General features: G+C 32.5%; 4 protein-coding genes across 4 annotated transcripts; 2 read left to right on the forward strand and 2 right to left on the reverse strand.

Moving 5' to 3' along the window:
• Positions 1-19,713: 19,713 nt before the first annotated feature.
• LOC143196378 (cell adhesion molecule DSCAML1) lies at positions 19,714-155,856 on the reverse strand. Its single transcript, XM_076404041.1, has 7 exons — positions 155,826-155,856; positions 155,501-155,679; positions 130,916-131,017; positions 100,170-100,278; positions 81,932-82,043; positions 81,698-81,876; positions 19,714-19,973 (listed from the first exon to the last, which is right to left on the reverse strand). Exons 1-7 carry the CDS (start codon positions 155,854-155,856, stop codon positions 19,864-19,866), a joined length of 822 nt encoding a protein of 273 aa, XP_076260156.1. The 3' UTR covers positions 19,714-19,863.
• On the forward strand, positions 57,724-66,654 carry LOC143195738 (uncharacterized). The gene is made up of 5 exons (XM_076403170.1): positions 57,724-58,327; positions 58,612-59,107; positions 65,021-65,075; positions 65,451-65,544; positions 66,583-66,654. The coding sequence occupies exons 1-5, from the start codon at positions 57,827-57,829 to the stop codon at positions 66,652-66,654; spliced, it is 1,218 nt and encodes a 405-aa protein (XP_076259285.1). The 5' UTR covers positions 57,724-57,826.
• Positions 118,693-120,187, reverse strand: LOC143196093 (uncharacterized). The gene is made up of 2 exons (XM_076403680.1): positions 119,691-120,187; positions 118,693-119,588 (listed from the first exon to the last, which is right to left on the reverse strand). The coding sequence occupies exons 1-2, from the start codon at positions 120,103-120,105 to the stop codon at positions 118,723-118,725; spliced, it is 1,281 nt and encodes a 426-aa protein (XP_076259795.1). The 5' UTR covers positions 120,106-120,187; the 3' UTR covers positions 118,693-118,722.
• LOC143195739 (uncharacterized) lies at positions 149,111-150,151 on the forward strand. Its single transcript, XM_076403171.1, has 4 exons — positions 149,111-149,137; positions 149,597-149,797; positions 149,859-150,008; positions 150,064-150,151. Exons 1-4 carry the CDS (start codon positions 149,111-149,113, stop codon positions 150,085-150,087), a joined length of 402 nt encoding a protein of 133 aa, XP_076259286.1. The 3' UTR covers positions 150,088-150,151.
• Positions 155,857-288,358: the final 132,502 nt, after the last annotated feature.

The raw sequence follows: 288,358 nt of genomic DNA on the forward strand, positions 1-288,358 counted from the left end.
TATATGAGTGACTGTTGCTTTATTTTAATATTATTTCGTAATTTATTTCGCATTACTGCAAATCCTCTCCAGTCAGCTAACGTTCTTTTTGATTCAGTATATCAGGTGTATGCCTGTATTTTGATAACTGATGTCTTTAGGTGAAAATTCAAAGTATTTAAAAAACTGTTCAATTTTGTTTTACATTTAGTATTATTGAGGTAGTCAGTATATACAGACGATAAGAGTATGTTTAAAACTGCATTTCCGGCATTCATTACTTCTATTGTTTGATGTGAAGAATCATTAAATACTTTTAGAAATGATGGTGATGGTGCTCTATCTTATTCCAATTTTAACGGTATAAAAGTGACAATTTTGATGTTAATAACAAAGAAGGATCAAAGAAGATATTATTATAATATTACTAAGGATTGGTATGCTAAGTTTAGACGTGGTGAAATGAGCACCGAAGACGGTGAACGCAGTGGACGCCCAAAGGAGTTTGTTACCGACGAAAACATTTAGAAAATCCACAAAATGATTTCGAAAGACCGCAAATTTAAATTGAATGAATAGCAGACACTCTAAAGATATTGACTGAACGTGTACATCATATCATTCACGAGTATTTGGGTAAGAGAAAGTTCTATGTATGGTGGATGCCGCGCGAGCTCACTTTTGACCAAAAACAATGACGAGTTGATGATTCGGAGTAGTGTTTGAAGATGATCAAGCGTAATGAACTCGAGCTTTTCCGCTGATATGTGACAATGGATGAAACATGGATCCATCATTTTATTCCGAAGTCCAATCGACAGTCATCCGAGTGGACTGCACACGATGAACCCACTCCAAAGCGTGGGAAAACGCAACAGTCGGCTGGCAAGGTTATGGCGTCTGTATTTTGGTGTGGCCATGGAATAATTTTCATAGGCTACCATGAATAAGGAAAGACTATCAACAGCGACAATTACATAGACTTATTCGATCGTTTGAAGGACGAAATCGCCGAGAAACGGCCACATTGGAAGAAAAAGGAAGTGCTGCTTCACCAAGACAATGAAAAATCCATGAATTGGGCTTTGAATTGCTTCCTCATGCAGGTGATCGCCGAAACTGAGGCTTATTTTGGTAGTAAGGACAAGTAAAGGACAAATCGTTCTATAAAAATTGTATCGAAAAGTTGGAGGGTCGCTATAATAGTATCACTTTTGAAGGGAATGATGTTGAATAAAAAAACTAATTTTGCCAAAAAAATGTGTTTTACTATCGTAGGTCGGGGACTTCTCAATTGACCTGTTATATAGACGCTAATCTTGATATGATAAATTAAATTTACATTTCCCGCATTTATCTGTGTAGAAATTAGTTTAGGCATCTAATGTGTTGGTGTCAGGTGTTTGTTTGTGTGATGTTGATTTATGTCAGAATTAATAAGCACAACAAAAAATATTAATATAAGATATCGATCCTTTAAAAGTGTAAAAAAATTAGGTGGGAAATTAGGCATATTTGTAACCGCAAAACACTTGAGATAAGGAGAAAGATATCCGATGATGTAAATAACTCACATTGGTTATACCAATATATTCGGAGAAATGTATTTACCTGTGAAACCCGCGAGAAAAATGAATCTCTTTTTTAGGAATTTTTAGTTGTGTACTTTCTACCAATACAAGAAAATCTTAATCGGATAAGTCTCCCCCTCCGTAGAAATCACCACTAATCTAATGATATATCGGAGGAAAAAAAATCGTTATTTTTTGCAATATATATTAATATTTTTATTAAACCCTTATAATTAAGTATTAGAACCTTAAATACCAATTTAAAAGAAACGTAGGCCCCAATTTTCTTTAAAAATATATTATTGTTATCTCCAAAAACCTCAATTAACTATAATAAAAATATTCTTGTCCTCAGCTTAATATAAATATTGTGTCTTTATTGCTGTAGAATAGATAACCAGCAAAACATTAAGTTAACATCATTATTTTGGTGTACATTGGTTAAACCTAGATTTTTTTCATATATAAAGTACTCTCTGTAGATAGGTATATAGATATTGTATAAAATTGGTTCTCTGGTTCGGTATCTGATTATTCGTGAAGATTTCGCGACAAGTAGGAGATATAGATAGATACAAAAATGATAAAGTATGTATAAAAATACGAGCATTTCAACATATTTTAAGATAAACGGAGTCCAATAATTCAGTTATTGCCGATCCATGGTGTTTTCTTCTCAGGCGTTCATCCATTTTAGATATTTGATGCTAATTATGGTGGTGACAATTATGATGTTACTAATTAAGAAAAAAACTATAGTTACATCTTAACAAAATTCTATTAGCGTAAACTTTAGAGGAAAATTCTATCAGAAATAAAAAAATGTACCCATTACAGATAAAAATATTATAAATAATCAGTTCTTCTGTTATATTTTTGGTGTATACTGACTCTCTTTCAGAGTACTATACAGTGGCATCTTCTCTCCAGGAGAAGTTATTGTATAGCTCAACTAATACGTCACTGAACTAAAAATCGAGAAATACTAAATCAAGCGCCTATTGTGAAACTTAATAAATCTCCATTTTTCTCCATCTGTACAAGTCGAAGGGATCTTAATAAATTGTAGTTGCGAGCTTACAGATAATAATATAGGCCTTAGAGCGTTATGACATAATAAATGAACTACGATATTATCATATCTATTGTCTGAGGACTACCTCTGATTGTTGATATCCTTATCGCCGTTATATCGTCTCCGACTTAATAGAGAGCTATAAATTTATTTCTCCTTAATTAAAATAGCAGATATTTCGGTTCATTCCTGGAAGGAGTTCAATATAATAACAGGGAAAGTTGGAATTAATACGAGAATTTGTTAAACTCCACTGAAATTGCGGTGGCAAAAGGGTGGCGAGCGGGTTAGAGGGGGGAGAAGGAACAGAAATATTTCTGGAAATGATTAAGTCGAAACTACAAGTTCGAATCGAAGCAGTAACTGTTTGAAGCGGGATAAATATATATATATATATATATATATATATATATATATATATATATATATATATATATATATATAGTGTCTTTAACGAGTTTGGGTATAAATTTAAAGTTTTCTTAAGATCATTAAAGAACAAATTTAATAATATTAGCCACCGAGTAAATACTTTTTGGTATCGTAAATACAGGGCGTTTGCAAGATCTTCATTCAAAATTTCTATTTTGTGAAAATCAGTTAGGGTAAGCTTCGAGGAGAATTATTAAGTTTTAAGGAAAATTTAGTTAGAAGATTATTAGACGTTTTAATTACATCTAACTTACTTCCTTTGAAATAGAGAAGGAGAGATAAATTTATAAAAAAAATTAGCAAACAAAATTATGGACATTTTGATAAATAAATACACTTCAAAAATTATTTATGTTTTATTTATAAATCTTGGATTTCCATCTTGGGCTCTTATTGTATATACTGTGCAATAAAAGTTTCATTTCACCGAAAAAATTGTTAATTCAAATAATTATTTTGCTATCTTATTCCTCTTAATTATTTATCTCTCTCTGTCTGTCCGATAACTGGACTGGATGGAACGGCAGAATTGGTTTTACTTTTATATAATTGATTGGCCAGTGCACTGGGAATAAATCCAATAGAAATAGTTAATAAAAGTTAATATTTACTGATAATCATGTTTCTCTAGAGAAACTGGTTGTTCTTAAAAAAGGCAATTAATTGAAAAAACTTGTATATCACTTGCAAAACAGTTATATAGAATGATAATTCTCATTTTTACCAATAGATATCGCTAGTTTATTGTTTTGATTTTGATTAGTGATTTTTATCATTATTATTTATGCAGAAGATGTAACACTGAACACAAAATACTGCCTTATTAAGCTCCCGTTTTAGATTATTTACAATCAGCCACAATACAGTTCACTGTTAGTTTCGAAACATGACACTTGAACGTTAAGAGAGTTTGAGTTAAAAACTCAGAAAACTACAATCAAAATAAGTCAATTAAGTGGTTTCAACAGGATGGAAATGTTAATATCAAAACCAAATGAGAGTCAGCAGCTGTCTTTTTCCTTCCCTTTTATGGAGATATCTCAAAAAGTGACTTTTGAGTGGTAATCCATAGGCCCCGGTCAAATTAAGACAAAATATTCCTTAGTTATTGGCAGACTAGAAGAGTATATCTGAATGATATAATTTTCAATAAATTATAAATCTTCATTTTCATTTTATAAACTTGAGACCATATGAATCAGGTTATAAATAAGTTTTGTTTTTAATTTTTAAAAGTGAATATTACATTAGCTTCGTCTACTAATTAACTTGTAAAGTAATAAAATTATCACAACTTGTCTTTTTATACGATATTTAAAGTAACTTCTTTAGTTTAAAGTGCAGACCAGTGATATTTTTGGTCTTTATTTTTTATATTTTGACGTATATAAGTATATGTTTTATAGTTCGGTGTCCACTTGCCCAAAATTAATGGAGGAATAGGGCTCAATAATTTTGTTATCTTCTATGAAAATTAAGTAGCTTCAGACGAAGTAAATCTAATGAAACAGTTTTAAGGAAATAACCGCTTTAAAAGTTGAATGCAACGTCTAACCCCTGAAATTTTGAAGCGTTATATAATTATAATAATTAATTTCGGAAATTTTCCCTAGGGGTCGTGGAGAGATACCTTCTGACCTCTGGTGTTGTTCGGAGTTTCGAAGGTAAGGGGTAAGGGTTTCTTCTTCCCCTTTTCGCAAAAGTTTCCGTATTTCTAATCAATAAAGTTTCTTTTACAATTCAGCTTTAGATATATAATATTTAAGATATTTTACCTGATATTTATATAGCTATAAGTATTTTGAACTAATTTTCTTGTAAATTCTTTACATGTTTATAGTGGAAAATGAAATACATTATTGTCCATAACTACTAATCTTAGAAATTTTAATACAAATTTTGTTTTAAAATGTTTTAAATGAAGGTTTTTTATACTTTAGAGTATCACTTTTCTCAGTCAGTGTTTATCTGAACCAGACATACCGCTTAACGTAGGCTCCGAACCACGGTCCTCGGTATTAAGCCTACCGATTGGCAAGTGACCAACTTAGAGATTATCCCAGAAGATATCCAGCCAGATTATTAGCGTAATTTTGCTTGATAGATTTTACACTCTTGTTTTATGGATAATCACTTCTGTAAACAATCACAAACATAAATTTACAACCATGCCCCAGCAGGATTCGAACCCATGACTACCACAATTACATAAAAATTGTCTGCCACGGAAAATAAATATGGATTATTTTAAACAATAAATAGAATAAATTTTGTAGTGTCATCAAACAGGGCAGACAAAATCGATTTATATATAGAACAAAACGAATTTGAAATAAATCATGAAATATTATTGTATAATCATAGCACAATTGATTCCCATTGTCCCCATTTACCTTCCTAAGCACCATTTGATTTATAATCCCAAGTATTATTCCAGCAATACGTTCATTAATAAAGATTTATGCTGCGCTGAAGGATGTGTCATCCTTTTTTTTTGTTTAAATATAAAACAGAACATTAATTAACATTAAAACCTAATCTGCAAAACATAAAGAGGAATTGTGGACTATAAATTAATTGTCCACAACTACTAATTTTAGAAATTTTAATACAATTTTTGTTTTAAAATGATTTAAATTAAGGTTTTTTATACTTTAGAGTATCACTTTTCTCAGTCAGAGTTTATCTGAACCGGACAAACCGCTTAACGTAGGCTCCGAACCACTGTCCTCGGTATTAAGCCTACCGATTGGCAAGTGACCAACTTAGAGATTACCCCAGAAGATATCCAGCCAGATTACTAGCGTAATTTTGCTTGATAGATTTTACACTCTTGTTTTATGGGTAATCACTTCTGTAAACAATCACAAACATAAATTTACAACCATGCCTCAGCAGGATTCGAACCCATGACTACCACAATTACATAAAAATTGTCTGTCACGGAACATAAATATAGATTATTTTAAACAATAAATAGAATACAATTTGTAGTGTCATCAAACCGGGCAGACAAAATCGATTTACATACAGAACAAAACGAATTTGAAATAAATCATGAAATATTATTGTATAATCATAGCACAATTGATTCCCATTGTCTCCATTTACCTTCCTAAATACCATTTGATTTATAATCCCAAGTATTATTCCAGCAATACGTTCATTAATAAAGATTTATGTTGCGCTGAAGGATGTGTCATCCTTTTTTTTTGTTTAAATATAAAACAGAACATTAATTAACATTAAAACCTAATCTGCAAAACATAAAGGGGAATTGTGGACTATAAATTAATTGTCCACAACTACTAATTTTAGAAATTTTAATACAATTTTAGTTTTAAAATGATTTAAATTAAGGTTTTTTATACTTTAGAGTATCACTTTTCTCAGTTAGAGTTTATCTGAACCGGACATATCGCTTAACGTAGGCTACGAACCACGGTCCTCGGTATTAAGCCTACCGATTGGCAAGTGACCAGCTTAGAGATTATCCCAGAAGATATCCAGCCAGATTATTAGCGTAATTTTACTTGATAGATTTTACACTCTTGTTTTATGGATAATCACTTCTGTAAACAATCACAAACATAAATTTACAACCATGCCCCAGCAGGATTCGAACCCATGACTAGCTATGAGCATAATTACATAAAAATTGTCTGCCACGGAAAATAAATATGGATTATTTTAAACAATAAATAGAATAAATTTTATAGTGTCATCAAACAGGGCAGACAAAATCGATTTACATACAGAACAAAACGAATTTGAAATAAATCATGAAATATTATTGTGTAATCATAGCACAATTGATTCCCATTGTCTCCATTTACCTTCCTAAATACCATTTGATTTATAATCCCAAGTATTATTCCAGCAATACGTTCATTAATGAAGATTTATGCTGCGCTAAAGGATGTGTCGTCCTTTTTTTTGTTTAAATATAAAACAGAACATTAATTAACATTATAACCTAATCTGCAAAACATAAAGAGGAATTGTGGACTATAAATTATTTGTCCACAACTACTAATTTTAGAAATTTTAATACAATTTTAGTTTTAAAATGATTTAAATTAAGGTTTTTTATACTTTAGAGTATCACTTTTCTCAGTCAGAGTTTATCTGAACCGGACATACCGCTTAACGTAGGCTCCGAATCACGGTCCTCGGTATTAAGCCTACCGATTGGCAAGTGACCAACTTAGAGATTATCCCAGAAGATATCCAGCCAGATTATTAGCGTAATTTTGCTTGATAGATTTTACACTCTTCTTTTATGGATAATCACTTCTGTAAACAATCACAAACATAAATTTACAACCATGCCCCAGCAGGATTCGAACCCATGACTAGCTATGAGCATAATTACATAAAAATTGTCTGCCACGGAAAATAAATATGGATTATTTTAAACAATAAATAGAATAAATTTTATAGTGTCATCAAACAGGGCAGACAAAATCGATTTACATACAGAACAAAACGAATTTGAAATAAATCATGAAATATTATTGTATAATCATAGCACAATTGATTCCCATTGTCTCCATTTACCTTCCTAAATACCATTTGATTTATAATCCCAAGTATTATTCCAGCAATACGTTCATTAATAAAGATTTATGCTGCGCTGAAGGATGTGTCATCCTTTTTTTTTTGTTTAAATATAAAACAGAACATTAATTAACATTAAAACCTAATCTGCAAAACATAAAGGGGAATTGTGGACTATAAATTAATTTCATATTTAATTAAAACAGCAGATGTTTTAGTTCATTTCTGAAACAGGTCCAATATAACGGCAGGCAAAGTTGGAATTATGGCGAGAATTTGTTAAGCTCCGAAATTGCGGCGGGGTTCGCTAGGGTAGAAAATGTTTAAGGAAATTACTAGGAATAACTAGGTGGAAATTATGAGGACGATTCTTTGTATCAATGAATATACGGTCGTGTTTTGAAAGCAGAAAACCATTTGGTATTAGTATTTTTTAATAATACATGAACAAAAATGTATTATATTTGCTGTTTTTAACGGGAATAATTTTGTTTATGGCCCTAACGTAACTTTTTTAATTATTCTTTTTGAAATATATACCACACAACGATGTTACTTTTTTGTTTTTGTTTTTTTGCATAGAATTTTACCAGAGTCCCGCTCCATTTTGATTGCCTATAACTTTGTCCAAAGAAAAGATAAGTAACTTTGGTTTTCATAAAAAGTTTATTTGGTCTAAATGGTAACTGCGATTCGTTATGCAATTTTCGGTTGTTTTTAAGTCATATTTCATGACATTCTGTAAAATCTGAGGCTGAATTTCATCGATTTCGTGACGAATATTGTCTTTAAGATGTTGAACTGTTTCTAAATCTCCACTTCGCAAAATTAGTTTTCTCAATAATCGAATTATTGAAAGAGCTGTGTGTGCTCTGGTCTCATCTTGCTGAAACCACATGCGCTCTAGTCCTAATATATACCACACAACGATGTAACTTTTTTGTTTTTGTTTTTTGCATGAAATTTTGTCAAAGTCTAATTTTCGAGAATCATAGCATGCGCACAAGAATTTGCTATGAATCTCCTGTAATATAGAGAATGCAATATGAAAACTCTTTTATAAACATATTTCCTTCTAAAATAATTTCGAAATAAAAAAGGGAAAATGAAATAAAATGTAATTGTTTATTAATATAGAAATATTACAATAAGAAACCAAAGTTATAGTCACAGAATATATAGAGTTATAACATAATTTCTCTTTTTTGTGGTTATACAACATGGGGAAAATGTCCCGCTACCATTTTGATTGCCTACAACTTTGCCCAAAGAAAAGATAAGTAAGTTTGGTATTTATAAAAAGTGTATTTGGTCTAAATGGTGACCACGATTCGCTATGTAACTTTCGGCTCTTCTTAAGGCATTTTTCATGACATTCTGTAACATCTGAGGCTGAATTTCTTCAATTTCGTGACGAATATTGTCTTTACGATGTTGAACCGTTTCTAAATCTCCACTTCGCGAAATTAGTTTTCTTGGAAAATGTCATTCAAAAATTGAATTGTTGAACGAGCTGTGTGTGCTCTGGTCCCATCTTGCTGAAACCACATGCGCTCTAGTCCTAATATATACCACACAACGATGTAACTTTTTTGTTTTTGTTTTTTGCATGGAATTTTGTCAAAGTCTAATTTTCGAGAATCATAGCATGCGCACAAGAATTTGCTATGAATCTCCTGTAATATAGAGAATGCAATATGAAAACTCTTTTATAAACATATTTCCTTCTAAAATAATTTCGAAATAAAAAAAGGGAAAATGAAATAATATGTAATTGTTTATTAATATAGAAATATTACAATAAGGAACCAAAGTTATAGTCACAGAATATATAGGCTTATAACATAATTTCTCTCTTTTGTGGTTATACAACATGGGGAAAAAGTCCCGCTACCATTTTGATTGCCTATAACTTTGCCCAATGAAAAGATAAGTAAGTTTGGTGTTTATAAAAAGTGTATTTGGTCTAAATAGTGACCGCGATTCGCTATGTAACTTTCGGCTCTTTTTAAGGCATTTTTCATGACATTCTGTAATATCTGAGGCTGAATTTCTTCAATTTCGTGACGAATATTGTCTTTACGATGTTGAACCGTTTATAAATCTCCACTTCGCAAAATTAGTTTTCTTGGAAAAAGTCATTCAATAATTGAATTGTTGAACGAGCTGTGTGTGCTCTGGTCCCATCTTGCTGAAACCACATGCGCTCTAGTCCTAATATGTACCACACAACGATGTAACTTTTTTGTTTTTGTTTTTTGCATGGAATTTTACCAAAGTCTAATTTTCGAGAATCATAGCATGCGCACAAGAATTTGCTATGAATCTCCTGTAATATAGAGAATGCAATATGAAAACTCTTTTATAAACATATTTCCTTCTAAAATAATTTCGAAATAAAAAAAGGGAAAATGAAATAAAATGTAATTGTTTATTAATATAGAAATATTACAATAAGAAACCAAAGTTATAGTCACAGAATATATAGGCTAATAACATAAATTCTCTCTTTTGTGGTTATACAACATGGGGAAAAAGTCCCGCTACCATTTTGATTGCCTATAACTCTGCTCAAAGAAAAGCTAAGTAAGTGTGGTGTTTATAAATAGTTTATTTGGTCTAAATGGTGACCGCGATTCGCTATGCAACTTTCTGGTTTTTTAAGGCATTTTTCATGACATTCTGTAACATCTGAGGCTGAATTTCTTCGATTTCGTGACGAATATTGTCTTTAAGATGTTAAACTGTTTCTAAATCTCCACTTCGCGAAATTAGTTTTCTTGGAAAACGTCATTCAATAATTGAATTGTTGAACGAGCTGTGTGTGCTCTGGTCCCATCTTGCTGAAACCACATGCGCTCTAGTCCTAATATATACCACACAACGATGTAACTTTTTTGTTTTTGTTTTTTGCATGAAATTTTACCAGAGTCTAATTTTCGAGAATCATAGCATGCGCACAAGAATTTGCTATGAATCTCCTGTAATATAGAGAATGCAATATGAAAACTCTTTTATAAACATATTTCCTTCTAAAATAATTTCGAAATAAATAAAGGGAAAATGAAATAATATGTAATTATTTATTAATATAGAAAAATTACAATAAGAAACCAAAGTTATAGTCACAGAATATATAGGCTTATAACATAATTTCTCTCTTTTGTGGTTATACAACATGGGGAAAAAGTCCCTTTACCATTTGGATTGCCTATAACTTTGCCCAAAGAAAAGATAACTAAGTTTAGTGTTTATAAAAAGTTTATTTGGTCTAAATGGTGACAGCGATTTGCTATGCAACTCTCGGCTTTTTTTAATGCATTTTTCATGACATCCTGCAACATCTGTCGCTGAATTTCTTCAATTTCGTGACGAATATGGTCTTTAAGATGTTGAACCGTTTCTAAATCTCCACTTCGCGAAATTAGTTTTCTTGGAAAACGTCATTCAATAATTGAATTGTTGAACGAGCTGTGTGTGCTCTGGTCCCATCATGTTGAAACCACATGCCCTCTAGTTCTTGCTCTCGAATCATGTCTTGGTACCGTTCAGCAGTAACAATAACAGCAACACCTTGGTTATTTTCAAAAAAATAGAGACCAATGATGTTTTCAGCATGAATACAATACCATAGAGTTATTTTTAGTGGATGCAATGATGTTTCATGAATTAATTGAGGATTCTATATTCCCCAACACCGACTGTTCTGTTTATTGACGTGACCACTGAGAAGAAAATGGGCTTCATCGCTCATTATTAATTTAGATAAATATCTTCAATTTCACCAGACAGTCTTAGGATTGTATTACGGTATTCAACTCGTTGATCAGGATCTCTCGGTAGCTATTATTGGGCTAATAGAATTTTGTAAGTCTCCGAATATATGTTTCTGGAAACTCTGTAACACTATCTCGCACTAGAGCCACATTTTCAGCGTGACGAGATATCCGTGGTCTTCCAGACGAGGTTTGTCTGTTGTCGTACCGTACTATCGAAAATTTGCATGTAAGTGATAAATTGTGGTTTTGTGATGCACTGGACGATTAGGATATTTTTGACGCAATTTCCGCTGAGTGGCAATAATGGCAATAATAACGATTAATTTCAATAAATATTGTCACTATTTCTGCTCGCTCTTCTCAATATTCTTGAATACAATCAATATGTATTCCTCGATAAGTTAAACAATATGGAATAAATAAATCACAGGGTTATCTATGCCTAAAATATAGTGAATTTGATATAGAACTGAATCCAATTTCTAAAATTAAAGTACTCAGTTATCTAAAATGTTCTCATATGTCTGTTCAGATTGAAAATGTTATAAAAGCTTTTTGACAATATTCGCATATATTCGCAAATCGATGGTTTATACATTATTGCCTACTTTTTATAATCAAAATATGAACAGTACAAGAACAAATAAACTATAAACCGGAAGAAATATCGAAATTTTACTAAAAATATCCGCATTCTCCAAAAACTTTTAAAGTAAGTAAACCTTTAAAATTAAGTATTAAAATGCACTGAACCCTTAAACTAAAGTACCAATTTTAAAATATTGAAAAATATAAATAAAATAAAATAAAATATTAAAAATATCAGTCAAAAACATGGATATTTTTTTCTAATCAACATTTTTATATATTTTTGATTATTGAATATATTTTTTCGGTATCTCTAGGTTGGACTATCAGTTGTTATCAATACATCATCAGCAAACGCTCCTGTAAATATATTTATATATTTATATTTTATTAAATGTACAGTGTTGTATCCTTGATCTGACATTTGTTTATTCAAGTTTTATCTTAGTGCTTGGTGGAGGTCTGAAAATGTCTGATTTCTTATTTTTTGAAATAATATGATTTACATTTATCCCATATATTTCTGAACTACTCTTATTATATTAGCACTTACTCATGTCTGTTCCAATATAACCCAAACTATTTCCTTTTTTATATTTTAAAGTCTCCTTTTACAATTTAACGTGGGCCATTAGCCCTATTGACTGGCGAGTGACCAGTTGAGAAATCATCCGAGAAGACATCCTGTCTTACCCAGCCTGATTACTAGAGTGACTGGCATCATTTTCCTTGTCGGATTTTGCACTCTTACCTAGGACAATTACAGATATTAAAAAATCATAAACATAAATTTAGGACCCTGCCCCAACAGGATTCGAACCCGTGACTATTGCAACGGTAGGTGGACTGTCCTGTCGCCTTATCTCCTTTTTCTTCTGTCAAATTTCTGTTACAAGTCTATGAATATATTTGTTTTTGTACGTTTGTACTTTTTTGATTCTTTCGTTTAGATAGATAAGATATAGATTTATTGTATTAATAGAGATATTATTTAAAATATAGAAAACTATACTTTTGAGAAATTCGTTCTTTTTAAATGGTTTTCTATTATTTATTTATATATTTAAATAGCCGTGGAACAATGAGTGCCATTTTCCAATCCTGCGGGACTGCAGTACAATAATTCATTCAACATTTTGCTTTAAAAATAAAACACGGATATATTATTTTAATTTGATTTCAGGAAGTAGATGGAGGGACAATCAAATTAAAATCACAAATTGAGGAGTTATTATGTACATTTAAGTTTATTCAATTTTTACACGAATATAATGACTTTTATTAAAATAACAGTTTTTGTAACACTTATAAAATTAGAAAGTCGAATTCGGTTCTTCTTCCGGCCTCCGGTTAGTCTAAAACTAACATCATCAGTTAAAAGAAGAATAACCGAATACAGTAAAGAAACCTTATAAAGTATCTATGTGTCGGTGATTTTATGTAAGAATGAAATGTAGTGACATGTATACATGAATACTATTTATTATAGAACAGGTAGTTTTCATTTAATAATGTAAATTTTAACTAATATTATGGTTACTCTAAATTTTTGCCTTGGTTTTGATAAACTACACGTATTTATAGTTTATTTTTATATATATATATCTAAGAAGGACAGCAAAAATTACGAGTATATGAATTAACTTTAAATTTTATACATTGTCATATAAAAGTTTAATATAATTTTGTAAACATTACCATTTACAACTTACGATATATAATGCCTAAATATGGTCAATTTAAATCTAAACTTAGTATATTGCCTTAATTAAAAAGAAATTTAAATGTCATCATGTCTACTGGACAAGAACTTCTACAGATGTCACAAATAGTAAATATAATAAATTGATCCAAAAAGTTACACACGCGGACCGAAATCTCTCAAATAACCTGTTTTCTGATAACTGAGTATACCGAGTGTGCTGCCAAATTTTATATATTATGTCAATTAAATATACATTATTTTAGTTACTTCAAAACATTAATAAATTGACATTTTAACTCTTTTATGATGCCTTATGGGAATTTGTAATGTTGTGACAACTTTTTGGCACAATCTCATCCATTAATTTCAGGTCCTGTTCTTTTGAATAATACGAGATAGGATGATATAGAGAAAAACAAAATAAAAAGTTTCAGTTCAGAAAAAGTAAAGTTTTGAAGCCCTAGTGTATAACATTACTATAAAAAAATTGAAAAGTGTGAAAAGTTAACCCAGAAAACAATTGCTATCATTTTTCAAGTTATTGGCACGAATAAGGTTAGTGCATATATGAACTGAACTTGAAAAATCAATCAGTGGAAGTGGGTAGATATATAATTGGATTACACTCAGATTAATGATTGGTGATTATAATAGTAACAATGATTTTTGGTAATATTAATTTCAATCTTTCCTAAAAAATAGTTGGAGATCATCATAGAAAAAGGCTGCATATTAACTAACAACTAATAAATTGAAATTTTAACGGTTTTATGATGCCTTATTGGAATTTGTAATGTTAATTTCAGGTCCTGTTCTTTTGAATAATACGAGATAGGATGATATAAAGAAAAACAAAAGAAAAAGTTTCAGTTCAGAAAAAGTAAAGTTTTGAAGCCCTAGTGTATAACGTTACTATAAAAAAATTGAAAAGTGTGAAAAGTTAACCCAGAAAACAATTGCTATCATTTTTCAAGTTATTGGCACGAATAAGGTTAGTGCATAAATGAACTGAACTTGAAAAATTAATCAGTGGAAGTGGGTAGATATATAATTAGATTAAACTCAGATTAATGATTGGTGATTATAATAGTAACAATGATTTTTGGTAATATTAATTTCAATCTTTCATAAAAAATAGTTGGAGATCATCATAGAAAAAGGCTGCATATTAACTAACAACTAATAAATTGAAATTTTAACGGTTTTATGATGCCTTATTGGAATTTGTAATGTTAATTTCAGGTCCTGTTCTTTTGAATAATACGAGATAGGATGATATAAAGAAAAACAAAAGAAAAAGTTTCAGTTCAGAAAAAGTAAAGTTTTGAAGCCCTAGTGTATAATATTACTATAAAAAAATTGGAAAGTGTGAAAAGTTAACCCAGAAAACAATTGCTATCATTTTTCAAGTTATTGGCACGAATAAGGTTAGTGCATACATGAACTGAAATTGAAAAATCAATCAGTGGAAGTGGGTTGATATATAATTGGATTAAACTCAGATTAATGATTGGTGATTATAAAAGTAACAATGATTTTGATAATATTAATTTCAATCTTTCCTAAAAAATAGTTGGAGATCATCATAGAAAAAGGCTTCATATTAACTACCAACTAATAAATTGAAATTTTAACGGTTTTATGATGACCTATTTGATGATTCAGGCATTATTTATTTTACAATAGTATAATATTAACTATAAGTTGTGGATAGTTTAATATGTACAAGAGAAGAGCTGGCGTAACAACCAAAAAGTATTCATACAAAATATATAATTTTATTGGTAAATGTTACGCACCTCTTGCTATATCTTCACTAGACTTACCTTTATCGTTATTTATTTATATATTTTGATTTATCTTGAATGACATAGACCAATATGTGTGTATTACATTTAATGTCTTTGAATCTCTCCAAATCTAAGACAGTAATAAATAAAGAAACGGTACAATTATTAGTAGTTAAGCGTAAATTATTAGTGCCTTCAGTAGCGTTACATTCAAGTTGTTGGTGATGGTATTGAGGTTTGCTGCAACGTAAATGGTAATGATGATTGTTGATTGTACAGAATGTTACAACAGAACTTTCTCTTCTTTAACAAGCTTACTTATTGGCCTGTTGGAAATTTGTTTTTTTACTACAAATCTTACAAATCCACTGATAATAAAGTTAAAAATATGACACCAAGAAGGTATCGTCATCGTCAACATCAAATCAGTTAATAGTTGTTGTAAGACAATTTGACTTGGTAGACTGATCAGCTTTCAGTGACCTCTATGAAGATGAAAGAAGATAGAAAGAAACACTAAGATGCAAATAAACTGCAACTAATTTATAATAATCGATCGTTGATTTTGCATCTTTTGTTCTCTATAAATTGTTTAATAAGTGGTTTATGAAACGAAAGGTCTGTTGGGCGATGCTGTATAAGGAAAAAAACAAGCTAGTATTAACAATGACTGTCATCTTTGATAAGATGTTATGTTCAACATTTTTTTTGCAGTAATATAAACGTAAAAACAATCTATGTGTGTATGACGGCGAGATATATAAGCGAAATGCTACTATAATAGTGTTGTACATTGGCAGTACTGATTCATTTTTATGTCGAATCATATTCATATATATTATAACTGATGTTAGTACTACTATTGGCGAAGTTGAAGGTTACTGGCCAGAGGTTAATGTGGTGAAATGGAACTCGCAAATTTTTGATAACATGAAACCGCAATATTTGTGTAGTGACAACACAAAATACATTTATTTTTAAATGTGATACATTTATTTTTTAAGATGATCGCCTTTTTTCTCTGAAATATCTGGTGAATATCTAATATGGTTATATTTCAAACGGTTTAAGCAAAAGTATGGGTATATTTAGAATGGAATACATTTTTTAGGATTAGGAAATTCATCCGTTTCAACCAGCTTTTGGTTGTCTCTGAATATTATAATTTATTAAAAAAAAATCATATTTTATATCAGTAATATACTTCTACCATTCTCATAGTCTGACAAGGATTAACATAGGCGAAGTTAAATAGTATGTTAATTCATCTCTGCAAATGTGCTTGGCGTGGAGAGCGTGCATTTGAGAAATAAGAACTATCAAGGAAGGAAAAGCACCAGGCTACGATCTTATCGACAAAACTCTCTTGAAACATCTACCACACAAAGAAATCGTGAGCCTAGTCAAAATATTCAATATCTGTATCATTTTTCAGGACAATGGAAAACTGCCCAAGTCGTAATGATGATGAAATGGTGCCCAAACCCAAATGACCCCAGGATAGGACCTCCTACATATCTACAAACATACCACCAGCAATTATTAAACTAATGGAAACGAAAATTCTAAACAGAATGAAGGAGTATCTAAACAACACAATTCCCAGTCTCCGACTTATATTCCGATAAAATGATGGAACAATTGAACGAAAATAATTAAAAATAAAATTACTAATTATTTATAAGATCTAGTTCTTGATGATGGTGACTTCTTGGTTGGTGTAATGAGAGATCAGTTAATTATTATAAACTATTTTTACATAATTTCTTCTATTTAAACTAAATATCTCTCACATTTTTACATAATTTCTTCTATTTAAACTAAATATCTCTTAATATTTTTTAAAAAATAATATTTATTATCATATACAATCCTAACTATAAACAATATTTACCAAACGGGAGTTAAACATACTTCAAATAAAAATTAAATGTATGTAAAGTAATGATTTAATTGTTATCTGTGCTAGAAAAAAACCCTGCTAAATATTCAACTTAATACCGAACCCTTTTTGCATATTTAATGGCGTTTTAACGACCCCAACAACAGTATTTGCTGGATATTCGACCGATTTCCATCCCCAATTAAATCCATAATAATCCATATCAATATATTCATCATTCGCATTTAAAATGGCCCTTTGTTCGCGGTAATGGAAAATAATGGATGGGAAAAGTAAAATCAACTCAAATTGTTGACATATCCGAATATTTACCTTTCGGATTGATGAATGTATATGGATGTTTCACTAAAATTACGAAGCAAATAATGCAGGCTTTATATGGGTATTGGGGACACATTTTTATCCAGGGGATTAGTAATTATAAAAGCTTGGATTAAATGAACATATTGGATCCATAGGTATATATATATATATATATATATATATATATATATATATATATATATATATACATATGTTATTATATTAACAGTTATGTTAACATTATATTAAGATTATTATAAAAAATTGAAAAAGTATGGAAAGTTTACCACGAAGAACAATTGCTATCATTTTTCAAGTTATTGACATGAATAAGGTTAGTTTTAGAAGGAATGTGGGTTCTTCAATAAAATCTTCTAGAAAAAAATCTAATTATAATATTAACAAATGATATTGTCAAATTAATCTAGCTCACAGTAGAAGAGGTATCTCCAAAGAAAGCATAAACTGGATAAATCGATCAGTGGAACTGGGTACATATATAATTGGATGAAAATCAGATTAATGATTAGTAATTATAAAAGTAATAATGCTTTTGACACTAATAACTTCAATCTTTCCTAATAAATATCTAGAGATCACTGTAGAAAATGGCTGCAACTAAATATAATGAATATAAAGTTATATTTGGACAAAATACTATATGTTATACTCTGGACGCTGCTGTCTAGCTTTTTATATTCCAAAACGATTTGGAGATACTCTATACAGAGTGCTATATCATATATCAATGTTACATTTCTTGGTATAATGATGCGGAGAAAGTATGAAAGAAGAAAGAAAAAAATAAGCTAAATTGATGACAAGTGAGGTCGTACTTAATTAATTCGCTTGTTGAAATCCTTGAGGTGGCCTTGGTTCTCTTATGAAAGTTTTATGTGTGTATTCACTTTCGATTGTTTCTTTCAAATAATAAGTAATGTGCCTATGAATAGTTATTTTATATCATTTCATTGTGGTTTAAATTCTAACTTCAATTTGCAATTTCAGATGTATAGAGAGATTAAAAGACCAGTACATGGTGGTTGTTATTGCATTAGAAAAATTGTTAAATGACAACCAAAATCTTGAAAGCTTCAGTTTGATCTTAGATCATTAACAAAAACTATTTTCACAGTGAAGGTTAACAATAATATTCAGAAGGCTTAGATTGTAAAGGTTCATTTTTAGAACAACGGAATTTCACAAACACGAAAGTTATGAAACAATTAAAAAATAAAATTTAATAGAGTTAGAAGACGTAACATTGCGGGATGGGTACATTGGATGCGAATAGAAATATGTATATATTACCATCAGTTAGAAGGTGAAGATAACTGAGAGAAATAATAGGGATACATCAAGAATGCACATTTTATAGCATTAGAAATTGCGACGATGAAATAGCAGATCGACTGTAAATAATCACGAATGGAAGTTGTGACCCAGTAAAGGTTTGAATGAAATTAACTATAGCAGTCGTATCATGAGTAAATAATAAGTTGAAGAATAAAAAATTATAAAAAATAGATACTTGGACTTTAAACTAGATGCCAAAAATCGTAATTAAAATTCAGAGAAATGCAATCCTTAAAAATTGACAAATTAACTTCTTGACAACTACAATATCAATAAAGGGCCTTAAACTACAACCTAATCCATTCAAAATTATTGTTTTATAATATATCTTAGATCAGAGCTATATAACTTATTTATAGATTTTGGCAAAAAAGTTCAGTTATATCTCAATATATCCATACTTTTGCAACAAAATCTATTTTAGTCAACCATTAATAGATATTCCCATTGTGACTTCAAACTGGTAGCTTGTACTTCTTTGATGAATGCCAATTTAGCTGTACTAATTTATGATACATTTTCACATGGTATTTTGTTATTTTTAAACACTATGTTATACCTAGATACTGGATTAATAAGGGGTTAATAATAATTGAATAGCTTGGAAAAGAAAAAAATAAAAAAAAACAACCGTAATTACAATTATAAGAACATGATGGTACTTTATCTATTTTGTACAAGTTCGTCAACGTTTTCAAACAGTTCGTCCTTATGAATCGGTAACTACTATACTTGGATTTTTCGTCACGCTATTCACCGTGCTGACCAAGCGCAAATAGGCGACATTATCTAAAACAGTTCTAAATTGTCTATGCGATTATACTAGCACAGCATTACGGTCAGGGAGAATGCAATAAGCAACCAGGACGACGGGCTACACTGTAGCCAAGATAATCCTCGGCCGCCGTGTTGCATGGCGGCTGGATTTTCACCTGAAACAAAAGAAAACATTGATAAAATTAGATTTCGTGTTTGTGGTTTCGAGAAAAAGGAAAATAAATAAATTTTGTGTTGTGTGTTTCTATTACGCTGTCTCATGTCCAAATACTCTTTATATTGTCCAGAAAGATAAGGCATATATGATTTTTTTTTAGTTGAGATATGTTAAAAATTTTTCAATGTCTATTTTGCAAAATTTCTCCAACAATAACAGTATGCGATAGTCGCGGGTTCGAATCCTGCTGGGGCATGGTCGTAAATTTGTTTGTGATTGTTTAATATTTGTGATTATCCCAGGCAAGGGTGTAAAATCCGACAAGGAAAATGATCCCAGTCACGCTAGTTACCAGGCTGGGTGAGACCGGATGTCTGCTGATGTGATTTCTCAGTTGGTCCCTCGCTAGCCGGTAGCCTTAATTCCGAGGACCGTGGTTTGGAGCCCACGTTAAACATTAGGCCCAGTCCAAATAAATCCTCGTTGGTTAAAAGGAGACATTATATATATATATATATATATATATATATATATATATATATATATATCACTTGATGTACAACCACCAGGTGCTTTGTTAGGTCTGATGACGATATTAAGCTGTTGGATGGCATGTAAACCAATGTTATTTCAATAATGTTGACTAAATCGTTGTTCTGATGAAAAAACGTTTGTAGTTCTTGGGCATTAGTACCCGTCACTGTTAGATTGTAAGCACAACGCCTATCAATTTTCTCATCCGGTAATAGCGTTTCAACTAAGTAATAAATTTGTCCCTGTGTCAGCAATTGTTTGATAATGTTGTTGACTTAGTTCTGATGAAGTTTCGCAAAGTTTCAAGACACAAATTTGAATGGTAAAAATATTTTTAACCAAAAAAATTGAACCGACTTCAAAAAATAAATAAGGAACTCACTAAAAAGTAAAAAATAATCAAATTTAGATTTCTAACACGTTTAACACGCAAAAAAGCGTTTTAAAATAAAATATGTACATAACAATCGTTGTAATAACTAAATAAAAATAAAAAAACTTATTTAAGCTATCTACTACACGTATTTTATATTCTACTATATACACACAATTTAGCTTAATACCTACTTAGGCCTATTTATCTATTTATAATATTATTTTAACTACTACCAGCTGACCACTTTGAAGTTGGTGGCGTGGAACAAATTAGATTTGTTTTGTTCGTAATTTAATTTTGTGTATATGTCACAAAATTATATTAATATTTCTGTATTGTTTAGGCTCGGATCCAACATCAATTATTAAGCTGGGGTTTAAGCTAAATTGCGAGTATATAGTAGAATATAAAATATCGTTGCCGACTGACCTACAATTTGTCTTTACAATAAGTTAAATCTAGGTATATCTCTAGGAGATCATTATATTAACAAAAAGGCCGTCATGCCGAACGAAGGCTTGCGCTTCATCTAAGAATATAGCTGAAGATATTTTTTATCTTCTAAGCTATTTCAATTGTATCTCTTATTTATTCAATGCACCTTGTCAATTTTTTAATGTTTGTTAATAAACCGACGAAACAAAATCAAAATCGAATAAAATCAAAGAAACGTACCCTAAATTTGTGACTAAGATTAAAAAATTTGAAATGTATTTACGAAGTACGGTTTATCATAAATAATCACTAACACATCCCAACTCTATTCTTGCTAAATGTTTAACATACATATCATTATTTTTTACTTGATGTTCATGTTATCGAATCGATGTACCTATTTAAAAATACTTACATTTGTATGAAATATAAATCCTGGTAAAGTGTTAAATAGTCAGGGCCGAGACATTATATTCAATAGCTGATACATTATATATTTTAATCGTAGATTGTAGGGGTATTTAAATTTTTGGTCACAAAATAAAATTCAGAATTTACATATAAATTTGTTAATAAGTAAATTCTTTATGATGGTAAAACTTTTGATGACAGTGGCAATGGTACTTTGTATGGGAAAACAAGGTAATTGCTGTTTCTTCTATTTTTCTCTCAATTATTCCATATTTTCTTACAGTATAAACTTTCCGTGGACTTTTACAAACATTTCAAAATCAAAATCAGCTAGATCAGTCGAGCCCTTTCCGAGTTTTAGACTTGGCGAGACCAACGAATAGAAATTCATGTATGTAATTCAAACAAGCAATCCATGCAACTAATAAAAGTTTTTCTGAACGATACTTCATGAATACAAAAAAAAACTGAAAATCTCTCTGAATATAAATTCTCTTATGTCTGCTATAAATGCATTTTAGCATATAATAGCATTAAATTGCGCGCAAGATGTTAACGCCCTTTATGATAACAAAAAAATCCACTAAAAGGAAAGCGTAATGGGTTTTTTCAATTATCAGTTATAAAAAATGCGCTCCTATTAAATTGTCAACGTACATTTTTACGCTAGGTTTAATCATTATGCAATTCCCCATCTCCACGCCTATTCCTCATTTATCTCTTTCATCTACTCCATCTCCTCGTCGCGAGCTGTGCCAGGCTCCATTTTAAAAATGTTTAAATTACATTTGGACCTTTAATGGAAACAAAATGGGAAGTGCATTCCTCTTATTGCGGGCGGTATTTTATTTAAGTCGTTTGATAAATTTTGATCGTGTTGATTCTTACGAATTCTTTTTAAATTCTTAAATTGAATCATTGGTATAAGCATAGTGATACACATTTTTTTTTAAATTTGACAATTTATTGTAAATAATCGTACAACGTACTTTATTCCAGTTATTTTCCATCGAGAGCTGCTACTGTTTTCCATCTTTCAGGTAATTTATGGATTCCATCTCGAGAGAACGACGTATCATTTGAGGGTGTCTACAAATCGAGTCAATTTCAGATAGGTCAGGATTCATATATCGGAACAAGTAGAAATCAGATAGACTAGGAAAATACGGGGTCGTTTAGCACTTCCCAGAGTATTGTTATGCTGAAGAATAACATTGTTATCTCATTGTCAGAGCCTGAGTCAAACGCATCAATTATAGCCTATAACAAACCCAAGCAAAGAGAGAGCATTAGCTTGGACCCATGGATCTTTTTAGACCATAAAATACAGCGGTGGTCTACAGGTCATTGCTGCAAAAACTACCAAGAAAAGGAAGTGTAAAACTCTCTTTTCAAATACATAATATTTAATGAAGACGAAATTAATTTTTTTACACACCTTGTAGATATAATTATATTCTCTATTTGTATAAAAACGTAACACATTATATAAATCCATTAAGAACAGTATCAATCAATATATAAAAATACCCAATTAACTAATTGCATATGTAACAAGTTGATCGAACCTAATCAATAAGCAAACACTCCAAAAAAATGCCAACATTAATTTAGTAAGTTGTAAATATGACGAAACATAATCTAAAAAGCGAAGTTAACGAAAAAATACACGAAGTTTTTTTTATAATTAAAATCAATCAATTTATTTCGCTTTTCGGGGCTTGCTAGCAGTGGCAAAAACATATCGGGCCAACGTTTCCGAAAATAAAAGGCCGTTTGAGCCGTTAAATTCCAATCAGCACCTTGTCAATAACGATAACGTAGCGAATTCATCACCGGATCCGACAAAAAAGACTTTTTCAAAAGAAATTTTTTATATTTTTTATAACATATATATATACATATATATATATATATATATATATATATATATATATATATATATATATATATATATATATATAAATACGGCCAACATCTATAAGCGCTACGTTCATTAGCGTGTTTGCATTCCAGCTTCAGAAATTTGGGTCGAACAATGAGGCTGATGTTATTTTCTGGATTTACAAATAAAGTTTGCTGAAGTAGAATTGAATTGAATTAAAATAAAATATCGACTTCAAAAAATAAATAAGGAACTCACTAAAAATTAAAAAATAATGAAACTTTATATTCTACTATATATTTACTACTATATATTCTACTATAATTTTATATTCTACTATATACACAATTTAGCTTAATACCTTTTTTTTTACAACTACTACCAACTGATTACTTTGAAGTCGGTGCCGAATCCAAACAGTTATAGTAGTTTAGATTTTTTTGGTTGGTAATTTAATTTCTTGTATATGTCACAAAATTATATTAATATTTTGTATTGTTCCAGCATTAATAGTCTTTGCTGGTTTATATATTATATCCAAAGTAGCAGTGAACTCACGTCATCAATATATATAATGTTTTGCCTATTGCAGTTTGTAAATTCGTTTTAATATTAGACAATATTTTCCTTCTCATTTTATTACAGTTAAAAAGAGATATAACGCTATCTGATACGTTTGAACATGCAGCCGAATCAGCCTGCAAAAGTCGTGCGTTTATTAAATTTATGCAAGTCAATTTCAATTCAAGTCAAATTCTTCAAAGCAGATAGACATTGGTATTTTCAAGATAACGTAGTGAATTTATCATCGGATCCGACAAAAAGAAAGTTTTTATAACATATATATAAATACAGTCAAGCGCAATGATAATTAGCGTGTTTGTATTCCAGTTCCAGAAATTTGTGTCAAACAATGAGGCCGCTGAAGTTTAATGAAAGCTGCTGAATGAAGTTTGCTGAAGTAGAATGGAATTTAATTAAAATAAAATATTTTTAACAAAAAAATTGAATCGACTTCAAAAAATAAATAAGGAACTCACTAAAAATTTAAAAATAATCAAACTTAGATTTTGAACACAAAAAGAAACATTTTAAAATATAATATGTACATAATAGTCGTTATAATAAAAATAAACAAAAACCTAATTTAAGCTATCTACTACACGTATTTTATATTCTATTATATGCACCCAATTTAGCTTAATACCTATTTTTTACAACTACTATCGATCAGTTGGTTGGATCAACTACTTTGAAGTCGGTGCCGAATCCAAACAGTTATATTAGTTTAGATTTTTTTGGTTGGTAATTTCATTTCCTCTATATGTCACAAAATTATATTATTACTTTTTATTGTTCCAGCATTAGTATTCTTTGCTGGTTTATATATGCAAGACATATAGTATATCCAAAGAAGCAGTGAACACACGTCATCAATATGAATATGAACATGGAGCCGAATCAGACTGCAAAAGGAGCATTAGGTCACTCTTGGCAAGACGCTAATAAAAATAGTGTTAAGACAACAAAAATTGATGGAAAACGTAAAAGTGGTCGGCAAAGGCTGTAATGAAGGTTTCGCTAGGAAAACCTAAGTTAAGTTATGAAGATTATGTTAAAGAGTGAAGTTATTCAAATTACCACTTGGTAAATATAAATAAAATGTATAATTGTGTTTTACGTAATTTACTTTTTTAGAAATCGGTCTGAAGACAGAGTGTAACGTCTTCCTCTCTATCACTGTATGTTCAAACAAATCGAATTTTTATGAGATGTGACAAATAATTACTAGAGTAGTCTGCTATGTCGATGCTGGTCGAGAAAGAAATATAGACAAGAACTAGATATGAAGAATGGATTGTCGACAATAATAAGCTTCGGTTTGGATGGACTACATCAGACATACAGAAGAAGTAATTGACAACAAATTGAATTGTGAACTAGTGTTATATTGGAAATTAACAGCTCAGCTATTAACGTTAATACTGGCTCAGAATATGACAGTGAGTGAATGAAACTTTCTGGTCGTAGATTATAATTCAATGTTGATAATACCAAGAAGGGTGGTAAGAGTGGAAACAATTAAAGGCGAGTATATAATTAATATAGGATAACTGTAAATCGTATTGTAAAGTGTAAAAGATTTACCTGAATAGATATATATGTGATTGTTCAAGATATATATGAGCATTTGGTTAAAATGTACGAGTAGAGCATGACTACTAACTCTATTGCAGATATCGCAAATTCATTAAGGGAATGGAGTGATTAAATCTAATTTTACCAAGAAAACTGTACACAGGTAGTAACACAAGATACTAATGAGAGATACAGTGATATCAGAATGTATTGATAAGAAGATACAGCAACGAAGGAAACAAGAAATACACATAAGAAGGTAAATATGTTCTCTAATGAAAATAAAATACATTACTAGGATGTGCAATTAGTAATTAGGTGGATTAAGTTGCCAGAAGATACCATAACTGCTTTACGAAAGATTTCATTGTAAATAAAATAAGTCCTTCGATAAATATGCATTAGATGTTCTATAATATCAAAATAAGTTATATTTTATAACATTTCTGTTTCATTATTTTATTATGAATGTTTTTATATATCGAAACTAAAGTAAACTAATATTTTATTTACTGCTACTTTGCATAGACCATAGTGAGAATTATGACCATTAACGAAATTTATTAAAACCCTATCCTCAAAACACGTGAGGCTACATACGTCAGAAAGCTACAGCCCCATCCCCCTCGTGTTTCTAATTTGATTTATCCCCTCAATAACCGATCGACTAATCCTTATCCTCGGGGAAATAAATTTCCCACGCCCCCGGATATCGGCGAAGATTTATTCTCATCAAACAACAAGTGGAAAAGTGACAATTTCGCGACCGTTTATCATTGTCGTTCGTCCCCCGTAAGCCGTTTTGTCTATCTTTCGCGTCCCATACAGTACCAATTTCTCAACGGGGTAGTGGATGCAGGAGACTACGTCTCATGGCATCGGCGGACGCGACGAGGCATCACCAAGCGTGAAATTAGACGCGATACACCTCGCGTCACAGACAACATCAAATTGTGAGGTTATTTCCTCCCGGCTCGTGGAAGATTAATCGACTCGGTGTTAAATATGGTATATGGATTTAAAGGCGGCATATACCATTCTTCTAAACGCGTGGAAAGTAATCCGCGTTTTCAAATAATATTGTGTTGCAGTCAATTTCTACGAAGGCAGTTTGAAAATTGCACGGCTCAACACAAAATTAGACTTTGACTTTAAAGCAGTAAATTCCAATTATTTAGGCCGTAATTGGACGAAAAAAAATATATGACACGAAAAAGAAAGCTTAGTCATATAAAGAGTTTCGAAATCAGATTTAATTTATTATCTAGTGAAAAGAGAACAAATTGTTCTTGCTTAAAAAGTGACAGAAATTAATATGGTTCTGGAAACACAGTATAACATTTTACTAGATGTAATTCTAAAGGTTATTAAGATTTTTCTGTAAACTTTAAAAGTTAGGTAATTAAATTAATCTTTTAATCGCCCAGGTATAATTATTGTTTTTGCAATATTTATATTAGATCAAAAATATGTAAAAATATATTGTTTTATAAGAATACATAAATTAAATTGCAAATAAGTAGGAGATAAAATGTAAATGACAATATAATTTTCATAGATGGACCATATATGACTAATAAAAGAAATTATGAATTATGAGAAGTAAATTTATAAACATTTTAAAGCACTGATATATATACATGTTTAAAACAATTAATGCTATAAAATATGTGACTATATGGTATTTTATTATTTGAACTCTGTACCAATTGTTTTGATTATTTACTTTATAGACCTAAGTTTTGAAATATCGATAGTTAATTTATTGATCGTAAATATTGTGGTTCTAAATTGTAAAAAATTTGTTGTAAATTGCCTATTTGTTTTCCTTGTGTTGGTAATATACTTGCTAAATGCCAATATCAATGTTACTATATTTTTATTTATATATTCTCTGTTATAATATTGAAATATGTATTATTTTATTTATTATTCCATATGTATGTTTATAACATAAAAGTAAAGAATGATCAAGTACATTTTTGATGCATTATTATTGATACAACATTACTTTTGATACATTATTATAATTTAGTGGTGTAGAAATGTAAACTTATAAATGTGTCTTTATCAATTAAATCCATATGGTTTTAGTTAGCACTAACCATCAAAAGATGCGTGTATAAATTTGACAGCTGTCGGATCATTAGTTTGTGAATTATAACATTTTAAGTGAAGCAACTTTTATAATTGTGAAAAAAATTAACAAAAAGGAATTTATTGATGCCGAGTTTGCCAGATAATGCCCCAGGAAAACCAACCATCAAGGATAAATATAATAAGCTTAGACGTGGTGAAATGAGCACCAAAGACGGTGAACGTAGTGGACGCCCAAAAGGGTTTGTTATCGACGAAAACATTAAAAAAATCCACAAAATGATTTTAAGTGACCCTAAATTGAAATAGAATGAAATAGCAGACACTCTAAAGATATTAACTGAACGTGCACATCATACCATTCACGAATATTTGGGTATGAGAAAGCTTTGTGCAAAGTAGGTGCCACGCGAGCTCACTTTTAACCAAAAACAACGACAAGTTGATGATTTGGAGCGGTGTTTGAAGATGATAAAGCGTAATAAACCCGAGTGTTTGCATCGATATGTGACAATGGATGCAACATGGCTCCACCATTATGTTCCGAAGTCCAATCGACAGTTATCCGGGTGGACTGCACACGATGAACCGCTCCAAAGCGTGGGAAAAGGCAACAGTCGGCTGCCAAGGTTATGGAGTCTGTATTTTGGAATGAGTATGGAATAATTTTCATTGACTACCCTGAAAAAGGAAGGACCATCAACAGCGACAATTACATAACGTTATTGGGCCGTTTGAAGGACGAAACCGCTGAAAAAGGGCCGCATTTAAAGAAGAAGGAATTGATGCTTTACCAAGACAATATACCGTGTCACAAGTCAGTAAAAACGATGGCAAAAATCCATGAATTGGGCTTCGAATTGCTTCCTCATGCACCGTATTCTCCAGCGATCTGGCCCCCAGCGACTATTTCCTGTTCTCAAATCTCAAAAGAATGCTCGCTGTTTTAAATTGTTGCTATTTTAAAGCCCAACAGGACAAAGTTTAAAGGACAAATCCTACTACAAGAATGGTACCAAAAATGGTATACAAGAATGGTATGGTTGAAGGGTCGTTATAATCAATGTATTACCCTTGAAGGGAATTATGTTGAATAAAAAAACTAATTTTGCCAAAAAAATTTGTTTTACTCTGGTAGGCCGGGGACTTTTCAGTTGAATTGTTAAAGTTAAGCTTGTTTGTTCTGTACGTAGGAGGTACCAAGTTTAAAATCGTCTCGAGTGACACTCTTGACATTTAATTTTAAAATTAATTTGAAATAATCACACTTGTGTCCATGTAATTTACATATTGTAGATATTCATTACTTTATGTAGTTTATGTAGTTTAATTTCAAGAAATCTCCTACCAAGGCCCATCAAACACTTTTAAAAACGTATGGTGATGGTGCTCCGTATAGCCCAATTGTCGGTTGTGACTGACAATAATATAAAAGTCGCGATTTTGATACCAATGATGAAGAACGACCTAAAGAGCTAAAATGTTCAGGGAGATTTTATAATATATAAGATTATTGGATGAAAACCCAGCACAAAACTTAATAGAAGGTCCAGACAGCTTATGCGAATTGGCTAAACATTGTATTTCTGAACCTGATAATATCTGTTAAGTCCATTGAGGAAATACTTAATATTTGGACATTTTTATAATATGATATTTTCTGTAGCATTTTAAAGAGTTTTGAAGGTTTAGGTTTATATAGATTTAGATTGTACACCTATGTGGTATTCCAGAATGTAGTATATGTCTTGGTTGTGAATGTGCCGTTGTTCAAAGTATTGAGATGACAGCCACAAGACCAAAACTAAAGTCTGTTTTCTCACTTTTTTAATACCACGTGAATACTTTTTGAACGTTGGTGGTAAAATGGTATTTTCGATGCTGATGACTTTGTCGAATACAGTTGTGTATAATTTTAAATATTAAAAACGCGCTTTACTTTTTTATATACTTGTTATATACAACAATTCTTAGAATGTAATTACAAACACATTTTGTACATGACATATTAATTGATCTAGAAAAAAATTCTTGTTTGTTGGCAACATTGATCTTCTCTTTCTCTCCTTCTCCACATCCCAGACGCCTACATACAATTAAATTAAAGGAAAACAAATAAGAGGAAAAGCATTTTGAAGGTAATCCCCTGAACTCCTACCTGAAGAAAATGTTCAGTATATTTTACATTATCGAATAATGTAGTTAAGAGCAATTGAGTTTAAAACGGATAAAGTGACATTTTATGTGGGTGGAATAAATTAATTTCAAATAACCTTTTAAGTGTCGAGTGTTCAGTATGGAATTAAAATATTTGAATCATATTGCTTCGATAAGACAGAATTGCCACTCTTGAAAGCATTATTGTTCTCTTGTCATGTTTTGTACTGTTACTTTAAGCAATAAAGAAAAACTGTTGCATCACATATATTGAAACTGGTAAATGTGATTGCTAAAAAATCGGCTATGGATCTCTCGAAACATAATTTTGAAAATTTGGTGTTTTTCTTTAATGGCCGAGGAATGATAATGACCAAGAAATGTATGAAATAAAGAAGCAATACGGTCTGTTCAAGAATGGAAGACCTGGGTTACTAAGATCAGCATATTGACTGACATGCTTTAAAATAAAACAAAATATTACAAAAAAATGTATACGAGGAGAAATATATCCAGCTTTATTTTTAAATGTAACCCAAGTCTTCAACAAGATTTGGCATGAGACATGTGAATCGTTCTACTTGACTTTACACACATTGGGATTGTCAAAATATATTTTCTTTTTATCGCTAGTTACAATTCGCTATAGATAACTTTTCTTTTCTGCTTGGTAAACAATGAAACCGCAATGTTGAAATACTCCATAATGATATTTTCAGTAAACTGATGTGGTTGCTATTTTCCCTTCCCTTAGACCTTTCCCGTTCTTTAAGCATATGGAAATAGTTGATTCAACAACTGCTAAGTTATTTGAAATTTGTCTCAGATTTTGACGTAGGTTTCCGTTCAATAAGTCTTGAAATTTATGATTTTCGCACTTATTTGTTTCTGCAGGCCATCATTTATTATTAGCATCGGAACCGCCTTTTATAAATCATTAAAACCAAAAGCAATAATTAGGATATGACGAGACATCATCACCATAAATTTATAAAAGTGTTTGATGGGCCTCTGCAGCAGATTTTTTTCAAATTCTCAAGCAAAAAACTAATGCATGAATAGATGAATGATTCTAAATAGAAAACTATTGTTTCATTTGACCAACAGATATCGCTAACCCAATCCATACAAGTACTGAGCAAAATTCAGAACATTCTTTGAAAGAGAAGAAATTGAATTAAAATAAAAAATGAACTGGAAAACTGGAGGAAAATTCGCCAAAAAGTAAAAAATAATCAAATATAGTTTTTTAACACAAAAAAAAGTTTTAAAATAAAACATGTACATAATAGTCGTTGTAATAACTAAATAAAAATAAGCGAAATCCTTATTGAACCTATCTACTACACGTATTTTATATTCTACTATTTACAGTCAATTTAGCTTAATACCTATCTAAACCTATTTATCTATTTAGAATATTATTTTAACTACTACTAAATAATCAGTTTGAAGTCGGTGCGAGCAGCAAATTAGATTTGTTTTTTTCGTAATTTACTTTTGTGTATATGACATAATGTATATGACTTGGTTCCATTGGGACCACATCGGAAGGAGTGCCCAAATAATTTTTCCAATTTCCAATGTAAAAAAATTAAAAATCGGTTCGCTACTGACGGAGAAATCGGTGAACATGCATAAAAAATATACTAAAATATATTAAAATAGTTTCTGCCTCTAAATGCAACCAAAAATGTATAACTGATTATAAAAATGTTCATTGAAACTGTCATTGACATATTAACTGAACATTATTTACTCAAATGTCCATTATATTTGCAGGAAAACGAAAATATATCGCCCATCAATCGGATATTTATTCACGAAACGTTCGTACAACAAGTTAGTTTCGATAAATATTTTATGGCGATCGATATAACCTTTTTTTTTGGCAAATGTATCGAAAATTTTATTTTATGGCCTGTAGAAAAGGGACATGATTGAACGTAAATAAAATAACAGTCAATACAATGTGACCCCCGATTATAAATATCAGTTTGGTTATGTAGATTTTACTAATGGGGTTTTCGGTTGTTATGTTGTCAGTGTTAATATGTGTGGACTAGTATGGATGAGGCAGTTTCTGTTTGCATGTAAAGCAGAGAAATATAGTTGTATTCAATTTTACATTTAAATTTTTTCTATATTTGTTTATACTGAGATAAAAGTTGAGCCATGTCCTGGTTCAGTTTTGATATATGACATATTTCGACATATTTTCCAACGCTGTTACTTAATATAAAAAAATAATATATGGATAATGTTTAGATTGTATAAATAACTTGCCTAAATATTGAATAATTGCTTTTCGGTTGAAATTGACTTTCATACTGAGACTTACGTAAAAGCAGATACATGTAATAGTTTTTATTTGTGCAAAATCAGTTGCAGTTTTATAGGAGCCAATATAATCTGAGGTGATGACATGGCAGTCTTAACCTCTCCCGAAGATCCAGCCATAGTATCAGTTAACCAAAAAACACCTAAATCAAATGCAAATGTGGCTGAAAAGATGTCGTATAAAAGCCAATTGTCAACTACCGCAAGCGGAGGTTGCTAAATATCTTGGTATGCACCTAGGTCGTTTTGTTCTGAAAAATGTGTATTTTATTAATGTTACTCTTTGCAGAACATCCCCATAATTGAACTCCGTATGTCCATATAGGTTTCAATATTTGCTTATATAATAGCAATTTATTGTGTACTGATAATTGTGATTTTCTTCCAATTAGCCAGTACATTTTCCTATATTTCAATTACAGTTCTTTTCTTTTCTTCTTTATATGTTCGTTCCAGCGAAGTTGTCATTGTCACTTGCCTGTGCAATGAATTGTCACTTGCCTGTTGTAATTTTCGCGAGGATTCTTCACTATTGTCTCCGACAGCTATCATCGCAGTATCATTAGCAAATGCAGCCATCGTGATATTTTCCATGTGAGGTGTATCACAAGCGTAAAGTAGATAAAGCATTGGTCCCAGTGCACTTCCTTGTGGTACACCTGCTTTAGCTTCTTTTATTTTAGAGTAAGCTTCTTCTTGCTTGACTCTAAACATTCTCGTTGTATGATTTTAATTGTTCGGTGTGTTGTTTTGGTAGCATTTTCTGTAGTTTATGAACAAGGCCTTCATGCCAAACCTTATTTAAGAATACATTTACTACATTTAAGAATATAACTGTGCATACTTTTTGACTTTCGTGGGCTTTTTCAATAACATCTGTTATTCTGTGGACCTGGACAATTGTTGAGTGCTTGTTAATAAACCCAAACTGGTGATTAGGTTTTTTCTCTCTATGATCGGTTTTATTCTTTTCAACAGGAGTTTTTCAAAAACCTTAGATATTACTGGCAGCAGTGATATAGGTCTATAGGCTTTTATAAGTTGGTGAGTTTTATAATTCCCTTTCTTGGTAGTTTTTGCAGTAATGATCCTGTTATTAAATCGTAGCCCAGTGATTTTCTGGGGTTAATGTCAGTTTTAATAACGTTGGTTAACTCTTACGGCGTGACTAATTCAATCATTGAATTTTCAGCTTCCATGACCGGAAAATTATGTTCAATATTAGTTTCGTTTGGTTTGAAAGTTTTTTCTAGATATTCAGCAAATTCTTCTGCTATTTGGTGATTGTCACGTGCCCGAACCCTCATAGGTCTCTTATAGGTGGACTGTGTAGATATAAGCGTTTTAGATATTTTGTGGCTTTCCAGAGTGAGTAATCAGTTTCTTTATCATCTGTTAAGTTTGTGAGATAGTCATTTATGGATTTGTTTTTTATTTCCAGTATTTCTCTTTTCAGTCTTTCGGTTATATTGTTTAAACTATTTTTATTTTCAGATACAACGTCATATTCCTCTCGAACCAATAACGAGTGTAATTCAATGTGTTTGTGTGAAGTACTTCGAAAGAGTGTCCGTGCATCCCAATGTACTCGCTAATCAGCAAAATATTCGAAGTAACAGTGAAGTGCTTAGACTAAAACGTCTAACAACATCCGAACTGATTGTTGGACGTATATAGACTTTAGAAAAAGCGTTAGAATAAGACTAATTAATTAAAATAGTATTGTATACAGGAGATCACTGAATGAAGTGATTTTCTACATGCTATGTATATATAATATAAACATAACAAGTACTTATCGTCCTCTGGGCAGATTGTGGAACTAATAAGAGTAATAAAAAATATATATTTTGAGGTGGTGATATTTTGAGGTAATGTTTTAACACAGGTTTAACAGTTTTGCAACTTGTGATTTTAATATAATATTCATATAACATCATATTTAATTGAGTTAACTGAAAAACAAGGAATTGAAGTGATATTGAAGAACTAGTGATCAATCAAATAATGATATTTTAAACAAAAAAAAATTGAATACGGCAGTGAAAATATCATAACAAATAGCTACCGATTACAGTTTATATGTTTAAAATATTGTGGCTTATCTTAATTTATTATATTAGTTATTAAAATACTATATCTTAGTTAAGACCATACTATACCTTTATTTAATATAGTATACCAAAACCAATCTTACACTAAGTTTATTAATAAACCTTTAAAAAATAATCGCGCAAGCTCCCATCGTATATTTCGCATAAAAAGACATCCACTTTATATTCAAGGAGATAATTGAGCAATCTGTTCAGATTTAAGGAATATTATGTAGATAAAGATATATATTTTCGGATATAACTTAGTTGCAACAAAAAAAGTAAAAAAGTACGTGGAAAGGATTGTTTACAATAAAGCCCGAAATTAGACTCGAAATTAGCAGCTTAGTTATTGACTTGAATACTGCCTCAGAATGAAATGAAATGTATGAAGCTTCCTGGATGTGGGATTATGATTCAATGCTGACAATAGCAATAAAGATTGATGATAGTAGATAATCGTATTGTAGAGTGTGAAAGATTCAGGTGAATAAATATGTGTGTAATTGTTCAGAATATATTTGAGTACTTGGTTAAACCTAAACAAAAACTAGGCGGTGGAATGCATGAAGCCTACCTGGTCGCGGAGACTTGCCTTGAAGTGACAAGTTGGACGAGGTTATGTGGGACTGCCTCTAGGCTTACCAATACTTTAAACCAAAACCGCATCACAGTTTACCCCTGTCGATAGCTATTGCTACTGCATTAAATTTGGGGATATGGCACCCGCTGATCGGGTAGCCGTTATTAGGCAGGAGGACCCGGTGATTCTATTGATTCGCGAACTTGAGTTAACACACGACTGGATACTGTCGTAAGGGGCAAAAGTTATGACTGCAGCGACGGATGAGGTCGTTTCAGCCTGGAAAAGGGGGAGTCGTTAGAGGTGACGCGGTGCTAAACTCTCAACATATCGACCAAAATAATTCATTTTTAAAGGCATAAAATAAGATCAAGGAAGATAAACTATTTGGATTTGTGTATCTTGATGAAACTTGATTATCTCAAAATGGTTCATTGTTGCACTCTTGGCAAGACTGTAAAAAAAAATGTAAACACAAAAAAATTGATGGGAAAAGGTAAAATTTACAATAGCATTCGATTAGGTTTTGTTGGTCATTATAATTATTAATAACTAATTGCAGATATATTGCTGGTCGAGAGGGATATTCCATCAAAAACTGTTTGGATATGTGGAAGCAACCATAACACCTTTGGTTTGGATGAACTCGATAAGACATACAGAGGAAGTAATTGATAAATGGTGGAATCGTGAACATGTTTTAGACAAATTAGACATTAACAGCTTAGTGATTGAATTGGACAGTGAGTCGGAAAGTGAAAGTAACTGAAGGAATCTTTCAGGATATGTGATAATGCTGTGCAATGCTGGAAATTTCTGAGATAGAGTGTTGAGAGTGGAAACAACTAAAGGTATGCACATAATTAATTGAATATAACTATAGAAAATGATATTGTAGGGTGTCAAAGATTTGTCTGCACAGATATGATTGTAATTATTCAAAATTAAACATGAGCATTAGGGTAGAATGTATAAGGAGAGAATATATATTAACTGTTTTGTAGATGTGGTAAATGTATTAGACAGAATTCAGTGATTAATTTTATGAAAAATGGTGTACACAGATAGTAGCAGAAGAATTAAAGTATACAGTGATACCAAGATGACTTGACGCACTGAAGTAAGCACACCAGCGAAGGAAACATGAACTAAACGTAAAAAGGTAAATATGCTCTCGAATGAAAGTAAAATACGTTTCTCAAATGTAAAATTGTTAATTAGGTGGATTAGGTCTTCAGGGGGTTTACCAACATAAAAAAACGACCCCAGAAACTCTACCTCGTGGATGGTGTGGAAAAGAATTAAATGTAAACAAAACAAATCTAAACTACAAACTATTATACCTGTGTTCTTAATTGTAGTTGTAAGTCCTTCGATAATATATGTATTAAATGTACTATAGTGTTAAAATAAATTATATTTGATAACATTTTTATTGAATTTTCTTGTATGTCAAAGCCAAACTGAACTAAAAGTCAGAGTTGGTGTGACAACATTGCAATATATCGACGTCACAAATATATATGACGCATTACTAAAAAAACTTTGAATAGACTATATGTATTCCGCAATTTAATATCCATAGTAGACAACCAGAAATACACATTTTCGAAATTAATATTCCGAACGCGGAAGTTGTCGACCGGAAGTTTTTGTTCTTTTACGTTGAAAATCGCGACGTCTCCCGCTACTTACTCGGTAAAATGTAAACGCCTGAAAAACACGAAATATTCCCCGGAGTATAAATATGCCACTGCGGCTGGCGGATTGCAACTCCAAGATAGGGAAGCTAGAGAAATGCGGCCTGATGCATGTTAAGCAGGCGGCAGTGCGTTCGCATGCCTCTACCGAACTCGGAAATAGTTTTCGCTGAATAACAAATGTAACCTATTATAAAGCAGGAACGCCGTTCCTGAGCTCCGGGTGCAGGCGCTTGTTTCTGTTGAACTAATGCGAGATAATCGTAAATTAGGCGGGACATAATTAAGTTAATCATTTGAGCGTGATTGCTTTAGATCTGGCAAAAGCGTTTTCTTTTGAAGTGTGTTCAGTATATAGTTAATGTCTCAAATAAAATATTTTTTACTGCAGCTGTATTTTACATTTATAACCACGGTTCTTGGTATTGAGCCTATTGACTGGCCAGTGACCAACTTAGAGACCATACTAGAAGACATCCGGTCTTACCCAGCCTGGTTACTGGAACAACTGAGATGGTTATTCCTTGTCGGATTGTCCAATGTTCCCTATAAATATATTTACAATTACAATCACAAACATAAGGTACATCCATGGCCCAGTAGGATTCGAACCCTCGACTATCGCAACAATAGGAGAGGCGTCCTGCCACCTTAGTCACTGCACGACCAGGCCGGTGAATTTGTAAAAATTGTAAGTTGTTAAAGGAGGAAAGGAAGCAAGATATAAAATATCCGAGAAGAGTTGGGGCTATAAAATAGAAAGGAAATCAGTTGGCGTCCTTCAAGCACTGTCCACGGTCGTGGGAAGAAAAAACAGAAAGGAGAAAGAACAGAAGGCGACCTAGAAGAACCTGGGACAGATGCATAAGTCATATACTGCAGAAGAACAGAAAAAGTGAGCAGAGAGAGAAAAATATGTAAAAAATATAATGGCGGGCTACTATGTTGAATACCAATGGAGCCTGTTATATAATGTTAAAGCTTTAAGTTATAAGCTCATCGCTAAATTACTGGTACTTAATTCCAACACTGACAACTGATAATCTTGAACTATTTATGGATTATTGGGTTCTAGTTCAGAACTACCCTAACGTCATCAATATAAGTACGAGCTTCAGGAATATCTGCTTCATCAATCTACCCCATCAAACAAATTAAATTGATACATTTATTTTGTTTTATGCTTACGAACTAGCGATCTAATTTAATACAGCTTTTCAACCTGTAATTCGCAACGATTCGTCGGACTAAAATATTTTCCCGTATTTCGTTGTTTTCAGTTGCCGATCTGCATAATCGACTTTTACATATAACTTTTCATTTGCGAGAAATATTGCATTACGATTTGCTCAATATTGCCCAGGAATCGCCGGTTTAGCGTGGATCGCTCGGTAATACAATTAAAAATAAATAAAATATCTGTCGTGGAAATTTACGGGAAATATATTACGTTCTGGTTCGCTGCTTTAACGTTTTCGGATCCCGTCGAGGGGATTTTATTCTTTTCCGTTATTATATATTATCGGCAATTTGTTATTTTACATGTTTTGTGTTTTCCATTTGTTCTAATATATTGTGAAATATTTAAAACGTGATAATATTGAATTTTACGAAAATATATTATTAATACAAAATAGCATATCCATAAAAGTTAAATAATAAATGAAAGGTTAAAAATATATATATATATATTTTTGTTACCAACGAGGTATCGACCGGTATCCTACCTAGCCTGGTTACTGGCGTGACAGGAATCATACCTAGTTTCATATTTATTGCACTCTCGCCTAGGACAATCACAAATTCGATCAGTCGCGAGATTTGAACCCGCGACTATCGCAACACTAGGTGGACCGTCCTGTCGCTTTTACCACTGCGTGACAAAGCCGGCTAATCGATAGAATTTATTGGAGATCATAACAATAATATATTAGAATTCGCATGAAATCTTTACTGATCAAATAGATTCCTCTAGAAAACGTTTATGTTCGTCTTTATTCCGTTTCTTCCAGTTTAAGTTAATTGAGCCTCGTCGCCATTAATCCCGACCGAGCGTTATCTCGAAATTTCAGTAAGATAATTCGAAAAGGGACGCAATTTGAATCTTCCAAGTTAAATTGGCCCATCCGTTTATCGAGTGAAAATAAAAACAATCCGTTTCGGGAGCTTTAACGGACTATTAGTGCACTATGGAGACGGTTTAACGACCGACAAGGAAATGCAGTGCCGCCTGGTCCCCGTGGAGGCGAATAAATCTACTTTGCCGGAATAGAATTTCGTCAAACAGATAGTTTCTGAAACAAGATGGATCTCGAAAATTTCGCGGGAATACCAAAGGGAACCGGATAAGGACATTATTAATTTTATGCCTGAAGGGCCCCCCGTCGGTATAACTCGGCGGTTCTAAGAAAATGTGTTCCAAATATCTAGTTGACGATATACTAGGTGTAGTTATAAAATAATTAGAACTCTAATTCTATACTAAGATGATCAGTTCATAGAAATGTTACGGAACAGTCCAGAAAAGAAAATACCAATATATTGCTATTATGATATTTTTAATGACCTTCCAATTTATTTGTCCTATTACTGCAGTGACTTTTTGCAAAATTTATAGCAGTTATTAACTTCTCAGTCTCTTCTTTAATGAAATGTGAGTTTATTGAGAGCATTCTTAAGACAACATTTGCTTAAATTCGTTGATGTTAACAAGGGTTTTCTGATGGAAACTGGTGACATGTCAAGACATTTTGCATTGAATTTCCGGTTTGGTTGGTGCAGTGGTAAAGGGGACAGGACCGTCCACCTACTGTTGGAATGTGAAGTGAGGAACAGGTCAATCGAAAAGTCCCCAGCCTGATATATAGATGGCGCTACTAGAATTAAAGCCATATGTTTCTAGCTAGCCCTAACCATCGAAAGATGCGTGTATAAATTTGACAACTGTCGGATCATTAGTTTGTGAATTATAGCATTTTGAGTGAAGCAACTTTTGTTATTGTGTAAAAAATGGATAAAAAGCAATTTCGCGTGTTGATAAAATATTGCTTTTTGAGTGAAAAAAATACAGTTGGAACAAAAACTTGGCTTGATGCCGAGTTTCCGGAGACTGCCCCAAGACAATCAGCCATCAAGGATTGGTATGCTAAGTTTATATGTGGTGAAATGAGCACTGAAGACGGCGAACGCTGTGGGCGGTGAAAAGAGGTTGTTACCGACGAAAAAAATTTAAAAATCCACAAAATGATTTTGAATGAATGACCGTAAATTGAAATTGAATGAAACAGCAGACACTCTAAAGATATCAGCTGAATGTGTACATTGTATCATTCATAAATATTTGGGTATGAGAAAGCTCTGTGCATAGTAGGTGCCGCACAATCTCACTTTTGACCAAAAACAACGACGAGTTGAAGATTCGGGTCCATCACTTCAATCCGAAGTTTAATCGACAGTCAAGTCAAGTCAAGTCTTCACCAAGACAATGCACCGTGCTACAAATCAGTGGCGAAAATCCATGAATTGGGCTTCGAATTGCTTCCTCATCCACCGTATTCTCCTGAGGGGCCACCCAGCGACTATTTCCTGATCTCAGAACTCAAAAGAAGCTCGCTGGGAAGAAATTTTCGTCGAATGAAGAGGTTATCGCCGAAACTGAGGCATATTTTGAAGCAAAGTGCAAATCGTACTACAAATATGGTATCGACAAGTCGGAGGGTCGCTATAATCGGTGTATCACCCTTGAAAGGAATTATGTTGAATAAAAAAAACTAATTTTGTATAATATATATACATATATCTATATATATATCTATATATATATTGGATTCTAGAATGTATATTAAAAACCAAATCTGTACATTTATCTCTTGTTTTTGAAGTTATCATAAATAAAATTTCTGGACATAAAAAAGAGAAAATCAGAGACATACAGGAGAATAAACACAAGAAAAATAAACGAAAGTGTGAGAAGAATAAGACAAGGACTATATAAAATTATGTCACGTCTATGTCTATAGATCTAAATGGCATATATCAGCTCTATTAATGGTTTTTACGGGCGTTTATATAGTTTTTCGTTATTTTCTAAATATTACCTATCGACTTCTTGAAGGAACGAATAGAATGGAACCAGGTTTCACCAAGGCAAATAGCCCCAATTCGTCCAAAGTTGATTTTTTTATGTACGGTGGGTTACGATTAGATATCAAACAATTATTAAATAGTTGATTAAAATTAGGAACATCACAAGTTCTGTAGAGGTACGTTATTATCTTATTAGCAGTATTTTGATCCGCTATTTGTAATGGTAGAAATACGAAGGATTAGTGAAGTAACTGTTAAACAGCTTAACATAACTGCTACATTCGATGATTTTAACACTTCTCTACATGACATTTCTGTGGCGTTCATAAAATGATGGTCCACTTCAGTTTAGTATTATTAAGTTATTCAGTTCAGACAGTTCAGTTCGTAATTTTTATTGTTTTATTTGTAGAAATTAAATAAAATTAAGAAATAACTAATTAAACATTGTAGTAATATATATATATATATATATATATATATATATATATATATATATATATATATACTGCTTGCATATTGATTTCTTTGTTTCAGTTCTCCCATGTTATGGGGATCACTCAATAAGCTGCATTCAGCTGAAACCCAATGGAAATCTAGGTATAACTAAAGCTAAGATATGCCTGGAACATTAATCTCATGCACTCTATGACGTTACTTCGACGTATTAGTCGTTCAGAGACTAATAATTGTTATAGCGGATGAAGCAGTTAAATCAATACAATGACTGAATGGCTTCTATGAAATTTCGATTAAGCCACTTAATATGCATTGTCTTATGTGGAACGTACACAAATAATTTCCCAAGTTCTTTATTTTATTATCACATGGCATCATACAATATAAATATAAATAGACTAATTCTCAAAGTAAATTATGTTCACGCTTTAGCTCCTAATAAATGATTTGACATGATTAATTAATTCCTATCATCATACATCATCATATCCTCATATTCGTCACCTATCATATCATCATATTCGTCATCATACCAAAAATATCTATGAAAAACAATTAAAGGGCTTAGAATTATTAAAACAATATCCAAGAGAAGGTAAGTAACTAGCAATAATAGTAAGATAAAAAATTTATCATAAATGAAAGGAAAATAAAATGAGAACTGGAAAAGATAGAAGTAAGGAAAAAAAATAAGAAGACAAAAAAGCACAGGGAAAAGTATAGAGAAAAAGGTATAATCCATCCGCCTCTAGGACTTTCTAGAGTAACGAAAGCATATTCAAAACAAACAGGCCTCCTTCTATAGGTAAAGCAACATACATGTAGTTATTATTAGAGTAAAGTTTATCAGCCATAAATAAACATATAAATAATACTATACTACACCTAAATAAAATACCTTTAGCAAACATTCACATACACCAAACATGAATAGGGCTCATGCATATAAACAGTTAAAATAATAAATACTAGTGACCATCCTGTGTTCAAAATTCTACCAACATTTATTAAATATATAAATCATGTTTGTCTTATAACAGACTAAAGCGAATAACTTAAAAATAATGTGTTAATATTACTAAATATTACTACTACTAGACCAGAAATATATTTGCTATATAATACAACGAGGGGCAAAAGTCCCGCTACCATTTTGATAGCCTATAACTTTGCTCAAAGAAAAGATAAGTAAGTTTGGTTTTCGAAAAAATTTATATGCTCTTTACATTTTTTGTTATGATTGAAAAATTGTTTACCAAACCAAATTGGCCAAATGGTGACCGCGATTCGCTATGAAACTTTCGGCTCTTTTTAAGGTATTTTTCATGACATCCTGCAACATCTGAGATAATGAATCTCATCTTAAGATATTGAATCGCTTGGGGCTTATTTACATAAACTTTTGATTTTAAAAACCCCCATAACAACAAGTCTGAACAAGAGCTGTGTGTGGTGTGGCTCCATCTTGCTGAAAGTACACGTCCTCTAGTGCTTGCTCTTCCATTTCAGACATAAGATAATTTCCAATCATGTCTTGGTACCGTTCAGCATTAACGATAACTGCAACATCTTGGTTATTTTCGAAAAAATAATTAATTAATTGAGGATTATGTGTTCCCCAAAACAGATCGTTCTCTTTATTGACATTGCCACTGAAGAAAATGGACTTCATCGCTCATTATCAATTTAGAAGAAAAATTTTCAATTTTACCACGCAGCTTTAGGATTGCATTACTGTACTCAACTCTTGATCAGAATCTCTCGCTAGCATTTTTTGGAGTAATTGAATTTTGTAATTGAATTTTAAATTACGTGCAGGAATGTGTAATTGGGACTTACATCTCTTAATTGATGTTTCTGGAGACTCTGAAACACTATCGCGCACCAGAGCTACATTTTTAGAACGATTCCAGTCTACTGTCGTACCTTGCTGTTAAAAATTCGCATATAAACGATAAATTGTGGCTTTGTGAGGAACTGGACAATTAGGATATTTTTGACGCAATTTTCGCTGAGTGGCAATAATGGATCGATTATTTTCAATAAATATTGTCACTATTTCGTCTACACAATAAAATGTTTAAAGCGAAACTTAGCTAAACGTCACATGATGAGGTCCAAATCATCAGCTGTAAGATACTAGAAATGAAATGGAAACTGAAACAATACTCAGACTCTGGACACATATAAGCGACATTGGTATAGTCAGTAGATATAAAAATGTAGTTGAATACATTTGGATGTAGTTGAAAAAATAGTGAACAAGAGCAGTAAAAGACAGGCAAATCGCTCAAATTTATATGCTTATAGATATACAGACGGAAGAATAAGTAAGGAGTATATCCAAGATCATATTTTTATCCAAATATGGACTTTTGGATTTTGAGGAAAAATTATACTCATCAGTACCGTATTAATATAAATAAATATTTGATTAAACCAATCTGGTTTGTTTAATCGAATATAACAAATGGGTAAATACAAATAAATCATTGAAATATTATCCGATATAAACCACATTTACCAACATGTGAGCGTACACGAATTGAAAAGGTATGCGAGATATAAAATTGTACAAAAAACCTTCGATATTATCAAATTATGGATCGTGTTTACAGTCACCCAATATGTTGGTTCATTAACAAAATAATGGCGGTTTTAATAAAACCATTATCGATCAAATATTGTTACAAATACATTCAAAAATGAAAATCGCTCATTGTAAGCAGAAAAGTTATTGTTTTGATATCATTCCCCATCGAATGTACTAATATTATTTGAATGCATACGTGTTTTAATTTCTCTTCTGTGATGTTTAGCAATACATAATAATGCGCATTATAGATGATTAAGCTGCTTCGACAATTGTCCGTATTTATTTGTTCTCTGTGGGATTACAATTAAATTGGAAAATTTAATAACAAATTTGCTCAGAAAGTTTAATTAATATTTATCAATGCATTAACTGTTGTTTTGTTACTAAACTAGTTTTCATCGCTTACTGTTTATTTAACGTTTATGTAATTTAACAGGTGAAACTGCTCGATGTCAGTAATAAAGAATCACAAAAATATTGGCTTATAATAATAATGTATCATTGTGTGTGTGTTAATGAAAGCAGAAAGAAATTTAGTTTATAAAATGTGCCTTAATTACGATAGCAGTTTGATAGGTTAGTGGATTTTTAAATGAGAGGTATATTTTTTGCCATAAACGTTTTTTATTTCTCAACATAATCTTTTTTATGCCTTCCAAATAACAGGTTTTCTCAAAACGTACAAATTAGGCGATTGTTTGAATAATAACCCCTTAATACGGCTCAAATCTCTCACTACCGAGGTATTTCTTCAGATCTAGAGAAAGGATGTAGCGACATTGAGCTATGTCCAATTTTACATCGTGGATCAACGGTCTACAGAATACCCAGAAATATAATCCCAGATGTTGATGACCAACAACCCCGAGACGTTTATCCGGGATATAATTGAAGGGTACTTTACATCACTCAGTCACTGACCACCGTTCAGTTCAGACGTAACACCGCTACCATTCGTTTTATCTATTATTATTTCTATATTTTTATATCGTCAATAAATAACGGTCACACCATGTAAACAATCACTGTTTAAAAGGATATAGTCGCAGGGAGCTAAATATGGAAGATATACTGAACGAGGAAGCTGTTCGTAACCAAATATATGAATTTTTGTCTTGGTGACTATACCATGTGCATTATCCTGATGAAATCACAACTTGTTCTTCTCCAAAGACGGTCGATTTTTCTTTGCATCAATATTAAATCTGCGTAAAAACTCTGAATAATGCTTTGTTTTACAGATAACAGATATGAATTAGATCCTGTGCATCACAAGAAACTGTGACCCTTTGTTCGTTATTAGTGGGAGTCAAGTACAAATTAAATGACACAGTTTTCGCAAAATATCACTGTAGATCTTTAAAAGATGCCACTTGAAGGTAGCTGTGATGCATTGAGTAACTAAAGTTACAGCGGGAGAAATTCAAAAAGGCACTATTTTAAAAGGCTGCCCACGTATTATTCTTCACACTAAAAAGTAAATTTTTCTCTACTGAATACGGAAATATTAAAATTTAAAAGTTGTACAAACAGTATATCAAATGCCTTACCAGTATTATTGACAAAAATGAATTACCTATATCGAAGCTACATTTACTGGGTCTTGTCAAGATCTCTGCTTTTGGATCCTTGCTCTTCTGAAACGCCAAAAATTACGTTTCATGGGAAACGATTTTCATTAAACGAAACGGTATTAGTTGCTGTAAAGAGGTTTTTTGTCTGTTTTCTGAAAAAACACCAACCCAAACCACTGAACGAAAATTATACTAATCAATAAAATTATGTTTACAACTATGCCTGATCTACATGTGAGTGTGTTACAAGTGAGTGTTTAACAAATATAGTATGAAGAATTTTTTATGTTTATTTTTTAATATACATACGTATATATCGTTTTTATTTTTCCAGCTTAATGACTGCTGAATATAAATCCGTACTATTAAAATGTTGAAAGAATTATATATAGAAAGAAAAGCAATATAATTTAGATATATTATTCTTTCAACTTTATACCATTTATTCTTTTTACAACCTCCATCCTAAATATAAAATTAAAATATATTTATATGACATATACTGTGATTGAATATTAATCAATGTGATAAATTATTAGCATCAGAAACTATGAAACTTGCAATATCTGGTGAATATGAAGCTGTGGTAGGATCCCTTTTAACAGTTCACATGTGGATTAACAAATATTCTGTAAAATATTGTTATTATATTGTACTTTATTTTTTAAATATTTGCCGATCTGTACTTTAAATTAATTTTGTTGGAATTCATTTATTGAAATTAAACATCTGAAGTAAACCATTGTTTTTATACAGATAATTGGACATTAGTGCTATTAATAATATGAATTAAAATCAATAATACAAACTATGTATAATTCTATAAAGTAATTTCATTTTATAGTCCACTTTTACAATCTGTTTAAACCAGAATCAAACGTATATCCCAAGATGCTCCAAGAGCTAAAAAAACTATATTCTCATAGCTTCCTATATTTTGTATCTTGACCTCTAACATTTGCAAGTGATGCTGCCATTCTTACTGTAAGTAAAAAATCATGACAGAACTGCACTTGATTGACTAACATATTAATGAATAAGTATTACCTTAACAATTCCTATCAGACCAAACACTAGACTTCTTGGCAGATGCGGGATAACCCCAAAAATAGACAAAAATTACCAATAATAATGTGCCTAACTAGTGAAATTTGACCAAAAAGTCACAAAGACAATTTAAAAATATATATTTAATTCTAATATAAACATTTTATTTTAGTTGCTTCAAAACTTATAAGTAATAGTAGTTAATTTTTTACGAGAGTCCTTTTAGTGCTTTATTTTTCATTAGTTACGTTGAATGACCTAGAGTTTCCATATATTTATTTATTTTTATTTTGGCTGACTTAACATTTATATTCTATCGCTAGAACATTTTAAGAAAAACATATATTATTCGAATTACAGGATAATTCTTACTTAAACTGAGGAATGATATACATTCAATGATAATGATACTATGAATGATACAACTCTTAATGAAAATATATTTCCAGCTTTTAGATTATACGGTTCTTGTAAACATCATAAAGAGACGTCTATTGTTTATTTATAGATTATTTAGGCGGAACGTTAAGAAAAATTTAAAAAAATTTTGCCCAAATGACCCGACAAAACTATAGCACAATTAAGAAAAAATAATTGATAAATATATTTAACACACATGACATATCCTCCACCCAAGTGTCTTATGTAATATTTAAAAATTACTTACTATGAATAATCAGTCAGAATGAAATTAAATAATGTTTTTTTTATTTAATTACTACATTGTTAGTAGTCGTTTTCGTCTAACTTACAATTTGTCTTTATGATAACTTAAATCTAGGTATATAAATAGGAGGACCCATCGGCTCTATCTCAATCTCTGGTGAAATAATGTTTATACATGTCACTGCTGAATTTTTTAATATATGCACCTCACTACACTACACTACACAAGATCAGAAGGTTTGATTCTTTTGAGTATGTGTTCTGTTCTGGTGGTATCCAAAAGTTGCAATATTTCAATGTTCGTATGAGAATGCAGTCTTTCCTCATGCCCCCTTGCAATTTTCTTAGTTTCTTGACTGACTGTGGGTATCTGAAGGTCTCGATGTAGGTAATCAGTCCTATAGTATTTGGGTGCACTCACAATACCTCACAGGACTTTGTTCTGAAAAATTTGTATTTTATTAATGTTACTCTTTGCAGAACATCCCCATAATTGAACTCTGTATGTCTATATAGATTTCAATATTTGCTTATATAATAGCAATTTATTATTTACTGATAATTGTGATTTTCTTTCACTTAGCCAATACATTTTCCTATATTTCAATTCCACTTCTTTTCTTTTCTTCTTTATATGTTCCTTCGAGCAAAACTCCGCTGAACCATCGAGATTCATTCCGAGATATTTAGCGTTGTTGCTATATGGAATGATAGTATTACTTAATGTTATTGCTGCTTGTTTGCTCTGTTTATAGGTAAACTGCACATGTACATATTTACTTTCACTAATTTTTATTTTCCAAGCTTGTGTCCAATTATTTATATTGTCACTTGCCTGTTGTAATTTTCGTGAGGCTTCTTCACTATTGTCTGCGACAACTATAATCGCAGTATCATCAGCAAATGTAGCCATTGTAATATTTTCCATTTGTGGTATATCACAAGTGTAGTGTAGATAAAGCATTGGTCCCAGTACACTTCCTTGTGGTACACCTGCTTCTTTTATTATAGAGTAAGCTTCTTCTCGTTTGGCTCTAAACATTATGGTTGCAATGTATGATTTTAATAGTTGTTTTGGTAGTATTTTCTGTACTTTATGAACAAGGCCTTCATGCCAAACCTTACCGAAGGCTTGTGCTACATCTAAGAATATAACTGAGCATACTTTTTTACTTTCGTAGGCCTTTTCAATAACATCTGTTATTTCGTGGACAAGAATGTTATGATAACATAAATTCATTGATGATGGAATACTAAAACTAATACACTTTTTCATTTAAAATATGTTTATCTAGAAATAACATATGTTGATAAAAAATTAATTTTTCCAATAGTAATTTCTCTCCCGAAAAGAAAAGCGGAATAAAAATCCGTTTTCTAATAGATAGTTTCCTTAGATTAGATTCTCTAATACCTTCAGTGTCATTTTATATTGCTGTTCAAAAAGTAGTCCCTTCTTTCTTTGAATACAGCAATTTTCAAACATCAAAGAGTTTTCTGTATGCTTAAAACCGTTTCCCATTTTATTACTTAGACATTTGCTAAAACAGTCTGGTGTGGCTCAACATGTATTCATGAGACTAATGTGAAATTCATTTTTATCAAAATTAGTGTTCATTTATTCGTAACGATTCAAACTTCCATCATTATTCACATCAAAATAACAAGTTAGTCCTCGAATTCAAAGTTGAAAACTTACGGTCTCGTCAGCCTGTCCCATTATTTCGATGTTATTGCCATTAAACATTTTCTTTTCAAATGGTAATAACCCAATAACAATGATAAGTTCGAAACAGATGCAATTTACGTTTACAAAGTTGGAATCGGTCCACCCTGGTTCCCGAGCCGCAGCGAAAACATTCCAAAAGTCGAAGCTTAAAAGGACCATTAGCGTGGAAAGTTTAAAGGTCCTAGACGTTTCCTTCGGATAATCTCAAGTTGGGAGAGAATAAATTCTCTTTGTCGTTGCTCGTTCCTTTTTTCGGCGGGCAGTTCGTAACGCGGAAGATGGAAAGCCAGATTTACTCGCCCGAAATCAGGTATATATTACGCTAAAGTTGCCCTAAAACTTTCCATATACCATATACTCCACTAAGTAGGTAGTTTATTACGATAATCACTCTTTAATTCCGAAAAAGCAGCAATAGAGAAGGCCACAACAAATATAACTCAAGAAGAGACTTATAACTAACTAGCGACCCGCCCCGACTTCGCACGGGTGCAATGCTGATACTAAATTAAATACACTACAGAAATAATATGAACGTTGTATATAAAAACATAGCGGCCCGCTCCGACTTTGCACGGGCATAAAATATATATGCCTATGTCACTCAATGAAAACATGATTAAAATCGATCCAGTATTATTGGTTCATTCATTACTGCCCTTGGCCTGCACGCATTAAATTTGGAGTAAAACAATTTCTCTTCCTCTATACTTACTATGAAGATTTCCTGCTATCTTTGGAATATCTAAATTCATACAATTTTTATTACATTACATATTTTTAAACGCAAATTTTAAATTTGTAATATCTCCGAAAATATTTGTTTAATTTACATGCTGTAAGGAACCATATTGATCTATATTAATTGCACACTGTATTTAAGGTACTTAATTCGATAAGGATTAATGCCGTATTGCTTAAAATAGCTTCGTAAATAAGCCTTTTTCTCACGTAAAAAGTAAACAATAAAAATGGTTAATGTGGGTTATCCCTAAAAGATAAACATATACCATCGCGGACTTTTTTGTAGACCTTTTTATGGTGTACAATACTGTAGTACATTAATTTGATCTAACTCGTAGGGTTAGGCAGCGTTTTTGCTAATTGCTAAATAAGCCTAAAAAAATAGGTTAATTTACGACATCACGTTAGAAACCTCTAAAATTAGCAATGTTGCCTTAGTATATTATGCATGTATTATACATATAAACCTTCCTCTTGAATCACTCTGTCTATTGAAAAAAACCGCATCAAAATCCGTTGCGTAGTTTTAAAGATTTAAGCGCACATAGGGATATAGGGACAGAAAAGGCGACTTTGTTTTATACTATGTAGTGATGTATTATAATATATACTTAGTATGATGCGGGAATAATAAGCATTATTTTGGGTAGCTTATCTGTGTGTTAAACGGGTTAAAATAAGCGTGGGGCGCCAAATGAATCAAATTTTTGTTACAACATTAACATCAATACTTTGAGATAGAATGTGTCTAGTTCTCACCCAATACGTTTTTGTCGGTACCCGAAGATCTCGAATATTATTCCCCATCACCTCGCTGAAGCAGCATCGGACAATATCAGTCTCCCATTTTTCAGACCGTTTTCCATGATCATAGAGTATTATATGGAGGATTAACTTAAACAAAGTATGATCAGAATTTCTAGTAGTTTTTCATTCTATTATAATTACTATTATATGATTATAATGTATCATCGCTCTCAAAATTTTGTGTATATAGTCCACGTGCGAAAATAAAAGACAAGACGTCCTTTTTCTTCGTATAGAATTTTTTGATATAAAGCACTTGCAATCATATATATATATATATATATATATATATATATATATATATATATATACGTAGATTGTCTTTCACGGCAGCACTAAACGAAATAACAAAAGAAATCGTAAAAATAGTAACACCCAGAGTCCAAACCCAAAATGTGTCCAAATGTGAGCGATAGTAAAATTGCATTGAAGGTAAATGTCACTATAAAATGAAATGTAATGTATGAAATGTATATAAAGTACCATGAATTAAAAACTTAATTATTTTAAGGGGTTCATTTACTTAAAGTAATGTATTTTGGTTAAGAAACTGAATCAATGCTTTGGCGTAAGGCTACCACCTAGATAGGTGGGCTTTTTTGGATCTAATGCATGTAGTCAGAAATATTCATTCTTCAACAAGTATGTTTAAAACTAAAGAAGCTTAATGCTCTTTTTGTTTGTATTCGATTATCCATTAATACAAAATAAAATAATACAATTCATAGACCAACAAGGTGACACTGGATTTATAGACAATATTCTATTAATAGATCTTTAAGTTATCTCTTTGAATTAACTTCTCGATTTTATTTTACCATATTAAGAGCACAGCAGTAATTTAGATTATATTTTAAACATTTTTAATTGCTGTTCTTTAAAATAACATTTTTTTGGTATGTTTCCTCCATTTAGACATGTATCGTACAATGTAACAGTATTTTTGCATTGAACAAGTAAATAAAATATTAACACACACAGACTTAGAAAAACGACAGAAGCTTTAATACATCTTATTTAAATTGATAGCACTAAAGAATTATGAAAAAGCGAAAAGGCGCTTTAGACAATTTTGATTATATTTATCAGGAGAGATATGTTGTGTTTTCAATTAAGTGTAGCTTTTTTATATTTGTATTTTATTTATAAGATGTTTTTGCTTTGGTTTGAAAATCAGTTGGTGGAAAATGTCCCAACAAGTGCAACGACAATGGCTTGCGATATCTAAATTGAGTGAACTATTTCAAATTATTACTTAGTGAAAATATATCAAATATTTGGATTTTAGGTAATTGATTTGGTGTTTCATTATTTTATTTAGACTAGAATTTTGTTATATGCCAAAGACAAAACAAACTAAAACTCGGATGTTGATGTGGCAACATTTTTTATGACGACGTTTAAACATTTGATGTCGTAAATTGAGATAACCTATTTTCATAACTTCTTCTGATAGAGTATAAATTCCTCCGCATAAAAAATATAGACAATGATATCAGGGAATAAGGTTTAAATTGTTGGGAACTATCGACTGAAAACAGTCGAAACAGTTGTAGCGACTAAAAACTAGCGACTGAAAATTATAATTACGATTTTCAATCAAATGCATGGTTCGACTATTTTGTTTCATTCGTGATGTCAGACGAAGATGTACGAACCCTTTCCTGTATAAACTGTGAGAGAGGAAAGGACGGAGATAATTGCTTGGAGCAGTTAAGTTTATATGTGCTTATATTTTCCAACGTAAAGCAGTATAAGCCAGACGAAGATGTACATATTCCTTCAAGTATTAACTTTAAAAAAGAGAAGAAAAAAGGAATTACTGAATACTATTAACATGCAATTAATAAATTCATTTTAAACAAAGTAGAATTACTTTTATATTTGAATGTTCTGTGGATCTGTAAAAAGGAATGTAATTTTTCTGTGGAATGGAATAATACCTCACAAATGATTTACCCTATTTTAATATATTAATTGTTATTTTCAAATAATATACTGTAATATATATATATATATATATAGACAATACAATAGAACTTAAACAAAAGCTAAAAACTAAAGATGCACAATAACCATAAATACTAAGTAAGAATTAAACATACACCTAATCATAGAAAAAAAACTAATTCATGATAAAATTGAAAACGATCGCACAATAACTACTAGAGCTTTTTTATATAAAGTAAATGCTTTATTTATTATTTAACGGAAATATTCTTTAACAAGAATCGAGAGAATAATCGAAATATTTATTTATCATTCACAAATTTTATCTTTTTACACTATTATATTAACGATCTTGAAATATATCGTTCCAAAATGCTGCTTTATTAATATAACATATATTGTTATTTACTAGCAAACTACCAAAAACATCATAAAACTATACATATTACATATAAATCTATGTAAGCACAAATTGGGTACATTTATGTTAAGGTCGCGGCCAGGACGACAGAACCAGAACGTTAAAAATCAGTCGAATGAAACTAGTAGAACCAAAAATAATAACTAAAAGTACACGACTGATACAGTCGATAGTAAATAGTAACAAAATAAGTCGGACTGAAAATAGCGAGTCGATAGTAAAAAGTAGTCAATTACTAAACAGTCGATAGTCGATTTCAGTCCATAGTTCGCAACACTAGTTTAAATATAAAAACAACGAATAGATGGCGCGTAACAGAAAGCTTATCGAGAAGACGTGATTAAGAAATAAATTAAGATTATGGAGATGACTGAGCATATAACATTTATAATTAAACAATCGCGAAATTATTTGCGATACATTACCCCGCTGGTTCGAACACCGCCAAGATGACGCAATAAAAATCTTTATTAGCCGCTCTTGCGTCCTAAATAACAAAATCCCTTCTTAAACAGTACAGTTGCCTCGATAAGTGTCTGCTTTCAAGTCTAATTAGCTCCAATATACTATCGCTAATTAAACAAGCTCTTCACTCCGAGTTAATTAGTTGTCTACGGAGCGGGAGGGATCAGTATCAATTTCTTTCGATCCGCGGCAAAATTGGAACGTTTATGTTTGAATAATTTCATAATTGAAAGCGTTTTAAAATTAATTTCGAATTTCTTTATGCCGAACCGGACCGGTCTCGTTATCGACGATGTTACGGAATAGTTAATTTGCTCTCAATTTGCCGCCTAATACGATGTTATTCCAACGAAATTAGCGAGGAGAATAATGTTGTAAATTACTAAGTTTTCAAGAATCAATAAATTTTCATATAAAAACGAAATAAGGCGATTTTATATTTTTTCCTTGATAATGTTGAAGAATAATATAGAAGCGGCACCTATAAATGTAAACTTTAACAATTTATACACAATATTACTATATGAGTCATGGACCGAACGATATTCGACCGAACGAAAAAGAAAAATCGATACATCGATTTGGATATTTTTAATTATTTTTAAATATATATATCGCCGAACACAAAATGTTGATACCAAGCCACGCGACAAGGATCCACTTGATGTTAGGGGGGGGAGGGCGGTTGATATCAAAACAAAAGTTAAATAAAATACTCTTCTTCGAAAATCTTAAGTTTTTAATATCTATATGTTACTTTGCAACTAAATGTTCGATGCTCTCGTTTACAACTATCGATATTTTTTGTCGGAGTAATAAAAAAAAACAATTATATTAAAATATGAGGTTATGGCGCCTATTGGACACTATACTCCGGCGAATGCGCTCGAGGTGGAACAGCTATAATTATGAAACAAAACATACAGCATTCACAAAAAAACGAGACAAAAAAAGAAATACAAGTTACGATAGTTAGTATTAAAAATAATGGCGCTGAAATTAACATAGAGGCTATATACTGTCTACCAAGATACAAACGACAAATAACACAACAAATATACGGAGATATATTTTCAAAATTAGGCCCAAGTTGTATTATTGGAGGAGACTTTAATGTTAAACATACAGCTGAGAAAAAAAACAAAGAAGCCTAATTTTACTAACGAATTTACTAACTGGGATAGGCTTAGACTTATAATAATGTTTAAACGTAAGACTCAAATGTATAAACGATCTTGAGCAGCAAACCCGAAATATAATTGAACAAATTTTGTCTGCTGCAAAAGAAACTATCCCAACATCAAGAGAGAAATCAGAATATGAGGTATAGTACCAGCTTGAAATTAGTAATCAGACACATCAAAAGATTAAAGAATATAAACAGAGAAACCCGGAATCAAACGAAGATTACTCGCTGTGGATAGCAACTCGGAGATTTAAAACAACAAATATTAGAATAGATTCTATTAAAATGATCGAAATGAATAGGTTCGATATAACGATGAAAAAGCTGAATTGCTCCCAGAATATTTAGCTAACATGTTCCAACCGAATGATATAGAATCTACAATAGACACAACCCGATGTAGCTGTAAATCGGACTCCTCCAATGGAAGTTACCACAGAAACAGTTTCAGTCCCAAAAAGGCTCATTGAATTAATATTTCACCATTGAAATATCTGCCACGAAAAGCAATCATCATGTTGACATACTTATTCAATGCCTGTTTGGGACTCCGAAATGTCTTAAAGTTGTTCAAATAATTATGTTATGATGATAAAAGATATGTGTGTGTCTAAGGCTGTAGAAAAAGTAAAAGTAACAGGCAACAAGATCTACAAATGGACAATAGAGTGAAAAATACAGCCTTAGAGCTTCAAAATCTGCCTATGTCCATTTGCGTTGCGGCGAAATGACAAAAAGCTAATTGTATCACTAAGCAGAAACAGTTAAATATCTGCTTATATGGTATAGATATTGATTGTAGGCAAATTGGAAACATTATTATAAACAAAAGGCAGAGCAGATAAGTCAAGCAACTGTACTTGTTAGTCGGAAGATTCACTCATACTCTTATCAGCCAACCATAAAGTCAATTTGGACCTACAGCGTGAGAAAAAGTTGCTAAACCATAACGACGTAGAAGCAATAGAGCTACTGGGCAACACCCAGGAAATCAGAATATTGAAGCGCATCAAACCACACGAATTTGTTTAGTGTATGAGTGTATTCTTTACTTTAGCTTAAGTAGATTTGTTTTATTTTAATTAAGGAAATACATACTGATGTATTAATCCCGTAGTCGCCTTGCTTGTGCATTAATGAAAGTACAACAGAACAGTAGTAATAAATTATAATTTGTAAATTAAAATTGTACTAAGCATATCTAATGTAAGATGTACTAATTAAAAAAATATATTGGCACAAAAAATATCGCCAAGGCCTGCACAAATATTCTAAGAGCTGCTTATGTTTTGTGACGTAATATTTATGTTGTTGGGTATGTGCATATATTTTTCCTTTTTTTGGTTAAACCATGATGTTATTTGTAGAATTGCCTTGCCTGTACTTGTTTTTGTACAAGTTTCCGTGGCATAGACTACTGGGAAATGTTTCCCAAAATTTCAGTAGTTTATCAGATCTTATCAAACCTCAATCAGCCTTTGGTAGTTTCACGCCCTGTAGTGCGATGTTTTCCCCTGAACTCCACTTAATTATGTGAAGAAATGCTTTAAATAATTATGGAATGATTATCAATCCAAGACCAACCTGTTTTCGTTTTACCATATTATAAGTTAATTTCGATTAACCATGAAATATGTTAATACTAAGTCTAGTAATGTTACCAATCGAATTAGAAGTAAGCCGGCTTGGTTGGCGCAGTGATAAAGGCGACAGGACTGTCCACCTACTGTTCCGATAGTCGCGAGTTCGAATCCTGCTGGAGCATGGTAGTAAATTTATGTTTGTAATTGTTCTTGAACAAGAGTTCAAAATCCGACAAAGAAAATGATGCCAGTCACGCCAGTAACCAGGCTAAGTTGATCACTCGCTAGTTGGTAGGTTTAATGCCGAGGACCATGGCTCGTAGCCGACGTTAAAGAGTAGGTAGCACTCTTGATAAACCTTCGTTGGTAAAAGTAGACTTATATATATATATATATATATATATATATATATATATATATATATATATATATATATAAGAGAAGTAACACGTAATACACATATAATAACGCATAATATTAGAAATAACAGGAATTTTATAATGAATTAGTAGATGACCCACCCTATATTATTTTTAAAATTTAAAAAAACTGTATAACTGTTACTTGCTGGAAACACTTGGAAATTACTAACGATTGCTACCTAAAAGAAACAATGCAAAATAAGCGGGAGAAAAGTCCTAATTAGAAGCAGGGAAAATAAAGCGTCAAAAAATTGACTTGGGTGAAAAACTGCAATGCTCTCGCGTCAACGGCGTAGCTGCAAAACTATCTGTTCGCATTTGCCGCGCCGAAAAATCAAAGTAACCCGAAGCTAGACAAACAAAGCAATTAATTTTGTATGTACAAGCCGGCTACTAATTAAAAATACTTACGTGCTTTCCTTTTTCAATTAAAAACTTCAAAGGATAATTGCGAGAGAGCTCCGGGGTTTTCCGAAAGGGATTCGAGCAGAATGCAAATTTAAAAACAGCCTCTTTCTTGCATCGCAAAGTGGTTTTTACGGTCTTGGTCCTTTTTATTTCGTTGTTCTATTAACGGAGAGTGCGGCCGCTGTAGTTGCGCTTAAACTTTAGCTCTCGCGAAAAACAAATTCCATCAAATTGATAATTAATCAAATTGAAAGGCGATCGTTGATTATTCCGCTCGGCCGAGTGATAATCGTAAAAGTTTAAGTGCTTGCATCTAAGGATTGTATGTTTTGTTTTTTATTTAACGCCAGGTATATCGCAAAGTCATTAGAGGTTTAAAAGAACGTCATAATCTTATATATAAAAATGAATCGCAAAATATGTTCCTAAGCGCATAACTCAACAACGCCTGGACCAATTTGGCCAAATCTTTTTTTAAAATGTTCGTTGAAGTTCAGGGATGGTTTTTACGGCGAGAAAAATTAGAATTATTGCTGGAAAAACCCTAAAAATAGCCCTTTTTGTTTGAATTTGTTTCGTGTATCAGTTGACAATTCATCTGTCATCTGTCAAAAGTCATCTGTAACAGACAACTTTTTTTTTTTAAATTTGATATGACTTGAACTCAAATCGTTTTAATCCGTACGAATTGTTTTATTTATTTAAAATTTTTTATTTGTTTAAAATTTAATTCAAATTTTAAATAAATAAAACAATTCGTACGGCTTAAAAGGATTTGAGTTCAAGTCATATCAAATTTAAAAAAAAAAGTTGTCTGTTACAGATGACTTTTGACAGATGACAGATGAATTGTCAAATGATACACGAAACAAATTCGTATATCGTGTTTTGTGCAGAGTGTTTAGTTAGTTAGTGTTTGTTTAGTTCGTGATTAGTGAAAAAATAATTTATATTTGATATGCCTCCTATAAGACGAAGCAATTTAGGTAGAAGAACCAGAAATGCTATAAACCAAGCTAATTACCGATCTAATCGTACTGCACAAGAACGTGACGACGGAAATGAACGTGAAAGAATTCGGATATCACAAACGCGTGAAGCGCGAGCGCGACATTCAACTAATAATCGCGCAAGTTTGAATCCAGCTGCTTTCAGTTACGATGTGTCAATTGACTACAGTAACTACCAATGTGTTGTTATTGGTTCTATGAACTTGGTTTGCTCACACTGTAAGGCATTAAAATACAAAAACGAAGCCAATGGATTGTGTTGCGCAAATGGTAAAGTGAAATTGATACAATTGGATCCACCACCAGAACCATTGTACTCATTGGTTTCAGGAATAGGAACAGATTCTATACACTTTTTGACACATATTCAACAATATAACAATTGCTTTCAAATGACTTCATTTGGGGCAACAAATGCAGTTCGGGAAAATTTTATGCCAACTTTCAAGGTATGTATTATAGCAGTTACTCATAATTATTTTAGCGAACAAAATTTTCTGTCACCAAAGTTAAGATGTGTTACTAATCTTCAATTTCTTAATCATTACGAAATATATCACTTAGTCATCATATTATATGGTGATTCAGTTTCAGTGACACTTTTATTATATTTTATATTTGATAGATATTAGTTAAAACTAAATATATACTTTTTAAGATCAAATATTATTTAAGTTTGATCATTGACAATCCATTAATTTATACCACACCATAATATTTTTTTTATTTACAGATACAAGGGCAAATATATCACAGAGCAGGTTCACTGTTACCAGTGTCAGATAGCGACAACAAATTCCTGCAAATTTATTTTATGGGCAATTCACCACAAGAAATTGATCTGCGTTGTGCACATAACAATTTAGTAAAAAGGTCTATTGTAGAACAATTACAAACTTTATTTCATCAACACAATCAATTGATTATATTGTTTAAAACTGCCCTGGATCTGATGCCATCCGATAATCACAAAATTGTAATCAGAGCTGATAAAACACCTGCAGGTCAACATACAAGACGTTTTAATGCACCAACTATTGATGAAGTTGCTGTCGTTGTAGTTGGAGAAAACTTGGAATCCCGTGATATTGTTTTACATCGTCGGAATGATCAATTACAACGTATAAAGGAAACACACCGCTCATATGATGCACTGCAATATCCCATTATATTTTGGCAAGGTGAAGATGGCTACGATTTATCAATAAAAATGATAAATCCCATTACAGGTAACTAAAATATTAGTTTAGCTATGGCGATAATATCTCAGTCACTATATTACGTATTTTAATTTTATATTTGAATGTTATTAAAACAAAATCTATTTACAGGTTCTGAAACCAACAAAAAAGTCAGTTCAATGAACTATTCATACCGCCTAATGATTCGGGAAAATGAAGATAATCACATATTGAAATGTCGGCGATTATATCACAAATATGTTGTTGACATTTATGTTAAAATTGAAACGGAGAGATTAACATTCATCAGGTTGAATCAAACCAAACTCCGATCTGAAGAGTATATTCACCTTCGAGATGCGATTAATACTGATGGAAATGCACAGAATGTCGGTCGGATGACTATTCTTCCAGCAACATACATCGGAAGCCCTCGGCATATGCACGAATATGCTCAAGATGCCATGTCGTATGTTCGTCATTATGGTACAGCAGATTTGTTCATCACATTTACATGCAATCCGCAATGGATAGAAATTAAGCAGGAGTTATTCCCTGGGCAATCACCCATTGATCGTCATGATATTACAGCCAGAGTCTTTAGACAAAAGTTGAAATCTTTAATGAATTTCATCGTAAAACATAATGTGTTTGGTGAGACACGCTGCTGGATGTATTCTGTGGAGTGGCAGAAACGAGGATTGCCACATGCACACATTTTGATTTGGTTGGTTGAAAAGATAAGGCCAAATGAAGTTGATGCAGTGATATCAGCTGAAATCCCTAATGTACAAGTAGATCCTGGATTGCATGAGGTAGTTATCAAAAACATGATACATGGTCCCTGTGGAACTCTTAATCAAAATTCACCGTGTATGATGGATGGTAAATGTTCAAAACGATATCCACGGACATTAATATCGGAAACAATTACTGGTAATGACGGTTATCCATTGTATCGTCGCAGATCGACAGCAGACAATGGAAAATCAACAATTGTCAAATTAAATTAACAAGATATTGAAATAGATAATCGTTGGATTGTTCCATATTCACCCATTTTATCAAAGACATTCAAAGCACACATCAACGTTGAATCTTGCCATTCAGTGAAATCGATTAAATACATTTGCAAATATGTAACCAAAGGGAGTGATATGGCTGTGATTGGAATTGGTGCAGGGAATTCTAATGATGAAGTTACCCAATACCAAATGGGCCGCTATGTCAGTAGTAATGAAGCAGTTTGGCGAATATTTTCTTTTCCTATTCATGAGAGACACCCTTCTGTTGTTCACTTAGCTGTGCATTTAGAAAATGGACAAAGAGTGTATTTTACAGCACAGAACGCAGTACAAAGAGCTGCTCAGCCACCATCTACTACATTAACCAGTTTTTTTGAGACATGCCAAAACGATGATTTCGCACAAACATTGCTATATTCTGAAATGCCAAAATATTATACCTGGAATCAATCCTCAAGGAGATTTATACGACGGAAACAAGGAAAACCAGTTCCAGGATATACAGATGTATATTCCACCGATGCGATTGGCCGGATTTATTCAGTACATCCAAGCAATGATGAATGTTTTTATTTACGACTGCTATTAGTCAATGTACGTGGCCCAACATCATTCCAACAGTTACGAACTGTTGATGGTGAATTGTGTGGATCCTACAGAGAAGCCTGTCAACGTTTGCAATTGCTTGAAAATGACGCTCATTGGGATCAAACTCTCAATGATGCTGTAATATCATCACACACTCATCAAATACGAACATTGTTTTCTATAATCATATCTACATGCTTCCCATCAAACCCAATTGATTTGTGGATGAAGTACAAAGATTATATGTGTGATGATATTTTGTATCAAATACGGAATAGAATGGGAAATCCAAATATACAAATCAGTGAAGAAATTTACAATGAAGCATTGATTTCAATTGAGGACATGTGCTTGATAATGTCAAACAAACTATTAATTCAATTAGGCCTGACCGCGCCCAATCGTCCAATGCATGACGCTTTTAACCAAGAGTTGCATCGAGAAAGACTGTATGATCTCAACGCTTTGAAAGAATAAATTCAAACAAATCTTCCACTGTTAAATGAACAACAGAAGTATGTATTTGAAACTCTTATGAAAGTAACAAATGATGAAACTGGAGGGATTTATTTCTTAGATGCACCTGGTGGTACAGGAAAAACATTTTTTATTTCATTAATATTAGCAACAATTCGCTCACAAAATAAAATTGCACTTGCACTCGCTTCGTCGGGAATCGCAGCAACTTTGCTTGAAGGTGGTCGAACAGCCCATTCAGCACTAAAATTGCCATTAAATATGCAAAGCAATGAAACTCCAACCTGCAACGTTTCGAAGAACTCTGCAATGGCAAAGGTTTTGCAGCAATGTAAATTGATTGTTTGGGATGAATGCACGATGGCACATAAAAAATCTTTGGAGGCTTTAGACAGAACCTTAAAAGATCTACGTAGCAATAATAACCGATTTGGTGGTGCAATGATTTTATTAGCAGGAGATTTTCGTCAAACATTGCCAGTGATTCCACGATCAACGCCAGCTGATGAACTCAATGCATGTCTAAAGTCCTCCAATTTGTGGAAACATGTTAAAGTACTTCATTTAAGCAAGAATATGCGTGTCGAGTTGCAAAATGACCAATCTGGAAACATATTCTCTAAACAACTCATTGACATTGGTAATGGCAAATTTCCTATAGACATGTTGACGGCTTGCTTTTGCTATGACTATAAACAAGTCCCAGGGGCAATCATTAAGTGTTTGTGGTATTAATCTAGAAAACCCATGTTTCTCACATGGTCAATTGTATGTTGCCTGTTCCCGTGTTGGAAAACCATCAGATTTGTTTATCTATGCGCCAGGTAATCAAACAAAAAACATCGTATACCACAAAGCAATATAATGATAATAATAATAATAATTATGATTCACATGATTAACAATAAAGCGATTACTTACTTTTCAATCCTTATATATGTTTTATTTAATTATTTTTTATTCACAACGCCCTATCACCAGGGTGATGGTTCTGTTCAGGAGAATTTTTTAAAATACGTAGGCACAAAAACTGCCACATTACAAATCTTTTTGACAGGACGAAGTCTGTCGGGTCAGCTAGTTTTTAATAAACTTCTAAGTATTGATGCCATGGCAAACAAAATATTTATACTTTGAGCAAAACCATCGAGCCATTTTCTAACTTGCTCGAAATTGGCGAAGGGCTGCTCTGCAAGCGCGTGTTCCATTGATGCGAAAAGTTGATAGACGGACGACGCAAGGCCTGGAGAATACGGCGGGTGCGATAATATGTCCCATTCAGGCGCTTTCAATGCTTGCTTTGCCACTTTTGATTCATCAGATGGCGCGTTATCGTGCTTTAATATCACTCTACCGTTTTTTCGATCAATGGATGGTTCAAATTGATCATTTTGTTATTAACAGGTCAATTGAAAAGTTCTCAGCCTACCATAGTAAAACACATTTTTTTGGCAAAATTAGGTTTTTTTTATTCAACATAATTCCCTTCAAAGGCGATACATTGATTATAGCGACACTCGTCGATCGTTTTCGATACCATTTTTAGAGTACCATTTGTCCTTTGCGGCGAAATAGGCCTCAGTTTCGTCGATCATCTCTTCATTCGACGAAAATTTCTTCTTCCCAGCGAGCATTCTTTTGAGATGTGAGAACACGAAATAATGGTTGGGCGCCAGATCTGGAGAATACGGTGGATGAGGAAGCAATTCGAAGCCCAATTCATGGATTTTTAACAAAGTTTTCACTGACTTGTGACACGGTGCATTGTCTTCGTGAAGCAGAACTTTCTTTTTCTTCAAATGCGGCCGTCTTTCGGCGATTTCGCCATTCAAACGGTCTAATAACGCTATGCAATAGTCGCTGTTGATGGTCCTTCCTTTTTCAAGGTAGTCAATGAAATTATTCCTTTCGCATCCCAAAATACAGACACCATAACCTTGCCAGCCGACTGTTGCTTTTTCCCATGCTTTGGAGCAGATTCATCATGTGCAGTCCACTCGGATGACTATCGATTGGACTTCGATCAACTCGTTGTTTTTGGTCAAAAGTGAGCTCGCGCGGCACCCATTTTGCACAGAGCTTTCTCATACCCAAATATTCGTGAATGATATGATGTACACGTTCAGTTGATATCTTTAGAGTGTTTGCTATTTCATTAAATTTCAATTTACGGTCATTTTGTTCATTTTTTAAATGTTTTCTTCGTATTCATCATCTTCGGTGCTTATTTCGCCACGTCTAAACTTAGCATATCAATCCTCTTTAATCTTATAAAGAGATCTTATAAAGGATGTGTTTATAAAGAGGGTAGTGTTTAGAGGGGGATGATGAGAGTTTCGGGTGGAGTAGTTAGGGATAAGTTGACCCAGGCCAGGTGGATGAAGTGGAGGTCATATTTAAGGAAGATAGCAGAGCAAGCGATCTCACAGCGAACTTCGATGAAAGAATGTCCCCATGATAAGAAATAATTGTGATAGATGAGTAGGAATGTTCGTCTCGTCGGTCGGAATGTGTGGCTGTCGATGCTAAAGGCTAAAGGGTTGTAGCGGTCGCTATAGGTGTAAGACTGCACAAGCTAATTAGAGGTGAGGATATGAAGGCATCCCATTTTAAACTATAAAAGCACCAATAACAATAAAGCTGTTTATCCGGATACAATAATTACCGCCCTAAAAATTAGTAATTTAATTTAGGAAAATCCTCAGCGTATGTCGATAATTAATTTCCAACGCCTTCCCAGATAATTCACATAATCTTAATGACCGCCTCTAACAGGCGAGCTCGAGCGTCCCGGATCTTGATTAAACTTTTACGACTGCCGATGATAACCTTATTTTTATTAACTTTTCGGTTCAGTCTGAGAGCTTTCACCATAAAATATTATTACCCTCAGTTCCGCGGCGGCCTCCGCCACCGCCTCCGTCCCCCTAACTCCCCTCCACGTCCCGGATCGTTCCCTAATAACTATTATGCCTCGAGGTTGTTCTAAGTAGGGGGTGGATTTATCGGTAAAATTGTAAATGCAAGAGTGGCCTTTTAATATCGGCTTTAGTAGCTACTTTACTGGGTGGAAGGACAAGATATAGGGGTGAATGTAAATATATAATATCGGGGAGGGTTATTAGTTGAACGGAAGTTGTACTACATCGAGTTAGGTGTCATTAAATTTGGGTATAATTATGGAACGTATTATACGGCACTTAATCGTAAAAGATTTTGAATATAATTGCGATATTTGACGCGATATTAAAGTACCTATAAAATTGTAATGAATACAAACAAGAAAATATGTTATTTAGGTAGGAATTATTATGAAGGAAACAAAAGTGTATAATCTTATATATAAAATTCTCATATTACAATGTTCGTTCCCATACTCCTCCGAAACGGCTTGACAGATTATTGTGATTTTTTTGTATATTCAATAGGTCTGAGAATCGGCTACTATCAATTTTTTAAACCTCTAAGTGACAAGGTATGTCCACGTTATCGTTTTTTATCCTGCTAAATAACATCAATTATGATCACTTGGTAAGTTATCCCCATGTGTCTACCGGTGTCACTTCTCACCCAGTAAACAGCATAGAGTAGAGGTGACAACGAAGATGGTCTCCTATTTCTCTCAAACAATAAGCCTTCTCTCACTCTCCCTGTACAGTTTTCGGCTATTATTAGTGTTTATGCGTCAAGCGTAGTAGTTAAACATTTTTGTTATCTCAATGTAACTCTCATATCAAATATATTCTGAAGTAACTTTATTATTTATTTATTTATAACTAATATTATTGATTATAATTTATTACTGATAACTAATAAAATTATTAAATTTGAGTATAATACGCAGGATCAGTTAATTAAGTGATTTATACAGCCTCTAAAATACTCAACAAGTGTCACGGGTTCTCGCAAACAACGGCTATTGACTTGTAAGTATAAATTATTTTTATACGATTATTATAAAATCAAAAATTATTCTTTCTTATTTATAACGACGATTTATAAGTATTGTTGGGAATGGTGAAAAACGAATTCGGTGAAAGTTAGATTTTCTTTTGTTAGATTGGGATTTTTTTTGTGTTTACTTATAATAGCTCTAACTTCTACAGAATTTGTTTTCATTATTTCTAGCAATATGTATTTTCGATATAATTAAGAAAAATAAAATTTTTCGCTTTCGTGGAACTATCTAATATTTATATATATATTTAATGTAATCAAAGATAAAATAAATTATGAATATAATAACTATTATCATTAAATAATTCAATCAGTTCTATTTATGTGTGTTTTGTATTGTACAGTGAACAATGCCGTGATACAAATAAATTTAGAATTCGAAATAGTAAAGCCCAAAGAATCGAAGAACAAGTTCAGGAAGAAAATACTGGAGCGCGGGTGAGAATGGCGCAATTGCGTCAAGAACAAAACAACGACGGGCTAACAAAAAATATTATTTACGCTGTAGCATTAAGAGATAAATATTATGTAAGGAATTAATGATATAAATAATTATTACTTAAAATAAATTATAATAAATTATAAAAATTAATGTTTGGTGTAGTGTTTGTATATTCCCTCATCGTTCACAGCGCTCCATATCTTTTTCACTCATATACCACATCCTTACGCCCTTCCAATAAGGTAGTTAGTTTTTTTACACTATAAATTCTCTAGAAATTATTTACATGGCAAGACAACGTTTGTCGGGTCAGCTAGTTAACTTTAAATTCGATGGTTCTAACATGTCTCTTCAGAAAATAACAGTTTTCCATTTGGTATTATCCAGTTATTCAGTATATACAGACACTAAAAATAGAACATTCAAAACGATATTCTCATCATTCATTATGCATCACAAATCTGCTGATGATGCCCATCAAATGCTTTTAGAAACTCATGGTTTTGCTGCTTCTCTTATATCACAATTGTCGGTTTTAATTTTGATAATTTAAAATTTATTACATAAGTATCAATGGCAAAGAAAGACTCACAGAAATAATTAAAAAATAAAGAATACCAAGACTTATTTGTCAAAATGATTTTAAATTACCGTTTATTCGATTGAGGAACTACTGTAGTTTTGGAAAATTTTGGTAATTGGATATAGTCTGTGGTATTTCCTGGAATGTTTAAATATTTTACGTAGCAGTAGTTCCTTAGAATACAAGATATTTTGCTCCATGTTCAATTTAGAAAGTAAATCCTTCATTATGGCAGATGATGTAATTTGTTTTTTTTGTGTGTGTGTTTGTTTTTGAAAACGTAACATGTATTTAGCTGAAGATCTTTTGAATTATCAATCAAAAATTAAAATATGGATATAAGTTTGGCATCAGCAGAAGTCAATCTGTCTAAGTTGAAAAGTGAGTATAAACAAAATTTTTAAGGATTTCCAAATTGAACTGAAGTATCATAACATGTTTTTAATTGCAGGTTGTTTTTGAGGAACACAGTTGTCATTTCAGTAGCAGTGATGAATTCACCAGTGTGGTAGATGTAACCTAACAGAACGTGGGAGATATTTTAATCTATAAGTGTAAAAACCTTAATATTTTTTAATACAATAAATTGTGTAGACTATCCTCAACAAATCATTGTATTGAGGAATAATTAAGTGTTGTTTGTTTTATTGCATGTCAATATAAACACAAAGGGTAAAGATTCTATAGCTATATCTAAATATAATTAAAAACAATTATATACTTATAATACATATTTATCAAAGGAAATATTAAAAAATACATGGGTTCAAAAGTGGACTGGGATGGTTATTCCTTGTTGGATTCCACTATTGCCTAAAGACATTTCCAATTACAATAATAAACATAAAGTACATCCATACCCCAGCGGGATTCGAACCCGCGATCATCACAACAGTTGGAAGGCCATCCGTCCTGTCGCCTTGACTACTGCGCTAACGAATCCGACTGTATTGTATTTAAATCACAATGTAACAATGAGAAATCAGTTATCACTAAAATTGTTACAATTATTTTTTATGTGAAATGCTTTTTATTGTATATTTTTTTAATGTATGTTCGTCGATTTCTCCGTCAGTTATGGACCGATTTTCAATTTTTTTATACGAAAGAGTGCATCTCCGAGGTGATCCTATCGATCAGATACATCATCAGATAATTGTGTATAATGTTATAGCTGAACTGATGTCATAAAAATCGGAAGTAGTTCAGTGTATGTATAAGCCATTCAGTTTTTTTTTTGAGCAATAGCTGTATCATATGAGAAGCCGTAGAACCATTGTAGGCAACCGCTTTTATGGTGTAATGGTTAGAATGTTAAGCTCACACGCTGAGGTCGTCGGTTTCCACCGACTTCAGCGTGATCAGTTAGTAGTAGTTAAAATAATACTGTAAACAGATAAATAGATTTAGGTAGGTATTAAGCTAAATTGCATGTATATAGTAGAATATGAAATACGGGCAGTAGTTAGATAAAATAAGTTTTACAACGATTATTATGTACATAGTTTATTTAAAAATGTTTTTTCTGTTAAAAAGGTAAGTTTGATAATTTTGTTAATTTTTAGCGAGTTCCTTTATTTATTTTTTGAAGTCGGTTCAATTTTTTTGGTAAACATATTTTTTGTCTTTTTGTTTTAATTATTTAATGGCTGTGATGCCCTTCGGTGGCAAAACAAATGTAAACTTTTTCACTGTTAATGTATGGTAGATTCTTTTCTGTATAATTTAGGTTTCGTGACGGTACATTCACCAATATAGCGCTACTTAATTATTACCTGTTCATATCAATACAATAAGATTATTGGCTAAATATAAAACATAATTTTTGAATAAATACCAAACCAACATATTCCTTCCTGCACGGCATCGCCATGTTGCTAGAAAGATGGGAAAAATATTAGAAAAAAATGTAAGTATAATATATACTTGTACACAAGCATCTAATATTAAAAATTAATTTTATAGTGTCTTTAAAAAAATTTCGATTAAATGAAAACCTGGCGGTCGCCAATTTCGCGTTGAATTTTTAATAAACTCTAATCCTATTTAAATCGGTCCGCAAAATTTCCGGTTAACAGCCGATTCGATCATGTTCATTTCCATTTTCGATAATATTACGCTACCCCACAAAGTAAAATCGCTTTTAAAGACGTTGTTAAGAGGCCACTCATTGCATTTACCATTTTATCGATAAATCAACTCGCAGTGTAGTCCCGAAGCGTAACCAGATTATTTTCCGAAGATGAATTTTCTTTTTAGTGAAACACAATTTATCCAATTAATCAATTAGTCAGTTATTACAGAAAGTGTTGATTTTTTAAAAGACTTTATTAATTTTACTATCAGTGACATAAAGAAAAAATCAGCGCGATCTGAGAAACGAATTCGGAAACACGAATTGAAATTATTCGGAAATGTCTATCCAGTGAAAGATGAATCAATTCCTTAAAGACTTGATGGTGAAAGTGGCTTTTTAAATTAAGGACACAATGGGCAGTCCTAGAAAAGACAGGAATCAAGATTATAGAAAGCAATCTGAGAAATAGGATACTAGTACTATCCAAAACAATTACGTTAGTTAGAATTGGTGATGACGATGATGATTTTTCTTTTAATTTAAACAAATATGGTCTATTCATTTTAATTTCTAACATATATAAAAATAAATAGCCTTGATTAGTCATTAAGAAACTAGAGTACAGAAACAAACAAACTTACTTGTCATTTTAAGGGCAGTTAATGTAGATAAAAATTAACTTCATTTTAGAAGTAAGATTTCGCTTCCTCTGTTTTTTGTTTCTACAAAATTTAGAGCCTCATTGCAAAAACTGTTGCTATAGCATCAACGTCATATTAATTCACAGAATGACTCATTCTCATAGTAAATTTCATGATGATTTTACAATATCACTTTGCGCGCGACATCAATGTTCACGGAGTCAATAGTTTGTAGTCACTGTAAACAATAGCATATAGATTAAAATATGTCCCAGACATTTGGAAGATAGCGGAAATTATAATGATCCCCAAACCTGAGAAGTGACCAGACGAAATAAAATCCTATAGACTTATATCACTGCTGCAAGTGATATCTAAAGTTTTTGAAAAACTGCTATTGTTAAGAGTAAAACCGATCATAGAGAGAGAAAACCTAATACCAAAGCAGTTTGTGTTTTTTGACAAGCACTCAACAATTGACCAGGTCAATATATAACAGATGTCACTGAAAAAGCCTACGAAAGTCAAAAAGAGCCTTCGATAAGGTTTGGCATGAAAGGCTTGTTCATAAACTACAGAAAATGCTAATAAAACAATACACCGAATTATTAAAATCATACATTACACCCAGAATATTTAGAGAGTCAAACAAGAAGAAGCTTACTCTACAATAAAAGAAGCTAAAGCAGGTGTACCACAAGCAAGTGCACTGGGACCAATACTTTATCTACTTTACACTTGTGATATACCACAAATGGAAAATATCACGATGGCTACATTTGCTGATGATAGTGTGATTATAGCTGTCGGAGACAATAGTGAAGAAGCCTCATGAAAATTACAACAGGCAAGTAACAATATAAATAATTGGACACAAGCTTGGAAAATAAGTTCACCTATAAACAGACCATACAAGCACCAATAACATTAAATAAATCACATTCCATATAGCAACAACGCTAAATATCTCGGAATGAATCTCGATGCAAAACTTCGCTGGAAGGAACATATAAAGAAGAAAAGAAAAGGACTGGAATTGAAATATAGGAAAATGTACTGGCTAATTGGAAGAAATTCATAATTATCAGTACATAATAAATTGCTATTATATAAGCAAATATTGAAACCTATATGGACATACGGAGTTCAATTATGGGGATGTTCTGCAAAGAGTAACATAAATAAAATACAAATTTTTCAGAACAAAGTCCTGAGAGGTATTGTGGGTGCACCCAAATACTATAGGACTGATTACCTACAACGAGACCTTCAGATACCCACAGTCAGTCAAGAAAACAAGAGAATTGAAAGGGAGTATGAGGAAAGACTCCATTCTCATACGAATATTGAAATATTGCAACTTTTGGATACCACCCGAACAGGACACAGACTCAAAAGTATCAAACCATCTGATCTTGTGTAGTGTTGTGTAGTGAGTTGTATGTATTAAAAAATTCAGCAGTGAAATGTATAAATATTATTTCACCAGAGACTGAGTTAGGAGGACCCAAGTTATATACCTAGATTTAAGTTAGCATAAAGACAAATTGTAGGTTAGACGGAAATGATTAGCAACAATGTACTAATTAAATAATTTAAAAAAACTGTAAACATTACAAGTTGTGTTCAAATAAAAAAACGTTCCGAAGAAAGTTATGGTTTTGAAGATTAAACCTCCAACAAGATTTGGAATCGTCAGATGGAGCCTAACTATAGTTACAGCTACAGTCTTACAAAAGTCTTGTCTACCGGCAGTTGAGAACATTTTCAATCAAACCAAAACCCATATGTATTAAAACAAAATTCACTCGTACTAATATAAAGTGAAATTTGAATCAGGTCGAAAGAGGATATAAATTTTAAGGCACACCTAGCCGTTGATATTTTAACACATTCGAAAACATAGCATGAGAATGTTCATAAGTTAGTTCAATTTTTTCACTGACACAAATTGTAAACAACACAAGTTACGCTCAAATGAAAACGTTTTGTAAAAAATTATTGCTATGAAGGTCAAACTTCAGATTGTTAACTTGAGGTAAAGCCTGCCAACATTTAGTGTTGGTACGGTTCAACCTAAAAATATCAAAGGAGTATATTAGATAATGTCCATCAATACAGGTAGTTTAAAGAAAATCAAAACCCATATATATTAAAACAAAATTTACTCATTTAAATACATCATTATCAATATGTTATCAGAGCAAAGAACACGTCTTAAAACAATAATATCATTTAAGCCTAACCAACCAATATAAAGTGAAATTCTAATGAAGTCGACACAGTATATAAATTATAAAGCACACTGTGCCGTTGGTATTTTAACGCGCTTAATAATGGAGAACTCGATATAACTTTACCGAAGACAATAGTTTCCATAGAACGGTGGAAGCATGATTAATGTTTCGCTACCGATGTTCTAAGTGCACAATGTTTTGTATCGGCGCCTGTAAAGGTTGTTCGTTTGGTAATTTTATTTCGAAACCCGGCGAAGTAGAGAGGTTCTGACATATAACCGAGCGGGAATTTCGAATGAAAAACACGTCCTGCCTTCGCCGTCAGGAAAATGAAAATCGATCTGCCCAAGATGTCTGTTGAACGGGCGAAGGTCATAATTCTAAATTTAGATTGCCAGACCTGAATAGGTTATAAATATTACATTTTGCTTAAATTAAAATTAATCTATAATACGAGCTTCTTGCTTTTTTTCCCCTCCGCCGTAGAATATTCGCCGAATTCCTGGAATATTTTACGATAAATATTAAAACATCTTTTTTAGGTTTGTTAAGATGCGTGGAATTACTGTTTCCTTGAAAACAATAGGTTTACGGAAAATAATTTTGTTCTTCTAATATTAATTCTTCAACGAGTAACGAGTAAAATTGAAATTTAAAGCATACTATAAAAAACTGATGCTATTTTTATGATCTATTGTATGGTTATCATATATATTTCCTTCTAGATGAAAACAACATCTAGATGATGTAATTGGATGGCTGGAGTTTCTTGTTTAAGCCTCTTTGAGTTGATTTTAATGAATTTTGTAGTACGCAATTTCAAAATTGCAAAAACAATGGGTTTAAAAAAATAATTGTGTTCTGCTTCAGATGTTGATTCATGGATTGAGAAGATTTGGTTCAAGTGCCATTGAATAAGTAAAATTGAAATTTAAAGCATACTGTAAAAAACTGATGATATTTTTATGATCTAATGTATGGTGATCATCCAATGTTTCCTTCCATTTTTTGGACAACGAATGAATCAAAAGGAACAACATCTAGGTGATGCAGTTGGATGGCTGAGGATACTTGTTTAAGAATTTTCGAGTTGATTTTAATGAATTTTGTAGTACGTCATTTTGAAAATGCAAAATACAACGACTTTAAAAGAAAATAATTGTGTTTTTCATCAGATGTTAATCAATTGATTGCGAAAGATTGGTTCAAGTATTATTGAATTAAATTCTTTACAGTAACTCTTTAGCTCTGTTTCTCATATATCGACACTCCAACGACACTGATGTGACAGTGAATATGAATCGGCTATAACAAATTATAAATGGAATATGGGATTCGTTAGAGGTTATTTAATAAAATAGATAGGTTACGGACAAAATAAGATGAACATCTGATATATACACAATGTTTATCTATTAAGATGTTGAGCCATAATTTGATTTTCTGCTAAAATTCTTCAGGAAATAGATTCGTACAATGTCTGAATCCAACGGACTGTTATCTCATTCTGTTCAATGATGTTGGAGTTGGAAACCTACTTCTTACTTTCACCACACTAAATTCTACATAACGGCTCAATTATATTGAGGTTTGGCTATCGTACCGGCCAGGGAAGATGTTTGGTGATATTCTGATGTTCCCTAAACCAAAACTGATCTTATTGACTATGGATATGGATGCATTATTATCTTGAAATATGCCAGTATATGGCAGCAATATGCTAGATATAGTAAGATTTTCATCACTGAACATATCGAGACCTTCGTTCGAAATAATCCAGCCAGTGATGTGAATGAGAGGAAAAACTGAATATCAACATAATGCTGCCGCTCAAATCATAACGGAACCTACCCTATGCTATGACTATAGGAAGTAGACAGTTAGGATCAAAGGTTGCTTTTAGAGTTGTCCATACATAAATCCGATCGACGAAAACAACGATTTTTAGTCAGACCATACGGCATTCTTTCAATCATAAAGTGTCTAGGTTTTGTGATGATTGTATTTTCTTTGGAACTTAGCCGCGGCTTCCGTTATAAAGGGTTTGGCAGACAATATTAACCAAGTGAGTGTTGAGTTCTGCTGTTACTTTTGCGCAGTCTTATCCCAATGGTTAACGTTTGTCAGTCTCTATCAGTTAACCTCGAATTTAACCCGCCCTTAGAGATTAGAGAAGAATTGAAAAATTGATTTTGAGTTTACCATCACTCGACTTCTATAACACTGTAGAAGCGTGTATTAGTCAACATAAAATATTCGTATAATTGTCTGCAAAGAAGACTATACCGAAAACAATATAGATGTGCTTCGTCATTTTTTTTTCATTCCTTTAATATTAAAATTATTTTCTTAAACGATATTTTCTTCTGTACTTGGTTCATAGAATTCTGAAATTCAAAAGGTTTACTTCATGAGGCTTTACATGACCATTTTCCATTACCAGTGTTGATTCTTTATATAGTAATTTAATACAATGCTACCAACTGACAAAACCAAAGCCAATTGAACTAATAATCACCATAGTGGAATCAAATATGTCATATCTATTTTCAAAAATATGAAGTACATGCATATATATTATTAGCGATATTTATTAGTAAAATGCATAGCAATAGAAACTAGAAACAACCTTACCTAACTATCAAATCCTATTATTTGGATATTCTTTATAATTATTATTTTATAGAATCTAGAGGTCAGATACTATCTGCAGTTAATGTTACTCTACAATTTATGTTAACTCCAGAAGCCCCGCATTTATACGAAGAAGTAGTTTCTATTTCTAAAGAAGTTAATGGAATATATAGACAAAAAACAGAGCTGAGGAAGTACGCTCGCTAGTATGACATATGTTGTCTCACGGTACCAGGAATTTTTTTTAATTTATATGTTTTTGAAACCATTTCTAGACTTTTTTACGTTTTGTTAAAAGTATATCTCAAAGCAAATTTAAAGAAAACTTTGGATAATATGTTATGCCAGCAAATGTTACTATTTTTCAAAACTAATACTTGTGTTCAACATCTGGATAAGGAAAATATAATAAGAAAAATAATAATTAGGCGTTGCTTGTTCTGCTGGATGAAAAAAGTAAATAGGATTGTAAAGGTAAAAAATGAAAAATTTTCTATGGCTACATATCATATGGATAAGGTCCAATTAAGTATCTTTAGAAATACATAAAAAAGAAAAGGAAGTTTCGTAATCAAAATTGCTACACGTAATTACTATCACGTAAATACATTTAAATATTCTATTTTCAAATATATTTTGGAAAAATATTTTTTTTAGTTTATAGTTTTATATTTTATAATATTGAAGGCAATAATAATATACTATTAGAAAATAAGTTAAGTTTTAATTTTTTTTTCATCTATTTAGAAAATATTTTAAACATATAGAAACTGTTTTTTAAATAAAATATATAATACTATTTTTTAATTTACCCCTGTAATATTAAGAACTAAATAAACACGCTTTGCGCGACCTCTGGCGACGTGACAGAGCATGGTATGGTTACAATTTTATACAGGGGAGATTGCATTCTGAACATGGTCGTAAAGTATTGCTCTGAATAAGCTGAGACCAGCCTGCAATTTGGTATTACGAGCTGTTAAAACCAAATGAAACTATTACTGCAGATGACTACTGACATCAGGTGAACAATTAATTTCACGAATTGTCGGTAAAAAGACCAGCAATAGAGATCAACGGGCGCAAAGTCATCCTGTTGTATGACAATGATTTGCAAGACTTGTGGCGGCTTAGACAACCAGCCATACTGCACAACGCGAAGAGCCCAAAAATAAAACCGGCAACAGCGAAGGGTATTTCTTCTTCTTATACTTTACACTGGCCGATTGCCAACTGGTGCACCATCGCATTCGACCAGGTATAAATCCAAATTGCAGCCCTCGAAAAACTCTCTTTCTCATTTTTCCGCTGTCAGAAGAAGTACCCTTTGTGTCGTGCCGGACCATTGTCTGTAAACAAAGAATTCCACGTCGTCCTTGTTTTTACTGAGTTATCGTGTGGGTTGCATCGCATAGAACCCACAGGCTTGAGAATAATAGCGCCCTCTGACTGGCGCTTGTTAAGATCGATGCAGTATGGCCTGACTGACATACAGTCTCGAAATGTCAAAGAATTATAAAACTGGATCGATCATTCATTATTTTAGAAAACTATTTTGATTAATATATTTTTCCCAATGAATATTGATGTGTGATCAGTAATGAAAATCGGGTGTTACCACAAGAATAATTATTTTTTAACAAATTTAATTCTACGCCTTATATATATTCTAAATTTACAATACCAAACGAGCAATAATCTTTAATCATTGGTAAAAAGGAAATAAATTAACAGAAAACCAGTCGTTAGAGTAGATTTTTCCATGGTGTTGCCGATTGAAATACGGAAGAACATTTACGTCAGAAAAGATTAATAGTCGTGGGCTTTATCGTTCGTAACACATAGAGTAACGCGATTAGGTTGAGGCAAGTGCCTGATTCCATATTGATTTCGGTTGATCTAATTGCTGGGCGAACGGTTTCTTTTTGCAGATTACGTGCGCTCCGCTTGCCGCCGGATTTTTACACCGGATGATTTATTTGAAAATAATATGGAGTCGTGAGGTTTTATCTTTTTAAGGAGGTTGATGTTAGGAAGGCGACGGCGCAAAAAGCGAGATTCGGTTGAACAAGTTGTCAAGGATCGAATTAGCCCGTGTAATCTTTAATATATAGGGTGGGACAAACGTCCCGCTACCATTTTGATTGCGCGCCATCTTGGTTAAGTGACGTTTAGCTCAGTTTCGCTTGAACCACAAGAACCAGCATAAATAATTATAATAAATAGTAGCGAGATTTTTGACTCGAGGCGTTTTTAAATCATTAGTTATTGAATATTTTTTCAGGTTTGCATCGGTGTTAGGTTTTCGGAAGAATCTTTAATGTTTTTAGCAGAATCTCATATGGTATTACAAATGTAACAACATGTATCGCCGGTTTCTAAGATGCTGGTAGAGTTTGTCTTTCGTCTATTATGTTGGGTTTCTCGGGATATTTTTCGACGTTCATTGCTTCAAATGTAATTACTTTTGATTATTGCATTTTGTTTTCACAGTCGTGGTAGTCTAAATTCTCTACGCCCCTTGGATCTCCAGTTCGACCTTGGTTTTTGGAATTCCAAGAATTGTTCGAATCTCTTTATCTGTGTTGAATATTCCCTCAATTCGGTGGCTTATAAGGATTTCACTGATGATGCGTTTTATAACCATTCTAAAATTGTATTTTCTCGACTATTTACTTTTTCTTCACTTTTGTGTATCCCATAGACCTTCTGGTCTACTGGGCATTTAAGTAACCGATGTATGCGTTGTTTTTCAGTACACTCAAAATCCAAACATTGAGTGTTGGTTATGTTCTTTAAGTACCAATATATTGAATAGAAGAATATAATAAAAGTTTATCTTTGGATGAAGTGCATCGGTACTGCAGAATTATCGCCCACATATCTAAGTCATGGGAAAGTTTTATGGCTTTTTGTGCTTACTACCTTCATCTCTAGAACTCCTATAATAGGGGATATCAGTGAAACCATCGGTTTGTTTGTAGCGCTTATCTTTAAGAATTAAATAGCTATTTTAAACTTTCTTCTGATATAAAATAATTCTTTTCTTTGCTGTTTATCGCCTCTTTTGTGGATGTTCTGGTGAAGATATGATGTGAGACTATGTTAAAAGTTACTAGTCAGATGTTCTGGTCCAACGGTGATATTCGTTATTCATTCTCCATGAATTTGTAGGAAAATAACTCCTCTTTTTTGGCACTGGGTTGTACCTGTTTAACTATGAATTTGGCTGCATGTTGTAATAGTCATCCAATGCAATTTACAAAAATACTATTTGATATAATATAACATCATATAGAGCTACAAGATTCTACATTTTATGTAATGACAAGAAATTGATATACCTACTTTATCGAAAGGTTCATATGTAAAAATTTCACTATAGTTTTAACACAAATTCGAATATAAGAAGAATAATCCGTTCTGTATTTCCGCAATAGAAGAACTTTCTAATATATTTGGTTTTTCCAAAAGATCTTCTTTCAGATTTATAATATTAATGTTAAAAAATCTAACTTGAGTTTTAAGAAATTTGACGAATTTGACGGTTGGAGAATATAGGAGAACAAAGTATTCTTTAAGTAAACAGTATTGCATTATATTAGAGGTAGTCTTAGTCACTGTTTAGGATTATTTGTTGCAAATATTAACGATTTCAGTGTAATTCAGGTTCACGGGAATATATCCAACCTTTATTGATCGAACAATAATGTTAATAAATAAAACTGCCAAAGAATTATGCCAGAGATTGCATATAATAGCTCTTAATTTTACTTTTTCATTTATTGCTTTACATTTTTAATTTGATAGGTATTACAGGAATTATGGGCAAATAATACAAGCTAATGATACATGCTCATAGATAATGTCATATAGTATATATGGCAGGAAATCAAATTTTAAAAAATGGCACTACCTGCTGTCTGATCTACTTCTTCGTGTAATTGTTATTCTTAAAGTATTGAAATTACCGAAGACAATTCTTTTATAATTCAATATTATTCGAGACTATTCAATGAGAATTTTTAGCTGAGACTTTTTATCTATTATACCACAAAATAGCTGAAAACGACCACAAATGATGACAATTTGGCCCATTTGACAGACATTTTCTATAGAGATTTATTGAAAGTATTATTGCATATGCTATGTTTGATGTGATTCTGCCTGTTACTGTCTGAACGTATTTTAGGAACGAATTTACTTAATCGAAACCAGAGCTACAGATAGTAGGTAGAAGAAACTCAAAAAATAGATATTGCAGTGATGAAGGATGTATTTCGCTTGTGGCGAAGAATGAGAATGTCGGTACAGTTGCGATCATTTATCAGCAATTGCAAAATTTCGTACAAATTTCCTGTGGTACCAACAACAAAAAAGTAATATTTTATTGTATCTACAGTAATACCTCAATAATATTTTTATTGTACCTACATTCAGTAATATGTTAACACATTGTCTTTTTATAGCTACATCTAACACTCCTAGTTTACCACAATTGATAAATGATTGCCCCCCTTTCTGATTAAATGACAGTTTCGTAATTGGTAATTATCGTCATTTATTTATGTTTAATTTATTATCACTACTAAAATTTTTTTTGTCAAAAAAATTACGACAAAACATACCTAATTAACGTGATTAGAGGCCACGGGGTACTTCAAAGCGTTCGTATTGATATAAGTTACACCCAAAACGTGGCGAAAACAATATAAGGGCCACATTAATTATATTTTAATTACGTCTTCCATTATATTTTACAATTTAATGAAAACCGGGCGAAAATATCACGTAAATATTAATAATATAGATTTAAAAAAGGGTCGGATTATATTAAATAAATTCATTAATGAGGAAGACTCTGCTGGGTGGATCATTATATCTCAGCCAGCGATTTTCAATGGGACGTCTGGTATAATTAGGGAAATTGGAAGAAGAGGTTTATGTAGTGTAAGGAGATTTGTGAGATTTTATCATCTGAAGAAAAATTCTGAATAAATATTATGCAAATTCTTAAAAAGAACTTTTTTTATATATCTAATTTGTGCACCTACAAAAGGTTTTAAGCCAATGTTTCAAGTGTAGATTTAAATTTGCATTCTTCTATTTTATCTCGTATTATCAAGATTAAAACTTTAATTATGTATTAAGTTGACAGTTATTTCGAAATAATATTTTATGAGATTCATTGTTACTGTTTTTTCTTAATATGTTGTTCTTTTCCACAATATTCTACTGTACATAGTTAGTACATAGAAAGAATAGGAATAATAGTTATTGTGATATAGTATATATAATACTATGATTAGGTATATGTTTAATTTTTATTTAGTATTTGATTTTATTGTACATTTTTAGTTTTTAGGTTTTGTTTAAGTTCTATTGTTGTATTAATTTTGTCTATATTTATTATAGTATATTAATTAAAAATAGTAATTAACATATTAAAATACGATAAAACTTTTGTGGGCTTATTGTTCTATTCCTTTTTACAGATCCACAGGACATTCAAATATAAAGGTCATTCTACTTCCTTTGAAATATAAATTATTCATTGCATGTTAATAGTAATTAGTAATTATTTTTTTCTATTTCTTTTTTAACATTATTACGTAAAGTAATATATATATATATATATATATATATATATATATATATATATATATATATATATATATATATATATATATATGTATATACATCTCCATCTCGTTTATACTACCGTTGGAGATTATAAACACATTTAAAATTAACTGCTCCAAGAAATTATAGCCGCCCTTTCCTCTCTCACAATGTATACAAGACCATAAAAAACAGTCGAACGCTGCATAGTAATTACTATTTTCAGTCGCTAGTTTTTTGGCTTTCGATTATATATAGATTTGAGAATCTGGCTCATTTGGATAGGTAGTTTGTTTAGTACACAATTTAAAAATGTATGACACAAATATGTATTAAAACCAGACTTTACAATCTACATTAATAAGTTGGTTGAAAGGAAAATGTTAAGAATCACCAAAAATAATGGAGGACAAATAAACATAAAACACTGGGGGATAAAGTGGCTGGGGTATATTTTGGGAACTGCTTAGAAAAAGATTGTTGGATGAAGTAAAATACAGTTTCCTTGGAGACAAGGATAGTGTAGTAAAAGTAAAATAAAAATTGAACAGATACTTCTCCATCCTATAATGTAAAAGGAATTTTTAGAAGTATTTTTCTTTTATTCATTCATTGCTATTTAATGAAACATTTATTAACTCAGACATAGCTATTATGTTCAATAATATTAACTAATAATAACCTCAAATATAAAATACCAAACTATTAAAGTTATCTCTGGTAAACTATGTTATTTATTGAATCCGCATTCATAATTATATTAATAATTAATAGCGAAGTTTTGCTCAAATTAGCGCGAAACTTCTACTACCTGAACTTTGATCTAACAGCGCCGACGTTGGCTCTCCAATAAACTTCGCCAAAGTGCATTAGGGGTAGTTCGAGATCTCCATCAACAGTTTTCGGTCATACTTCGAAATCATCAGCCGGTAATGACAGATTCTCCTTTACCGGTCACCCATTCTAATTATCTAATGGTTTCTGGGTCAACTTGTCAATAAAGTCCCTCCAATTTATCATTGATATTTCGAAACTCGATCTTCTTATTATATAATGGGCAAATGATGTTTCGGCTGAAAGCTTTCATAAAATAGTTGAGGAAATTTTACGAGAGAGGCTTGATAACGAACTTTTTGAATGAAATATATTTTTCCATCACATAATCTTGGTATTTTACAACGTTTTTCTATTTTTTAAATATATTCCCAATAATAGGTTCTTCGAGAACCTCATGTTAGTTATTTGTTTCAATGATAACCGCTTCAGTCGATCCAAATCGCTGAACACCCAACCATTTAATTTTCTAGGTTTGGAAACAGGAAATAGTCACAGGAGGCTAAATCTGGAGAATATGCTGGACGGGCAGTTGGAAAACCAAAAGTTTTAACTACTGCCAATTTTTAAGACAGGGTGATGAGAGTGGAAACATCTAAAGTTGAGTATATAATGAATATATGATAACTATAGGAAATGTTATGGTAGAGTCTAAGAGATTTATGTGCACAGATATATGTGTAATTATTCAGAATATACATGATCATTTGGTTAAGATGTATCAGGAGAGAAATAATTGTAACTGTTGGAGAAACTCAAGGAGAATGCTAATTACATCTAGTTTTATCTATACAAGAAAGATGTATACATGTATTACTAGAACAAACTAAAGAGAAATACAGTAATATCAAACTGTCCTTTCAAGGAAACACATGGCAAATGAACTAAGTATAAGAGGTAAATATGCTCTCTAATGGAAGTAAAATATATTACTTGGATATACAAGTGGGTTAGGGGATACAAGTACAAATATGCCTAGAACTCTAACTCATAGGTGGTAAAGAGAAGAGTTCAATGTAAATATAATCAAACATAACCCTAACCTACAAACTATTATAACTATGTACTTAATTGTAGTTTTAAGTCCCTCGATAATATATACATTAGATTTACTATAATGTTAAAATATATTATATTTGATAACAGTATTTTTGTTTAATTATTTTATTTATATTAGAATTTCGTTGTATGTCAATGGCAAACTGAACTAAAATTCAGAATTGATACGTCAACATTGTGACGTTTTGACGTCAGAAATTTATATGACGTATATACAAAACTTCTTTGGATATAATATATATGATTTATTACACAGTTATCTATAATCAGTATTCTATAATCGTTTGTTTTAACTAGTCGTCCTAAGTTTTTATTTGCATAACAAAACCAAAAGTATAACAATTTCTTTGTAAGTTAAAACATTATAATTGTTGTTGTAATAAATAATAAATAAATATGATTTAAAACGTTAAACAATGAATTTGTGATTGCACAAAATAATGTTTATTGAAAATAGCTCACCATTTAAGATGTGAACGTAGGTACTTGCTGGTTGTGCATTGCTTGGTACACAGGAATAGTTTCCAGAATGTCTGGTGGCTGCGTTCGTGATGGTTAAAGTACTACTCTTTTCGCTCAGTTCCGTCGTTACGTTGATTCCTCGATCGACATCGTAATTTATCATTCGGTTATTGTGGTACCTGAGTAAAATCATCGAAACTTTTATTCATTACCATTACTAACAATAAGACATACCAGAAAACGTATGCTGGAGGTTCTGTACTTTGTAAAACTGTACATTGCAATCGAAGCCCACTACCTGGCTTCAGATATTTTTCTGATGGTCCTTGGATATCAGCTCTTGCCTCTGTAAAAAAGAAATTAATGCATTAGTGCCAACTCAGTTGTGTTTATTAAAGGTATTTTTTATTTGATACGTCATTCTTTCTATTGCACTTCTGGAACTGTGTACTTGTACGGTAATTAAAAAAATCTAATGTTACATTCCAGACTTTGGATGTCAGTTCTGGTCCATTGTGTAGTACTAAACGAATAGCACAGATCATAGAAAGATTAGAATTTTTAATGTCATTTAATGTGGCAGGTTCCCTGCGAGCTGCAAAGAGGTATCTTTCACAACTCCCACGTTGTCATGCAAGAGGATGACTATTACTGGCGGCTATTTGGCAAGTTTGTATGATGTTATATTAGAAGCTATTCAACTGTAAATTAATTATGATAAGAAATAAGATCCAGTGAAGATTAAATGAAAATGAACTGCAAATGTCTTGGATTAGAATATGCTGTTTTATTAGATTAAAGTTCTTTTTTGTTATTTAAACTGAATATGAACATTATAGATGTTGTTATAGCATATATAACCGTATATGATTGTTTATAAATAAGACACAGAGTGACCTAAGACGTCGCAAGCAATAATGAGAATATTTAAATATTCCTAACGCTCGGCACGTGCGCGCCAGCGCAGTATATTCAATCTACCGGGCAATGATGATTTTTCAAGTATCCTCTCATGTGCTCACAAGTTTCCTTCGAAACTTTATGTTATACCGCATTACTTCCTGCCTTACTGTTCACACAAAGATCCAGGTGCATATGCCTTTTACTCATACTTTGAGAACTATTGAGCATGCTCCTTGAAGTCTGGTCTCGAACCTTTTCAGTATTTCAATATTGCTGTTTTTTGATGTGCTCCCTAGTTCAATGGCATATGTCCAGATTGGCTTGATCTTAAATTTGTATATATATAAAATTTTTAATTGTATTCGATTATATTAATTGTAATTTGTAGTGTTGTAATATAAGTAATGTATTGTATAGTAATAATTTTATATTCCGACCGCCCTTGTTAATCTACTAGTTTTTTATTATATTCTTAATCATATAATTACAAAACTATTTAATAACTCTATATCAGCGTAATTGCTAGTCTTTTCTACAACAACATTATTCAATTTGTTCAACTGGCTCAATAGATAACAGATCAATTGAAGAGTCCCCGGCCTACCATAGTAAAACAATTTTTCTGGAAAATTTTTTTTTTATTCAACATAATTTCCTTCAAGGGAGAGACAGTGATTATAGCGACCCTCCAACTTTTCGATTCCACTTTTGTAATACGATTGGTCCTTTGCTTCAAAATAGGCCTCAGTTTCGGCGATCAATATTCGAGGAAAATTTCTTCCCAGCGAGCATTCTTTTGAGATGTGTGAACAGGAAATAGTCGCTGGGGGCCAGATCTGGAGAATATGGTGCATGAGGAAGCAATTCGAAGCGCAATTCATGGCCATCGTTTTCACAGACTTGTGACACGGTGCATTGCCTTGGTGAAGCAGCACTTTCTTTTTGTTCAAATGCCGCCGTTTTTTCCAATAATACTATGTAATAGTCGCTGTTGATGGTCCTTCCTTTTTCAAGGTGTCAATGAAAATTATTCCATGCGCATCCCAAAATACAGACGCCAAAACCTTGCCAGACGACTGTTGCGTTTTCCCACGCTTTGGAGCAGGTTCATGGTGTGCAGTCTACTCGGATGACTATCAGTTGGACTTCGGAGTGAAATGATGGAGCCATGTTTCATCATCTTCAAACCCTGCTCCAAATCATCAACTCGTCGTTGTTTTTGGACAAAAGTGAGCTCGAGCGGCACCCACTTTGCACAGAGCTTTCTCATACCCAAATATTGATGAATGATATGATGTACACGTTCAGTTGATATCTTTAGAGTGTCTGTTATTTCATTCAATTTTAATTAATTATTAAATTTATTTTTTAATTTTTAATTTATTTTTAAAAATTTTCGTCGGTAATAACTTCTTTTGGGCGTCCAGTGCGTTCACCGTCTTCTCATGCTCATTTCACCAGCTCTCGTGCACTAACCCATGACGTCTTAACCTTGGAATTGTTGTAATAGATCCATCATTCATCGTCGGTCACAATAAGCCCCATAAGTCTCCTTTGTTTGCTCGTGAAACCACGAAATTGCGATGTCTGAAAGATTTTCGAGAGTTTGAGCTGGGTTTTGATCTAAAAAATTATTATTAAATTCATTCTTTATGAACTGTTTTGATCCTCCTGGTCGTTCTTCATTTTTGTCTCCAAACCACTACTTTTAAATCGTTGAAATCAAAACCGTCAATTGAGATATGACGAAATAGCATCACCACAAGTCTCCAACCAACCGAACCCAAATACTACCTACAAAATTGTTACTTAATGTAACGATATGTCAAAGCCATCAAATTTAATTGCGTTATCGACAATATATACCAAAATGCATACAAGCTCCTAATATTTAGGCTAAACTAGGGGTTTATCTTAAAACATTCCGGGATTTATTTTCGGAATAAACCATTTTTTGCCTTGTTTTTTTTTATCAAGGTCAAACGCTTCACCGTTGACACGACACCCCGAATATATCACACTCGAATAAGAAACGACATCATCTCCGCCCGGCATCGACGTATCGTATTCGTATTTCGGGCATTCCGTTCATAGTCCTCCCGCGGGAGTAAACCGATGCGTACCCTTCAAAATCCCGTTTGGCCTCCTCTCCTTATTTTTGTTTTCCTCGACTTTAGTTAGGAGGACCCATCCGAAGATACGAACTACAAAAATAAAAAAACAAGAGAGACCGCATCGGAGCGGAAGACGGCGAGAGAGATGGAGAAAAATGAAATTATCAAATTGCAACCGTTGTTAAAATTAAGCGAAGTGGAGTCGATGGAACGAGGCTAGTTTTTATCAGATCCTGAACGGGATGGAAATTGGAAAATACAATTCCGGAATGTCTGGAATGTCTTCGAGATGGTGAAGTTTTAATTTGTAAAAAGGGTATGCGTGCCGAGTTCGTCGTTTTATGTGAAATAGTTAAGAACAATCAAAGAAAAAAACTCTCAGTACGACTAATGCCGAAAGAACTAGACTAATTTTATTTAGACCTTCTGTTTTGCTGTAGAGCCAATCCCTTTATTGTGCTGATTATATTATTTCTATTCATGATGAACAATTTTACTTATAGCTAATTTTACTGGATATAAAAATATTGAGAAAGAAAACAAGCTTGTATTGTTAGCACTGAATAATGTTTTTCCAAATGTAACAAAGTTATATAACCGATAAAGTTAGTTCTAATTGCTGTTTTCTGTTCTAATTTCGTTAAAATAGAGGGCTTATCTTAAACTACAAATGTCCATTTCAATAAATTCATGTGGGTTATTGCGTGGTGTAAACCTTTCCAAGATTATTGAAAATAAGTCTAAGACTATACATGACCTTGAGACATAAAATTTTTTAATTTATATTTCTACTACATCTTACAATAGATATTCTTAGTACAATATTAATTTACACACCAATTTATTACTATTGTTCTGTAATTATATTAATATACAAGCTAGATAAGTGCGGGATAACTTCATCAATATATTTCTCCCATATTAAAATTAAATTGCTGTCTAGACTGCTAAATCTAGAGCTAAGAGTAACACTTAGATGGTATACAAGTTCGTGTAGTTTGGTGATATACTGTCATTAAATATAACACCTACAATACTGATACCCGTTTAAAAGGTCAATTGAAAAGTTCTCAGCCTGATACATAGATGGATGAAGCTACTAGTAGCTACTACTATTAATTTACAGCTGTCGGATAATTAGTTTGTGAATTATAGCATTTTGAGCGAAGCAACTTTAGTTACTGTGAAAAACATGGATAAAAAGGAACTTCGCGGGTTGGTAAAATATTGTTTTTTAAGGGAAAAATAGAGTTAAAGTAAAAACTTATCTTGACGCCGAGTTTCCTGATATTGCCCCAGGAAAATTCCCCACTAAAAATCCATCAAGGATTGGTATGCTAAGACGTGGTGAAATGAGCACTGAAGACGGTGAACGCAGTAGACGGCCAAAAGAGGCTGTTATAGAAGAAAACATTTAAAAATCCACAAAATGATTTTGAATGACCGAAATTGAAACTGAATGAAATAGCAGACACTCTAAAGATATCAATTGAACGTGTACATCATATCATTCACGAATATTTGGGTATGAGAAAGCTCTGTGCAATGAAAGACCATGAACAGCGACTAATACATAGCGTTATTGGACCGTTTGAAGGACGAAATCGCGGAAAGACGGCCGCATTTGAAGAAAAAGAACGTGCTGCTTCACCAAGATAATGCACCGTATCACAAGTCAGTGAAAACGATGGCAAAAATCCATGAATTGAGCTTTGAATTGCTTCCTTATGCATCGTATTCTCCAGATCTGGCCCCCAGCGACTATTTGCCGTTCTCAGATCTCAAAAGAATACTCGCTGGGAAGAAATTAGTAGTAGTACGCCGGGGACTGTTCAATTGACCTGTTACAGTGGTAATGATATGAGCTTTTTAAAAAACCTTTGTCATGTTGTTAAAATGACTAAGTTATACATAAGTTAAATATTATACTATTATAATTATATCTTTACTTCATTCGTTTTTAATAAAATGTTGACGTTTCATCTACCGCACACCTAATATCATAATAAATATGTAAATATTTAGTATGCCTACCAGGGGTACAAAATCGTACATTTTCCTAACATAGCCAGATGTCACAGTCGGCGAGAACGACGTGCCCGCACGTTGAACGAGCACGTGGAGGTCGGGGCGGCTGGAGGTGTATTACCGGCTCGTTTAATTTTAATATTTCTCCAGATATTTCAGCGTCCCCAGTTCCGAAAATGAAAAAGCGTCGAGACCTAGCAGGACGAGTTTGAAAATCGTCCTGAAAAACCCGACCCGTGTTTATTAAGGTTCGTTGGGAAGCTCACGCGGATTGTCCGAACGGTCAGATCCGGTTTAATTTAATAGAAAATGGACGCGGAGGGCGGACATTATTATATATATTATGTCTGCGCCGCTTTCCATGATAAAATGATGTTGAACGCAAAGCCTGCGGACCATAGTTGGGGTGTATTTTAGGCCGCTAGTTGTCGGGTCGTAAAAAGTTTACGACGTACAAGGCCAGAACGATATGTTTATCTTTGGACCGTCGTTAACTAATCTAGATTTTCCGTTTTTGTATAGTTTATGTTGTGGACGGGGCTTCTATCTGGTTTTACAGCGACATAATACGCAGTATTTCGGTGGATTAACCGATTTTACAGGGACATGGACGTAATGTAGTCATAAGTCGAAGTTTTACTAGTTGCAGTTAAATTTACAAGATGTGTGCCGAAATTATCTCTCGGTAACGTTAAAATATTACGCGGAGACATTTAATAAACAATGAACTTAAGCTCTAAAACAGCTGTTATATTACTTAGACAGTAGAATAATTCTCCCTTTCTCTTGTTTATTTACGATTATGTAATAATAAGACAACATGACCTAAGTATATATATATATATATATATATATATATATATATATATATATATATATATATATATATAAACAATGTTCACATGTCAACAATTTGTAGGAGACTGTTTGCTCGATAGATTTTCCATTTTTTTGAAATCATTATCGATTCCTATTTCTTCTCGGAAACGATGAGACGTGATATCCATTACTATATACCTAAATCAAAAGAAAATCAGTGTCAGTGACAAAAAATCATTAGGAATAAGCTGTTACTCTTGAAGGCGAATATCAAAAAAAAATTATTTATACCTCAAAAAAAAAACAGGTAGGTCCAGAATAATGACTTGGTCAACCAGATCAGGTTAAAGATAAACTATAAGTATCGTCAAGTTAATGAACTGTCGTATACTTTTTCGCATTTAGGTTGTTTGCAGTAAAATTGGAAAACTTTTATGGGGAGTTATGTACTCAATTTAAATGTTTCGACAGCTATGCTATTTTCTTTCTCGGGAATTTTACCATTCTTTATTGACTTTGCATCACCGGTTATTCTTGAACCGATTTTGAATCGTTTCAGATAATAGCAAATTTTAGACTTTTATGTGCATTTTTTACATATTTTCAACTTCATATTCATTTTAATGTCTATATTTAGCAAACATTATTTAAATAATAATTTTTGTCTTGATTTGTTTTTATGTATTAATGCGTTATACGTTTTTTTTTACTAGTAGTTACCGACTAACTTAAAGTTATCTCTGCAGTGACACACACACTTTTTAGCATTTTTACCATTTCACATTACTTCACTACACTGTACAACTAAACAATATGAGACGGTTTGGTTCCCTTAAGTCTGCGTCCTTCGATGTTAACATGGGAGTGGAGTCTTTTGTCATATCTTGTTGCGAATCTGTTAATTTCTTCTATGACAGTTGGAATACAAAGGTCTCGGTGTAAGTAATTGTTCCTATATTAAATAGATTCATCTACAGACCTCTCAATACTTTATACTCACATTTCTGTAAAAGAAATACTTTTATTGTGCTGATATTTATTTTCGCAAAACATCCCAATAACTGAACTTCATAGGTTGTATGAAGATTAATAACATCTATATAATATATATATATATATATATATATATATATATATATATATATATATATATATATATATATTATATATATATTATATATATATATATATATATATATATATATTATATATATATTATATATATATATATATATATATATATATATATATATATATATATATATATATTATATAGATGTTATTAATCTTCAAACATTATAAACAATGTTCACATGTCAACAATTTGTAGGAGACTGTTTGCTTGATAGATTTTCCATTTTTTTGAAATCATTATCGGTTCCTATTTCTTCTTTTACGTTACTTGAGGCAATTGAAGCCACATGTCAAGAACTTTTTATGTTTATATATATTATATATATATATATATATATATATATATATATATATATTATATATATATTATATATATATATATATATATATATATATATATATATATATATATATATATTATATATATATATATATATATATATATATATTATATATATATTATATATATATATATATATATATATATTATATATATATTATATATATATATATTATATATATATATATATATATTATATTATATATATATATATATTATATATATATATTATATATATATATATATATATATATATATATATATATATATTATATTATATATATATATATATTATATATATATATTATATATATATATATATATATATATATATATTATATATATATTATATATGTTATTAATCTTCAAACATTGTTCACATGTCAACAATTTGTAGGAGACTGTTTGCTTGATAGATTTTCCATTTTTTTGAAATCATTATCGGTTCCTATTTCTTCTTTTACGTTATTTGAGGCTATTGAAGCCGCATGACAAGAACTTTTTATATTCATATATCAGAAGCGATGAGACGTGATATCTATTACTATATAGCTAAATCAAAAAAAAAAACAGTGTCAGCGAAAAAAAATCATTAGGAATAAGCTGTCACTCTTGAAGGAGAATATCAAAAAAACATTATTTATACCTCAAAAAAAAACAGGTAGGTTCAGAATAATGACTTGGTCAACCAGATCAGGTTAAAGATAAACTATAAGTACCATCAAGTTCATGAACTTCTAATGTTATTTACCTTGACCTCTACATCAGCACTATTTCTTAACATTATTGTATTTCATTAAATATTTGCCACTGCTTCTATTTCAAACAAACCAATAGAAACCAAAAACAAAAATAGGTTTTGTAAAAACTTCACTTGAAATGACACAGCACAATCCGTTGTGTGTACTAGACTTTCTTCCAGATTTTCGAATTTTCTAGTTGTTTTCTTCGGATTATCGTCTACATATTAATGAAAAACTAACAAAGCTTCTCAAATTTCATTGTTAAATTTCTCAGTCTTATAGAATTGGTGCTACCTTAGCAGAGTTCGTGTTTGTGTTCATTTGTAAACTAGTTGTGTTGGTACCCTCATGATGATATAACAAATAGTACAGATAGCATATATAGAACAAATAGTACAGAAGAATTATCATATTCTTTCTTTATTTTATCAACTTTATATAAAAATACTCAATTGTTAAAACATATTTGAAAATTGTTCAAGTGCTTTTAACCAACTGCTTACGATATGTTACTCTAGAAAAAGTATATCTCGTTTGTCTCCAATATTAAGAACTTAAGGCATTTGTTAACTTAAGAAGTTAGTAGTGGTAAGCTTAAGCTAGGAATTAGATCGTTGGTCCTTCGAACTAAGTTATAAAAGGAGGTAAAAGGTTAAAACAACATGTTTAATGTAAATTAATAAACAAAGAGCCAGCTTGGTGGCGCAGTGCTAGAGGCGACAGGAAGGTCCTCTTACTGTCACGATAGTCGCGGGTCGACTATCGTGATTCGTATATTTATCCTTCTGGGGAATGGTCGCAAATTTATGTTTGTGTTTGCTTAATATTTGTGATTGGCAAGAGTTAAAAGTCCGACAAGGAAAATGATTCCAGTCATGCCGGCAACCAGGCTGGGAAAGACCGGATATCTTCTGGGATTATTTCTAAGTTCGCTCGGAAGTCGGTAGGCCTAGTACCGAGTACCGTGGTTGGGAGCTCACGTTAAACTGTAGGTCCAGTCTAGATAAACCCTCGTCGGTAAACGGAGATTAGGAGATTTTAAAATATTTTTAAAAAGGATACAAATGAATTTATTGGTTATTTTTAAGAAAATCTAAATTATTCGTACATAATAATTTGCTGGTGTATAAGCAGATACTAAAATCTATACGGACCTAAGAGTTCAGTTATTGCGATGTTTTGCGAAAATTAATATCAGCACAATAAAAGTATTTCTTTTACAGAAATTTGAGTATAAAGTATTGAGAGGTAGATGTAGATAAATCTATTTAATATAGGAACAATTACTTACTCCGAGACCTTTGTATTCCAACTGTCATAGAAGAAATTAACAGATTCGCAACAAGATATGACAAAAGACTCCACTCCCATGTTAACATGGAAGGACGCAGACCTAAGGGAGCCAAACTGTCTCCTACTGTGTAGTTGTACAGTAAAGTGAAGTAATGCGAAATGGTAAAAATGCTGAAAAATGTGTGTTTCACTGCAGAGATAATTTTAAGTTAGTCGGTAACTACTAGTAAAAAAGCGTATAACGTATTAATACATAAAGACAAATTAAGACAAAAATTATTATTTAAACAATATCTGTTAATTATAGACATTAAAATGACTATGAAGTTGAAAATGTTTAAAAAATGCACATAAAAGTCTAAAATTTTCTATTATCTGAAACGATTCAAAATCACCGGTGATGCAAAGTCAATAAAGAATGGTAAAATTCCCGAGAAAGAAAATAGCATAGCTGTCGAAACATTTAAATTGAGTACATAACTCCCCATAAAAGTTTTCCAATTTTACTGCAAACAACCTAAATGCGAAAAAGTATACGACGTGAAAGGAAATATTGCAGCTAGTTTTCTGAGTAGGCGAATAATAACTTAATAAATTACGAGTTACTAACCAACTTGGCTTATTTTTAAAGTAGTTTTAACACATATAAAGGATCAAAATAACATATAATTCGAATTGGAATTTTGACTAATTTTGTAGTATTTTTGGTCATATATTATCTTTCAAAATTGTATATGTATTTTAGATCAAGTTTAAAGTATCTTTCTACTAACCCGTACAGTTGCTTGACTTTGCTGCATTTTCTAGTCTCTAGTCCATTTGTAGATCTTGTTGACCGCTACTAGTACTTCTTCTATAGCCTTAGACAGAGATTCGCCTTTTTCAATTATTACTGTGTCGTCAGCAAGTGTTCAAGTACTATTTCCTTTGTTATTGGGATATCAGCAGTATAGAGTAGATAAAGAAGTGGTTCCAAAACTCTACTCTGTGGAACTCCAGCCGAAATAGTTTTAAGTGTTTAGAATGCCCCTTCATGCGACTATAAATTTTCTTTATGGTAGCAAATTTTCCTGTGGTAGCATCTTTTTGTATGATGCTCATTCTGTAAATTAATGCCAAATGTCATACCCGGTCAAAAACTTGTGAGACATCCAAGGATATTCCATGGCAGTATTACTTTTCTTCGAATGTCTTTTCAACAACCATTCGAAAATCCAAACTGGAAATCTGGTATTTCTATGAATGGTTTAATGCGTTTTAGCAGCAGTTTCTCAAATAATTTTGATATCGCAGGTAGCAGTGAAATAAAATTGTAAGATCCAACTTGTTCTGTCGGTTTGTCAGATTTTTTAAGCATAATTATTCGAACAACCTTAAGATATTCCGTAACATGGTTCAGTCCCAAGCAGGCTTTGAATATGTATGTCAATATGATTATAGCTTTTCGTGAAAGGTCTTTTATTAACCCAGGTGAAGTCAATTTCTGTGGTATTTTCCATAGCAGAATTACAACTACACTGGGCTGATAAACAAGATTTATATCTCTAGTAGATTCTATATCATTCGGTGGAAATACGTTAGCTAAATGGTCTGCGAATAATTCAGCTTTTTCATCGTTGCGTCGAACCCATTCATATGTTTTAATAGGCGGTACTCTAATAATCGGTCTTTCAAATGTCTGAGTTGGTTTCCATAGCGAGTAATCTTTGTTTGCTTCCAGGCTTCATTCTTATTATATTATATTCTTATTATATTCTTATCTTATTATATTCATTCTTATTCTTAATCTTATTATATTCTTCATTCACTTACATGTTTCTCAAAGCAACTTTGTTTATAATTTTGAAAAGTAATAGCGCATAAAGTACAGCGTGTAATAGAAGACAAATGTGTTCCGAGCGGTATACTTAGCTCTTGTTTGTACAGGAGCTTGCAGAGTACCAAAAAATCGGGTGATATTCAGATATAAATTATCAAAGCCGCTATTAGTATTAATTTAAACTTTTCAATTAACATTTTATCAGTTATGAACGACGAATAACGAACAAAACATTGCTAGAGAGCGACCTTATAGGGTAAATGATTTTCGTTAAAAGTGAGAAAAGTTGGAACTTTAACGAGATAATTGCCTATGCCTAGGAAACTTTTGTGAATACTTCTTTTCAGTTTCCGCTTCACGAAACGGTTCTGCGTTTAATTAAAAAACATCCTTGTTATTGGTATAGGTATAATTATTGTGGGTTATTCTTCTGTGAAATTATTCAATTAGAAAACGTTAATTGGAGGGTGAGAAAAAATCTTATAATTATTTAAAAAGTTTTGTTTTTTTGTTTTATTGTTGAAGCAAATTAATATCAAATCTGCGTTACAAGTGTTGGTCAAAAATTGTGTTAAATAAGGTTTAAACGACTGTCTGAATAGCCAACCGTTCCTTGTTCAATTGACTGTGTTTCCTCAAGGCTCATAACAGGAGTACAACTAAACAAATGAATCTTATATCCAAATTCTCCTGTCAAATATTAATTTTCTTTTATGAATTGACATTTTCTGTCAATATTTTACTAAAGGAAGTTATAATAATTTATGAGATATGTGCTGGCTGTAAATGTATTGCTGATGTGACGAAAAATCGGAAGAAGTTCATTTTAAAAGCCATGCAGTTTGCTTTTCAAACACAAACTATATCATATGACAAGTCATAGAAACGTTCGGGGCAACTGTTTATATAGTGTAATAGTTAAAAAGTTAAAATCACACGCAAATGTCGCGGGTTCGATTCCCAACGGGGCAGCGACTTTTTTGTTCTAGTTTGTTTGGAACCTTTGTCAAATCACCTAGACTAGGTAGCGGCCCCCATGGCCTGAAACATTCTTTATCTTCAATCACTGTTTCTTTGTTCCTATTTTTCCTCATACTGGCTGTACGTTTGATTGGGCTATCCACTGTAATACTCGGTAGAGAATATTATTCACAGGCTTTGGATAGATTTAGAATTGATTTGAAGTTACAAAGACCACACTGGGCGAAGAAAAAATGTTCTATCAAGACAATGCACGGATACAGACGTGTGTAATCACAATAATCTATAAATTGGGTTAGGAAGTATCTGTCCAATACATTCTTTAAATTTAACCTGATGCTCCTATTTCCTCTTTCCAACCCTGAAGAGTTGGCTGGGTGGTATGAAATTTGGGTAAAATGAAGAGTTCATCAGTGAAATGTAGTGTTCATCAGTGTTTGTATAGGGCCTTGAGAAAACCATTATTCGAGTAATATATTTCCTTCGCTAACAAGCTGCCCACGATTTGGAAGACACCTTTAGCTTTACCTTTTTTTACAATCATAGGTACATAACAAACCGAAAGGATTCTTAGTTCACCCGAATTCTCAACATCCAAATATTTTTAGAGCTTTTACTAGGTACTTTCAAGATCTCTGGTCATTTTTACATTTTAAAAAGGCCCTTGTTGAGAAAAATATACGCTACATCTAGTAATTTTTTATTATTTTCTATAAATTTTTCCATCTCTCTAATGACTATGTCGGTAGTAGTTAAAATGATATTGTAAATAGATAAATAGGTATAGGTATTTATTCAGCTAAATTGTGTGTATATAGTAGAATATAAAATACGTGTAGTGCATAGGTTAAATAAGTGTTGTGTTTATTTTAATTTAGTTATTACAACGATTTTTATTCACATATTTTATATTAGAACGGTTTTTTTTGTGTGTTGAAAATACAATTTTGGCCATTTTTTACTTTCTAGTGAGTTCTTTATTTATTTTTTGCGAAGTTGGTTCAATTTTTTTATTAAAAATATTTTCAGTCTACTAGAGCTGTACGTGATTAACATACAATTCTAGGAGCTGTTTAGGTTTTGTTTAGTTTCCTGACAAATTTCCTGACTATTTGGGTAACTATGCTATCAGTTAATACCTTAAAATAAAAGAGAATAAACTTATAAATAACATATATTTAGATCCCTCAAAATACACAATCAACATACTAAAACAACTTTTTTGTTGCATAACTGTTGTATTATATAAAACTTTAATTACTTCTTTAGAAAACAAGATACACTGGAAGAAATAATTTTAGAAACATTTTTTTAATAGTGGCTGAAAGAAATAAGGCAAATTATTAACACATAGCATATAAAAATAATTTTAAACTGAAATATATATTAATTTATTGCAATTTCTGTAGACCTTAAACTGTTTTCTGTTCTTCTTGTTAACATCTTCTGAAAATATACGGGCAATGAGACCTAAAAAAAGGCTTTAATAAAGTCTGCTATTTTTTTATATGAAGAAGTTAACCTTTAGAAAAAGTTTTGGCGCCATATACAATAAAAAATTATCCAAAAATCTGGAAAAGACAGGTTCTTTTTCGGTACGAATTGAGATGGAAGAAAGGAAAAAATCTGTTGTATTGTTGAGGTTTACTGGTCGAACAGTTTTATCAATTTAAAGCAAATAAACGCCCTGGCGAGATTTTACGACTTAATGTCGGGACCGAAATCGTAAACGCAGCCAGAATATGGGAGACAGTATTAGGCAGCTTTAATTCGCCAAGATTATACGAGGGTTATTCGGGACGTGAAGTTGATAAATAATACAAAGCCACGAAACATTTATACTAGACATTGTTATGTCGTTCAATAAGTTCTCGAAGCGCCAAAATGGGTTGATGATTGGATTCTGCCAAAATCAAAACTGCTCTTTCGACATAGTCATTAGAGAGATGGGAAAAACTTATAGAAAATGAATGAAAATTTCTAGATGTAGCGTATATTTTTCCCAACAAAGGTCTTTTTAAAATGTAAAAATTACCAGAGATCTTGAAAGTACCTAGTAAAAGCTTTAAAAATGTTTGGATATTGAGAATTCGGGTGAATTAAGAATCCTTTGGGTTTGTTATGTACCTATGATTCTAAAAAAAGGTAAAGCTAAAGGTGTCTTCCAAATCGTGGACAGCTTGTTAGTGGAGGAAAGATATTACTCGAATAATGGTTTTCTCAAGGTCCTATTCAAATAGGCGCGTGTTTCACTGATGAACTCTTCATTTTACCCAAATTTCATACCACCCAGCCATCTCTTCAGGGTTGGAAACAGGAAATAGTAGCATCAGGTTAAATTTAAAGAATATGTTGGACAGATACTTCTTAATCCAATTTATGGATTATTGTGACTACACACGTCTGTATCCGTGCATTGTCTTGATAGAACAAAATTTTTTCTTCGCCCAGTGTGGTCTTTGTAAATCAATTCTAAATCTATCCAAAGCCTGTGAATAATATTCTCCGGTGACCGTTTTACCCTTCTCAAGATAAATCTCGATAAATGACTTTAATAATGCTTCTTTTTCATATTTTCTTTATCATCAGTCAGTTTCTTTTCTTCTACAGCTTCTTTATATCTTCTGTATCTTATATTTTATCTTTTTAGAAATTTTTCTACTTACATTTTATTAAGGTTAATCTTACTTTGTGATAAAAATTAGTTTTATTTTTAAATTTTTTTTATTGGCGATGCTTTCAAAGGTGATGGAAGCATTTCTTTAATAATTCCATTAGTTCTAGGTAATTGGATTGTACCAGATTGTTCTGAATTAGTGAATGAGAACGGCACTATGATTTTAACATTTCAGGCTGTACTGTCTGGTATTGTGTTAGCACATACTATGTAATCGTGGATATCACTTTGGACTTCACAATGTTTAACACTTGATGACCGATGAATTTGTGACCGAGAATCATATTGGCATTTAATGGAAATACTACGATAATATTAAAGCCTTTTACAACATTTCCAATAATTATTGCCAAACCAGTTTGGTGTTTAATATGTAACAACGCAAATGAACAAAAGTGTCCAATTAAGGCGTTGTTGAAGAAAGTATCATACATAGAAAAATGTTACACGCCAACTGAGACCGATTGAAATGTGAAATTATTTTTATTCTGACTATTCTATTATCGATTGTTTCAATATATTGTTCATATTTGCTTTATTGTAATTATTTAAAAAAAAGTTTAAGTCAGGTGTTTTAAAATATGTGTTAAATCCGGTTAAAGTCAGTACAGTGTATTTTATTCAAAATACTGTTCATATATAGCCTCTGTTTTTTCACAACTTTCGGACAATTTACGTATTCCATCTCGAGATAATGATGTGTATTTTGAAGATATCCATGAATTAACCTATTTTTGCATCTTCACATGAAATAAGGCGCTGCTCAACAGGCTCACGATTGAACCGGAACAACTTATAATCAGAAGGAGCAAGGTCAGGGGGTAGCACCTCCCATTTTAACGTTTTCAAGTATGTTTTCGTCGGCTTTGCACCATGTGATCGAACGTTGTCATCCTGAAGAATGACATAGTTGTGTCTTTGTTAGTATTTCGGCAGTTAGTTTTCCGCTCAGTCCTCGGTTTAAACGCCACAATTTTAGTTGACAGCTATCCCCATTGATAGAATCATTAGGCTCTAGTAGCTCTTAGTTACCACACGAAGCTGATCCTACTAAATACAGAGTATTAGTTTGGAACCACAGACAGAATCATATTCTGGCTGAAAAAATAGTTTTGTCAAATTTTGAAGTTGTTTTCTGTCAATGGCTATCAGGCACAGACTCAATGACATAGCTTACAAAAAAACTATCAATAGATGGCGGTTGCTGGCGGCAGTGTTGGAGTTAAAGTTACTGCGCGGAATATTCAACCATGTACACATTCTTCAGGACCTTTTTTTTCATTTAATTAATTTTTTATTAATCTTCTGCATTTGTTCTTTGTTAGTTTAATACCTATCTGAGGGCGACCATAATTTTTTCGAAGTTACACATAAACCAAATAATACCGTTTTTTTTTCTCTGCTGACTTAGACCCCTTAAGGGTACGCAATATCGGTGCCATAACATATCGGTGCGTTTACGGTCGAGTCCTCGACTCGTAAAATCTCAGTCGCGTGTTTATGCCCGTTAAATTGATAAAACTGCCCGGCCAGTAAACAGTTTTCTCCTGCTCACTCCCATCCACCCTCTCTCTCCTGCGCGTCTCGGTCACAGCCCACAAAAAAGTATCGTTCTTCGTAAAAATAAATGAAGATCTAGGCGGGAATGGCTTGTGCATTTTACGTCTTGTTTGTTGGCGAGATCTAATTAAACCGGCTAGATGATATTCGGGCGATTTATATTGAAACTTTTTTTCATGGAAGTGGAAAAGTGCGGAGCGCCCGTAACGGAAACAATTTTTAATTAAAAGTACGGAACGTCTCGTTTCTTTATTAGAGATTAAAATCGAATTAGAGTTGGATTTAATGCAGTTATGGAGAGGATTCAAGTTTTCAATTAGTTCGTTGTTAAAAGATCGTATAATAGTAAAAGTTTATTTAAATATTTGATTCAATTAGTTTTTAGCTTAGCTATTAGCCAGTCTGTTATACCATATATATAACAGCTGGGGTTACCATTTTGATTGCGTGTCATCTTGGTTATTTGAAGTTGAGCTAAGTTTTGTTTCAACCATTGTATTGTGTAGACGTCCAAATTTTATTATAGATAAATATACACCACAAAAAACGAGCAGAAATAGTGACAATATTTATTGAAAATAATCGTACCATTATTGCCACTCAGCGAAAATTGCGTCAAAAATATTATAATCGCCCAGTGACGTCTCGTAACGTTGAAAATGTGGCTCTGGTGCGTGATAGTGAGTCTCCAAAAACATGAATCCGGAGACGTGGTTCCCTATTACACATTGCTGCATGCAGTTTAAGGCGAATTTTGAAAACTGATTTGAAAATCTTTCTTTACAAAATTTAATTAGTCCAAAAATTGCTACCGAGAGGTCCTGATCAACGAGTTGAGTACTGTAATGCAATCCTAAGGCTGTCTGGTGAAACTGAAGATTTTTCGTCTAAATTGATAATGAGCGATGAAGCCCATTTTCTTCTCAGTGACAACGTTGATAAACAGAACAGTCGTTTCTAGAGAACACAGAATACTCAATTAATTCATGAAACATCATTGCATCCACCAAAAACAATTCTATGATGTGATGGTCCTGCTGGAAACATCATTGGTCCCTATTTTTTGAAAATAACCAAGGTGTTACAGTTGTGGCGACCGCCACGACCCTTACCAATACACCATCAACAACTACAAAAGTTGGCAACGCCGGTGGATTGGTACCATGCAGTTCTGGAGTATAAAAGGCCATCACGACGACGTCTCGCTCTCTTTTCTTATCACCGTCCCCCTGTAACAGTACCACTTCCACAGCGCTACCGTACTTCCTTCACCTTAACCTAATATCCTGTCAATCCTCCCATCGACCACATGTATCAATCGCAAGTTAAAATAAACAACTTTGATTCAACCAGTGTTTTTAGTTCCCGTGCAAATTCCTTCCAAATATAGTAGTGAGTGTTCTGATAGATAACCGCAGCGGCAGCCACACGTTTCGACCGACCGACCGACCCGACGAACATCCCTACACAGTTACTGTTACTGCTGAAGTGTATCAAGACATGATTCGAAATTTTCTTGTGGCTAAAATGGAACAGCAAGGACTGGAGGACATGGGGTTTCAGCAAGATGTGGCCACAATGATATTTTTCAGCGAAGATTAATTTCGCAAAGTGGAGATTTAGCATAGCCAGCCAGATCTCTGGATTTAATAGCACCAGACTTTTTCTTATGGGGTTTTCTAAAATCAAAAGTTTATGTGAATAAGCTCCAAACGATTCAGCATCTTAAAGACAATAATGGTTATGAAATTGCGGAAATTCGGCCTCAGACATTGCAGGATGTCATGAAAAATCCCTTAAAAAGCGCCGAAAGTTGCATAGTGAATCGCGGTCACCATTTAGCCGATGTAGTATTGATTCAAAATATCTTTGTATTCGTTCAACCCAATATTCTTCTAATCTTTATTCTTATTTCCAACCGAAGAAAGCAAATCCTTTTGTTAAAAGAATTACTTGACCAGACGGATTTAAATTCGGCGACGTAAACCTACTCGAATAGAACACGTCTGGTTTTTCCAATTTTCTATTATAGATCGTGACTTTCTCAAACCATAAACTTACCGACAACATTCAGCTGAATAAAGATGCTCGTGGGTGGATGGGACGACACTTGACATTCGTATAAGCCTGCGTCTCGTTGCTGCACGAACTTTATTTGTAGTGTCCAGTCCTGCAAATGAAATTAAAAAAAATATATAAAATAATCCTGGGAAAATCTCTATTTTAGTTCAGATTGGCGATAAAATTTTACAATTAGACTATATATTATCGAAGAGGTTTCAAATTTACAATAAACAACAACAAGAACATTTAAAATAATTGCATTTTTTACTGAATCGTAAATAATAGAGCGTATAATTTAGTAGGTAAAATAGTCAGGAAAGGCTTGATACTAATATACGCACTCATTTTTTCCATGGGGTAGCTGAACATTTAAACTAAAAAGTTGTGTGTGCCAAATTGATTGATCACCCCTTCATTCGACGAAAATGTCTTCCCAGCGGGCATTTTCTTGAGATCTGAGAAAAGGAAAGAGTCGCTGGGGGCCAGATCTGGTGAATACGGTAGATGGATTCTTGCCATGGTTTTCACTGACTTGTGACACTGTGTATTGTCATGACGAAGCAGCACATTTTTTTCTTCATATGCGGCCGTTTTTCGGCGATTTCATCCTTCAAACTGTCCAATAACGCTATGTAAAAGTCGCTGTTGATGGTTCTTCCTTCTCAAGGCAGTCAATAAAAATTATTCGATGCGAATCCCAAAATACAGACGTTATAACCTTGCCAGTCGACTGTTGCGTTTTCCCATGCTTTGGAGCGGATTGATCGAGTGCAGTCCACTCGGGTAATTGTCGCCATATTTCATCCATTGTCACATATTGACGCAAAAACTCGGGTTTATTACGCTTGATCATCTTCAAACACTGCTCCAAATCATCAACTCGTCGTTGCTTTTGGTCAAAAGTGAGCTCGCGCGGCACTCACTTTGCACAGATCTCTCTCATCCTCAAATATTCCTGTATGATATGATGTACACATTCAATTGATATCTTTAGAGGGTCTTCAGTGTTCAGTCATAATTTCACCACGTCTAATCTTAGCATACCAGTCCTTGATGGTTGATTTCCTGGGGCAGTGTCAAGTTTTTGCTTCAACCGTATTTTTTCCCTTCAAAATGCAATATTTTAATCAATTCTTTTTATATTAACAAAAGTTGCTTCACTCAAAATGTTATAATTCACAAACTAATGATCCGACCGCTGTCAAATTTATACACACATCTTTTGAGAGTTAGTACTAACTAAAAATGATATGGATTTAATTCTTGTAGCGCCATCTATGTGTCAGGCCGGGGACTGTTCAATTGACCTGTTACAATAGTCATTTAATTGGATTAGACCTCCGAGGTATACGACTAAATAAAGGAAAGAGCGCCTAGCACCTCATGGGCGGTACGGAAAAGAGTTTAATGTAATTATAAGGAAGCTAATTTAACCTACAATCTATTGTGGCTGTATAATTAACTGTAGTTTAAACATTTGGATAATATATGCATTTTACATACCAGATGCCTTAAATTTTGATGACATGAGTTCACTATTTTAATGAATAGTCTATAGTTATATAGAATTTATAATTAAGAATTTACCTACAAGCTGTAATAAAAAAATAATTGTAATAATATTATTTATGTATTGTTATAAGGTTATCATATGCATTTGAGGTTTTTGTTCTTTTTGTACAGCTTTTAACTTCGTTTTGTAAACTTTCTAACTTCCTTTTATTTAAAAAAAGCTGTTAACTAATTTGAACAATTAACAACTATCAAGTAATTGACTATCAAAAAGGATGAACATCAGACAGCTTTAAATTAACCGTCCCTCCAGAGTCCCACCACATATCCGGGAAAGAAACGACACCATCTTGTGTCCAAGATCCCTTCATTATTAGTCATCACTTAAATCGGTTCCTGTCGAAGGATTAGCGCCAGACACAAACCAAATATAATGACAAAAAGACCGCGCAAACCACCAACTAAGATCGGTCATGAATTATGCAGGTCCCGGTGTCGTTCCCGATCGTCTTCTTATTAATGACCGTCGCGGTCATTAATTAGAGACCGCCGACCATTTTCCCGAACCGTCATAAGTCAGGTCTGATCCGCCTTTACGTTCTACGTCGTCGGCTGAACGTGCTCGAATCGGCCGACCAAAAGGAGAGATAAGAGCGGCACAAGAGCCGTAGGAGCCGGTCGGAAGGAACAATGGCGACCGTCCGGGTGTGATTTATCTTTTTTCGGGCGGCTTTATGCATATTAAGGGGTTCGAGCCTAACCGGGCGATTATGGAAATCGGAGATAATGCTCTGGAATCAAGGTCAGGACGTCACCGAGTGGACGACGTTTTATTGCCCGTCCCTGCATTGAGACGGATTTTCATTTTATTATTTGGTCGGGAGATGACGGTGAATCGGATGTATGTTAGAAGGGGACACATCAGCTGACATTTAGTTAAGACCAGTTAGGACTAGATAAGGAAGTCCTACGAGACGATTGGTTCCCCATATTAAGAAAACGTTATGCGAGTTTTATTTGTGTATATATTCTCGATATACTCTTTTATAAAACACAGGCAAATACATGTACCATTTGAGGAAATTATAGATAGATTCCATCTGGTTCTCTTAGATCTGGTAGGATACGATCGAAAGTCCTTTCTGCTGGCTCTTGGTGGTAGAGTATCTGGCGTGTGGCCTTTGGCTTTTTCCCTTGTACGCATTGCACGTTCATCATAGCTGAAGCTGGAGATGTGAGGGCACAATACCTACAGGGTATTGCTTATTTATTTATTTGAAGTTTTAGCTTTACCCTAGCGAGTATTACTCTAATGGCAAGATATCGTGTGTCTGCTACCGTTGATGTCATTGCACGTCCATTATTAGTATTACTTTTTATCCATTATTAGTTACTTTTAGGACATAAGCTAGTACGTTGTGCGTGACTTTCCCTTCGTACCGTGTGCATATGTCATACTTCATCGTAACATAGATTTGTTGTCTGTTTTATGATGACTGTCCGTCAATATTTGTTGTTAACCTTCCTGGTTACTATCATAGAGTGTTAACTTAATACAAATAATTTCAGAACTGTATTGCGTGGTCTCAGCAGGAAGGCGCTGCGAACGTCATTTCGCTCTATTTCATTGGTTAGTTTAAATTACAATTACAGGCACCTGTAATGAAAATATTTTATTAGGAGAGTATTTCATTGGTCGACGATTTTATACGCACCACGTGACTAACCTTTGACGTCTCATACCACTGAGCAATTCAATTTGACATAAAAAAAAATTCAAAACCGTTTAATAATATAAACTTCTGATAATAATGTTTAATAATATAGATACAAATATATACAAGTATATAAATAAAAATTAAATATAAACACATAAATAAAAAATAATTAAATATGGATATATACATGGCTGTAATTTAATTGAAAACATAACATATCTCGTGGCAAATATAATCTAAATGGTCTACAGTTCTGTTTCCCTTTATCGTATTTCTTTACTGCTATGAATTCAAAAAAGATGTATTAAAGTTTCTACCTTTTTGTTCCTTCGTGTCTGTTAATATGTTACTTACTTGTTCAACACAAAAATATATTGAGACAAGATATAATTATTTTTACAATGTTAGTGTGAAAATTATGGAACGGATAATTAAATATAGATATAAACTGCTTTCGATATAAATATAATTTAAAATTATTTCAGAAGACAGTGTTAATCTGGGAAATATTCACAGAAAATTCAGTATTATGCAGCTCGTTGATGGAGAACTATGTAAAATTATCATTCGGTAAACATAAATTAAGTGTTTGAGTTTTTTTATAATTTAGTTTCTTTTAGAAACAAGCTTGAAAAAGATATACTGTAAATCAGATAACCGAAGAATATCGCTGTATTCACTATTATTGAATGTTCTATATTATAGAATTGAAAAGGGTGGTGCAGGAACTATTATATCGGACGTGCTGGTCAAGAAGGATATACAATGAAGAACTGTATTAAAGTAGTAACGAACATTTGGATGGATAATTTCCTCAAGAGTATCCATTTATTGTGAAATGCATTACCCGTAGGAAGATAACTAAACGCCACGAACTTTGTTAAAAATTCGGATGTCATATCAATTCAACAGGTGTAAAAAAACAATTGAACAAGAAATCTGAAATTGACCCATTTATTTGAGTGTATATGTAGCCTCGTATTGTTAAATATGGCGAAATTAATAATGCTAACGTTTGATTACTAAAGTGTGGAAAGCAGGAAAGCTATAGCAACTTTTAAAGACCGATAAATAAAAATTGAAAACATGAATATCTATCTCTATTTGGATCTTTCTGATCCATCTAATATCCACGTTACTTACCGCAAATTAAACCACCCTAAAACCGGATCAGTTGTTCAATCCCTTTAATTATAGGTTGATTAACTCAAGATCACTACCGAAGATTGCCCGCTTTATTAATAATCTCCAACGGTATTATGGCTTTATCTTAGCAGGGCTGGATACAGTAAATAAGAAACACACCCAAAAAAACTGAATTTGGTTATTAAAAAATTATATGTGGAATCTAAGTCAGTTAATTAAATGTGTGGATATATATTTCACAACCCTTATTAAAACACCCATTCATTATTTTATTGTTAGAAATATTAGATAAAACCATGCAATAGCTTCTTCGATTTTTCGGGAAACTTTTTACAAATTACGAACTAAAATAGATTATTCTGGTTTATGTATCGATTAAAACACAATTAAGGAAAACAATTTGAAGAATAAGAAATGGTTACGTTATACAAATTTTTACGTTTAATTATTACGAATAAGAAATGGTTATAATGAATAAGAAATGGTTATAATAAGAGTGGCTTACAAAATAAACCTTTTGTTATAATTTAAAAACAAATACTTGAAAGGGAACATCGTTCCAAAGATATGATAGAACATCCAACGTCATATATAATCTTCAAGAAAATCTTTAAGAATGTTAAAATTTCAATAGTATAACTTCTATCACCATAAATTCAAGCTCCGAGAAAATATAAATTTATGGTGACATACTAGAGACCAGATATAATCCAAAATTTTTTTCTCTGTCATAATATTAAAAATGCATTTAAGTACTTAGTACTGATAATTAAATTGTTGTGTTATTCCTGGCGGTTTAACATAAAAATTATGGAAGAACAAGGGTAAGTGCAGAATGTAAAGGTAAATTTTTAAAAGTTATAAAATCCAAACAGCATCAATTTTACTTATAATGGGAATGTTATCTGCCTTTATAACCCATCATTTTCAACCACATCGAATTGTATGTATATATATATATATATATATATATATATATATATATATACAATTCGATGTGGTTAAGTTATTTCTGTTGCGTAGTAGTAGTTGCGTGGAAGTAGTCAAGTTATTAATGAGGTTTGTCCATCAAGAATAGTACCAAAAATTGTAGTAAGTGGTAATAGTTAGAAATTTATTTATAACATAATATATTTTAGTAATGTTTTAGATTTTATTTTATAGGTAAGATGTAGCTAGAATTTCTTAAGAGTGAAAGTCGAAGAATGTGGAATTCAGAGAATCAGAGAAGATGAAATTACACAGCATTTTGCTAAGATGTAAGCAGTGCACAGTGATACTATGAAATAATTAAATTTGCTAACTAAAGTAGACTTGGACCAAATAAACAAAATATAAAATTATCAACGACACCCTAATGATCTAATGACAAGGAAAGTATAGTGCATTATTATATAAGAGTATAGATAAAATTATTGTTTTATAAAAATAATGATGTATTGACTGAAATTTCTTTCAGCTTACAAGTACGATCATCTATTCGTTTTAGGCCAGTAAATGTACAATATATTAATCGAAAGCTCGAGGTAGTTAATTCATTAATGGGATTCGTGGATCAAGAATAGTAACAAAAATTGCAGTAGCGATCATAGTTGATCATACTTGAAGATTTTTAGGAGAATTTAACTACTTTCACATATAACGGTGGCTTTTTTCGTTTGATTTTTACTATATTGGCTGGGTTTCAAATAAACGATTTTGGTCTTTTTTATACCAAAATCAAATTGTTCAAATATGTAAATTAATTTAAATATGACGTTTTTATAAAAAATAGAAAGTTATATAGAAATTATTTTTATTATTTCGTTTTACTCAATACTTTTTTAAATAAAATGTGTTATTTCCAAAAAGTTTTCCATTCTTATTTACCTCCTGAACCTATTTACTTGCTTATATATCTATATTTTCGACATTAAATCTAATAATCACGATAAAAAAATGTAAATAAATGGAGCTGTATGTACGCATGCGCCACACTCGGATTATTCTCTGTTTAAAAATTAAATGAAGCTCAATATGCGCATGCGCCAAATCCGGAGATAGTTGCGAAGTAACGCATCCTCTTCATCTGAGTCACGATATAATTAAAATTTTTAAAATGACTGACATCGGATGCCATCTGACAGCCATATTATCGCCTTGAGACCAGATAAAAGACTTGATAGCTACGTAACAAGTGCCTATTGTTATTGCCGGACAAAATTTACAAATAGATGTAGATGGTATGAAGTTCACCGGGTCATCTACTCGCATAATAAAGATTAGCGAACATCGTATTGATCAGAATACTGAAATACTTTAAATTCATCCAACAAATCTCCAAATACGGCGTGATATTAAACCAGTCCGGGCACGTAATAATCGCCGATAATTTGAATGGAGCGGCCTCCCCCACCACCGCATAAATCACGCTATATCTCGTCGATATTTTAAAATTTAAGAAATAGGAGTTTTAGAAGTAGTTGGCGAGAATGGCGGCCAGATTAGGGCCTTATCGGGACTTCGGCTCCACATTTTACGGATTAAAATTATGTCGGTTTTTGAGCTTCTTTCGGGGAAGTCGCCCCTAAGCCGCGTTCGAATTGAGACCTTGTGTCGATTAGCTTAAATTATGTGCCGTTAAAACTTTATTATCCCCGAAAAAATTCAGATTTTTCTTGTCAGCAGAGGAACTTTTACTAAACCACGAGCCATATGTTGTTTCATTCATAATACTATTATTTACGTTAGCATTGTGGCGACCGCCACGACCCTTTAGGCCACCACCAATTCATCATCAACAACTACAAAGGTTGGCAACGCCTTTGGATAGGTACCATGCAGTTCTGGAGTATAAAAGGCCATCACGACGACGTCTCGCTCTCTTTTCTTATCATCGTCCCCTTGTAACAGTACCACTTCCACAGCGCTACCGTACTTCCTTCACCTTAACCTAATATCCTGTCAATTCTCCCACCGACCACATGTATCAATCGCAAGTTAAAATAAACAACTTTGATTCAACCAGTGTTTTTAGTTCCCGTGCAAATTCCTTCCAAAAATAGTAGTGAGTGTTCTGACAAATAATCGTAGCGGCAGCCACACATTTCGACCGACCGACCGACCGACCGACCGACCGACCCGACGAACATTCCTACAATTGGTGACCCCGACGTGATCAAAGTGCCTAACAGGTAAATCAACTCAACATAAGCCACTGGACAGGTGCTTGACACGTGCATGGAAGGATAGCACGAGGAACGGAACTCATCAACATCACGTGGTCGACGACATCCCACGAGACTAGCCTGATGGACGAAAACCACAGAAGCCTATTATGTATACCAGCAACACATGAGCACCCTCGTATCACGAAACGGGACACGTAACACATTTATAGGTACCCTCAAACAAAGCTAAACGCCTCAAGACGAACGACGTCCTGCTACAGCTCCGATGGCAGCTGATCCCGTAAAACTCCTCGCTCAGGTTGGGATCCCCATCTCATCAGCAGTCCCCGGGCGTTTGTTTGCGTGATTGCGGGTGCATTCCGGAACTTGCACCACATATAGGTACGTTCCACGGCTGTTCCACTAGGAGGGGAGTTATGTGGTGACCGCCACGACCCTTTAGGCCACCACCAATTCACCATCAACAACTACAAAGGTTGGCAACGCCGGTGGATTGGTACCATGCAGTTCTGGAGTATAAAAGGCCATCACGACGACGTCTCGCTCTCTTTTCTTATCATCGTCCCCTTGTAACAGTACCACTTCCACAGCGCTACCGTACTTCCTTCACCTTAACCTAATATCCTGTCAATTCTCCCACCGACCACATGTATCAATCGCAAGTTAAAATAAACAACTTTGATTCAACCAGTGTTTTTAGTTCCCGTGCAAATTCCTTCCAAAAATAGTAGTGAGTGTTCTGACAAATAATCGTAGCGGCAGCCACACATTTCGACCGACCGACCGACCGACCGACCCGACGAACATTCCTACAGCATTATATTACGCTATTATTATAAAGTCTTACTAATTGGGATTGACAACCAATAAACAAACAACCTGAATTGGCGGATTTGCCAGAGGTTGAAGTATATTCGTGTCCATATAATGATTATGAAGCAAAAATTATTCTTTTTCGGTGTTTTACAACGCCTGGTTACGTAACCAAACGTAACAAGGTATAACTAACATTAACAAAGGTACTGTAACATTGCTTTCAATGTGTGAAGTTCTTAACATAAACTATAACTCTTTTAGATAAACTTAAAAACGTTTCATGATGATGACTCAAAAGTTATGAGTGCTGGATTGGTGGCGCAGTGGTAAAGGGGATGGGACGGTCCTCCTACTCCTGCGATAGCCACGGGTTTAAATCCTGCTGGAGCGTGGTCGTAAATTTATGTTGCGATTGTTTAAAATTTGTGAATGTTCTAAGCAAGTGTGTAAAACCTGATAAGGAATACGAACACAGTCACTCCAGTAACCAGGCTGGGTAAGCCCGGATGTCTTCTGGGAGGATTTATAAAGTTTGGTTACTCGCCAGTCAGTAAGCTTAATGTTGAGGACCGTGGTTCTGAGTACACGTTAAACTTTAGGCCCAGTCCATATAAACCCATAGTTGGTAAAAGGAGACCTTAAAATATATTTTGGAAAAAGTTATGAATTATAGGTTATGTTATAGGTCGTTGTAAGAAGAAGTAAGGGTAACTGAATGTTCAGATTATTTATACAAATATATAATTTTGAGATGGTAAAATAAAGGGATTGTTGACAAAAAAATTGCCATTGAGTCATAATATATTGCTAGTGGATGGCCAGCAACATGTCACCTTATACCATATCTCTATACCAAAAATTCATAATATTCGGAATAAATTCACTTTTACCTCAACCAAATAATTTATTTTTTTGTTAATTAATTTTGTTTATACAAAACGCAAATAATGTATCCACAAAAGAATCGGAATAATTTTTTGTTGCCGGATATTTCCAGTAAATTAAGCTATACGCCCGTACTGTTCTCTCATAATTCATAAGACCCATCGCCCCCTATGCGTGATTTAACCCCATCGATATATCGTATCAATTCGCCGAATTCGAAACATCACTAATAAATTGTGATTAGGCAACCGTACCGAATTTCCCAGCTGGGTTAGAGGAAATATTGATTTTTGTATTTATAACGGTAACGCCATTGGAAAAAATTCCACCAGCGAAAGACCATAAATTGGTTAGGTCCCCATTAGTTTTTCTTGTTATTCGTGTTATTAATGGTCATTGTCTAGTGAGATAACTCCAGTAATATGAGGATTCCTTCGAGGACTAACAGTATATTTTTTCAAATTAATTACAACTGACATTAGATGTGCTTAGTGCAATCTTAATTTATAAATTAATGTATTGTTACTGTTCTGTTATATTTGCATTAATATACAAGTAAGGCGATTATGAGATCCTGATTTAGTATGTATTTCGCAAACTAAAATAAAACTAAACTATTTAAACTAAAGTTTATACTACACTTAACACAAAACAAATTCGTGTGGTTTGGTTCGTTTCAATCTTCTGATTCCCTGCGTGTTGTCCAGTAGCTGTATAGTTTCCACATTGCTATGATTTAGCAATCGCATTTCATGTTTTAAGGCGAAATCTTAGATCACTTCGTATATAATTTGATTTCGAGGTCATCGTGGAGCTCTTCGTTGGTTACGTTGCGATAATTATTGGTAATTAATCGTAGAACTTTGTTTTGGGTGCGTTCGATTACTAGTTTGCTTGATAGTTTAGTACTGTGTTATTATGATTGACGGATAAACCAATCTTTTTGATTTTAGAACAAATTGAGAATATCTGTATCATAACTCTTCTCTCAAAGGGACTTTGAGTCTAATCAGCTCTGCTCTCTTAGACAAACTTTATCATATGATAAAGATGACTCAAAGATTTGAATTCCTGGACAAAAAGTTACGGGTTATGGGTGATGTTATAAGATGCTGTAAGAAGCAGTTGGGGCAGCTGAGTCTTCCGATTATTTATACAAATATGTAATTTTATAATTACAATAACTATTAATACAGAAACTGCAATTGAAACATAATATATTGCTGGTTGATCTTGTTAGATCTGTAGATCTTGTTTACCGCTACTTGTACTTTTTCTACAGATAATATTTTTCCGTGATAACTGTGTGGTCAGCAAATGTTCCAACTTTTTGAACAACAGTATAGAGCAGATACAGGAGTGGCTCCAGCTGAAATAGGTTTAAGTGTTGAGAATATCCTTTCATGCAAGACTTTATCGAAAACATGTGATTCCAGCAGTCGACAGTAATTCCGTGGTAGGAATTTGTCTGTGTGACGTCCAGGAATATTGCTGGGCAGTTTTTATTTTCTTCGAATACCTTTTTACCGCTGTTACTCCACGCACCTGATCTATTTTGGAGTGGTGATACTTGGATAAATGGAAATATTTTATAAAATCTTGTAAATGCTTTGCAATTACAACACTAAGTCTTACAAGAGGGACTTTAAATCTTTGAGGACGTAACTCTTTGTAAATCTGCAGCTCTCATAGTTGATTATTGTTACTGTAAATACTATTAAACAAATCAATATACAAAATTACAATGTTGTTTAATGAGAGTCCATGTAATTTATTTTGATATTCTTTATTAAAATTATGTTTTGGAGACTATTATGTTTTGACTATTGATTGAAGAGTCATAGCAGAAAACAAAACTGTAATATCATTTGTTTTGGTAACAAATTAACATTACAATTTCTTAATAAATGTTGTACTATTCCAAAGTTAAATTATTGTGAGTTTTGCCATATTCTATATTCTACCATAGCCTATATTGTAGTGGACGTCAGTTTTAGAGCTGCTTTGCTCATTCTCGTTTCCATTTTTTAAGTAATTTATTTATTGAAATTAGTGTACAATTAACTAACGATTAATTTTTCTTTGTCTTCACATACTAGTTATACTCACTACAAATAACTACAACTGAAATATTTTCCATTAAGTCACTTAATAGCTCTCCAAACAATAAGCCACTATATTTTCTAACTTCTAAAATCCTATACTGTTATAGTTTTTATGAGAGGGCTTCCATCTGTGAGCGCGGATCCCATACCACTACGTGAATCTGTTACTGTACCTGGGGATATCACATCTGTTCAGCGTCATTCAGTGCCAATACCAGTTCCTTGGTAAATAGAACAAATTTTCTCCGATATTTTATTATATGCTGACTTATCTCGTGCTTCATTGCTCCCATATCGGGACAGGTACATATGCCTGTTGCTCATAGTTTAGGAACTATGGAGCATGTTCTTTTATGGTTTGCCCTGGAAAATTAAGCTTAGTACACTGAGTTTCCCCTTACAAACAGGTATAGATATGAGCTTGTAAATTTTGATTACCCAACCATTAAAGTGATATGAATAAATTAGTATCAAAATAAATACAATCAAATTAAAAAAATAACTTCGTTCATTCTCCAATTAACTGTATATTTCTTTATAATTTAATGTAAAATATCAATTAATATATTGCTGTTTTCAATTATTTTTAGCTGATATCCTATATCTCTATGATAAGGCGATGTATATTACGGTCATGGTTTTAATAGGCTTTGGAAAGACTCCACCCAAGTTCAACTACCTCCTCATCACTTGAGCATTCCACACCAGCTTGCATAAACAGAAAGAGTCTCCAATGTCTATTACATTTCTCTCCTTAATGTCTACATAACCTTTTTCATAACTAGCTGGAGCTTTAACTATGACCTACTATCAAACATCAATATATGTTTGTAAAACGTATTTGAAATACTATTCTTGGCCTACACTACAAGTTCTTCGCCGCATTGTTAACATCCCAGGATAGATTATAAATGATTATAAAGAGAAGAGTACCAACGAACAGCGAAGAAACTAAACGGTTTGCGAAAAAATACCAAGGAAGATTGCATGAACAAAAAAAACGTCGAAATACTATGGCGGCTCAACAAGAAACAAGCTCAAGAGTGGGCTTAATCAAAACTTGAAGAAACTAGAACCCTTTAAAATGATACCAAACAAAAAACAAGAACAATATGAAGGAAATAGAACTAGACAGCTGTAGTTATTAACTAGTTGTAATATGTCTGCCTTGTGCTTTTTAAGTAAACAAAAAAGAGATACTGTGTGAGAAGGAGCTATTATTGTGATGAAACAAAAAAAAACTCAATATCTTTTAAGACTAATCACTTCACTAAATCGATGTATAACATTCATATTAATAATTTTAAAGATAGTAGATTCTTTATGTAATAATGTGTTAGAAGTGTGTGTTTAAAATAGTTGTATTAACGATGCAGTATAAAAACTATAAAGTTTGATATACGAAAATCCTTTTATAAATGACGAGCTTGACCCATGATAAAATAGTCCAAGGCCGCAATATATATCCACCAACCGATAACAAACAACACCATGTCAGGGTAATGGAAACTCGATTAATAACCGCAGTACTCTACAATAAGCGACATCTGGTATCGAGCGCTTGAAAGAAACATCATCCTTTTCCAAACAACGGAATTAAATCAATTTTTCCGATCGGAAGTGGTCGCTCTGCGATCTGGTGCCTTTCTCGAGCCGGTCTCCGATGACCTCGAAAACCACAATTGGAAATTCCGGATTGCAATTGAAACTTTTACCAGTTCCCAATCAAACTTGTGTTATTTAATTATTAAAACGCCGCGTCTGGTTCGGTTTTGTGTTTTATGTTAATGGAAAACTAATAACTTGTCCTGGTTTCCTTAATCAAATCAATCGATGGATGTAATTGGAATAGTTTGGACGCAGATTTAGAAAAATTACGACTGCTACTAAATAGTTCAGTTAAAATTAGTGAGTTACTCAAAGCTAATCATGAATAACATTGTCAGACTTTGTTATAAGTGTTATAGTGTTATAGGGCATTTAGAGTGCCTTCGTATTTTTGTGGACTATCATTACTTTTGTTGTTTGATTTAAATGATATTAAAAACTTTTAGAAACGTATGGTGATTCTGTTTCATCATATCCGAATTGTCGGTTTTGGTTTAAATGATTCGAATGTTGTGATTTTGACAACAATGACAAAAAACGACCAATAAAATTTAATTATAATGCCTCGTTTGTTTTGATTCATTTTTGTTGAAAAATAACAATTTCCCGTGGCCTATTCGTGCTGGCAATGAAAAATGGATTTACGAAGCCAATCCCAAACATAAAAAGTCACTGGACATTTCAGGAAAGTAATTAATATCGATACGGAAGAAGATTATTAACAAAAGCTAGTAACTAACGCAAAGTCATCTTTTGCATGATAAGGATTGTTCAAAGGAATGGTGAATGATATTCTACTGCAGCTAGAATAGAAAATCCTACCACACATCGAGCAAATTCACCAGACATAGCACTTTCTAACCACTTAGTCAGATCGATGAAGCATAATTTGTAAGGCACACGGGTTTGAAATGCTGAAGAAGTGTCAAACCACCATCGGCATGGTATTACCATATTTCCCATAAAATGGAAAAGAATTGTGGAAAATGATAGAAAATATTCTTCTTAAGATATATTGTATCAAGTTCTGTCAATTTGTGCTTTTTCCGATGTAATGCTCTTGAGTACAATAATCGCAAAACAAAAAGTAAGTAGATGAACCGAAAATCTTTTTCTCCACATTTTATCCCAATAAAATAATCTAGATTAATATGTATGATGATAATTAAATTTCTTAAGATTAACACAGTAAATATAACTTAAAAGTGAATAAAGCACTTTAAGGCGGTTTGGTTGTTAAATCTGCTTGTTAGAATCATAAAAGAAAACTTCTCTCTTAGAAATTTTAGTTAATTTTTTTAACTACTGGTGAAACATCATTATATACAGAAGATGTCTGTAACCAAATATTAACACAATAATAATATTCATTCAAAATATTAATACTTTCTGAATGCTGGTTTGTTTCACAAAATTAGAAACTTTCTGATACATATAAATGATTTTAACAATATTCCATGTAAGCCCATTAAAAAAGAATTTGATATTTAATGACGTTTTCAGAAACACTGTTAAGATTAGAGCTATAGAGCAAAGGCTTTATTTAGCCGATAGGTTTAAGTCATATATGTAAGGTTGGGAACAAAAGTAATAACGGTTTTTCTTAATAGATGGCTTTAAAATTACACAGCTCTAGTAATACCTTGAAAGGTAAGACAACAAATATATAAAATATGTAAAAGTAGCGTCATTCGTTTATTCTGTCAGAATTTAATGGGTTTTAGAGATGGTATATCCGGAATATTTTATTCTAGTCATTTTTGTCATATATTTTTATTTACGAAAAGCAACAAATTCAGAAGTTCAGTTCGGTTTATCAGACGTCAGTTTCTTCGCCTGTGTTATCGTGCAAACAATATTTATTGAATAATTGAGATGATGATAGGTTGTATTTACTGTCGAGATAATCGTACATTAGAGTACCTCTTATAGATAAGAGTGTCAAATCTGACAAAGAACAATAATCCAACGTATAATAGTCAAACACCAGTAATCAAACTGAGCACAATTAGATATTTTATGATTTATTCTCTAACTAGGATTAACAGTTGTTGCAGTTCAGATAAATTCTACTGGCTTAAAAAATATCCTAAATATAACTAAACCAAATCTAATGAAAGAAAAATCAAATCCATAATAGTGTGTTGACTTTTATTGCCGAACTTCGCTGATTGTAGTTGTTATGTGATCTGAGTCCATTCCACATATATTTTATGTTATCCCTTGTAATCCATATAGATATAAAACGAGATTGAGCTTGATGCCGCTCAATTTTTCCCAAAGCCGAAATTCTTTTTTATTGTTCGCGTTTTTTGTTTGTTTATGAAATCAAAAAGTAATGGCGGTTTAATGGAGTCCCGATACTGCCGAAATGTATTTATGAGACTCGGGGGAAATTATACCGAAAAATAAACAATGTCTGAAAATTGGTCCCTCAACAAAATATTATTGACCTACCTATATCGGATCGATCGACTAGAAATTACGAAATATTTTCGGGAGGCGATTTATATTGTGAATTGCGAAGCCGATGTTTTATAAGACCGATTGGAAGCTTAGTCATTTTATTATTCATTATTTGATCGAAATACAAATATTTTTGCTTAATATTTAACAAAGATTGCTTAATATTTATCACGTTGAGCAAAAAGCTAAGATATCTATGTTAGAGGTGGCATCTGGTGGAATATATATGATATATCAATAGCTACTTCAGTTTTTACTATAGCCTGATAAAAGAGTATTGACACACTGACGTCATTTATGCGTAGTCATATAATATGTATCTAACTTTCATGTCAATCGAATTATTGATTGAAAATTATCCACAGAATAAACAGACTTAGAATGCGATCTCAGTTCTGTATAGTTTTAGTTAAGTTTTGTTAGTCTAATTCTGTTCAAATATTTTAAATTATAGAGATAAATTAAAAAATGGAATATTAATAAAATACTTTGTGTAAATACTCGTTAACATTTGTATAAAATATTTTGAAAATTGATCAAAAAACATTATATGATCTGGAAATTAATAGCTTAAATTCTAACTGCAGACGAATTGCTATAGACTTAAACGTTATAAAAGAAAAAGGTATAAATTAAAAAATAATCTGTCGAAAATATTGTTAAAGTTACAATAGTTGAATTCACTGAATATAGTATTTGTTATAGTTTTGATTACGAAATTTCCTATTCTTTTTTATATATGTTTTAGAGGTACTTAATTAGACACCATCCATAGTATATATAGTTATGCATTTTTTTTATTTTTGCCCTTTGCAATGCCTAAGCAGCATCTAGTCATCCTTTTTCTGATTACATTGCCTTTGCTCACGATATTGTACACAATTAATTGTTTCAAAAAATAGTCATCATTTCGTGACCTATTATCTGGATGAGGATGATTATAATCATAAAAATATATATACAATACTAGCTGACCCGACAGACTTCGTCCTGTCAAAAAGATTTGTAATGTGGCAATTTTTGTGCCTACGTATTTTAAAAAATTCTCCTGAACAGAACCATCACCCTGGTGATAGGGCATTGTGAATAAAAAATAATTAAATAAAACATATATAAGGATTGAAAAGTAAGTAATCGCTTTATTGTTAATCATGTGAATCATAATTATTATTATTATTATCATTATATTGCTTTGTGGTATACGATGTTTTTTGTTTGATTACCTGGCGCATAGATAAACAAATCTGATGGTTTTCCAACACGGGAACAGGCAACATACAATTGACCATGTGAGAAACATGGGTTTTCTAGATTAATACCACAAACACTTAATGATTGCCCCTGGGACTTGTTTATAGTCATAGCAAAAGCAAGCCGTCAACATGTCTATAGGAAATTTGCCATTACCAATGTCAATGAGTTGTTTAGAGAATATGTTTCCAGATTGGTCATTTTGCAACTCGACACGCATATTCTTGCTTAAATGAAGTACTTTAACATGTTTCCACAAATTGGAGGACTTTAGACATGCATTGAGTTCATCAGCTGGCGTTGATCGTGGAATCACTGGCAATGTTTGACGAAAATCTCCTGCTAATAAAATCATTGCACCACCAAATCGGTTATTATTGCTACGTAGATCTTTTAAGGTTCTGTCTAAAGCCTCAAAAGATTTTTTATGTGCCATCGTGCATTCATCCCAAACAATCAATTTACATTGCTGCAAAACCTTTGCCATTGCAGAGTTCTTCGAAACGTTGCAGGTTGGAGTTTCATTGCTTTGCATATTTAATGGCAATTTTAGTGCTGAATGGGCTGTTCGACCACCTTCAAGCAAAGTTGCTGCGATTCCCGACGAAGCGAGTGCAAGTGCAATTTTATTTTGTGAGCGAATTGTTGCTAATATTAATGAAACCAAAAAAGTTTTTCCTGTACCACCAGGTGCATCTAAGAAATAAATCCCTCCAGTTTCATCATTTGTTACTTTCATAAGAGTTTCAAATACATACTTCTGTTGTTCATTTAACAGTGGAAGATTTGTTTGAATTTATTCTTTCAAAGCGTTGAGATCATACAGTCTTTCTCGATGCAACTCTTGGTTAAAAGCGTCATGCATTGGACGATTGGGCGCGGTCAGGCCTAATTGAATTAATAGTTTGTTTGACATTATCAAGCACATGTCCTCAATTGAAATCAATGCTTCATTGTAAATTTCTTCACTGATTTGTATATTTGGATTTCCCATTCTATTCCGTATTTGATACAAAATATCATCACACATATAATCTTTGTACTTCATCCACAAATCAATTGGGTTTGATGGGAAGCATGTAGATATGATTATAGAAAACAATGTTCGTATTTGATGAGCGTGTGATGATATTACAGCATCATTGAGAGTTTGATCCCAATGAGCGTCATTTTCAAGCAATTGCAAACGTTGACAGGCTTCTCTGTAGGATCCACACAATTCACCATCAACAGTTCGTAACTGTTGGAATGATGTTGGGCCACGTACATTGACTAATAGCAGTCGTAAATAAAAACATTCATCATTGCTTGGATGTACTGAATAAATCCGGCCAATCGCATCGGTGGAATATACATCTGTATATCCTGGAACTGGTTTTCCTTGTTTCCGTCGTATAAATCTCCTTGAGGATTGATTCCAGGTATAATATTTTGGCATTTCAGAATATAGCAATGTTTGTGCGAAATCATCGTTTTGGCATGTCTCAAAAAAACTGGTTAATGTAGTAGATGGTGGCTGAGCAGCTCTTTGTACTGCGTTCTGTGCTGTAAAATACACTCTTTGTCCATTTTCTAAATGCACAGCTAAGTGAACAACAGAAGGGTGTCTCTCATGAATAGGAAAAGAAAATATTCGCCAAACTGCTTCATTACTACTGACATAGCGGCCCATTTGGTATTGGGTAACTTCATCATTAGAATTCTCTGCACCAATTCCAATCACAGCCATATCACTCCCTTTGGTTACATATTTGCAAATGTATTTAATCGATTTCACTGAATGGCAAGATTCAACGTTGATGTGTGCTTTGAATGTCTTTGATAAAATGGGTGAATATGGAAAAATCCAACGATTATCTATTTCAATATCTTGTTAATTTAATTTGACAATTGTTGATTTTCCATTGTCTGCTGTCGATCTGCGACGATACAATGGATAACCGTCATTACCAGTAATTGTTTCCAATATTAATGTCCGTGGATATCGTTTTGAACATTTACCATCCATCATACACGGTGAATTTTGATTAAGAGTTCCACAGTGACCATGTATCATGTTTTTGATAACTACCTCATGCAATCCAGGATCTACTTGTACATTAGGGATTTCAGCTGATATCACTGCATCAACTTCATTTGGCCTTATCTTTTCAACCAACCAAATCAAAATGTGTGCATGTGGCAATCCTCGTTTCTGCCACTCCACAGAATACATCCAGCAGCGTGTCTCACCAAACACATTATGTTTTACGATGAAATTCATTAAAGATTTCAACTTTTGTCTAAAGACTCTGGCTGTAATATCATGACGATCAATGGATGATTTCCCAGGTAATAACTCCTGCTTAATTTCTATCCATTGCGGATTGCATGTAAATGTGATGAACAAATCTGCTGTACCATAATGACGAACATACGACATGGCATCTTGAGCATATTCGTGCATATGCCGAGGGCTTCCGATGTATGTTGCTGGAAGAATAGTCATCCGACCGACATTCTGTGCATTTCCATCAGTATTAATCGCATCTCGAAGGTGAATATACTCTTCAGATCGGAGTTTGGTTTGATTCAACCTGATGAATGTTAATCTCTCCGTTTCAATTTTAACATACATGTCATCAACATATTTGTGATATAATCGCCGACATTTCAATATGTGATTATCTGCATTTTCCCGAATCATTAGGCGGTATGAATAATAGTTCATTGAACTGACTTTTTTGTTGGTTTCAGAACCTGTAAACAGATTTTGTTTTAATAACATTCAAATATAAAATTAAAATACATAATATAGTGACTGAAATATTATCGCCATAGCTAAACTAATATTTTAGTTACCTGTAATGGGATTTATCATTTTTATTGATAAATCGTAGCCATCTTCACCTTGCCAAAATATAATGGGATATTGCAGTGCATCATATGAGCGGTGTGTTTCCTTTATAGGTTGTAATTGAAAATTCCGACGATGTAAAACAATATCACGGGATTCCAAGTTTTCTCCAACTACAACGATAGCAACTTCATCAATAGTTGGTGCATTAAAACGTCTTGTATGTTGACCTGCAGGTGTTTTATCAGCTCTGATTACAATTTTGTGATTATCGGATGGCATCAGATCCAGGGCAGTTTTAAACAATATAATCAATTGATTGTGTTGATGAAATAAAGTTTGTAATTGTTCTACAATAGACCTTTTTACTAAATTGTTATGTGCACAACGCAGATCAATTTCTTGTGGTGAATTGCCCATAAAATAAATTTGCAGGAATTTGTTGTCGCTATCTGACACTGGTAACAGTGAATCTGCTCTGTGATATATTTGCCCTTGTATCTGTAAATAAAAAAAATATTATGGTGTGGTATAAATTAATGGATTGTCAATGATCAAACTTAAATAATATTTGATCTTAAAAAGTATATATTTAGTTTTAACTAATATCTATCAAATATAAAATATAATAAAAGTGTCACTGAAACTGAATCACCATATAATATGATGACTAAGTGATATATTTCGTAATGATTAAGAAATTGAAGATTAGTAACACATCTTAACTTTGGTGACAGAAAATTTTGTTCGCTAAAATAATTATGAGTAACTGCTATAATACATACCTTGAAAGTTGGCATAAAATTTTCCCGAACTGCATTTGTTGCCCCAAATGAAGTCATTTGAAAGCAATTGTTATATTGTTGAATATGTGTCAAAAAGTGTATAGAATCTGTTCCTATTCCTGAAACCAATGAGTACAATGGTTCTGGTGGTGGATCCAATTGTATCAATTTCACTTTACCATTTGCGCAACACAATCCATTGGCTTCGTTTTTGTATTTTAATGCCTTACAGTGTGAGCAAACCAAGTTCATAGAACCAATAACAACACATTGGTAGTTACTGTAGTCAATTGACACATCGTAACTGAAAGCAGCTGGATTCAAACTTGCGCGATTATTAGTTGAATGTCGCGCTCGCGCTTCACGCGTTTGTGATATCCGAATTCTTTCACGTTCATTTCCGTCGTCACGTTCTTGTGCAGTACGATTAGATCGGTAATTAGCTTGGTTTATAGCATTTCTGGTTCTTCTACCTAAATTGCTTCGTCTTATAGGAGGCATATCAAATATAAATTATTTTTTCACTAATCACGAACTAAACAAACACTAACTAACTAAACACTCTGCACAAAACACGATATACGAATTTGTTTCGTGTATCACTTGACAATTCATCTGTCATCTGTCAAAAGTCATCTGTAACAGACAACTTTTTTTTTTAAATTTGATATGACTTGAACTCAAATCCTTTTAAGCCGTACGAATTGTTTTATTTATTTAAAATTTGAATTAAATTTTAAACAAATAAAAAATTTTAAATAAATAAAACAATTCGTACGGATTAAAAGGATTTGAGTTCAAGTCATATCAAATTTAAAAAAAAAAAGTTGTCTGTTACAGATGACTTTTGACAGATGACAGATGAATTGTCAACTGATACACGAAACAAATTCAAACAAAAAGGGCTATTTTTAGGGTTTTTCCAGCAATAATTCTAATTTTTCTCGCCGTAAAAACCATCCCTGAACTTCAACGAACATTTTAAAAAAAGATTTGGCCAAATTGGTCCAGGCGTTGTTGAGTTATGCGCTTAGGAACATATTTTGCGATTCATTTTTATATATAAGATTATCAAATATACACATAGTTCTAAATCTTTTTGGTGTTATAGTGCTTGGTTCTTACTAACAAGTTGAAGGCACAGATTGATATGTGTCAAATGCATATACTTCAAGTGTTTCAATTTACTTCATTCATCTAACATCTTGGTTAAGAAATGATCTTTCATATCTTAAGGAATAATCTAAATTTCCTTACAATGATACACAAAATTTACTCAGAAAACATGGTTATGGGTGTGCCCTTTAAATTCCGACTCTATCCTACTATGTTCTATGAAATTGATGAAATAAAAATAATAGTAATATATACAAAGAAACTGAGATATTTAACACTGTATATTAAAGTTTCTTGAGGTAGCTGATGTCTTAAGTACATCAGAAAAGAGATATTCGGAGTGTTAAAAGTTGAGTGTAAAAGTGTTTATTTAAAGCTTCAAAGAATATGAACTATGTAGAGTAAGAGATATTTTTTATGTCATAATGCAAGAAGCTAAGTTGGATCCTTTCTACGTACCATTTCACTGGTTTTATATCGAGGTCTTTTGTTATTTATTTATTTCTCATCCTGTCCATTTTTGTTACATACTTGAGACTTCTGAAGTATTTCATTTCTGGTGCTTGTAAATTGCTTTGTACACTTCTATACTAGTCTTGTTTGATATTTCGATTTTGTTAATCATCTAATGGTTCAACATAGCTTTCTTATTCGGCAACGTATATACTTATTGTTAAATGTCGATTTGCTAATAATTGTCGGTATAAATAGATTGACGTGAAAATTTTAAGGAAGAAGTTATGCACACAACTTTGTATGTGACTCAAAAATTAATTTGGTGGTTGTTTGGGCAAAAATCTGAATTATTGACAAAATTTTCAATACGAATCTGAATGTTGAAGCCGGTATAAACCTACAGCATATGGAGAATCGATATGGCCCAAACATATTAAAATAAAGATATTCGAGGCAATGTTTAATAATCCATGTTATATAATGGGAAGAAACCCCAGTACTGTAATATGCATGAAAAAATGTTCTGTTAAAAACTTATGTAAAGTGACAGTATATCCATCAAACCCAAAAAAATTAAGTTTAAATATGAAGGCTTAATTCCGAACTTGAAGAACAATGTATAGGAAAATTTCTAAATAGTGAGTAATTAGTTGTGATATACGTGTCATATGGATTTTAAATAAAAAAAGGCAATATTCATCAAACATCGGTCCTTCGAATCATCACGTCTTGCGACAAACACCAATTCGTTGTTGAATATATATGCTGTCACAAATATAGAAAGAGGCTGGCAATAGATAATAGTTATATTAAATGAACAAACTAGAAAAATGATAATGTACATAGTTCTTCAAGTAAATCCTTGATTTTCCGAAAACAGAATCAACAAAATTAATGATTATTACGCTCATATGACACATCATGTATTTAACTAATATAATACTATAAACCTTTATAATCGGTAACCTATATGTATACGAAAAAAAGCATATTTCGATCATTTCAAAAAATATATCTCATTCAATAGGTCAGCATCTTTTTTCAGTCGATAAATATTTTCGTCCCCTCCAGCCAGGTTCGGACGGAGGACCACCAACAAATTCGAATCTTTTTTGTCGGATAACATACTTTTCAATAAAAACCCCATAATCATTTATCTAACAGTTTCTTTCGTATGGACGGTCCTATAACTCAATCCTTAGTGTTCCCTCTACCATTTTCTTTGTCGAAGTTTATCAGTCAATTTACCCGCATTGTGTCCGAAATTATATCGTTAAAAACAGTTAATGGAGCTGTTAGAAATATTATTCACAGTCAGTAGTTTACAAACTCATGTTTGTATAAAAAAGTCTGCCTCAAAAATGTGCCTCCATGTATCATATGTAAGCGCGTCACCTCAAAATGGACAGCGATATGAACAAGATGTACTATATAATTGATTAATTATGCTTGTATTGATTTAGATAATCTGCATGTGGTTATTTTCACTAATTATATGGTTATATATATAAACACATAATTGTTTCTAAAAGAATACAAATTTGACATGTATATAATAAAATTACCAACATTTATTATTTTAATTAACGTATCTAGACCACACAGGGATATTTAAAAAAGAAACATTGTGCCGATCTTGTCAAAAAGGTAATAGAGACAGTAAAGACAACAAAAAGTTGACCGAAAAAGGTATAGAATAACATAAGTGTTGTCATCGTCATAATGCTTTTTAACAATTAATTGCAGATATATTATTTATCTTGGTTTTCTTACTTTTTAAACCTAATTTAAATGCATGTGTTTTATGTAATTCACAATTTTTTAGAAACAAGCTTGAAAAAATATTCACTGTAGAAAGAAGAAGTGGATAAATTCCATGAGACAGAGAGAAAAAAATTGACAGATCAAATCGTTAATAAGTGTGATAGATTAGAAATTAACAATTTGCTGATAATTACCAACACACAGCGATAATAATAGAAACAACTAAAGATAACTATATAACTGATACAGGATAACTGTAAAAAATCATATTGTATAGTGTGAAATATTTATGTGTTTAAATATTTGTGTATATACATGAACATTAGGTAAGAATGTATGAGGACAGAGTTAGTGTTAACTGTTTTACGAATAAAAGACTTAGAATAAAACTAATCAATTTAAGCTAAAGTTAAAAATATACTTATACATTAAACTAGTTTGTGCGGTTTGTTTGCTTCAATTTTCTGATTTCCTGCGTGTTGTCCAGTGGCTGTATTGCTTCCACGTTGCTATGATTTAACAATCTTGTTTCATGTTTTAGGGCGAAATCTTGGATCACTTCTTATATCCATTTGATTCCGAGAAGAGGGTGCAGCTCTTCGTTGGTTACATAGCGATAAGCATTGGAAATTAATCGTAGAATTCTGTTTTGGATGCGTTGGATTACTAGTTGGTTTGATGTTTTAGTGCAACCCCATATCTGCACCCCATAGGTCAAATAGGCTTTATAATTGACTGATCTCTCTGAGTTTAGATCATCAATTCGTCCCTTCGAGATATATGCCGGTATATATATATATATATATATATATATATATATATATATTTATATATTGAGGTATTTATAATCCACCGAGTGATATTTTTTTCGTCAACAATCTTCCCTTGAGCAATAAATATTTTTATATGACTTCCGTTATATAATATAAGCATCCTGACGTGTAGAAGATCACTTCGGTAAGTGATCTGCTGTACAACTTATATTCAAAATCTTATTCTAGATACTATTCTAACTTATTTTAAAGACTATTCTAACTTACTCTAGAGATTATTAAATGTCACTCTATGCACTAGTAGTCTTTCAGAGTACTTCGCCATGAATCAGTTTGTTGAACACGTAATATGGGGCATCGACGATGACTCGCAGCACTTTATTCTGGAACCTCTGGAGGATATCTATGTTAGATTTGCTAGTAGTACTCCATAGTTCAATACCATAGGTCCAAATGGGCCTAAGTATTGACTTATAAAGCAAAACCTTTTTATCTAATAATAATTTAGATTTACGTCCTATCAGCCAATACATTTGGTTTAGTTTAAGCCCAAGCTATTTGCGTTATTTTTTTCCATGTCAAACGTCGATCAAAATGCATTCCCAGATATTTAAAGTTGTCTGCTTGCGAAAGTTCATGAATGTCATGGTTTGATATGCCCCGTTTTCAACCAAAATTCGACTTTGTTAAGATGAAGTTGGAGGTTTCTTGTTTATCGTCAGCATATGTTGCAACAGTAGTGTTTTTCTTGAGGTCGGTAGGTCAGCTGCATACAACAGATATAATAATGTGCCAAGAACACTGCCCTGTGTATAAGAATACCCGAATATACAGGGTGTAGGTTAGTATATTCGTCACCCTGTTTGACATTAAAATGTCTCTCTGTGGGGTATGATTTCAGCAGTTGAAAGTGCGTATGGGGCAAAAGATTTTCAATTTCACATGCAGTCCAGTGTGCCACACCTTATTCGAAGACCTGAGAAATATCGAGAAATGCAACGGAGCAATATTTTTTATCGTTTAACTTGTCGTTAATTTGGTTTACTAATCTATGCATTTGTTCTGTTGTATCGTGTTTATTACGGAGGCCAAGTCAAGTGATATAATTAAGTTTTTGTCATTTCGCTGCAACGCAAAATTAACATGGATAGATTTGGAGCTATTAAGCTGTATTTTTCAGACTCAGATGCATTTGCACATCTTGTTGACCACTACTTATACTTGTTCTATAGCCTTATCAGTAGATGTTCCAAGTATTGTTTCTTTTTTTTGGGATATCAGCAGTATAGAGCAGATATAGAAATGATTTCAAGACATTACCTTGTCGAATTCCAACCGAAATAGGTTTAAGTATTGAGAATGCCTCTTTATAAGAGATTCTAAATAATGTTTCGAAATGATATGATTCCATCAGTCGACAGTAATTCCGCGGTAGCATATTTCCTACTTTGTAGATTAATCCCAAATGCGATACCCGGTCGAAAACTTGTGGGACATCCAGGAATATTGCAGGGCAGTATATCTATTCCTCGAATGCCTTTTTAACTTTCACTTGAAAGTCCATCAAGTAGCTATTTTGATTGAAAAAATCCTTTAAAATAAATACCACATCGATAAAGAAACTAATTACCTATCCTTTCCGATATTTATTGTTAGTCTACCAACATCATTTACATACAATAATATAGATAATAAAACATCCAAACAGTTTGATAATACAAATGCAAATCTCGATTAAGTCCATAAACTGATCAGGATAAACGGAACGATAGAGTTGAATAAAATCCCATCTCCTATCGGAATGAAAGCCATTGTAGGTTGGCACGTGCATTTATTTTATACGACGTATTGTGGCAGTCGTCTGTAACCGTTTGCTTAATAGAATTTCGACGAATGCGAGGCTGCATCATAGAAAATTAACACAAAAAAGCGAGAGAACGATTGTATTTTTAGTTGTTTAATAGCTGACGCGTTGACTTTTAAAAGGGGCTCATTTAGAGCGGTTATTCATTAAAAAGTTTGCTTTATTATTACCGGCGGTTGTTTGAAGTTTTCATTTCGTCGGGCAGGGCCCGCAGTTTGTATTTATGAATGCAGAATAACGATACATAGTTGAAGAGTTAGGTGAGGAAGTTTGTTTGGAATTATTTTTGTTAAAACGGGTTGGTCGACAATATACAAATAACCTCAACGTTTTTCAGTTTGTGTCGTGCTGTTCATTACAAAATATTCATAATTTTGTGACACTATTATTAATGTTATGAATTAAGTATGACGGATTTAAACAATATAACATATAAATGAAGATTAATTAATATTACGTACAATATTTCATATTCAACTATTGCTATGCTTCATTCAACTACATTGTTGAAACACTAAACAACACATTTCTTCTGGTTCATTTAATCATATTATATATAAATAACACACACACATATATACTGTTGAAACTATGCGGTAAACATCCTTTGTCAACACAACACATTGAGAACCTCCTCTAGTTGTAGGTTATAGCTTTGCGGCGTGAAACTCAATATAAGTGGCAATCTAGAATGTTTCTTATAATTCTTAGTCGTTCGACCTACCTCTAGTGCATAATATTTTATTAAAAATCTTGCTCTTAAGCCTATATCTACAATATATTATTGTATACATAGTACGTTATTGTATCACAGTTCAATTGAAAAGTCTTCGGTAGATGGCCCTACTAGAATTAAATACATATATTTTTTAGTAAGCCCAAACCCTCGAAAGATGCGTGTATAAATTTGACAGCGGTCGTCTAATGATCCGAATTATGAATTATAGCATTTTGAGTGAAGCAACTTATGCTATTATGAAAAAAATGGATAAAAAGGAAATTCGTGTGTTGGTAAAATATTTATTTTTGAAGAGAAAAAATACAATTGAAGCCAAAACTTGGCTTGATGACGAGTTTCGGGACACTGCCCCAGGAAAATCAACCATTAAGTATTGGTATGCTAAGTTTAGATGTGGTGACATGAGCACCGAAGACGGTGAACGCAGTGGATGCTAAAAGAGATTGTTACCGACAAAAAAAATTTTAAAAATCCACCAAATGATTTTGAATGACCGTAAATTGAAATTGAATGAAATAGCAGACATTCTCAAGATATACATGTGCACACCATATCATTCACGAATATTTGGGTATGAGAGAGCACTATGCAAAGAGCGAGCCCACTTTAGATCAAAAATAATGACGAGTTGATGATTCGGAGCAGTGTTGAAGATTATCAATCGTAATAAACCCGAGTTTTTGCGTCGATATGTGACAATAGATGAAACATGGCTCTATAATTTCACTCCGAAGTCCAATCGACAGTCATCCGAGTGGACTGCACTCCATGAACTTGCTTCAAAGCATGGAAAATCGCAACAGTCGGCTGGCAGTGTTATGGCGTCTTTGGGATGCCCATGGAATATTGACTACCTTGAGAAAGGAAAAACCATCAACAGCGATTATTACATAGCGTTATTGGACCGTTTGAAGGACGAAATCGCCGAAAAACGACCGCATTTGAAGAAAAAGAAAGTGCTGCTTCACCAAGACAATGCACCGTGTCACGAGCACGGGCCTCTTTACATATAAAATTTTAATTAAAATGCTTAACATATTTCATCTTAATATGGATTAGCAAAATACCAGAATAACAAGAGTTTTTCTGCACTGTTTAAAAAGCATTTATATATTCGCAAGCGACATTTTCAAATTCAGAATATAAAATAAAAATAAACGTAAATAATATAAAAACTAAGAAACTTAATTAACTTGTTATCTGGAGAACTCAGAACTGCTAAGAAAAATTGTTCTAATTTAAGGACCGATAGTAATTGATAAGGGTATGGAAACATAACATATCATTGTATTAGAGATAATAGTAAATTTCATTAATTGTAAAGATTAGCGTTGGGCTGCTGCTATTTTCAGTTGATAGTCGCAAAACAGTCGAAACAGTCGATAGTCAAAAACCAGCGACTGAAAATAGTAATTACTATTTTCAGTCAAATGCACGGTTCGACTGTGTTGTTTATTTCGCGACGTCGGAAGATGATGTACGAACGCTTTCCTGTATAAATTGTGAGAGAGAAAAGGACGAAGATAATTGGTTGGAGCAGTTAATTTCCGGGGCGATACCTTCACATACTTACTTTAACAAATGAAGTTTATAAAGAGAAGTAAAATTAACTTTTAAAAATAGATGACTTGAAGAAATGACTTTAAAAAAGAGAAGGAAAAAATAGTTACTGAATACTATTAACATGCAATTAATAAATTCATTTTAAACGAAGTAGAATTATTTTTATATTTGAATGTTATGTGGATCTGTAAAAAGGAATAGAATATTTCTATGAAATGGAATAATACCCCACAAACTTTGTATCGTTTTTTGTTATGTTAATTGCTATTTTCAACTAATATACTATAATAAATATAGACAATACAATAGAACTTCAACATATACCTAATAATAAAATATTATAGGTTTAGTAATATTAACACATTATTTTTAATTTATTATCTTTGGTCTATTGTGAGAGAAACATAATTAACCTTCTAATAAATTGTGGTGCATTTTCTAATTTAATTTTTCAGACAAAATAATCATTAATTTTGAAAAATATTGCTCTACAAGGAAATCTACGTAAAACTGACGAAACCGCAAATACTAATTTATATTATTTTAAAGTTTCTCTGTTTATGACCAGTGCCCTATATATATATTATAATATAAATTATAATATAAAGAGGAGTCGATAGTAAAAAGTAGTCAATTACTAAACAGTCGATAGTCGATAGTTCCCATGCTTAAATATATTTAAACTGATATACATATATACTCATATACATAAATTTGGTGCTCTGAGGTTGTTGGAGTTCTGAAAATAATTTAGTCATGATACTTTTGTTATAATATTTAGTGATGTAGTAATATAAACTTATTAATACTTTGTAGGTTAATAAAGCTTAATGGAAATTAGAAATGCTTTGCATGTATTGTAATATTCAAACATTTGTTACTGTAATGAATCTTATATATTAACTATATCTCTGATTTTATATTGAAAATATTATAGCTTTAGTAATATTAATATATTACTTTTAATTTATTCTGTTTGGTCTATTGTGAGAGAAACATAATTAACCTTTTGATAAATAGTGGTTGAATTTCGACCACAGGGAAAATATAAGTATATTGAATTACTTTTCAAATTTAATTTTTTAGCCAAAATAACTATTAATTTTGTAAAATATTGTTCTACAAGGAAATCTATGTAAAACTGACGAAACCGCAAATACTAATTTATATTATTTTAAAGTTTCTCCGTTTATGACCAGTGCCCTATATATATATTATAATATAAATTATAATATAAAGAGGAGTCGATAGTAAAAAGTAGTCAATTACTAAACTGTCGATAGTCGATAGTTCCCATGCATAAATATACTTAAACTGATATACATATATACTCATATACATAAATTTGGTGCTCTGAGGTTGTTGGAGTTCTGAAAATAATTTAGTCATGATATTTTTGTTATAATATTCAGTGATGTAGTAATATAAACTTATTAATACTTTGTAGGTTAATAAAGCTTAATGGAAATTAGAAATGCTTTGCATGTATTGTTATATTCAAACATTTGTTACTGTAATTAATCTTATTTATTAACTATGTCTCTGATTTTATATTGAAAATATTATAGTTTTAGTAATATTAACATATCATTTTTAATTTATTCTCTTTGGTCTATTGTGAGATAAACATAATTAACCTTTTGATAAATTGTGGTTGAATTTCGACCACAGGGAAAATATAAGTATATTGAATTACTTTTCAAATTTAATTTTTTAGCCAAAATAACTATTAATTTTGAAAAATATTGTTCTACAAGGAAATCTACGTAAAACTGACGAAACCACAAATACTAATTTATATTATTTTAAAGTTTCTCCGTTTATGACCAGTGCCCTATATATATATATTATAATATAAATTATAATATAAAGAGGAGTCAAAGTCATAACTCCTCCGGGTACACTTTCATGGTAATTCCGGCATCAGGAAGTTAGGGTACGCGTACTAAAAACAGTGCAAACTCCTTTCAGTATTAATAAGCGCCCTCCCGGCCCGGCATTGTGGCCCCGGGGCCTCCCCGAGAGAGTCACCGTCACCGAGAATGTGGCGAAACTTATTTTTTTTTTGAAACAATACTCCGCGGTCTGAATATTTAAATTGGACGGGAGAATGATAGGCGAGCGGTCGGTCTTGGGACGGAGCGTCCTGAAATATTCACTAAGCGCTTACCTCCGAGTGCTGCAGGTGGATTGCCTGGAATCTGTCGTCGCTGCTGTACGTCAACACGCCGACCGTCAGCAGGTGATAATCCTTCCTCCTAATCCAGGATACCTGGAAATAAGACTGACTTAAAAATAGAATATTCGTCTTCTGGCCGGAAATGTAAGAAACAAAATATGTCAAGTGTATCCCGCGCATTTTGTTAATTTGTATGTCCGGTTTTGTTCTTAATTTTATAAATAAATGAATGTATTATAATATAAGGTGGGACGAATGTCCCTTTACCATTTTCATTGCGCATCATCTTGGTTATGTGACGTTTAGTTCAGTTTTGGTTTAACCATTGTGTTGTGTAGACATCCATATTGTATTATAGTGACAGTATTTATATTAAATAATCGTTCCATTATTGCCACTCAGCGGAAATTGCGTTAAAAATATACTAATCGTCCATTGCCTCATAAAACCACAATTTATCGTTTACATGCGAATTTTCAACAGTACCGTACGACAACAGACAGGCCCCGTTCTGGCAGACAACGCATATCTCATAACACTGAAAATGTGACTGTGGTGCCGGATAGTGTTGCAGAGTCTCCAGAAACATCAATTTGGAGACGTGGTTCCCAGCTACACATTTCTGCACGTAGTTTTAGGCGAATTTTGAAAACTGATTTGAAAATAAAATAAATGTCTACCGAGAGATCCTGATCAACGAGTTGAGTATAGAATGTAATCCTAAGGCGGTCTATTGAAATTGGTTTAAATTCGTAATGAGCGATGAAGCCCATTTTCTTCTCAGGAATCACGCCAATAAACAATATATTCGGTTTTGAGATGCAAGGAATCCTCAATTAATTCATGAAACATCATTGCAAACATCATTGGTCCATATATTTTTCAAATGACCAAGGTGTTGCAGTTACTGTTACTGCTGAACGGTACCATGATATTATTCGAAATATTCTTGTGCGTGAAATGGAAGAGCAAGGACTAGAAGACATGTGGTTTCAGCAAGATAGGGCCACAACCCACAACACAACACAACCACAACACAAGGAGACTAAATTCGCGAAATGACAATTTAGCATGGCCAGCCAGATATCCGGATTCAACAGCACCAAACTTTTCTTATGGGTTTTTTAAAATCAAAAGTTGATGTGAATAAGCCCCAAATGATTTAACATCTTAAAGCCTATGTTTGCCACGAAATGGAGAAAATTCAGCCACAGATGTTGCCGGATGTCATGAAAAATGCCTTAAAACGAGCCGAAAGATGTATAGCGAATCGCGGTCACCATTTAACCGATATAATTCTTCAATCATAACGAAAAAAAACATAACCAAATAAACTTTTTATGAAAACTAAACTTACTAATCTTTTCTTTGGGCAAAGTTATAGGAAATCAAAATGGTAGCGGGACTTTTGCCCCATGTAGTATATAGATGATATGATAAATGATCTATAGATGATGATAAACTAAAAAGAAATCTTAAAATCAATATAGAAATCACCATTGTTAATGGGTATAAAATTATTCAAAACATTTATGATAATAACACTGTGTGACACAATATATTTAACATAAATAAGATTAGATTGTTTTGAATTAATTATTCTATAGTTAAAAACACTGTCTATTAATATTTTTATCTAGCACGTTCCTGAGTAATAGTGAGAATACTATTTACGCTTACAAGCTGTATTACTCCACAAGAACAGCCGATATCATTCACTACCCATTGTATATTCAGCGATTTTAAGAGAAACGTATAAAAACATAAAGTTAATTTTCAGAAAGATAATAATCAGAAATAAAATGAAAACATAAAGTTAATTTTCAGAAATATAATCCCAGATGTTGAACACGGGCGGGGAGCTAGCAGCGTCAAGTACGAAATGATAACGATTATCTTGCATCCCAGAGACCAGCGCTCAGTTAAGATGTGCCACCATCGACTGCCCAAGCATCGTCAACAGGTAAACCTAGCGCCGATACCTTTCATTTATTTGTATTTCCTCAATAATTTATATCGTCAATAAATAACGGTCACATCATGTAAACACCACTGTTTCATTTCGTTTTACATCCATTCACCGAGCCATATAACTTACCCTAAAAAGTTACAGATTGGCTACAAAGAACTGACTTTGTTTGTGGTAAATCAAACGTTCAATATGAACCTCTTATTCTACAGGAAAATGTGATTCTTCCACCCCCACATATAAAACATGGTTTAATCAGGGTATAAAACATATAGTAGGACATTATCAAGGAATAGTTTGTAATGAAATATACTTTTACCGTTCACAAGAGGAAAAGTTTATATTTCGTAATTTTCTTCAGGATTTACGACTCATTTTATCTATTGGCCACATATATCTGAGTTATTTTGATTCATTGTGTATTTGAAAATATTTATTACTATTTTTATAAAATTAGTGCCATAAATATAATTATTATTTGACCCATTTATAAAGGAAAATATTATAAAAATAATATACAATATAATAAAAATATTTATAAAAAGGAAAATAAACTAAAACGTGATAACTTATTATTAACTAACGCCCATATGCTTTTACAGAAAATATATTTGGGGATTATTAATCGGGTTTTGGGTGTGGTAATCAACAAAGCGTTACAGCTGAATGCCTATGCATATAGCATAAACAATATGAACCGAAGAGCAGAAATGACAAGCCAATCATATTCAGAGTAAGAATTGCATGCCAACAATATTGGCTTCAGATAATATATAACAAACTTTAATACAGAAAAAAGGTAATGAAGGAACTCGAATCATAGCGGAAGACAATCATACTGGTGAGTGGAATTGAACGCAGTAAGGGGAATACGAAGCAATTCGCAGAATAATAAACATAGCCAATAAAAATAAAGCCTATTTCACAGTGTCCAATGTACTAAAGTATAAAAGTCCACACGAAAATAAGCGGAGAGTTTACAAAACAATAAGACCCATCGCAGGCTATTAAGCATACCTATTAAGAACAATAATGTCTGGAGAACCAGATATAGTCAAGAATTACATAACCTGTTTAAAGAAAATCGCTCTTAGAGTTCATCAGACTGCAACGGTTAGGTGTGGCATGTGGGTAGGGCATGTGATAAGAATGGAAGATAAGATATTACCAAAAAGAATATTAGATAGTCGAATGCACGGAAAAGGCCAGTGCGAGGACCTCGGAAACGTTGGGAAAATGAAACTATAGAAGATGCAAGCGAGCTTCTGGCCATCCTAGTGGCAAGGAGAACAGCAGGAGCTGGACAGCTTTGGAATACTACAACTATTTCTTCCAATTTTTTGTAGTAGTCTTTCTTTTTATAATTTTTTTTGTTTTACATATACTCTTAGGTTTTCTTTGTATAAGTTGCCTATCATAAAAAAGCACAACCAAAATAATCACTTATTGAAAATAAGTTTTATCATTTCTTAAAGGACGACATATTTTTTCCGTTCATATTAGACCGACTAACTAGACGCTATTGTGGTTTAAACTGATTTTACCCGATTCCATTTATAACAAACTTTTCATATCGCCGATAAAATAAGCCGGAACATAAAAAAAACCATCGTAAAAAAAGTTTTACTGATTGGGTTCTGATCAAACAAAATCCGAACGCGCCATATTTCCATGGCCGTTTATACCGATGTTATGACGATACTAAATAACCTATAAATCCCCATAAACGATAAGGAATAAATCCTATTAAATTTCAATAACCAAAAAAAATAACAAAGAGATAGAGAAGGAGATATCGCGGTATCACAAAACCGCATGATTATTCAACAATAAATTTTATTACTCCCTGTTCGATATTATGTTAATGTTATTTATACCCGATGTCGAGGGTTGTAATAAATCGGATGTCATTTGCGGAAAATATTTTTCCTATTTCATTTTATGGATAATGACGTACGTTCTTTCGAATTGATTGATGGACGAACGGAAATGGAGAGTGAGAAGTGAGCGGGTTCTCTGCAACGTGAAGCCCATCGGACGGGAACGCTATATTTTTTCGTCGATTCTCGTATAGTGGCGGGAAATGGATATCTAAATCATTGTTTCAGGTTTTTCCAAGGATCTATCCGGAAAAGGAAATTCCGGTCAGGTTGTCGGGGGTTTCTTTTTTTTATTGGGTTGTTCTGCAAATAATTAGGCTTCTAATATGCTGGATCAGAACGAATATGATTCTCCCCAATTATTGTTGAGTAACCTAAACCAATATCGTTGCAGATATTTGATGTTTAATACCAATATTTATTATCTGCTTGTACATATTTTCATTAGAGATATATCTTATACATACGTAAGAAAATAGCTGAAAAATCCCGGATGTAACGAAGACAACTCTTAGGCCTCCCAGAAGACCTAACCGCTCTCATCAAGTCCTATCTCTCGAACAGATCTTTCCAGGTCAAGATCAGGCAATCACTTTCCAGTCGTAAACAAATCGATGCTGGCGTACCTCAAGGTTCCCCGCTGGCCCCAGCCTTATTTAACCTCTTTATTTCAGATCTGCCGAGAAAAGAGCACATTGACGTCGCGTTTTACGCTAACGACACTGCTTTCTTCACGGCCGCTAGGTTCGAAGTTACAATTCATGAACGTTTACAGAAGCAGCTCGATCATGCGGTCAAGTGGTTCAAATTCTGGAGGTTGCAAAGCAACCCCCTGAAAACCCAGGCCATCATTTTCCATAAGAAGTGTTACGCACTGCGCGTCTCGCAACTTAAGATCGACGCCGCAATAATTCCATGGCTGGATAACGTCACGTACCTAGGTCTTCACTGCGACCGGCGGTTCGGTTGGCATTCCCAAATCCAGAAAGTAATCCAAAAAGGTTCGGGGATAGCAAACCTGCTATCTTCTCTGATCTGCCCTTCTAACAGACTTCCCATCTCCATCAAATGCTTATTTTACAAGATGTTAATTCGGTCCGTACTCCTCTACGGATCTAATGTCTACTTCAAGTTTGTTACATCCAACCAGGTCAAACGGCTTCAAGTTTTCCAAAATAAGCTCCTCAGGAGAATATTAAACGCTCCATGGTTTGTCAGAAATAATCAAATTCATAGGGAAATTGACACTCCAGAAATCAAGCACTTCATATCTCAATCATTCCACAAACAACAACTCAGCTCAAGTTCTTCTGAAAATGCGCTTGTTCGCGAGCTGGTCGACATGCTGGGAGCTTAGCACCGCGTCACCGCCAAGCTCCCCCCTTTTCCAGGCTGAAACGACCTCATCCGTCGCTACAGTCATAACTTTTGCCCCCACACAACAGTACCCAGTTGTGTGTTAACTCAGGTTTGCGAATCAATAGAATCGCCGGGCCCTCGTGCCCAATAACGGCTGCCCGATCAGCTGGTGCCATATCCCCAAATTTAATGCAGTAGCAGTAGTGATCCACAGGGGTCAACTGTGAGGCGGTTTCGGTTTAGTGTATTGGTAAGCCCAGAGGCAGTCCCACATAACCCGGTCCAACTTGTCACTCCAGGGCAAGTCTCCGCGACCAGGTATGCGTCATGCATTCCACCGCCTGGTTTTTAGGCCAGAACAAAAAAAAAACAAGAAAACTCGTTTTTTTTTCAACATTGGCTTTATTCATCAACGTAATCTCCATCAAGGGTCACACAATCAAGGCATCCACTTTGAACAGAGCCCTATCATAGTCAAATGCTCATGCAATATAAAACCAACATGGTCTTTTAATACCTTTACAATATTAGCTAACTCATGCAACTTCCCTTTTCGATCATTCAAAACGATTTGGTGCATTTTTTTGATTTTTGTTGAGTCAGCAGACCAACGATTTATTGTTGTTTCTGATGGAGCGGAGTTCTTATAACTTTTTTTGACCCATTGCTTCGCTTGAACGGTATTTCTATCATCAAGAAGCAGTGTAAAATTAAAACACTAAATTGTTTGTTCACATTTGGCACAATAATCCACGAATTTGTGAGTAGAATATCATTAAATTTTAACAGTTTTCTTTTGAAGGTTATTACTGACTAAAAAATCGACGAAGGTAATAAAACTAGCGCCATCTATGTGTTAGGGTCTGGATTTTACAGCGCATGTGTTAATTCTTCTATCGGTATGTAATTGAATTCCATCTTTGCGCGGTTTGACTGATTTTGGTGAAATTTTGTGTGTAAACTTTAGTTGATTCAATAATGGTTTAGATTCAACTAGTTTTAAAAAAGTTAACTATTAACTTGATAACTTGATAACTGTACCTAATTATTTAATTGAACGATTTTGACATTTTAAATTTACGAATATGCCTCTCGGTCATATCCCAGTTGTTGGCTTCAGTCTCAACAATTTGAAAGTGATAGTTCGAGCCGGCTTCGTGGCGCAGTGGTAAAGGCGATGGGATGGTCCTCCTACTGTTGCGATAGCCGCGGGTACGAATCCTGCTGGGACATGGTCGTAAATTTAGGTTTGTGATTGTTTAAAATTTGTGAATGTTCTAGGCAAGAGTGTAAAATCTGACAAGGAAAATGATCCCAGTCACGCCAGTAACCAGGCTGAGTAAGACCGGATGTCTTCTGGGATGATTTCTAAAGTTGGTCACTCGCCAGTCGGTAATTAAGCCTACCGAGGTTCGGTTGAGGACCGTGGTTCGGGGACCACGTTAAACTTTAGGCCCAGTCCAGATAAACCCATAGTTGGTAAAAGGAGACTTTAAAATATTTTTAAAAAATAACAATAAAAACAACGACCTGGAGACCCCTAAATAATTTAAAACAATAACTTTCAAGATTTATCCAAAATTTTAATTTTTAGTGAGTTCTTTTTTCATGTCTTGAAGTCGGTTCAACAACAATCTTGGACAACTTATGTTTGTAACTTTAGTAGTGGTTTTTAGTTATTACAAAAACCTCCTCCAAGAATATAATTTAAATCCGCCACAAGTCAATAACAATTGAAAATATCTTTAATTCCATCCCGACACAGAAAAAGAAACAAATTTGTGCTACATGTCAGATTTTTTCTCTGCAGAAAAATTCTAATTTCGACGAGACTAGACCGAGAACAAAAAAAGGGATTGCCAACAATTTAAATCAAACCCCACTAACTCTTCTCACGTATGTCTCATCGACTAAAATACCACTGAGAAAAAACCGAATGAGGATAATTAAAAAAATCTAATTAATATTAACCGGCTAATGGCGGACGTTCGAAATGTCGACGGTCTTTGAAGGGGCCTAGTGAACGGAATAACGTTTTTCAATTAAAAATTAATTTCCTTTTTCGGGTGCATACAGCCGGATTTTGTTGTGCTGGCATTTTTCCAGGAGGCTTTGTGCGGAACGAGCTTTTCGGGGATAATTTATTTCCCTTGTCAAAATTCCTTATTTGATATGCAGCTGGTCAGAAAATGGAATATTCTCAATTATATTCAGTTCGTGGATTTCGCTCGAAATCTAAGTGCTGTAAAGGAAGAAAAAATATATGTCTAATATATTAAGTGTGATTCAATGTAAATGGTGCCTTGTCCAATTGTTTTAGTCTAGTTTTGCTTCACACTGATGGAGTGTGGTTAACTTACGTCTTATTTTGCATTATGTTAGATTAAACTAGGTTATCCAGCCTTTATGTTGGACTCCCAAACTTAAGTGAGGGAGTACGTTATCACTCAACAATAACCTATTAATATATAAACAAACTCTGAAGCCAAGTTAGATTTATAGTGTACAATTTATTTATAGTGCACAAAGAGTTATAATATTAACATGAAACAAACTTACCAAAAGAAAGGTCTACCCAGCATTGTTATCACCTCATGGTAAAAGTAGCAACAGGTACCAGCGTAATTAAAATTTTCGAAAATAACGAAGAACGAAAATAATTGAAGAAAGTTTTCGTGATCACAAAAGCGTCGGAGATTGAAGAGGCAAAAAGTCTTTGAAATAATAACAGGTCAATTGAAAAGCCCCGGGCTGACACATAGATGGCGCTACTAGAATTAAATCCATACGTTTTTTAGTTAGCTCTACCCCACAAAAAATGCGTGTATAAATTTTCGACAGCTGTCAAATCATTACTTTGGGAATTACGGCATTTTGAGTGAAGCAACTTCTATTATTGTGAAGAAAATTGATAAAAATGAATTTCGTTTTTGTTTTTGAAGGGCAAACATACAGTTGAAGCAAAAACTTGCCTTGATGACGAATTTCCGGACGCTGCTTCAGGAAAATCAACCCTCAAGGATTGGCATGCTAAGTTTAGACGTCGTGAAATGAGCACCGAAGACAGTCAACCCAAAAGAGATTGTTACCGACGAAAACATGTAAAATCCACGAAATGATTTGTATGATCGTAAATTGAAATTGAATAAAATAGCAGACCCTCTGAAGATATCAACTGAACGTGTACATTACATCATTCATAAATATTTGGGTATGAGAAAGCTCTGTGCAAAGTGGGTGCTCACTTTTGACCAAAAACAACGACGAGTTGATGATTCGGAGCAGTGTTTGAAGATGATCAAACGTAATAAAGCCGAGTTTTTGCGCCGATATTTGACAATGGATGAAATATGGCTCCATAATTTCACTCCGAAGTTCAATCGATAGCCATCTGAGAGAACTACACATTATGAACCCACCCCAAAGCGTTGGAAAACGCAAGAGTTGGCTGGCAAGATTATGGCGTCTATATGTCGGGATGCGCATGGATTAATTTTCATTGACAACCTTGAAAAAGGAAGGACCACCAAAAGCGATTATTACATAGCGTTATTGGACCGTTTGAAGTACGAAATCGCCGAAAAACGGCCGCATTTGAAGAAAAAGGAAGTGCTGCTTCACTAAGATAATGCACCTTGTCACCAGTCTATGAAAACGATGGCCAAAATCCATGAATTGGGCATCAAATTGCTTCCTCATCCACCGTATTCTCCGGAACTGGCCCCCAGCGACTATTTCCTGTTTTCAGATGTTAAAAGAATCCTCGCTGGGAAGAAATTTTCTTCGAATGAAGCAAAGGAGAAATCGTACTACAAAAATGGTATCGAAAAATTGGAGATTCGCTATAATTAGTGTATCACCCTTGAAGGAAATTATGTTGATTAAAAAAACTAATTTTGCCAAAAAAAAATTGATCTACTATTGATCTGTTATATTATGAAAGAAAAATTATTAGATAGTTGAGCTAATAACTAGTTGTAATATGTGTGCCACGTGCTTTTAAATAAAAATAAAAATATATGAAGTAGCCATAAATTATTTGAAGTTTTATTTGAATTTTAAGAACATTCCTAAAACACGTATTATTTGACAAGATCACTACGTACAGGAGTGGCCTTTCGTACATCCACTCAGTAAATTCATTTAATTATCGCTTTCCTTTTATTTGCTTAACGCAAAAAAGAAAAAAAACCGCCATCATGACATAAACCCATGTTAATATTCATGAAGTGCGCCGCGCGTTATTTTTCTCCTTTCATTCCCGAGCTGGACGGAGGTAATTTAGCATTTTATAATTAAAACTTGCCATTTTAAGTTCGTAGTCGGGCTGCACCGTCTAAACTTTAACACCGGCTGCAGATACTCTCTCGAGCACGTCTCTACCACGTGATAATTACGTGTTTACCGGTACTCCCTCCCCCCTAAGATGGCAATTAAGTCGGTAATCATGGTCTGGAATATGCGCCACATTTCCCTGACTAATTCCAATTGATTTCTCTTCAATCGTCTGTGTTAAATAGAGTAGTATAAGAGGTCACGACCTACCACAATTAAACACATTTTTTTTGGCAAAATTAGTCTTTTTTTATTCAACATAATTCCCTTCAAGAGTGATACACTGATTATAGTGATCCTCCGACTTTTTGCTCCAACCTTTTTTGTAGTACGATTTGTCCATTGCTTCAAAATAGGTGTCAGTTTCGGCGATTACCTCTGCATTCCGCGAAAAAATTTTCCCAGCAAGCATTCTTTTGATGAGGTCGATGAGGAAGCAATTCGAAGCCGAGTTCATAGATTTTTGTCATCGTTTTCACTGATTTCTGACACGGTGCATTGTCTTGATGTAGCAGTACTTTTTTTTCTTCAAATGCGGCCGTTTTTCGGCGATTTCGTCCTTCAAACGGTCTAATAATGCTATGTAAGAGTCGCTGTTGATGGTCCTTCTTTTTTCAAGATAGTCAATGAAAATTATTCCATGCGCATCCCAAAATACAGACGTCATAAACTTGCCAGCCGACTGTTGCGTTTTCCCACGCTTTTGAGCGGGTTCATCGTGTACAGTCCACTCGGATGACTGATTGGACTTCGGAGTAAAATGATGGAGCCATGTTTCATCGATTGTCCCATATAGACGAAAAAACTTTGGTTTATTACGCTTGAACATCTTCAAACACTGCTCCGAATCATCAACTCGTCGTTGTTTTTGGTCCAAAGTGAGTTCGCTCGGCACCCACTTTGCACGGAGCTCTTTCATTGAATTTCAATTTACGGTTATTCAAAATCATTATGCGGATTTTTTAGAAGTGGGCGTCCACTGCGTTCACCGTCATCGGTACACCGTCTAAACTTAGCATAGCAACCCTTGATGGTTGATTTTCCTGGGGCAGTGTCCGGAAACTCGGCATCAAGCCAAGATTTCGCTTCAACCGTATTTTTGGACTATTTATTGTTCTATTTATTATTTATCATATCTGTTCTGTTTCTTTTATCATTAAATAATATAAATTTCAACCCATTAGATAATAAAAATATCGATGAATAGTATCTATCATAGACAAGAATAACTGAGTCAGCAAATCGCCGAAAAAGTAATAAAAGAAACTGTTCTAAATGTTCGCAAATTAATTCTTAACAATGTCGTTAAACTCTTTAGTTCTGAGCAATAAAAGTGTTCCACGTCCAACTTCTTTATAGTACAAGGTTAACCGAACTTTCCATGTCAGCAAGTGTACATTGTAACGCGGAGAGGTCTTCCTTTTTACGGCCGTTTGCGGATGTAACGATCCAAAAGGCAACGCAAACAAAGTAACCGGTCGAGATAAAACAAAATATGCAGACTTAAAAGGAGTAGTTTCTCTAAAGGAGCTAGTTCTGGAGATTCGACGTTGCCATTTAGAAGCATTCGAGGGGTTGAATCCAACGTACTACTGTAGCTATTTAGGATTTGACCATGGCGTTGGTAGGAGCTCTGTTTATTGAACTGTAAAGAGTTATTTATAGTTTATTTGTTTTTGTACTGTTCATATTTTGATTGCAAGTAACAGCCAGTGATGAATAAATCGTCGATTTGTGAAGATTGTAAAAAAAACGATTATAACATTTCTCATTTTATTAATCTAAACAGACATATGTGGACATTCTATCCAGCAGCGTATTCCTTCAAATTTAAATTTAAATTTTACAAATTGGATTTAATTGCACACCGAATTCTTTATATATTAGGCATAGTTGACCCTGTGGAACTAAAAGTACAGATAAATATAACTCGATATCCTTTATATGAGTATATCTTATCAATAACAGGTGGTTGATCATATAGTCAATTCACAGCATTTTTTCAGCACACAAGCTAGACTTGCTTGAATATTTTTCAGGTTGGGTTTCCCATTTTGGTAAAAATACTACTACTTCTAAATTTGAGCGTAAATGATCAGAAATTCATAAGAGTGCATCAAAGAGTATGAATTATTAAAATCAGGTTAAAATATGATTGAAGCTCAACTAGTTGCTAAAATTCAAATGGATTCTATATCGGACGAAACTTGAGCTAATTTACGTAGTGACAGTTTGAAAAGGCTATTGACTCATGAAGATTAATATAATATTCAGCAAGCAAACTAATTATATTCCATAGATACAAAAAATGACTGTATAAATGTGTAAAATTATAGATAAAATGTATATAAAAAAGATAAAAACAATTAAGTATAAATTAAAATGTTGCTGTTAGTACGGACAGGAATGAAGTGCTGGGTATGAAGATCAACCATTGTTTGTGTTTCTGAGAGGAGATTTGGTTTGTCATTGTAGCGTTTATGTATTGAAAAATTATTACGAATCGTTTTATTTTGACTTCTTCCTTTTCAATTTTTTTTTTAATGAAAGATGTTTCTAAAGCGTTCTCCATGTTACAGGGGACAAAAAATATATAAAAACATTTTAACTTGAGTCTCAACAGAAATACTAGGCTCTATGATATTAGGATGACTTGTGAATTCAAGATAATTTATTCTATTTATACTATATTCTTCAAATATACGTATAATGTTGAACAATCGGCAACGCTACGAACTCAAACCCTTGTGCGCATGCGGAGATTATCCAGTAATATACTCTTCCAAGTCTTAAAAGGTGATCGAGTTTAAAGCACACCACTGGCAACAACAAAAAAACGAAGAAACCAAGCTTGTTAACGATAAATTTATCACGACCATCTTACGAGAACTTCGCCCGAAAATTATTTACCGAAAATACCGGCCCGTAATATAAATATAACATTAAATCCCGCCATATATTTCTCCGGGTAGGATAAAATACCACCGGTTATATATCCGGCTGTCTCGTTCTATTTTAACTCGATATACGTAGAGTTTCCATTTAAATTAATATGGTAATGCGTACGAAGCTAAGCCGCTAAAATAGAGAAATTGTTTATAATAAAGATTTAAAATGATATACGGCCGTCCATTAGTTATTGTCGTTGTTTCGTAGCGACGCTAAATGGAACTTTATTGTTTGTTGAGTTTATGACGTCGGCTTTACAGTTGCTCATATATATTTCGTCTATTAGTTGGTCAAATAGATTTTACAGTTTCGATATAAAATGGTGAAAGCTTCACTTTTATGATGAAAAACGGGCGAAACCTCTTCATTACTAGAATTATATTGTTATTGGCCTGAAAATTAGTTCATTGTTACAGGGATTATATTATTTCTGGTCTATAAATTAATTTTAAAGAATTTACTACTAATGGTGTTAAGGTGCATTAATTCGCATCAGGTACATTTATAATCAACTTCATGTTGAAGCTTTACTTTTCATTAGTTGCCATTTCGTTGCGTGAAGCTTATGACAACCACAAGCCATCGATTTCAACAGGTAATTACTGGTTTAGACGTTTCAAAAGTGGCCATTTTGACACTGAAGACAAAGAGCATTCTGACAAGCAAAAAAAATTGAAGACAAGAATTTGAAGTCATTACTAGATGAAACCATGAAGAAATAGGGATTTAACTTCATAGGAGATTTTGGCGAAATATTTCGCGACGTCCAATATGTAGATGGCGCTACCTTTAACACATTACTTGTTTTATTCCCTATGCTAAGAGCCGCGACTGAATCTGATTGGTTCATTTCCTTCTATGGTTTGTTTATTTTGCACGCCATTTTCAATGTGTCCTATATAGAGAACAGTGTGGTTAGCTTTTTATAACATTCATATTTTAAATAATTATTTTATTTTATTATTATATACAAGTCGGTAGTTGAAATGCATTCCCGTTATAGGAAGTTTTGTGTGCCCGGATGCACAGATAGTGAGGAAATGCATCATCGTTTTCTATTAAAAAATGGATTTTTAAGAAATGAGTAGAAAACATTAAAAATCCTAAACTGGTTGGGTTAAACATGAAACAGATTTATTATCACTACCATTACTTATGTATATACTTATATATTATACTTATATTATATATACTTATACCATTATCATTTTTGTGATACATTTAAACTTTCCTTTAAGTATTTATGAACAATTTAGTGATGGTGAAAATAATACCAAGAGCCCAGAATATGTACAAATGGAAGTGGATCAAAATCAAAATTACATAGAAGGTAAATTGAAGGAGTCATATTTCTGTTCATAATTGTTATCATTAATTTCTAAACTGTCTTACTATATCCGTAGTGCCTATTGTAATCCGTAGTACTAACAAAATTGTTTTAATATACTGTCAGTAGGTCTTTGAGCTATGTCTTATTTTATTCAAGTCAATAATATAACAAAATTTTTGTCAAATGTTTAAAACCCCTCAATTGTACATTCCATAATGATCTTTCGGATAAAATATTAAAAGTACTGACCGAGAGATGGAAGAGATAATTTTGATTTGCAATGCACCAACGTTTTTTGCTTATGGTTTTATATATATATATATATATATATATATATATATATATATATATATGTATTTATTGTTATAGATTATATTTATATTTATTAATTTTTAAATATTACATTTATATGTATATTTAATAGAATTTAATTTAATAAATTTATTTCAGAAATAAAATGTTTTTTATTTAAATTTGATTGGTCAATTAAACATGACGTCAAGGCTGTCACGTGCCAAACATTACTAATGAGCTAATCAAATGTCTTCACAGTAAAATATTTTTCTTACAGGTGCCTATAATGGAGATTTAAATTGACCAATCAAATTATATGAATGGCCCATTGTGGCTCCCTCTGGATGTTGGGCAAAGCAAAACTTTGCGCCAGAGTCCCCTATTGAGTTGCATTTCTATTACTCTATGGATGAAACCATCAATAGGGATCGCTGTCAACTACAAAGCAAAGACACAACGATATCATTCTTTAGCGTAACAATGCTCGACCACGTACTGCAAAACGGGTAAAAAATACTTGGAAACATTAAAATGGGAAGTGCTACCCCAACTGCCGTATTCTCCAGACCTTGCTCCGTTTGATTACTACTTATGCCAAGATATGGATACTTCTTAAGAAGATAACAAAAATCGATCGATGGGTCGATTCTTGTATAGTCTGAAAGATGGGAAAAAGTAGCTATCGGCTATCGATGGATAATACTTTGGGTATAATACATTGTACCCATATTTCGCAATAAAGCTTTAAATTAAATAAAATCGTTTAAAAACCTAATATACCAGGTGAACCGGAAAGTCATTACCGGTTTTACTAATAGATATCGCTAAGTTTAAAGTATGTGTAGGTATGTTCGTCTGTTCAGTCGGAATGTGTGGTTGTCGATGCGATTGTTTATCCGAACAATCACTACTATTTTGTGGAAGGAACTCACACGAGAACTGAAAACACTGGTTGAATAAATACTTGTTTATTTCGATTTTTAATTGATACATGTGGTCCACGGGAGAATGGACAGGATATTAGGTTAGGTAAAGGAAGTACGGTAGCGCTGTGAAAGTAGTACTGTTACAAGGGGCTATAGAAGAGAAAAGAAAGAGAGACGTAGTCATAGTGGTTTTTTATAGTGGCAAGCGTTGCCAACCTTTGAGATTGATGTAAGTGAATGCGTGGTGGCCTAAAGGGTTGTGGCGGTCGCTACATATGCAATATTATGATTTGACACATATGTCATTTTAATCTGGTCACACCAAGTTTCAAAACTATACATGTAATATTTTAAGTAATTAAGTAACAGCGTCATAGATTTGTATCTCTTTTAAAATGTCAAGTTTCGTGTATGAAAAGGTACATTTGCGGCACGCATTACTTTTCTTATATAATCAAAGGAAAAAGGAAACACAAAGGTTAAAGCTAAACTGAGCTAAACGTCACATAAGCAAGATGGCACGCAATCAAAATGGTAGCGGGACTTTTGCTCCCACCTTAGTGTCAAATCACTTTTACCCCACCTAATGTATATTATTAATACACATTATGTCAGTGGCGTGGCGAAAGTATCAGCAATCGGGGGCGAATTTTTTACAAGATAATAGTTATATTTAGTACAAAAATTATTACACATATGTTACTTACATTCATATAACAGTTACAGAAGTTATTAAGTAAGCGAATTAAATGGAATACGCAAATCGACTTTAAATTATAACTAGAACAATACTGTTAATATTTATATATTTATTGAAAAATAATATACTTGTTATAATTAAAAGAACGCTTCTGTTTTTAACTAAAACTTTTTGGTCAAGTTTTTTAATATCTGTAGCATCACATATCTTTTTTTAACTCATTTCTTACCACCGTATTATATATTTTCATAATATATAGATATATATTATCAAAATTTATACGCACATAAGCATATTTCCAGTTAATTCCCTTAGTTTAATGGGAGTTTCTCGCAACAGATCCATCTCCAACATTAATCTGAGGTATAAATAATTGCTAAATCGAGCAGGAAAGCAATTGACATAGTTCCAGTTTGATATATAATATAATCGAACAAGTTTCTAATAACGGTTATAGGGCCAATATTTGTTGGGCTACACGAGATTATTATTTACCGTAGGGAAGGTCTGTCTATCTTACCAGGTCATTAATATATGTTAGCGAAGAGACAGAGAGCATCGTTATTCTACTAGAATCTCAGGTCTGCCTCTATTTTACATTGTGTCATTTTGTTTCCTGTTTTGAATATATATATTTTTTTTAAGAAAAATTCTGTTGACGAGTAAATACTGTGCAAACGTTTTCTTAATTATCTAAACGAAAAGGTTATGTTCATTTGTGAATTCCATAAATTGTGTTTAATATATTATATTCTTGGCATTGGCTATTAATGTGACAAAATCAAATTCTAGTGCGCATGATATACGTCCCTATGGATAGACTAGTATATATAGTCTATTCAAAGTTTTTTAGTAATGCGTCGTGGATATTTGTGACGTAGAAACATTACAATGTTGTCGCATCAATTCTGAGTTTTAGTTCAGTTTGGCGTTGACGCAAGTCAGTATAACTGTGGCGGTATTGGATTCAACTCAACAAATATTGAATATTTTGGTATAAACCATTACCACAATTTATTTATTGCATTATAGACATGATGTAACACTAAAAAATCGAAATAAAAGAACTAATAGTAAGGCAAATAATATTAGAGAGACGATTTCTGAAAATACTTTTGCAAATTTAAAAACAATTGAAAATGCTGTACAATATCCCAAAACTACAATGGTTTAATCAAAATATATAAAAGACGAATGCATTTGTTACATTTGTTTCCGCAATTATGTTCAGTATTTCTAATCAGTATCTCTTTCAGTATTCGTAATACTGACTATCCGGCATCGGTTTTAAATCTTTTGAAAAATCTACTTGAATGATGAACATGTGAGACAGGTGGTCTGTTTTCTGATGCATAGGAACCCTCAGTGTTTTTTTGTATCACCGTTCAACAAGTTGCTGCCTCTTCTTTCCGTAATATAAAAGTAAATTGATAGCTTTTTGTTCTAAACCTTTTCACATTTTATAACTATTCATGAATCTACATAAAAACACAAAAAATTTACAGGAATGGTAACACATTGGGGGTAAAATTGACAGTGATGATATTTCAATTGCTTTATTCAGTATCTAACTGTTTAATTAATAAAAATATATTTCAGGAAAGGGCTTAGGGAGAAAACATCTGTCAGTTAAATCAACACAATACAATACATAATTTATACAACCGCTATTATATCGGCGAGTAACATGAAAATGTCACCTTGACAGATATACGCCAGTTAAAATAAGAGATATTAAAGAAAAACCTAAAACCTTATCGCAGCCACCATAAGTATTAGGTAATTAAAAAAAATATTTCAAAAAATATAGAAAAATCGTATCTTTATTCAATATTTCCTCTTATTAAAAATTCAATGTTATCATACAAAAAACTTACTTGCATTCTCTGTTCTATTAAATATAGATCAACTAAAATTGGTTAAACTTAATGCAGGAATACTTTGTAGTGACCGATTATATTCATCCATCAAACAATGAACGTCCACGACATGAGCTTTGTTGTCAAAATTTTACCGTCGAATTTATTTCGACAAGTGCCCAGCTACGCGAATGCATAACTCTCAAAACGGTTCCGTATAAACCAGCCTAGTTTATTTGGCCGGGAGAGTTATGTGAGAAACTTGAAATAGTTTTTTGGAATTTGGATTAAAGTGTCTGCTTTACCGGCCATAAATCTGCTTTATGGTCCTTGCAAAAAAAAGCACAATGATACCGTTTTACCCAAAAATTTACTGTATTGCCTATAAAAAAACCCTGCTCGTCCTGCGAGATTCATATAAATTTATTCTCACACACCGTTACGTGATATCGTTTAACAGGTAATTAAATGTATAATTATATATACGCATCAAGATTTACAACTTTAATTCCGGTGGAATTAAAATGAAATTTAAACCAATAATTAACTAGTTATTTATTATTTAACATTGTTTATTTAAACTTGATGTACCCGATATGCAATACTACGAAGGTAAATAGCCTTTAGTCGTAAAATATGTTAAATAAAATATATTCTGTGTATCGTATACAGTAACTCAATGATATTGAATGAAAAACCGTTATGTAAAGAAATATCTATACTCTATTCAAAGTTTTTTTTAGTAATGCATCATGGATATTTGTGACGTTGAAATATTGCAATGTTGCCGAATTAACTCTATAATGAGTTTTAGTACAGATAGGCTTTGACATACAAATTCTAATCTAAATAAAATAATTGAACAAAAATACTATGAAATATAATTTATTTTAACATTATAGTAAATCTAAAAACTACAGTTAATTATAGAGCCACAATAATTTATAGGTAAAAGTTAAAATGTCTTTTCACTATTGCTTTCAAGAATTTTTTATACATGTGACAGCCGGTCGCCGTCTGGTTGTCAGATGTACGCTAAATTATTCAAAATATTAGTTATAACTACTACAGGTTATAAACCGGCAAACATTATTTGAGCCCTTTGGTTATTTTGATAATTTAAGTCGCTGCGTAATATGTCATTACTTATTGTTTGAAAATGCCGAAAATAATAGATATTCAGGATCACAAATTGATTGCGCCTTTAATAGGTTATTTCGAAAAGGAACGAGATTATCGAGGCCCCTTTGGCTGGTAAATTCCGTTAGAGAGGTAATTGTTGATGATATTAAATAATATAAGTCCCTACAATTTTATTGAAAATGTTTTTTAGCGGGTTGCTGCCTGGCTAAATATTACTGTGAGTACTGTGAATAACATCGCTTACAAAATGAAGAATAATAAGCTGGATTCACCCAAGAAAACCCGTCTACATACAAAGTGGGTAACAAATCTTACCAAATATACGAAATGTATGAGAACAGTAAGTACACAAACTATTTTATCGATATAAACATAATTTAATAAAATTATTTTAGAGAAAGTTGTTGGAGTCTGTCTGAAAAGATTACATAAAATATTTAGGGACATCCTTTTATACACTCTTACAGGGTATAGGGTTTAAATGGTGTAAAGATAACTCTCGTAGAGGTTTAATATAATTTCCAGACATTGCCTTAAAAAGAATTAAATTTTTAAAGGCATAAAATAAGACCAAGGAAGATAAACTATTTGAATTTGTGCATCTTGATGAAACTTGGATATTTCAAAATGGTTCATTGTGAAAAAGTGAAAAGAGAAAAAAAATTGATGGAAAAGGTAAAACTTACAATAGCATTCAATTAGGTTTTGTTGATTATTATATTTATTAATGATTAATTGCAGATATATTCATGGTCGAGAAGGATATTCCATCAAAAACCGTTTGGATATGTGGAAGGAAGCATTGTCAACTTTAACACCTTGGTTTTGGACGGACTCAATTAGATATACAGAGGAAGTAATTGATAAATGGTGAATTAACAGTTTAGTGATTGAATTGGGCACTTACTCGGAAAGTGAAAGTGACTGAAGGAAACTTTCAGGATATGTGATAATGCTGTGCAATGCTGGAAATTCCTAAGACAGAGTGATGAGAGTGGAAACAACTAAAGGTATGCCTATTATTAATTGAATATAACTCTATAAAATGGTATTGTATGGCGTGAAAGATTTGTGTGCACAGTTCTGAATTAAACATGAGCATTAGGTTAGAATGTATGAGGAGAGAATGAATACTAAGTAATAATATAAAAAGTTTTGTGGATATGCTAAATGCATTAAACAGAATTCAATGATTAATTTTATGAAGAATGGTGTACACAAAGAGTAGCATAAGAAATAAAATATTCAGTTAAGCCAAGATGACTTGACCAGTAAACACACCATTGAAGGAAACAAAAACTAAAGAAAAAAGTAAATATACTATCGAATGAAAGTAAAATACGTTTCTCAGATATACAATTGTTAATTAGGTGGATTAGGCCTCCAGGGGGATACAACTACATAAAAAAACGCGCTTAGAAACCCTACTCTCATTAAGACATATACATGGTCAATTTTATATAAAATCAACTTTATATAAAGAAAGAGTACAAAAGAAGGAATATTTTAATTAATATGTATTATTAAATTGTCTTATTTTAATTACCATAATATTATGATCGATATTGATATTTTCTTTTTTTAGAAAAGTTTCTAAACATGTGAGATTAATTAGTATTAACTAAAATAAATATAATATCTTTTGTAATTCGCATTAAGTTTAATGAAGTAAATAAAGGTCAATTTTTTATACTCTCATTTACTTTTACCCTTTCATTCTTGTCCTTTCTCCTTTTACCTTTCTCTACACCCTTCATTCGCGATATATCTGTTCTCGCTGGCATTATCTAATTATAGCCGAAATAAATGAATGATTCCTGATTAATGTAATTTGTTGGAACTTTAAGAAAGGATGAAGGTATAATTTCGCGATGTGGAGCTAGACGGAAAGAGAAAAAAACAAATAATTCGACGTCGACCTCATTGACAAAATGTATCCTCGGTCTGTGTCAACGCCCAGCGATAAATTGTAGCGTAAAACAGGTCAGATATATGAAATAAAATCGAGAGGGGATCTTCACGCTATTTTATTGCGTAATTTTTGTAATGGAAAAGATCTTTACGAGGACCATTCGGAAAGTTTCCCGGCCCAGTCGTAATAATAAGTGTTTTATTGGATGGAGCTGTCCGGGACAGACGTTTTTTTTACTTTTTGTATATTTATTAGAGTGCGAAAGTTTGAGCGATAACTTACTTTGTCGAGAGGGATCTGGAGATCGAGTGGAAATTAGTGTTAGCTCCTCAAACCTCATGGTTTTTCAGATGAAAATATAATATTTTTAAATAATAATTTCAAATGCCATTTTGTTATTTTTGCGATAAAATTATAGTTCTGACGAACAACTGAGCCAAATAATTTTCGAAGATGAGCTTGATGGTGGCCAGACAGGGAAAGTCCGATCTATACAGTAGATACTAAAAAAATTCCCTTCTTATCGCTTGAAATTATTACAGCGTTAGTAAAAGTATATATGGTTTAACGTCGCTGTGAAGGAAGGCCTTTCAAATTGCTAAGGGCTTACGCCCAATAACAATTGCCTTCCAATGCAGTCATTCAACGCCTATCATTCGTCGCCATTTTTCGATGAGCTTCTTTTGCTAGAATCTTTCCAGATATCTTCCAGGCAGATGTATTCCATCTCGAAAGTAAAAATATAAAATATGATACAAGCTAACTTCAGCAATATGCTATCCTAGATACAGTAAAGAAGGAACAAAGGAAATGTTATATGGCTTTATTTAATAAGTATTACTGGACATAACAAATTTAAATCCCTTAAGAAATAAAATTAAATTAATTCCTTTAAACTCTATATTAACTAGGAAAGTATTAGATGAACCGAAATCAGAGGCAGAAGTAACCATGAAACCTTTTTGGAATATTAAATAATTTGTTAATAACGAAGCACAGGTACTAAGTATAGTTTATATTTGTTTTTCTACTGTTTGCTGTAGTGACAAATAAAGAGTGGGTAAAAACATTGTGGTATATATACATAGTAATATGAAATATAGTAGAGGTCATAGCTTTAGCGTTATATTAATATACTAGCGACCCGCCCCGGCTTCGCACGGGTGCAATGCTGATACTAAATTAAATACACTACAGAAAAAATATGAACGTTGTATATAAAAACATAGCGGCCCGCTCCGACTTTGCACGGGCATAAAATATATATGCCTATGTCACTCAATGAAAACATGATTAAAATCGATCCAGTATTTTTGGTTCATTAATTACTGCCCTTGGCCTGCACGCATTAAATTTGGAGTAAAACAATTCCTCTTCCCCTATACTTACTATGAAGATGTCCTGCTATCTTTGAAATATCTAAATTCATACAATTTTTATTACATTACACATTTTTAAACGCAAATTTTAAATTTATAATATCTCCGAAAATATTTGTTTAATTTACATGCTGTAAGGAACCATATTGATCTATATTAATTGCACACTGTATTTAAGGTACTTAATTCGATAAGGATTAATGCCGTATTGCTTAAAATAGCTTCGTAAATAAGCCATTTTCTCACGTAAAAAGTAAACAATAAAAATGGTTAATGTGGGTTATCCCTAAAAGATAAACATATACCATCCCGGACTTTTTTGTAGACCTTTTTATGGTGTACAATACTGTAGTACATTAATTTGATCTAACTCGTAGGGTTAGGCAGCGTTTTTGCTAATTGCTAAATAAGCCTAAAAAATAGGTTAATTTACGACATCACGTTAGAAACCTCTAAAATTAGCTATGTTGCCTTAGTATATTATGCATGTATTATACATATAAACCTTCCTCTTGAATCACTCTATCTATTGAAAAAAACCGCGTCAAAATCCGTTGCGTAGTTTTAAAGATTTAAGCGCACATAGGGATATAGGGACAGAAAAGGCGACTTTGTTTTATACTATGTAGTGATATAGTAGGTATAGCTTTTCCAATAAAACAATCAATGCACGTCATAACTGTTTTCGAATATACTGCCAAATATGGTTTCAAAAATACAAAATTTGTTTTAAACTCGTAGCGGATTTTTCCTTCTCATTTGATCCTACTTAAATAGAGATAGGAAGCTGTTGGATGCGTCGGAACTTGCAACCGAATCAACCTATAAAATTCGATTTGTGTTGGAATTGGACACTGACTCTCGAATATCTACAGACGTCTTCAAAATATGACAATAATTAGAAGTGACAATCCGGAAAACTTTCTAAGCTAAAATACAAAATTAATTGGCAACATTGTAACGTGCTACCGTCACAGATTTTGATGACGTACATTGTATGTTTCAATGGATAGACTATATATCTTTGTTGAATAAGTTTAGTCGCTCCGTTAAAGAAATGCGATTATATGACTTTAAATAAATCTTACTTACACTTGTACTACTAAACAGTTACTACAACTTGTTTCTAACATAGTCCATCAATATCTAAACTCCAACATCCTTGTTACATTTCATTACTTGCTTAAACATAACCATAACTTTAGTGGAAGTAGCAGCAAATAGTAAGTATTCGACTAAATTTATCATGGGTTTAGGTGTTGTAAGGTGTATATAACCGAGTATAAACCGTGCCTAGCCTCACGAATTAGCTCACAATAACAATATTAACATATTATTTTGCCAGTTCGGACATAATCATCAAACACATTTCCTCTTGCAACTTAGTAATTGCTGGTACTCACGAAAGTGCCACAATATCTTAGCTTCGTGTTATGATTTATGATAATGCGAAACTCAACTGTAATCTATAGTAACGAAACGCTACCCAAAAACTTTTTAAATTTTCTTGTAACAGAGTTGAAAAGAGTTTCCATTCCACTGTTAGTGATTGAAGCATTTTCTATAAATATATCTTTCTCAAACTCAATATCGCATTTTTAACATACATTACTTTTGTTATATCATTTGGAAAAAACTGCTGCCAAAACCTGCTGCTGCTAGAAAATTATGGTGATCCTGTTCCATCATATCTCATTGTCGGTTTATGTTTTAACGATAGAAAAGTGTTGATTTGAAACCAATGTCAATTAACGGCCACCAAAGAGGTTTGACAATAATGAATTGTACGACCTATTGGGCGAAATTAGAATTCAAAGGTTTAAAGAACTTTCAGAGAACTTAGCAGTTGATGAATTAACTGTTCCAGACAGTTGCATGTAGTGATAAATGCTCAAAGTGTATGAAAGGGGTTATAAAACGAAATTATTTAATTGAAGAATTTTATCAGCCAAAAAAGAAGATTTTCTCTGGCGTATTACGACAGGCAATGAAAAATTAATCTAGTATAACAATCTTAAGCACAAAGGACATGGGGTTGCTCAAAAGAATCATCCGCATATATACTGAAGCGGACTATTCATAGCAATAAATTTTTGCTATGTATATAGTGAACGTCATATCACTTGTAGTTTATTACAAGCTACTAAATGATTGAGACTGTTATAGCTGTGTGAAGCTGACTATTCCTGGAAAAAAGATCATCAACATAGAATAACTTATGTAAATTCATCCCATGGCATAACAATTTCACCGACATGTTAAAAGAATTGTAAATGAAACAATAATCAAAACGAGCCTTCTATTGACTTAAAATTTTATTGAACAACTTATTGTGAATTAGTTAAAGAAAAACTCTATTAATTTTCTTTTAAAAACAATCTGATGTATTACATTATTTCAACTTAATAATTGTTAGCAATTTATCAGAAGAGCACGAGCCCGATATTTCAGATGAAACGCTATATTGAACAAGAGTTTCATAAAAGACGATAGCTAGATAATGTATACGTGAGGACGATGTAATAGGAAACGTTTACTTACCGTTCCGTCTCCGATATTGTTGATGACGCACGGCACCAGAGCGGTTGACCCCGTTTGAGCGGTCACCACGGTGTTGTTCTCGGTGGCGAAGTGTACTGGAGGACCCTCCAGGGGTGGGAACGAGACCCCCAGTTCGTTTAGGTTGTCGCCGCCATCTGCCAGGTCCACATCGACGGGCTCTGTAAAGATTGAGTGGCAGGAGTGAGAACGATGCCGATAAATATCCGCGATTAAGTAAAGTCGTTTATTAATTTCAAAGAAAATGAAGTTTGGGTTCGGTTTTTTATAGATAATTTATAATGAGCCGGATTTCTTGGCCAATAACCTTCATAAATAGCGTAGGAAGGTTTATGCATTGCGATAAAAGTAACTGAGAATTATTTCAAAATAATTTATAAAAATGTAAGGGGCAGAAATAACATTTCAATGGTATGCAAGAGAGACACTATAACAATTATGTCACGTTATGATAGTACTAAACTGCATTGAGTCATTAACTATAGGGGATGGGTAAAACACTATTAATACCTGAGATATACCAAATAGAGCTACCATTTGCTTGTAAAAGAGTTATTAAGTATTCATCGCAGAATAGATTCGTAGATCGTCTGACTAGTTTCCAGCGAAATACTGTGTCATTTTGTTTTACTAAAGCATCATCCAATAATTTCAATGATGATACAGAAATAAAGGAAATAAACTATATTGAGGTTTGGCGGTTTTGGTGGCCAGGTAAGATGTTTTATTATATTCTGATGTTCCTCAAACCAAGTCTGAATATTTTTGTTCCTTTGTCTATGTTTGTATTATTGTCTTGTAATGTGACACTGTCTTGAAGTAATATGCTAGTTATAGTCAAAGAAGCCTTTAAAATAAAATGCCTTCAATTATATGCAAAATAATGGTCTTTTATATATCAATATAGAATACCATTGCGTTTATATTTATTAGATAACAGATATAGATCTGTATAGTAATAGAAATGTATATGCTTGCTTGCTTTTTGGTCGGATTCAAACCATAACTAAAGGCACAACATTCGACGTCGCCATAATGCTTATAGATCGTTATTACTAGATTAGTTTTTAGCGTCTTTGACAATATGGCGTATTGAAAGCAATACAGTAATATTGGACGTAGTGCGGAGTTACCAAAGCTAATTGCTCTTTATTGTAAATCACTAATAGTTCGCTTTATGCGATTTGAAACAATATATGAAGAAGTTTAAAGTACCAATTGAAAATGTTTTAATCTACAGGTTAGATGTCGGTATAATCCACAATTGACAATAAACAAAAACAATAATAAATATACTAGAATAACAATAACTATTATTTTTATAGTATTTGCTAGATCGAATTTTTCTTTTTTTTTGCGAAATTTATATATCACAAGTCAATTGAAAAGTTCCCGGCCTAACATAATAAAACACATTTTTTTGGCAAAATTATTTTTTTTTATTCAACATAATTCCCTTCAAAGGTGATACACTGACTATAGCGACCCTCCAACTGTTGGATACCATTTTGTAGTACGATTTGTCCTTTGCTTCGAAATAGGCCTCAGTTTCGTCGATCACCTCTTCATTCAAGGAAAATTTCTTCTCAGCGAGCATTTTTTGAGATCTGAGAATAGGAAATAGTTACTGGGGGCTAGATATGGAGAATACGATGGATGAGGAAGCAGTTCGTAGCTTAATTCATGGATTTTTGACACGGCGAATTGTCTTGGTAAGGCAGCACTTTCTTTTTCTTCAAATGTGACCGTTTTTCGGCGGTTTCGTCCTTCAAACGGTCCGAAAACGCTATGTAATAGTCACTGTTAATGGTCCTTCCTTTTTCAAGGTAGTCAATGAAAATTATTCCGTGCGCATCCCAAAATACAGACGCCATAACCTTGCCAGCCGACGGTTGTTTTTTCCCACGGTTTGGAGTATGTTCATCGTGTGCAGTCCACAAGGATGACTATCGATTGGACTTCGGAGTAAAATGATGGAGCCGTGCTTCATCCATTGTCACATATCGACGTAAAAACTTGGGTTTATTACGCTTGATCATATTCAAACTCTGCTCCGAATCATCAACTCGTCGTTGTTTTTTGTCAAAAGTGAGTTCGCGCGGCACCCACTTTGCACAGAGATTTCCCATTCCCAAATATTCGTGAATGATATAGTGTACACATGTATATCTTTAGAATGTCTGCTATTTTATTCAATTTCAATTTACGGTCCTTCAATATCATTTTGTGGATTTTTTTAATGTATTCGTCGGTAACAACCTCTTTTAGGCGTCCACTACGTTCACCGCCTTCGGTGCTCGTAGTATTGTGGCCAGTATCAACCCAGTATTTATCCAAAGATCACTGATGGTGATCAAAGCTGATGGATCTATAATCCACAGAGCCGTGGAGCTTTGGATTTGAAGGGTGTCTAAGATGTATTCTGTATAGTTTGAATATATAGTCTATTGAAAATAGCAGTGAACTTTTCGTCACAATGTTTCCGAATTTAATTTTGACTTTTAGTTTATTTTAGCATTTATATGTTACAACATTCTAATGCAAATAAGATAATGAAACAAAATTGATATAAGGTACAATTTATTTTAACATTATAATTCAATGTTCACTGATATTTTGAATAGACTAGAACATTATTGCGCTTCTTTAGTACCAATTGCGGTCTGTTGTTATTTGAAGAGGCGGTAAAATTAGCACTCTATTATATTATTTATTATGTTATGTATTATATTATATCATGTATTATATAAATATATATTATATATTAACCAAATATTATCTACTTATCTTTAAATATGTGAATAATTATATAAATTATAATAATCTTGATATAAATATCTGAAGCTATATATATTTTGAAGAAGAAAGCATCTGATGTGACTAAACACATTCTAAATACATCAATGCTCGATACATTAAGGAATTCTGCGTTAGAGATGCGTGATGTAATAAATTGTGCAAAAGATCGATTTCATTTTAAAGAATTAATTTAGTAGAGGCTTCTCATTTCTTTTCGAAATACTCTTGAGAATATTGAAAATCTGATGATAAACTCACTTTATACCACATTTAAACCACACTTTGATAAAGTCAGTTATTTATTCAAGAAATTATTACAAGATATTAATTAGTTTATACACTACCTCTTCTAACGTGTTTAATAGCAAACAATCTAGGAGACACGTTGAAGGAGACTAGACAATTATTAGAAACAGTAGTAACAACTCCCGTGACAACATCAAAGGCCGAAAGGTGATTCTCAACAGTAAAGCGCATTAAAACCTTTCCCAAAATTTTAACGGTTGAAGATCGTTTAACAGCTCTTTCCATGTTATCTGTTGAAAAATATTTTTCTCCGAAATAGACAATTTTCATGTCAAAGTGATAACAAAACCTGCCAACGGAAAAGAACGAAGGACGGAGCTAATTTATAAAAATAGGTAAATTTTTCTTTTGCAAAAATTCTGGTTCTATTCCATAGATTTAAGACAAAACTTCTATTCCATAAAATAACTTTGAAGCGGAATTCGGAGTGACTGAGAAGAGTGGTATATAAATAATCAAATAATGCAAAATAATAGATCCCATAAAATCATAATTTAAACGATAACTTCAATGCGAAAGCGCATTACTTGAAGTTATTACCATTTGAAACGTTAATAGTAGTTTTCTTTGCTCAAATATCTAACGTAAAACACATCTATCGTAAAAATCTCGTGTTATATCACTGGACAATCTGTCGAGTTGTTTAAAAACTGTCAAATTAAATATATATCGTAGAGTTGTAAAAATTCCAGGGCGTTTTCGCGTCTAGTCCGATAAAAATTCAGTTCAGGAGCGACATCAGCTGCACCTGCGATTCGGCCGCTTGAAAAACATTTTTCAGTAAATAACCGACATCGGTCGACGGCAACAACATAAAATGTAACAATTTCATGGGGATTTAGCAGATTTCAAAACCGTAAAACGACGAGATCCGGTCCCGCAGCCTGTTTTATTATATTTTTCCGCAGTATATTTCCGGAAAATTACTTGTAACTCGATAAACGTTCACTTTTCAATCGTTTTTATTGTCTTAATATACTTCAAAATGGCCATTATCCGTCATTCAATATAGCTTATAAAGAACAAAAATACCCGATGATTACTATGATGTTATCAGTCCATGTTATCAGTTTGATGGGGACCATTAATTCCTCTAATTCTTTTAGTTATATTTATGTTGTTAGATATATATGAGTCTTATTTTAACTGCATGGCAATTTGTTTTGTTCTATAACTTTATAAAGCGGTTTTTTCGTCAAATTTTAACTGTTGAAAAAACATGGCCTTGCCAACATTTTTCATTAAACCCGGTTTTATATGTAAGGGTGGTAGAATCACATATTCTTGTGGAATAAAAGGTTCATATTTAATGTTTGATTTAACACAAACTAATCAGCTCTTTTTGGCCAATCTCTAACTTGACAGTGGTTCTAGGTATCTTTACTGTCTCATAAATAGTGAAAACAACAATATTTCAGCTTTTACATCAGCATGCATTTTGTTATGTACTTTAAGAGGTATATATTTTTCTTAAATAATTAAAGTTTAATAAATCATAACAAAGATTTATTCTATAACGACAGAAAAGCCCCTTAATACAAAAGCTAAATAATTATTAACACAGTACATAGCTATATACGCTTGCTATATACATTTAACTAAGCGAAATTAATTCGTACATTAACAAAGAACCGCCTCACAAACTTTAAGTAATAAAATAAATTGCATGTCAGTGGAAATGTAGATCAAATCCATATATTATATTGTATACCAACCACAAAAAATTGGACGAATTTAAATTAAATAAAAAACCGACACCACCAGACAACACAACCGTGACAGCGACGGCATCAGCCAAAGAACGTAATGAAATTCCCCCCAGACTACCAGACTGATGCCCGTTAAGAATATTAAAGAATTTTTAGATGAAATCGGGACTAAAAATGAGTAAAAAAGTAGTTTTACAATTTGCGGTTCACAATTTGGTACTTGAGAAGCTAAAATCCTAAAGCGAATACGCCATATTTTATTACAAAATATATTGTTTTTCTTATATATATTTTAAAGTCTCCTTTTACCAACTAGGAGTTTAGCTGGACTGGACTTACAGTTTAACGTGAGCTTCGAACCACGGTCCTCGGCATTAACCTACCGACTAGCGAGGGACCAATTTAGAAATCATCCCAGAAGACATCCGGTCTTACCCAGCCTGGTTACTGGCGTGACTTGGATCATTATCCTTGTTGGATTTTGCACTCTTGCCAAGGACAATCACAAACAGCAGGATTCGAACCCACGGATATGGCAACAGCAGGAGGACCGTCCTATCGCCTTTACCACTGCGACACCATGCCAGCAATATTTTATATTAAAACTTTTCGTATAAATTTTTAATCGGCAACTTTTTGTTACTATTGACTTTACTTATATTTGGTTGGTTTAAATTGATATATAAATATTACCCAAAATAATTGATATATTACTTATTGTCCAATAAGTTCATTCAATAGTGTATTATAAATTACAAAATCGTATATCTTTTTTTTTAAATATATTTTAAAGTCGCCACCAACTGGCGTTTATCTGGACTGGACCTACAGTTTAACGTGAGCTTCGAACCACGGTCCTCGGCATTAACCTACCGACTAGCGAGGGACCAACTTAGAAATCATCCCAGAAGACATGCGGTCTTACCCAGTCTGGTTACTGGCGTGACTGGGATCATTTTCCTTGTCGGATTTTGCACTCTTGCCAAGGACAATCACAAACAGCAGGATTCGAACCCACGGATATGGCAACAGTAAGAGGACCGTCCTATCGCCTTTACCACTGCGCCACCAAGCCGGCCCTTATATCCTATTATTTCAATATTCTGTTTATTTGACAGATTTAGTTATCCCTGACGATTACAATTCAAAATTCTTTAATGGAAAACGGTTTTTATCAGGCGAAAAACTTACACCTTCTGTCGTGAAGTATTTCCGTGATATAAATATCCTCTACAGTGAGTAAATACATAAAAGTTATTACAATGATCTCGGTATAGCCTACTCAAGTTAAACCTCTATATAATACACTCTGGCCAATACTTTATCAAAACAGTATTGTTCGCGATTTTAAATAATAAATAAGGTTTCAATTTATTAAAGAAAAAAAAACTTTACGGTATAAAAAACGTGCTCATTGTTACTTTTAATAATTGAAGCAAAGGCAAGTGTACATGTAGTAGTAACGACCGAGATAAATTAATAGCTGCACAGGAATTCCCACAAGAATACACACCATCGAGGAGCACGTCGACAACAACGCTCGCCGAAAACTTTAAAAACCATCTCTCTCTCTCTCTCTCTCTCTCTCGCTCTCTTCAACTCTAAAAGTGCACCTCATAAATCATTTATAATATTAAACTAGCACTTTTTTACCGTCTTATGCTACGGAAGTGTCAGGTATTACTTTCATAAGTAGACTCTTAAAATTTTCATGGGTGTCTCGCAGGCGAAATTTGCTCGAGCGCAAAATAAATCGCGGAAAAATGGAAAAGATTGAGTTATGCGTTCCGACTTTGTCGGGAATACTTTGCTATGCAATAACGTAACGTAATATTAAATTATTACTATATATGAGTATATGTGAAGGAGAGACGTTTAAAATTGATTGGATGGTAGAATGTTTTTTGGTTTTTGTATTGTCTTCTGTCCTTTGTCGCAGAAAAGAAATTACATAAATAAACATATTATAAACGTTTTCTGTATAATCCAGATAAATGACACTGCAATTTGCCATATTTTTTCCTACGAGATTGTATTAAAAATGTCACTCGTTTAAGATGCTATAATCGACGTGCCATTCAGGATCAAATCCAGAGACCCAGATTACAATGGTTTGAATATGTCTGTTCAATAAAAGGTTCGTGAAAAAATCAAAAAGCAAAATAGACCGGTTTGTTCAATTGTGGTAAGATTTGGTCCTGCGGCACCAATAGTAGTTTAACGTTCGTCACTTTCCTCGATATGATATTCAGTCAAAAATTAAGTAACCAGTTTTGTAATGGTGGAAATCCAAGAAGAATAAGACGAGAGAGGTAAAAGAAAGGAAGAACCGAAAGAAGGAAAGTTCGACACTTTTCTCGTATGATATTCAGGCAAAAATTAAGTAACCAGTTTCTAATGGTGGAAATCCAAGAAGAATAAAACGAGAGAGGTAAAAGAAAGGAAGAAACGAAAGAAGGAAAGTTCGACACTTTTCTGGTATGATATTCAGTCAAAAATTAAGTAACCAGTTTCTAATGGTGGAAATCCAAGAAGAATAAGACGAGAGAGGTAAAAGAAAGGAAGAAACGAAAGACGGAAACTTCGACACTTTCCTCGTATGATATTCAGTCAAAAATTAAGTAACCAGTTTCTAATGGTGGAAATCCAAGAAGAATAAGACGAGAGAGGAAGAAACGAAAGAAGGAAAGTTCGACACTTTGCTCGTATGATATTCAGTCAAAAATTAAGTAACCAGTTTCTAATGGTGGAAATCGAAGAAGAATAAGACGAGAGAGGTAAAAGAAAGGAAGAAACGAAAGAAGGAAAGTTCGATACTTTTCTCGTATGATATTCAGTCAAAAATTAAGTAACCAGTTTCTAATGATGGAAATCCAAGAAGAATAAGACGAGAGAGGTAAAAGAAAGGAAGAAACGAAAGAAGGAAAGTTCGACACTTTTCTCGTATGATATTCAGTCAAAAATTAAGTAACCAGTTTCGAATGGTGGAAATCCAAGAAGAATAAGACGAGAGAGGTAAAAGAAAGGAGGAAACGAAAGAAGGAAAGTTCGACACTTTCCTCGTATGATATTCAGTCAATTATTAAGTAACCAGTTTCTAATGGTCGAAATCCAAGAAGAATTAGACGAGAGAGGTGAAAGAAAGGAAGAGTTTGGTGTTAAAATTCTTTTCAGATTTTTTTGTTTCAATGTCATTTCTGTTATAGCTCTTACAGTGGCCAAGTGTATTTTTTATCATTTAATACGGTTATTGTATTTATTTAACATGGCCATGCAATTTGAATAAAAAACAATTTGGTTTTTGTTAGGCTGTGAAGAATGAAATGTTCATGTGTTATAATGAGAATGGTGTCATTTATAATAAAATAGAACCGAATTGACAATATTGTTTGTACAATAGTTATTTAGCATACATTGACAATTATTTCTCAATTACTCGAACCACATTTCGGCATAGTTAAATAAATTTTGGGAAAAAACATCGCAGTTTATGTAATAACAGTTCATGTAACAAATCATGTCAGTAAAAAGGCTGGGTAAGACCGGATACTCTTTGGGTCGATTTCTAAGTTGTTCACTCGCCAGTCGGCAGGCTTATTATCGAGGATCGTGGTTCGAAGCTTACGTTCAGAAGTAGGTCCAGTCTAAATAAACCCTAGTTGGTAAAAAGGAGACTCTAAAATATAAAAAATATTATATTAAAAATTTGGGTAAAAGGGGTATAATACAGCAGGTCATCAAAGACAAACTGCTGGACGAAGGTACAATTGACACTCAAAATAATGTTTCCACAATTCTAAGCAGTTCCAGGCGGGAAAACGAGCATGTATATCCTTAGAGGTGTTATACACAAGGCTTTAACTAAGACTGTCCTGATAGTATCAGTTACAAAAAAAAAACGATATACTTATATCTGGATTTGAGATGTGTTGAATAAAATGTTTAGAACTAACGGTTTCTTTTTTTTTAGAATAGAATTGAATGGTTCAGTACAGTCCATACAGTCGTTGCAGGTCTCCAGTCTTTTCATTAAAATAAAATAAATTTTATGTACATTGAAAGTTTTTGCGCTAAAATCTACACGTTTCCTGATTTATCTACAACTAGAGTGTTTCTGTTACCCCATTCCTTAGTCAGCAAACCATACCAAGAAATAGTAGACCCAGCGGATAGCCGTGCGGGCTAAGAGTTTAGCTAGTCGATAATGATGTACTAGAAGCGAATGGGAGACTAAAGATCGTTTAAAAAAGTTTAATGTTCGTAAAAATTAAGTGAGTGAGTTGAACAATGTTAAGAGAAACTACAAATTAAAAAATAGGGAAGCCAAGGGACTAAGTTCGTCAGATAAATGTTCATTTTTCATTCAGGAATTTAGTAAAATGGAAAACTTAGAAAGGCTGTTGTATTTCAACTGATTATTATTTTTCTGTTTATTTCATTCAACATTCTTTAGGGAATTTATCAAAACAAGAAGCACTATTTCTGTTAAATAAAGCTGCTTGTCTTTTATTCGAGCCAGAAAGTCATTCATTCAATTTAATTCACAAAATACATTGAAGGTGGTTTACGCCTTCTTATTTTTACCCTTTTACCCTCAGTTAAAGTCAAGAAATAAATTAATTGGTTTGTATTATTGGTTTGGTACGAAATTACAAGTTCAACGTAATTACAAGGACCCAAAACCTTTCAGATCAACTAATAGTCGCATAAACAGCTATATACGTATTATTTAAACGATATGGGAAAATGAAAAACTCAAAATGTAGTTGGAAACACGACTTTTCGTAGAAAAATGGAACGGATCATGAAAAGTGCAGTTTTACAATCCAACTGGATTCCAAACATGAGAAATTGTGTGCAAGAATCCCAGAATATAATACACTGTGTTAGTACAAAAAAAGATTATTCTGTATATATGGTGGAATGTTATCACGAATAATTTATCAAACTAAACAAAACTGATATTATCTGAAATTGAACAAATTGAATTATCTATTGTTAAACATAATATAAAATTTGCAATATTTTCTCAATATGATGCAAACAAAGGAATGTTATGAAGTTAGGCTCACTAATGTCAAATGTTTAATAAACTCGGGATTAATAAGATAGACCGAAAAAGTATAAATATATATCATTTTATTATTTTAAAAACAATGAAGAGATAAAAAAAAACAACCGATATTTCATAGTTCTGAAACTAAATTCTAACGAAAAATAATTGTAGATAATACTCGAAACAGTTAAATCGTCGCCCATTTTTCAACAGCTAAAATGTAAAAATAAATGGGATACGTATATGAAGCCTATACTTATAGGATGTATATAAATACAGATTAGGTTATCCGTTTTTTTGCTGGCGAATAATAATAAAAAAAACATACATGCGAATTTACGCTCAATAAATGCAGAATATGTAAAATTTATTTTCCATTTATTGTGCCTAACATGAAAGGTATTATCCGCAATATATTATACGTATATTCGTTCAGAATTATTTTATATGATTTATTAAAAAGTCTTTTTTTTATTATAGATAGATCCGTTATCTTTTCCACTATTCATCTTATAATAGTATCAATAGTTGATGCCTATAGCATATATAAAATATTATTTTTTACTTGAATCTCACCTGAAATGATGATAGGAATTACTTTTATATTCCAAAAATTATATAAAATTGACTTACTATTTCTCGCATTTAAATTCAATAATTAATAATTCTATTTATAATTCTTTCTATTTATTTTTTTATTAATTAATATTATTTATACATTCACTCAAAGGTATTTAACAGTACATTTGATTACTGCCCAAATATCGATCTTTTCTGGTACCCAGTGTTTTGTAAATGGTTAACTAACCCTATATGAACGCCGGCCATCTTGATACAGTGACTACACCACACCTTTATATCATATCGGAAACTCTGAAATTGTTTTTCCCTACCAATATATTTTGGCGCATTGCAAATCTATTGCTTAATGTGGAGTTTGAACCAAGATCCTTGGTACTCTGCCTACCTTTTAGCGAGTAACCAACTTAGACATCATATTAGAGGACATCCGGTCTCATCCGGTCTGGTTACTGGCGTAACTGGGATATTTATTCCTTCTCGGATTTTACATTATTGCCTAGAGAAACTACAATTACAGTTACATAAAGTAGATCCATTCCCCGCGGGATTGAAGCCGGGTCTATCGAAACAGTACGACTATGCTACTCGAATAATGTCGGCAATCGTAAGTTTCATATATAATTATATTCCTGTTGAAAAGAATAAAACCGATCATAGAGAGAAAAAACCTAATACCAACACACCAGTTTGGGTTTATTAACAAACATTCAACAATGGACCAGGTCCACAGAACAACAGATGTTATTGAAAAAGCCTACGAAAGTCAAAAAGTATGCGCAGCTATATTCTTAGATGTAGCACAAGCCTTCGATAAGGTTTGGCATGAAGGCCTTGTTCATAAACTACAGAAAATGCTACCAAAACAACACACCGAGCTATTAAAATCATACATTACAACCAGAATGTTTAGAGTCAAGCAAGAAGAAGCTTACTCTACAATAAAAAAGCTAAAGCAGGTGTACCACAAGGAAGTGTACTGGGACCAATGCTTTATCTACTTTACACTTGTGATATACCACAATTGGAAATTATCACGATGGCTACATTTGCTGATGATACTGCGATTATAGCAGTCGGAGACAATAGTGAAGAAGCCTGACTAAAATTACAATAGGCAAGTGACAATATAAATAATTGGACACAAGCTTGGAAAATAAGAATTAATGAAAGTAAATCTGTAGATGTGCAGTTCACCTATAAGCAGACCGTACAAGCACCAATAACATTAAATAACACTATCATTCCATATAGCAACAACGCTAAATATCTCGTGAATTAATCTCGATGCAAAACTTCGCTGGAAGGAACGTATAAAGAAGAAAAGATAAGAACTGGAATTGAAATATGGGAAAATGTACTGGCTAATTGGAAGAAAATCACAATTATCAGTACATAATAAATTGCTAATACATAAGCAAATATTGAAACCTATATGGACATACGGAGTTCAATTAAGGGGTTGTTCTACAAAGAGTAACATTAATAAAATACAAATTTTTCAAAACAAAGTCCTGAGCGGTATTGTGGGTGAACCCAAATACTTTAGGACTGATTACCTACATCGAGACCTTCAGATACCCACAGTCAGTCAATAAATCAAGAGAATTGCAAGGGGGCATGAGGAAAGACACCATTCTCATACTAATATTGAAATATTGCAACTTTTGGATACCAGCAGGACAGGACACAGACTCAAAAGAATCAAACCATCTGATCTTGTGTAGTGTTGTACAGTGAGTTGCATATATTAAAAAATTTAGCAGTGACATGTATAAATATTATTTCACCAGAGACTGAGTTAGTGCCGATGGGTTCTCCTAGTTATATACCTAGATTTAGTTAGCATAAAGACAAATTGTATGTTAAACGGAAACGACTAGTAACGTATTAATTAAATAATATATATATATATATATATATATATATATATATATATATATATATATATATATAACTATTAATATTAACAAAATATTAATATTAACAAAAGCAATTCAGGACTACAGGTTGTTTTGTTTTCTGTCTTGTATTTACATTAGAACGACTTTGGTCCAGTATCACTCCATGTATTTAATCGATAATTTCTAGCAATAACGACCCAATTTCATTGACGATCATGAACCCGTAATTCACTATTTTCTATTTTTGTTAAAAATTGAGGGTCTGTTAGTTAGTGCATGTTGTCAAACATGAACTAATTAATGTAACTAATCTCACAGTAGTCTACTGATGGTAATTGGAGATGGCAGTGTTGCACATAAGGTTACCGCGCGGGAAATTTAAAAAGTTAATGACTTGAAACTGGCCTCGTATTATTTAAGTACAGTGGTGCTAGATTTTAACACAGAAATGTATCAATTACGCCAATAATAATTGATGTGATACTTATATTTTAAAGCCTGGTTGAACGTCACTCCTTTAAAGTAATTAAGGTAGAGTTTTAATCCAATAAAAAAATACCTTACACATCTTAATCCAGAAACTACAACAAGAAACATAGCAGAATCCTGACGTGAGGCAAAACCAATCGAAGGTCTAAGGCCAACGCCGACTTTTTTTAGTATTCATCGACACCTCCATCTCCCAAACGATTTAACCCGTATCGACCTTCGACAAGACAACATCTCACCATACAGCGTGTATAAAATCCGAAAAGAGTTAGCCGAATTTGCGTTGCGCATACTAATAACACACAAACGTACTTCGATTCAATTGACTACGAAATAATGTTTAAATCCTTTCAGGGAAAATACTCTCTTGGTATAAAACTGTTTTGTTTGTCAGCTGAGTCTTCTCTATCCCTCCGTTGGTAATTTAAAGAATTTCGTTTGTGTTTTAAAGAAAATCAAGAAAATCTGAAAATATACCGAGTACGAACACAGATCTCAATGACTGGTAACCTATTTCTTTCCTTTTTGGGTATAATTCGGTTTGATCAGATTTGTATTCGTAATAGTTAAAAGCTTTTAAACCACATGAACCATCGTGCTGAATCATTTTTATGCCTAACAATGAAAAGATGACCTTTTTTTGTGCGAACGATAAACGCTCTGATGAAAGTTATGATTATAAAGATCAAACTGCGAAATAGAAAGTTCAGATGGAGCCCGACAACATTTTTATTCTCTGGATTCGTATTTATTTAATGTTTATTATAACGTTTGAATGCCATTTATATATTACTGAATATAGATCTTCTAGTTATTGTTTTCTAAGATGCTCTTTGACGGTCTTGGTGTAGTAAAATAATATATATATCTTATGATTTTGACCATTGGATATAAACTTGATTAAAATACTTAATAAAGGAAGCGTCATTTAATTACTTAATTAAAAGGTAGTTGAAGTTTAAAAAATATTTTTAACAAAAAAATTGAACCGACTTCATAAAATAAATAAGGAACTCATTAAAAGTAAACTTAGTTTTTTAATACAATTAAAAAAAAACGTTTTAAAATAAAATATGTACATTATAATCGTTGTAATAACTAAATAAAAATAAATAAATAAATTATTTAAGCTATCTACTACACGTATTTCATATTCTACTATATACACTTTTTTTATTTACTAGAATGACCAGGTTCGGGATATGATTGTTTTGCGGGCGAGAGAGACCCTGGGTTATGCTTTAGATTTACTACAATGTTAAAATAAGTTATATTTGAAAACATTATTTCTGGGTAATTATTTTAATTGGATTAGAATTTTGTTGTCGGTCAAGTCAAACGTCAAACTGAACTAAAACTCAGAGTTGATAGGGCGTCATTGCGACGTTTTTGCGTCACAAACATAGATGACGTATGTACAAAATAACTTCGCTGACTGTAAAATATTTCTTCATCAGAATAATGATTTAGTCAAACGTTTCAAAATCGTATTAGATGGCATCAAAGTCCACCAAGAGGTTTAATTCACCGACAATCGACGAAGTGGATATTGTTACTGTCGCAGAAAATTCAAATCGATATAAGCCATACAAAGTTCACCGAGTCATTTAGTCATTTAGTTAAGTTGTTATTTTATTTTATTTTTTGATAAACATAATTTACGAGTACTAGTGACGTTATATCATACACCCTTGATGTAAAATTGGATGAAATAAATAAATAAACGTAAAGTATATTATTTTATTCATATATATACGAATCAGTTATACACGTTCGCAAAATCGATTAATTAATTTTTCGAATTGTTAGTATAAATTGTCATAATTAATATTCGCCATCGGGACGAAATTATGTATTGAGCCGAAATAAATAGGGATAATTTGCAGTGATAACGCAAGCGCTATTCAATAGTAAAAATATCGAATGACATAACGGATTTCATGAATATCCTCGATGATTCGACCTATTCTGCGGGGTAAATTATCCATATGTTTTATTTGAAATCCCATATGCCTGAGCAAAACTGGGAATATTGATTTTTATTAATTTATTATGATTAATTTACATTTGTGTCTTAGTTTAACAAATAATTAGCCCTGTTTTACTTGTTTGAGAATAACACTTTTGGTTAGTTTTTTTAGAAACAGTCTACATATGATATAATTTGTCACCACAAAATTTTATTACCATACATGTTGATCGTCATTTAAATATTTTTTTACTCTTTGTGATTCCACAATCTGCCCTATAGGCAATAAGTATTTCTTATGTCTATATTATATTTATATGGCATGCAGAAAATCACTTCATTAAGCGATCTTCTGTATAAAATATTATCTTAATTAATTAGTCTTATTCTAAAGCTTATTCTAAAGTCTACATATATCCAGTAATCCGATTAGGTGGTGTTAAACGTTTTAGTCTACGCATTTCACTATCACGTCGCATATTTAGCTGATTAGCGAGTACATTGGGATTCACTGACACTCTTTCGAAGTACTTCACACAAACACGTTGAATTACACTCGTTATAGGTTCTAGAGGAATATCGCGTTGTATCACTTTATTTGAAATATAGTACGGAGCATCAACAATGGCACGCAACACCTTATTTTGGAACCGTTGAATGATGGATATATTCGATTTGCTAGCGGTACCCCATAGTTGGATTCCATATGCCCAAATGGGCTTGAGTATAGACTCATACAGCAATACCTTGTTATGTAATGATAACTTGGATTTGCGCCCGATGAGCCAATACATTTGATATAATTTCAGTTGAAGTTGTTTTCGTTTATAGAGTATGTGCTTCTTCTAGGTTGCGCGTCGATCGAAGTGCATAACGAGATAATTAACTTGCTCTAACAATTTAAAATTGATAACTAAATAATGTTGTTGGTCTTCGGTAGGCCTATAGGTTAATTTTAAAGGGTTTACAATAGATGGCCTTACTTTGTATTAAATCACTTCGAGTACATTAGTAACGAATTTCTTATTGAGGGGTCAATGACAGGCTTTACTTTACAGTACCTGTCATTTAGTTGGTGATTGGAAAAGTTTGTGAAGTTGAAGTATGAAGTGTGAACAAAATATTTTATAAATGCGTTGAAAATATTAATGAAAGTTAATTTATGCCGAGTAAATACCATTTGGTTTTCCTTTTATAGTCCAATTTCAGGAAAAAGGTGACTAAATATCATCAAGTGATGTGCGAAGCTTATTGGTTTCGAAATTTTAAAATAGTGCTTAATGATGCCGAACACAATGATCGTTCTGGACAGAAAAAAGATGGAAGATGAATATTTGAAGGAATCACTCGATGAAACCATCAATGGCTATCGGTATCGACTATAATTTATGCATTTAAACCAAACATTGCGCGAAAAATATCCAAAATACAGAAAAGACAATGTTATTCTTAAGTATAACAACTCTCGACCACATGTTGCAAAAACGGCGAAAACATTTTTTTAAAGCTTAAAATGGGAAGTGCTATCCCAAGCATCGTATTCTCCAGCATTCCTCCTTCTGATTACTATTCATTAAGACATATTCGTGACCTGTCTGAGCAGCGTTTCAGTTGGCATGAAGATATCAAAAAATCGTTGGTGGATTCGTGGATAGCCTCAAAAGATACATCGTTATTTCGAGATGGAATCCGTAAATTAACGAAGAATGGGATAAAGCAGTAGGCTATCGCTGGACAATACTTTGAATACAATTCATGGTATCAGTTTTTCACGATAAAGTTTTACAAATACAAAAAAAAACATTAAAATCAATTATTTCATATAATCAATTATATGCCTAATATTTTTGTTGACTTCTAACTAAATAAATAATAAATCATGTGTTTCTGATCCACCTGCAAATGTAACAATAAGAAAGCAATTACCATGTATCAAAAATTCTAATTGTGGACCATTAACTGCTTTTTGATTTTCTTTGAACATTGGTAACACTAATTAGACGTTAATCATCCGTCATGTATTCACTTAATGATAGTGAAGAAATATACGGCTCTATTTATGCATACATTATTTAATATAGAAGGCTTGCTCGTTGTTTTTTAGGTATTTTACAAAGTAGTAACAAATATAACTGGAGGTTATATTATTTGAATGACGACCTCTAATATGATTTAATAGTCAAGTATAATAATTAGTAATAAAGTAAAATAATTAATTTATTATATTAGGCAAAAAGAATTAATGTGTTTGCGCAGAATATTTCTATTGGTTTCTAATTAAATAATAAAAATAAATCTAACTAAATAAATTTCTAAAATTATAATACTGATTTTGAAAATTTGAATCAGATTTATGATTTATCAAGGTACCAGTAAATTGTTTCATAAATATCTTTTCAATTACAGATGTAGAAATTCAGTTAGTGAATTATTTTAATTTTTATGGAACGTTTGTGAAATTTTCCAAATATTTTATCAACGATTAAGTTTCTTTTTAGGTATTCCATTATTAATTATCTTAATTAATACCTACTCTCTAATGAAACCACTTTCTACCATGATTTAAAATTTACGTAATATGGTGAGAACATCCTAATTACTAAACATACTCAATAATTTAATATCTATTGAGCTTTAATATAATACACAAGTTAATAGATAATTTTTATCATATCCTAAAAATTACACATATTTTGAAATACATTATCATAAAGGAAATTCATGTATTGATTATTTTACGCAGATTTAACTTTATAAACAATTTTTAAGAAATATTTCGCGCCGTCTAATATCTAGATGTCACTACTTTGAAATTCGCCATGTGGCCGTCGTGGCTATTAGACGAAAGCATTTGATTGGTTCATTTTGTATATATGATGTGTTTGTTGTTTATTTGTTTTGGGGTACCATTTTTAGTATATTTTATGGAAAAGTATATTACATTTTTAATGCATCGTCCATCTAGAAAGTGCTGTGTATCCAGATACACAGATAGTAAAAAAATGAAGCATCATTTTCTTATGAAGACGTAAGTAAAATGTTGATAATATAAAAATTCAAAGTTGACTGGATTATGTATGAATGAAATATATGGTGTTATTTATTTTTATATTATATTTTATAGATAAATTTAGATAGGTAGATATTACCGAGAGAGACCCCTATTAAGTAGTTTTCTCTCTAATACTCTTTGATGTGCAACGTGGATCAAAATACCCGTTAGTATTTTGATTGCCTATAACTTTGCTCAAAGAAAAAATAAGCAAGTTTGGTTTTCATAAAAAGTTTATTTGGTCTTTACTTTTTCTTATCGTAATTATTGAAAAATTATATATAACTTTATAAGTTTCGGCTCTGAGGGTAAATTTCTTCAATTACGTGACGAATATTGTCTTTAAGATGTTGAATCTTTTAGGCTTATTCACATAAACTTTTGATTTTAAAAAATCTTATAAGAAAAACTCTGGTGCTGTTAAATCCGGAGGCCGAGGCGATCTGCATGACCAGCGCTTTATCGCCACATCGCGAAATTAGTCTTCGTGGTAAAACGTCATTCAATAATTGAATTGTTAAACGAGCTGTATGTACTGTGGTCCCATCTTGCTGAAACCACTGTCCTCTAGTCCTTGCTCTTCCATTTCATGTACAAGAAAATTTCGAATCATATCTTGGTACCGTCCAGCAGTAACAGTAACATCAACACCTTGGTCATTTAAAAAAGACTAGGGACCAATGGTGTTTCCAGCATGAATACCACATGTTATTGATTGATTTTTTAAAATTGCACTACAAAATATTATGCTTGAATTTTGATAGCTACATTTAAAACGAGAAAAAAGAGTTAAAATCCTTTATAATTAAATATCGTTGAAGCGAACAATCTTAATCAATTAAAGATATTAACCTCTTTAAAATAGATTAAATTAAACGCTGAATTCGCCCTATCCGGACTATAATTCCGACACGAGCAAGAGCTGCCCGAATGCTCGGTATACGCTGATATATGTTTAAACAGAACTTTCTCCTTCATTCCCATAAAGTAAATGGCCAAGAAATTATGTAATATTTTCGGAATATAAATTTTTACGACGAACGGAACGTGCTCGAGGCCTGAAACAAAGAACGAACGAAATATGGATAAAGGGAAAGTGGAAAATCGACAATAACTAAGTCCGAACGCGCTCTTCCTGCGTATAAAAGACGTCTGAACTCCAAAAAAGAAGCGCGCATAAATATTGAGAGCACAAATACGTTTTCAACCTTATTTTATTTAATTATAACTTTATATACATGTTAGGAAAATGTATCTTTATTTATCTATAATAGGAAGTACTCTAAGAAGTAGTGTTAAAGTATAAAATAATAAAGTATTTAGTTTGTATTTGATCCGTATTTAACTGTTTTATAATATGTGTGATATGGGAAAAGAATTATGACTTGGGACGGTACGAAATATCGTATGTCTGAAGAAGCCAGGTCTTAGTAGGAAAGGTCCCGCTGAATATAGAAAAGATATCCAGCAAAAAGAGTCAGTAAAATAGAATGTATAATCGGCCATTTTAAAATTTACTGTTGATCGAGTATATAACAACAAAATCTAGTGAAATCTAGAATATTTAGATTTTGTGATGCATTATTCTTATACATTGGTTGTAAAATATGGAAGAACAAAGGTAACTATGGAATGTAAGATTAAATTTTGAAAAGTTAATATATCCTACCAGCATCATTTTATTTTTATTTATAGTGCGAATATTAACTGGCAAAATTTTAACAAGACATTTACAAGGACGTTAAGCAGAAATCAACATGTGCCAAAATTTCTCTCCGATATAGAAAGCAAATTTCAAAACAATAACAAGAAACAAAGAAGAAAATTAGCTTTTTTACAAATAAAAACAATGTAAAGTAATACTAAAGGTGATTATAACTTTTATACACGTAATGTTGTAAATAACCATCAATTTGTTATAAGCTAGTAAAGGTGGAATACGTCAACGAAATCCCGTTCATTGGTCAATTCATTAGTGAGTTTGTGTATTAAATTTGTAGTCAAAATGGTAATTAAAGGTAAATTTAGACATATACTTTAATCATAATATATTTTAGTAACGATTTAATTTTTACTTTCTAAGTGAAGTTTTGCTACAATTTATTCTGAGAATGCCGAAGAAAGCGAAATTAAAATAAGATAATTAAATAAGTTTTTAAAAGATGCAGGAATAATGGAGCACGATACTTTGAAAAGATCAAATTTACTAATGGACAAGTTAGAACAAATTCACGAACCACTAATTATCCCACCGTCAGTTCTAACATTTTGAGTACTTATGAGTCTGATTTTCCTTTAATATAAACATATTGCCAAATTCAAATATATAAAAAAAATCAGAAATAATTACTTATAGTCTATTTAAAAAGATGTTAGAAGAAAAGCAAAACGAAATCAACCGGAATTCTAAGAAAATAAAAAAAAGCGAAAGATGAACATGGAAACTAAAACCAAACCAAAGAAAAAAAATTAGGTACTATTATCCATTATGTCGAAAGAAAGTACAGAGATAATTTTTTTGTTATTTAATTAATACATTGTTACTAGTCGTTTCCATCTAACCTACAGTTTGTCTTTATGCTAACTTAAATCTAGGTATATAACTAGGAGGAACCATCGGCCCTAACTCAGTCTCTGGTGAAATAATGTTTATACATCACTGTTGAATTTCTTAATATATGCACCTCACTACACAACACTACACAAGATCAGATGGTTTGTTCCTTTTGAGTCTGTGTCCTGTTCTGGTGGTATCCAAAAGTTGTAAAATTTCAATATTAGTATGAGAATGGAGTCTTTCCTCATGCCCCCTTGCAATTCTCTTGATTTATTGCCTGACTGTGGGTATCTGAAGGTGTCGATGTAGGTAATCAGTCCTATAGTATTTGGGTAGATATTCAGCAAATTCTTCTGCTTTTGGCGATTGTCACGTGCCCAATTCCCACATGGGTCTCTTATAGGTGGACTGTGTAGACATGGGCCCTTTAAATATTTTTTATTTATTTAAAAAAGGTTTAAATCAACTGCATGCAAGAATTCGCGTAATTTAAGTGTTACTGACTTCTGTTTTTTTTATACCTAAATTATCATTAAACAAAAGGCAATAGCGACTCTATTGGCTAGCTGTTTTTAAATTTGATTACTTATTACCTGTTAATAAAAAACAGTTTTAAACGACGCTATTTAAATAACAACTTTTTTAATTCAACTTGAATTAAAATATCTATTTTGAGCTTCTTTGAATGTTTGGTATGAAGTTCAGAGTTCTGCCATCTATTTATTTGGATTTTAAGTAGTAATTTCTCGTTCTAAAAGGTTAATAGTCGGTGATGTTGAACGCTTGGAATGTTTCGTCCGAAATATCTTTGGTCTTTTGTAAAAAACCAGACGAAATTCTCTCAGTACTATTACTTGTAAATTCAGAGCAATGGCATTTCATTGGCGATTTAGCTATCCGTACCTTAATATCAAATAGTTTAATATTTTAAGAAAATAAGCAAAACATTTTACAAACCTCCAATTACGTCCGTTTGCCAGAGATTCTTTATATCCTAATATTAGAAAATTAAAATAAAAGATAAATAAAAGGGGTGTACAATTTTGCTTCTAAAAAGTTCTCGTCATTTGCAAGAGGTTTCATTGTCTTTTTTTAAGTAATACAAACTAGAAAGTATAGCTCTTCTTTCTATAATAGAATAATCTATAGAGAAGTCTCACACCAAATTTCAAGAAATTTGCTTGATCAACAGCTTAGAAAATTGTAATTTTGAGAAAAGGGCAGGAAAAATGTTGGTTTTAGAAGCCGCGGTTTAGATACATTTTGCAAATTTTTTAAGAGCATATTTTTGAAGAGTTAAGTTATGAAAATTCGACGAAAAATCGATTTTTTCAAATTTCTAGAATAGAACACCGCTAAAGTTTAGGGTTAGTCACGAACCAGTTTAAATATCGCGACACTAAATCAGCTATATATCCGATAATAAGGGCATACTCTTAAAATGGCTCTTTTCAGGCTCTTTCGCTTACATGTTGTAACTTCTCTAACAGCATTTTATCTCTTTTGAAAAAGAATAAAATGAGAAAGATGATATTGTCTGATTCTAAAACGAATTCACAATTATAAATAATTCTTTATAAATATAGTTATATATAAATTTTAAGTCACGACAAAGTTTTAATAATGATCTATTTGTAGTATGCTGATAATAAACTCATGTTTTTGCACTCGTGTTGGCGGGATTATCCGGGGGACGAGGTCTAGTACAGGGTCTGGTCCGCTTAGTTGGTAATGGTAATTTTTAGGCGATCCAGTTCGGAATTGCGAGAGGAAATAGACCGATATAGAGGCAAATCGATCATTTGTATCCGGAGCTCTACACGTTTCATATCGCCATTGTTCGGGTTTTTTTTACTTTTGTTATACAACGTCGGGATGAAATGGGGTTCATCCTCGGGCCCGAAGAGAACAGAAAACATAAAACAGAAAAAATTAAACTAGCGATTACTGTATCACTCATTATATAATAAGGTACTATAGGAAATGGGGATCAATGCAGGTTTATATTTTCAGTAAAAAATTGGTCTTGTATATTTTAACAGACAAAATAGCGAATCCTCTATATAGTGAGAAAAACCCACCCCTAACCTAACCTATAAACCCACCTGGAACAAATGATTGACGACATGGCGTATTATACCCAATAAAATAAAATCCATCCATATAACTTTTACTCAGCGTAGAAGAAGATATCCATCAGAAATATCTTGGTATGCTTTAGATTGACGCCTAACCTGGAATAAGCACATACTCGCTAAACGAAAACAACTTGGACTTAAATTATATCAAATGTATTGACATCGGGCCCAAATCCAAGTTATTATTAGATAACAAGATATTGCTGTATGAGTCTTTACTCAAGCCTATTTGGTCATATAGAATCCAACTATAGGTTACCGCTAACAAATCTAATATATCCATCATTCAACGGTTCCAAAATAAAATTTGGAGTGTCATTTTTGATGCTCCGTACTATGTCTTAAATGCAGTAATACAACACGATATCCCTCTAGAACCTATAACGAGTGTAATTCAACGTGTTTGTATGAAGTACTTCGAAAGAGTGTCAGTGCATCCCAATGTACTGGCTAATCAGCTAAATATGCGACGTGATACAAGTGCGTATTCTAAAACTTTTAACACCATCTGATCTGATTATTGGACACATATAAACATTAGAATAAAACTAATTAATTAAGATAGTATTTTATAAAGATCACTTGATGAAATGATTTTCTATGACCTTCAGAGAATTTTTTTAGGGATAGGGGCATCTGGAGACCTAATATTTGACACGGTTAAAGCTTATATGGAGGAAGAATTTTTAGGACTAAAATGGTTGTGTAGCAGACACTACAGATAACTAAATACCAATAAAATGAAATACGCAAAAATCAATCAGCCAAGAATAGCCATCAATTCGGTGACACAGAATATACAAACAAACATTGTAGGCTTTATTTTAATTGGTCGGCTTTATTTTAATTGGTCGATTATTCGTCGTTTCTGTTGTAAGTAAATCAATGAAAAATTGAAAAAAAATTGAAATTAATGATTTTAGGCAGTGTCGTTCAAGATTTTGTGTCACTTTCGGTTATGGCCGTTTCGTTGAAACTATTAAAGTGTTATGGCAAATTTAGGTAAAAAACGATTAAGAATAGTATGATCATAAGTTAGAAGACCATGGTAAAATTAAATTTTACATTTTTCATTGTTTCATAGTAGTTCATTTAATTATTGTAAATTGATTCCTTTAATATAAATTTTTATAGAGTAAAAAATAAATTACCTTCAATTTTATTACATTTGTTTTCATTATTGTTCTAATATTCTTGTTAATGTTTGTTATAATTTACAGGTTTTTATGTATGTATTTCCATATTTATGTTTATAATATAAAAATAAAAAGGTCATATATATATATATATATATATATATATATATATATATATATATATATATATATATATATATTAGATACTAGAGTTCTAATATCTAGATATATATACTATATACTAGAGTTCATTCGTAGTTAAAAAAAAATCCTAATAGTAAATTACAAAACTATTTTAATAAAAGCTAGCAAACGCTCATGACACTTGTCTGAACAAACACTCTAATTATATTGTAAAGTATTATCGGATCAAAATCTGTGACACTTGTTTTTTTTAGCGTTTTCAGTGAGAATATTAGAATAGCATTTTCATAGATGAAAATTAAAATGTAATAACTATTTATGAGAATCTTAATCCACATATATAACAGCAAAACTGGCTATACCATATCCCCAAGACCACACGATAAAATTCACCCCTCGGAAGATTGTACATTCCCGGGGAAATTAATTATCTTCAGTTCGTCAGAGATCATTAAAACATTTCGTAGCTGATGTTTGATTAAGTTCTAATCTTCAAACTTTCGTTAGACTTTCCGATTCGCGACCGCCAAAACTTTCAACTACGTAAAAGTTTGGGTGTTTAATTAAGCAATTATAACATCTCACTAGATATTCCCGCCATAATCGCGAAGTTACCTATAGTTCGGTCTTAGAGGACTGTTGTTTTGTTGTAGGCGAACTGTGAATATTTCGACTACGATGATACGCAAGAAAAAAAAGTTAAATACGTTGAGTAAATAAAGTTTAATTCGTTATTTAAATGTATTGAATTCGAATATTGAATATTTTATATATAACCACTAAAATATTCCCTTCAAATAAATATTTCCCGTCGCTATAGACTCGACTTTTCGACGTTGTCATAAGAAGTGTCTAGAATCCATTAAAAAATCAGCTAGTTTTGAGTATATTCGAAATTTGAGACAATAAACTGTTTAAATTGTTCTACTTAATTTAATCGGATAAACCACCAAATATAGAGATATTATAAGGGTATCTGCCATGCATTATCTATGAACAAGTTTAGCGTTCATTTGCAATCAGAAGGAGCGACTGACAATATGAGTAGCGAAAAATTTAAAATATTTTAATAACAATAATAGCAGTAGTAATAATAATGTTAATAGTAATAATGATAATAGTAATAATGATATTGAAAATAATAATAATAGTAGAAATAAATGTAAAAATAAAAATGCAATAAAAGTTTAAAAATATACTTTATTTAGGTATATGTAAAATTTACATAAGTAAAATTATCTCAAAAGAGAATTCAGAGAATTTTCGATACTTAATGAAAATATATTATACTAACAATATCTTAAAACGTAATATAAAAAATTGACAAAAAACAATTTATACTTTTAAATCTACAAAGTTTAATAAAATATTGAATATGGTACATTTTTTATAATCTTAAATATAGCTGAGCCAAATATTGAGTACAGTACAATATATGTTATTTGTTGAAGACTATTTATTTTGTAATCTCTTTTGAAATCTTTTTGTAATAAATAATTGTATAATTTTTGTAATATCTATTGTAACCCTATAATTGTAAATTATCAATATAAGTTGTGTTATGTTTTCTCATCACTTTTTTCATCTACCAAGACAAACAGCACCTACCTATTGCCTTTCTAATCACGTCTCGTTAAGAATGCTCGTTGATCGTGTCGAGAAATCCAGGAATATTGGACAGACTGTTTGTTAAGTTAAGTTTTGTGCATAATCTGGGAATTACTAAGGACAGTCGAGACATACTTTACCAAGAAAGTAAAAAAAGTCCCAGGCTTTGTGAAATTACATCTATCATACTTCCGAGATTCAATCACTTCAGTGTTCAATTCAATAACATGTCCTAACGTATTTGGATCAATGTTTTCCTTTCCCTATTCCACAGCTAAAATAGAGGTATGCTATATTTTTCAAATCAGTTACATATAGTTAACATCATAAAACACTTACGACCTTGAAGCCTTTGTTCCATTTTTGTAATTTTGTATTTCTTTATAACAAAAGGCACATTAGTTAACGTTAAATACTAAATTACGAACTTTTCATTTAGCTGCCTTAGGAGGCTCTCTAGTTTAAACATTTGAAAAGATAGTATTTTTTTTCATATTTTAAAACTTAATCTCTTAAGAGGATATTTCAAAACCTAAATAATATTTCGAGACTTAGCAGACAATTGGTGTGAGCCTTCTCCATACCTTTCTCTATAGTATTACACTAAAACTATAACATATTTAAGATTTTTACAGTTTTTTATAAGATTCGAAAACGTTTTTAAAAATTGGTGAAAATTGTGTCGTTTTTGACGAAAAATATTGTATGTGAGTAGATTACCCCTTTGAATGGTTAATAAACTTAAAACCAACTGAATAAGTTTCTCAATGTATTTGTTGGATAGCTGTATATATTGTAACATTTGTACAGTAGCAGAATAAATAATGTTAATGTTTAGCTTTTGCACAAAGGTTCCGCTGGGTTGGCGCAGTGGTAGAGGCGACAGGACGGTCCACTTACTGTTACGGAAGTCGCGTGTTTGAATCCTTCTGGGGCATGGTCGTAAATTTATGTTTGTAATTGTTTAATATTTGTGATTGTCCTAAGCAAGAGTGCAAAATCCGACAAGGAAAATTATCTCAGTCACGCCAGTAACCAGGCTGGGTAAGACTGGATGTCTTCTGGGAGATGATTTCTAAGTTGGTCACTGGCCAGTCGGTAGGCTTAATGCCGAGGGCCGTGGTTCGGAGCCTACGTTAAATAGTAGGTCCGGTCCAGATAAACACTCGATGATAAAAAGGATACTTTAAAAAATATATAAAAATACAGAACTTTTCTAAATTAATTTTTTTCTTTTGTTTTGGTTTCAGATCACTTGGCAATTTACCATCTTGTTAACGTTGTTTCTAAATAATACGAACAAATGTATGTTAAAAGCTTAAATCTTCCCATTTCTTTCTGCTGGGATGACCCCATGAAAATAGAGCCGGAATAGAGCCACCTCCATTATCCCAGACGGGGGAAAACCAGAAACAAAGACGACCGATCCCACCTTATTCCGTTTATTAAGGTCGCAGCTTTAAGGCAGCGAAACTTTTATTGTGTTTACACCGTTCCGAGTTAAACATTTCATAACTTCTCGGCAACTTTTCAGATTACGACTCTCGACAGGAATCCCGCGCCCGCTCGTCTTTCACGTCACGGAACCGGAAGCCGGGTATCGTTTTAAATTCGCGCCGTTGAAATGATGATGACACATGAATAAATAACCGGGACGGCCTTTGTAGGGATCGAAAATCGGAGTTCTCGACGGGGCCTATGAGATTGAACGTGATTCGCGAGACATTGGATCGTTTAACGGGGATTTTTCGCTACCGTGGAGTGTGACAAGGGGGGAGATAATGGAATTTTGTTTGGTGGTTACCCTCCCTTAGACCAGGCGCAAAATGGGGACGCAGCTTGGTTAGGTGACGCAGTGAAGGCCACGGCGAGTGTACGCGGGTTAAAACTGCCCGACGCGGCAACTGCGTCATGTAATTGATACTGCACTAATAACGACTTAACTGCAATTTAGTTCTGAATCTTATTCGGAAAACGAATTCGAATCTGATAATGCGAAAAAGGTAACTGAGAAATTTGTACACAAAAAGACTCACGGAGAATTTACATTAATTCAAGAACTTAGTGAAAAATTTGAATTAAAGGATTTAGTCCTCATGTAGTCTACATGACTTGTATCATATAAAACTTATCGAATCCGTACAGCTTCGATTAATTTTTCTTTCATATCGTGAGTCTCACCGTGACTTTAGGCGACAAACTGCGACAAGAACATTGCGTTCCGCAGGATCACGTTAGCCAAAACTGCGCTACGGCACGCTGTAAAACAATATTGCGTCGTAGATATTAATCTTTAAATCTAGCTGCATCCCATTTTACGCCTGACCTTACACTATATGATTCAGATGAGCGTCATTGTTACAAAACTAATTCTAAATAGTTCTCTTCGAGTGCTAATGGCTAAAGCTTTCAATTAAAGATACACAATTTTTGATGAATATTTTTTATTATTGTTTAATTATTACATTGTTACTAGTCGTTTCCGACTAACATACAATTTGTCTTTATGATAACTTAAATCTAGGTACAGATGGCGAAATAACATTTATACATGTGACTGCTGTATTTTTGATTATACGCACCTCACTATACAACACTACACATGATCGAACGGTTTGATAATTTTGAGTCTGTGTCCTATTCTGGTAATATCCAAAAGCTGCAATATTTCAATATTCTCATGAGTCATTCCTCATGCCCCCTTGCAACTTGATTTCTTGACTGACCTTAGGTATCTGAAGGTCTCGATGTAGGTAATCAGTCCTATAGTATTTGGGTGCATCCACAATATCTCTCAGGATTTTTGTTCTGAAAAATTTGTATTTCATTTATGTTACTCTTTGCAGAACATCCCCATAATTGAACTCCGTATGTCCGTACAGGTTTTAGTATCTGCTTATATAATAGCAATTTATTATGTACTGATGATTGTGATTTTCTTCCAATTAAACAGTACATTTTCCTATATTTCAATTCCAGTTCTGTTCTTTTCTTCTTATATGTTCCTTCCAGCGAACTTTTGCATCAAGATTCATTCCGTTTATAGGTGAACTGCACATGTACAGATTTACTTTCATACATTTTTATTTTCCAAGCTTGTGCCCAATTATTTATATTGTCACTTGCCTTTTGTAGTTTTCCTGAGGCTTATTCACTATTGTCTCCGACAGCTATAATCACAGTATCATCAGCAAATGTAGCCATCTTAATATTCTCCATTTGTGGTATATCACAAGTGTAGAGTAGATAAAGCATTGGTCCCAATACACTTTCTTGTGGTGCACCTGCTTTAGCTTATTTTATTGTAGAGTAAGCTTCTTCCTGTTCGACTCTAAACATTCTGGTTGCAAAGTACGAATTTAATAGTTCGGTGTGTTGTTTTTGTAACCTTTTCTGTAGTTTATGAACAAGGCCTTCATGCCAAACCTTATCAAATGCTTATGCTACATCTAAGAATATAGCTGAGCATACTTTTTTACTTTCGTAGGCTTTTTCAATAACATCTGTTTTTCTGTGGACCTGGTCAATTGTTGAATGCATACTAATAAACCCAAACTGGAGAGAAAACAAGAAGGAGAGAAAACACTGTTATAATAAAATGTAAAAGACGAGTTTATTTCCTTAAACAATTGATATGAATAAATATATAACTAATAAGGAACGGAGGAGGAAAAGTAGACAAATTTTGGCTTCATTTTAGAAGAAAACGAGGCCACCTGGTGATGTTGGCGCGGTTGAAGCTTATATCTCGGAAGAATTTCTAGACTAATATTTTTGTCCAATATGCGCTATAAATAAATAAGTTCCAATAAAACGATATACGCCCAAATCAAGCAACCGGGGATAGCCAGTAACTATCCTGTGTCACCTAATAATACATATTTTAGTCTCTGGCCAACATGCTGCCATCTCCAACCCTTATTCGCTGTTTATACTGTAAGTAATAAAACATCTACTGATTTTTAAATTTTAATTAATGATAATAATATATCTTTAAAATAAAAATCTCCGTACGTTATAACGCAAAATGCCGGCAGGAAATTTTTAATCAGACGAAAAATTCCTAAATTTTACATTAGAAAAGAAGTGAGTGTGTTGAACATTATGAAATGATGTTATTTAATCTTTACTAGTGTCGTCTAAGATTTTTTATTATTTTCGGCCATTCTCTTATTATTGGAACTACTAAAGAATGATGCCAACAATATACAGCTGTGAAAGAAAAACCCGACGTTTGTGAAAATTTTATCCCAACATAGATTAACAAAATTCGGGAATAATAAGAATCGTCTGTTCTTATCTACAAGATATTTAGAATTCCAAAATTAGCATTTGATTTATTTAGATGTTTGGTGAACAGAAAAATGGAATGGAATGCGACTTATGTCTGGTGAATACCGTGGCCAAGGCAAAACTGCGATTGTTTTCCGCCATATATGCGGGAACACTTCTGGATTTAGTACAAAAACGTATTTGTCATTGTCATTGAATCATTCATTGATCTGAATTAGTAACGGAGTTTCCAGTACTCTGCTTGTATTGTCCTCTTTCAATGTATAGAAATTTTATTGAGATAAAAGACCACATCAGGACATTAACTGGGTGTTTAATCCTCTCTACAAGGAAATCGGTGTGGAACTGTTCACCAGGGAGTCGTCCACAAAAGAACTTTTATCTATCAAGCTTTGGAAGATTTTTGGAAAAGCAGACCTGTAAATTAATTGAATTCGAGGCCGCGGTACTATTAGATTCTCTTCAACCAACCGCCTCCGCATCATCCTCCCCGAAATCTCTCGTCAAAAAAGCAGTCTCGTTGTTTTATCGATTTTTTATCGACACAAGATGTGGTGATTCTTTTTCAGTCATATTCGCCAACACGATTTGTCTTAAGAGGCTTTTTATTATCAATTTTAATTTTAACTCTATTGACGACAGAGTTTGAAACTTCATAAATAGTTACTATCTCTCTTTAGAAATATGCGAAGTGCAGTAATAACGTTTGTGTTTCTCTACGTTTCCTTGTAGGTGCATCCAAAGCCTTATACATTCTGAAAAGTTGAAAATTTGAGGTAATCGCGTCGAATAATTAGTAAAATGTAAATTTGTAGACAAAACATAATAAATGAATTATTATTTGAAGCATTGCATTTTACTTTACTCACCTTTGGATTGTTGTAGCAACAATAGTAGGACCAAATGAGGTGGTAACACATGAAAACAGCAAAAAATTCCACAGAATCGTTTTGAGTGATAGAAAATTGAAGTTGCGTGAGTTAGTTAACATCGTAAAGATATTAAAAGAACGTGTTGGTTTTATATTGCATGAGCATTTGACTATGAGAAAGCTCTGGTCAAAGAGTGTGTTTTGTTTGCTCATTGTTGGCCAAAAACAAGAACTTTTTTGCATTGATATGTGACAGTGGATGAAGCATAGAGCCATCACTTCACTACGAAATTAAAACGATCGTATAACTGAGGGATAACAGGTCTATTTTGAAACAAAAGATAATTCGTTCTACAAAAGTATTATTGAAATGTTAGAGCATAGTTGGTACGAGTGACTGTATGGGTCTTGATGGCGATTACGTTGATGAATAAAGCTAATTTTGAACAAAAAAAAAGCTTTATTGGTTACGTCAGGGCCTTTTCAGCCTATGAGTTACCCATGTATGTACTAATAACCCATAAATCTTAGATTTTAATGTATGTCAGGTTTTACATTTACACTATTTAGGTACTTTTGCATGTCTGGAGTAAAAAGGAAAGTCAGCAATCAAACGATTATGACGTACTTCATCACCTCACACCCAAGCTCATACTAAGCTTCAATAATCGAAGCTATTATTAGAACAAAGCTTGGAAATTTTCTATGAAAACTCAATGAATCGAGGGTAAAATTACTTTATAAAATTACGCTACAACTTCGAACATAATCTGCTCCCCCCACTCCACAGCCGCCCGAAATGAAAAAAATTGTTCCCATAAAATTAAATATCGGCCTATGGAACGGGCGAAACTTTCGATTACAACGTTCCGTAACTTTCGCGCAACTTTTCTGATTCCAAACCGTTGGTCGTGATTCTCAATAGGCGACGCCGGGTCACTGTTTCGGCGACTTCGACTTTCGTTTCTCTAATTAGACTTTCCCAAATGTGACACATAAATGAATAACAATCGTCGCTCGCCTACGGTCTTATTCGAATATTCATTCGCGTTAAGGCCGCGTCTCCGATATTGCGTCGTTTCAAAAGTAATTTTCTTTCCGCGCGCAGATGTTTCTTCTGAGACCGTTGAACTTTGTTATTAGACCGGCTGGTTTTTTTGTCCGGACGACATGGTCGATGGGTAAACTAAACTCTGCTTATCCAGAACATCACTACATAGTATAAAACAAAGTCGCCTTTTCTGTCCCTATATCCCTATGTGCGCTTAAATCTTTAAAACTACGCAACGGATTTTGATGCGGTTTTTTTCAATAGATAGAGTGATTCAAGAGGAAGGTTTATGTGTATAATACCTGCATAATATACTAAGGCAACATTGCTAATTTTAGAGGTTTCTAACGTGATGTCGTAAATTAACCTATTTTTTAGGCTTATTTAGCAATTAGCAAAAAAGCTGCCTAACCCTACGAGTTAGATCAAATTAATGTACTACAGTATTGTACACCATAAAAAGGTCTACAAAAAAGTCCGCGATGGTATATGTTTATCTTTTAGCGATAACCCACATTAACCATTTTTATTGTTTACTTTTTACGTGAGAAAATGGCTTATTTACGAAGCTATTTTAAGCAATACGGCATTAATCCTTACCGAATTAAGTACCTTAAATACAGTGTGCAATTAATATAGATTAATATGGTTCCTTACAGCATGTAAATTTAACAAATATTTTCGGAGATATTACAAATTTAAAATTTGCGTTTAAAAATGTGTAATGTAATAAAAATTGTATGAATTTAGATATTCCAAAGATAGCAGGAAATCTTCATAGTAAGTATAGGGGAAGAGGAATTGTTTTACTCCAAATTTAATGCGTGCAGGCCAAGGGCAGTAATGAATGAACCAAAAATACTGGATCGATTTTAATCATGTTTTCATTGAGTGACATAGGCATATATATTTTATGCCCGTGCAAAGTCGGAGCGGGCCGCTATGTTTTTATATACAACGTTCATATTTTTTCTGTAGTGTATTTAATTTAGTATCAGCATTGCACCCGTGCGAAGCCGGGGCGGGTCGCTAGTATTTAATATTTCAGTCTACAAGTAACGAGTTATTTCTTGTACGAGTGCCCGTACTTATGTAATTTATAGTTTATTATATTTGTTTGAATAAATTTTATCGTATTTAAAGGGTTATTTTATCTTAAATAGGCACAGTTGTTATTAGTGCTTTTGCAAAGTGGTAACACAGTATATGCCAGTTGTCAACGTTTCATCATTGTCTGTAATAAAAGGCACGCTTTACAGTATTGCAGTTGTATTGTCTAGATATTATAATTTCATTACTTTCCATTGACTTTTGTGCCTAAAACAGTAAAAAGGTAAGTAATGCTTTTGTAATGATACTTTTGCTATGTTTTGCCTGCGAATTTAAATTTTATTATTTGTTCGATGCTACTACCTCAAATTTTCAAGATAGAACAATTCTCCAAGATAGTGTAGAGAGAAACAAATACTTCAAACTGATCAATTGGCAGTAGTTAAAACAATATTGTAAATAGATAAATAGATTTAAGTAGGTATTAAGCTATATTGTGTGTATATAGTAGAATATAAAATACCTGTAGTACATAGGATAAATATTTTTTTTTGTTTATTATTATTTAATTATTATAAGGATTATTATGTACATGTTTTATTTTGAAACGTTTTTTTTTGTGTTAAAAATCTAATTTTGATTATTGTCTACGTTTTAGTAAGTTATTTCGTAATGTTTTGAATTCTGATCAATTTTTTTTAAATATTTTGTTTTTCTCTTTGTTGTGTTAAATATTACTCAATAAATTACGCAATTATTTTATTAGGTATTACAATGGATAGCCCAAGTAATAGTATAGACCGTATGATGAAAAATGGGAATAAAGAAATCATGTTTAAAAATAAGGAACGTTTTAGGCCCTGGAGTTCACTTACCTAGTGATTTGAAAGATGTTCCAATCAAAGTAGAACAGAAAAAGTTGCTGCCCTGATGGGATCTGCGACCACTGTGTGTGAGCTTAATGTTCTAACTATCGCACCATAGAAACTGTCGGTTACAATGTTTCTACAACGTTTCATATGATATGCTTAGGGCTTATAAATCAAACTGACTGACCTTTACACTGAACTACTTCCTATTTTTCGACACACAATTTCGGTAATAACATTATACACTAATATGTGATTATTTTAGATAAAAAATGCGTAAAAACATTTGACGTGGCTTTGGAATTTTATTTTTGTTTTTCCTCGATTTTCCCTCCTTTCTCCCAATAGGTCCTAACTTGGTTCCAAAGGGATCACCTCGGAAGTACACTCTTTCGAATAAAAAAAGAGATTTGAAAATCGGTCTATAATTGACGGAGAAATCGGCGAACATATATTAAAAAATATATACATCGCCGAACATAGAACCTCCTCCTATTTTGAAGTTGCTTAAAATAGAAGGCAAAATTTTCGCTAAGCTGGTTAATATATAGGAAATAGGTCCTCGTTTTCTACTTTTATATCAATAGCGTCAAAAAAAAGGTAAATTCAAGAAGCTTCACAAGAAAGAATTTAGTTTGTCATCGAATAGAATATAATTGATGTGTCAATAAAGTTAATTTACTATATTGTGTAGTTTTAATAAAATACCAGACCCATATACTGATAAAAAGCATCCATTCCCATATGTATTTAATGAATACATCGAAAACGTCGCCATCTACGAAACATCGAAAAACAAAACTGAATTGTCAGGAGTCGGGGAACACGGGCAATCCGAGCGAGACATTCCCGTTGTGTCCCCGATAAAAACAAAATCGTACGTTCGATCCGGAGCGCCTCCGCCCGTATATCGGGCAAAACTCCGTTAAGTTTTATTTTATTTCTGCCAAGATGCGACTCGTAATATCGAAATATATTCGAAAGATGCCGCTCCCTCTAAACACTAGCCAAAAGGAAATTTCATTGAAGATGTTTGTCGTCGTGGCGGATTCCTATTTAATATATAACATAGTCGGGAGATGAAATTGCGTCGGCGCAAGAGGAACAACAACACGAAGGAATAAAACGAACGGAGATTGTTAACGTGTCACATTCGCATGACGTAAATTCTTTGTTTGTGTTTGTTGGGGGTCTTTTGCTGTCTATTCGTTGGTATATAATTTAATTTTTGTATCGAGACGAATTCAGGTTAACTTGTTTTTCGTATTAAGTATTACAGTTTCTCTTGTATAAAAAAATAACTATTGTTTGAGATGAATATAGTCCTTCCACTGAATAAACTTCGAACGTACTGCCAAATTCAGTTTATAGATTCGTAAAATTCATGTTAAACTCAGAGATTTAACTTGGATTTAAACTAGTTAAAAACATTTTTAACAATAATTAAACAATAACCATACTTTTTATACTTTTTAACAGAAAAAAAGAAATTTTAATATAAAGTATGTACATAATAGTCGTTTCAAAATTTCTAAAATACTCAAGAGTAACGTTAAAAATAATCTTTAATAAAGCACATACAATAATTTAATTTAAGTTACTTAAAATTTATGACTTTATAGCAAGCAAAAAACACAATAAAAAGTGCATTGTTGTCTGGATATTTAAGTTATTTTACGTTTTGAATAGGATCCCGAGCAATAAAGTTTGTTTGGAAGCAAACAAAGGCGAATCTCCTAGTCCTATTTGAATTGGTAATGCTTTGTTTATGTGGTGTTTGCAGGTTTTACATTGTATCGTTCCCTAAGGCTGGCTTTCGTTTAATTTCGGGTAGATTAGGAAGTTTTTACGGGTTTTATTCTATCGAGAAAACTTTGATGGTATTCTGAAAATCACTACTACCGTTTTTATTTTTTGGGTACTCTATAATTCGATTTACTTTATTTTATTTTATTTTTGAATTGAGTATATTTTTAAAGTTGTTTTATTCATATCGCAGATCAATTGAAAAGTCCCCGGCCCTACGGTAGGCCAAATCAATCAAATCAACATAGGCCTCAGTTTCGGCGATCACCTCTTCATTCGACGAAAATTTCTTCCCAGCGGGCATTCTTTTGCGTTCTGAGAACAGGAAGTAGTTGATGGGGGCCAGATCTGGAGAATACAGTTGATGAGGAAGCAATTCGAAGCCCAATTCATGGATTTTTCCATCGTTTTCACTGACTTGTGACACGGTGCATTGTTTTGGTGAAGCAGCATTTTCTTTTTCTTCAAATGAGGCCGAGCGGCGATTTCATCCTTCAAACGGTCCTATTACGCTGTATCATAGTCACTGCTGATGGTCCTTCCTTTTTTTAAGGTAGCCAATGAAAATTATTCCATGCGCATCTCAAACTGCAGACGCCATAACTTGTCAGCGGACTGTTGAATTTTCCTACGCTTTGGAGTGGGTTTATCGTGTGCAGTCCACTCGGATGACTGTCGAATGGACTTCGGAGTGAAATGATGGAGCCTTGTTTCATCCATTATCACATATCGACGCAAAAATTGGGGTTTATTACGCTTCATCATCTTCAAACGCTGCTCCGAATCATCAAGTAGTCGTTGTTTTTGGTCAAAAGCGACACCCACGTTGCGTAGAGCTTTCTCATACCCAAATATTCGTGAATAATATGATGTACACGTTCGGGATATCTTTAGAGTGTCTGCTATTTCATTCATTTTCAATTTACGGCCATTAAAAATCATTTTGTGGATTTTTTAAATGTTTTCGTCGATAACAACCTCTTTTGGACGTCCACTGCGTTCACCGTCTTCGGTGCTCATTTCACCACGTCTAAACTTAGCATACCAATCCTTGATGGTTATTTTTCCTGAGGCAGTGTCCAGAAACTCGACATCAAGGCAAGTTTTTGCTTCAACTGTATTGTTTCCCTTCAAAAAGCAATATTTTATCAACACGCAACAACACGTTCCAACAAAGGAATTTCGCCCTTTTTATCCATTTTTCCCCAATAACAAAAGTTGCTGCACTCAAAATGCTATAATTCACAAACTAATGATCCGACAGCTGTCATACATTATTTACATTATTACATTTATAAATTTTTACATCTTTTGAGGGTTAGGGCTAACTAAAAAACATATGGATTTCCAGTAGCGTCATCTATGTGTCAGACCGGGGACGTTTCAATTGAGCTGTTATTCTTTGTTTTAATATACAAGCATATTGATTTATTGAATGCCATATTTATATTTAGTAAATATATTTCTTCTGATTTAATATATTACTAAAAAAAGTTATAAAACAAAAAAAACTCTTCATAATATTAATGATATCGACAAAGGATACTATTTCAAGGAAAATTAAAAGCTCTTTAACTTTAAAATGGTTGCTCTATATAGCTCTACGTATAGTTAATATCTTTTTATCTACACCATCTTATATTTTCTTCTCAAAAGCTTTATTATATTTCAAGAGTTCCAGTCAATGGGATTCAATTTTGCTTCTACCTTTGTTCTTAAATTATTAGAGCAGAATTATTTAGTCAGATTTCTTATATATTAATTTTTGTATATAATTTTGGAAAATTTTTTTCAAGGTATCGAACTTTATTACAATTATTTTTCGACAAATTTGGCTTACGGCCTTTTTCAATGAATTGAATAGAAATATATTTCTGTGAGCTGTGTGTACTGTGGCAATATCTCGCTGAAACCACATGTCCTCTAGTCCTTGCTCTTCTATTACAGAAAACTTCGAAACATGTCTTGGGACCGTTCAGCAGTAATAGTAACTGCATCATTTTGGTCAATTTCCAAAAATATAGGGACCAATGATGCAGCATGAATACCACACCATACAGTGGTTTTTAATGAATGGATGCAATGATGTTTCATGAATTAATTGAGGATTCTGTGTTGACTTTTGCCAGTTCTGTTATTTGATGCCCTGAACTTGTTACAGTTCTGAGAATAATCTTACTTGTTTATAACTTGTTGTTATAATGTTCAGTAGTGTAATAATTTGAACTTATCAAGACTTTGTTGATTATTAAAATTTAGTGGAAATTAGATTTAGTTATGTGCCATTTATAAAAGGCTAATGGGTGTCAGTTTTTCAGATAGTGATTTTAATTTACATTTTTTGGTTTATTTAATTTTATATATCAAATACCTTTCTTATCATATATTTAATATACTGTGTAAACAAGTTTTAGTAACATATGAATTTTAATTTATTACCTTTACTTTGTTTTGTGATAGAAATACTTAACTTAATGAATTGTGGGCGGATTTCGATCACAGGACAATCAATATTATTAAAAAATGGTTATTTTGTCTAGATAAATATAGAGATTTCTGGTAACGATACTGGTATATGTGAGTGCCGTTTAAGGCGGTACCGGTATCTATTAAGAGCTGTTATTTAAGGCTATAACAGGTCAATAGAAAAGTCCCCGGCCTACCATATTAAACACTTTTTTTGGCAAAATAATTTTTTTATTCAACATAGTTCCCTTCCAGAGTGATACACTGATTATAGCGACCCTCCAACTTTTCGATACCATTTTTTAGTACGATTTGTCCATTGCTTCAAAATAGGACTCAGTTTCGTCGATTACTTATTCATTCGACGAACATTTCTTCCCAGTGAGCATTCTTTTGAGATCTGAGAAAAAGATATAGTCGCTGGGGGGCAGATCTAAAGAACACGAAAGATGAGGAAGCAATTCGAAGCCCAATTCATGGATTTTAAACACGGTGCATTGTCTTGGTGGAGCAGCATTTTCTTTTTCTTCAAATGCGGCCGTTTTTCGGCGATTTCGTCCTTCAAACGGTCCAATAATCCATTCTCACATATCGACGTAAAAACTCGGATTTGTTATGCTTGATCATCTTGAAACACTGCTCCGAATCATCAACTCGTCGTTTTATTTGGTCAAAAGTGAGCTCGCGCGGCACCCATTTTGCACAGATCTTTCTCATACCCAAATATTTGTGAATGATATAATGTACACGTTCAGTTGATATCTTCAGAGTGTCTGCTATTTCATTCAATTTCAATTGACGGTTATTCAAAATCATTTTGTGGATTTTTTAAATGTTTTCTTCGGTAACTTCTTTAGGGCGTCTGCTGCGCTCACCGCCCTCGGTGCTCATTTCACCACGTCTAAACTTGTAAAACTAATGCACCGACAGCTGTCAAATTTATACACGCATCTTTTGGGGGTTAGGGCTAACTAGAAAGCATATGGATTTAATTCTAGTAGCGTCATCTATGTGTTAGGCCAGGCACTTTTCAAGTAACCTGTAATGTTATATTTTTGAATTCAATTTCATGAATAAGGAGATGTTTATATATGAGTAATAAGAGGTTAATGATAGACACTATCGGCCAAAGTCTTTTAGAAAATCTGTTGCAAACAATAGTGATAAGATACTAGCTTAAACTTCGCTTGGAAGTCCATCGAATGTCCTTTTTTAACTCTCTTGAACTTTTTACCGTTAAAATGAAAAATGACCAAACCGCCTCACTCTTAAGAATATAATTTTTAGCTATGCAGCAAGCCGTGGGTATTCTCGGCCATTAAATTTGATAAATAGTGGAAACTTTATCCATATTAAAGATGGTTATTGTTCACGTACCGCTTCCATTCCCGCCCTTCCTTTATTTAATTTCAGTTTCGAGCGGTGTTCGCGGAAACATAACGCAATCAGTGGGATTACGTTCGTAATAGAAAAATTAATGCCCATAAATTGAAGGGATACTTTTTATGTTCTTTCTTTCTTCTTCTCCTGCTCGTGGTTTTAGAGGTCGACCATTAAGTCTTTGTGAGGTTTTGCGAGCGTATCAATGTTATCGGCGGATTCATTTTCAAGTACCGTTCGTTGTTCTAATTATATATTTGTTATCTCTGTTCAACGGAACTTCATCTATCAGAAGAAAAATCAGCGAAACTATTTTAACTGCATAGAATAGACACTCCCATAGAAGCTTGTCGAGATAGATTTTTACAAGCCTCTCTTGCGTGGAATTTCTGACTAGCAAAACAGTTCACCATGGACTGAAACAGGTGGTTAATTACATAATTAATCTCCTAGAACGTCAAGAATCTGCACGTGGGCAATAAGTATTATTTTATAATTTCCATTATACAATATAACTATCCTGATATGTACAAGTATGTGCTACTATGATAGCTACAGTATGTGATCTGCTGTAAAACTTATAATCTAAATCTTATTCTAGATACTCTTCAAACTTATTTTAAAGTCTATCCTAACTTATTCTAAAAATATTTTAACTTATTCTAGAGATTATTAAATCTCACTCTATGTGTTTATTACTCAGTTCGTATGGTAGTTTGCGTTTGAGCCTACGCATTTCACTGTCATCGTGCACATTTAACTGCTTGGCGAGTGCATTGTGATGCACTAATAACATTTCAGAGTACTTCGCACTATCACTTTGAATCACACTCGTTATGGTTTCTAAGGGAATAATATGGGGTATCGACAATGATTCGCAACACTTTATTATGGAACCTCTCGAGGATATCTATGTTAGATTTTCTAGTAGTACGCCACTGGTAAATACCATAGGTCCAAAGGGGCCTAAGTATTGACTTATAGAGCAAAACTTTGTTATCTAATGATAACTTAGATTTACGCCCTATCAGCCAATACATTTGGTTTACTTTAGCCCAATCTTTTTGTGGCTTATCAGTATATGTTTTTCTCCATGTCAAACGTCTGTCAAAATGCATTCTCAGTTATTTAACGTTGTCTGCTTGCGGAAGTTCATGTTTATTCAATTTTACTGAGGGACATGTTCTTCTACAAAGGGTGAATATCATATGGGTAGATTTTGTCTCATTTGCTTTGATACGCTACGTTTTCAACCACAATTCGACTTTGTTAAGATGAAGTTGGGAGTTTATTGAGGCTGATATTGGATCCTCGTGTTGTAATAAAACCGCTGTATCGTCAGCATATGTTGCAATAGTAATGTTTCTTGAGGTCGCTATGTCAGCTGTTTACATTTGATATAACAATGGGCCAAAAACACTGCTCTGCGGAACACCCAAAATATTGGGTGTAGATTAGTGTATTCGTCACCTTGTTTGACAATAAAATGTATGTCTGTGATGTATGATTTCAGCAGTTGAAAGTGCATATGCGGTAAAAGCCTTTTAAATTTAACATGCAGTCCGTGTGCCACATCTTGTTGAAGACCTGAAAAATATTGAGAAATCCAGTGGAGCTATATTTTTTATAGTTTAAGTTTTTGTTAATTTGGTTAACTAACCCAGGTATTCATTCTGTTGTTCCTTGTTTATTAAAAAAGCCAAATTGATGGTCTGTAACAACATTTCTCCCCTCTGTGATTATTTTGAGTATAATAATGTATAGTTTTTGGAAAAGTTTAGAGATGACAGGTAACAGGCTTATAGGACGATATGAGAAGACGTCTTCTGATTTTTTCCAGGTTTAAGAATCATAATGATTTAGGCTACTTTCCAAGTGCTAGGAAAATAATTAAGTGTTAGAATGGCATTAAATATGAATGTTATTAATTTGATAGACTTTCCAGCGATCTCTTTTAAGATTCTTCCAGTAATTAGGTCCAAACCAGAGGCCTTTTTATCATTGATTTCTTCAAGTATTGTTTGTTTTACTTCCTTAACAGTAAATTTCTCATATGGCAGATCCATTTGAAACGGAGTGTTAAGAAAGTCATCTATGTTATTTTCTTCTGTAGCGTATATTTCAGACGGTTACGGATTGAATACGGTTTTTGAGTGTTTAGAGAAAACTTCCGCTTTATCTTTATCATTCCTAGCCCAGATATTGTTGTCAATTGTAATGGGTGGATTATGTTGTTGAGGTTTTTTAATCTTTTTTGTTACTTTCCATATATAACATTTCGTTGCCTCAGTTGGCGTTAAGTTTTCTAAATAGCTCTGAATTCCTTGATGTTAATTAAATGGTGCTAGGTTTTGACTTTTGACTATCATGCAGATAAACGAAAGCCTCCCAAAAAACTCCTGGAGATTCTAATGAATGAAAAGCAATTCCTGTCCTAGTGAACAATGTTGGCTATGGACATTTGCTTTATTTAGACACAGTTATTAGCTATTATCTTCTTCAGATTTGTCGATTTTGTTGCAACTAAGAAGTGATTTACTGTTAGAAATTCGGTTCATTTCTCCAGTTTGCTTTTGTTCCCAGCCTTTTGTTCCCAGAATATATTTAGTTTCTGGGAACTAGAAACAGTGCTCGTATAGTGGTCGAACTATATCATTTCCATGATTTTATCCGCAATTTCTAATATTGGGCTTCCGGAGGGTCATGCACCTTTGACATCAAAATTACCATAAAGGAATGAAAGGGACCAAAACTTTGGTTGATTGGATGTTCAAATATCTGTACCATAAATACCATTCGCATCTTTTAATATTTATATATTATTTTTTATCTGGCAGTGTCCGTTTTTAATGCGTTCTAACAAAACTATATCAACTAATCGAAAAACTGCCAAGTAGTCCTTTCTTTCTATGAAATATAAGCAGTCTAATCATTAGATAACTATCAGATTTTGATTATTATATATCACAGGATGTTTATTTCAGCGACCTATTTGAAACATTTTTTTATCATTACATTTTTTATTTATACCTATAATTTGTTATATCCGATGTTATACCGCGATGAATATGAATTATCGTCCTTCTTTATTGCCTAAAATAGCGAATAAAAGTATTGAAAGGCATTTTTTGTGATTATTTGTAAACAAGAGCATAACATCCGACAAAGAATAACCATCCCAATCACACCAGTAATCACAGTTGCTTAGACCGGGTGTCTTCTCAGATAGTGCCTAAGTTGGTCACTTATTTATTAGTAAACTTAATGACAAGGATCATAGTTAGAAGCCCATGTCATGTTTTGTTTTTTAATTTTTATTTCTTTAGAAATGTATCTATTTCCTAGAGAACGTCGTTATCTAAATAGTTTTTTAATGTATGATGGGCGGTCATTGGTCTTTTCTTTCTGATACAATACTAATACCAAGTTATTTTTTATTAATTATATTCGATATGCTTAGTACAATCTTAATTAACAAATTAATTTATTATCACTGTTCTGTTGTACTTGCACTGATATACAAGCAAGGCGTATACGGGATTAATATATCAGTATGTATTTCACAAATTAGAATAAAACTAATCCACTTAAGCTAAATTAAAAAAAACACGCTTATACACTAAATAAGTTCGTGTGGTTTGGTTCGCTTCAATCTTCTGATTTGTTGTGTGTTGTCAACTAGCTGTATTTTCTCCAGGTTGCTCTGATTTAGCAACCTTGTTTGATGTATTAGGGCGAAATCTTGGATCACTTCTTGTATCCATTTGATTCCGAGGTCATCGTACAACCCTTCGCTGGTTACGTAGCTATAAGCATTGATAATTAAATGAAGAAGGTTATTTTGGGTGCATTGGATTACTAGTTGGTTTGTTGTTTTAGTTCAACCCCACTAATACCAAATCACAACAATGTTATAATTTGTTATTTGTTATTTCTTATATTCATATTAAGTGTGCTTTATATGTTGTGATTTTCCGTGGTACCAGTTCATATAAGTCAAGTGTTATCGGTCGAAGAATAATCGATTAATCAATACTTTTGCTATAACTTTTTCCTATAACGTCCCACCTAAAGGCCTCTCTTGCACTTTATAAACATTTTTCAAGATATTTTACAATTTTGTCTCATCGAACACTTTCGACATTAATTTGTGTAATTCCTAACAAATTAATCGACCCTAAACTTTTGCAAGCACTGTCTACATTTATGTGAGCTGTAAATTTGTCCAAATTAAAGATATAAATAAACTTTCCAGTTTTATGAATGATTACTGGCTCCAATGGTTTGATGTTTTCGCAATTGTAGGATAATCTGGAACTTTTAAGGCGCTGCTGTTGGTAGCGCAGGACTTATTCTTCACAAAATATCACCATAGTTGGCGATAAGCCGTAACCCTTCTGGCCTTGGACTTTGTCTCTTGTTTTTCAGATCTCTATGACCCCGAGATACCTTTTCTTCAAGCTACTCATTTAAAAGCCATGTCCAAATAATTACAATCTAAGTTTCTGCATTTTCCCTCAACTGCTTGTACACTAATTGTCATATCATGAAAAAATAATTTAGTTTCAAACAGTATCTCAGAAAAAAACCTGATTTTGTCTATTAATTTACCTTCTTTGATCATTTTAGAAATTTGTGTACCTGTAATATTTATTCCTCGCTAATTTGAATTTCAATGTCATCATAATTAGGATATTCCGAAACAAACAAAGGTGCTAAAAATCCCATTAGGATTAATAAAACGCCACTTGACTCGATCTGAAAGCTAACAGGAACAATGGAAACGAATTTGAAAAATTAAACTTATTCCCCAAACAGACGAAAGTACTTTTCGGACAAGGACGAGTTTAATATTTAAAGTGGCAGGTGTTTGGATAAGAGACCGCGCGTCAGGCAAAGCCAGAATTACGGTTAAAGCCGGCGTTTATTTCGACAAAGGAAACCGTTTGCCGTCCGTAGCGGAAAAACGCAAAATTGTCTGATTAAGACGAGTAAAACCTTTTAGTGAGGATAAATATAAAAAGTTTATGGCACTTTCTCATTCGTCTCGTTACAGATTTCGAGTCGGTTTTACGGTCTTTTATTTACCCGGACGGATGTTAGAGTTTCAATTTGGTTTCCAGTCGATGAGCTGGGAAAACGCCCAGTTTATATTACTTTCGATACGGTTTAGATTTGCTGTTGCATTTGGAGTATTTACTACTTTCTATTTAAGCTGGTGTGCCTGTGAGGTGTCCTTAATTTATTTGCTGAATAGTCGATTATGTTGTCTACTCAAAGGTATTTATTTATATTTTTTCTGTTGCTTGTACGGGTATTACATGTTACAGTAGTTTTGCGGGCTTCCATCTGCGTTTGAATCTCACAAGAATTTTCTATTTTCATCTGTATACAAATTCCGTTCACTTTTCTCTGTACCGGTCCTTTCTCTCTTCTCGAATAGACGCGTCTGGCTTTTATTTCCGCATTTGTTTCTCGGATTCTCTTTACCCGTGTTGTGTCCGCCATATTCTGTAAGTGCACTCACCAGCTAATCTTTCGGGTAGCTGCCGCGGTAAATATTAGTGTGGATACTATGAATAACATCGCTTACAAAATGAAGAATAATGCTGAATAGTCAATTATGTTGTTTATTCAAAGGCATTTATTTATATTTTTCTGTGGGCTTCCATCCGCGTTTGGATCTCAATTCCGATCATTTTTCTCCGTACCTGTCCTTTCTCTCTTCTCGTATAGACGCGTCTGGCCTTTATTTCCGCCTTTGCTTCCCGGATTCTCTTTACCCGTGTTGTATCCATCAAATTCTGTAAGTGCACTCACCAACTAATCTTTCGGGTAGCTGCCGCGGTAAATATTAGTGTGGATACTATGAGTAACATCGCTTACAAATTCAAGAATAATGCTGAATAGTCAATTATGTTATCTATTCAAAGGCATATATTTATATTTTTCTGTGGGCTTCCATCCGCCTTTGAATCTCAATTCCGTTCATTTTTCTCCGTACCTGTCCTTTTTCTCTTCTCGTATAGACGCGTCTGGCCTTTATTTCCGCCTTTGCTCCCGGATTCTCTTTACCTGTATTGTATCCACCATATTTTGTTTAATAGGGCCATAATAGAGCTGAGAGATCTAATCCAAATCAAATAGAACCAAGGCATTCAAGAATACCTAGAAAACTTGACATCAACTGAGGCTACAGACTATTCGTTGTGGAAAGCAACAAAAAAGCTTAGGAGATTCCAGCAGCATAACCCACCTATTAAAACAAGCGAAAATAATTGGGCGAGAAGCAATAAAGAGAAGGCCGACATTTTCTCAAAACACTTAAAAAATGTATTTAAACCTTTCCAGTCTCAGTTACATAAAGATGACGAAAATAAAATTACTAGCTTTCTAGATTCGCCATTTCAAATGGATTTACCGCACGAGAAATTAACGATCAAAAAAGTTAAACATACAATAATGAGAGAGATTAATATTAAAAAAGCTCCTGGTTATGACTTAATTACTGGCAAAATTTTAAAAGAACTATCAGAAAAGGCTATAAAACTATTAACATATATATTTAATGCTATGCTACGAATTAATTACTTCCCTAGTATCTGGAAAGTAGCTAAAATATTAATGATACTTAAACCAGGAAAAATACCAGAAGATGTGACCTCCTACGGACCTATAAGTTTATTACCAATAATCTCGAAAGTTTTCCAGAAATTATACATAAAAAACTAAACTATATAATAGAAAAAAGAAAAATTATTCCAGAACATCAGTTTGGCTTTCGCAATAAGCATGGAACCATAGAACAAGTGCATAGACTTGTAAACCAAATAAGCGCTGACCTAAATGCCAAAAGATATTGTTCGGCTGCTTTCCTAGACATATCTCAGGCTTTTGACAAAGTATGGCATACGGGCTTGCAGGTTAAACTAAAGAAACTTCTCCCTCATCCGGACTATCAGCTACTAAAATCGTATCTCACTGATAGACATTTTACTGTAAATCAAGGCGATGAATATACCGAACTAAATCCCATATATTCAGGATTTCCGCAAGGTAGTGTACTGGGTCCAGTACTGTATCTTCTGTATACGGCTGATCTGCTCACCACAAAAATAACTACTGTGGCAACATATGCAGACGATACAGCAATCTTAGCATCCCATGAAGATCCAGTCACAGCATCAATAAACCTACAAACCCACCTGGAGCAAATACAATTATGGTTGAAGACATGGCGCATTAAAGCCAATGAATCAAAATCCACGCATATAACGTTTACCCTGCGTAGAAGAACACGTCCACCAGTAAATATCAATCATCGTCAACTCCCCCAAGCAGAGCATGTTAAATATCTTGGTATGCATTTAGATCGACGCCTAACCTGGAAGAAGCACATACTCTCTAAACGGAAACAACTAGGACTAAAATTATATCAAATGTATTGGCTCATTGGGCGCAAATCCAAGTTATCATTAGATAACAAGGTATTGCTGTATGAGTCTATACTCAAGCCCATTTGGACATATGGAATTCAACTATGAGGTACCGCTAGCAAATCTAATATATCCATCATTCAACGGTTCCAAAATAAGGTGTTGCGTGCCATTGTTGATGCTCCGTACTATTTTTCAAATAAAGTGATACAACGCGATATTCCTCTAGAACCTATAACGAGTGTAATCCAACGTGTTTGTGTGAAGTACTTCGAAAGAGTGTCAGTGCATCCCAATGTACTCGCTAATCAGCTAAATATGCGACGTGATAGTGAAGTGCGTAGACTAAAACGTTTAACACCACCTGATCTGATTACTGGACATATGTAGAGTTTAGAATAAGCATTACAATAAGACTAATTAATTAAGATAAGATTTTATACAGAAGATTGCTTAATGAAGTGATTTTCTACATGCCATGTATATATAATATAAACAGAAGAAATACTTATTGCCAATAGGGCAGATTGTGGACTCACGAAGAGTAATAAAACAAACAAACCATATTTTGTAAGTGCACCCACCAACTAATCTTTCTGTGTTCTTAATTGTAGTTCTGCGATAATATATGTATTAGATGTACTATAATGTTAAAATAAACTATATTTGTTAACATTTTTGTTTAATAATTTTATTTAGATAAGAATTTTGTTGTATGTCAAAGTCAAACTGAACTAAAACTCGGAGTTGATGCGGCAACGTTACAATGTTTCGACGTCACAAATATCCATGACGCATTACTAGAAAAAAAACTTTGATTAGACTATATATTCAAATATTTGAATACTATTGCTGGTTCTATTGTTACTTCTTCGTTTCGATTATTTCATCTTTTTAAAATGTTCTGTAGGCGGTGTGGTCATCACTTGTTATTAGTAAATCATTCGCAAAATTTTTACGCACCTATTTATTTTTTTTATACTATAAGCAGGGTTGAGTATACATTTTCGTTTTGTGGTAATCCTGATTGAATTTTGAAGATATTTGATATCATGTTGTATAATACTAGCCTTATGTTAATAATATTAATGGATATATTAATAAGCTGGAATACATTTTTCAGTAATCAGGCTGGGTAAGCCTGCATGTCTTTTGAGATGGACTCTACGTTGGTTGGAAGACGATGTCACGTAGTACGCTCAGTCTAGCATATAACTGATGAATCTAGAGAATAGATAAACTAGAATAGATAGTCGAAAAAAAGGAACCCTAGTTATGTGGTTCGACAGTATACACTCGCAATAGAATGTAGATAGACATTGTAAAATTCTGCTGCAATCTTATACAAAGTATCATATTGATAAAGCAACGAAATCAAGAGTGGCAAACATTTTTGGACTCGAGATGCGGAAAAAAATGTTTTTTTAAAATCTGTAAAATACGATTAAAGTATAATGGATTTTACTAATTTTTTTGAAATTTTTTGATAGTCATATCAATTATATAAACAAAAAAATGAACACTTTTCAATATAGAACATTTAATGCTTCGATTATTTAATTACTAGAAAATATTTTTGTTATTAAATTAGTTCGGTGCATAATTTGGAAAAATTAAATACAACAATATAAGTTTGGAATAACTAAAATCATGATAATATAGAAAACTAAATAGTACAGACTAAAGAAAATTGGTAGCAAACAACTACAAATATATATAAATGAAATAAATGTCTATAGAATAAGTGTTTCCTTCGTATTTCTTTAATTCATTGTAGGAAGAATTTTACAGAATTTTACTGGGCATCATTTTTCGTTCTACTTCACTGTAGCGTTATCAAATTTTTGTTTTAATTATTGATATTTGATTATGTTATATATTTTCACTGGTCAAAGTTTTGAGACCTATGAAGGGCATCGATCAATTAGCCGATTCGTATGGTAGCTATTTTCCATTCTTGGATCTCTCCTATCACATTGTGACTTACCAACTGCTGTTTTCTATTTGAAAACTCGTTGAGTATTAAAGTCTTAAATCCTAAGTCCTACAACTCATTGTTCCAGAAAAGTTTTGGCCCTCTAGATTATTAAAAAAACAGCCACTTTTAAGTCGTCAGAACCAAAACTGACAAATGGGAGATAACAGAGTAGCATCAGTACAAGTTTCCAAAAAGCTCTGATGGGCAACGGATTTCTTCTAACCAAATTACAAAATTAATGAATGTAAAAAATGCCATTTTGATTGTGCCTATTACTAGACTTCGCATACACTGAATAACAATAATATTACATAGAAAACTGTTATTTTAGGTGTAAAAATGTCAAAACTATAGAATTTAGGTTAGAAAAGCAGTTGTTTCCAACCTCAATTTTTACTTCACCTATTTAGAATATTTATAATGTTAATATACTGATATACACGATTTAAACTAAAATCTTTGATCAAAATATTCTTAAATATAAAATCTGAGCAACTCCAAAAGTATAGTATACTGCACCTTGACATGAACACTTTGGTCTTGAACTAAACAAAATGATTGTCAGATGCAAATTGTAGTTATCCTTACATATAAAGGTATTGCTCTACGAGTTAATGTCTAACTATACTTCCTACGGAATATAACAATTATGGGGTACTTACTAGCCAGTCTAATATAGCCATCAATGATTCCTAAACAAATTGTTACGTACTACCTTTTTAATGAAGTAATACAATCTGATGTTGCTTTAAAATCAATAACGAGTATAACTCAAAACTGTTTGTGTTAAATACTTCGAAGAGTATTAGTGTTAGTGTAAATATAAAGAATAATATTAAAGATCTTACACTAAAACGCTTACTACCATGCAGTCCAATTGACTGCATATACTTTAGAGAAATATTTAAGATCAATATTTTTAAGCAATTATCATTAAAACATATTTATCGACCCTTGGGCAAATTGTTAAATCACCAAGAGTAATAAAAAATACATGTATATGTGTGTTTATATATAATTCCTTATATTTATAGACTATATTTTATAGCCGGTATCAAGTCGGTGCCAGTAAAAGAAAACACACACTTTCCCGTTGTTAAAATTGTACAGCGGGAACAGTAACTGGCCTCCGCGGTACCATTAAGGCATCAAAACTCAATCAAAACCGAAACATCTTCCCGCAGTAACACCATCCAAAAAAATCTTGTTGTAATGGGCCCTTCATATAACCCCGCCTGTCCACCCCGGGGCCAATCCCATAAAACACCCCATTAAGATAACAGAACTTGTATTTTTTCGTCCTATTAAGAGCGGCGAAATTGCCTCGCTATAAAAGGAGCCGGCGAATGGGGATGGAGGGGGGTAGGTCGGGAATATTTTCTTATTGTGGTCTCGGCCTCTCAAATTACACGGATCTGTTATCGCGCGTCGTAAATAGGCAAAAATTTATCGGCCCCCTATTTCCGCCCCTACGACGATCCTGAACGAATCGTTTCTGCGCCGTGGAAGCGCCGGGCACGCAGCCAGAGCGAAAAACGAGACGAAAAAATCACCGGGGGTCGGGTTTGTTTTGCTAATTAAGTGGTGAGACTTCGGGCTCATCCTTTTCACTTATTTTTTCTCCCCCGTTGTGGAAATCGTTGCGATCGTTTACTTTTATTTCCGACATAAACAGAGGAAAGCAGGAACTTGGCCGGTAACCAAGCCGCTTAAACCCGAGTATTTGAAATAACAAATTCCTGTTCCGAAATATTTTTTGTATGAGAAAATATTCAGCAGCCAAAGAGTTGTCAGTTGCTATACGATGAAAAACTTATACCCTACTGACAAACTTTTAATAGTTAACTAATTTTTCTGTTATATGGTACGTTGATTCCAAAAAGATTAATTGAAAAACTATGTCACCCACTTATACAGTGATGACTGGATGCTGTTTAAAGGTTGCTTCCATTCCCATCTCATCGATCAACAAACAAACCATATTTCCCTTCCTTTATGTGAGTAAGAAAGCTTAACAAGGGATCAACAGTAGCCCATAAAAGAACTGTTCTCAAGAAAAATTGTACGTCAGTAAAAAACATATACCAACAAAAAAACTTTACTATGGCACACGGAGATTCTTCTAGCACTACTACATATGAAATTAAGTTCAATAAACATAGCCAAAGAAATGTGGATGATATGAACTATAGGTAGTATGGCCGGTTCTTCGCCTGGTGTAAATCAGTGACATTTTTAAGTTGCAATATAGTACAATAGTTAATTTTTCTGACAGTACTAATGGCTGTAGGTAAAAAAAGAACTTTTCTCAAGAAAAATTGTACGTCAGCAAAAAAAATATACCAACAAAAAAACTTTACTATGGCACACGGAGATTCTTCTAGCACTACTACATATGAAGTTAAGTTCAATAAACATAGCCAAAGAAATGTGAATGATATGAACGATAGGTAGTATGGCCGGTTCTTCGCCTGGTGTAAACCAGTGACATTTTTAAATTGCAATATAGTACAATAGTTAATTTTTCTGACAGTACTAATGGCTGTAGGTAAAGACTAAGAGAAAGTAGCAAACACCAGTAAAAAAATTAATTATTAGACCAAGCAGTGGACAATCAGTTACTTAACAAAGTATTTAGAAACGACAGTGTAAGCGAAGCTGCAGTGGGAGTCTCATCTAAAGAAGAATAAATTAATGCTGTATAAACAAAGCTTAAAGCCCATAAGAATATATGGAGTGTATATATGGAATTGGGCCCAGCAGAAGAATGTTGATGCCCCGTGATAATTCAGGAAAATAAATTATCCATTGAAATGTAAAAATGGAGATCATTGAAAAAACTCTCCCAGAGTCGTGGGCAAAGACATGGTGAACATTGACATAGCGAAGAAGGCTGGCTTTTCGACGACTGGCTTGGTGTAAGATGGCATAGTGTTATGTCAGTACACAGTGCAACCTACACAAGTTGATTAATTATTTTAGTAATGTAGAATTGCATTATATAATTCATAGAATAAGTACTGCTGAAATTAAAGTTTGCAAGTTTTTGTGATGGTTCTCTGTTATATGGCGAAAAACGGTGAAAAACAAATTAATTACGAAACAAATGGTGATAATAACATTACTAAAACATATTCAAATCAGTAGCGCCGCAGCTTATTTCAATACAGCATAAAGACCGCACGATGAATATGGTGTGAAACTATCCATACTAGACTTGTTACCGTGTTATTATTAGTTTTTAAGGACTGTAAAGTATTTATATAACAATATATGATCTTAAAATGTGTTGTTATAGTGTATATTGCTAAGTTATTAAAACTAAGGACTAAAACATTTATATGATATCAATTTTTTACTTTTTTTTACAGAATATAACATCTCATTATCAGTATAAAAACGTTTTAATGTCAATATATAGTTTTATTAGAATAACATATAATTGTGATGGATAGAGTTAAAACTACAGCGTTCAATCTACTAATTCTTTTATAGTTTATTTTATAATAATATATTTAAATATATTATTATTTGAACCAACATCAAACCGTTATATTGGGTTTTTAATTTTTATCAATAGTTCTTCTTCTGTTTTAAAAATTAACAATTCTATCTTCAATATATATTATTCGAGTCAAATTTAATTGTATCATAAGTTGATAAAACAAAATAAATCAACAAAATATTAGCTACTATACCCCTTCTAAACAAATAAGCCTGGCTCGTTATCGTGTAATTACTGTATTTGCTTAAAATGGCTTGTTTTCAGTAAAAATATTATATATATATATATATATATATATATATATATATATATATATATATATATATATATATATATATATATATTAATATCTCATTTTTTTTCAATTAGGGTGCAGCTTATCTGGACTCATCTTACTCTTTACCATGGGCATTGAATCACGATCCTGGATATTAGGTCTACTGATTGGAACTTTGGACACTTTTCAGTGTTATTCCATTATATAAATTTAGATAATTGTGAGCAAGAATATAACAAAGGTAGAAAAATTAATGATAATTCTCACGTAGGTTTCTTGAAGTTCTTCTCAACATTTGATTTTGCACTTTGTCATGAATAATGTTTCATTAATAACTCATACTATTCCTCAACTGCTGACTTACTGAATCTTAAAAACGTTGTGTTATCGATTTAATCGACTCAAATAAAATATTACTCTCATTTAATACATTTTCTTACTCATTATTATTAATTTAATTCAAAACTGTAACAAAATATCATAAAGGAAGTTATATGGTGACCGTTAAGAGCCATAACAGGAAGGGTTGATGATAAATGGACCTAAAACGGACAGCGAGTAGGTCAAGTATTTTAAGAATGGCAGAATAAATTTGTGTGACTAAATAAATGTCGTGAAAGCGTAAAGAAGATTTAATTATACCAGGATGTAATTTTATACTCTGCTGATTTACATTATAAGATAAGTTACGTGTGTTTTTATCAGTTAATCAATAAGTATATAAACACATATAAATATAATTTACCTATCAAGCTACATGATTTGTTTATAAATAGGTTGAAATAGATGGTAGAAAAAATGTACCCTTGTTGTATCATATTAGAGATTGTTTTCTGATCAAAGGTGTTATATAGAGTGATATAGGTGTTGGATGTGATAATTATCGAAAAAATACTAACCACTGATGGATCCCATTACCGCCTTCTATGGTTAATCCCATCTGTGGTTATGGCGACATTCAATTAAAAAAAGTACGTAGGTTAAGTACTTGCGATTAGTAAAACAGGTTATAAATAGAAAAAAAATCTCCACCTCCCTTTGATTTTATGAACTGAAATTGAACAATTGATCAGATATATAGAATCACAGACATTATTAAAAAAATTTCAAGAAAATGGAAAATTTATGTATTCAGAGTATTTGCCATTTGATTCTATACATCGTGCCTATTTTTCGGGCATATTATGGATGCCCTCTCAAAAAACTGTTTATCCTTTGAACAAAACCACTCATCGAGCCATTCTTTAACTTCTCCGAACTTGGCGAAGTGCTGTTCTGCAAGCGCGTGTCCCATCGATTCGAAAAGATGATAGTCGGGCGGAGTCAGATCTATAGAGAACAGTGGGTGCGATAATGACTGGCCAATTGAAAAGTCCCCGGCTTGACACACAGATGGGGCTACTAGAATTAAATCCATATGTTTTTTAATAAGGCCTAACCGTCAAAAGATGTGTGTATACATTTAACAGGTGTTGGATCACTAGTTTGTGAATTATAGCATATTGAGTGAAGCAACTTTTGTAATTGTGAAAAAAAATGGATAAAAAAGAATTTCGCGTGTTGATAAAATATTGTTTTTTGAAGGGAAAATATATAGTTGAAGCAAAAACTTGGGTTGATTCCGAGTTTCCGGACACTGCCCCAGGAAAATCAACCATTAAGGACTGGTATGCTAAGTTTAGACGTGGTGAAATGAGCACTGAAGGAGGTCACCTCAGTGGACGCCCAAAAGAGATTGTGAGCGACGAAAACATTAAAAAATCCACAAAATGATTTTGAATGACCGTAAATAGAAATTGAATAAAATAGCAACATTCTAAAGATATCAACTGAACGTATCCATCATATCATTCACGAATAGTTGGGTATGAGAAAGCTCTGTGCAAAGTTGGTGCCTCGCGAGCTCACTTTTAACCAAAAACAACGACGACTTGGTGATTCGGAGCAGTGTTTGAAGATGGTCGAGCCTAATAAACCCGAGTTTTTACGTCGATATGTGACAATGGATGAAACATGGCTCCATAATTTTACCCCGAAGTCCAATCGACAGTCATCCGAGTGGACTGCACACGATGAACCCGCTTCAAAGCGTGGGAAAATGCAACAGTCGGCTGGCAAGGATATGGCGTTTCTATTTTGGGATGCGCATGGAATAATTTTCATTGACCACCTTGAAAAAGAAAGGACAAAACACAGCGACTATTAGATAGCGTTATTGGACCATTTGAAGAACGAAATCGCCGAAAAACAGCCGCATTTGAAGAAAGAATGTGCTGCTTCACTAAGACAACGCACTGTGTCACAAGTCAATCAAAACGATGGCAAAAATCGATGAATTGGGTTTAGAATTGCTTCCTCATCCACCGCATTCTCCAAATCTGCCCCCCAGCGACTATTTCCTCTTCTCAGATATCAAAAGAATGCTCACTGGGAAGAAATTTTCGTTGATCGCCGAAACTGAGGCCTATTTTGAAGCAAAGGACAAATCTACAAAAATAGTATCGAAAAGTTGAAGGGTCGCTATAATCAGTATATCACCCTTGAAGGGATTTATGTTGAATAAAAAAAGTAATTGCCAAAAAAATGTGTTTTATTATGATTGGCTGGGGACTTTTCAATTGGCCTATTATGTTCAATCCAAGTACTTTCAACGCTTCCTTGACCGGTTTTGGGTTATGAGAAGCTGGGTTGTAGTGCTGTAAAATCACTTTATCGTATCTTCAGGCCCATTTTCGAAGTTTTTCGATCAATGCATGGTTCAAAATGATCATTTGTTCTCGATGGCGATCTCTGTTGACTGTATCACTAGGTATCAACATTATCTTGCGACTTAAACGATTTGGAGTCCATCGGGCTTCGCCAGGCGATAACTCTGATTTTTTTGCGGGTTTTAAAAATAAATCTACTTTTTATTACCTGTCACTATTCGATTCAGAAATGACGTTCGATCATAACCCTTTTCAATTTTGCATTTGTCTGTCATTCAAGTGATGTGGCGCCTACTTATGCATCTTGAGGATTTTCTCCATTGTTCGTAATCGGTGATTAAACGTTTCTTGCTAATTATTTTAAGTTTGGGTTGGGTCTTCCTCCAATAATTCTTACAGTTTTGCACCTTTATACTTTTCCGGTCTACTGAAGAGTTCTTTGCGTTGCGCATGGAAATCACAACTTTCGAATTTTTGAAACAACGCCTGTTTTAAGCCCAGAGACATATGTTAGAGCTGGTAAAAAGTAAAATAAATATCAAGAAATATGTTGAGAGATTATAGAGATAAATTGCAACCAAGATAAGGAAACAATTATTTAGTTTTAAAAACGTATATTAAACGGTATATATTAATATATATATATATACATATATATATATATATATATATATATATATATATATATATATATATATATATATATATATATATATATATATATATATAATCTGACAAAGTTTCAACAATTATAACAAGATATTTAACAAGAAATCGAGCCAATTTCATATGTTCACAACAATCAAATCACAATAACGAACGTTATAGTCCTGTTTTTCCGAGATTAATCGCGCCATTTGTGCTATCGCACATTCTCGAAACTTTCTGATCAACTTTCGTAATTGGATCGGTTACAGAGCATACGCTCGCTATTTACCGAAAACTTTCCCGCTAGAGGAAGCAGGTTGCGGGCGAGACCGACGAAAATAACGACGAATAACCTGCACATTTCATTTTAATTAATTAAGTGAATAAATCGCATAACCGAGAAGCGGCATTTACAAGAAGCGAGTTTTATTAGCAACAGTTGGAGCGGTCCATGGTTGAGGATGCATTCGCCCCGACAAAGTTCCGAAACGAAGTTTGCCAGTTTAATAGGATTAAAATGCCGAAACTTGACTTCACTAGCTGTACGTAGAAAAGACCTCATTGGTTTGTGAAATGCAATATATAACGCATATAAAGCAGCATCTTCCAAGTCGTTTGATAGAGTTAGTATTATTTACTGCGTACGTAAACATTTGAAAATTATGAATTTCATTATTCTTTGTACATTTGTTTGTGTTAAACGTTTTAGTTTAGAGTAGGATATAAAGTATGCTATATTATAATAACCACTAGCTCTGCGCTATCTCCACCAGTATCTCTTGTTTGAATTGATCAATTGTTCTGTGTTCAACAGGTCTGTCTACGTTCTACATAATGTTTTCGTTCTGCTCAATTGAGGTTTAATCGAGCCGGCTTAGTTGGAGCAGTGGTAAAGGCGACAGGACGGTCCATCTATTTTTACGATAGTCGCGGGCTCAAATCCTGCTAGGGCATTGTCGTGAATTTATGTTTCTGATTGTTTAATATTTGTGATTGTCCTAGGCAAGATTGTAAAAACCAACAATGAAAAGTATCCCTGTCACGCCAGTAACCAGGCTGGGTATGACCGGACGTCTCCTAGAATGATTTCTAAGCTGGTCACTCGCCAGTCGGTAGACTTAATGACGAGAACCGTGGTTCGGAGCCCACGTTAAACGGTGGGTCCAGTCTAGATAAACCCTGGTTGGTAAAAAGGAAACTTCAAAATGCACAAAATACACATATAGAATACTACACCCTATGGTATGACCACGACCTCCCAGGAAAATGTGGATCTTTCTTTTCTAGGATATTAATACATCGATAATTTTAAAAAAATTATCGATATATTGAAGAAAAAAATATTAGCGATTTTTTTTGCAACTTCTAGGGAAAATATCGATATTTTACGAAAGATATCGGGTTATTTTTAATAAAAAATAAAAATATTGTTATTTTTCCTACAAATTATGTTTAATTTGATGACCCTTTTGTGGCTTTTCCTATTTGTAATGTGCTTTCGGTCACTTTTTGAAATATCTTCTGGCCACTCATCTGCTCTTTATTTTTTTCTTCTATCAGCTTTTTCACTTATTACCTCTTGAATTTTCCAGTTCATCGTATATTTTTATTTTCTACACATTTCGTAAGAGTTTTGTAGGTTTTAATATCTCCTTTCTTCCAGTTTTACTTTTTTATCCATGTATTTGTTTTTACACTATATTATATATTATTATTGGTCTAATAATATTTTTTATATTTTTTTGTTATTTCTCGATTTTCACTGTGTTTATATCTCCTGGAGCTTTTTATTCTTTTATCCTTAATTCATCTAGGAATATTTCCAGTATATATCTTCTCTTATTTATTTCTAGTAGATCATCTGTATAGGCTAACTTTAATTATTTATATTAGGATATATATGACATCGCTTGTTGAATATCCTTGTTTTAACATGCTATAGTGTTGTTACTCTATAATTTCCTCATTCTTTCTGATTTCTTGATGATACACACAGGTGATGGTCATGGTTGCCACACATGAAATATCTGACTGTTTTTGCTCTTCTTATTTCGTCTTGATGGCTCTATTCTTATTTAGGCCATTATTTTGGTTCTTCAGTGATTTTAATTTCTATCATTCTTTTCTTTTTGTCCTTGTTTCATGTTTGGACATATCTTTAAAATATTCCTCCCAAATATTCTCTATACCACTTTTTGCTTTATATTATTTTTTGTTCTTTTTGATAAAGTCAGCGAAAACAATTGATAGTGAATTTAAAGCGAAACATTTGAAATATAGTTTTGAAAAAGCCTTTTAAGCAAACTTTTCCAGTAATCTATCCCTGATATTTTTTAAGGAAATATATAATGGAATAATTTCAACACAACTTTCTACAAGACTTCGATGGGCTAACAAATGAAGCTATTTTTATATCTAACTCTAGTATGGATTCATTGAATAAGTATTACTACAGGTATGCGACTTTAAAGGCATCTGTAAGCAAAAGCAGATGTTACTTTTCATAATGTTATATAAAATTATTCAGAGATATGTTTCAAAATTCTATCAGATTTATCGGGTTTCTTGAACTCCCGGTTATTCAAACAGGTCATCTACCCCTAAAATAAAATGACGCCTTCCATCATAACTTATTTGTATATTTGAACAATATTCTTTTGTGGCGCTACACGACGCGTTGTATCCGTCGGTAATAAATAAATTTTTTTAAACTTTATGTGGCATTGTTAGAGAAGGAGATAATTTCGAATTGGAAATTTGTATTTTATTATCATGATTAATCACCTCGGATGGAAGAGCAATTCGTAAAAGATAAAGAAAAACGATTAAACATAAAAAATGCGGATTTATACGACGCCCCGGCTTACCAAACTCGTAATTTAAAGATATAAAGCGCGATTATGAAAAAAACCCTCACTGTCGAAAATTAGAAACGTTATTAAAGGAATACCAAACAAATTCGATTCTTATTATGTCGAGGAAGATTTATTGCTGTTAATCGTTTTCTTGTTATCCGGAATTATATTCAGGCTATTTTGGTACTGATTATATTAATAACATTTTTTGATATACTAACAGTTACAAAATTTATATTTTGAGCCTTGGCAACAGGAATTGCTATGAGCATAAAGTAAAGTAAGTTTTATTTTTTAACCTTTTTGCAACTAAATTATAATCAATATTAAGTGAAAAATAGAGCCAAAACTTTCCTGCTATATTTCAACGATGGATTAATCAAGTTATTAATATCAATTTATCTTAATTAAACGTATAACATATGTGAGCCAACAACGTGCTTGCATAGTATGTATAATCCAAGGTTCTCCGGTATCCTTTAGATTCCTTTTATTATACTGTTAGTCTATTAGACTTTGTATTATTTGTATTATTTAATGTCACAATTCTGAGATGTTAATGTTAAATAACTAATATACAGTTACTATGACAAATATATTTTTAAAAAATATAAATTTTAAACCTTAGATATAGTGGTAACTTGCTAACATACTAAAGTAGATATAGAAGACTAAGAAATCGAACTAATGGGGTTTTTTGTACATATATATATATATTTATTAATTATATTTGTATATTATTTACTAGATTTTCCATCTTTCACATATTATTTAGTTTATATATTGCTCATTACTTTACTGTTTTTATTGAAATTTATTTCAATATATTTGTGCCAAGGATTAACTACTGAAACAATTTGATTTTTTAAATAAAAAGTAGCGTTTGGCACATAAACAATCATAAAAATTTCTGCCAACGAATTAAATATTTTTGTTAACCTCATCAAAAGTGATTAGAAAATTATCCTTTCTTAATTAATTTAAAAATTGAGTATTTTTAACTGTATTTTCAGTGCGATGCGTACTGGTAAACTTAGTCGGACGATGACTAAGTGAAAGTGAAAGAAAAGAAATGTAAGAAGATTAGCTTACCTGAAATTCTTGTTTGTTTACGCTGCGAGTTCCTATACAATTACTGTTCTATTAATAGATTATAAGAAATTAACCCAACTATGGGAAATATATAAATGATACTAAATGAAAATAACTGAATGAATAGGATATATGATGAATAACACATAATTGATTTTTTATTTATATTTTAATGTATCCTCTTATCAACAAGAGTTTATCTGGACTGGACTTACAGTTTCACGTGGGCTCAGAACCACGGTCATTGGCATTAAGTCTAACGACTGCCGAGTGACCAACTTAGAAATCATCCTCGAAGACTCATTGTCTTACCCAGCCTGGTCACTGACGCTACTGGAATCATTGTCGTTATCGGATTTTATACTGTTGCCTAAGGACAATCACAAATCAAACAATCAGAAACACAAATTTACGACCATGCCCCATCAGGATTCGAACAAAGTCGGCACATATTTGATTTATTAAATATTTACTTATGCATTTATTTTCACCACTCGATAACAATAAAACTATCTGGAACATAAAAAAAGAAAAAAAGACAAAAAAGTTCGTCCCTTTTCAACCGGAATTCCATAGAAGAAGCGTGAGCACTTCCTTTAAACCGTTCGTTTTCTTTATGTGACTTTTTTCGAACTCTTACTGTCTCGAAGACTGCCCGAAAGATAATTTATCACTGCCGAGCAAATAAGTTTATAATTTTTCTCTCCGAACTGGATCCAACTTTTGCATTGAATTAACTTTGAATTATTGCAGGTTAAAAGTTGAACCAAACTCAATTTTAAACGTGATTGATGAACTCTAACCTTTTTCCGGATATGTAGTTCGATTTTTTACGAACATATAACTGAGAATGTAACACATCATCTTTTGCTGTTCGCTTTTCTTATATATGTGTATGAAGAAATATTATCTATCAAATCATGTCTTTTTCTGTAAGTTTTTCTCACTTACATGGAACGTAGCATTGATAGAAGCGGCAGAGAATGATGTTAGTTATACCAAGCTTATATGAATACAATACAAGCAATTTAAATTCGAAACAGATTACTTAAAATAAATATTCTTTTTTTTATACATATTTTAGAGTCTCCTTTTACCAACTATGGATTTATCTGAACTGGACCTAAAGTTTAACGTGGTCTCTGAACCACAGTCGTTAGCATTAAGCCTACAAGATTGGCGAATGACCACTTTCAGAAATCATCCCAGAAGACATCCGGTCTTACCCAGCCTGGTTACTGGCGTGACTGGGATCATTTTCCTTGTCGGATTTTACACTCATGCTTAGAACATTCACGAATTTAAACAACCACAAACATAAATTTACGACCATGCCCCAGCAGGACTCGAACCCGCGGCTATCACAACAGTAGGAGGACCGTCCCATAGCCTTTACGACTGCGCCACCAAACCGGCAAAATATATATTCTGATGGTTTTTTATTCTTCCAATTGTACGATATATGATGCAAAATTTGCAGATTTTTTCATTGGCATAACATTTTGACGGAAAGAATTGATTGAAACGGAAATTTAGGAAGAAAGCTTGGTAATCAACAAAATGAGTCGTCGGAGATATACCCTGAGGCTTCATAAACCTGTTGGAGTTTAGAAATTCTTTTTTATGATTTGTATTTGCAAAAAAAATAATTTCAACAAATGAAACCATTTCAAAGCATTTCCGTCTATAACTACATCTTCCAATATCTACATTTTACAGTTAATAGTGAGTATGTAACAGCAATTGATGGACATTTGGTTGACAAAATTGATATTTACATCAGATGGATTTATCCCAATGGGCTTTTGGTAGATGAAGGCGAGTCACTAAATTTAAAGCCATTTCATTAATGAGTTTATTGGAGGGTAAAAGAAATATGTGTTATGAAATTTTAAATATTAAACAGCAGCAAAGCTCCATATTTAAGATTATATTCAAAATATCAAGAACAATCTGTACACTTTGAATTATAAACATAAACTCTTGCGTTAGATATTAGTGGTTTGATACCATTTGGTGTTATAAAATACGTTTGAGCCATCTTATAGGTGTTCATAGAAATTATACGTTTATAAATAACCACAATTCCATTTTTTCCTAATTCACAAATGAATACTTCGTTAATTAAACATTTCTCTGCTTATTCAGAACGCAGCTTTTGATAAGCAAAAATGATAATAAATGATAATAGATAATCATAAATACCACAAAAATTATTGTTGAACATCAATTGCCTTTTGAGGAAGTGAAGAAATAAAATATGACAGAAATGAAACTCTAAATTTTGCCCCATGAAGTAAGGCAATGAGGCTTCCTATATTTTTATGATGTCTTATTTTTATGATGTCTTATAGACTGTTACATTTCAAATATTCTCTAGCATGGCTAGATTGTATAAGTGTTGCTGGAGATATGTGAGTATAAAGCCATCCTTTAGTGAAAACCTTCATTAACAATTATTTTAAAGTTATTTTATCAATATCTCTTGAAGCTGGAGGTGTAATACTCTCGAACGAGTATGAAACATGTGAATACGCACCTAGAAAAAATCATACGAGATAAAAAATTGTATAGGAACGCTTTCCTTCGAGCTTCCTAGTTTAGGAAATTGTTTATATGGTGGGAAATGTGACAACGGTACGTCGTCGAATAGACGGACGTATCAGAAGAAATGAACTCGACGCCCTGACGATATATTACATCACGCTGCGAACATAAATCATTTGCTTGGAAACGAGAGAACAACGGCGAAAAGAACGGGACCGCCGAGGAATTTGGAATGAAGTTTTCGGGTCGATTTATGGGCCTTCATTAAGAAAATAATACGCACAAATATTATTATTCAGGTATTTAACTTTCAACCTTTAAATTCCCATTTCAGAGAAAAAAGAAAGCCATTTTTATTCGAGTACTCTTGAAATATAAAAAATATCTACGGGGTGTGTCGGTAATTCCTTTCCGGTAATATTTGTTTTCTTGCCCTGATCATGCAATGTTCTGATTTGACACATAACATATGTCATTTTATTCAACTGACATTAACCTCAAAGTTCTGCCATAGTAACAGCGTTATAGACATAGAAAAATAGAGATTTAACTTAATAGGAAATATTGGAGAAATCTTTCGCGACGTCCAACATGTAGATGTCGCTACTTTTAACTTATTACTTGTTTTAATCCCTACGCTATAAGCCGCGACGGAATCTGATCGTCTCACTTCGTTTCTATGGTACATTTGTTATTTTTTTATTTTGTTGAATAGTTCGTTTAAGATTAAATTATTAGTTCATTAGTATCAGGGGTGTGTAACTCCAATGGTAAGTAGTGGGGCAAAGTTTTGCTTAGTTCAATCATTGGCGACGCTGACAACGTAAATTTGATTGGTTAGATTAAAATAGTTATGTAGAAACCTGTAAGGAAAATACTTTACTTTGATTGGTCTACCATTTCGCCTGATTACTTTGTGACGTCACATTTATTGGCCAATAGTATTTAAATGAAAACCAAATATGATTTTTAAAATTAATTTATTAAAATAAAATCCTAATAATGTACATAAGTGTAAATAACATAAATATTTATAAACAAAAAGCAAAAAAAAAACAGTTATGTGCCTACTCTAGGCAAAATTAAAATATCTATAATTCTTCTATAACGCCTTCCCATATATGTTTAGTGCCATCAATTTTATGGATCTATTAGAGTTCTAACTTATCTTGATATATTGAAGATAAGCTTTAAATCCTTCCCTGTTGATATTGCATTAACTTCATTAAACCAAAAATACAATCACATCTCATAATAACTTTTAAAATTTGGTCTTATTATGGAAAATATTATGGATTACACATTTGAAACACTAAAAATGTATGTGTTTTTTAAAGATATTTAGATTTTACAGTATTTAATCTGTGGAACTACTTAATATAGAATGTAGACAAATATTGCATGTTGTTGCTTTTTCAGAAGTTTGGTAGATAGCCTGAAATAAGACTAAAATATAATATTTTAGACTCTTGTTTTTCTCAGAGCAAGGTTCTCTGGAACTGAAAAGATAGACTCCACTGGTGATTTAACAACCTCAAGTGGTACTAGATCTCCCGTTAAAAGAGAACGTAAGTTATCTAACATGTTCATCTTCTTTACAATTTTCTCCGGGAGAATGATGTGAAAAAAATGAAGTGATAATGTGCCCTTTTAAAGATTTCTCAAAAATACTAGGTGAAGGATGCTGTTTCTACCTCCATGATCTCTAATAGATCCAACAAAATTCTTTAAGCAATCTTGGCTAAGATTGGTTAAACAAATGTAGTTGTTTGTAAATTTAGACAAAACAGATTTCGTTAAGGTAATAAATCCGCTAAAAGTAGCAATTAAATTTTTAATTGATGGCACCGTAACAAATATTTTCTTAACAAGGCAATTAAATTTAAATATACAATAGCCCTACTATAAAATTATTGAACACTGATTGTTCTAAAAAGTTAAAGTATTACAAATATTTTAGGAATATTTTACAATTAAAAGTAGTATTTATTACTACTAATTATCCAGTTATCTTAATTATTACCTTCTTGTAAGACTTCTTTATGGAGAGACATCACACTGACAGCATACGAACAACTTGGTAGATTAATTGAATCTTATTACTACTAATATCTTCATAAGTAGGTTTTGATTTTCTGTAAACAAACAATATATAAACAGACATGTAGTAGATAGATAATTGTATATGTACCTGATAAAAACAATGTTGGATATGCATTTAACCTAATACCTGTTTGTGAAGAAAGGGTAATTCTAAATTTTCTACTAAATGTCCGTGACAGGCACCATGACGTTGATATATTTGCATTTTGGTTTATCCAGGTAACTTACTACTATTTACATAATCAACCCATTTTTGGAAAGGAGCGATATATTCTTTGGGAAACGATGTCTAATTTCCGTAGTAGATTTTTACCCCGGTACATTACATCTTTTACTTCATTGACACATTGTCATCAATTTTTATGTTATTACTCCATAATAATTAAAGTAAAAACAGAAAATATGCACAACGTAAAACGAAGATTTCTTGATCTAAACAAAAACACAGAAACCAAAGCCTTCAAACAACAAACTAAAAGTGAACTTCCCTCTAAAGCAAACTTCCTTTAGTGTGTGAAATGCTAGTTTAAGGGTATTAAAGGAAGTAATTTCTGTATCGAAAAACGCAAGCAAAAAGAAATGGTGATCGGCAACCTGGCAAAGCCATTATATTATACAGCCATCAGCAGCGTGGTCAAATCGGCTTGGGTCTCAAGGGTCTCGTGTTTTATGAGCTCCTCAATCCTGGAAAAATATTTAATACTGATTTCTACCAACAATTGATCAATCTGAGCTGCATATTGAATAAATAAGTAGAATCCCATTGATATATTTATTTACATTCTCGATTTCGATGAACCAAAGTCACTTCAAAGCCCCCTAAGCTTTATGTTCCTGTAAAACTATGTCATTTATTAGCTTATGTGTATATGAATTTGGCATTGCGGCATGATAATTAACTAAAATGAAAACATTTAGTGGAATTACTGAATTACCTGTTTATAGGTTAGAGCAAAAATGCAGTTTCAACGAAGTTAGCTACTAAAGAAAGGATGCGTTGCTTAATAAATATCTCCGGATTTTATACATGCGCACTATGGTGCATAGAAAACCATGGAAAAGAATAAATTATATTGTCTTCCTTTTCTAATGGTAGTACATTCTTTTAGAGTCGATGGGTACAGTCCATCAAGTCAAAATAAGAACAAATCTAGAATATTTAGATTTTGTATTACATTAATAATTCTATAGTAATAATAAATAAATTGTGTTATCCTTGGTGATTTAACAATCATTGGTTTTATATTATGGGAAAAAAGGGTAAACGCAGAATGTAAAGTTAAATATTTAAAAGTTATAAAATCCAACAGTATCAATTTTATTTAGAGAGGGAATCTTAGTTTCATTTATTTTATTGTTAATGTTATTATTTTCAACGACTTCGAGTAGGTATCAACATATGCCAAAATTCAATGATAACAGGAACAGAGAAGAAAATGATTTTTGTTGTGTTGGAAGTAGCCAAGTCATTAATGAGGTTTGTTCATCGAGAATAGTAACAAAAATTGTAGTAACTGGTAATTATTAGACAATTGTTTTAAACATAATATATTTTAGTAATTATTTAAATTTTATTTTATAGGTAGTATATGGCTAGAATTTGTTGAGAAAAAAACTCAAAAAATGTGAAATACAGAGAATCAGAGAAGTTGAAAATAAACAGAATCTTCCTAGGATGCAAGAGATGTGATACAAGAAACTGAACATGTTGGAAGTGATACTATAAAATAATTGAATTTACTAACAAAAGTAGACCTGAATCAAATAAAGAAAATATAAAACTATCAACAATATCCTAATGATTTAAAGACAAACAAGGAAAACAGATCGAATTTTTCTATAGGTGTATAGGTAAATAAATTAATGGTTTTTAAAAATAATGTTGTTTTGACTTTTACTTAAAAGTACGATCCCCCATTCGTTCTAAGCTGGTAAATGTACAATATGTTAATCGAAAGCTTGAGGTAATCGATCATTAATGGTGTTTGTGGATCAAGAATAGTAGCAAAAATTGCAGTAAGGATCATTGTTGATCATATTTGAAGATTTTTAGGAGAATTTCAATGTTTTCATATATAGTGGTGGCTTTTTCGTTTGGTTTTGGATTTTTTTTACGGTAATGTTTATTTATATTAATCTTGGAGTCCATATTATTAGTTCAAATATGTAAATTAATTTAGATATGGTGTTTTTATAAAAATAGAAAAGCATACAGGAATTATTTTTAATATTTTATTTCATTCGATAATTTTTTAAAATAAAATGTGTTATTTCAAAAAAGTCCAATGTTTATATCCCTCTTTATATATAGTATATATAGTAGGAACATTGAAAGTTGTTAATAATTTAACAAATTTGTGTATATTTATTTATAAAAATTAATTTATATATAAAACAGGAGTAAGTAAATGAAGATGTATATACGCATGCGGTAAATATTAATTATTCTGTGTTTTAAAAATAAATAGAGCCATCGAGTAAGATGATAGCGAACAACTTCGAAAAAGACATGGAATAAGGTCATAGAATGTGATCTGAGTTTTAACAACCTTCAGCAAAATTTTATTAAGAATAAGTAACGCAATCTGTTGGACATCCTCTATTATTCAGTACCGTAGATGATACATTGAAGAACAAATGGATATTGGCTCAAGAAAAAATATTTCTCTATTATTTATATCGGCGACTTTACATCTGATGTGTTATATACGTGACCTTTACCTAATTTATCTTGATATTTTTATTCTACGTCCTCGGTTTTATGAATTCCGGGGCTGGCGCGTCGTCGGTTTTCGGAGGGCGAACGACACGGACCGCAAAATCGCGAATAAACCCGAAATGGGTCGGATTCTCGGCGAGAGCCGAAAAAAATGAGCTCGAATTTTTCTCGCTCGCATTCTCGTCTTTGGTAAATTGTTTATGTCGTCGGGAAAAGTCGCAATAGTGTGTCGAATAAACATACACATCGGAAGAAATGAACGGGCTCCCATAGAATATATCGTTGTTACGGCGCAATCGTAAATCATTCGGGTGAAAATAGCGAGTAGAATGACGGCGAAAAAATGCCTTGATGCCAACGGAATTCACCCGGACATTTACAATAAGTTGGTAAATTAAATTTATCGGATTTAATTAAGATACTGCTCTATATGCATACCTAAATTATTATTTAGTTCGAGATTATCGACCTACTTGAACGTAACAAGAGTCTAATTCTCGAGAATCCCCATATACAAACAAGGCTTTGCTTTTGCAACGTTGCCAATTGTTTAAAATTATATGTATATTTGAGGAACATAATATATATAATATACATTATCTTGAATTCAATATGCTTTAAATCTATTTTCGTTCGTTCAGTATAATATAAAACATGTAATGCTAAAAACATCTTATATATATATATATATATATATATATATATATATATATATATATATATATATATATATATATATATATATATATATATATATATATATATATATATATATATATATATATATATATATATATATATATATATATATATATATATATATATATATATATATATATTCTGGAATTCACAAATTAACCTAAAATCTCACTTGAAACTTAAGTTCAAACTAAGTTCCCTGTCTATTATTTTAAGCTTCTGTATTAAGTTATTTAACCATTTATTATTGTCAAATAGGGCGACGAATACACTGACCTACATCCAATATATTCTGGTATTCCGCAGGGCACTGTTCTTAGTCCATTGCTATATTTATTTTATACAGCTGCACACTATTCATTCATGATATATATTGATGAACAAATCTGTTAATTCAACATAATAATGTTTTCTTCATTTTATATAAAATTGACTCAAAATAGTAGCAGCAAAAATCAAACGGGTGTATACGGTGTATACGGTGTTTGGTCTTTGGAATGTTGATGCTCTTTTTTAAACAATTTTCCAAACTTTTCCTTGAACTCTGTAATACTTTTATCGCAGTTCGTATACAGTGACTGTCAGAACGAAGCTAATCTATGAACTTTAAGCCTTCTTTGAACATGTTATAGTTGTCTTCTTGACATCTACTATTCATTAAAAACTATTCGAAATTATTTAACATACCCAGTAAAATAAATTCACTTAAAATAACGGATTTCAACCAACTGTTTATTTATTTAAATTTTCGTTGAGCAACTAGCTCAATCTAGCCATGTGCCAGATCATTTTAATAACATTTGAATATTTGACGTGTTTGAAAATAATTGAGTGAAAATAATTAAATGTTATATTATCAAGGAAAAACTATAAAAAAAAATTAGTTTCTTAATCAGATTATTTTTTAAAATCATTTAAATACCTTTAGATATTTCTTAATACTTTTTTTAATTGATAAAACAACTCCTGCTAACCTCGCAAACTCTTTAGAATATCTCATTGAAATTTACAAAGCATTTATTTTGAAAAAATACAATTTTAATAATTCTATATTGAAAGAATTTTTTTCATAACATCTTTATTAGATACGCTTAGTACTATCTTAATTTATAATTAATTTATTACTAATTTTCCTATGTACTTCGATTAATTAACAAGCAAGACGAGTGCGAGAAAATACATCAATATATATTCCTCAATTATAAAATTATAATAACTTATAGCTATAGTTTACACTGAAGGTATACACTTTATATAAATTCGTATGGTTTTGTTCGCTTGTATCTTCTGACATCCTGCGCGCTGTCCAGGAGTTGTATTGCTTCCACGTTAGTATGATTTAGTAATCCTTCGTGTTTCAAGGCGAAATCTTGGATAACTTCGCAAATCCATTTGATTTCCAGGCCATCGTACAGTTCCTCGTTGTTTACGTAGCGATATGCATTGGTAATCAATCGAAGAACCTTGTTTTGACACCGTTGTATCACTAGTTGATTTGAATTTTTAGTGCAACCCCGTATTTGCACCCCATAGGTCCAAATTGGCTTTATAATTGTATTATAGATCAACCTCTTTGATTTTAGATCAAGTTGAGAGTATATTCTGACTAACCAGTACAGTTGTTTCATTTTGGCTCTAATGTGCTTTGCTATTTATCTAACGTGATGTTTCCAATTTAATCTACCGTCAAGATGGATTCCAAGGTATTTAGCTGATTCTGCTTGAGGAGTCGGGCATCCATTGAGTGATATAATTAAATTTTTAATATTTCGCCGCAATGCAAAATTAACGTGGGCAGATTTGGAGCTATTAAGTTGAATTTTCCAATCTTTGGTCCATTTGTAGATTTTGTTGACTGCCACTTGCACCTTTTCTATTGCTCTAGGCAGAGATATATCTTTTGCCATAATAACTGTGTCATCAGCAAATGTTCCAAGTAATGTTTATTTTGTTGTTGGAATGTCAGCAGTGTAGAACAGATATAGGAGAGGCCCTAAGATGCTAGCTTGTGGAACTCCAGCCGAAATAGTTTTAAATGTCGAGGACGCCATTTCGTGCGATACTCTAAATTTTCTTCCGAAAGGATATGACTCCAGCAATCGACAGTAGTTACGCGGTAACAATTTGCTCATTTTACAGATTAATCCCGAATCTCAAACCCGATTAAAAGCTTGGGAGACATCCAGGAAAATTGCAGGGCAGTATTTCTTTTGCTCAAACGCTCTTTCAATAACCGCAGTTACTCTATGCACTTGACAGATTGTTGAATGGTGATTTCGAAATCGAAATAACAATTAGTATTTCTTCTTGAATGACGATTAATTTATAATTCGGTCGATTTAAACACTTGAGTTAATATTTTGAGCTAAAAGGTACCTACAAGCACTTCTCTATTAAAATGTAACATTGTGTAAAAGTACCAAGTCAACTCATTGACTGGTTTCTGTGCAGAAATATAATCATCTTCATAATCAATAGCCAACGCTCGGGGAGAGTGCCCACTTCTTAATCAAGGCGCTCCTGTTGATACCGCAGGACTTCAAATATTCTTCATTAGTCGCCATAGTTCAGTCTAACTAGATCCCCGTGAAAATTAGAAGAGCAGTCAATATTTTGATATCTTCTTTATTAATTTTCGTATCATATAACTATGCAGAGCGATTAAATTCACGAATTTTCTAGAAGCCTCAACATCCATACCAGCGAATATAGGCGATATCTGCAACGAATGTTAAAGAGTTTGTAGCATCATATTGAAGACCTTGAGAGGTTTATAAAAGCTTTTTGCATAATTGCATCCACCACTATATTGAAAATTAGTAGGATATAAATATATATGACTGAATTTGTATATATAATTTACAAAAGAGAAGATATGCTATAGAGTGACATAATATATACATAATGTATGTATATATAGTATAATGGCACCAAACTTGCAAAAAAATGACATTAATATATTTTACCCATACTTTTTACGAACGTATATTCGCAAATATCTCATTGAGTATAAGTTACCTTCTATTATATAAAGAACTGGAAATATTCAACAAACAAAAAAACTTAAAAGAACTTCTTATCTGTTCGAAGTTCCTTTCCCCGAATTTCCTTCTCCCCTTCTACCGTCATTCCGTAAATATCTTATGTTTAACTTTTGCTAAATATATTGCGCAGTGTTAATGAAAATTTACCGAGTCTTAGAGGCTCGTTAGATAAACATGCACGTTGAAAGACCTAAACGATCTTTCGAACGATAAAATTTATCGCGTCGTACCCATCAATCATTCAGCGGGAAGTGAAAGCGGAAAAGGGGAAACACAATAATATATACCCATCGAGGGATATAAACGGAATTTACAATACGATTTCATAAAAGAGAAATGGTAATCCTTTAATTTGTTGGATATATTTATTCCGATCCTTTGTCCCTTTTCCAGTTTTTATGACCCATCTTATAGAAAATTAAATGGATCTACATAATATTTAATGTGATGTATATATACGGGGTCTTTTAGCTTTTAGCTATTAAGATTTAATTTTAGATTTAGCTGTGATTAATTATGATTATTAACAATTTCGTTACTCCATTTACTAGCTTATGATACTATTAAGTTTAACTAAGTTTTGGGTGTTTGCAGGTATTTTGATCATTTGTCCACTTATTGGTCGAATTGTTAAACAACTATATGAAAATGCTTGATGGGCATTTGGTATATGGATTATATAATGCAGCGTTACATATCCTGATTACTGCGGCTATATCCAAAGGTCATCTGTTTTAAGATTACATAAATGGTGAACAAGTGGGATTAGTTTAGTCTAGTTTCTAACAGACAGAAAATCTCAGTGGCATTTTGTATTGCCGTTCAACAAGTCGCATTTTCATTCTTTCGTTTGTTTTGTTTGCTTTTGTTTTTTTTGTGTGAAAGTATTTAAAAAGATTTATAGTTCATTCGAAAGACGTATTAAAAGTAGCTTATTGTTATTTAACTAAATTATTGGACTGTTCTACTATCCCTATGGAACCGCTGCATCAAATTTTATTGAGGAATGCCCTTCTGCATGATCCTTTTATTCCCAGGAACGTAAAAGCTCTACTTCGAGTGGCCATGGAGGATGCTTTAAAAGATCCGATACAAACTGTTATATCCGTACTTGATTCTGATAATAAGATCCCATAAGAGTTTTCCCATCGTTCTATTAACAATTCAATAGCTCATCAAAGAAAAGATGTTGGATGTTGATCAACTTGACTTTATCTGTTACTCTTTATTTCTGGTCTTTTTCCTACAATACGTCATTCAAACTGGTGAAATTACTTAATATAGAAGAAGACAATACGCAGTAATATTTTCATTCGGTTTCCCTAAATGCACAGCAAGGTTGTATGACCGTGAATAACTCATTGTGCTTTTGGGCTTGAGATTGGCTTGGTTGCTTAGAGTTCGAGTTGGATTTTTGTCAAACAAGCCTGCCCAATATATCATTATTTTTGAATTTATTAGGTCCTATACATAATTCTTTGTTTTTAATGAAAAAATCTAAATATCAAATTTAATAGCTTAATTTGGTATTTTAAGATTTTTTAATATTGACATTTCACATTTTTCTTAATAGGTATCGCCGATCACAATACATGCAATACCCAATATTATCTAAACTAAAATTATCCTTATTAGACTGCGGATTGTATCTGAATCTGGTAATCAGACTTGTATCTATCTAAACTTGTATCTGTTGAATGATAAACAAACACAATGAAGTTGTCTGAATATATTTTACTTTATAATGTTTTAAATGACATAATTAATGGTGAAATTATTCAGAATTATGACAGGATTTATGAACGAACTTTAGTAAAAAACCTTTATAGTTTAATTTTTGCAGTTCCTTATTAAAATATATGTTTTAATTTATTTAAGTAGCTTCAGAGCTTTTTTTAAATCATCTTCATAAATATCAAAAGGTTTTAAAATGTTTAGCTTGGCAAGAAACTATAATTTTTGTTTCAATGATGACCAAAAGTTCAAACTGGTGTTAATCTGCATATTTTAAAACAATGAAAAATTAGAAAGAAATATCCGGTTTTGTTATCCCGTATTATTACACCAATACACACTTTAAGTTTATACGAGGAACATTTCTACATTCGTGAAGATATATTCAATAAAGATAAATAATTTATAAAATAGTACTAATCCATAAAGTAGTTTTTCCATGACAAAAAATGAAAAAGTTTTAATTTTGAACACATCAAGTTAAAGTAAACCCTTCTATTAGCCAACTCATCTGTTAAAGTTATTAATCACGTATTTTTTTCTCGTTTGCTAGAAACTCTGTCAAAAGCAGAGACAAAAAAATGATAGATGCTAAACAGCGCGACGTCGCGAAAAGTCAATAAATTTGTTTTTGTCCGAAATACGTTCGAAAATCAAGGGTGGATCTGAACGAAGGATGTCAGAAAAAAAGGAACGACGAAATAGCTCACGAACTGACTTTGATTATTATAATAAATAGTAGTTTTTAAGGTAATTTTGTTTCTAATAGGTAGTGTTAAAATGTTGTGTAGCCTATAAATAGTTAAATTAGTATAAATTAATATAATGTTCGCCGATTTCTCCGTCAATTATGGACCGAGGTTAACCCACTGGAACCAAGTTAGGATCTGTTGTGAGTAAAGGGGGGAAATCGAGGGAAACACTCAAATGCATGCACCAAGTTTCCAATTAATTTTTATCTAAAATAATCAGATATTTGTTTATCATGTTATAGCCGAGCTGATGTGATGAAAAATGAGAAGTAATTGAGTGTAAAAACGATTCAGTTTGCTTTCTAAGCATTAAACTAATGGTACGAGATGTCGTTGAAACAGCATTAAACTAATGGTACGAGATGTCGTTGAAACAAATATCAATGGTTTGAATGGGGTTTTGTTTATAACGTTATACCCACACGCGGAGGTCACTGTTTCGATTCTCAATGGGGACAGGAACTTTTCTTTGTTCCAGTTTGGTCGGAAAATTTGTCAGATTCTCTAGACTAGGTAACGGACCCCGGGTCCTAAAGCGTTCCTTATCTTTAATCATCGTTTCTTTACTGCTATTATTCCTCATAACGGCTGCAGTTTTAATTGGGCTTGGGTAGTACTTAATAAAATAATTGCCTAATTTATTGAGTACATATCTAACACAATATCTAACAAAATAAAATATTTTTAACAAAAAAATTAAACCGACTTGCTAAATAAAAATACAAAAAGAAGAATATAATTTTATATAATAAACACAAAATTAAAAAGGAACAAAACAAATATAATTTAATTTAACTATTTGGGCACGATACCGAATACAAACTGATATTTATTTAGTTATTACAACGATTATTACGTATTTATTTTATTTTAAAACGTTTTTGTTTTAAAATTCTAAGTTTGATTAGTTTTTTACATTTTATTGAGTTATTTATTTATTTTTTGAAGTCGGTTCAAATTTTTTTGTTAAAAATGTTTTTTATTTAAATTATTGTCCTTTGATAGTGGCTACGTCTTCCCATCCTTCAGATAACTTACCGATTGCGATTACCGATATCGAAAGAACGATATATCTAAGGCTATCTGCTAATCGACACATTATTTGGCATCTATATAAGAAGTGAAGCGTTCCTCAGACAGATCACGTCTCATGTATCGGAACAAGTAGTAATTAGAAAAAGGATTAGAGCAAGGTCTGGATAATTCGGGGGGTTGGGAGGCATCTCACATTTTACTATTTCCAAATATATTTTCACTGATATAGCAATATGTGACCGAGTTGAAATCTTCGTCTTCATTTATTTTTATTATACAGAGGTCTTTGTCTTCGGTGTCAGAATCACCACTTTCCAAACGTCGAAATCATTACTGACATGTTAAAATGGATGTAGCATGGTTGTCAAAGTACTCGATGACCTTTAATTTTATTTAAAATTCTGTTGACTTGGCCATATAGTAAATCCTTTGCTCTCTGTCGCGTCACTATCGTTTGTTTATATCAATATAAACAAACGGGCCCAATGATGAAGCCCGCAATGATGTAATTGAAGTAGGCGATAAAAATAATCAAGATGGTCAATAGGGAAGTAAATCGATCAATTCGACAACTCTAGACTACACCCATATGTAACAACTCAGTAAAAATTGAGGTGGATTGGTTGGGAGCTTTTGATATATCCGTCATATTGTCCGGATTTTGCGCTGTTCAACTTCCTTTCTGTGCAAGACCTTGTTAGAGCTGAAATTAAATGAGTATCTTTTCCGTCGAATATATATCTATGTAACATAAACATCATGCAGTAGTCTTCAATATGTGTGGTTACATTTTCGTGACAATATCATGGTATTCTGTTGGTCTTATCAATCACATTACTAGCCGTAGTAATTAATATTTTACTTCTACACACTGCCATAGCAAAGGGTGATAATGATTTCATACACATGAGCATAAATGTTCAATCTTAGTTTCAAGAGCTTCTGAATATCATCAAACCTCTCCACTGATAAGCACAGTCGTCAAAACTCAATATAAATGAACTGTTATGAGGAGATCTAGATCAGAGGGTGACGAATATATTTCCATCCCCAACATCATTGACGGCAGTAACTGGCAGATATTTTGATACAGACATGGGACAACATTCTATAAGAAACTATTCAGAAATCCTAAAAATATATTGCGCGAAGGATTGTAGCTGTTTTAAGACCAAGTTGTGGCTCATATTTTGTCCGTGCCCTGTATATAATCAATATACCAGGTGTACTGGAAAGCCATTACCCGATTTTCTAACAGATGTCACTAGATTTAAGTATGCAATGTTGTGATTTGACACATATATTGTTTCATTCTTTTGGTATCAAGCTTCAAAGATGGTGCCTGAAAACGAGCATTTGCAGCAAGCGTTAGTTTGCTCATTTAATCAAAAGAAAATATCCTCTGAAAGCAATCGTTTGAAGAGAGCATCTTGCGATGAATATACTCTAAAATCAAGCACATATGAGGCGTGTTATCGAAAGTTTGTAAATGTTATTTCGATGCCTATAACTAATAATGTAGAGGTAGAACGAAAAGGTTGAAGATGCGAAACTGCAAGGGCTATTGGAGGAAAACCCAACTCAGAGACAAAAACAATTGGTAGAAGCATTAAATGTGACCCAAGAAACGATTAGCAACCGATTACTAATAAAGGAGAAAATGCACAAGTTGAGAGATGGGTGCCATATGAATTAAATGACAGGGAAATAGAAAATCGAAAAATCGTCTGTGAAATATTGCGTTAAAGGTATGATCGGAAGTAATTTCTGCATCGAATAGTGACAGGTGATGAAGAGTGGATTTATTTTGAAAATAATGCGCACCAAGGTCATGGTTATCACGTGACAAAACAGGGTCGATCGACTCCAAGGTCAAATCGTTTTGGTCGCAAGACAATGCTCTGTGTTTATTGGAACCACAGTGACGTGGTGTAATACGAATTGTTGAAACCTGGTTAAACAATTAGTAGTAATCGCTACAGACAACAAAAGATCAAGAGCTGTTCTGCTCTTCGCCAATTTCGAAGAAGTTAATAAATATCTCGATGAATGGTTTTGCTTACAGGGCAAACAGTTTTTTTGGGATGATATTCATAAATTGCCTGAAAAATGGGAAGATTTATGGAATCAAATGACCAATACTTTGAATAAATAAACTTTTCAATTTTTTATACAATGTAGTTTTTCCGGAAAAAAACGGGTAATTACTTTTCGGTAAACCTGGTATGTTTGAAATTTATATTTTCCTTTATATATATATATAGAAAAAAAAATTGTTCTTCCTCAATCCAGTGTTTAATTACTATCTATAAATATAAGAATTTTCCTTTCTGGAGATATATCAAAGTTACATCTAAAATACTTTCAGTACGCTCTCTATTATCGTGCCTTTTATCTGGCTGATTTACGATTCCTTCGCCATTTCCATGGTCATCGATAAATTACGCACGCATCCTCGCAGCGACAACTGTAAGACAGAAAAATAAAAACAAGAGAATAAACTCCTAACGGTCGCCGATCCATGGTCTGGATGGGAGCCACATACGTCCCGTATCGATCCCAGCTGGGATCCAGCGAAAGCACGCGAAGAACATCTCTCTCTTTCGGTATATTTTCGGTGTGTGTGTGTGTGTTATCGACGAATACGATTGTGATTTATTTTATCCATTTGGAACCGTTTTATTAAATAAGAATCTACCTCGGGCAGAGTATTTCTAAAGAAGCAAAACGTTCTAACCCGAACAAGTGAGAGACGAAAAAAGAATACGAGATAGAGGGAGAAGGAGGAAAAAGAACGCTTAATGGGGTTATATCTAATATGATTTTGACAGTTTGATTTGTCGAACTTAGAAGATCTTTATCCGGGATATTTTGCGGAATGGTAACTACTCAGAGTTCAAAATTTTCGTTGTTTTCTGTTTTGTATATATCTCTCGTTCTCATCAAGTTTTCTTGAATTTATATGAATGTAGATGAACCAATTACGCTGTGACAGTATTTCTCTAACATAAATATTATTACGTATCTTTAGCTCCGTATTCCATTGTTAATAATATGTGAAACATCACGTTCCTGAGTAACAGTGTGAATAATATTTATGCTTGGAAGCTGTATTACAATGGCAGCATATGTCCTCCCATACCTATTGCATATTCAGTAATTTCAAGAGAAACGTATGAAAGTTTATGCTGATATAAAAGTTGTTCCTATATTGCTTGAACTACAGGGATGTTTCACAAAATATTGCTATTCACTCTGTTTGTGGGACAGTAGAGATACCAAAAACCACTATGAAGTTAAATATTCGCGTAAAAGAACTGACCTTTTTATGGAAAATCAGACGTTGAATTATTCTTATATAAAAAGCTTGTATTTTACAAGAAAATGTGATTCTTCCATCCTTGTGTATAAAACTGGGTTTAATGAAAAATTTTTGTCAATGTCGTGGACTAAAATGGTAGAGGATTTTTTATTTCAAAAATTGTTTTCCCTAAATCGAGTGACGCTAAATTAATTGAAGGCAATTTTGTTGGCCACAAATAAGAAAACTTAAAAGAAACAATGAATTCGGTGAAAATATTGTCGCAAAAGTGTTAGCAGCTTGGTTATCTCTAAAGAAAGTAGTCCGAGAATCTTTAGCAATCTTAAAACAGCAAATGTGAAGTTTTCAGTAAATGACTTGTTACAAAAATTTTAAACCATTTCTTGTATTCCCATTTCTATCTAATGATGAACTGGCTTGCGATTTAAACTTAAACTCGCAGTGCGTGAATTTTATATCAATGGGCCGATTGGAATATCACAATGTTTGTTAGATATGTCGCCATAGATACTGCAACATTTGTTGGTTATTGCATCAGCCTGCTGCAATGTCTGTTGACTATTGATAAAATGTACACAGTTTGTGTTATGTGTTTTGTAGATTTGAGCGCTGTTGATAGGACGATAGTTCGATAAATCATCGATTTCTTTAATGAAAAATAGTTTGTCAGTAAAAAGCGTTTTATTTCTTAACTTAATCTGGTTTTAACTCAATAAATTTAGTCAAATATCAAATAACAGGTCCGTAAATAATACGTGATGGCCAAGTAGTAGTCTGAAAGACTATTAGTGCATCCCAATGCACTCGCCAAACAGTTAAATCTGCGCGATGATAGTGAAGTTCGCAGGCTCAAATGCGAACTGCCATACGATCTGAACAATAGATATATAGAGTGAGATTTAATAATCTCTAGAATAAGCTAGAATAGTTTTTAGAATAGACTTTAAAATAAGTTAGAATAATGTCTAGAATAAGACTTAAATTATAAGTTGTATAGTAGATCACTTACTGAAGTGACCTACTACATGTCAGAATAGTAATATTATATAATTAAAATCATATAATAATACTTATTGCCCACGGGCAGATTGTTGATGTTCTAGGAGATTAATAAAAAAAAATACTGATGGAGCAGCACCTTTTTTCCAAGAGTCTTTTTTTACTTCAAATAAAGGCTTCAGGAACTGAGCCAAGCTGGACGGATCGTCAATAGTGAACAGGAGTTTCAAGAAAATACTTATATAGATTGGTGGAAAGTTGGTTAGTTAAAAAGTCTGAGTTAAAAATATTTCAACAATAAACAACAAAACCAAGAGGAAATGTCGCTCGTTTGCACTAGTTGAATACGATATCGCATAGCCCAAACGTCAATTTTCGAGTATCGGATTACAAGACCAATTTATTTTCTCAATACGTCACATATAAGTCACATATCATATAAGAAATTGAAAGAAAGCGAATCATGTTACTAGCAAGTGCATTTTGATAATACCTACCACAAACGTATTAAACAAAGTAGTGAAAGAAGTTAGTTGAGTTACCGCGGTAAAATGCTCAATCCGTGTTTTATCTATGGAAAGAATTAACTCTTCACTGCCTTCTGTGAACTGGAAGACGTTCATGCTCATTGGCTTCAAAGCAAATTCATATCTAGATATTAGAACAGAAAGTTTGACTGCTAGTTTCTTGTGTTGCAAAATAAATTACCAGTTTATTTAATTTCAATTGATTTAGCTCCGTCTAACTTGCGGTTCAAGACAAAATTACTTTCGTCGAATCGGTTCCTACATTTTTACTAAGAAACCCATGTCTTACTAGAGAGTTGTAAGCTTTAAGGAGAACTGACAATATTTTGGTAAATATGACATTATTTATTTATTTTTAAACATATCTTGACACTTTCATATGTAGTGTTGATGCAAGGACAACAAGTATAACAGTACATGTATACTTTAAGCTCTCGTACAAAATAAAAGTGCTGCTTAACTAGATCTAGTGACATGCACAAAAGCAAAATAATTAGTAAGAGAATGGTTATTCAATATTCCCCCATGCTCTACTTGGATATAATATTCATAGGTAATAATTTTCCATTCATAATATTATTTGGTTGAAGCCTTTGATATCTAATTCTTGACGTTGAAAAAAAGTTTGGTTTTGGAACTACTATCTCTAAACCATCAAAATCTATATTGACGCTATTTTGTCGATGTATGTGCACCATATTTCTCTTTCTTTCAGTTGGCATAATTACTGAGAATTTCAATATCATATGAAATAATTTTTCGGCAATTAATCTACAAAGCTTTCGCCAGAATTCACTTGCATTCGAAAAGCAGATAATCTGATTAAAACAAAATATGATTTCCGCTGTTTCACGCATATTTGAATTAAAAAATAATAAAAGAACATCAGTGCAACATGCATAAACTCTATTAGTATCCCGCGTTCAAATAATATTACTTCAACTATAGCAGTTGCGAACAAGATCCGTAAAATGAAACGATAAAACCCAATCAAATTAAATTCATATCAAATTCAATAAAAACAACAAACAGTAAAAATAAATAGCATTTGCCTTTTATAAGGCACAAAATATATTTTACAGGGAACATATTCCCAACAAACAACGTAATTTAAAAAACGTCTATAAACTCTTTTATATCCAGAAAACAGTATTTCCCTTTTGTTTGCGACGATAAAATAAATAACTATGGTTCTTTGACATCGATGGCTCAACGAAACTAACTTTAAGTGAAGTAAAAAGATGACAATTTTATTCGGAACTTTGAGAATAGTTTGGCTCAGAGCTTGGTTTGATATTTCTATCTGTATTTGCGTTACTCCACAAAATTAAAAATTAACTAATTAACCAATATTGGATCTGAAAAACGATGAAATAGGATGTCTACATAATTAATTTATATTTCTTTGTGAAAAATTAAATAGTATATATTCGGACCAAGGAAAACCTCCACTGGCAGATACTGTTATCAAGATTGCTAGAAGAATGTTACAAAAAACTGATAATTAATGTTTTAATTAATTTTTGGAGGGCTGCACTCTAGGCTGACTGGTTTTGAATATTGTTCAAGATTAATTTTTATTTCAAAGTAAATATTCAAAATCTCTTTCACTTATGCATTTGATGAAACAGTCGTTGAAAAAGGAACATTGAAAATTTGGTTTACTTATAAAAAACGGAATATAATTACATTATATTACATTTGTTACTGTAAAAGAACTTCAACAAAAAACCTAGTATAGGTGTAAGATTCTTATAGGCCCGAAGTTCTTAAGAATAGGTTTGAAGCTACATCTGCAAAACATTTGAATATTTCGATGTATATTTTCTTCTATATTGTCAATTCTGTAGATCAGTCGAAGGCTCACCAACATTAAACACCATAACAAAATTCGTATCTAAGAATGGCACATCATAGTCCCAAAAATTATGCTACCCAAGTCCAAAATCTCCAAAGATGGTTCATATCTAATTATCTCATTTGAATAAAAATCATTTCTTTTACCATCTAATAATCGTTTACCAGAAAAATTAATATGTTAGTGTTTTGTGACAAAACATTCTTTATGGTTTAACCTAATGATTTTAATTTAAATAAAAAATGGTTTAAACTAATGACTCCTTTTTAAAAGTCATTAGTTTAAAAGGAATTCTAAATAAACTTATATAGAAAGAAGGCAATTTGAAATACCATTTTGTATATTGTTCTTCCAATATTATTGTCTATTAGTTTCTTTATATATACTCATCGTATTTGTTTGAGCATTTCAAATGCATAAATAAAAATTGCCGGTAATCTCTAGTTGTGGTTCAATTTTATTTTACTATTTCATAATAAATATTCCTTCAAACTACATCACACTGACAATATAACAGGTCAGTTAAATAGTCCTCGGCTGGGCACATAGATGGCGCCACTAGAATTAAACCCATATGTTTTTTAGTTAGCCTTAACAATCAGAAGATGCCTGTACAAATTTGATAGCTGTCGGATCATTAGTTTGTGAATTATAGCATATTGAGTAAAGCAACTTTTGTTTTTGTGAAAAAAATGCATAAAAAGGAATGTCGAGTGTTGATAAAATATTGTTTTTTCCGAAGAAAAAATTCAGTTGAAGCAAACACTTGGCTTGATGCCGAGTTTCCGGACTCTATCCAAGAAAATCAACCATCAAGGATAGGTATGCTAAGTTTAGACGTGCTGAAATGAGCACCGAAGACGGTGAACGCAGTAGACGTCCTAAAGAGGTTGTTACAGTCGAAAACATTTCAAAATTGCACAAAATAATTTTGAATGACCGTAAATTGAAATTGAATAAAATATCAGATACTCTAAAGATATCAACTGAACGTGTACATTATATCACTCACGAATATTTGGGTATGAGAAAGTGGATATTCTGTACAAAGTGGGTGCTGCGCGAGCTCACTTTTGATCAAAAACAACGACGAGCTAATGATTCAGAGCAGTGTTTGAAGATGATTAAGAAGAAGATGAAGATGACATTATAAGCAAACCATGTTGCCTAATGAGCCTAAAAGTACACTTCTTTTTCATTCCCACCTCCCGGAAATTTTGGAAAATACCAAAAATACAAAGTGAACTATTTTGTATAGATATTAAAGAAATAGAAAAATGATATCAGGTGACATTTTTCCATTAATGCGATTACTTCATTGGGCGTTTTAATGGTTGATTTACTGTTGGACAGTATACTAGTAGTAGTTAAAGAAAAAATGTTTAAATGCATGCTAGTACATTAAAAAGAGTTATGTTAATGAATTACTAAGCTCACTTTTGATCAAAAACAACGACGAGCTAATGATTCAGAGCAGTGTTTGAAGATGATTAAGCGTAATAAACCCGAGTTGTTGCGTCGATATGCGACAATGGATGAAATATGGCTTCGCCATTTCACTCTGAAATCCAATCGACAGTCGTCTGAGTGGACTGCACAACAGCGACTATTATATAGCGTTATTGGACCATTTGAAAGACGAAATCGGCGGAAAATGGCCGCGTTTGAAGAAAAAGGAAGAGGTGCTTCACCTAGACAATGCAACGTGTCACAAGTAAATGAAAGCGATTGCAAAAAATCCATGAATTGAGCTTCGAAATGCCTCTTCATCCATTGTATTCGTCAGATCTGGCCACCAGCCACATTTTCCTGTTCTCAGATCTCAATAGAATTCTCGCTGGTAAGAAATTGACATCGAAGGCGAACGATCGCCGAAACTCAGGCCTATTTGGAAGCAAATGATAAATCGTATTACAAAAATGGTATCGAAATGTTGGAGGCTCGCTATAATCAGTGTATTACCCTTGAAGGGAATTATGTTGAATAAAAAAAGTTTTGCCAAAAAATGTGTTTTACTATGGCAGGCCGGGATTCGTTCAATTGACTTGCTGTTATGAATTTGAAAATTCCGGGGAGATAAAAACACAAACTAAATCTTATATTAATGAACGGAAGACCTGGTGAAACGATCGTACAGATGAGTATCGATACTTCTATAATATGTTCTAATATAAATGAAAAATATTTTGTCACTTATACTTGTCACTTATGTGAAAACTTCTTAGAAAATGAGTGCAGTCTGACTGGTGCGGTATAACATATAATATATAACATACCAACCATTCTTTAAAAAGCCATTTGAATTTGAATTAAACATCACGTCTAAGAACCCAAAGCCATTATTCGACATTAAACCAGTGCAAACTTGAAACCCCGACAAGGCAGGTTTATATAATTTAGTATAATGATATCCCTGAAGTTTTACGGTACCGCCTTTATTAATATAAAACTCCCTGTTTTGACAAGGTCCCTAATTTTGGATATGGTTATGCAAACATTTTTTTTTCTCTGCAGCACAGCACAAAGGTAAACTTGACAAACAAAACCAGGGAAAAAAGCGAAAACGCCGTTGCCATCAGGGAGATTAGAATAAACTGAATTCGGTGAAAATATTCGATTAAAAACAGCCTCATAAAATATTTTTTGGCCTCCATTAGAATTATTTACAGACAGTGTACGGGTTTTGATCTTATTAAGCCGCAGCCTGAAGAAATTAACCGTAATTGTAACAGTAATTTAATTTTTCGTATTTAGTAATAGTCTTTTTCTGTTTCTAACTCAGTAACTTCGAGTATAATTCGGTGCTGGCGCTGTGATGTTTCGTACCATCAATAAAAAAGTTGTTCTTTTTTTATGATAAATTTGTTTGAAAATTAATATATTTTCAGGCTTCACGTTTAAGCTGTCCTTTAACTTAGAAAAAATACTTTTTAGAGTGAGGAATTCTTTCATATGATTGGTTATGCTAAAATATAAACTGTTCTTCACGATAGAATTTTCAAGAAATCAATTACGAATGTTTAATTTGTTTGAACAGGTTAAAATATTCTGAGGAAAATATGACTTAAGCATAGAACTAAAAACTATTTTGCTAATTATTTAACAATTATAACATTATATGGAAGATTTAAAAAGAATATGTTTGAAAAAATAACTATTTCTGCAAAGTGAGATTTTAAAAATCCAGAATATACATACATTTTCAACGGCAACTTCAAACACTAATGACAGATACACATAAAAATTACTAATTTTCTTGGCTTAAATGGAGTACCCTGAAAAATTATAACGTTCTCATTGATCAGTCAAAAAATTATACATTTAATTAAAATATGATGTTACATAATCAGAGATAGGTACTGAAATTTTATTATCTCTACACCATACAGTCACTAAATATTCTCGAAAAATCTAACATTTTTCATAATTTACAGATGAATGTAAAAATATTACACAATTTACAATATAAAAGTAAACTACAGCTGTCGCTCATTCATGAATTATTTTGAACAATTATTTCTGTATCGCTGGAACGTTTTGGTACTTTATTTGGCGAAAATATAGATAAAAATTAAATCAACATATAGGAAATTTTATCATGAATGTGGAGGATCTTGAAACAAAACCTTATTTTGCATAAATATCAAAACAATATGCGGAGATGTAGTTTACTGAAACATAAATATCGAAAATAACGCTGCCTACAAAAGAACAGTTTTGTTTGCATTTGTTTTACTTTTAAATAACGGATCAATGAATTCCAAAAAAATATCAAAACTAACCAGGAAAGGAATTGTTGCTATATATAGAGACTAAAATAATTTATGAAAATACATATTCGAAATGGGTTTTAAAATAAGTGACGTCAGATTCACATTCTACTTCACCTAAGCTAAAAGACCAGCCAAACTTTAAAAGGTTTGTTGAACTGTTACTAAACTTGGAGAACTTGCTTTATTCGATGTACCAATAACAAAAAGATAAAGAACTGCACGTGAAATAGAAAATACTGCTTGTTGCAAGTTGTACTATTAATAAAAATCAAATTTATTTTGTCCAAGTTTATTTGGTCCATCGTGTTCTATATCCACACAAACCTCAATTCATTCGATTGATGCAGAAGTGCAAAAGTACAAAAATGTAGCAATGGAGCCATGAATCCATATTATTTTAAAAAAATATTCACTATATTATAAATGTATAACCTTGCTTTTACCGATCATTGTTGGAAATTCGATATTTTAATATAGAGAACTTAAAACTTTATTAATAGCACAATTCTGCAATAAAAAAGCTGACAGGAACATTTATCGGTTCAGATATCGCAGAAAGAGATGATGCTTTCATTCCTGTAGGTCATAAACTTACAAGAACTTAGAGTTTCCTTGTTTTTTATTTCTGTGGGATAGTACAGGCAGAGTAGATCAATGAACCAAGAAGGATAGGCTGTCAAGGGAGCTTAAATTAAAGTTTATGAAATGGGCTTCCACATAGAAACATTGGTACCTCCATATAATTTTTTTTTAACTCACTGCATGTAAACTTGGAATTGATGAAAAAAATTGTAAAATCACTTCCCAGCGGTGGATATTGCTGCAAATACACAATCTCAAAACGTCTAGGCCTCTCAGAAGTAAAGGTGAAGTCAGACCAGACATTAATCGGCATATGTCAGACTCAAAATTTACCACGACCATGAGACGTCAAAAGAAGGGTGGATTGTTTTTAATAAGATTATAGGGAATTTCTTAGGTAATCATTATAACCAAACCATATTGCCTAATGAGCCTAAAAGTACACTTCTTTTTCATTGCCACCTCCCGGAAATTTTGGAAATTACCAAAAGTGCAAAGTGAACTATTTTGTATGGATATTAAAGAAATAGAGAAACGATATCAGGAGACATTTTCCCATAATGCTTTTACTTCATTGGGCGTCTTAGTGATTGATCTACTGTTGGACAGTATAGTAGTAGTAGTTGGACAAAAAAGAGCATCACTGGGAAAGAGAAAATGTTTTATTGCATGCTAGTGTATTAAAAAGACTTGTGTTAATTCATTTATGTCAATGGTTTGTATATGGCTCAAGTCTGATCTACTTTATTTTAAGGTAATAACTCATTTAACATTGTACCCAAATGATCAAGAAACGTGCCGTACTATGACAAAAAAGAAATCATTTTCGGATTCATATAAAAATAACGTTACATGATATAGACGACTCTATGAAAATTTTTTGCAGACATGCGTTGTTAAAGACAATCTAACTGATTGATTTCCAAGGCTAGAATTAAATACTAGCAAAACTGCTATGTACTAGCAAACACACATAGGTGTTTTAATAAACTAGCGTTTGCTTTCTTGGACATTTATTTAACGCAGTTCTTCTTATCAGACATTAAAAAATATATGAAAAAGTATAGTAAAAGATAAAATATTTGAAGAAAAATATTAAATACTTCCCCAAATACCATTTACACCAGTTCAGCTTGTATAGAGCTAATATTAATAAAGCTTGAATATAAGGTTTTTTGCATCTAGATCTCAACATTATATGCAAAGTTAATATACATATATCTGTTAAAAGTAGTTACTTTTATTATGCAAAGCTGCATTTGAAAACTTGTAGCCTCTGCTATATTGTAATCTACAACCATACTGATATCACATTCATGAGCAATATCTGGAGAACACAAGGGGTTAGGCTCTTTTGTAGCTTATTAGTTGTATATGTTGTTGTAAATTATATTTATGTCCAAAATCATCATTATTTGTCTTCGAAGTGAAACTCATGACATGTTTTTTTCACGAATAGCAATTTCGTCTTAATCACTAGAGAGCCTTTAACAAATTTCAGCTAATTTTCCTCACATTTTATAGTTGGAAGAATTTATAGTAACCGTAACCCTCAATAGAACTGACTGATTGTTTCAGTTTAAGTTTACTTATTCGTTGAACGTCAAATAGTTCACTTAGTTTACACAACTGAAAAAAACTGTAAACTACTAGTAGAACTCTCTCGTGAACATGCCGCAACGACAAATATAAGGACTGAAACATCAACGAGGTATTATACAAACATTATACGTAGCTTTAATTAACTTCGTTAGTTCTGAGGTAAATCTTGTAAACCGCGGATTCGGGAGGGCTCATAATTAGTTATGGATGAGCAGCTTAATATAGATAGGCCCCCCTCAAACGAAACGCCCATATTTCTCATGGTTATTTACTCTTACAAAATTAAAATTATTTTTGAGACTGTTAATTAACGAGCTGACATAAACCAGGACCTAGTTTACAAGGTGCTTTAGAAGAGTAGAAATATGTTTTAAAACATCTTACCTGGCGTGAAGAGTTATAAACATTCCATAAAAATATTACCTGCAACAAAAGAATACTTTAGTCAACTCAAATACCTTGCAGATTCACTAATCATATGGAATTTAACTGAGAAATATCGACGAATACTAAAAAGTGTTGTGACCAGGAAACAAGAAACCGGGGAACAAGTGACAACAAAACTCAACACTCACTTAAGTAAGTAAGTAAGTAACAATTTCGTGTTGTAAAATTAACACTGCTTCTTGATGGGAAAAGATACCGTTCAATCGAAGCGATGGCTTGAGAAGTGTTTTACGGACTCCGCTCTATCAGAAACAGTAGTAAAATGTTGGTTTCCTCACTTTAAACGTGGTCTTAGAGACACTAAATGAGATGGTAACACTAGAAATCATTTAAGAGACCGCAAAATCGTTTTGAATGATTGAAAAGTGAAGTTGCGTCAGTTAGCTAACATCGTAATGATATCGAAATAACGTGTTGGTTTTATATTGTACTAGCGACCCGCCCGGGCTTCGCACGGGTGTAATGCTGATACTAAATTAAATACACTACAGAAAAAATATGAACGTTGTATATAAAAACATAGCGGCCAGCTCCGACTTTGCACGGGCATAAAATATATATGCCTATGATCCAGTATTTTTGGTTCATTCATTACTGCCCTTGGCCTGCACGCATTAAATTTGGAGTAAAACAATTCCTCTTCCCCTATACTTACTATGAAGATTTCCTGCTATCTTTAGAATATCTAAATTCATACAATTTTTATTACATTACACATTTTTAAACGCAAATTTTAAATTTGTAATATCTCCGAAAATATTTACATTTACATGCTGTAAGGAACCATATTGATCTATATTAATTGCACACTGTATTTAAGGTACTTAATTCGATAAGGATTAATGCCGTATTGCTTAAAATAGCTTCGTAAAAAAGCCATTTTCTCACGTAAAAAGTAAACAATAAAAATGGTTAATGTGGGTTATCCCTAAAAGATAAACATATACCATCGCGGACTTTTTTGTAGACCTTTTCATGGTGTACAATACTGTAGTACATTAATTTGATCTAACTCGTAGGGTTAGGCAGCTTTTTTGCTAATTGCTAAATAAGCCTAAAAAAATAGGTTAATTTACGACATCACGTTAGAAACCTCTAAAATTAGCAATGTTGCCTTAGTATGTTATGCATGTATTATACATATAAACCTTCTTCTTGAATCACTCTATCTACTGAAAAAAAACGCATCAAAATCCGTTGCGTAGTTTTAAAGATTTAAGCGCACATAGGGATATAGGGACAGAAAAGGCAACTTTGTTTTATACTATGTAGTGATGAGCATTTGATTATGAGAAAGCTCTGACAAATGTAAGGCTGCGTTTGCTCACTGTTGACCAAAAACAAGAAAGTGTTGATGATTCTGAGCAGAGTTTGGCCATATTTAAAGGCAACAAACCGGTTTTTTTCATCGAAATGCGACAATGGATGGAATATGGATCCATCACTTTACTTCTGAATCAAAACGATCATCATCTAAGGGGTCAACAATTGGTGACAGGCCTATTTTGAGGCAAAAGACAAACCGTTCTACAAAAATGGTATTGAAAGGTTAGAGTGATTGTATGGCTCTAGATGGAGATTGCGTTGATGAAGAACCAATTTTGTACAAGACAAACACGTTTTCTTTGTTACACCCGCGACTTTTCAGTCCATGTGTTATGAAAATTGGAATAATTGAAGCCGGTTCTTGTTGTTTTGATTACGTCGCATTAAAAACATTCCAGACCTAGAGCTTTGTTTAGATTTGACAAAGTAAAGTAAACTGAGTCTACTGTTACGTAAAAGGCTACGAAGCTGTCCCCAAAAAAATACATTTCAATAAAATGAAGGAAGGCGTTGAAAATGTTTAAAGAATATTGTAATTAATGTACAATATTTGATACAATAAATGTACAATTAATATGTCGATAAATGTAATGAAAGTAGATTGAGTATAAGTAATTGGTTCACATGAAGTCACTGATAAACATAATCCACGCAGCAGGCCATCTCGTACCCATCCCATCAAGCAAATCTCTCGCTTTCGAACAAAGACTCCCCCCACTACGACTTTACCGCCTCCACGATAACGTCCCACCACAATAAACGGCTAATGCTGCTTTTATTGCTGTTTTAAATATAAAATGAACTAATGCAAAATTCTTTTTAATAGTCCTCGAAGGACGCCCCACAACGAAAAAAGACACCGGGGGGTAAAGGGTGCGGACAAAGGTTAAGGTTGTCGGTCGAAATTAAGATGACGGTGGCGAGGACGAGGGGGGTCAGAACGGAGAAGGAAAAACGGGAGGTGGGAAGATCCGAAGGGGAGATGGTCCGTTTCGCACGTAATCCTTTCGTAATAACTTTTTTATTCGGTTTTTATATTCCGTAATAATATTAAACAGTTTATTATGGTACATTGTACCGTTTCTTTTTATTATTTTGTTTTGTTAAAAGTTAATTATCTTCGGAACGATTCTATTAAAGTGCGGGATATGATAAATGTAATTGGAGCGTTTGTAGCTTTCGTACCACTTTAATTAACTGAAGAGGGGAATGTTATGACTGATATCCGACAATTGCGCGTATACGGCGATGTTATAACTCTATAAAATTTGTTCGCATGTCCGTATTTTGCAAATTTTGTGTTGGGAGATGACACTAAAGGTCCGGTATGAGTTAGACCTTTATTTCTTTATTGATTATCATGTTTTTACTAAAGAAATGGGATTTACTAGCCCAAAGTAACCCATTAGATAATAAATATAGAAGCTTGGTTGATATTTTCAGAAAGCTGTGAGCTGCAAGATTGGGTTGCCAAATTGTAGGCAATTTCTCAATCTGCGGGAAATCTTATATTGATTGTAGAATGACATCATATGATGAAAATATGGGGATTTTGACACCCCATCATAGTTTGGGCTTTAACTAATATACAAAAACTCCAAATACCTATATAATTATTTCAAAACATTTATTATTTTTAGACAAAATATATTGTATATTTGATTAAAATCTGGATAAGTATGGAAGGGTTGAAAAAATATGAAAATATATTTCGGAAATACAAATGTATTCGAAAATAAAGCGATAAAATTTTAGCAATCTTTAATATTCTTTAGTATCCGATGTAAATCCATCGGAAGTTCAACAACTACAAAAGAAATCATTAGTGCCAGTGCTGCAGCGATTTAGAATATTGTCCTATGCTGCATTTTGATCAACATGGGCTTAAACTTCATAAAGATAACATTAAAAACTTGCCAAACAAACCATTTGTAGTGCCTTTTCTGCAGATATCTCCGTTGCCGAGTGCATTAGTTGAGTGAAAATGTAGTGTCTTTAGGATTTACAAACAAAAAGTGCAATCAGCTAAATACTGTTGCTTTAGTGGCAACAAGGGAAGGAATTAAGATATTGGACTGCAGTGTCAAGCTTAACACAGCAAGTAAAATTCTTGCAAGGAATATGACAAAAAAAAGATAACGTATCGTCACAACAATTTTTTTTCGTATTAATTAAAGACAAAAAATAAATATTATTTAAACTATTCAGACTGATCATTGAGTTTTATTTCTTAAAATAATATTGAGTGGAATTTCTCACAATTCTAAACTGAAATACCAGTTTACCACTGATACAACTTGGTTTTTACATGTTAAAATCGAGTTTGCAAATGGTAATGTTCCATAATCTCTTGAAAAAAATTCCTATAAGATTTCTTACGTACAAACTATATTTGGTTCTTCTGGAATTGATTAAACAACACTTGTCTATGCAATTATGAATTTTTTCGATGGTTTCCACATAACTTGGTTGATAAATGTTTCTAAGATAGATTCCAAGAAATAATAGCTAAACTATATACAATATTTAGTAGCTAAATATACCGAAATATATTTACAGATTGTTCCGCAGAACTAATAAGGAATAATCTTGTAAGCCCTTTAGTATGTTTTGAACAAAATTATTCATTAGCAGCTCAAGGGGGCTGCTAATGCTCAAATTTGTCCCATAGCTGAGGATCCGTAACGCAAGTAGATAATAGTACCATAATCTAAATTTTCATAGCTTACCCCCTGCTACAACTTTGTTTTCTAAATATTTGCAATTACAATTACAAATACAATTTTGTAAATCACGATTTCTCTAGTCAGAGTATAACGAAGTTCTGGCTGTTAATTTCATGAATAATATCAACTGAAACAAAATGTGAATCATATCTTAGATAATTATGAAGCACCTAGATTAATATGACTACCATATTTCATATGGTTATTAATTATGAATATTATAGCATATCCAGAAAAATTAAATTATAAAATGTAATAAATAATATGAAAATAACAAATATTAATATTAAATTGTAACTGATAATTAAAAACATTTGATGATCTAAGAAATGTTTCACGAATTTATTCCAGTTCTTAATTACTGACGCAAATGTGAGACAATGATATTTGAAGGACATAAATAAAAAGCCATAACCGAATACATTTTAATATTTAATGTTACAAATAAACAAACACTAGCAGAACCAAAAGTACACCGTTTAGCAAACCGAGAAAAGTCTCTTTCTGAACTTTTAACGGAAACACAACAAAAAAGAAACAACGGAAAATCCAATACACTTTCTGACCTGATTTCTTCGCCTCCTTTTTTTCCATTTCCCCTCCTCCACGCTATACCCCCTTCCTCCACGCCAACTTGGACCGCAGCAGCAACGTTCCTCCGCCAATATTCCACGAATGTGTAAAAGTTTCTTCATGAAACTTTCTGCCTTCGAGATAATTTCGCAGCGATAAAACCTTAAAACGTTCGTTTTCTCGACGAATCTTGCGGCGGTTCTGGAATAGAACGCGGGGATAATCCGGGATATATAAGTCTTCGCCCGCTTAATACGAAACACATGGTATTAGGCTACATCCTCGGGCCAGATTCCGGGCAGGCGAAACAAGAACAAAACGACGGGACGACGGCGTTTTGTCTCCATCTAATTTGTTTAAAGTATTAAGTTGAAATTAATTTAGTTTTCTTTGAGTGAGGTCATTGAATTTATAATGCAGTCTTATCGTGCTATTTAGGACGACATATCTTCCTGCTGTAAAGGGTTTAGTGATAGTTTGAATTAGATAGCGAATGAGGGTTTAAGGTTTAAACTCTGAAATATTTCGAAATTTAGAAACTAGTCTATTCAAAACAGTAGTGACGCACGTCATCAATATGTTCCTGTCGAAATTTGTAAATTCGTTTTACAGCCAGACAATATTTTACTTCTCATATTAATTCATTTAAAAAGAGATAGAATGCCGTTTGGAAAGTTCGAACATGTAACCGAAAGAGCCAGCAAAATTCCTCAAAATATTATAACAATGGGTTATAAACCGGCAAACATTGTTTTATTGAAAATATTTCAAAAAATAGAAAAGAATATAACCTTAAATTCACTAAAAAGAAACCGTCTTTATGTAAAATAGGTGACGAATCAAGCTCAGCCTGATGTTAGCTGTAGCAGAGATCAAATATACGAAACCTATAAAAACAGTAAGTAGTTTTTTCAATGGAAACATAATTTAAAACAATTATTTCACAGAAAATGGTTAGTTTTTAAACAACCCATAAAATATACATATGCAGCTAATTTTAGGATGTAAAATATCACTTCATACACTGTTGATAACGTGTAAAGATAACACACAAAAGAGCTTAATAGAACTTCCAGATATTGCTTTTAAAATAACATAATTCCTAAAAACTTATAACAAAATCAAGGAAGAATTATTATATCAATTCGTATACTTAGATGAGACATGAATATTTCAGAATGGTACTTTGGGTCGCTCATGGCAAGATGCTAATAAATATAGTGTAAAGACAACAAAAGTTGATGGAAAAAGGTAAACGTTGGAATAACTATCGATTAGGTTTTGTTAGTCATAACATTTATCAAAAATTCATTGCAGACATATAGTTCTTCGTACTGGAAACAGGAATGGTTTTATTCTTGGTGCGGAATTAGTTTTCTCCTCTAAGTTCAAGGGTAACTACCATGGAGTAATGAAGCGTAACTTGTCTTTGCAGTAGTTTGAAAAATTTAAAAAAAGATCTTGGAGGAACTATCAGTTATTGTTATGTACAATGCTCCATATCTACCATATATATATATAGTATACTGGTGGAGAAAATCCCAACAAAGGCGGCAATTAAGGAATGGCTTAAAGAACATAAAATAAGTTTCGAGGAAATTATGTTAAAAAATGAATTATATCAAATTGTTACTGGGTAAATATACATGAAATATTGAATTGCATTTTATGTTATTTACTATTTTAGAAATAAGGCTAAGATAAGATACATGGTAGATCAGTTTACTGACTGTTATGGCCACAGAGACTTCCTCCCTACCACTGCATATTTAATCCAATTGAGTTGATACAGGGTATTGTGATAAACATTTAGGTCAAGAGGAATATTCAAACTAGAACTGTTTGGATTTATGGAAAGAGGGATTGTCGAAAATAACACATTTGATTTGTGTGAGCTCGATCAAAAACATTGAAGAAGAAATTGACAAATGATAGAATCTTGAGCAATATTTGGTATATTGGAAATAAACAATTTAGTTATTAACTTGATTAGTTTATCTGAAAGTGACAGTGATTAAATAAAATTTAATGAATGTTGGTTTATGATTCAATGCTGATGATTGCCAAGACAGGATGATGAAAGAAGAAACAGCTAAAGGTCAGTATACAATTAATATATTTTAATTGTAGGGAATTGTATTATAGAGTGTGAAAGCTTTAAGAGCAAGTGTGTTATTGTTCAGAATATACATCAACATTTGGTTAACATGTATGAGGAGAGAAATAATACTAACTGTTTTGCAGATATGGCAAATGAATTAAGGAGAATGCAGTGATTAAATGTAGTTTTATCAAGAAAGATGTATACAGATATTAACAGGACAAACTAAAGATACATATAGTAATATCATAATATCATATATATATATATATATATATATATATATATATATATATATATATATATATATATATATATATATATGAATAAAAAATGTAAAAACTGTTCCTTATATTCTTGAGTATCTCAAACATTCTCGGGTTTTTTTCATTACATTTTTACTCCATTCTCCCAAATTCACATTTCCCAAAGAATAATATATCCAGTCCGACATTTAATCTGACAATGGAACGATTGCAAGCGTTTACCCAAACCACTCCCTTCAGCGTTTATAACGTAACGTTTCGAGATAGAAATCGGGAATGACGTCGAACGTGTCGCACAATCTTCCAGGGGAAATATTGCTGAGACTTTTCCGCTATTCATTCCGACTAAAAGGCCACTCCAGTAAACACCTTTCAGGGAATGACTTTTGGTCATATCACTGTTTGCATTCGGGTGCGTGCGCTACGTACGTGAGTGGATTGTTTATTTATTTACTTTATCTTTTCTTCTTTTGTTGCGTTGAAACGTCCACCGAATGAAATCTTGGCAAATGACCTTTAACTTGTAAATGAGGATAATCATGGAAATTACTTTAGTTAAATCGAATCTACGAATAAACAATTTAATTAAATGCTTTTGTTTCTTCAGAGTTTTTCTAAATAAAGTGTGAGCCATTGGGATGAATTTCTTACAAGGAATGTAAATTAAAAGTTAGGTTTTTTATACATTTGATTTAAAAAAAAAACAATGTTTACTGTATCTTCCAGACTATTATTTGTTGTAGTACATAGGAAGGTAAGATGGGCTGCACGAAGAAAAACATCTTTGAATTGTTCATGCTTTCGATACAAATAAATAAACATGAAAGATGACAATAACACTAATCTATGAAAATAAATCTAAAATCTAGTGGTATAACACTACTAAATATTGTTTTTATGGTTTCCTACTTGTTGCTCATTAATTATAACAAAGGGATTCAATGTTTGTATTGAAAGAATGAAGTTTCTTGGTTAAAATATTACCTTGACTATCAAAAATAGGGTCATAGTATCAATATTAACATCAGACCTATAAATCAATATTAAAATATTTACAAGAGATGACGTAACTGTGTATTAAATTGTATCGTGTAAATTTGAAATCAACTTCATGTTGACGTCTCAGTGCTTCAGTTTTCAGTATATGTTATTTCGCCGAATAGTGTAGCCACATTATTTTAGTGCTTAAGCTGAAATTGTCTGTTTGATGAAAAAGGCAGCTGGAGGTCATCAAATGCTATGTGAAGTTTATGGCAACTATGTTTGATACATCGATTTTAACTTGTGAGTGCTGGTTTCGACGTTTTAAAAGTGATTATTTTGACCCCAAAGACAAAGGATCTGGACAGGCAAATAAAATTGAAGAGTAGGATTTGAAGGCATTATTAGTTATCGACTACAATTGATGCGTTGAAGATTAGCACAAAACAGTTTAATGTTGCTTTAACTGGTTGTAATACACTAAACTTGCTAATACGATGTTTTAAGGCATGTTAGCCATAACTGTCACGCTCTAAAATCGATATCGGGACTCTCTTGGGCTAATCTATTACTTTTGGTACTTGAAGTTACCATACTTCTTTCACTTTTCAACCTCAATTACAATACGCAACAGAAAACTTTTTATTTTTTTTTAAGTCATTTAAAGCCACGGTAAATTCATATTGTAGCAATTTCTCTTCTTTTGAATACTTCCGTTCGCAAGTAAAATATTCGAATAAATTCATTCATCTACTGCACCTCTATTAAAGTTTCTTTTGAAGTTTTAGATGGATTTTTGTTCACTAACTAATAAATTTTATGGATTGTTTTCGAGCTTTTTGTTCCTTTAGGCTGTTCTTTGCCATTGACATAAAAATAGTAGTTTTATATCACTTAAACTATTATTGTGGTGAAATACAATTCATGTATTTATCGGAACAGGTGGCAAAAGTCCCACTACCATTTTGATTGCGCACCATCTTTGTTATATGGCGTTTAGCTCAGTTTCGATTTAACCATTATCTTGTGTAGACATCCAAATTTCATTGTGGATAAATATACGCCACAAGAACGAGCAAAAATAGTGGCAATATTTATTGAAAAATAATCGCTCCATTATTACCACTCAGCGGAAATTAAGTCAAAATTATCCTAATCGTCCAAAAAGTGTCTCACAAAACCACAATATGTCGTTTACATGCGAATTTTCGGCAGCACGGAACGACAGCAGACAGGTCTCGTTTTGGAATACAACGGATGTCTCGTAACGCAGAAAACGTGGCTCTAGTGCGCGATAGTGTCGCAGAGTCTCCAGAAACATCAATTCGGATACGTGATTCCCATTTACACATTTCTGCAAGCAGTTTAAGGTTTAAATTTTAAAAACTGATTCGAAAATGTTCCCGTACAAAATTCAATTTGCCCAAAAATTGCTGCCGAAAAATCCTGATAAACGAATTGAATTCAATAATCCTAATCCTCTTTAGTGAAATTGAAGATTTTTCATCTAAATGATGGCGATGAAGCCCTTTTTTCTCAGTGGCCCGCGCTAATAAGCAGAACAGTCGGTTTTTGGGGAACACAGAATCCTCAATTAATTCATGAAACATCATTGCATCAACTGAAAACAACTGTATAGTGTGGTTTTCATGCTGGAAACATCATTGATCCCTATTCTTTTAAAAATTACCAGGGTATTGCAGTTTCTGTTACTGCTGAACAGTGCCACGACATGATTCGAAATTTTCTTGTGCCTGAAATGGAAGATCAAGAACTAGATCACATGCGGTTTCAGCAGGATGGTGCCACAGCACACACAGCTCGTTCAACAATTCAATTATTGAATGACGTTTTTCCACGGAGACTAATTTCGCGAAGTGGCGATTTAGTATGGCCAGCCTGATTTCCGAATTTAACAGCACTAGACTTTTACTTATGGGATTTCTTAAAATCAAAAGTTTATGTGAATAAGCCCTATACAATTCAACATCTTAAAGATAATATTCGTCACGAAATTGAAGAAATTCAGCCTCAGATGCTGCAGGATATCATGAAAAATGCCTTTAAAGAGTCGTTCATAGCCAATCGCGTTAACCATTTAGCTGATGAAAAAATTAAAGACCGAACAAACTTTTCGTGAAAACCAAACTTACTTATCTTTTCTTTGAGAAAAGTTGTAGGTAATTAAAATGGTAGCGGGACTTTTGCCGTTACTCGCCGTTACTTATATTCTACAAAGTCTAGGGTATATTCACTATTAAAAAGAAATGTTTCTAAGTTAATAATTAAACTGTGCAAGAATTTTCATAAAAAATGCCCGTGTTGAATGCAAATATAATGAGACTGTTTCAGCTACTTCGTAAGGGTAAACACCAACGAAGAACACAAATCATTTCGAAATGCAGACAGGTAAAACGTGACGCCGCTTTAGGTGCAACGTTTCGACCGTCGCGCAGACGGAACTGGGGAAGAGTGCACCGCGTCTTGGCAATTTACCATTTTCTCCGGCTTTTAAAATTTTAATATTTTCCCCTCTTAGTGAAGTAGGCGCATCTTCAGCACAAAACATAGTACGTGCATCTTTCGGTGTATCATCGTTAAGGCGGGGACACTGGGGAGACTGAGAAGAGGGCGCAGTGGGATATGGGGTGCTGATGGGGATATTTCCACTAGGAGTTTTGAGATCTTTTATCGAAATGAAGCATTCTATAAGAACGGGTATCACTTGTTTTAATTTTAAGTACATATTAAATTAATATTATAATTTTACGTGACTATGGAACTAGGAATCCTAGGAGATTTTTTATTTAGAAATATTGTGGCAAAAATAATAGAATTAGTTATTCACTATCTACCAATTATTTGGTAATCTTAGTCTGTAATTAGTATGAAAAATAATTACCATTTTATGGACTCATACCTGATCGCGGAGGGTTGCCCTGGAGTGACAAGTTGGACCGGGTTATGAGGGACTGCCTCTGGACTTATCAATACACTAAACCAAAATTTGACGCCTGTGTATCGCTACTGCTACTGCATTAAATTTGGGAATATGGCACCCGCCAACCGGACAGCCGTTATTGGGCTCGAGGATGCGGCGAAAAAACAGATAGTGAAATTAACTACAGATTCGTTAGCTTGAGTTAACACACGACCGGATGCTGTCGCATGGGTGAAAAAGTTATGACTGCAGCGACGGATGAGGTCGTTTCAGCCTGGAAATGGGGAATTTATCGGTGACGCGGTGCTAAGCTCGCAGCAGGTCCACCAGCTAGCGAACAAGCGCATTTTCAGAAGAACTTGGGCTGTGTTTTTTGTGGGAGGATTGGGATATGAAGCGCTTGATTTCTGGAGTGTGGGTTTCCCTGTAAATCTGATTATTTCTGACAAATCATGGAGCATTTAAGATTCTCCTGAGGAGCTTAGTTTAGAAAACTTGAAGCCGTTTCACCTGGTTGGGTGTAACAAATTTGAAGTAGACATCAGATCCATAGAGGAGTCCGGACCGAATTAACATCTTGTAAAATAAGCATTTGATGGAGATGGGAAGTTTGCTTCCAATTCACATTACAAGTACTATTCGACATGCTAATTACGATGTCGTTTGCCAAATTGAATTATCTCTTATAGTTTCCGAGATATCTCTGTACTTAAATATAAGTCAATATTTTAAAATGGTCTTATGAATTACGGATTTCGTTCAAATTCACACTCCAGTAGAGAAGACAGCAGATTTGCTATCCCCGAACCTTTCTGGATTTGGGAATGCCAACCCAACCCTCTGTCGAAGTCGTACGTGGTACGTGACGTTATCCAGCCAGGAAATTATTGCTGTGTCGATCTTAAGTTGCGAAACGCGCAGGACGTAACGCTTCTTATGGAAAATGATTTTCTGAGTTCTCGGGGGATTGATTTTAAACCTCCATAAATTGAATCACTTGACCGTATGATCGAGCTGCTTCTGTAAACGTTCTTGAATGGTAAGCTCGAGCCTGGAGGCCGTAAAGTAACCAGAAAACTACAACACGTATGTAATTACTAGCGTTGGGAACTATCGACTGAAAACGGCCGAAACAGTTTATAGTCACAAAACAGTCGAAACAGTCGATAGTCAAAAAACTTGCGACTGAAAATAGAAATTACTACTTTTCTGTATAAATTGTGAGAGAGAAAAGGAAGGAGATAATTGCTTGGGTAGTTAATTTTATATGTGGTTATATTTTCCAACGATAGTATAAGAGAGGCGGAGATGTATAAATTCCTTCACGAACTAACTTTAAAAATGAGAAGCAAGAAAATAATTACTAAATACTGAATAATTATACATAACATGCAATTTATAATTTAATTTTAAACGAAGTAGAATTACTTATATATTAGAATATTCTATGGATCTGTAAAAAGTAATGAAATTTTTCTATGGAATAGAATAATACTCCACAAATGTCTCATTGCATTTTAATGTGTTAATTGCTGTTTTTAAATAATATACTATAATAAATATACGCAATACAATAGAACTTAAATAAAACCTAAAAACTAAAGATGTACATTAATCGTAACCATATAAATATTAAATATATTTCTAATCATAGAAAAAAAGCTAATCCATGACATAATTAAAAATGATGTAAATGAAATGATGTAAGTGCTTTGTTTATTATTGAATGGAAATATTTTTTAAAAATCGAGAGAGTTATCGAAATATTACCTATTATTGCCATAAAAGCAGTAAAAATATTTTATTATTTATAATTCCCAATTTTAATCTCTTTATCCTATAATACCTCTTTATCCTATATATCCTAAAATACTATAATATTAATATACAATATATTGTTATTTACAAGCAAACTACCAAAAAATCATAAAACATATATTACATATAAATCTATGTAAGCATAAATTGGGTACATTTTTGTCAAGGTCTCAAATAGGACGACAGTGCCAGAACGTTAAAAATAAGCCTCATTGGAAGAGGTAAATCAAAAAGAAGAATTCAAGAAACTTGTAGTAAGATATGAGGAAACAAAAACAAGTGCTGCAATTCGTTAATAACACTAAACTAGTATGCACATTTATAAGAAACTAACCTTGTTTATTTGTATAAATGGGAAAAATACTGAAAATTGCTACACATTTTACTTTAATTTGATTTGATTTTATTTTATTACAGACTAAATAAGAACCATTATGTTTTTTTATATAAGGACCCAATTTTCTGTCACTGTATAGATAAACTGTAAATAATAATACATTAATAAGATTGAAGAAAATATATTTAAACGAGGCGTAACACTGTTTATTTGGATCTGTAAAGATTCGGAAGTTGTTATGGATTGTTGTTAGTATCCTACCAGGAGAAGGAGACCATAAATCTTCCCGGCGATTGGACAGTTGCCGTTTTTATACACAAACTGGGATAAATCCCACGTGGCTATCAATTTCCTCTCGCACGAATATAAAAACAAACACCCAGTTTCACCTTTTACGGCCCGAGTCCAAATTCGAAACGCCAATCCGCACGACAAAACTTAATATCCTCAGTGGCGTACCGGTCGATGCGACGTCAAGAGAGGTAGGAGGGGGGCGAGTTAAGTAAGTTTCTTCTTTCTTTCCTCGAATACGACCCCCCACCCCCCGACTTTTACGACACGCTATTCGAGATAGAAATCCGGGACGACGCCAAACAATTCTCGCAATTCCTCTCTCCTCTCCACGACCTTCGCCGAGGAAAATATTTCGCAGCCGTTTCGTCCCGGTGCCCGTTCCGGGCTAAAAGGCGACCGGACAGTAAACAGTTCCCCGGGAACGATTTCGGGGTCGTGCCGGCGTGTGTACATACGTACGAGGGTGTGCTGCACGTGCGTCGATCCTCCTCCATTTATTTATTCATTTGTTTTTATGCCTACGGGGCCTGACTAACGGTCCACGCTGTCGGCGAAGACGTAATCCGGATGATAAGGTCGCATTTGTTGTAAACTTAATCGGGACGACATCGCGCCTGACTCAAACAACAAGCCGGGATTGATTAATTATTGTGCACGCTTTGTCTTGTCCCTATTATAAGCCAATGTTACGTAATCTATGAACACAGTCGCATATGAATGTTATCAATGAAATATATAAGATAGATTTTAGAGTAATATATTTTCAGTGGTCTTACTGACATGGCAGATATACTGAATCTTGTGATATTTTTGTTAATTTTTTTTATTAATTAAATCTTCCATTAATTCTTCTTGGTACAATCTTAATTCACAAATTAATCTGTTGCTACTCTTCATCATCAAAGTCCTACAATTGATGTACTTATCAAATTATTGCAAATAACATGTTTTCCATAAATAATTAATTGCAGTTACTTCGGCCAAGTCCTACATATATATTGTATATTATTATCAATACAACTGATGCGAATTTAAAAAAACTGCTTATAGATAAGCCCAACTTGTAGGCCTAATAGCCGTTATTCTGTCCGAACATTGGCTTTTCTTTGGAATCATTTATTTCGACAACAGAACAAATACTATAACATGTCAATTGAAAAGTCCCCGATTTGACACATAGATGGCGCTACTAGAATGAAATCCAAATATTTTTTTAGTTAGCCCTAACCCTCAGAAGACGCGTGTATAAATTTGATCGGATCGGATCGGCTATCGGATCATTAGTTTGTGAATTATAGCATTTTGAGTGAAACAACTTCTGTTAATGTGAAAAAAATTAATAAAAAGGAATTTCGCGTGTTGATAAAATATTGCTTTTTGAAGGAAAAATATAGTTGAAGCAAAATCTTGGCTTGATGCCGAGTTTCCGGATACTGCCCCGGGAAAATCAACCATCAAGAATTTTTATGCTAAGTTTAGACGTGGTGAAATGAGAACCGAAGGTGTTGAACGCAGTGGACGCCCAAAAGAGAAACGTTGTTACCGACGAAAACATTAAAAAAATACACAGAATGATTTTAAATGGCCGTAAATTGAAAATGAATGAAATATCAGACATTCTAAAGATATCAACTGAACGTGTACATCATATCATTCACGAGTATTTGGATATGAGAAAGCTCTGTTCAAAGGGGGTGTCGCGCGAGCTCTCTTCTGACCAAAAACAACGACGAGTTGATGATTCGGAGCAGTGTTTAAAGATGACCAAGCGTAATAAACGCGAATTTTTGCATCGATATGTGACAATGGATGAAACATGGTTCCATTATTTCATTCTGATGCCCAATCGACAATCATCCGAGTGGACTGCACACGATGAAATCGCTCCAAAGCGTGGGAAAACGCAACGGGCAAGGCTATGGCGTCTTTATTTTGGGATGCGCGTGGAATAATTTCATTGACTACCTTGAAAATGTAAGGATCATCAACAGCGACTATTACATAATGGACTGTTTGAAGGACGAAATCGCCGAAAAACGGCCGCATTTGAAGAAAAAAAAATGCTGCTTCACCAAGACAATACACTGTGTCACAAGTCAGTGAAAACGATGGCAAAAATCCATGAATTGGGCTTCGAATTGCTTCCTCATCCACCGTATTCTTCAGATCTGGGCCCCAGCGACCATTTCCTGTTCTCAGATCTCAAAAGAACGCTAACTGGAAAGAAATTTTCGTCGAATGAAGATGTGATTGCCGAAACTGAGGCCTATTTTAAAGCAAAGAACAAATCGTACTACAAAAATGGTATCGAAAAGTTATAGAGTCGCTATAATCAGTGTATCACCCTTGAAGGGAATTATGTTGAATAAAAAAACTAATTTTGCCAAAAAATGTGTTTTACATTGTTAGACCGGGGACTTTTCAATTGACCTGGTATGATCATCACAACTTAATTTATTACCATTGTTTTTTTATACTTGCATTAATAAGCAAGCACTGCGAGTCACTGAAGTCATCAACAAAGGCCTACACTTCATGTATTTATCAAATAATTGCAATTTTCATCTTTTCCGTTAATAATTAATTGTAGTTACTGCTGCCAAGTTCTACAGATTTGAATACAACTCACGTGTATTTAAAAAACGTGCTTATTAATAAGCCAAACTAGCGGACCCAACAGACGCTGTCCTGTCCAAATATAGATTTTTCTTTGAAATCATTTATTTCGACTATAAAACAAATACTATAAGATTATCGCAAATTAATTTATTACTACTGTTCTGTTGTACTTGCAATAATAGATAAGCAATGCGAGTATGCGATTTATACATCAATATGTAGTTGCTAAATTAAAACTACTTAACCTAAAGTTTAGTAAAATAAAAATAACATCTTCACAATATACAAGTTCTTGTTGTTTGGTTCGCTTCACTCTTCTGATTTCCTGCATGCTGTCCAGTTGCTGTATTGCTTCCAGCTTGGTTGGTCTTGGAGCCTTATTTAATATCTTCATGCGAAATCTTCAATCACTTCGTAAATCCCTTTGAGATCGAGGTCGTCGTGCAGCTTCTCCTTGGATACATAGTTTTAAGCATTACTACTTGATTTGATGATTTAGTGCAACCTCATTTTTGCTCCACATGGGTCCAAATTGCCTTATGATCGACTGATAATTTTATTCAATAAGTGCTAAAAAATTATCGGAATAATGATATTCTAAAGTCGTAAAATCTCTACAAAAGTGAAAAGTGGTTTCAAAATGTTTCTTGGTAAATTTTCATATAGTTTTATTTTTATACTATTTTGTTTATTTGCTTATTTATAAGCAAAACTGGGTGAGGTTATCGTATCCGAAATATGTTTGCTTTTTTTGTTCTGATGAAATAATTTTTAGATCATTATTTATCAAATGAAAATTATTGCGTATTTCTCAGGTTTTCTTTATTCTCAAAGTATTTTATTTATTATTCTATATATTGTTTTGTTTATTATCAACTTTCTTAAAATTTGTCCACCTCTTTTGCCACAAGTGTCTTGCTTGAATATGGATTTGTACAGACTGGAGGGGCTTTTTAACCTAGTGTCATATAGTCTCTATTAAAAATAAACCACAACAGTTTGATAAGGAAATATTAATTTATTGACTTAATTGTATATTTTTGAGACTGTGGTTTCATGCACTGTTACTTAACATATAATAAATAACAACACATTGTTGATAAATGCAAATTTTACATGAAAATCCTGATGGTAAATGTGCGAGTAATGTTGTATTCCATGCCAGAACGAGAAAAATATTTTGATATCATTTGAGAAAATACTTTGTTTATCAGCTCGACATTCGTATAAATTTTTTAAAGTTCATGCTTTATGAGAAGTTGTTTTCCTATTATTTACTTATATAAACGTGTCATTTGCCATTTATAACAATCTTATACTTTAACATATTCGGGCTTCTGTTTAAATCCCACTGTTAAATCCGATCATTTTGAATTTTTTTACACAACAATTGTCTATTTAGTATAATTGAGTTATTCATGGTATACAGAAGTTACCCAAGATACGATCAAAATTAAATTTTCGCCAACGGCAACGGTCAATTTATGGATTTGGTTGTAATAATTTGAAAATGGTGATTTTGATATCAATAATAAGCAATGTCCTGGAGAGTACAAATAGTTCGAAGACAATGAGTTGAACTAACGGGACGATAACCCAGCTCAAAATCTCGACGAACTTTCAGACTATTTAACAGATTATGAATTAAATATTTTTTAGATGTGGAAAGCTCATGGTCAAGTCCTTCAAAGCCTGTAGTGTAGCAAGTTGTAGTGGAATAACCAAGGTATTGTACGACAATGTCAACTTCATTTTTTTATATTTTTATCAATAAATACTTTGTTAAAGTGAAAAAAAGTTCAAAATACATGAGTTATCTTAATGAAAACAGAACACTAATCGTACTGCAAATGACGAGAATGTATCAATGCGTTTGTTTACTTACAGTTTCATTAATAGATGCCAAAATTTATTAACCATGATGACACCCATGAACCATTTTTTCTATCATTACTTACTGCTGTATTTGTATAACTATTAATTAGTTTTATAACCATAAATATATGTAGAATTATATGGATTAAAATTAAATAAGCACTGTTTTATAACACACAATCTTCAGTCAAGCACCGAACCGTTCTTACTGTCTCGTATTGAAATGATAATAAATGATACATGATGGCGTTTCGCGTAGACAGTTTTGGGGAAGGCGTACAAATGGATGTGTTTGCGGAAAGATTGATTGGATATGGCATTCTTGCCTCGGTAAATAGCTGGCCTCGAATTCCGTCGGCCTTAATCCGATTTCACGATATTTATGGCGAAAACCTTGAAATATGAGCATGTATATTGCATTGAATGACATAAGAGAGGCCCAAATGGAAATTGTACATAGAGAGAGTGAAGAGCCCGAATTTATTGTTCGGTTTGGTTCGATTAATTACACCTGCTTATGTTTTCTTATTGACTTTCAGCTATAAATATTGGGTACATAATTTATTCTTTCTATTCATGAGTTTATTTTGATTATTTTGTTTTTCTGAGCATTATGGAAACATATGTCGAAAGCATTTCTAGCAATCTAACTATAGGTTTATTTTCGCACTTCTTCAGAATTTAGACACCATCTACCAGCCAAGTAACGCTGCAAGGCAGGTAAGCTGGATGATGCGGAACTTTGTACCTGCATTTCCGGGTACATAAAATATACGTATAGTCTATCCACGTCACCGAGATGTATAATGTATTGCCTATTAAATTTGTAAATTAGTTTTGTACAATATTTTCCTTCTCATATTAGTCCAGTTAAAAGAGATATAATGCTATCTGTTACGTTGTATGTAACCGAATCAGCCTGCAAAAGTCGTTAGGTTATTATTTGTTTGCAAATTTGTTCGAAACATTAGTGAATAAAAAGTTATAAATCGGCAAACGTTGTTTTGCCGCTTTATTTGTTTTGTTCAGTTTCGATTCAATGCTTAACATTTTTGATTATTCTGATTGAAAATGCCGAGGTCAAATAAATAGTTAGTCACAACCGAAAAGAAATGAGGTAATGGGTGTCCGTCTTACTAGTAAAATGCATTTAGGAGGTAAATATTGATACTATTATTTCAGGAATAACTGTTAGTAAGGAAAATATTCATAGAAAATTCAAGTATAAGTAGCTCTTTGAAGGATATCAGTCATAACTGTTAGGGGACACAGGATTTCAATAGTATAAAGAAAACTGCAATGCAATAACCAGACATTGATTTAAAAAATACAAATTTTAAAAGAATATAATCAAATTCAAGGCAACTTGATATTTCAATTCGTGTATGGACATAGATATTTTAAAATGGAACATTAGACCATCTATTAAGACGCTAATGAAAAAATCTTAAAGATAAAAATGTTGACTGGAAAAAAGTACAAGTTAGAATAGCATTTGATTAATTTTTTTGTTTCATAATGTTTTTAATTATTTAATGTATGTACGTTGTTCTTCATGCTAGAAACTGTAATCAAACAAAAAGATGCCATTAAGGGGTTGGCAAAGGCTGTTATAAAGTATTTAATAGTATTTTATGTACTTTTTTTAGAAATAGGCTAAAAAACAGTAGATAATTGACATTAGAAGACATTGACGACTTGTGGAATCGAGAATTAGTGTTAGATTGGAAGGAAATCAGAGTGGAAAATAATAAAGGTGAATATATTATTAATATAGGATAATTGTAGAGAATCGTATCGTAGAATGTTAAAAATTTATATGCATAGATATGTGTGTAATTCTTTAGAATATATATAAGCATTTGGTTAAAATGTGTGAGGAGAAAAAGAATACTAATTATTTTGCAGATATGGACAATGCATTGTGGGAAATATAGTGATATAAAAAACTACTTGAGAAGAAAATACAGTGACGAATGAAACAAAAAGTAAACATAAAACTTAAATATATTATCTAATGAAGATAAAATACATTACTTAGATGTACAATTGTTAATTAGTTGGATTAAGTCTCCACGGGACACCACAGGTGGTTTAGAAAAGAGTCTAATGCAAATATAATAAAATAACTTTAACCTACAAATTATTGTGGCTGTTTAATTAACTGCAGTTAAAGTCCTTCGATAATATATGCAATAGGTGTACTATAACGTTGAAAAGAAATTATATTTAACAACATTTTTGTTTCATTATTTTATTTATATTGGAATGTGGTTATATAGAGAAGTTAAAATCAACTAAAATTGGTAAAATGTTAACGCTAAATGCAACAGCATTTATAATACATAAAAACTACTTCTCTGCAGTCATTGTAGATCGCAAAAGTGTAAATTTTAATCAACTAGAGGATATTAAATACTTGATCAAAAAAAAAAATTAAACAAAGCAACCCCAACAGTTATAGGCTAGCAATTGGTTTTTTTTTATAAATTTTAAGGGCTAAACTTTCCGCAAAATTAACAATACGAAAAAAAAAGAGTACGAAGGGGTTAACGGCATTTAAAACGTTCCTTAATCTAAATATTACGATGAAAAATTAATTAGAGAAATAATAATTTAACGCTGAAACGATGAATGCGAATCAGCCTAGAGTGTCGGACGAGAACGCAAAAAAAAAAACGAAAATTAAGATCTCCGATTAATTTTCGTCGGACGTTTTTCGGTTCGTTTCTGAATTTCTGATTGGACAATTAACCCTTTTAGCAGACGGTCCTTAATAAATATTGTTACAGTATTTTTCGGCCCTGTCCAATCCCCCTTCTGGTCTAACGAGCTTATTACCAAACCAAATTGAGTCTGCGACGGTTCACGGTTGGATTCGAGATTAATACGAACAACTAATTGCGGGTTCGCATCGAAAATTTGTGCTAATAATATGCAGTTGCTCGACGATGTTTACCTTAGCGATGCTGCTTCTTTGGCACCGGAAGACTTTCGACTAGTGACAAATTCGTGATGAACAATCCAAGCAGAACTGAATGCAAATATTTTACAGCAAACTTTAGTTTACTGTAATGGAAAACGGTTCGGAAAAGTTTAGGAAGTTGTAAATGACAAAATATGTTGTTAGGAATTAAAATACATAATTAAATACAAGAAATACACCTTTTAATATGGTACTATTATGAGATTGTGCGATACAATATTCATTAATAAAAATGTTTTCCGCCGGCTTGGAAGCGCTGTGGTAAAGGCGACAGGACGGTCAACCTACTGGTGCGATAGTCACGGGTTCGAATCTTGCTGGGGCATGGTGGTCAATTTATGCTTGTAATTGTCCTAGGAAACAGTGCAAAATCGGACAAGGAAAAATGATCCCAGTCACGCCAGTAACCAGGCTGGGTAAGACCGGATGCCTTCTGGGATGATTTCTAAGGTGATCACTAGCCAGTCAATAGGCTTAATGCCGAGGACCGTGGTTGTTAGCTCACGTTAAATTGTAGGTCCATTCCAGATAAACAACTAATTGGTAAAAGGATACTTTAAAATATATATAAAAAACAATGTTTTCCATTATTATCTACACATTTTTCCCATCGTTCTGGCAACATGATATTGGTTTTTCAACAATCCAATTATTAATCTATTGACGCATGTCTTCAGCATTTCGATATAGTCTGACACCGAAGTTGTTCTACATCAAACAAGTTGCAACGTGTGGCCTAGCATTGTCATGCATGAGGATAACTATTTAGTAACACTATGTCACTCAATTTATTCAGTTGACGTCGATAGATATTTTCTCGTTGCATTTCAATAGTTTAATTATGTTTTGTGTGATGATCCCATCACATGCTGAGCAATATTGTATGGCACATTGTTTTAGTTGATTTATCAATTAAGGTATGTGAAAGTCGTGTGAGGTTTTGAACTGATTATACGTCCCTTAACGCTTTAAATTTCAGCTTCTTCTTCCATCTTTTCTTGGTCCACCAGGCAGTTTAAAATTATCAAATTTTAATCGTTTAGACCAAAACTGGCAGTTAGGATACCATACAGTAGCATTACTAAAAGCTTCTAACGATCTTTGGTGGATTTTGTTAGCAGATTTGCTCAAACAAAACATGACAATTAGTGAATTTAAAAGGACCGTTTTCAGATTTTCATGTCTATATATACTGACTAACTCAATAATACTACGTGAAAAAAAATTAATTCATATTATCATAACAGCAGTTTTTTGCAGGCTCCCATTTTAAATAGAACGAGAAATTATTATTTTATCAAATAGTGCTTTTTAATATATATTTAGGTGAAAAATTGGTATAAGAGATATAAATTATATTTATACATGAATAAAGTAATGTAGTATTATTAGCAGTAAATATATATATAAATATATATATATACATATATATATATATATACATTTACGATCATACCCCAGCAGGATTAGAACCCGCAACTATCGCAGTAGTAGTACTATAACAGTAGATCGACCATCCTATCGCCTTTACCACTGCACCAACCAAGCCGGCTTATCAGTAATTTGGTAATATTTCGAAACCCTAAATATTATGATGCTTAACGATTAATACAATAAAATATGTAACTATACGGTAATTTATCCTTTCAACCTTTTATGAATTATTTCTGTTTATTACTTTATAGACCAAAGTCAGTATTTTATTTAATGATTATAAATACATTACCTTGATATAATTTCTATATTGTTAAAAGTTAGATATCCATTTGTGTTCGTTACTGTTTTAGATATTATGCAAATATGTATGTTTCATTCAATATTATATTTTTATGATTATAACATGTATATTTATATTTCATGCTCTAAAGTTGTTACAGTTTTTAAAATAATCTTACTCATGATATCTTTGTTATAGTGTTCAGTGATATAGTAATTTAAACTAATACTTTTTTAATTAGTAAAACTTAATAAAAATTAGGTTTAATTAAATTTCATTTCATAAAGATTAGTCAGTGTTAGTTATTGAGACGTTATTTGAGATTGAGACAGATATATTTTCGAATTTATTTAAAAATATTATCAAAACAAGTTTTAGTAATACCAACAAATGAATATTAAGTTGTTCTATTTACTTTATTATGAGATAAACATGATTAATTTAATAAATTGTGGTCGAATTACGATCACATGGCGATCAATAGTACAATGGTTATAGGCTATTGTAATATAATGGTTTAAAAACAAACTAGTTGTTTTATTTAAACATGATATAGATTACTAATCATGTTAATCTTCAAAGTTCAGTCTGTAAAATATGTCCGACCGTACACCCTTATTAGAGGATTCGCAATCCGGGGCGTAAACATAAACAGTAACATTCTGGGTATTATATTAAGTCAAACATATACTACGTTCCAGATTAAAGGTTTAAACCCTTAATATAATTAAGAGTGCCTAAATGGTAGATAAACCAGGATAAAGCACATACACACGGACTAGTACTAAAGGACATAAAATGTTAAAACAAGTTTTTAAAGTAGAAATTCATTAGTCCTTTTCTGTAATACTGAATTAATTAATTGTATATACGTTAAAATTGATTTTAGTATATCATAAGGCTCTAAAATTGTATTCAACAACACTCTCGATGCTGTCTCATCATTTGCTAAATACAATACAAGAAGGTTTAAGGAGTTTTTAATGTATTTCATGAGGTAAGTTCAAAATTATATTTTGAAATATTATATACATAATAAGTTGAACATCTTCTACGGCTATCTCGAACAATTCTTAAGCATCATGTAATATTAATGAGCCAAGACTATTCTGATCAGCGACCAATTCTGATAACACAAGTATATTATAATTTTACTATCTTTGACCTTTAAATTAAAAGATAGATATCAGAAATCAGCAGAGGTAGAACTGAGTCTTTTATACTTCTTGGGATCTGTTACACGCATTAAAGCTCAACATTAATCATTCATGTCTTCGTCCCAAAATTATTGGTATCTCCTTTCAATTTTCGCTATATCTTGGTGTGTATCTATGGAGCACGTTGTCCAAGTATTGTGGGAATAAATCAAGATGTCAATGCATAGAATATATTTTGAGTGACATTCAATATTATGGTAATATTGCAAAAATTGTCCATTACGTGCTCGTTATTTGGGGTTACTAGGAAAGTTGTAAACAACACTATGAAGCGATGGCCATGCTGCTGCTTCATAAGTCATTAAACGCTTTGTAAACTTTGCGTCAACCATTAGTTCTTGAATATAAGATTCAACAATGTTGTTCTGACTCATAATGGGTACGATTCGGTCACATCTTTCTCACACTATGCACACTATGATAATTAAACCCAAGAAAAGTAATTAATTATATTATAATATATTAATTAATTAATGAATGATTATTTTGTAAGTTGCAGAAACCCATGATATTTTTTAAGAATGATAAAATCGCTTGATTTCTATTTCTATATATAGCGATTTGTGTTTTAAGGCCAAGAAGTTTCCATTGCTGCTTTATGTCTGCTTCTTTTCGATAAATTCAAACCTCGAATTAGATCACTCACTTAAGTTTGAAAAATTAAATTCTTCTCTTCTATAAGAAAATCGCTTTTATTGATCACATGTGATTGAAAGGCACTTTTTACACTTTGTACCTGGACAAACTGGAAATGTATCACAGTCCGCACGTGAAAATAGCTTCGATACTGATGATACCTCAGGATATATATATTGTGCTATTTTTTTGCATTCATATAGACGACATTCATGGATCAAAAAGGAGCAATATTCTGCAAGATTTTGCAGTTCTCTCTAGAACTTTGGCACAGAAGATTAAACGTAGATGTTTTCACATAGTGACCACTAGTTTTCACTACTTTTAATTTTTCACATAGTGACCACTAGTACAGCTTTGTTTTGCACACGTTACAAAACAATTTCGATATCCATTACTACACAAAATTTACTACAGCTCATCAAAGTACTGCAAATACGTATATTTTATACATTTGTCATGATTTTTCCACGTTTACCGAGCTTATAAAGCTCTTGAATAAAAAATCAAGTTTAATGCAACGTCGTCAGCTGTTGTAGGTGCAGTGCTAATACTATCCACACCACCACCAACTCTTAATTTAGACCCAATCATGACACATGGATTGAAGGTCTGAGCTGGATCTCTGGTCTTGTTCACCCTATGGTCTAGAAGGCAACGTTATGTTTTAAATTGATTAGTAACATAAATTTTGCTTAATATATCTGAGCCTGAGTAAAAGGTTATTACACTGAATGTAAAATTAATCTACTCTAGTGCAAAGAAGAACATTCAATTTAAATATGACCATAAAAATAGTCATTGCTAGTTAGCAGGACGTATAACAATTTAATGTAATAACCCTAAGCTTTTGTTAATTAATATGTAATCCTCAACACCAACAATGCCATTCTATGTATGTTTGCAGCTATCGAGCTTAGTATTGCGCGAAATCTTAAACATTTATTCCGATATTACGGTTTTAAGGTCTCAAAGTGCGGCTGAGTATAATGCAAGAACTTCTAACCAGCGGTGAAATAACCATCAATGCGTCGTGAACGTCGGTTTGATGTAAGCACTTGTCGTGTGCGAAAATGTAACGACGGCTTTTTGATGTTAAAGGACGATTATACGGGAATATTACGTGGATATATACAGTTTATATTTCATTATCCTAACAAGCATCCCTTTTCATATGGCATATAAAACTAGACATATTAAAGTTAGAGCATATATCAATATAATATATTTTGAAATGGTTAAGGTAAAGCCATATGCCTCAAGGTCGCTACAATATAAATATTACAAATAATATTATAAAACGCTGAAAGTTGTCATATATCCGTCTATAAGGTTTGGTATGAAGGTCTTGTTCGTAAACTATATAAAATATTACAAAAACAACACACCGAACTACTAAAATTGTACATTACAGCCAGAATGTTTACAGTTAAACAAGAATAAGCTTACTCTACAATAAAGAAGCTAAAGCAGGTGTACCACAAGGAAGTATACTGGAGCAAATGCTTTATCTGCTCTACACTTGCGATATACAACAAATAGATAATATTACGATATCCATATTTGCTGATGATATTACAATTGTGGTTGTCGGAGACAATTGTGAACAAGCCACAGGAAAATTGCAGCAGACAAGTACATGTGCAGTTCACCTACAATAGGACCGTGCAAGTAACAATTAAATTCAACATTAAATAATAAAAACAACATTAAATAATACTATCATTTCATGTAGCAACAACGCTAAATATTTCGGAATGAATCTTGATGCAAAACTTCGCTAGAAGGAATATATACAGAAAAAAAGAAAAGAACTGGAATTGAAATATAGGAAAATGTATTGGCTAATTGGAACTAAATCATAATTATCAGTACATAATAAATTGCTATTATATAAGCAAATACTGAAACCTATACGGCCATACGGACAACTACGGGGTTGTTCCACAAAGAGGAACATAAACAAAGTACAAATTTTTCATAACAATACTATAAGACAGACTACCCACATCGAATTCTACCGATAACCACAGTCAGTCAAAAAATCAAGAGCATTGCAAGGGGGCGTGAAAAAAGACTCCATTCTCATGACAAAATTTAAATATTGTAACTATTGGATACCACCAGAGCAGGACGCAAACTCAAAAGAATCAGGCCATCTGATCTTGTGTAGTGTTGTGTAGTGAGGTACACATAATAAAAAAAACAGGAGGGACATGTATAAACATTATTACACCAGAGACAGAGTTAGGGCCGATGGGTCCTCCTAGTTATATACCTAGATTTAAGTTATTATAATGACAAATTATAGGTTATTCGGAAATGACTAGCAATCATGTAATAATTAAATAATAATAAAAAAATGTATCAGTCTAATTGTAGATGAGTTTTCAAAAAGCCGTCAACACAAATAATCGCAGGGTCTTTACACGGGCTTCAGACAGTCTTCACGAACCTCCAACAAAGTTAAAATATCTGATCAAAGGTTGATCAATAATTGGTGTAACTTAATAATTGAAGATATTCGTCACTAACTCTTTATAACTCTATAATCTTGGTAATTTGAGTTTTACTGCAAGTAAAGTCGTTTTAAATTTACCAGGTTTCTCTTATTATTAGGAAGAAAAACACGAGCAGAACATATAATCAACAAATTTTACCTGATTAAAAAGCCCCAACTAATGTACATGGAAAAACAACACAGTAAAGAGAGAGAATTACAATTACAACCATACGCTTATTTTCTGACTGAATTCGTCTAAGTCTCTAATCAAATGATTCACTTATGGCTCGTCATTATGCAACACCAGCCTGGCCAGCGAATAAAGGCAGCTCTGGCGATCGAACATTTCCACCTAATGCTATTCAGTGCGCTTCTTCGAATTAGTCTTAACGAGATGCCGTAGACAGACGAGAAGGCATAGTTACCCGGCTGAAACTGGCGCGCCGGCCATTCTGCAACTAACCTTTAGCGTTTATTTAGCCGGGACTTGCGGAAATGGAATTGAGGCTACCGGTTCATCGCATTCGGCCAAACGGTTCTGTTTGAGGTTCGGAATTAGAAATATTTCCAAGGTGAACGCGTAAAATCAATTGGCTTCGGTCTGTGCAGCGTCAAACTAGTCGGTTGATTAAATAGCTAAATACAAATGTACATACAGGGAATGAAAATAATGTTGGCTCACAGGATACCTGTTAAGCTGGAAGTAGAATATATATATATATATATATATATATATATATATATATATAGAATATATATATATATATATATATATATATATATATATATATATATAGAATATATATATATATATATATATATATATATATATATATATATAGAATATATAGATATATATATATATATATATATATAAATATAAATATATATATTATATATATATAGAATATATATATATATATATATATATATATATATATATATATATATAGAATATATATATATATATATATATATATATATATATATATATATATATATAGAATATATATATATATATATATATATATATATATATATATATATATATAGAATATATATATATATATATATATATATATATATATAGAATATATATATATATATATATATATATATATATATATATATATATATATATATATATAAAAGTACGATTGAAACAGTCGATAGTAAATAGTAATAAAATCAGTCGGACAGAAAATAGCACTTGAAATTGTCGATATTAAAAAGTAATCAATTACTAAACAGTCGATAGTTTCCAACACTAGTTAAAACATATTAAGATTAAGATAAGTTAAGCGGCGATTATTGTATCACTTCCTCGATGAAATTCCTTCTGTCTCCAAATTACTAAAATTAATATATTCACTTATATTAACACATATATTATTACAAATATCAATTAATTGAAAATAATAATCAACCTTATAGTAAATAATAAGACAAATTGACTAGGGTACAATTGACTAGGGTACACTTACCGGCATAATGGACCTAATCCGTAAAGAGGCCCAACTACCCACTTACATAGTAAAATGAGAAAATTTCCTTCAAAGGACCCGTCAATTCAAATTTCCGCAGCCCATTAGAGGACGAGAACTGAAGAGGAGATTTAAAACAGACGTGATGGGCTGGGTAAAGCCGCAAACTGAAAGGTCACTATCGTTCATGGACCATGATTAGTTAAAATAGTAAGAGCTAAGTGATATATGAAAAATACTTTGTAGATAAGGAGATATAAAGGTATTTAAAATAATTAAATAGTTTAATTGCAGTGTGATTGTGAAATAAATTATATTTAATATAGAAATAATTTAGAATTACATCTGTAGTTAAGGATTAAAAAAATTTCTGATCATATGGAACACTTTCCTTACATCAACTCACTTTTAACTAAGAAGAGCTTATTGACTTAATATGTTATATTGAGTATATTGAATTTTACACGTAAAACCTCTTTTCAAATTCGATTGCAATTCTTCAAAAGTAAGTATTTATTGGATATACTACTGAAACATCCCTCATTAAACTTTGGTGAAAGTACTGACAAAACTAATTTATCATAACTACTTATCTCGGGATCTTAGACACACTAGCCATGAAATATGGTAGAATGATGAAGAAATACTATTATGGCCGAAAACATACATCAGGGCAAGAACATTTTGCGAATAAGTCTAAGTATAAAGAAGATCCAATTAATAGCACAGTCACCAGCTGGGAAATGTAAGAATCATGTCATCAACATGAATTATGTTACCTTCATTTTACTAAATCGAACGGAATGAATTGATGCCAAATATACGGAATATTTTGTAAAGAAAGTTGTAAGATATAGATTGAGTGTTAGATGGCCTTTTTCTTCTTTCTAGTTGACATTTGCATCTTGTATTATTACTGACTTTATAAATAATCACTACATAGTATAAAACAAAGTCGCCTTTTCTGTCCCTATATCCCTATGTGCGCTTAAATCTTTAAAAGTACGCAACGGATTTTGATGCGGTTTTTTTCAATAGATAGTGATTCAAGAGGAAGGTTTATATGTATAATACATGCATAATATACTAAGGCAACATTGCTAATTTTTAGAGGTTTCTAACGTGATGTCGTAAATTAACCTATTTTATTAGGCTTATTTAGCAATTAGCAAAAACGCTGCCTAACCCTACGAGTTAGATCAAATTAATGTACTACAGTATTGTACACCATAAAAAGGTCTACAAAAAAGTCCGCGATGGTATATGTTTATCTTTTAGGGATAACCCACATTAACCATTTTTATTGTTTACTTTTTACGTGAGAAAATGGCTTATTTACGAAGCTATTTTAAGCAATACGGCATTAATCCTTATCGAATTAAGTACCTTAAATACAGTGTGCAATTAATATAGATCAATATGGTTCCTTACAGCATGTAAATTAAACAAATATTTTCGGAGATATTACAAATTTAAAATTTGCGTTTAAAAATGTGTAATGTAATAAAAATTGTATGAATTTAGATATTCCAAAGATAGCAGGAAATCTTCATAGTAAGTATAGGGGAAGAGGAATTGTTTTACTCCAAATTTAATGCGTGCAGGCCAAGGGCAGTAATGAATGAACCAAAAATACTGGATCGATTTTAATCATGTTTTCATTGAGTGACATAGGCATATATATTTTATGCCCGTGCAAAGTCGGAGCGGGCCGCTATGTTTTTATATACAACGTTCATATTTTTTTTGTAGTGTATTTAATTTAGTATCAGCATTGCACCCGTGCGAAGCCGGGGCGGGTGGCTAGTGTTGAATAAAGAAAACTAATTTCGCCAAAAAATGTGTTTTACTATGATAGGCCGAGGACCTTTCTATTGACATTTCCATTTCCCTGAAAATTATGCTGTTTCTTTTTTAATAAAAATCGATAATGACTTTCTAGTACACCTGCTATAGAATTTATTAGAATCCATTTTTTATTACATTAGAGAGTCTCACATATTATTTTGCACTGCGATATAATAATAGCGTTTGTATATGCCCTGATAAATCTCTTCTTGAATAACTTAATAATTTAAGTCGTCTAGCCGAATTAAATCAAACGGTTGCGAATCCATAGATGGCGTGACATTTAATCTGACGGAATAATCGAGTAAGAGAGCAATTGACATTAATGTCGCAAATTTGGGAACCAGTTGCTTTTGCAATTAGCACGGGGTTAAATATTTAAATTGACTCCACGGACATTTACGGCGTCAAATACGTTCTGGTTAGGTTATAACGCAATAGCTATCGCATCGGCCATTTGTTGCCGTTATGGTAATGCAATGAAAATGAGACAATTTACTAGAAATGTTGTTACTGTCCGAATCGTTCTCACACGTCAGTCGGCTTGAACGTTAATTACGATTAATTATTTTATTTAAGCTTTAGTAGATCACATCGATATCGAATTACTAAATTACAGTCCGTTTGTTAACCGATAACATATCAGTAGATATAGTTTAAGTTACCTGTAAATTAGTAAAAAAAGTTAACTATTAATATATACAACTAGCGACCCGCCCCGGCTTCGCACGGGTGCAATGCTGATACTAAATTAAATACACTACAGAAAAAATATAAACGTTGTATATAAAAACATAGCGGCCCGCTCCGACTTTGCACGGGCATAAAATATATATGCCTATGTCACTCAATGAAAACATGATTAAAATCGATCCAGTATTTTTGGTTCATTCATTACTGCCCTTGGCCTGCACGCATTAAATTTGGAGTAAAACAATTCCTCATCCCCTATACTTACTATGAAGATTTCCTGCTATCTTTGGAAAATCTAAATTCATACAATTTTTATTACATTACACATTTTTAAACGCAAATTTTAAATTTGTAATATCTCCGAAAATATTTGTTTAATTTACATGCTGTAAGGAACCATATTGATCTATATTAATTGCACACTGTATTTAAGGTACTTAATTCGATAAGGATTAATGCCGTATTGCTTAAAATAGCTTCGTAAATAAGCCATTTTCTCACGTAAAAAGTAAACAATAAAAATGGTTAATGTGGGTTATCCCTAAAAGATAAACATATACCATCACGGACTTTTTTGTAGACCTTTTTATGGTGTACAATACTGTAGTACATTAATTTGATCTAACTCGTAGGGTTAGGCAGCGTTTTTGCTAATTGCTAAATAAGCCTAAAAAAATAGGTTAATTTACGACATCACGTTAGAAACCTCTAAAATTAGCAATGTTGCCTTAGTATATTATGCATGTATTATACATATAAACCTTCCTCTTGAATCACTCTATCTATTAAAAAAAACCGTATCAAAATCCGTTGCGTAGTTTTAAAGATTTAAGCGCACATAGGGATATAGGGACAGAAAAGGCGACTTTGTTTTATACTATGTAGTGATTTTCGTTTAGATTAGAATTTTGTTATATGTCAAAGCCAAACTCAGAGTTAGTACTGCAGCATACGTATAAAATAACTTTGGATATACTATAGGTAAGTTTAATCCCTAATATATATTCGACAATGGTCTATAGGACAATAATAATAAATAATTGCCTTTTTAATTATAGTTGATATTAATTTGATATATTTTAACCTTGTAATCAATTAAATTATCAGCTGCGCAATTGGTGTCATACTATACATCTTAACAATTTAAGAAATTAAAGAACTGTATGCGTCGCCGCAGTTAGAACTCTTACTGAGATTGGCCTAAATTCTAAAATCTAAATAGATCAATAAACTCAGATTAATATTCAACATTTTGGAACCAATTTGTGTAAAAGTGATTGAAAAAGTCCCGGTTTACAAAAAAATAACAATATCATCAGGATAATGCACTTATTTATAAAGAAACCAGCGTCAAGGACAAGGAGACGCGCGATAAATGTAAATGGCATTAAACACAAGTAATATAATTATTGGAGTTATATATTGTTCAAGTTCAAGTTCAAGGATGTCAAGGAAACAATAGCGGTTGGACAGGTTTCTTTTGATAAATATCTCAAGTAATTCGTGAGGAAAATCGAATTCAAATCTCATTATTGCCAAATATTTTCTCTTTAAAATGACTACGCTATCTTAATGTAGGAGCTGGAGAATTTCAACATTGATGTGCTGACAGAGCTTCTGTTGGAATAGCCTTTGATAACGTTATCGACAGTTACTACCTCCAGGAATGCACCGTGGAGCATTAAGAATACTTTGCAGTAACTTGTTTTGGAATATTTATATGATATTTATATTTCTTTGGCTGGTACAACCCCAGAGTGGAACACCATAAGTTCACACTGGTATCAAGACTGACCGGTAAAACAAAAGCTTATTTTATATTGTCAAGACTGAATATATACCCAATAATCAGTACCTATTTTTTTACTTCGCATCTTTTATTATGTGGTTGCCACCTGAGTTTAACATCAAGTGTGGTGCTAAGATATTTGTCCATATTTCCATACGTGACTACTTGATGATTTATATATATTGACTTCTGATGATTTATTTTTATTCAGTAGGCCAGTTCTGAGTCATCAGATAAAGGACTGGTCCCAATACATTTCCTTGTGGCACGCTTGCTTTTATTTTCATCATGTCAGTATAGGCATCCTCTTGTTTGACTCTGAAGTATCGGTCAGTTATATATGACTCTAATATTTTTGAATATTAATCAGGCAGAAACATATTAATTTTATACTTTTAATCATCATGCCAAGCTTTATCGAAAGCTTGAGAAACATATAAAAGTATTTCAGAACAAACTTTATTCTGTTTTAGTGATTTTACTTTGACATTGGTGATTCTGTGAACCTGATCAATGCTGGAAAGTTGTTTCCTGTAGCCAAATTGATGATTTTTTATTCTTTGGTTCTATTCTTTATAATAGTTGCTTTTAAAATAATTTGGATATTGTTGGCAATTGCTATGGGTATCACGGTGAGTGCATGCATCATGAGTGAATATTCTTGATAAACTTCACAACCTCAAAATCCAGTTCCCATTTAATATGTGCTTGGTCTCCCATTTTTTCTTCTAATGCCACTCCGAAAGGTATCCAATCGTTTCCTCCGTTAATCAGACAGCAATTACTTGGCTTTGATATGATGTGCTCACTTAAAATCAGCACAATTGTTGAATGGTCTGACTTTAGTTCTCTTCGTTTGGCGTGTAGTTGTTTGAAATGTTTGGAAAGGATAACGGAGGAGAAAAATCATGTTTTATTGGACAACCTTTAGGCCAGCTGGGTCAAATCATTAAGATTAATTTTAGTAAAGGTGAACATGTTTTTATATTGTTATGAGTCGACAGAAGAAATTATTTGAGATGGCGTCATTGTCTTTGAAACAAACTATTTCATTTCCCTTAAATTTCGCCCAAATATAGCTGTTTAGTAAGATCAGTTTACAGTAATTGCATCATATAATTAAAGTTTGTATAAAACAAATTTTCTTACGACAAACAGTTCGACTGTGGAAATAGGATGAATGAACACCCTAACTGATTTTGAAGCCATATGTATATACTACACGTGCCAGGGTATGTTCTGACAGAAGGTCATTTGATTTGGTTCTCCAGAAGTCCAGAAAGTCCTGCCTCTCGATACGCTAGTAGCGATGTCTGTATGGTGAAGAACGAAGAAATCCAGAAGTCCAAAATCCAGGTAATATAAATAATTATGGCGCACCCTATATATAAGCAAATAGTAAAAATAACTTAATAAATACTCAACGAGATACGACAGCACGTACTGGCATCGCGTAATTAAAACTGCGCATTCGGCACAATTTGTTTGATATCGACGGAGAATAATTATCGATCACGTAACGGCCAATTTCGAGCGTCAGTGGGATCCGTCTGGGGGATTCGGGACCCGTCCGACACGTAACAAAAACGAATCGCAAAACAACACAACAACAACAACACCAAAAAAAACCATATTAATACGACATAATGGATTCCGGATTAAATGCGAATTGTTGTCGGAACGCAAGTTATTGCGGCCGAAAGTACGAATATCGATATTGCAACTTGAAATTGGTTCCGGCCGCAGAATGCAATTTAGCCATGTAAATGTGCGACCAGTCTAGGTCTCGTTCAGATTTATGCTTAATAAAATTACCGGTGAAGTGGTGTAACGGCCGTCGAAATGGTTGGCGTATCGTCTGGTGGTTGAATGTACGACATTTCTTTGATTAGTTTCATTAACACGACAATAATCATCATTTTTGATAGGAAACAAATAATTTTATTATAACATAAATTACACATCAATGTTTCTAACATAAATAAGATTAGGTGTTTTGAATTCCTTGTTCCATTGTTAAAAACACTGTCTATAGTTATGGTAGATAACCACAACACGTCACGTTCCTCAGTAATAGTGTGAATACTATTTATATTTAAAAGCTGCGTTAATCCACAATGGCAGCCGATATCCTTCTATATCATATACAATGATTTTAAAAGTATCGTATGAAAATACTAAACTAATTTTAGTCATAATTAAATACAAATAATACAGTTGGAAAGTTTGTACTGACTCAAAAGTTAGTGCTATATTCGTTTGACTACACGAAAGTTTTATACTGTTGTATTCCCTGTTTGCGACAGTAGAGACACCAAAAACCACCGAGAAGTTAAAGATGGCCAAAAATAACTGACTTTAAGTCAAATATGAATAACTTATTCCACAAGAAACTGTGAATCTTCCACCTTTACATATAAAGCTTGGTTTAATTTAAAAATTTGTCAAGATGATGGATACAAATGGTAAAGGATTATTGTATTTTAAAACTGTTTTCTGTAAATTAAGTTGATGATAAATTAAAAGAAGGTTTTTTGTTGGATCACAAATAAAAAATAATGAATTCAATGAAAATCTTACCGCGAAAGACTTAGCGGCTTGGTAATCTCTAAAGAAAGTAATTCATTTATATTTAGTCCAACTTAAAAATGATAATGCCATGTTTTTACTAAAGGACTTGTTACGAAAATTGTAAACGATAGGGTGTAGAATATCTTTACACGGTACATTTCTTGCCTTTCAATTTCGAGTTTTTTGCCACTAATCTTGGAACGGTGAATAACGAACAAAGTGAACGCTTTTACCAAGATTTAAAACAGATAGAAGAGCATTATCAAGAAAGATCGCATGCTAAGGTGTTTAGCAGATTACTGCTGGTTTGTAATGAAAGAAGATTGTACTGTTCACAAGAGGAAAAGATAATAATTCGTCATTTTCTTTCTATTGACCACTTAAACCTGAGCTATTTTGATTAATTGTCAATTTATTAACATATATTACTATTTTTTATAAAACTAATAATATAAATAAATAAATATGATTTAAAATGTTCATACTGTCTTTATATATTAATGGTATTTTAATTTAAATTGTACTTGTTACAAAAAATCCGTTTAAGTTTTGACAAAAAAAAACTATATTTAAAGTGTCTTCATTTCTCTGGCGAAAGCGATCTTTTAGATAGAATAACTCCAAAAAAATATCATAGAAAAACATCAGGCCAACATTGTTTAAATCTAGAATGACTGTCAACCGTCAACAGTGGTGATATTGAGTGAAGAATATTGTAAATCGTTGCGACACCAACCGCGCTGTATTGAGAAATAGAAGAAAAAAAAATGCAGCTATGAATTATAAAGAATACATCATTCTAAAGCCATTTTTTAAAATACATTACTATATAAACAGCAGTGTTCATATAATAAAATACACAACCATTATTACATTAAAAAGCGGATAATTTCAAGAACAGTAGAAATTAGAGAATATATTCCTCCGAAAAAGAAAGGCCTGCTGAGCATTATAGTACTGTGCAAAATATTTTAACAAAAAAAAGTTTCAGTAATTGCATATGAAATAAATATTGTGGCAAAAAAAGCACAATATTTATGACAATATGACAAATTAATCACCCACTAATTCAGAGGCAATAAGTGGCATTAGCTCTCTTACTCCTAGATTTGCTCAACATATGTACAAATAAGTTTCTTCCATTCCTCAGTAGGATATACCCGATTTAAGAACATATTTTAAGATTGGCCAGAAGGAAATACAGATTAGTAAAGAACGTGGTTTAGAAATGTTTGTCAGATTCTTGTTTTTTACAAATAAGTTATTCAGGTAATAAAACACGTATTGAATTAACAATATTTTATAGTTTTTAATCGCCATAATAATGATAATTAATGTAATTTCATCAAACGAGGGGAAGGGTTTAGGGCGAGGGTTGGCAGGCAAGACCTGGAAGATACAATCTTCGATTATGTCATCAAAAATCCATAGGCTAATAGTACAAAAACGCATAAGGGCTGAAAAGTCATGTCTGTTTTGGTCTCTAATAGATTCTAAATGCAGAATCTAAATTAGATTCTACATTAAATGCTTGCAGATGTTGGTGCGACTCTCACTTGCAATGGTCAACAACACAGATACTACACACTACACTAAGCGGACTAAGTTTGGAAACATTTTAAATTAAAAGCTATGTTAACTGTTAACTTATTTTATGTACGCATCAGACGGACAAGCCAAAATTCAAAATTATTTAACTAAAAACATTTCAGTAAATAGAATATTCAACTAAACACGCATTACTTTCCAGCCTATCTTTGTAGCAGCAAAATATAATGCTAAAATAAATATTTATTATTTTGTTATGAATAATATAATATAATATATTAGTAATATAATATTATATTACTGTTAAATATTCTTAATCTAGTTTTTGTTAACTTTCACGAAAAGTCCTGTATATGCTCTTATAGAGACAGTAACAATACGCAGTAAACAATTATATTAAAATTTGTAAATATTTCAATAATTCTGTTATCATACTTTATGGCAAAAAGACACGTTCAGCAAAAATGGAACGTCCTCGAGCTTTTTCCGACTCTGCAAAACCTACGGTAGCGATACTCTAACAGCGCTATAAACTGGCAGTTTTTCTAGGCTATGCATTTTAAAACCATTTCGCTCTATCAGATTTCTACATCTTGAGCATCGAGAGCTCTAAAAGAGGTCTTCGATGTCACGAAAAAAAGTCAAACTGTATTAGAAGAGCCATCAAAGTCGGCAGCAAGGAAAACGTTCGTAATTCGAAATACAGGATTCACAAAAATACAGACAGAATTATTTGCTTAAAAGATTTTCTGTTGGCATTGATGAACATAAAATTATACATAAAATATCCCAGCAAAAATGTTATGGTATAGGTTTCAATAAAGTTTTACCGAAAGTTAGTATATCTATCTATAGTAATAAGTTTATTGAAAAGTCCCCGGCCTGACACATAGATGGTGCTACTAGAATTAAATCCATATGTTTTCTAGTTAGCCCTAACCATCAAAAGATGCGTGTCTAAATTTGACTGCTGTTGGATGATTAGTTTGTGAATTATAGCATTTTGAGTGAAGCAACTTTTGTTATTGTGAAAAAAATGCATTAAAAGGAATTTCGGGTGTTGATAAAATATTGCTTTTTAAAGGGAAAAATACAGTTGAAGAAAAAACTTATGCTAAGTTTAGACGTGGTGAAATGAGCAACGAAGACGATGAACACAGTGGATGCCCCAAAGAGGTTGTCACCGACGAAAACATTTAAAAAATCCACAAAATGATATTGAACGACCCTAAATTGAAATTGAATGAAATAGTAAACCTAAAGATATCAACTGAACGTGTACATCATATCATTCAGGAATATTTGGGTATCAGAAATCTATGGTGCCGCGCGAGCTCACTTTTGACCAAAAACAATGACGAGTTAATAACTCGGAGCAGTGTTTGAAGATGATTATGGGTAATAAACCCAAGGTTTTACGTCGATATGTGACAATGGATGAAACATGGCTTCATCATTTCACTGTGAAGTCCAATCGACAATCATCTGAGTGGACTGCACACTATGAATGCGCTCCAAAGCGTGAGAAAATGCAACAATCGGCTGACAAGTTTATGCCGTCTGTATTTTGGGATGTGCATGGAATAATTTTCATTGACTACCTTGAAAAAGGAAGGACCATAAACAGCGGCTATTACATAGCGATATTGGATTCGCAATTATGCAATTCTGTTTCTACTTAAAACCGGACATTCTATACAAAGGACGTGGATAAGTATAAAAGCGTATACGTATAAATAAGATTTATATGATAAATAAATAATGAAAAGTAATAAATACTAAAATAAATAGATAAAAGTGAAATATATGATATACAAAGTATTATGTATAGATGAAATGAATATTAACCACCAAATGTCAACGTTCGGAACGACAGGAAGAGGCAAAACAGTTGAAGGATACAAAAACAAACGATAATTATTGGTAGTGAAGGGAACAATTCTTATGTGTTAAATTATATGGTAACAATTAATATCTGCATGAAACCCAGTGTACATCAGCAGTGAGTATCATTTCCTGTTCAGCGAGCCTGAAAAAGCACAACCAAGTCCTGTACTAGTTTGGGAACAGTCAGCATAAAGGTGCCTGTGCTTCAGATAGAGGTAAACTATCTAAAAATAAAGTTGCTCTTATGAAAGAGTGATGGTGCTCCCTCTTGTAATATAGACGGAGATAAATATAAAAAAAAACGTGAAAGTTTAGTAGAAAATTCAATAGGGTGTAAATATAGGGACAAAATGTGGAGAGTGTCATCTCTCAGCATAGGCCATGTTAATCTTCTATGTATCATTCCAATTCTTTGTATACGGACCGCCGAAGTTAAGTATAACCGACCAAATTGAAAGGAGTATTGTTGTAAAAGAAGACCTGCAATAGCAGCTAGTAACAGACGCTGAAACGTCCTCTTACATGATAAGGCTCGACCAAACCAAACCCACTAACCATTAACTGGTACATTGTTTTGAAATCTTGCGAAGTGAGAATGAGTGGATCGATGATGAGAAAGATGAAAAAAATGTTTCCAGAAATGCCGGAAAGAAAGTGAATATATATTATAGCACATGCAATAACCAAATAATAGAAGGTCATCTGTGGCACGTGCGTTTTTTCTTCTTACGAACAACATACAAGAAGAGAGGGGAAAAAACATCAAAAATCACGCCAACAATTTAAAATGAAATTGCAAGCGGTCAGAGCGAGAAACAGAGACGGAAAGAAAAAATGGAACGAAGCAATTTCCGACATGCGCGCTTTTATTGTAGTTTTCTTCTTTTACTGCCAATCGAGCATTATATTTTTCATCAGAAAGTTTCCGAATATAATAATTTGTTTTTATATTGTGCCGTTACGCGCTATCTTATTATAAATTAGAAAAGTTTTTATGGGTCCGTTTGAATTCGGTGCCGTCGGTTTCGCATCAAAAGTTTGTCGGTGCGACAAAGATCCAGGTCCAGGTCAAAACGACGTCTTTCTGTACGTAGTTTCCTCATTCTTACCATAATTTTGTTTGCATAAATCTATTACAGCAACATATTATGAAATTCCTAGAGTTACTGAAATAATGTACTTGTTTGAATATATATGCATTTCGGTGACCATTCCTCGCGACACCTAAGTGTTCTCTGCAGTTTTTAAACTGGTATTTAGTGATGTTCCAAATTTCAACTATCAATCAATTGATATGGTAGTCATATTGTAGCTTCCAGGATCTTTCATGTCACAGTAAAGGTTTGGAACTTTGAGATTCCTTTTCTTTTTAGCTGGGTTTTCATCCAATAAGTCTTGCCATTCATTGTCTCAGAAACTTTTGGCCCTCTAAGCTGTTCTTTATTATTAACATCAAAATTATCACTATACATTCATTGTGAGCAAAACCTACAATTAGGATATGATGGAGCAGTATCACCATGAGTTTCTAAAAGTATTTGATGAAATTCGTGAGATTTCTGCAAATCAGACAACAGCAAAATATAAATGTTCAAAAATATATTTTGTACTTCCCACGATTAGCGTACATATATAATGTAACAATTAATCGTACTAAATAAAATTTACATTTTCACCAATAGATACTGCTGTTCAAAATACACATATGTTCATAATCAAATCTGCCACATTAAAAATGTTGATAAATGTTAAGGTATGTCTATTGGGACTAGAAGGACATCGTCCATCAAAAGATATATTAAGCTACTTAAATGATTATTTCTCAAATATACTCTACCATCATATTGAAACAAAATAGTTCAATTAAAGATAACTGATTAATATGAAGAATGTTTCCTTTTATCATGACAAATCCTGATCACACATTTCTTTGATGACTAGTCGTGATGCAACATCCACTGATCTCAACAACTTGAAGAAATCCAACTATCTATAGAAAAAAACGGCACGAAATATTTGCCTGACTCAACATAGATTAATTTTCAGGAATTAATAAGAAATGGACGCCTGTTTAGGCTTTACTTTTAAATATATGTCGTTTCATGTAAAAGTAAACAACTGGAAATGAAATCTTATGTAGAAATATAGCCTATTTCTTGCTAGTTGTTAGAAAAGTTTTGTTGAATGTGCCACAGTATTTTTTTGTGATATTTTAAAGTTTTCTTCTTACAAACTAGTGTTGGCACGTGGCTAGTGTTGGCCGTCAGTGGCACAGACATTTTCTGTAAATATCCTCTATTTACCAAAATATGTAATTATTGATTTAGACATTTTAGAACCAGTGAATGACCCAGTTGGAGACTGATAAATAAAGCAGTAATTAAATACGATTACATATGTCATCGAAACATCCAGTAATATCGCTATTAAGCTTTACAAGAACATTTCTAATTTTTAATTAAATAATAATAAAATAACCTGAATGTTGGCGAAACTTTTTTACATTTTACCATTTTATAAAGGCCGCTTGATATAACCCCATATCATTTTCGAACGTTTGATAATTAATAAAAGTGAAAATTTAGACAATTCGAAGGGAATGTTAAGAGAAGAAAATTTTAAACGTAAAAATAATATTACAAAAAAGTTTTAATTCAATAAAAATGACGAGTATGAAGTGAGATTAAAATCGTAGAAGTTTGCTGTTTCAGAGAACTTGATTAATTTGCATATTAGAATATATATATATATATATATATATATATATATATATATATATATATATATATATATATGTATATATGTATATATATATATATGTATATATATATATATATATATATATATATATATATATATATATAATTCGAAAATAAGAAAAATATCATTTTGATACCGATAACATTAGAAGGGTTATATATTGACAGATATCCAATCTTCCACTGTGTTTCTTTAAAATAAAGAATTTTACAGTTTATTCCATTTTGTTTTAAAGTATGTTTTGTTATAATATTAAAAAAATAAATATATCTCTAGCAGGAAGTATATAAATTGAGCTCTCCAACGAAGTTATATTTCCTCATTCTTTTACAAGGGATGATAAAGAGAAAAAAAAACGGAGAAGCAGGTCCGGGCCAGGACTCTGGGTATTACTTAAATTGATTTTCGAGAATGAAAAAAAATTCGGGTTATCTAATGCGATTTCCATCGATAGGGAAGTATTGGCAGATAACAAAACGTCAGACGGAATTCTGCAAACAAAGATTAGTTTAGGTTATTCGATAAATAAATTCGACGAAAGTTTTTTTGCTTGCCAGTTTTTTCCCGTAACGCAATAAAGATGAAGAAGGAAGTTCTTCAAATGTAACAGTCGACAGTCTTGAAAGGTCATAGATCTCGAAAACTGTAGATTAGGTAAAGTTTTTAGTTCGGTATAGTATATATATAATTATACATACACGAAGGAAAGTGAGAGTAACAAGATGGCTGTATGCAATAGACGGAAATTAATTTCAGAGCACTAGAGCACTCAAAGATCAATGACCATCAGAAGGAACACCAGAAAACTAGAAATAAGTGATTCGTAATAAAAACGTTGTCGTTGTAAAATGTCACATTGTCGGTACATTGCAAAGAATTTGGACGTTTATTATTATCGTGTACGCTCATTCACCTGGGGTGCCTCACCTTCGTTTTTTTCTTCTCGCCGTTTCCAGATACCTATTTCAAGATTTAAACCACGAGGTGATTGATTGTTAACTTAACTTAGTGATATACGTTTTGTAATTTAAAATGGTTTCAGCAAGATTATAGCTCCTTTAAGTTAAGTTAAGTTAAGGTTACTATACCTACTCGTTAACACTGACTTGGCTGTTAATCACTGTTGAGAGATTAGTAGAATTATGGGTTAATGAAATAGCATTTGAGGTAAGTTACTGTGTTACAGTTTACATCGATAGAAATGTGTGTGTAACGTACTTAATATTTGTTTCCTCAGTAGTCTTAAATATAAGTATTTATCTAGCAAGACCCATTGCTTTTGCTGTTTAATACAGATCTTAATTTATAAGATCTTACGGCTCGATTTTCCTAAGTCTGCATCCTAGTGTCTTGTTAAAGTTGCAGCATTGCTGTGATAATATAAAATATCCTCGTGTCTTATTGCGAATCTCTTAATTTCCTCTATGACATTTAGAATCCGACGGTCTCCGCTTAAGTAATTGTTTACCTCAAATGCCATTTCATTAAACCATAATTCTACTAATTTCTCAACAGTGATTAACAGCCAAGTCAGTCTTAACGAGTAGCTATAATCTTGCTGAAACGATTTTACTACAATGAAACATAAACATTACCTTAAATTACAAAACGTATATCACTATGCGAAGTTAACGATCACCTCGTGGTTTAAATCTTGAAATAGGTATCTGGAAACGGCGAGAAGAAAAAAAACGAAGCCGAAGCATCCCAGATAAGGGAGGAGCGACGACGTAGAAAAAAAACCGTCTGAAAATTGCTCTTCCCAATCGAAAGATCGCCGTATTGGGCCATTTTCGACGTACGGAACGTGGAAAACGCTGAATATTTCATTAGGGTTTTAAAATCGAATGGGGGCCTCTTTAAAGCTCTGTTGTATTGAGTACGAACGGCGACAATAATGACATTTCTATCCGAAAAGGAAACATCCCGAAGTCCTGATTGAATCGTAAAAGTGATTGATGCATATATAGCAGTGAAACGGGAGAACTTTCAAAACGTCACATTTAGTACATTTAGGCTTTGATATATAACAACATTTCAATAGAAATAAAATAATTGAACAAATATTTTATTAAATATAATTTATTTTAACATCATAGTACATCAAATGTATTTATAATCGAAGAACTTACATACGAACTTATAGAAGAAACTACAATTAATTTTACAGCCGCAATTATTTATAGGTTAGAGTTGTTTTGTTATGTAATGGTATCCCCCGAATGCCTAATCCATATAATTAACAACTGTATATCTGAGTAATGTATTTTACTTTCATTAGAGAGCATATTTATGTTTTACGCTTAGTTCTTGTTTCTTTCGATGAAATGTAGCCTTGTAAAGTCATTATGATATTACTATATTTCTCTTTAGTTTGTCCTATTACTATCTGTATACATCTTTCTTGATAAAACTACATTTAATCACTGCATTATCCTTAATGCATTTGCCATATCTGTCAAACAGTTACTGCTATTTCTCTATTTCTCTCATCATACATGTTAACCAAACGTTCATGTATATTCTGAACGATAACACACATGCTCCTAGGCCTTTCACACTCTACAGTACAATTCCCTACAACTAAAGTATATTAATTTAGTGATTAGATATATATTAAGTTAGAATCAGTTTTAATCTGACCTTTAGTGGTTTCCTTTTTCATCACCCTGTCTTGGTAAACGTTAGCATTGAATCATAAACCAACATTCATAAGGTTTTACCCAATCACTCTCACTTTCAGAAACACTAATCAAGGGAATAACTAAGCTGTTTATTTCCAATCTATCAAAATCTTGCTCAAGATTTTACCATTTTAATGTATCTGATCGAGCTCACACAAAGCGAAGATGTTATTTTCATCAATGCCTCTTTCAAAATCCAAAGAGTTCTGGTTTGAATATCCTCCTCGATCTGAATATATATTGTAATAATTCTTTTCAATACCTCCTATCAACTCAATTGAATTAAAAATGCAGTGATAGGGACGAAGATGTATTACTCTGTGGCCATAACATTCAGTAATCTGATCTACTATGTATCTTGTCTCAGGCTTATTTCAAAAAAAGTAAATTATATAAAATGCAATGAATAAATGTTATCACTAACAAAACCTAATCAATAGTTATTCTACCATTTACCTTTTTCCATCAACTTTTGTTGTCTTTAAAATATTTATTATCATCTTGCCATGAGCAACCCAATGTACCATTCTGAAATATTTGTCTCATTTAAATATATAAATTGATATACTTCTTCCTTGATTTTGTTATATGTATTTAAAAATTGTATTCTTTTGAAAGCAATCTCTGGAAGATCCATTAAACCCCTTCTTTACACCACTTAATTACTATATTATCCAACAATGTATGAACGGATGTTCTACATCTTTCAAATAGCTGTATACCTTTTGGATTTTTACGGATACTTTCCAGACTAATAATTTTCTCTGAAATAATTGTATTAAATTATGATTCACTTGTTGATGTTTTATACATTTTCAATAAAACCGCGGCGATTTCAAATTTATTAAAACAAAGAGTTAAAACAACGTTTGCTGATTTATAATTCGTAATTATAATATTTTGAAAAATTTTCAGACGTTTTGCAAACTTTTGCAGGTTCATTCTATTACATGTTTGAACTTCTCCAACAGCATTCAGCATCTCTTTTTAAATATAATAAAATGACAAGGATATTATTGTCTGACTGTAAAATGAATTTACAACTTTAGACAGACACATATTGACACTCGTGTCACTGCAATTTTGAATTGACTATATCTATAATTTTCATTAAATCTTTCAAAATGAATGACTAAAAATAAATCGCCTAATAAATTATCAAGTCTGCAGGAAAAACTGATAATTT

Source organism: Rhynchophorus ferrugineus, unplaced genomic scaffold (assembly GCF_030347505.1).
Source record: "Rhynchophorus ferrugineus isolate W39M unplaced genomic scaffold, kcgeb_rfMv2 rfM4, whole genome shotgun sequence".
Classification (NCBI taxonomy): Eukaryota; Metazoa; Arthropoda; class Insecta; order Coleoptera; family Curculionidae; genus Rhynchophorus; species Rhynchophorus ferrugineus.

What these genes read in the sequence shown, in the direction of transcription:
- LOC143195738 (XM_076403170.1), top strand. Translation starts at nt 57,827, where the DNA reads ATGCCTCCTATAAGACGAAGCAATTTAGGTAGAAGAACCAGAAATGCT. An exon ending in ATTTTATGCCAACTTTCAAG is followed by an intron (nt 58,328 to 58,611) that starts GTATGTATTATA and finishes TTTTATTTACAG; the next exon opens with ATACAAGGGCAAATATATCA. An exon ending in AATGATAAATCCCATTACAG is followed by an intron (nt 59,108 to 65,020) that starts GTAACTAAAATA and finishes TGATTTATACAG; the next exon opens with CCTCTAAAATACTCAACAAG.
- LOC143196093 (XM_076403680.1), bottom strand. Translation starts at nt 120,105, where the DNA reads ATGGGCAATTCACCACAAGAAATTGATCTGCGTTGTGCACATAACAAT. An exon ending in AATGATAAATCCCATTACAG is followed by an intron (nt 119,589 to 119,690) that starts GTAACTAAAATA and finishes ATCTGTTTACAG; the next exon opens with GTTCTGAAACCAACAAAAAA.
- LOC143195739 (XM_076403171.1), top strand. Translation starts at nt 149,111, where the DNA reads ATGTACCCGATATGCAATACTACGAAG. An exon ending in CGATATGCAATACTACGAAG is followed by an intron (nt 149,138 to 149,596) that starts GTAAATAGCCTT and finishes TAACTACTACAG; the next exon opens with GTTATAAACCGGCAAACATT. An exon ending in ATACGAAATGTATGAGAACA is followed by an intron (nt 150,009 to 150,063) that starts GTAAGTACACAA and finishes AAATTATTTTAG; the next exon opens with AGAAAGTTGTTGGAGTCTGT.
- LOC143196378 (XM_076404041.1), bottom strand. Translation starts at nt 155,856, where the DNA reads ATGCATAAACCTTCCTACGCTATTTATGAAG. An exon ending in TATTCAGCTGAATGTTGTCG is followed by an intron (nt 82,044 to 100,169) that starts GTAAGTTTATGG and finishes TCTTTTTTACAG; the next exon opens with AGGCAAGAGCTGATATCCAA. An exon ending in CTACGTTCACATCTTAAATG is followed by an intron (nt 19,974 to 81,697) that starts GTGAGCTATTTT and finishes CTTTTGTTTCAG; the next exon opens with GTGAAAATCCAGCCGCCATG.